The 278,493-nt window shown below is 39.7% G+C and overlaps 22 protein-coding genes and 1 long non-coding RNA gene across 62 annotated transcripts; 6 read left to right on the plus strand and 17 right to left on the minus strand.

Annotated features, from left to right (window-relative positions):
- Nucleotides 1-1,467: 1,467 nt before the first annotated feature.
- On the minus strand, nt 1,468-3,323 carry snx10b (sorting nexin 10b). Of its 3 annotated transcripts, none has more exons than XM_004077833.4 (6): nt 3,193-3,321; nt 2,820-2,906; nt 2,637-2,737; nt 2,464-2,565; nt 2,084-2,293; nt 1,468-1,958 (listed from the first exon to the last, which is right to left on the minus strand). In XM_004077833.4, the coding sequence occupies exons 1-6, from the start codon at nt 3,223-3,225 to the stop codon at nt 1,829-1,831; spliced, it is 663 nt and encodes a 220-aa protein (XP_004077881.1). In that variant the 5' UTR covers nt 3,226-3,321; the 3' UTR covers nt 1,468-1,828. The 3 variants fall into 3 exon arrangements, with proteins under 3 accessions (XP_004077881.1, XP_078788925.1, XP_020565787.1); XM_078932799.1 differs by having other exon boundaries at nt 2,820-2,944; nt 3,193-3,275; XM_020710128.2 differs by lacking the exon at nt 2,464-2,565 and having other exon boundaries at nt 3,193-3,323.
- Nucleotides 3,324-3,491: 168 nt separating this feature from the next.
- Nucleotides 3,492-10,390, minus strand: cbx3b (chromobox homolog 3b). Its single transcript, XM_023964275.2, has 5 exons — nt 10,178-10,390; nt 9,731-9,874; nt 9,492-9,651; nt 5,236-5,393; nt 3,492-4,463 (listed from the first exon to the last, which is right to left on the minus strand). The coding sequence occupies exons 2-5, from the start codon at nt 9,871-9,873 to the stop codon at nt 4,343-4,345; spliced, it is 582 nt and encodes a 193-aa protein (XP_023820043.1). The 5' UTR covers nt 9,874; nt 10,178-10,390; the 3' UTR covers nt 3,492-4,342.
- Nucleotides 10,391-22,036: 11,646 nt separating this feature from the next.
- pde11al (phosphodiesterase 11a, like) lies at nt 22,037-34,142 on the minus strand. The gene is made up of 20 exons (XM_020710130.3): nt 33,177-34,142; nt 32,580-32,738; nt 31,599-31,688; nt 31,267-31,407; nt 31,089-31,153; nt 30,776-30,896; nt 30,561-30,636; nt 30,424-30,491; nt 30,248-30,340; nt 29,580-29,630; nt 29,293-29,439; nt 29,104-29,211; nt 28,545-28,654; nt 28,379-28,469; nt 25,708-25,808; nt 25,456-25,533; nt 25,302-25,365; nt 24,365-24,439; nt 23,437-23,520; nt 22,037-23,334 (listed from the first exon to the last, which is right to left on the minus strand). The coding sequence occupies exons 1-20, from the start codon at nt 33,951-33,953 to the stop codon at nt 23,008-23,010; spliced, it is 2,826 nt and encodes a 941-aa protein (XP_020565789.1). The 5' UTR covers nt 33,954-34,142; the 3' UTR covers nt 22,037-23,007.
- Nucleotides 34,143-35,127: 985 nt separating this feature from the next.
- Nucleotides 35,128-39,938, plus strand: spmip4 (sperm microtubule inner protein 4). Of its 2 annotated transcripts, XM_078932800.1 has the most exons (9): nt 35,128-35,229; nt 37,069-37,112; nt 37,189-37,260; nt 37,349-37,378; nt 37,483-37,673; nt 38,148-38,227; nt 38,315-38,483; nt 38,595-38,683; nt 38,777-39,938. In XM_078932800.1, the coding sequence occupies exons 3-9, from the start codon at nt 37,193-37,195 to the stop codon at nt 39,527-39,529; spliced, it is 1,380 nt and encodes a 459-aa protein (XP_078788926.1). In that variant the 5' UTR covers nt 35,128-35,229; nt 37,069-37,112; nt 37,189-37,192; the 3' UTR covers nt 39,530-39,938. The 2 variants fall into 2 exon arrangements, with proteins under 2 accessions (XP_078788926.1, XP_023820306.1); XM_023964538.2 differs by lacking the exon at nt 35,128-35,229 and having other exon boundaries at nt 36,973-37,112.
- Nucleotides 39,939-41,711: 1,773 nt separating this feature from the next.
- Nucleotides 41,712-70,226, plus strand: osbpl3b (oxysterol binding protein-like 3b). 3 transcript variants are annotated; one of them, XM_011485174.3, is made up of 24 exons: nt 41,721-41,854; nt 42,122-42,172; nt 51,640-51,806; nt 55,542-55,658; nt 56,261-56,314; nt 56,561-56,674; nt 56,878-57,039; nt 57,185-57,308; nt 58,811-58,914; nt 59,083-59,175; nt 59,251-59,410; nt 61,520-61,650; nt 62,201-62,302; nt 63,254-63,385; nt 63,659-63,752; nt 63,822-64,063; nt 65,507-65,644; nt 65,779-65,842; nt 65,916-65,994; nt 66,321-66,465; nt 67,309-67,453; nt 67,531-67,657; nt 68,428-68,550; nt 69,399-70,226. In XM_011485174.3, the coding sequence occupies exons 3-24, from the start codon at nt 51,711-51,713 to the stop codon at nt 69,493-69,495; spliced, it is 2,643 nt and encodes an 880-aa protein (XP_011483476.1). In that variant the 5' UTR covers nt 41,721-41,854; nt 42,122-42,172; nt 51,640-51,710; the 3' UTR covers nt 69,496-70,226. The 3 variants fall into 3 exon arrangements, with proteins under 3 accessions (XP_078788927.1, XP_011483476.1, XP_078788928.1); XM_078932801.1 differs by lacking the exon at nt 42,122-42,172 and having other exon boundaries at nt 41,712-41,854; XM_078932802.1 differs by lacking the exon at nt 42,122-42,172 and having other exon boundaries at nt 41,739-41,854; nt 55,547-55,658.
- A 2,057-nt stretch (nt 70,227-72,283) lies between these two features.
- Nucleotides 72,284-76,828, plus strand: gsdmeb (gasdermin Eb). Of its 2 annotated transcripts, none has more exons than XM_004078087.5 (10): nt 72,284-72,438; nt 73,621-73,828; nt 73,920-74,115; nt 74,365-74,539; nt 74,728-74,848; nt 74,962-75,042; nt 75,426-75,553; nt 75,629-75,788; nt 75,872-75,945; nt 76,030-76,828. In XM_004078087.5, exons 1-10 carry the CDS (start codon nt 72,310-72,312, stop codon nt 76,255-76,257), a joined length of 1,500 nt encoding a protein of 499 aa, XP_004078135.2. In that variant the 5' UTR covers nt 72,284-72,309; the 3' UTR covers nt 76,258-76,828. The 2 variants fall into 2 exon arrangements, with proteins under 2 accessions (XP_004078135.2, XP_020565794.1); XM_020710135.3 differs by having other exon boundaries at nt 72,354-72,461.
- pals2a (protein associated with LIN7 2, MAGUK p55 family member a) lies at nt 76,741-85,920 on the minus strand. Of its 6 annotated transcripts, none has more exons than XM_020710132.3 (14): nt 85,675-85,919; nt 84,471-84,544; nt 83,956-84,072; nt 83,643-83,761; nt 82,995-83,147; nt 82,588-82,737; nt 82,170-82,397; nt 79,329-79,460; nt 79,153-79,255; nt 78,994-79,065; nt 78,739-78,900; nt 78,471-78,673; nt 78,272-78,400; nt 76,741-77,684 (listed from the first exon to the last, which is right to left on the minus strand). In XM_020710132.3, exons 3-14 carry the CDS (start codon nt 83,984-83,986, stop codon nt 77,508-77,510), a joined length of 1,659 nt encoding a protein of 552 aa, XP_020565791.1. In that variant the 5' UTR covers nt 83,987-84,072; nt 84,471-84,544; nt 85,675-85,919; the 3' UTR covers nt 76,741-77,507. The 6 variants fall into 6 exon arrangements, with proteins under 6 accessions (XP_020565791.1, XP_020565792.1, XP_011483478.1 ...); XM_020710133.3 differs by having other exon boundaries at nt 85,671-85,811; XM_011485176.4 differs by lacking the exon at nt 83,956-84,072 and having other exon boundaries at nt 85,675-85,920.
- A 2,263-nt stretch (nt 85,921-88,183) lies between these two features.
- On the minus strand, nt 88,184-89,693 carry LOC101160582 (peptide YY-like). Its single transcript, XM_020710138.3, has 4 exons — nt 89,591-89,693; nt 89,261-89,443; nt 89,082-89,171; nt 88,184-88,311 (listed from the first exon to the last, which is right to left on the minus strand). Exons 2-4 carry the CDS (start codon nt 89,422-89,424, stop codon nt 88,287-88,289), a joined length of 279 nt encoding a protein of 92 aa, XP_020565797.1. The 5' UTR covers nt 89,425-89,443; nt 89,591-89,693; the 3' UTR covers nt 88,184-88,286.
- Nucleotides 89,694-94,562: 4,869 nt separating this feature from the next.
- On the minus strand, nt 94,563-98,956 carry malsu1 (mitochondrial assembly of ribosomal large subunit 1). Its single transcript, XM_020710137.2, has 4 exons — nt 98,489-98,956; nt 95,009-95,184; nt 94,842-94,923; nt 94,563-94,744 (listed from the first exon to the last, which is right to left on the minus strand). The coding sequence occupies exons 1-4, from the start codon at nt 98,949-98,951 to the stop codon at nt 94,590-94,592; spliced, it is 876 nt and encodes a 291-aa protein (XP_020565796.2). The 5' UTR covers nt 98,952-98,956; the 3' UTR covers nt 94,563-94,589.
- Nucleotides 98,957-99,090: 134 nt separating this feature from the next.
- Nucleotides 99,091-103,189, minus strand: smpd5 (sphingomyelin phosphodiesterase 5). The gene is made up of 8 exons (XM_020710136.3): nt 102,899-103,189; nt 100,718-101,852; nt 100,411-100,486; nt 100,168-100,308; nt 99,976-100,065; nt 99,822-99,885; nt 99,589-99,748; nt 99,091-99,505 (listed from the first exon to the last, which is right to left on the minus strand). Exons 2-8 carry the CDS (start codon nt 101,804-101,806, stop codon nt 99,398-99,400), a joined length of 1,728 nt encoding a protein of 575 aa, XP_020565795.1. The 5' UTR covers nt 101,807-101,852; nt 102,899-103,189; the 3' UTR covers nt 99,091-99,397.
- Nucleotides 103,190-103,938: 749 nt separating this feature from the next.
- LOC110016650 (speriolin-like protein) lies at nt 103,939-105,847 on the minus strand. Its single transcript, XM_020710139.3, has 4 exons — nt 105,624-105,847; nt 104,694-104,900; nt 104,485-104,609; nt 103,939-104,337 (listed from the first exon to the last, which is right to left on the minus strand). The coding sequence occupies exons 1-4, from the start codon at nt 105,778-105,780 to the stop codon at nt 104,014-104,016; spliced, it is 813 nt and encodes a 270-aa protein (XP_020565798.1). The 5' UTR covers nt 105,781-105,847; the 3' UTR covers nt 103,939-104,013.
- A 21-nt stretch (nt 105,848-105,868) lies between these two features.
- grinab (glutamate receptor, ionotropic, N-methyl D-aspartate-associated protein 1b (glutamate binding)) lies at nt 105,869-110,376 on the minus strand. The gene is made up of 7 exons (XM_004077840.5): nt 110,131-110,376; nt 108,402-108,692; nt 108,218-108,321; nt 107,642-107,842; nt 107,348-107,476; nt 107,119-107,262; nt 105,869-106,785 (listed from the first exon to the last, which is right to left on the minus strand). The coding sequence occupies exons 2-7, from the start codon at nt 108,688-108,690 to the stop codon at nt 106,633-106,635; spliced, it is 1,020 nt and encodes a 339-aa protein (XP_004077888.3). The 5' UTR covers nt 108,691-108,692; nt 110,131-110,376; the 3' UTR covers nt 105,869-106,632.
- A 5,670-nt stretch (nt 110,377-116,046) lies between these two features.
- rbm24b (RNA binding motif protein 24b) lies at nt 116,047-121,114 on the minus strand. Of its 3 annotated transcripts, XR_013648161.1 has the most exons (6): nt 120,897-121,074; nt 120,592-120,799; nt 120,217-120,340; nt 120,053-120,107; nt 119,664-119,787; nt 116,047-117,506 (listed from the first exon to the last, which is right to left on the minus strand). XR_013648161.1 is itself a non-coding variant. In XM_023964240.2 (5 exons), the coding sequence occupies exons 2-5, from the start codon at nt 120,760-120,762 to the stop codon at nt 117,143-117,145; spliced, it is 714 nt and encodes a 237-aa protein (XP_023820008.1). In that variant the 5' UTR covers nt 120,763-120,799; nt 120,897-121,114; the 3' UTR covers nt 116,047-117,142. The 3 variants fall into 3 exon arrangements, 2 of the variants coding, with proteins under 2 accessions (XP_023820008.1, XP_023820009.1); XM_023964240.2 differs by lacking the exon at nt 119,664-119,787 and having other exon boundaries at nt 120,897-121,114; XM_023964241.2 differs by lacking the exons at nt 119,664-119,787; nt 120,897-121,074 and having other exon boundaries at nt 120,592-120,890.
- Nucleotides 121,115-123,124: 2,010 nt separating this feature from the next.
- kif13a (kinesin family member 13A) lies at nt 123,125-160,189 on the minus strand. 15 transcript variants are annotated; one of them, XM_078932804.1, is made up of 40 exons: nt 159,732-160,189; nt 159,452-159,545; nt 147,687-147,699; nt 145,971-146,031; nt 145,277-145,369; nt 143,808-143,988; nt 142,130-142,217; nt 141,464-141,598; nt 141,267-141,379; nt 141,064-141,175; nt 140,762-140,974; nt 140,582-140,692; nt 140,368-140,502; nt 139,313-139,443; nt 139,011-139,097; nt 138,758-138,933; nt 138,443-138,668; nt 138,129-138,291; nt 137,862-138,005; nt 137,642-137,791; nt 135,436-135,600; nt 135,178-135,351; nt 134,944-135,095; nt 134,743-134,875; nt 134,511-134,657; nt 134,233-134,265; nt 132,968-133,067; nt 132,763-132,889; nt 132,636-132,691; nt 132,437-132,561; nt 129,862-130,038; nt 129,662-129,754; nt 129,429-129,581; nt 128,818-128,886; nt 128,669-128,719; nt 128,340-128,427; nt 128,111-128,262; nt 126,951-127,094; nt 124,681-125,791; nt 123,125-124,490 (listed from the first exon to the last, which is right to left on the minus strand). In XM_078932804.1, exons 1-40 carry the CDS (start codon nt 159,784-159,786, stop codon nt 124,357-124,359), a joined length of 5,865 nt encoding a protein of 1,954 aa, XP_078788930.1. In that variant the 5' UTR covers nt 159,787-160,189; the 3' UTR covers nt 123,125-124,356. The 15 variants fall into 15 exon arrangements, with proteins under 15 accessions (XP_078788930.1, XP_011483486.1, XP_020565802.1 ...); XM_011485184.4 differs by having other exon boundaries at nt 124,681-125,794; XM_020710143.3 differs by having other exon boundaries at nt 124,681-125,794; nt 126,951-127,091; nt 128,809-128,886.
- On the plus strand, nt 132,764-133,387 carry LOC110016651 (uncharacterized). The gene is made up of 3 exons (XR_002291966.2): nt 132,764-132,902; nt 133,005-133,095; nt 133,257-133,387. It is a non-coding gene; the product is annotated as an uncharacterized LOC110016651 (long non-coding RNA).
- A 1,661-nt stretch (nt 160,190-161,850) lies between the features above and the next one.
- Nucleotides 161,851-163,215, minus strand: LOC101161331 (E3 ubiquitin-protein ligase NHLRC1). Its single transcript, XM_004078090.5, has one exon. It carries the CDS (start codon nt 163,076-163,078, stop codon nt 161,870-161,872), a length of 1,209 nt encoding a protein of 402 aa, XP_004078138.1. The 5' UTR covers nt 163,079-163,215; the 3' UTR covers nt 161,851-161,869.
- Nucleotides 163,216-163,757: 542 nt separating this feature from the next.
- On the minus strand, nt 163,758-171,935 carry ptdss1a (phosphatidylserine synthase 1a). The gene is made up of 13 exons (XM_023964655.2): nt 171,499-171,935; nt 170,957-171,048; nt 170,422-170,466; nt 170,207-170,331; nt 169,959-170,117; nt 169,706-169,857; nt 169,232-169,373; nt 167,859-167,971; nt 167,690-167,755; nt 167,496-167,595; nt 167,240-167,308; nt 165,237-165,303; nt 163,758-165,169 (listed from the first exon to the last, which is right to left on the minus strand). The coding sequence occupies exons 1-13, from the start codon at nt 171,678-171,680 to the stop codon at nt 165,075-165,077; spliced, it is 1,407 nt and encodes a 468-aa protein (XP_023820423.1). The 5' UTR covers nt 171,681-171,935; the 3' UTR covers nt 163,758-165,074.
- A 1,765-nt stretch (nt 171,936-173,700) lies between these two features.
- Nucleotides 173,701-179,884, minus strand: LOC144984449 (uncharacterized). The gene is made up of 7 exons (XM_078932812.1): nt 179,734-179,884; nt 174,817-174,982; nt 174,597-174,689; nt 174,455-174,511; nt 174,196-174,288; nt 174,003-174,125; nt 173,701-173,923 (listed from the first exon to the last, which is right to left on the minus strand). The coding sequence occupies exons 1-7, from the start codon at nt 179,736-179,738 to the stop codon at nt 173,894-173,896; spliced, it is 567 nt and encodes a 188-aa protein (XP_078788938.1). The 5' UTR covers nt 179,739-179,884; the 3' UTR covers nt 173,701-173,893.
- A 576-nt stretch (nt 179,885-180,460) lies between these two features.
- On the plus strand, nt 180,461-186,463 carry LOC144984450 (uncharacterized). The gene is made up of 6 exons (XM_078932815.1): nt 180,461-180,575; nt 180,807-181,008; nt 183,504-183,623; nt 183,709-183,765; nt 183,896-184,003; nt 185,500-186,463. The coding sequence occupies exons 2-6, from the start codon at nt 180,835-180,837 to the stop codon at nt 185,596-185,598; spliced, it is 558 nt and encodes a 185-aa protein (XP_078788941.1). The 5' UTR covers nt 180,461-180,575; nt 180,807-180,834; the 3' UTR covers nt 185,599-186,463.
- Nucleotides 186,214-218,826, minus strand: plekhg4b (pleckstrin homology domain containing, family G (with RhoGef domain) member 4B). Of its 7 annotated transcripts, none has more exons than XR_013648163.1 (24): nt 208,121-208,561; nt 204,727-204,924; nt 202,193-203,426; nt 198,896-199,087; nt 198,683-198,806; nt 198,304-198,397; nt 197,765-197,851; nt 196,760-196,876; nt 196,413-196,511; nt 196,060-196,202; nt 195,845-195,983; nt 195,651-195,773; nt 195,403-195,567; nt 193,704-194,578; nt 193,377-193,626; nt 192,902-192,991; nt 192,563-192,787; nt 192,200-192,370; nt 191,919-192,096; nt 189,825-189,936; nt 189,415-189,696; nt 188,883-189,112; nt 187,958-188,019; nt 186,214-186,508 (listed from the first exon to the last, which is right to left on the minus strand). XR_013648163.1 is itself a non-coding variant. In XM_011485190.4 (24 exons), exons 3-23 carry the CDS (start codon nt 203,208-203,210, stop codon nt 187,975-187,977), a joined length of 4,764 nt encoding a protein of 1,587 aa, XP_011483492.1. In that variant the 5' UTR covers nt 203,211-203,426; nt 204,727-204,924; nt 218,461-218,826; the 3' UTR covers nt 186,214-186,508; nt 187,958-187,974. The 7 variants fall into 7 exon arrangements, 5 of the variants coding, with proteins under 5 accessions (XP_011483492.1, XP_078788939.1, XP_011483490.1 ...); XM_011485190.4 differs by lacking the exon at nt 208,121-208,561 and adding an exon at nt 218,461-218,826 and having other exon boundaries at nt 189,820-189,936; XM_078932813.1 differs by lacking the exon at nt 208,121-208,561 and adding an exon at nt 213,357-213,517 and having other exon boundaries at nt 189,820-189,936.
- A 2,528-nt stretch (nt 218,827-221,354) lies between these two features.
- On the minus strand, nt 221,355-248,919 carry nkd2b (NKD inhibitor of WNT signaling pathway 2b). Of its 2 annotated transcripts, none has more exons than XM_011485194.3 (10): nt 248,611-248,919; nt 248,489-248,515; nt 248,278-248,369; nt 227,858-227,918; nt 227,469-227,596; nt 226,523-226,618; nt 226,220-226,361; nt 224,059-224,116; nt 222,859-222,983; nt 221,355-222,671 (listed from the first exon to the last, which is right to left on the minus strand). In XM_011485194.3, exons 1-10 carry the CDS (start codon nt 248,633-248,635, stop codon nt 222,046-222,048), a joined length of 1,380 nt encoding a protein of 459 aa, XP_011483496.1. In that variant the 5' UTR covers nt 248,636-248,919; the 3' UTR covers nt 221,355-222,045. The 2 variants fall into 2 exon arrangements, with proteins under 2 accessions (XP_011483496.1, XP_011483495.1); XM_011485193.3 differs by having other exon boundaries at nt 222,859-222,986.
- A 3,514-nt stretch (nt 248,920-252,433) lies between these two features.
- trip13 (thyroid hormone receptor interactor 13) lies at nt 252,434-257,278 on the minus strand. The gene is made up of 14 exons (XM_004077843.5): nt 257,139-257,278; nt 256,821-256,907; nt 256,086-256,245; nt 255,881-256,004; nt 255,176-255,231; nt 254,987-255,077; nt 254,829-254,901; nt 254,681-254,744; nt 254,516-254,602; nt 254,281-254,387; nt 253,994-254,147; nt 253,387-253,499; nt 253,240-253,309; nt 252,434-253,172 (listed from the first exon to the last, which is right to left on the minus strand). The coding sequence occupies exons 2-14, from the start codon at nt 256,889-256,891 to the stop codon at nt 253,077-253,079; spliced, it is 1,266 nt and encodes a 421-aa protein (XP_004077891.1). The 5' UTR covers nt 256,892-256,907; nt 257,139-257,278; the 3' UTR covers nt 252,434-253,076.
- brd9 (bromodomain containing 9) lies at nt 257,242-262,939 on the plus strand. 6 transcript variants are annotated; one of them, XM_078932817.1, is made up of 17 exons: nt 257,242-257,416; nt 258,575-258,795; nt 258,875-259,000; nt 259,100-259,229; nt 259,402-259,459; nt 259,953-260,097; nt 260,210-260,320; nt 260,494-260,678; nt 260,831-260,963; nt 261,056-261,131; nt 261,264-261,359; nt 261,454-261,586; nt 261,687-261,798; nt 261,894-261,950; nt 262,078-262,183; nt 262,391-262,561; nt 262,679-262,939. In XM_078932817.1, exons 1-17 carry the CDS (start codon nt 257,368-257,370, stop codon nt 262,777-262,779), a joined length of 2,010 nt encoding a protein of 669 aa, XP_078788943.1. In that variant the 5' UTR covers nt 257,242-257,367; the 3' UTR covers nt 262,780-262,939. The 6 variants fall into 6 exon arrangements, with proteins under 6 accessions (XP_078788943.1, XP_078788946.1, XP_078788944.1 ...); XM_078932820.1 differs by having other exon boundaries at nt 260,536-260,678; XM_078932818.1 differs by having other exon boundaries at nt 257,243-257,413.
- Nucleotides 262,940-278,493: the final 15,554 nt, after the last annotated feature.

A 278,493-nucleotide genomic window follows, 5' to 3' on the forward strand; every position in this document is an offset into this window, starting at 1 on the left:
CTATTAAACCAGGTTTACAGATTAAAGAAGTTTTTCAAGGAACTGATTAAAACATTAAAGGTCTAAACGCTTTCATTCAATCAAAAGAAAAACTTACACAAATTTCTTGGGAAACTCTTCAACACTCCCCTTACTAATCCTTAAATCATTTCCAGCTGTAGTCTTTCTGTTTTTTTTTAATATGGTAATCCTTAGTTAGTAAAAGCGTCCTGGTGATTAGTGGTGGACATGGTGTCAGTGATTGTTGTGGTTTTTCTGTGAAGAGGCCATAATTGTGTCTCTGTGTGTGTATTTGCTGCATCATGAACAGTAAAAAAAAAAAAAAAAGGAAGTATAGCATTGTTCTTTTTGGTGATCACTACAGTTCTGTTACATTTACAAGAATAAACTGGAAAAAAAATCCCTTCTGAGTTGCAGTGGCCACCTATATGAATCCCGTGTACCAAACTTTTAATCAATGCCTGATGTTCCGTGAAAAGGGACTCTGATCGTTGCTGAAATGTTCCATCGAAGCACATAGCTGATGAGTCAGAATGACTTGCATGACAGCCTTTATGGAAAGTGGAACCAAGTGTCAGCAAAAAAAAAAGCCCCAGTTTAGATAAGCCTTGGACTGTAAAAAACTGTAGATTTAAAGGCACTTACTGAAAATTTTCCCTCAAAATGATGAAAATAATTATTTAATTTTCTGTAAAAACAAATTGATCTAAACACCTGAAAGATAAGCCTGCATGAGCGAGATTTTTTAACTAAGAAGATATAACTCATCTTTTATGTGCATAGACTTTTAGAGCTGTATTGAATGTTTTCTGAATAAAATGTGCCGCAGACGGCATAGCATCATTGCAGGCGTTGGGGAAAGCATTACAAGGGGGTGACATAAACATGGTCAGGCTATCATTTGCATATGTAAATGAACATGTACACCCACACATTTCAGGAAATATGGGCCACCTCCACTTTAGGTTTGCAGGCTTTCTACTTCCCAGCTGCTCCCCCTCAGATCTGATGCAGCATCACACCTCTGCTCAGTGTAACATAAATCCTTTGTCTTCTCCTGTCCTGAATTTCTAATGAGCCTCTCAGCTGCTGCAGAGAGAAAAGGCGAATCTAATTAGCTGTGCAGATGTGTTAGCCTTCCCTCATTCTGTTTAGTGGTTATTAATTTTGTGCGAACACTGAGGTGGCATTTATATCGCCTTCAAATAGAGAAAATACTGGAAGGAACAACTGTAAGCGAGGGAGATGGATGAAAAGGAGAGTTTGTCAGCACTGATGGCAGATTGGGGAGTAATGGAGCTGGTCTGTCAGACAGAAGCGAGTCCGTTGGGAATCTACAGGATCTTAGCACCCACACACCTGAAAGGGTGGGAGGGCTAAAGAGATCCTATTGTGCGTCTAAGCACTGCAGCAGATGACTGACCTGCACTTTATTTAGAAGAAGAACAACAAAAAAAGGATCATTCATCGCTTGAGATCTTATATTTGTATTTAGAAGTATCACAACATGAACAGAAACGTTTCAATATTTCTTTAAGGTTTTTGGTAATGAAGAAATTACAGAGAGGTGGAGTTTCAGAAAGGGCATGTTTGTGTGAAATTGTGGCAATACTGCCACCTTCAGGCAAATATATCCAGACAAACCGTCTGCACAGCAGTCACACAAACATTTAAATTATACCACATCCTGAATTTACAAGTAATCACAATTTAAGCCAAAAAATGTAGAATAGCTGTTTTTAAAACACAAACCCAGAAACTGGACAGAATAAAAAGTGGAAAGGCTCCTCTTGCATTTAAGTAGTTTCATGAAAACAACAACACTTTTTTAAAGGTAAGCATCGGAGTGCCTTGTCCTTGTCCTATAGCTGGAGTCCAGGAGATCAAGTGAACCCGTGCTTCTTACTTTGTTTACTGCCAGATCCCTTATCTTTTCCTCTGAATCTCTGCTCTCTGAGCTGAAAGAAAACAGTTTGTACAAAAAAAGATTGAATATTTGAACACGAAACTCTTTTGTCAATAAAAAAAAATGTTGTCACCAAAAAAGAAAATCCCTTTATACTTAAAATCCCAGCTTTCTTACCTATCTGAGTCTGACTCACAGGACCTGCTGATCTCTTTGGGCAGGTCGTCTTCTGAGTGGAATCTCCTCAGGCCACTGCGCTGGACGGCCTGTGCCACAGAGAAGTTGGTCCTTCCTGCTGCACAGGCTTCTATCATGGACACGCTGAGGTCTGACTGCAGGAAAAGGTGCAGGCAGCTGTCAGACAGCAGCAGGCGGCTCTGAAGGACCCTGAGGAATAAGAGACAAAAATGGGTCTCAGTTGGCACAAAATGGAAGCAGAAATAGTACCGTACTTGTGGAATGTGGAACATCCAAATCCTTGTACATAGATAGTAGTTGGGTTGTTGTGTGGTACTTTAAAGTTAAGAAATGCATTGATCTGTGAGCTTTTTTCTTACTGTTCCAAAAACGTTTGGAGTCCTTTCATTCGCTCAGTGATCTGCTGGGCGCTATTTAGACTGAAAAAAGGATTTTTGGGAGGTAGCTCTGGTAACTTGACCCTTAAAGGGGGGGAAAAAGGTTTTAATAAAGGTTTAAGGTTATCACACAAAGTTACGGTTAAGGTACTTACATCAGGAGAGCATTTTCCTGAAGTTTTTGTCTCAGCCACACAAACTCACTGTACCTCCTTCTCACTCTTGAGGTTTTCTTGGTGAGGAACACACTGTCAGTCTAAAATACAGAAGTTAACTCACACATGACGGAAAAAAATCAGAGATGTTGATACAATCTGTCACTCTCTCGGCATACTTACATGTAAACAAATTTCATAGTCTATGTAGGCATGCCAGAAATCATTCTTTTGTATCCGCGGGTCTCGCACCCAGACACTGATGGCCTGCTGCATGGAGAAGGCAGGAACACACAAAACTGAAAGAACTGGTTTGGTAGAAAGGGGAAGGATTTTATTTGTCAGGAGAGGAACTGTGACGGAACAAAAAGGGATGGGAAAATCCACCAGAATAGCTGTTATTACTCAAGTCCCAAATTTTCCTGCATGTGCCACCTCCTAAAGAATTGTCTGAAGGACACAAGCAAAACACCAAACCCCACCAAAAAAAAAATCTGTATTAAAAACATTCAGATCAATCCAGTTTTATTTACATAACACAGTTGTCTTGACATACCTGATTCACAGTGCTGCCAGATCCTCTTCTCATAATCCACAACTTTTACAGACTGTATGTCAAACAAATGCTGCACTCAGCACTGTGCAAACGCCTTTTCAATATCACATTTACTAACTGGGGACAAAGGTTTCAAAATAAAGTCACAAGACTGCGACAAGGTTCCTCCCTCACAGCTATCCAAATAACCTAGAAAACATGTAGTGCATACATTTTAAAATAAATCCACATCTTTTTTAAGTTTTACTGTTTTTTGTGTGATCAAAATAAAAATAATAAAAAAAAAGACAGGAAAAAAATAGTCACAAAAGGTTTCCTTTATTCAGACTTCACAGAGCCATGGTCAACAATAACAGTAGTTCAGTTGCAGGTGTGTTCAAGGTTTAAGGTTGGTGGGAAATGTCAACGTCAGGACAGTGTCATCAGGATGAAAGCATCAAGTAAGTGGAGCTGCATAAATACAGTTTGAGTTCATTCCCTGTAGTCTCAGAGCTAAAGTGCTAAAAGAAAAGATTCAGTTTTAAAGCATTTAAATCTAAACATGTCTTTAAAAGTGAAAATAAATTTGACTTCCTTCTGGGCTAACACCCACAATTCTGAATCATGTTTTTGATCCAATTTTGTTTTTTAATACAAGAAAAAATAAACATGTTGTAGTTTGCTGGTGAAAATTATGTAACGTTTCTCCTGGGTCATCTTTTCACAAACGCTGCACCACCAACAATCTAAAATCTAAATAAAAACCTCACCGATAACAGGTACAGACTGGAAAGGGCTCACAACACAACTAGGACAGTAGAGCAGCCCTCTCACATACAGGTTTTCTTTCTAAGATAGGTAAAAATTACAACATTGTCAAAACAAAAACACATCCACAGTGATCAAGTCTGCTACATAACATACAGGGAAAGCTGCGACAGGTTAGTTTGCCTTCGGATGTGAAGCTCTGCACCTAAGTTAGCTCCAGTCTCCGTCAACGTCCTCAAAGGCAACATCACCAGGATGAAGGCGCTTCGCGTCCCTTCCTGTGGACAATCTCACAACCGCCACAGTCTGAAAGGATGAGAATTGACGCCTCTGATGCTCGGCGAGCAGAGGACACTTGATGGAGGCGGAATTGGGCTTTGGGGATCTGCTCTCCTCCGTGCTTTCACTGCTCCTCGTCTCCACAGTGCCACGTCAGCTTCTGCTCGTAGAAGTCGATGACAACCTGGGGACATCTGGTGCTGGCCTCACGGGCCGGCAGCAGGGCAACATCCTCTGAGTTCTTCCTGTGAGGAGAAATCCCAGCAGAAGACCAAGAAATTAAACAGAGTGCTGAAATAACTATTTTAAAAAAACGTAACTTCAGTTACACAAATTTGTCAATATTCTGTCATAAAGACTAGATCAATAGATCTATCAATTATACGAATGATTAGAACTTACTAGGTGGTTTAGTCTCATAATAAAAATTATTTTTCCTTTTCTTGTTTAAATTACAGTCTAGTTCTTCAACAGCTTTTAATAGTATGGTTTCACACAGTGAAACTCTGAATGCACACATGCTGAAGGTTATCCTGTCTTAAAGTCCAAATATACTTTGCATTACTATAAATAAACACTGTGTCTAAAAGGAGCTCTGGGAATCAGTCATTGTGACATTCTTTACTTTAAAAAGAACATAAAAACAAAGATATTTTTTCTAAAAACTCAAAAAAAAAAGTATTTTGGAAAAGTACAGCAGATAAATCAACTTTCTTTTAACAACATGAAGTCTGGTTCTGGACCATCAGGGGGCCAAAAATGTCCTCCATTTTTATTAAAAACCACTTTGCTGAAAGTCAAAATGATCTTTTTCAAAGTTTAGATAGACCAAACCCACAATTTCCCAGTCTTTATCTGAAATACAGAACATCATTTTTTAAAGAAATGAGAAAAAGAAAGAAAGTGCAGTTCTCTGCAGTGTCTGAAAGCAAAACTGCAGATGTTTGTGACACTGAGACCACAAACATTTAGCTGTGGTATTTTGTGGGCAGCAGTAAGAGGAAGCAGAGCAGTTACCATTTGACTAGAAACATGAGCTCCCCCTTTCTGTCTGTGGAGCCGATGATGCATTCGGGCTCGAGGTAATTGCTGAGGTCGGTGGGAGCGTCTGACTGTTCATCATCTGACTGCAGGACATAGCCGTCACCATGAGAGGCTGAAGCGAGCTCACTGAACTGGAGTAAGAAAAAAAAAGAAAACATTGTTTTAGTTGACTGTGCTTAAACAGTAAACACTAATTTCACTTTAGGAGCATCACAAAACCAACCAAATACACAACATCTGTACTACCAAGTCAAATGATCGAAGCTCTTAACCTTTCTTCAACAGAACCTACCATGCATAAAAACAAATTAAAGCGTTTTATGCAATTACAGTCAGGTTTTTGTGTCCGTATTCATTGTGTGTGGGGTCATGGGGTGTATGTGTGTGTGTGTGTTGGGGGGGGAGTTTAATTCGGTTTGCTGCCTTCATTTTTTATTTTATTTATTTCTGGCTGCTCGTGGCACGAAAAGCACTTTTTTTTAATAAATAAAGTTTGATTTGATGTAGAAACTGAATACACAATAATTATTTAATCAACAAACAGAAAAAAGAATCAAAATAGAACAAAAACTGAACCGCTGTGATGCACTTGGCTGTTTTTACATTATAGTAAAATAAACCCACAGGGGTGCCCAAAACCAGGGGCCTGTTGCACAAAAGTAGAATTAAGACATCCGGGATAAATGACTGAGCTGAGCTCAATGAATCCAAAACATGTGCGTCCAGGCTTAATTGGTTGCACAAAGACCAAGCCAGGATGAGCAGACACGGATTCATCAAGCCAGGTGTAACCAATCCTGGATAGGTGCGCGCTCACGGCTCACTCAAACAGACCCCGCCACAGATCACAGATAAACTGATTTACCATGGCAACTAGAGCCGTGTACTTTTCCCTGCCGGAAGCACAAATCCTCATGGAGGCATACGAGGAGGTTAAAGATATAATTAAGAAGCAGTGATGAAAGTCAGGCAAGGAAAAAATCCCTGAACTTTTCTTTGAGCGATATGGCGGGCACAGAGCGAAATTTTGGAAAAATACGTGGTCTTAGATGCATTCTGGCAGCTAGTTATTCACTTCTTTATCAAGAAACTAAGACTAATTGGAGCATCATGATTTGTCATTCAAACCCCTAGTTTGACTCTCCATTAAGGACTTGCTGGTCCTAAAAAAGAATTTGGAAAATTGCTCAAAGTAACACAATCCTACAATCTACGCTTTTCCTTAAAGCTGCAAAACATACAATTGCTAAAATATAGTAACATCAAAGCCCCAAATGGCAAAAAGAACACCAGTAACTATGATATTCTATGAAAATACCTCAGTTATTTATACATTATTTCTGCTTTAGAAATGACTGATGTACAACATCCACTTGCACTGTTTTCTCAAACTATAATTACATCAAAATATGGGATCTGCTTTAAACTATAATTCTATAACATAATACATCAATTCTTTAACACCAATACTAAGTAATCTGGGAAATATCAAAACAAACATACAAACTAAACTAAACATTGTAAACATTATTTTTTAAGGGAGTGCGGGTCCAAACCATCAAATACTTATAATTAATGTTAACTATACTGAACTAAATCATGGTAATTAGGAAATACAAATAAATTAGATAGAGAAATGTATTCAAAATAAAAACTGAAACTCAAAACTAAAATTGAAATTATTTCAAAATGTGGTTTTGAGATTATTTTACACAAAAAAGTATTTGACCTACACTACCTTAAAATCTTTTTTTTTTTTCCAGCCAAGACCACTTCAATTTGTTTTTTATCGTCTTCTCACAACTGAGGTCGTGACCACGCTCAATAATGACGATGCCTGCCATTATTTTAACACAAATTTGATCGCAAACTCTTCAGATGTGTTTGTGAAAGTTTAGCGTGGGTCCGCCAGTTTTGGTCTCTAGGGAAGCAAGTCACGCTGACCACGTGGTGCAGACAGAGCCAATCAGACCCGTCGACGCATCCGAAAGCAACTAAAACGTCCCGTCATTGGTCAATTAGGCCGGGAAGACGAGAAATGGCCACGACCATAGAGGAAGCGATCTGCGGAGAAATATAGAAAATAAAGCTAAAATTAGCTGATTTCAGACCATTTTCTAATCCGGAAAGCGATTTGTCCGTAGAGATCAGGTCTTTATTTCCCGGAAAGTACGTTCGGTTTGCTCAAAAACCCGGATTTCCGGGAATTCCCGGAAGACTTTCATCACTGAAGAAGAAAGGCAACACCGCCACAGTGATAAAGCACACTCAAAAAGAATTTGAATTAAATTTCCAGCCAATTAAGTTTACGAAAATGTAACTTGTCATTTCAACCAGAAAATTTTATGTTTGTAAATCTTAAGTGAATGAATCATGTCGATCGTACATAAAAATAATCCATTTAAAAGTTACTAATTTCAATCATGTTGATCCAATATGATACCGTTAAATTGGATACATTAGTTATCGCAAAGAATTGTGGGATTCCATTTTCTTTGTCTATCTGGGCAGATTGGGGTCTAAGTGTGAGTTTTTGTCCATGGGATTTATTGTCTAGCTGTTTTACTCTGTTTTAACTAGTGATTTAAACTGTTATGGTTATTTTTTTTCTGCACCATGAGTTAGAGTGTGGGAGAGGATGATGACCAAACCCCTTGTGCGGTAAACTGTTCATGTAACTTAAAACAGAATTTGCATTATTTGAACTCCTGTCCTGTGATGTGGGACATTACTGTGTATTTCATGTCTTTGATGTGAAAATTAAAAGACCCATTGGAAAACATTATCAATGTCAGATGTATAAATAACATTAAAGCAAAAAATTAAGTTATATCATCATAAATTGTGTTAGGAAGTCATACAAATTTAATTTGAATACATTTAATTTAATGAGGTGTGACCAATTGAAGTGATTCAATTTAGTTGGATCAACTTTTATCTTTTTAGAGTGAGCAACAATATTAATTTAAAGTTGGGTCCAACTGCAGTATTTAGATTGAATCAACTTAAATTTATTAGTTTGAACCTAAGTACATTGAGTAGGACCAATATGATTCATTTTTGTTCAAGTAACCCTGTCTAATCATGTGGAAATCCTTTCCATAATTTTCTTATGTTCATTCAAAGTGAACCTGTTTTGAGTGTAGTTTACCTGCTTTAATTTGTCCTTATTCAATAAAGGAACATAATGTTACACATTGTGTTTTAAATGGAATGTGTTTTATTCTATATGACAGAGTACTAGGGCCCCACTAAGGAAAAAAGGATAAAGTCATAAATTTATGAGGCTGGTTCTTTCTGCAGAAAAGCAACATATTCTTTTTACAGTTTTGATAGTGATGAAAATGTGATACTTCATATTCTGGCACATCAGCATGTCTTCGTTTATGAAACCATACTGAGGTACAATTTCACGAAATGCCCCACATCTGTCATTTTAACAACTGTCCTCCTTTAAAACAACTGGTTACAATATTGTGACTTGTCTTTTTTTCCCTTTGTGGCCCTAATATTCTATTATTTTACATATAGCCTTATAGTCTATGGGAAACTGTAAATTATCTAATGATAGCAACATCATCTAAAACTCATTATTTATCCAAAATGATTGAAATTAATGATCACAAACGTTTAAATAATGACAGCGGGTCTAGTTATATGTGATAACAATGTATAGTGAGCAATGAAATAACTATTGGTTTCCATTTGTGGCGACTGCTGACTGACATTAGGGATGAGATTAAATAGATCCTGGAATTTAGCCTGGTCTGGAGCAGGCTAGCTCCACAGAATAAATCTCCATGGTAATTTATACCATAACATATCCTCCTGCCCCCTATCCAGCTTTAGTGCAACCGGATTGGGGATCAATTGAGCCAGGATCACCAAGATATCCTGGCTTAATCCCTTATCCTACTTTTGTGCAACAGGCCCCAGGCCTTGTGGGCCGGTGTCCTACATGTTTTCTAACCAACCTGCCATTAAAGCTCCTAATTGGCTAAACACACCTGATCCAGGTAATCACCAGCCTATAAGGCAGGATTTCTGGAAAACTAGCAGGAGGCCGGCCCTCCAGGCCTGGAAATGGGCACCCATGAAGGTAGATTCCATTAACAACAAATTATTTATATTATGGAATTCGTCCTGGTGTGGTATCAAGTGGTACACTTATGCATTATTTTAAACTTAAAAGCCTAAGCCATTCCACCAGCACATTTGTCTCCACTCACAATCTCCGTCTCCTGCTCGGTCATTTCTTCTTTAGGAACCAGCGTCTGTTCACTCTGCTCCTCTTCGTTCTCCTCTGGGAAAGCCGGAGCGTTCCTCAGGAACTCCTCGATGAGTTCAGGACAGTCCAGGTTGTCTTCAGGCTCCCACGTGTTTTCAGCACTGTGATCACATAAAAAAAAAAAACATTAGGCCACATTAAAGTTGCGGGACTATTGGGATTGGGAAAGATCTCACTCACTCGGTGAAACCCTTCCACTTCAGGAAGTACTCTACTCTCCCGTTAAAGACTCTACGGCGGATTATCTTCTCAACCACGAACTCTTGAACAACTGCGGTAGTCTCCTCCGTCTTCCTCTGTTTGGCCGTCTGCTTCTTTCTCATTCTATCGATATACAATATGTTTTTTTTAAGAATAAAGAAAAATATGACCGGTATCGAGAGAAAGTTAACTTTTCTGGGATCCCTTTGGGACCTAAAGACACAGACAGGCTTTCATTCGGCAGCTCTGTTTGTCCTCGTGCTCCAACTACTGTCTCATTCAAAACAGCTTTGATTTGGTTCAGCTCGGGAATATAACATGTACATATATGTGTTAAGTTTAGAAGGTACAATGAAGGACTCCAGTAACTAAGCTGAAAACACGAAGCGAAGAAGAACACGACAATTTTGAGCAATGTGAACGTACGCTGTCGGTGTTGACTAAATGTCGGCGGCAGTCTGTCGCGAGGCGGCTCTGCGTTGGTCCGCAGACTACACGCACACAGCGCCGACGACGCTGCTTGGTGCGCAAATGTGCCGCTCGGCGTGTTTAAATGAGCAAAACAACTTTTCATGAATGACTTCAAAACAAAGATGGCCGTTTGGTGCTCGGAGGAAGTGGTTGCCAAGGGAAAAGGTCACGACAGAAAAACCGGGAGGAGAAATGGGGGACGACAACTCAAGCGACCAATCAGAGAGAAGCACGCGCGGTCCTGACCAATTACGGAGGTCCGGGGATGCACAACTAACCCGCCCCACTTTACATGTATTTACATTACTTATTATTTATTTAAAAATCAAGAGAGAAGTCTCTCTTTTCTAAACAGAAAATTAAAAAAAGTGTTAAATTATTATCCTATAAGTTTTGTTATTTGAAGTCTCTTAGTCATTATTCATGTTAGGGGAAATTGGGATATCCCTAAGGATTTGTTGTTTTTTATATGACAGCATTGACATAAAAACTAATAAACGTTAATATAGTCTGTTATAATAATACTATTCTAAAATAAATTAACTGAAGTGCTGTTAATAAGTCACACGACTTGGCTGTGTGGATTGTCAATCCCATTTTTACTTTTGAAAAAGTGGGAACACAAAAAGCAAAATTTGGTCAGTGTAGGGCAGGCCATGCTATAAAAATATATAGAGATTTTACTTTGGGGGGAGGGGGTACAGATAAAAAAGCAGAAACCCAAGACCTGTGGTTAAAAAAATAACTAAACAAAAAAATCCTAATAAATGCAAATATAATACAGTGTTTGGTCTATGGCATGTCACAGCAGACTTATTTCAGTTATTAAAAATCAAATTGATTAATTTAACATAAAGTAATGAAGTGAGTGACCTGAAGGAAAAGAAAACATATTTGTCTTTCATTTTAATGCTAAAATGCATTATAATACAATATTTGATTAATAACATTTTATGTGGTTGGTCTGTTATACACACATTACTATACATGTAATTAGCAAATAATAATACATTAACAAACACTACTTTGTTAGAGCAAAAAGTAATATCCTATCTGTTTTAGCACTGCGTTGTGTTAATTTGTTATCCTTCCTGTAGCCACTCAGGGCATCACTGTCAAGATCACAGCATAAAAAGCATTTTTGTGGTTTGGCAGTTTGATTAAGACATAAAGTATTCTCAAAGCATCTGACGGGTAAAACAGCCGCCATTTGACAGAATCATCACTTGGGGGCGCTGTCTACTCAGACCAAAAAGGCCAATACTGCTGCTGCTGCTCCTCCAACACATGAGAGTTTATGCTGGATAGCTTCCAGCAAAAGGCAGTAAAACAAAAGCTTTTACCATGAAGTAGACTTGCACAAAACTGGCTCTGATGCACAAATGATAATGTTTTCCCTTGAAGGCTGAGTACTTGTGCAACGGCTAAACCTGCAGAGGAGCAAAACAGGGCCTTCATCCTTCAGTTTGTCAAAAAAAAAAAAAAAATCACCAATAGCAATGATGATGATCAATGTCTCTGAGGGAAGTAGGTTCTATGTATTTTGCAAATCAAATCCATATAAAATTAAATTTGTGCTTGGAATCTTTCCCATTGACTTTTATATTTGTATCATTGGACACATTTGAAGCTGCTTCTTCTGTTTTCTGGCCTTTAATCTGTAGTTTCTCTCACCAAAGTTAACTTTTAGTGAACAATATTTGCTGCTCCTTAAAAAAAGACCTAATGAACGTGAACTTCATTCATGTGTATAAACATATTTGTTTTTTAATGATGCTGTTGTTGTTAAACAGTTTAATATAAGTTGTTACTTGCTAACATAATTCTTCTTTGGACATTCTACTTTCTGAATTCTTTACAATTCTTGGTCCCCGTGTGTATTTTTGGGGGGGGTTGTATGCTTGTGACCTGTCCCAAAAACCTTTTTGCCCCTCCCTCTGAACGGCTTTATATTATCAGTTGCCATAGTAACCAAACAGTAATCATTGGGTAGTTAAGTATATTTTAGAAATTCCGGTATTCAGTGTTGGAAAAAGCCTGAGTAAATGAAAAATTGCTATTAGCTTATGTTGCTAAAATTTTCCAACAGGTCAGACAGCGGAGGTCAAATTCACGTGTCACCTTGATTGACAGGTGAGTGACATCAGGAACAAACAACTCCCATCCCTTAAGGGTTTGGTGCAGCATCAAACAGGAGAAAGACTGCCTTTGAATTTCACAGGCTACACATTCATCTTTCACCTTGTGTTTTTCTTCCAACCTGTCTGTTCCTCTTACTTTGTTTTATTTCAAGGGAGCTTTGTTGAGCTGATGTGAGTTAAAGGGTGACTAAGCATGTAGACTATGAAAAAGAATGATCAATGGCTGTAAACATTTCCATGGAAACACATTGAGAACTTGAAGAAATGAATAGAAAAATACAGTATATCACGTTGTCAAAAGAAACTTTGGTAAAAAAAAACACAGATCTTTTTAGATTATCTTAAAGTTGAAAAGTTCACTGATTCCTGTTTGTTTCACAAGAAAATAACCTTAAATTTCTCATCATGTGATTCTGTTTGGATTTGTTTCAATGACATTCATCCCTTTTGCCGTCAGTCCTTTGCACTGTCTCGAGTTTTGTAGTTCAATTGTCCATCAGGGAACTTGGACCTTCCTTTCCAGGCAAATAAAATATCTGATTTAAATAAGAATTGAAAAGTTTTATAAATCCAACATATTTGGACTTCGAATGTAAAACTAAAAAACTAAAACAAAGGCCAGATTGCCACGAGTGCAGCTGAGCCTGATCTGATTCCTGGGTGGTAGATCTATCAGTAGACATTTCCCCTCTCATTTCTATTATGCAGCTGTTGAGTGTCTGTTTTCATCAAGAGCTGCCACACTAACCCAGGAATTCAGGTTGTTGACCTTTAACTCCATCTAGGCTTTAAAGCTGTTTTTTTTAACTTATGGTTCCTCCATCCCCTTTCTGTCAGGAGAAAAGTTGACTGTCTCTAATCAGGCTTCACTGATCTTGATGCAAATGAAGTCCATGTATATTATTTGCTCTTTGGGTTCTGCATGATTCATGGATTCCTGAAAAATGCTGACCTGTCAACTATGTGCCGATTACACAGGATATTTCAGTGGCTGATGGAATTTGTTTCAACTCAATTTTTGCTGAAGAAGGTTTTAGAAAGATAGAAGAAAATGTAAAAATGTTTGTCAGAAATAAAAGTTTTTTCTTTTTTTCTTTTTACTTTAGTTGTGAGCAAACAAAATAAAATAGAGATGAGGACATAGATGTTTAGTGGAGGTATTCACACTGACTTCTTCGCAGCTGTCACAGCCTGTTTTCTGAGATCAGTTGACAAGTTTTCGCTTTTGTTACTTTTAAACAAAAGCTATAAAGGTTACATAACCTGCTGAATAGAGAAAAAAGGCTTAAATCTATAGGGTAATCTCATTGAAAGTGCATGTTGTGTCAGTTTTGTCCACATGGCAGATTTTTTTGCTGAAGCTCTCACCAGTCGGGAAGTCAAGCAGGGAGCAGAGGACAGCTTGGATTTTCTGCCCTGCTCTCACATGGGGCTTGTTAGGGCCAAACATCAGGGCTCCAGCTTTTATCCACAGAGCTGACAGCAAAAAAACAAAAGTTGCCTCATTTCAAGATGTTGAGAGCGTGCAGTGATTGAGTGGTATGGCGTCAATGTGAGCTTCTCAGTTTCGCCTATATCTTTAGGGCTGGGTTTAGTCACTGAATGTAATGTAAAAAGTAAATATTCATGCAAACAGGATATTCAAATTTTCCAAAATAAACTTCGTCGATCAAACTTAAAGAAAAGTTAAAAGCCTTTCTGGAATAAACTAGCTTTCTCTACTCACCTCTACCTAAATAGGAATCTAACTCTGACACAAGTCTGCCAGGAAAAGTAATTGATGCTCCCTTGAATGACAAATGTAAGGATCACAATAACCCAGCAGAGCCATGTTTCCAAGAGACCTCAACCATAAAGGCAGAGGCTGCACCAGAGTTTTTTACCCGCACATCTCACCTTGACCTGCAGAAATGAGCAAATCCCCACAGAAAATAGAAACATTTTTTGCAAGTTCAGGCTAAATATAAATTCTTGGAGTCTAAATATTACATCTTCGACAAAGGCAATACGAGAAAAGTCAAACACTTAAGTTTCTGAATAGAAAATATTTGACTATGCTAAACATAAAATCTCTTTCTAGTTAGAACAACTTTGCTATAGCAACTTTGCAATTAAAATATTAATTTTGTCTGGGTAGCTGAGGTGAAAGGCTACCACGCAGGAATCCAGGGTTCGATTCCCGGAGGGGAATGAACAATGGTACTGGGCACAATTCCCATATTAATGGCGAGCAATTAACATCACCCAGTGAGGGTCCTTGGGCAAGACTCTTAACGCTGCTGCCTCCGGAGCGCGGTTCGGCTGCAGCTCACCGCTCCCCCAGGGGATGGGTCGAATGCTTTTTGTTTTCATGTCTTAGTTTGAATAATGAATAGTCTTTTTAATAGATAGAAATGAAATAGACAGATTTTGATTTTTTAAAAAAAGAAAGCTTTAAGTTAGTATCCCATCTGAGACAAATGGAAATGACGCCATGATGGTAAACTAGTAAAACTGACAAAATAATTTTCTCAGGCCATCAGGTCCGTCAAATTTTAGCTCAGGATAGATTTCATTGACTCAAGCAGAAGATGAAGGTAAAATAAATACAGTTAACACTTCTTGTTTTTTAAAGTCTGTAAATCTGACAACTCATTTTTCTGCAGTCCTAAACTTCACCACTTGGTGTCGCTGTCTTCATATCAGATTCCTCCATCCATGGTAACGGCCGCAGAGAAAAAAAAACCGGGCCATTCAATTAGGGGTAGCCTACGTTTCACGTCAAGCAAAAGCTCAAAATATCAATATTATTTATTTATTCAAATACAACAACTAAATGTTTTTATAGTATACACATTTAATGTGCTAAATTAATTAATTGGCAAGCTTAAGCTCAAACAAATTTTAAAAATGTTTTAATGATTGAGAACAATTTCTCAGTTACAACGATGACCTGAGTTTGTTGGTGTTGTAGAAAATGGCGGTGATGAGAACCCTTCCAGTCGACAAATCAACAGGATCACACGGAAAGAGCATTGAAGCAACATCAAGCAAGTTCGTCACCATCCCAAAGCTCTTAGATCAAAGATTTTTATATTCTTTTTGGCAAATTCAAGACTGTGGATTTTTATCACCTTTGCATCACATTTTTAAATTAATGCAACGCAGTCTGAAATGCAGTGTTGGATCTAACTGAGAGCATGAGACACAAATCTTTAAACCTTTTTAATTAGTTTAGTTTGACGTGTAACTCAAGTTCCCCAACCGGGACTTCCACTTACTTTGTCCAGTTGCTGAGAGCTCTGGCCTCTGTTTTCTGCCTAAAAGACAATGATAACTTAAAAATAAGTTAATACCCCTGGTTAATCATTGTTTGTACTATTCAGACTCAGAAAAAATGACACAAAAACTAGTTACAAAGGTTCTCATGTAGTTACACACTTGCTTTATCCACAAAAAAGTTTTTTTATATTCAATGTGTTTCAATATTAGCACTTCTCTGGCGCTTGCTCAGCATTGACAAATTCTTTGTGGGTGTGTGATTTTATAATCAAGTTCTATATTGATCCCGTGTTTTAGATAAAAGCCTACGTCTACAAATATAGTTGATCATAAAAGTGTGAAAAAATAAAGTTGTTTAAAAATGTGAAGGATTCAGCTTCTACTGATCATTTGTAACATTGATTTACTATTGCACTCTTCCACCTCATCTTGAAGCTGTTTTGCATCTGCTTGAAGAGAAGCTAGAAGCTGACTGGCAGAGGTCCGGCTCAGGCGGAGTTTTGGACTCAATGGAAGGGAGCTAGTTTTGATCCTGAGTGAAGCAGCCGTCCATCCATCACCCCATCAGAGCTGACAGCCATTCAGCAAAACCGGTGAAACTCCTGCCAACAATCAAAGGGCCTTTCACTGACAGAATGCAGCTCTGGTCTGTCACTAGAGAAGGGCGTTCCCATGTGTCAGCAGGACAGGTTGCCACCTCCGACTTTTTCTTCTTTTGGCTTTCACTTTGTATTTGATCAAATTCACATGACTGAGGAAGACCACGTGATTTAGCTTTCCTTGCATTCAATATATTTTACTTGAAAGTAGCTTAATAAATAGGTTTATTTGAAATAAATTCAGGCTTGATTTACATAATCAATGGAGCTTCTGTTTTAGTAAACTGTAGCAATGCAGTGTTGGAAACATTGAGATACTTTGGAATTTTTAAACAACATTTCTGCCCCATCTATCAGCATTCAGGAGAGCCAAACAAATAAAAAGTACATGCTCTGAAAATAATTCAATAAAATTAAAGTGTTACTTGAGTCAGTTTTTAATCATATAGTTGATCGAATTTCCTCGGTGTCTAAAATCACTATTTTCATCCTGCTCAGCTTCTTTCTGTTGCTTTTTTTAGAAAAATTGGATGACTTGACAGGAAAAAATTCTAATAAATACTTTCAATCTGGACAAATTCTCAGTAAACAATTTAGTGAAGGAGTCTATAAAAAATGTAATTTAATTGTCTATTTTCATGAAGAAGCTTGTAAAGTTAGAAAGATATGAAACAGATAAATCAGCAGTTTGTTGCTGACAAAATGTCTCCCTGATTGACAGAATAGTGTTTTTTTGTGCTTACATAGAAATGAATTTGATTGTGTTTTTCATTGCACATTTAATGCATGATTTACAAATATGTATCAGAATTATAAATAACTATGTAAAAAAAAACAAATTGTACCCATAAATAAAATAGTCAAGAAATATTAAAAAAAATTATGTCAAGTTTTGTTTATAGATTTGAATGGAATAACCAGAAAATAGCTTGTTGTGTTTGTCTATTTTTTTTCTTTGCAAATTCACACACCCTCCTGCAAATTGTGATCAATAAATAAACTCACACACATTTTTTCTCTTCACTTCCAGCACGTTCTGGTCCGGCTGAATCTTTTAACAACTTGTAATACACAGAACAGCTATTGAGATGCCTGCATGAATCAATTATTCATTTCAGTTTCATAGCACTGAGGATGCTTTGATTGTGAACGGCAAAGAAAGACGCCTGTGTGCTTCATGGCAAGCAGAACGAGTGGACATGTATCCACTGAATCTGTAACTGCTTTGAAATAAAATACTTTCTTTTTTGGACTCGATCCAAAACTGCCTCTCAAAAGGAAATATCTGACTTTTTTTTGTCCGCAATGTAGTTCTATTTTGAGCTGGGTAGTTGAGAGCAGACAACAAAATATATTTTAAAAAATTTGGATCGCAGTATGTTTCTTTTTCTTTTTTTCTTTTTTAACAACAGCCTTTAGTCAAGAGCTGCTCAGTGAATATTTGGCTGGTTTGAAAGTTAAACACCAAAGTTCATCTTGATGGCTCATCTCAACAGTCAGCCATTTGCATCTGTTCAAAATCAGAGCACAAAAAAAAAATCCTCAAAGGCTTCAAGGTGGCCATGACTGCTCTTCACATGTCCACAGTAAAACATGCGGAAAAAATCTGTCTCTCATTTTTAGTACATTTTCTGCTAAATCTTGGCTCCACCTGTGACCCTGTGATGGTTGATTCCCCCATCACTGAAGCTATGATTAAAACCCTCTGCTGCTCTGGTTTCTTTGTACGACTTCCATGCTTTAATCTCCTAAAGTATGCGCAGTAGTCCAAAGAACAGACATTTTGATCCACAGTGAACACTCGTCTGGCCAATCTTCAGCTCATCAGGCCACATTGAAGGGATAAAGTCTGCAATACTCAATGACAGTTGGTCAGAACACGATCAAAGGCAGACAGTGCTCATAATTTTCAAAAGCTTGACGCCAGGATTTTGTATTTTATTACTGACCAAAAGCACAAAATGTTACAGTACATGAAGGGTTTCAGCGTGGAGTTATAGGCCACTGAATACATCAATCTTTGAACTTTAAAGATTCAGAGAGACTGTGGAAACTCAAAAAAATGAAGAAAAAACATTTGCAGATTTTTTCAGCTTCATGCTTGATTTAAATTATTTTTCAAAGCCCACATGTTGTGACAAAAGATCATAAATGACAGCAAAAATAAGCTATTGAAATAAAACCAGATGGCTTAATATTTGAAAGTAAATCAATATTTTTGCATTGGGCAATAATATATCTGATAGAAGAGACTTTTCATGCCTGTAAAATCACTTGTTATGATATGAGAAAAAAACCAAAATGCTGTAAAAAATGAAAAAAAGGAAACAGAAAGGTGTTTGTGCAAAATGTTCTGTTGGCCTCTTTCAAACTTTACTAAAGTGTCCCTGAATGCATCATTGTTGGAGCTGTCAGGCTTTTATGTTAGTGTAATTGGTTTTAAAGCTCAGAATAGCGCTCCCGTGGTGCATTATGAAAAATAAACCTTTCAAGACACGAACAAAGCTGTTTGTTGAACATTAGCATCCTGACTGATTAGGGCATAAATATTTATAGTGAATGGAACGATATTACAATCGCAGAACAATCTCGTTTCTAAAAATGGAAGCAGGACATTTCATCCACAGTCACAAAGGGGCAGCAAAGAGCAATCTCATTACGGTAAATGTGTTTACCCGTTCTGCTTTTAAACTTTTCCTAGTATGTCATTCTGAGAGGTCATTACAGGTTGTTTCCATTTTCAGCCTGAGAAAAAATACTAATATCTGGGTTGTTGAATATTAGGAAACATCTCTTCAGATTGCTTTATCACACATTCTCTGCAGGTTTTATGAGGGTACACATAAAGTACAGTATGTAAAAAGGAACAGGAATGAAAGGTACTGGGGTTTTTTTTGTATGGAGGAAGATTTTTTTTTTTTAAACTAGGAAAAACAACAGAGAAGGGGTAAAGAGAAGGCGAGAGAGAGATCAAAGACTGCAGCAGAGCCAGGCCCCATTTCAGAAATAAAGTTGGAAGGCTCTCCCTCCTCTCTCCATCCGGTTCTCCCCCTGATCATCGACCCAGAGGAGAATATACTCAGTCCGTGTTGAATTATAGATTAAGGCCCGGTTCTGACTATGGCTTGGCAGCAGAGTGTGCATCAAGCTGTTCTGAGTTTCTCACATTTCTGCTGCTACTATTGCCTCACCTCGTTGCCTTGTTAAAATCAACATCAAACGCTCTCCACAGATGAATAAAAGGTTATAAAAGAGACTGCATGAATATGTAAAGAATCTCCCATGAATATGTTCTCTGTCAGACAGGATCTGTGTAACGCTGCTTCACAAGGGGTTAACCTGCAGCTCAACTTGACAGGTTTAAACATGAAAATTCAAAGGTGTCTACAAATAGCAACTGAGTGTTTTCAACAATAAAAATGTAATTGTGACATGGAGTATTAACTTTAATAACAATGCAAGTAATCAATTCAGAGAGATGTAAATTAAACAAAGCAATCTAAATAAGTAACAAATTTAAATATGGATGTATTTTTATATCAGGTACTTTTACTTAATAATTGAAAATGCCTTTTTTTAACAGAAAAAAAAACTTGTTTTTAAGAAGTGGAATTTATCAGGATGGTTTACCACCAGCCAAACCAAGTAATTTCAGAAACTGGGCCAAACACACCTCATAGCTGATGGAAAACCCTGGGCAAGGCCATTCAAAGGTTGAAGGTTCAGCAGCAATTTGTTCAGCAAAACAGCAGGAATACTATTTTAGATCAAATCTAAACTAATTGAGGTTTTTGTTGTGACACTTTTATTGGATTTAAAAGAAACTGATTTACTGGTGCAATCGACCATCCAGGAGTTACCTGGTAAAATGGCCTGGTTCTAGTTTAGTTTTCAATTCACACATAGATCAAGCAGCTGCTCTCCGGGTTTCACATATTCATGAGGTAATAAGGTTTAAATGTGAGCATTCAAAGACATTTCCATTGCATGTCAATCTGGTCCTGTAACCAAAATAATACATGTCAAGTTTTCAGTCTGTGTTCCTTTTTTTTAAATTCCAAATTGTTATAAGAAGCAAATTTAAAAATATTAAACATATTTTAAAACATATATCTGTTATTTCAAAAACCTCTAGTCTCCATAGAGAATCAAATATATATACATTCTGATTCGTGAAAAACATTTTAAAGGCTTGAGTTTCAAGTCTTTTTCACATTTTTTTCACACCCATCCTTAGTTATTTTGGCTAGTCACTATTTGCAGAATGCAGGAAAGCACATAGTTGTGAGTTGTAGCATGAGCATGAACAAAAGGCAGAGATGTGGTAGTAATTTCTGCATGAACCAAAACATTTAAGCTCTCCTTTTCCCATCAAAGCACTAAAGACTCTGTTCAATTAAGCACAGTGAACTTAGCCCACTTAGTAATAAAAATGCAAAGAATAAAAACTAGCAACGTAACAAAATTTACATCTACTTTAAAAAATACATCTAGAAATAATGCTGGATAATAGAACAAACAATAAAGGTACAAGTTAACACATTAATACGAGAACATTTCTTGCTTTCTACAGAAATAACTTCCATCATAAATAAATAAAAATGAAAATAAAATGCCAGGAAGTGAAGTGGAAATAAACTTTCTCCCCTCCCCATCCTTGGAGTTTGTTATTTACTGTAATATCTAATTATTATTGGTATGATTATTAGTTAAAGGATGACTTTTGCACTATTTAAAAACAGGCCAAATTTTTTTAAATCCGGCACCTAGTGGCTACCAAAAATTCAGAGGTCATTTTGTGCTCTTTTTATGTTTATTATCACATTATGCTTTAACATTGGGTTTAATTTTTGTGATAGTTATATGTGACCAATAACAGATGCTGTGTCAGTTGATGTCCCTCCCTCTTTTAGATCCATGGTGTTGTTGTGCATGGTCTAAATTGGTGGTTAAATGTTTTACAGCTATCACAAAATCACACTCACAAAAATGTGAATTTGAAAGTTAAGTCGCTGCATTTTACAGATTAGAAACTCACGCAAGTATTTACATTGATCCCACTGTAAGGATGTTTCCGATACAACTATTTCCAAGGGGGGGAGCGTACCAACCATTTTGGATGGTAAATCTTCTAAGAAATATCCTCATAGGAATGCTTCTTGGGCATTTTGAGCTTTGAATCAAACTCTTATCCCAACAACCAGAGAGAATTTTACTCACTGAATGCTGGAAAAAACCAAGCCCTGCTATGAACAGCTATACTGCCCCTTTACCCTTATTGGCTAATTCCAGTCTAGGTGTGACATCAGTGGTTCTACAATCTCCCGGGTCTGACTCTATCGATCAGATCTGGGGGGTTCTGTGGTAGTGTACTCCATGAACTTGGGTGGTGGGTTGTCGGCACTGTTTGTCTTGTCATCTTGTTTTTAAATTTTATTGTATTTTATGCACAGCACTTTGAGTGACATATGTTGTTGTAAAAGTGCTATATAAATAAAGGTTGATTTGATTTACAAATCTTCCAATGAACACAGGAAAAATCACAATTTCAACCTGTAACCCAAATAACCGGTTGAAAAAAAAGATGCAACGTTCTTCTAAAAATAAAGGGTGAATTGTTTTTTTTTTTACAATAAACCCTAAATTTCATGTTAAATACCATTCTGGCAAGAATTTAACTGACAAATATGACAAAAGGTCTCCTGTAAGGCACACAGTCTGGTCTCTTTTAGAAGTCCACTAGATGGGGAACGTCTTAACATTTAAGAATCTTAACATTACCTTTTTCATACAAAAAATCACAAAACTGGTAGAGGCAGTTTCCTAGGTTTATGGAAAATAATGAATTTGTAGTCCTGCTAAAGTCTCTCAATGAAAACATTCATTCTGACTGTCTGGACAACATTTCAATAACAAATTCAAACACAAAAACAATCAAATAAGCATTCCTGTTGCTGCATGCAAATCAAATCTCCTAGGGCACTTAAAGGCATCAAGGTCGCTAGAGTCAACAACAATCTTCAACAATCGACATGCAGTTCCAACACAGCCAGCGTGCAACAACAGACATGGAAACCTATACAACATCTGCGTACAACAAAGAACAGCCTATGAAGACACAGTCATATTACTAGCTTATACACTGTGGCTTAAACGGCTGTGTGCACTTCAAAGACATACTGAGCGACAAAATAAATTCCTTTTCTCCTTTCAGGAGTTGCCTAGCAATAACCTCAGCAGATGTATGTGGGACATTGGCAAAAGAGCATCTGAGACTGAAGTGAACACTACAGGCACGCTAGCTTCAAAAGTTTGGGTAAAATGGCTTTTACAAAATCTATTAAATATTACACTGTATTTTTAAATACTTTTTTCTGCAAAACTGACTTAGGTACATCACTGATAATAAGGCAAATTGTACATGCATTACAAAGAACCAATTACGCAACAGTAAATCATCAAAACCTGGGGGGGCATGCAGCTTAAATAAATCTGAGAACACAGATTACCTGTTACATTCAAGAACCCAATCTACATTCATTGAGGCAGCTGATGAGATGTCACAGTGAGTCTTTTGTGCTTTGCAAAGGCATTCCAATGGACAAACTAGACTAACACCCGTCTCTCTTTGGTTTGAACAGTTTTTTATGTCAAGGATGAATCGTTTTTTGGTTATATTCAAACAGAGACACCGCACCTCAAAAATAGACGAGTGGAAAAATACCTTCAGAAGCAGTAAGCTCAGCAGATGAAGCCAAGCTTCATATTTCATGTAAAGAATGATTTACTTTTTTCCTTGTGATGCTTTGCTGCGAACTACTTTATCATCAGATGACTCTTTGTTTGCTCTGCACCCTCGATCATCAGTGCAGTCAAACTTTGAACCCATTATGTTGTTTTTCACCGGCCTATCTTTTTCTGGGCGCTCCAGACTTTCACTGGTCTTAGCATCATCACTGGGCTCAGTATTCTGGCCTGGTTCGGGAAACAGACTGGACACTGAGGCTCTGTGGGTCCGCTCACGGGACAAACAGAGTTCCTGCCACTTCTCTCGGTTTGCCTCTATCCCATCCAACATTGGCTGTAGCTTCCTGTTGAGCTTTAGCAGTGCCTGGGGGAACCACATGAGAGTACAGACTGATTCCGCATTCCCAAAGGATGCTTTTTTAATCATGCTATTTTCTGAAATTTGTTATGATCATGAGGTATCTACCTGGTAAAGGGGTTTACAGATCCCATCAATCCATTCCAGCTGTAAGGCAGGCAGTTCATCCTTGCGATTACGGTCAAAGATGGCCTAGAGAAAAAAAAATCTTCAGTCATTCAATCCATCTGATGTACATAGCACACATGATAGAACAATTTAATACTGACTATGTTCAAGTTACTTATATAATTCCGTTTTAATTAAAAAAATGTCAAAACCTTACTTTAAGGACCTCTCTGATCGTCTTTTGGTCTCTTGTAAAAGTGTTCCCAGTGTTTTTTTTAATATGATTATGCTGTTTTTAGCCAAAATCAAAACACCTGTGTCGTTTACTAAGACAGAGTTTCTGCAGAGCGGCCGTAGCTCATGTAGAACAACCCCCCCCCCCCCTCCCCGTTACAGAGAGCTCTCTGTTTGCATGCTTTTCTGCTAACTTGCAGCCTTTGACACCCCCAACCCGGTGCAACAAAAACGGCGAGCAATAGTGGTGCTATCCAGCAGTACAGTTTTGAATCGGACAAGAAAAACCAAGACGTCCATGAATTTAGTTGTCTACAAGCCCGCGCATTGTGAAGACGCAGAGGAGGGAGCTTGTGGCCAGCTGAGCGTATTTTCTGTCACAAATACAATCTTTTTGAAACTGGTGGTTTTTCTGCGCCTGCATTTACACCAATTTGAATAAAAAAATATTCTGAAATGCAACTTTAAGCTTAATTTTCTTAATACATGACTTCCATCATGAGAAAAATTGCCATAAGAACATGTTAAAAACACAATTCTTATCTGAGTGGGTTTTTAAATGAAACCCTATGTGTACAATAGTAATCCAAACAAGAAATCTCAACAACCAAAAAGTGGTTTAGGATCATATATTTTGTCCAGGAACACCTTTAGATTAAAATATTCCAGAAAAAATGTGACGCGTTTTACTTACTGCTGGTGTTAATTTAAGCTCAGACCTCTCTCTGTCTCCTTGCTCAAAGAATTCACTTGTCACCAGCTCTGCAACCTGGGCACATCACATCCATGGAAAAAAAATGAACTTTTTAAAGTAAAAACCAGCAACCATGTTGCTCAAAGGGCTTTTCTAAATTTGGTCACTTTGTGTCGAATTTTTGTTTTTAGAACAGCAAGATATATAATCAGAAAGTGCTAAAAGAAAGAGGGGACACAAGATAAAATGACATTTCAATAAAAGAAAACTGAGAATCTTTACAGATAAACTTTTGTCCATTTTTTATGCCACAACACAATTCTCCGTGCAGCACAGACAGGGTTCATTTTTTTATGTTTGTACTGTTCCTTTTCTTCTGATTTGTAAAATGTTTACACCATTCCAACTAGTGTTTTCGTCTTTCTTGTGTGGTGGTGGTGGTGTTTTGTCAGTGTTAACAAGGCAGCACAAAGTGGGGCAGTAAGCTTCTTTAAGCTTTGCAAATAAATCCAACACGTCTCTGACTAAGAATAAGTAGATTGGAAAACTAAGTGGATTAGAAAACTAGCTGGGATTTACACAGTGACTTCCCAAACAACTGCCTTAATTGAGGTTTATTTAGAAAGCTTCAGGGGGATTACATCCTGAGCTTGCATAGGGGGACTTTAAAGCATTAATTAAGAAAAGCTTTTTTTCCTAAATTGGCTCCAAAGGTTTGGTTAAACTTCCTCTAATTAGCAGCTGTAATGTTTCAAAGAAACCACAAGTGTGTTTTTGCTGCTTAATTACATTTTTATCAGATGTTTGAATTAACATATTTTCATTCCTTTATCGCAAAATGACACTTTCCTAAATAAAACATTATGTTTCATGTGACCATTTACAGAAACGTGTGCAGATCTCGGCAGGTAGAAATCTTAGTGAGGATGACTCAAACCTGTTTGGAAATCTTCCAAGGTCGAGTGACAGCACCCAGATCACACGCTGTCATCAGCATGGACCTGTTGATGACAATGGAGCCTTTTTCTGTTCCTGTTGTGCATTTTAGAGTTAAACGGATTTTTATCTAGTTTTAGAACAAATGTAGAAACCTGAGTGCTTCTCTGTGTCCTTCATCTGTCCAACTGAATTCTCCAGACAAGACATACTCAAAGAACTTGGCCCGGCGCCTTTCAGTTCAAATAAAAAGTTTAAAAAGCACAAGATGGCACATAATACATTTTAATTATTTATATAGAGATTTGAATATTTAATTTTGATTTCTGATACATTTTCAGGTTTGTCTAAATATCTGTATAAGATTAAACACTTAACAAGTCATTAATTTCCAAAAGTCCACTTACTCAAAGTGCAAAGTGAGGTCAGTGGAGAGAATGGCCTGCTTCAATAGTTGCATCATGTTGCTGTACTCCTTCGAGCTGAGGTTTGCAAAGATGTTGTGACCCTGCATGCGAAAACACAATTAATTATAAACAGCAAAAGTTCGTACACAAAGGAAGGCATCGACATGAAAGGCAACCTCTTAAAAAACCTGGCTTGTGTAAAGACGTCGCACTCTGTAAGATGAAGCTCCCATTGGTCATTTTCTGCATCTTCCATTAGTGGAAATCAATACACAAACAAAATCCATGATCAAACTGACCCACACTATAGAGACAATACACCTCCTCCCAGTGAAACCAACACTAACTGCTTTTACAGCAGTTTTTGCAAACTGCTGTCCCACTTATGAAAATGCACTACAGCAGATCTATGCTACTCCAGTCTTAATTCCACCCTAGAAATATTTTATAAGTTCAATCATGCAAGAGCAGATTTTTTCCTTTGCGCGGTCAGTTTTCCCATTTTTCAGTTAATTTGTTTTTAATGCTTATTTAGACAGCTTAAAAGTGCAATTATGCGTCCAAACTGTCCAGCAGAGGGAGTCCCAGTGATCCTATATTAAAATGTATTTTAGTATAAAAAAGCTGCAGATTTTCACAATGCAATGTTAATGCAGGCAAACCATAGACTCAGAAAACCTTGAGCCAAATCTTATGCCTCAAGAAATGCTTCTTTACTTCTCAGTTAAAAAAGAGCACTCTCCAATAGATCGTGTTCCAAATCTTACCATTCTCAGTTTACAAGTGCTTCCTTAAGAACACTCATGAGATATAACAATGTAATAAATACAATAATGAATACAATACAATACAATAATGAATGTATTTAAAAATTAAAATAAACTCAAGATGGTCTGAACTGATTGGTAATAGGAGACAAATTCATTTATGTAGATAGCAGCAACTATAAAGTTGGTTAATTACAGTTCACTCATAACTTGGAGTTGGACTATAAAAATGAGATGATGGTGGGTGGAGCCCTTAAGCTTATCCATGAAAGAAAATCAAACAGTCAAATGTGTCTGAAATAAGATAAGGATGATATAAAAAAACAGATGTAAATGATACTATTTTTGAAGAGATTTTAAATCTCACTGTGACTAAAGACATGTTTTGTGTTTCTTTTGTTTAAATTTTTGCATATCAGAAACCAAGTTTGGGACTAGTTCACAATTTGTTCAGAAGTTGAATAAAACATCTCAATTAGCAAGAAAAAATCTGGTTTCGCATATGTATTCACATGAGTGATTTGCTAAATATAATTTATAGGTTTTATGATTGGTTATACGGTAATTTTGAAACCTGACGTCTGGGTCAAAGTTGGAACTTGAAGTTCACAGTATATCATTCTAGAGTTACATTTTGACTTCAAGCCTTATTGTATAAGAGAAAAATTATTATAGATGAATTTAACAAAAGAATTCTCTGTAATTTTTGAGGAGATCAGAAACCTAGTAACACATTTCATTCTTCCAGTTCTGTGCTGGCTAGAAGGGATTGAAACCTAAAATTACAAAATAAAAGTCATAAACTTTCCTCACTTTCACCTTCATCTTAAAGGAACAAAATGAAAAATTGGATATAAGTGTTTTAGTCCTGCATTCGTAACCCTTGTACTATCCTAGGCACTTTAACATTGGGACTTGGGTCATCTAGACCCACTAGACAGTGCTCTGAACCTTTTTTCTTCAATGATTTGTGATCTTCACTGGTGTCCATGGATTACATGAAATCTTTCCACCTTTATCCACCTTTGTCATGGTAGGGAGAACACGTCAATGTAAGGGTGGGGTCATCTAAAATAGCACAAGGGTTAAAACGCATTTGTTTTTTGTTTTTTTGCAGGAGAGATCAGTTTAGAATGAACTTTCTTTAATAAAGAAAAGCTGTTTACGTTCACACATCTTCCCATCCATTCCCCAGAGTTTCCCAGTATACCACATATTAACCACTGATTATCTCCACTGGAACCATTAACCCTAGGGCTATCTTAGATGACCCCACCCTTAAATTGACGTGTTCTCCCTACTATGACAAAGGTGGATAAAGGGAAAGAGGATTTCATGTTGTCCATGGACACCAGTGAGGTTCACAAATCATATAAGAAAAAAGGTTCAGCGCACTGTCTAGTGGGTCTAGATGACCCAAGTCCCAATGTTAAAGTGCCTAGGATAGCATAAGGGTTAAGATCGGGAGCTTAGAACTCAAAGGTCACCACAGAGAGAGTGGAGCAAATACTCTGGACGTCTATCTCACTTAAGTTTAACCCAAAAGTTTCAGAATCCATCTAGAGGTTTGGCCCAGTATTTGCCCACGTTGCTTCTGCTTGTCTTGATCAAATATGTGTTTAATTGGCTTTTGGCTTTTTAGATAAATGCTCATATGTTTTCATGCCTTCCTAAAGATATATATATAATGTTCTTGAGTTCTTTAATTTAAATTTGAGTTCTTTAATTGAGTTCTGTCTTTTTCTGTGATGATTTAGCAACAACAATTCACAGTCAAACATAGCAAAATGAATGTTGACAAACCACTGAAAACTTAGTCTTTGACATTATATTTGTCTTTTTATTTTTTTTGTTTTTAGTGCTTAAAGTCAGACAAAAGGGAATATTAATAGTTTTAGTCTGACCTCACTCTGCAAAATCATGACAGCGTGGTTGAAGTGATGATGCTCCAGGGTGGCTGAGGTCCCATAGAGCAGAGCGAGCGCAGAGCCAGTCCTGCAGACATAACACAGCAGTGAGTGGTACTGGCACAAGGGCGGTGTTGTTCCTACTGAAGTCCCTGAGATTTACTTGGCTTGAAACGCATTGTTGGTGCCTCGGTGGTCCAAGTCATGGCACAAACAGCCCACCATCAGAGCCAGGATCTCTGTGTCTGCAAGAACATCCTGGAAGTTGGGTGTCTGCAGAAATGAAAGACAAATGTCATTCTGTGCTGTGCTGTTTTTCTTTAATCAACATTGTTGTCTACTGGTATGGCATGGCAACGCTGAATGTTGTGCTTTTTTGTTTTTCATTTTTTAGAGCAATGTTCAATTGGCTGCAACAGACTGACAACCTGTTCAGGGTCTATCCTGCCTTCAGCCAACAGGTGCTGGGTTGGCTCCAGCAGCCCCATAAACCCGAAAGGGATTTAGCAGGTAGTAAAAATGGATGGATGAATGGATGGAAATCCAAATAAAAAGTAACGTTTTAGTCAGTTTAACTATCTAACTTCCTCTTTTGGGGTTCCCTCACGTCTATGTACCTTTTAGAGCGTTTGCATAGCATCCCTTAATGATTTTTTTGTTACCACTCCGACCTTAACCTTAAACTAAACAAATAAATATGACGTTTACTGTCTTAAGCTTACCTTTATCATGGTGAACATGCACTGCGACACATTGAAAGCATGTCTCCAGTTATGATAGGCAACAGTTCGATAGTTCTTCCTCACAGTCAGAAGCCAGCGACATAAAACCTACAAGCAAATGGTTAGATGACAAACTCATAACTTTGCTTTACCCACAAGGCAAATGCAGTACCAGCTCCAGATGCTCACCTCATAGTCAATTTTAAACTTCTGCACAACTCCCAGGTCCTGAAACATTCGGAGAGATGCAGTGATCATGGCATCATTGTCCAAGGAGAAGTCATTGAAATGAAACTCATCAATGCCCAGCTCGTTGCTCAGGGGGATCTTAGCAGCCTTGAGGGAAGAAGACCAAGCTGTCAATGAGCCAGTGCCACAGAGGGGTGGTGTACACAGCACACATGCTTTCCCAATTCATTTTTTTCATTAACGTTTTATTCCAGCTGATCTCTGTGGCTTCAGGCTGTGTGGTTTACCTTGAGTCGGTCAACTTCTACTTTGGAGCAGGTAGCATGGTAAGACAGCATCTGAAAAACCACAAGCCACACAGAACTGTGAAACTTCTGAGATACTGAGACCAAGATCTTGTCAAACTAAACAAAATCAAAGTTTCTCAGTGTTTGTTTTTTTTGTTTTTTTGTTTTTTTTGCTCATTTTGCCCCTTTAACACCCAAAGTTAATTTTTGCCTCACTATCTCATTCCAAGGGATAATGATTTTTGTGTGTGTGTGTGTTTTAAATGACATCTTATTTAAAAATAGCACAGCCGATGATGGGAGTATTGCTTTGATGGGAGCTGATCACACTAGAACATCCATTTATCATGAATTATTGAAATATTGAAATATTTATTGTAGAGAAGCAGAACTATGTTTTCTGAGGATAATGTGACTGCACACGTTAGGTAGCAGGTACTCGAACACAATGCAGCCGGAGACATTGTGGGGGGAAATTCTTTTGGGATTAGCATTAATTAGTCACACCAAACTCTGCACTTATGCATATTTTAAGATGATATGTACAAGTCTATCAGAAAACAGTTTTTCACAGTCCAATACAAATATGTGATCAATGTCAACGTTGTTTTTTATATGTAAAAAGCTTGGACATAAGGAAACAAAAATTATACCAAAAAAATGCTTACATCCAGAGCAACTGACTGTTTGGCCCAGGTCTTCTTCACCTGGTTGTACATCATTGTATTGTTGATGCCAAGTCCACAAAATATCACAAATGCCTGTGCATAGAAGACAAGAGATTTTTTTTCTCTCTAATGATTTAAAAAGGTTTGGGAGTCAGGCTGTAATGGTACCAGCTGACCTCAAATAGCCTCTGATCTGCATCATTAAATGTCTTCCTGTCCAACCGATTCAGAATTTGTGCAACTCCTGAAAGAAACAATATTTCAATTGAATATAAAAACGTACCTTTTTGTTCAGTGTTTTTAATTAACGTACCAATTATCTGATGAGTTCGATTCCAAATAGGGACACATAAGACAGATCTGATGTGAAACCCCGAAGCTTGATCTGCCTGTAAACATAAAGGTTGATTTTATATGGATTGTTTGGGCAAAATGTGTAATTGCAAAGACCTAAAATTCAGAACTTGTTGACTTGGGAGAAAAGATGAATGAATCTGCTAAAGATCTGGCAAACAAAAATGTCCACACCTCAGCATCAAAGCGTGGGTCCTGACAGACATCGCTAATGTTAACTGGCAGTCCAGTGGAGGCCACCAGCTCAGCAATGCTGTTATTGATTAGCCAGTCCGAGCAGGACAACTTTTCCATGCTGATTTAGGCAACAGACACAATAGAGACAAGTCAGCCAACGCTACAGGAATTAATTGGTAAGTTGCTTTATTTAGAGTGTAACTAGTTTTGTTGTGAAGGAATTTATCACTGAGTTTTAGTGTTACCCTCTTTATTTCTTTGTTTTATTTTAGTGTGATGATTGCATAGAAACCTTAAAAGTCTCTTCTACCTGATATCCCGGTCTATGTTGCACAAGGGAGACATGAGCTCAAACGTCTTAGAGAATTTCACAACCTGTGACATGATCACAAAAATATGAATAAACAACTCGTTTGATTGGGTGGCTTTCATTAAACACAACTGAGGATGAAAATGTGAAAAAAGAACTATTGAAAAAAAGATCTCACCGGTGAATCGATGTCCTCCAGGAGAAGTACAGAGCAGCGCTCACACTGCAGAAGTGTCAGCGCTCTCTGCATGATCTTCCTGACAATCTTCTCCAAGTCGGTCTGCTCTTCAAACAAGTCATTCACCACCTCTAACAAAGACTGTAGCAAAAGCAAAAATTGTTGTTATCAGCTGTGCTTATGATCCCCTCATTATTATATATATTGGATAGTGTCATTCAGATTCTTTTGGTGTGTTAGATATTGTTGCTGTCTGTGTATGCAGTCTTTTAGAATTTATAAACCTGCTTGTCGAACAGTAGACATTATTTTTAAATTACACAAGTTCTTACCCTACTTCTCTCATACTCTTTGCGAGACTCTGAAAACAACTTGGCATTGGAAATCGATATTCCACAGAATGGTAGATACATCTGCAGCACCTGAGCACAAGGCAAAAGAAAAAAAAACGTTTTGCTATAAAACTGTGTAATAACTGTTTAAAAGAACAAAAGGTCCAAAATTGTTTCATGATTATGGGAAAGCAAAAATGGAACCTCCACCAGATCATTCTTCTTTCCAAAGAATTAATATGGAGAAAAAGTCTTAGTCGGACATCAAAGTCCCTGAAATATCTGGAAAAGCGTTTCTTTTTCTTATTTTTTATGTATTTCTTGCTCAAATCCAATTTGTATTTAATTTACTTTAGCATTAATTAGCATTCATTTTTTGCTTCTGTGTCTTTGAAGTTCTAAAAGAAATACATTCTGTAAATCACAAGAAACGTGATTGCTTAACATCGAAAGAGAGCAGTTTCACAAAGAAATAATTTTCTCTAATTTTGTTCTGCCACCTTGTGGATAAACATTTACTAACATAGCTGAACTAAAAATATTTGTGAACACAACATTTTTTTTCAATGGCTTTTCCCCCTTTTTAATTAAAAAAACATGAACATGCAAATGAACATATATCTTTTGCTTTACTTTATTTTGCATGCATACGGTCTAACATTTTGTTATTAATTAACTGGGAGAAGTCCACTGCATTTATATGGAGCCACAGAATTAATGTGTGCACTTTGTGTAAAACATATTTTATGGAAGAGGATCAGGAAACCAATATTGATCTCTATTTTTATCTATTTTTGAGGCAAGAATTTAAAGATTTTAGCTGACTAACTCAGGTTCTGTGTGATTTCAGATAGTGCACACAATGCAATCCAATTTCAACCTCTTTCAAAAAGCCCTTTATGGTACACACCTGACTATAATGACACAAAATAGCTCAATTTTGCGGTTGTGGCTATATGGTTCAGTGCCAGAGCCTTGTACCTTCTCATCGTCTTCATTGAAAGGGATTCCCATGGGGTTTTTGTTGATTGCTTGAACAACGCCAATGACTTCTCCATCGCTGTTGCAGATGGCCATGCAGAGGATGGTCTGAGTCTTGTAGCCAGTTAACTTGTCAATCTCATCACTGAAACGGTGGTCCTGAAAACAAACAGACACTTGTTAGATGTTAATGTATTGCCACATATTGCAGATGGGGCATCATCATTTAGATTGTGAGCACCTTTTCATGGGTAGTTGTGCAAAAAACAGTTTTTATTATAGAAAAGAAAGCATGATGGGTTGCTTCTTGCTGGCCTATTTCTATTGGCCTTCTGAAATATGTTGCCTAAGTCAGCCCACTTGCCCAGGGCCAGGAGATAATGATGTTGTGCCCAGAGACACTTATGGGAAAGTCATTAATTTCCCCTAAAACTGAGTTTTTCCATTTGACCGAAGGATTCTGTTCTAAAGGGTCAAATAGAGTTTTGCGCCAAAGGAATAACAGCTTTCTTTTTTTCTTCTTCCTTTTTCCAAAACGCAAACATCTGCGCAGCAGCTTTTTGTTTGATCACCCAAACTAAAAAAAACACGTTTTACCTCATATGCATTAGAGATGTTTACAGTCTCTCCATGCTCTGCTACATATCCAATGATGCCTTTCCCCCACGGCACTTGCACTTCATTAGAGTCAACAGTGCTGGATGATGGTCTTACTGTAGTGCCGGAGTGCACATCAAAGAATTTGGACACTAAGGTCCTCTTGTGAGCGGGTCCCTCAACGAGGAAAAGCGAGCACCTGTCAGCATCCACTAGGATGCACACGTTAATCAGGATTTTATAACTCAGGTTGGTCAGGTCCAGTTCGTTTGATATATCTTTTACCAACTCCAAGAAAAACTCCCTTTCGTTGGTTTCTTTCAGTCTGTATTTGTAGTCAATAGCGCTGGAGGCGTACTGAGGCACGTTGACCCTTGATTCCAGCAGTGCGCTCAAGATGTGCGCGGTGGTTGGAGGCAGGGAGCTGGCTTTACGCAGGAGCGCGCGGCGCCTCATGCTCGACTGGGACTCGTGTTCGCTCAGGCTCACGTGCTCGTCGTATGTGCGGTGCGCAGTGGTGGCTTTGGAGCGCGCAAAGTTCCGTCGCAGCTCCATGTGGGAAGATCTGCGCCGGAGTCCGTCGGTGTTGTTGGTGGGCCAAAGTGGGTCTAGAGCGGCGCCTCTCTTCTCCTCCGCCGTGGACACTTTGGACGGTTGGTGATCCTTCAACCACCTGCTCACCTGATCGCATTTCGCTCTTCGCACCAGGTATTCCTCAAACAGATCCGGATGGCAGTCCAAGAATGCCTCCACATCCGAGAAATCAAACGCTGTCATGGTGATATCTTCAAAACACGAGTTACTGGAGGACAGAGTGATGAGCCTATGTTCTCACAGGGCAGAAGACAAGTCCCTATAGCACTCTTCCATTTTATCCATCTCTTCGATCAAATACTGGAAAGAAAATCTTAGTGGAACTCAACTGAGATGAGCATGTGCAAGACGTGGATTTCTGTGGAACACTATGCAGAAGTGTGGAAAAATGCGGCGCTTTTATATTCATCCTGGAAACTGAAAAAAAAAACACGGTCTCTCTCTCTTATACACGCGCGCGCGCACGCACACATACACACTAAAGTACAGGGCAGGTCTTTATTGCCTTTCTTTTCAATGGAAAAATGTTGTTGATGTTTCATTAAGCCTAAGCCCCACTTCTAAATCCGGCAGATAAATAAAATTTCACCTGCAGAAACACATTGAATAAAAAACTAAACAAAATGCTATAGACACACATACTGATGGTTCTCTGCTGCTTTATGAAAAGCTCTGAATAACTCAAGGGCGCTTGCCTCCCTGCAAGCAGAATGTGACTGAACAGACAAAGAAGCAACATCAAAACACTAAAAGGGAAAGTTTTCACCAAAATGTATCAGGAGAAAAAAAAATTCTTCGAGGAATGTGATTTACCTCAACATGTTACCCAAAAAAATAGATTTTTTGAAGAACATGTGTGCCCTTGGAGTGACACGTGCAGACAGTTTTCATGCCAGCACACAACAGTGTAGCTTCTCTTAGAAATTTGCGTGGGTTTTTTTGTGTAAATCATTCAATTAATTAATTATTCTCAAAAGCCTTGAGCCAAGAGTGAGTTCACAGATTTGGCTTTCGTTCTTTCACTCTCAGCACGTGAAAAAAAACAGTTAGATGTCTTCATAAAGGCTTTCAAGATGCTTGTTGCCCACCAGAGTAGTTGGATCACCCAACTGGGTCGTGCTGGCAGGTTATTCCCTGACCAACAACAACAGGAAAACAAAAGAAAGACATTTTGTGTTATTTTTTAAATGCACATATTTAAAAAACGTACTTTTAGATGCCTTTGAGCTTTTAACCATCTGCTTTTTAGTGAGGATGTGTGTGTTAAACTCCGAAGTTTCTTAGAGCTCCCAGGCCCGATATGTTCATCTACAAAGTTGCACACGGCAAACTGAAGGGTTGCATTTTTTTTCTCTCACAGAGAAGCATGAATCACATTTCAGGAGATAACTGGAGCTTGATGGAACACTCAGCAAGCACAGACAGTTGAATCCCCGCTGATGTGTGAAATGCTGTGGAGGTAAATCATCTGCATCTGTGCTGAAACTGATTATAAGGGATATTGCTACGGGCTGCAGCACATTTGTAATGCAGCAGCAGAAAAGTAATCCATTCAGCTGCGTCCCTGATGGGGCCGAGCAGTGTAATTGGTTACTGGACTTAGCTTAGGCCACTTGATAGAACTTCGCTGTTTTTGCTGATACTTCGGACAAAGCCTCTTGAGGATCCCAATTAAAAAGCCGAATACAAAATATGGGTCTTGTGGGTTAGCAAACACAGCGAGCTTTGCTGCTTGGAAACCAGTCTGTGTCATGTTGAGGGGGAATAGTTTGCATTCATTATATGTGCTGGTGTGGTCCTTTCATTTTTAAAGATTTAAAGGAGCACATCAGGTTTGTTTATCTGTTTCAAATTCTCCAAATTATATCAACCTACCTGTTTCATTGCTGCTAAAGCTTTCTGAGCCTCTAAAGAACTCCTAAATCCCTTTGTGATGCCTGATTTGAGCTGTCAAGGGTTTTAATGTCAACCCAGCCCCACAAATAAAATGTGTTTTCCCAAAACAGATAGGATATATCTGTATTTTTACTGGAAAATACAACAATTAGCTTTGATAGAATTAATGTCAAAGTATAAATTTGGTGATGTTGTTTGTGAAATGTTTTCACGGATCTGTAATGTTGCCAGATTTTGATTCAATTTGCTGCTGGGTGCAAGGATTTGCTTAAATCAGTTTTTATTTTTATTATTTTGTATTTCTTGTACTTATCTTAGATTGTTTGGTTAGTAAACTAAGCAAGTTTAGATTTTTTTCTTTGATAACCTCATCTCAGAAATTCTTTCAGGACCAATAAAATAAATACAATTCTAAATCAAAAGTCATGTTATTTAAATATAAAATACCATAGATTAATCTGACACAGTTTTTTTAATGTTTCAAATTTATTTTATATCTCCACTTCCACAAATCAAATGACAGATGAGAAGAAAAAAGTTGTGAGAATGGCAGCACCATGGACAGCTCCTATCTGTGAAAGCATCTACTAAACAGGAGAAGAAGATGTTCCACAAAATGAGCACAAGCTTTGCTCCTTATTACGATGACAGGATGATTGTTGGAGAGAGAGAAAAAAGTTATTCCTTTGACTTTTATACTCAAACAAAGTTTTCAGCATCTATGGGCACACAGCCAGTGACTCTGTAATATATTGCTTGGAAGTAGGGACAATGAAATAGGACTCCTGTAGCCAAGTACCAGCCACACACAGCTTGTATCTAGTGTCAGTGTGTGCTGGTCAGAGCAAGCTAGATTGTCATTTCACTTCATGGTTGGTTGAATGACTGCAATAAGCTGCGAACGTGTTATATCATCAGATCCACATATGATGACAGGATGAGGCAGTCCGGAGCAGTGATTACAAAATCTAATGTAGTAGAAAAAACCTTATACGCTCATGCAGATTAAAATGAAAATGCTTACACTTGGTGGGATCCTCCTTTAGTGAACGATGAGTAAGGAGTCTGTTTCCTCCTTTCAAAGATACAAAAGCATTCTGCTGACACGGTGTGCTGCAGGTGGGATAGGGTGTCAGGCACACGATCCGGTTACTTGTCTTAACAAGGCCATTTCAGTTGTTCCTTCTATGTAAGTCTCAAACTGCTCAGAGATGAGGAAGTCCTCATCAGGCAAAAACAGCCTCAAATTCAACAATCAGAGCTTCTGAAACAGGACAGCAAAAGAGAACAATTCAGATTTTTTTCTTTCATTAGAGTTTTTCTTTCATATTTTGTATACTTTGTGTTTTTAAGCACTCTATGACTCATGTGACTTGTTCTGCTTTTGTTTGTCTACGTGGAGCTGACAACCTCCCAACCTGGATTTTCAGCTCATTCTTGCTTGGAGTAAGGAGTTCCCACTCATTATCACATAAATAAAAAGGTAAAGAAGTAGAATTATGTTCTTGTTTTACCTTTACAGCCAAATGGACCACCAACAACATCACGACTGGCCCAGCAGAAAAAAAAGCACTGATCGCCTCAATGACCAACTGTAGGTTCATTTATTTTGTTTCTGTTAAAATTCTCAAAATGTTATTGGGTGAAAACAAACTAATTACTTCTTTTTTTTTTTTTACAAGCATACCAAAACCGACTGAAGTCAATGTAGCGTGAGTTTATTTGTTGTAAATATGTAAACATAAACTGTGCTCTGCTCTTGTGCTTTTCTGTTTTTGTTCTGTATAAATTTATACCCACTGACTGCTTTTTTCAGAGATAAAATGAGGAGATCTGTCACTCTAAAGGAGCACCCCTATTCATCGCACATGTCTCGGTTTGCCGTCTTTCCATCTTTCCTTTCCTCTGAGGACCCAGATTCACGGTTTAGATCAACTTCTCAAGCCATTCTTGATTCCTGTGTCCCAAACAGAGTTGAGAATGTGATTCTGCTCAGCAAGACTAAAGGTAAGACAGTTAAAGAAATGAGGATATGGTTTTTGTGGGTCAAAAGATGTGTGTGTGTTTTTCTTTAGATAATTTACACACTCTTCTTAATTTTTTGGAAAATTTTAATCTGTGTCCCCCCTTTTTGTTAATATCGGGTCTTATTTTTGCTTTTTTATATGTGTGGATTGTATTTTCCTTGTCATGCTTTTGTCATTTTTAAGAGTCAATGTGTAGTTTTACAATTCTGGAACAGCTTCTTTCACTTTTGAGTTTACTCTGGATGTCTTTGTTGAGATGTAGTCTTTTTTAGGGGTTCTTTTAGTTCAGACTGAAGCAGGTGTCACAGTTGTTACACATTTGATGTGTCTTTAGCAGAATTTCAGACATATTTGTCTCATTTTGTTTTTGTCTTACATTTTTCGTGGATACATTTTGTAGGTGGTTAAGGATATCAACTGGTGTTTTCACACAATACACTATTCATGCTTTCAGGTAATCCCTACAGACACGAGATCATGGAAGCACCAGTAAAGACCAAAAAGTTGTCGAAAAGAGAAAATGACTCATTGGATGTAAGTAAGCAATGACCAAAAAGGCATAAAACCTTCTTAAGGTCAAGAGAAATTAAACATAAATTTTGGTTTATAATGCTCCTCCAGTATACAAAACTCAAAAAAGGGGAAAGTCAAGTTTTCTTCTCCAGTTCCACAAAGCCAGTCTTCCCCAGCCCTAAACAGCATGACTGGTATTTGTCAAAGACTACAAAGAACATGCTTCAAAGCTTGCAGAACAAACTTTGGTGCACATCCTATCAAGTGGACTATACAGGTAAAGGAAACAGAAAAAAAAAAAACATGAACTCTAACTAATCATATCTTACATTTTTATTTTTAAAAATAATTTTCTGCTAATTTCTTTATTTTAATTATTTTATTTTAGGTAAACTGCCAGCAAATCATGGGAAACTGGTACATTTCAATGAAAATACAAGCAACATCAATGGAATCAATCCATTCTCTACTTCATTGGTAAGTGTTTTTTTTTAGTTACAACAGGAAAGAGCAAGAAGTAAAAGAAAAATAATTATTTCCTCATAATAATTTTTCATTTAAATGTTCCAGGTAAAAAGCTCATTTCCCATGTCTCCTCCCTCAAACGCAAAACCAAGGAACATCTCGAACATCAGTCCCACCAAATCTGGACCGAGAGACATTTCTCCAACTCCAAATCAAAACACCAGTGTAATGAGCCAGCATGGCTCACAAGAGATCACATCTATCCATGATGATGTGCCATTTCCAAACCAAATAGGTCACAGACAAGTACAGCGCAGAACTTGCTGCACAGAGGAACAGCACTCTGAGCTTTTCCCGGAGATCCCACACAAACACCGAGCTCAGAACAAAAGCCCTGCCCATGAGGGCAGGCATAAAGAAGACCGGTTTGATGAAAATCTCATACAAGAATCCAAGTCACAGAGAAGCCAAGAGGGTCATGCTGCTCAGAGCACAGACGCAGAGTGGTGCTGTCAGCCAGTTTCATCCAAAAACAGAAGCTCTCATGTTGACTTTTTATCTGGATGGTCTTCAGAGGAGGAGATGACTGAGCGCAGAGAACTGCGACACAGTGTTTCCAGTCCATGCAGCTTTCCTTCTGTCCTGCAAAGAACTGGCTCAGGGAATAAACCCAGGCCTTTGGCCGGCGCTAGTTCAACTGTGAGCCTTCTGGAGCTTCAGAATTCATTCAGCAAGTCTGAAGCGCATCGAAATTTCAACAGCTCTGTCACTCGTACTGTCATGAACCTCAGAGACAATGTGACCAGTGGAAAGAAACACAACTTCTATGGGATCAACTGTAATTTAATACATGGATAATACTCTAAGTCAGGATTTTCATTTTTTCTCTAATGTTCTGAAGCTGATCGGAGATGTCATTGTGTTTGCATCCCTCTGTGTTGACTGCTGTCACAGCTACTGCTGGACTGAAATCCAGGTAGTAGAAGCGCTAAGGTTTGAAATATCTGGAGCAGGTTTTTTGCAAGAAACTTGTTCTTAACGCTGTCTTTCAACAAAAGTAGCTTCTTGGTGACCTTCATCAAGATGGCTCGGTTTGGCTGGACATTCATTCTCTGCTTTTGAAAGATGTGAAAAGCTGTACTTTCTTTCAATACCAGAACTTTACCTCAAAATAATGCTGTCTGACAAATGCAAGGACAAGAGTCTGAACCTCATTTCTTGTTTTCTATGACCAAATAAAGATACAGATGTCTGGACATCCCAAAAAGTCAAACTTAATATATGCCACAAATACAAATAACTGGATTTATAGACTCAGTCAAATATCAATGCCCTAAGTTTCTATATCTAAGTGTGCTCATTAAGGCCTGTAGAGGCTGTTCTGCAGCTTTTTTTACTTTACAATGCAGTGTTTTGTTTGTCTGTAAAAAGTAAATGAATTACTTTAAAAATAAATAAATTAAAACACCTCCAAGACTGCACCAAAATGGGTTTAAATCTTATATAAAGTATCTGCAAACATAAATATAAAACCTCTTAAGGCCTGATGACCTGACATATTTTCATCTCTAAAATCCTATTTTTTGGGTTTGTAAACATCTAAACTTAGACAGAAAACTTAGGTGGATGCCCAGTTTCTTTTATAGCTTTTACATTTTGAAGTTTTTATTTGAATGATTGAACAGAGTATAACATGGCACATTGTGTTTCATTGGTGCACCAGGTTTTAAAGCCTTTTGAAGGATATAAAAAGATCACTAATTAACTGTGTATGTATCAGCAAAGAACCAAAGAGAACCTCTCTTCTCGCATCTGTAAGAACAAGAAAGAAGCGGCCTACAATGCTTCCAGACATTTCAGTACACAAACATAAGACACACATAAGAATACTTGTCGGATTTGTAATAGTGTGCAATTCATTTTGATCAAAGCGATAGATTTACTGGGGAATAAAAACCTGCTTTTTTTTTGTTACTAAATGGTACAGAGTGTTCCTCAGAGGATTGCTTTCACTGCCTGTTTTTTGGAATCCAAACCTTTGTTTTACACGTAACCTTCTAGCTTTCAGTTATGGGGGGGGGGGGGGGGGGGGGGGGGGGATATGTTATTTTTTGGTTATTGCTGTTTGGATGAAAAGCTTCACCTGTTCCAAATTCCAGACTCTAAATCCTTCACCGGCAAGTAAAGAATTAAAGAAAAGAATACTGTATTTCTTTTAGAAAAAAAAGTAGTTTTGGTCATGTTTTTATTTAATTGCAAAAAAAAACAACACATTATGAATCTCAAGCCATTTTTAAGCAGTTTTTTTACATTTTATTTTGCTTCTCTACAAGAGACCTAATCTATGCAAACTATTAATCTACACATATGATTGCATTATTTTTAAATAAAACCCCACACATCAGTTTTGTTTTAGCCTTGTGATTTCCACTTAACCCGTGTGCTATCCTAGGCACTTTAACATTGGGAGTTGGGTCATCTAGACCCACTAGACAGTGCACTGAACCTTTTTTCTTCAATGATTTGTGATCTTCACTGGTTTCCATGGATTACATGAAATCTTTCCACCTTTATCCACCTTTGTCATGGTAGGGTGAACACATCAGTGTAAGGGTGGGGTCATAGGTTGGCACAAGGGTTAAACTTCACTAATTTTTCTGGCCCCAGCTGGAAACAGAGAGTAAACACATTATCCAGCAGGTGGCAGTATAGTGTCACATTCTGTAATTTATGAGGCTGACTTCTTTTTGGTTCGAGTTAACCTATTTAATATACACTGCAGCCCTCCGTCTATTTCTTTAAAAATATAAAAATCACGGTTATCAGTTTTATAATCATGTCACTTTTAAATAATAGGCGCCATTGCATTTATTTAATTCAATGTTAGATTTAAAACGAATACATATTCCTGTTTTGTTGTGCTTTTCCGTCAGTGTTTTACCTGGTTGCGTAAGTCCCGCCTCTTTTAGCAAAACCAAATAGAAAGCTGCATTCTGATTGGACACGCCTTTGAATCGGTCACGTGGTGCCCCCTCCCCTATCAGCCGCATAGAAGAATTGATGCTGCATACATCTGCGTGTCACGCGCAAGAAAGGACCTGTTTCTGTTTATCACTTTCACTTAGGCATTTCATTTTTAGCAGACAAATCATCATCCGGCTACTCTGAGATTCGTAACTTAAGGTAAGTTGTTAGCTTTACTCTGATAAAAGTACGTTTTTAATCAATTGGGAAACTTATTCTGCTGTTTTTATTTGTCTAGTTTGCACTTCAAAGTAAAAGCAGGAAAATATTTAGGTCTTACATTACATCTTTTAAAATTGAACAAATTAAAAGTAGAGTAAGTTTAGTTCTTTCTTATTCTTAGCTCTTTTACATTTACAAATACAAACACAACACCAAACTAGATCATTTTGGTCTCCATAGTAACTTTACTTTTCCTCCAAACAGATGAAGCCAGAGACTGGATAGACCAGTTTTTCTATCTTAACTGGGTTTACAGTAAGTGTGATGCCTTCTCTGGTTTTTGGGCTAAAACTCAGTGAAGATCTTGTTTGGCTCCCTCAGAGCAGATGTACACGAGTGGGAACGTGAATCCAGATTTTATCAGCATCTGAATTCAGTCTCTGAATGCAGAAACAGGGTTATGGTTTTTAATATCAATATCACTTTAATAGAGTATTTTATTTGACATTAGAAAACCTGGAGATCTCTTGTAGCTTGTGGGTATGTGTCAACGGTACAGCAGAAGCAGCTTGTGTTTGTTCAAACATGTTGGACGTTCATTTCATGTTTCTAAGAATTTCCATGAAGTGATGTCTAAGGAGGGTGGAGTGCATGCTTAGATTGGTATGCAAGCAATGAAAAAGACTGAATTATATCAACCAATGCATGTCCTTAAAGTTGGATTTGTCAAACACAGAAGTAGGAGTGTTGTGTGTTGAACACTTGTGCTTGAAGTTGTGAGATTGAGTTGAGCTCACAGCTGCTTTCTCTGGTGGATTATTTGCCACCCTGGAGGTTTCTCTGTTCCCATTTCAGGTGTGTCCCCATCGAGCACAGAGGGACTGAATCTGTAGAATGTAGCAGCAGCAGGACAGGAAAAAACACTTTTTGGTGGGTGCATTTGTGAAAACATCAATGCAATGGATTGCATGACCTGCGCTGTTGGTGTTGACATGCCCTGCCTGGAATCTATTGGGAGTTCACAACAATTTTGGAGCCATCTCAAAAATTGCAGGGACAGCATCTGCAGCTTTTTGTTATAAAACACATCTGCTGTGTATGGCATTGATCCTGTAATATCACATTTCAGATTATTGCTTAGTCTATTCAGCGCAATGATATCTCAAACTCAATGATCTGCATGCATCTCTAAATACAGATGAGATAGAAGATGACATAGTCAATGATCTCTGATACTCTTCATACAGTTTACACTTAAAAGTACATAAAAACACTTGTTGTGGCATGTTTGATCTTCATCTGATCAGAAAGAGCTTATATGAAGAAGAGAGACTATTTAAAGATCATTTTTGCAAGTCACGTCAAACGCCTGGAAAAGCCTTTGGAGTAACATCTAAACTGTGATTACATTTAATTAATAAGATCAACACCACCTGCTTTGTCTCTAATTGTTGTCTAGATTGATGGAAGTGGGAAATTTAAAAGGCATCCTGCTGTCTCCGTCTGCTTCCACCAGGCGTCACAGACACTGATTTCATAACTCTCACTGATTGCCAGATATTTTCATGAAATTTTAACAAGGGTGGGGTTGGCACAATTTGCCTTAAAGAAATGGGAGGAGGAAGCATAATGTAATGTTTTTCCATAACTCTTCTTGCAGTCATTTGCTCAATATGTTGACGAGAATTTTTAAAAATTCTTCCTACACATTAATATCAATAATTTATTATTATAAATATGATTAATTATTCTATACAAGTTTTTGCTTATTGCCTTTATCTTTTCATCTTCTACTTGCTTACTGTTCGTTTTTTTATTTGTTATGCTAATAAAATACTTTTTTTTTCTTTTTATAAGCATTGTTTTTATCAGGCATTAACTAAAATGGTAAGAAATGTAAAATAAGTGATTGATAAATGCTATTTTATTTAAAGAAAACATGTCATTTACAGCACTCACACACAAAAAATAAAATGATAAAACCACTAAATAAATAAATAAATAAAGATGGCTTATTTGCTTCCATCTCTCACACAGTTTTCAAAGAGATTCATGGAATGGATGTACTTTTCCTGTTAGAAGTCAAAAACAAAACTTTGGTGTGGAAAGCCATAATTATCCTAAAGTTTTCTACAGAATTTTTTGTTTTCATTTTGTTTGTTTTTTTGTTTGCTTGGCCCTGGTACAGTAAAAGCATGCCTGTGCAGTGCAGTCATTCTTTTCAAGGGTACTGCTGTTCTTCCTAGTATCATGTTGCTTCAGACATTGAGATATTCTTGCTTGAAAACAACACATGTAAAACATATGGACATGTCTGTGACTATATGTCTGGACTTGTGCGTGTTGTATCAAATTTTAAAAATACAGTTATTTTCATTGTCTTACTTCTAATTACCAGTAATAGGAGATTATAATATGAAAAACATGTCAGAAAAATTCAAGTCATGGTGGTTCATTGCATAAACATAAATAAATCTTCAACAGGTAATGGCTGAGCAGATGCTACTTACACAGCAGCATCTGAACTGTGACAAAGAAGTGAACTAATTAATGCTTCTTTTCTGTTCTTGATTACTGAAAACCTTTCTAGAAGACAGCTGCTTCACAATCTGCTAATCACATTAATAAACAAAACACTGTTCACCTCAAATGTCCACAGACCAGTGGAATATGTTCAGGAAGCTTCTTCAGCTCCCCTGCAACAAGGACAGAAGGTCATTCCTGCACACTGCAGTTGGTTTATGTAATAACAGGCTGTGTCCTTCAAAAGAGAATGCACCATATTTTACTTTGAGGCTTCTAATCAAACTCAGACATCACATCGAGACATTTTTTTATTCTCAAATTTTTCTGTGCCCACAAGGCAAGATGATTAAAAAACACAGTGTCATTCAGCCGTGGTGTTGATTTCTAACCAATCAATTAATGTTAGTGTACTAACAGAGTAAATGGAGGACTTTCTGCACATCAGCATGTTGGCGTTGTCACAGTACACTTTCACTGCTATACTCTGACAGATTTCACTATTTGTAACTGTTGCATAAAAAATAAGGGAATGCTGAAGCATTCAAAGCCATATTTTTGCCTTTTAGTTTGATTCCCATGCCGTTTTTAGATTACCACATATCATTTAGCTAAAGCAGATAGCTAACCATATGGTGAGTATTTGATTTGAGGATTAAGCCGTTTAGTTACTCTTAAGCATATTAGATCACAGTTCAAAACTGGGGCAAAAGAGGTCCTAGCAAATAATTACAAATTCATTTGATAAGCTGTATGGGTGGGACAGGATCACATGGAAAAATCCATAGAAAACACGTGATCATAACACGTCAGAGATTCAATTTCATTTTGTTTTCATTTCTGCTCCTCCATACAAGAGCAGGAAACACTTCATCAATTAAATCTAAATGTAAATCTCCTAAAATGTGCTCTTTCCTGTCAGAAATTTCATCTTTTCTGCCCAACAATGAAAGGAGATGGAAGAGCATCTAAATATATCAGCAAGTACACAGAAATGGCTTGCAGCGTTGCTGATGTGCTTTTTGTTTTTTTAGGAATTTTATTTTTCTACTAGTGGCCAATTTTTTCGCCCCCATGTGTTTCCACAAGAGACTACAGAGAACCTTTGCCCTTTTTAAAGAAAAATCATATTTTGAAGACTGTTGTTGAATACTGTCAGAGCTCAGTGTTAACCATTACAGTCTTTAATGAGCAACAGTTGCATTGTCAGGCTGCTGGACATGACAACGACACACTTTGAAGAGCAGTTGTCCTTTTTTTTCCTCTTTGCTCCTCTGCGTCCTAATGAGCTGCTGTTGAGTTATGAACTGTCAGGCTCCCCCACAAAGTGTGTGTAATAAAGGAAAGGACCTCTGCTACACTCAGAGCTGACAGCACATAGAGACCGAGGGATGGGGGGCGGGGGTAGTCGCAGGGTGTGTGGTGTAGCATGTTGAGGAAGTGGTTTTTCTACAGGATGCAGTGTGGTGTGAGAACCTGTGATAAAACACCTCTCTGTTTTCCTGACGGCTTCAGTACATTAATTAAAAAAATGCTGCTTTGTCGTAATGAAACCAAAACAAACCATCTGCGTTTCATCCACACAAACTAACCTCTTCAACCTTTTCTCTTTGCTGCGACCGGTAGGAAGTGTTTTGAAATTAAAGCTGTAGAAAACGGCAGATTAGAAAAGTGCCTGGGATAGCTGTCCTCACTGAGAGCTCAGCTCCATGAGCCTGTTCTTTTGGAGAAGGTTCCCTTCCAGCAATGGCATGCTTCATGAAGCCTCAAGCAGATCTGAAGTGGACAATACCATCTGTGCAGCTGGTGTGACACATGCTCTTTTCAGAAGGGACTATGGTGTGGAAAACATACTCTTAATTTGGTTAGTAGAAGGTATGACTGAAAATGTCTTTACTCTGTGTTTTTACATGTACCTATGGCATTTCTCTCATGATGGAGGACTTATATAAAGTTGCAAGATGAGGTTGAATGTCAAACTGGTTACATGTTCTTTTTTTGGGGGGCCAAAACCAAAAACCCAATAAAAAAAATGAAAAGTGAGAAAAAAGGTAACTAGAAAATAAGAAATTTTCAAGATATGATCTTATACATGAGTCCTCAAGATCTACCACCCTGCTTATTACAAAGCCAGCCATGCCCTACTTTTCTGCATCAGCTAATTCTAGGTTCTGATTGATTGACACTTGATCCAGGAAGAAGGGCAGAGATAGCTGGAAAGCAAACGTGGTGTTGGATAGATTGGTTGGATCGTCCTGATGAAGTTTAAAGGTTAACAGAACCCAGTGGTGCCTGTGGCGGAGCAACCTTTCTGGGTAACGTGTGATTAGAAATGGATGATCTGTCAGAAAATAGCTGCTGGATCTGACTGTTAGGGTGATTAGCTGTGTGCCATGAGTAGAAGTCATTTGTTTGTAACCTGTAGGCACATTGTTCTACAGTACAAAGACCTGAGTGGGGCTTAGAGCAATATTTGACTTCTGGGGTGATATTCAATCAACATTGACTCTCTTCCATTAAGGTAACTGTGTTACATTAGATTAGTCAACAAAACAGGGGAAATGTATTTTCCAAGTGCAAAATGTAAATGCTATGCTTACTTATTTACGTTATCCTTTTTGGGGAACAATAAAGTTGGCTATTTCTAAATTGAACTGAAGGGTTTTGTGTTTAGTTTCACTGAATGATTTAAATTTATGAACATTAATACATTTTAAATTTTATGAAAATCAACATACAGTAAAGGCAAACTTTTATTTTTATTTTTTATCCTGCAACTTTTTTCTTTTCATGGGTTCTGGGAAACAAAACACCAATCTCCACCCAACTTTCCCGAATTACTGTCATGCAGCAGCAGCAGCTAATAGTCGCTGAAGTACTGTAATTTTTGCAAGTTATGACTATTTCTGAAGAAAGCTGCACTGTGGGGGTTCAACTGGGAGAGGTTTTTTTTTTCTTTTTTCTGGTGAGTCACATCCTAATGATGCCTGAAAGCTCGCTATGACTGTGAGCTTCTGTAGCAAAACGGGAGAATCCCAGAAACACAAGCTGAAGATAAGATTTAAAAGAGGCTTTCAGCTTCTTTTCAATTTAGTTAACATAGTTTAAATGCACATTAAATCATCTGGTTTCAGCTCAGCTCAAAAGTTGTTCAAAGACTGGCAATACAGCATTACATACAGTATTACATACAGCAGCACAATGTCTGTTAAACACACATTTGTTTTTTTACAAAGCTGCTCACCTTTGAGCAAAAATGCTCAAGGATGCAACTTGAGAAACTGAAATTACTTTAACAATTTCAGAGTACTTCAAGAGAATGTTAGAAAAATAAGACTAAAAAAAATCTCTTACTTGTGTCCGATGTTTGCTTAAATCCCTCAACACAAACCAGTTGTTGTTGGTAATTACCAGAGGAAAATAAGACTTTCATTTTCATGCCTGACAAAATGTGTGCACTGGATAAATTGGATTAGTACATCCTGTGACATTTTGTCTTTGTTCCATGAATATGAAGGATCCTATTGAAAGCACATTCAGGCTTTTAAAACTTTTTTTGAAAACATTTTATGGCTTCTATGATATGATAACAATATGAAAATCCAACACAAGTAACTAACACATTTAGGAAAATGAAAAAATACACAAATTGAAAGCTAGCTGCCTCTGATAAATGAAATAAAAAAAGAAAGAGCTAGCATTTTATTTTTATCCTCTCTTGTGAGCATAGAATACGTCAGTTTAGTTGTTAAACGAGGTATTTAACGAATCAAATGAATCAATTTATGCATTTGACCAATCGGATGGACCCCTTGATGTTGTTGACCAATCAGTCGGAACCCTTTTATGTTATATGCTCGCCTCCAATGTAGACTAGTTTCATTTGAAGTAAAATTTAAGGTATGTTGAATCTTATTTAAATTAAACTGCAGTGAAATGGAAATTATTTTTTGGTTATTTTGCCATTTGTTCATATATCGCAAGTTACATCGTTATCGCAATGTTGATCGCTAATATCCCGAGTTTTTTGTCATATCGTGCAGCCCTAACTTCAGGCTACTTATCCGCTGTGACCTTTGATTCAATCCTTAGAGTTTAAACAAAACAAACCAGATGTTGGTGTGAAATTATTACATTGTCGTCCCACCATCAAACTGAGTTCAAGTAACGATCCAAATCTGACAGTAACTTCAAATGAAACCAAGGAAACAGAGCTAAAACATGGCGGGTCAGGGTGAGGGTGTGAAAAAACTAGTATGGCGAGTAAAGCAGGACGATTGTTTTCTCTGCAGTACCTCTGGGTTTTGATGGCAAATTATGTTAGAAATTTGTTAGAAGTGCTTTCAAGATGGTTTTGGCTTCTCTGTATTTGTCGGCCTGAATCCTCCAGATAACTGAGGTAATAATGCAAATGTTGGCAGCCTAGCAGTCATTTATCAGCCCTTTTCCAAAGAGTGTACCTGTCTTCTGCTATAAGTTGGATGATGGAGCAGCCTGGGTACCAGCAAAGCCTCTAAGGTTGTGGAGATGCTGCTTGAAAACTGTATCGGTTTTTAATAGAAGCCATCCAAATCACTTAGTGGAGAGCAAGTCCATCAAAAAACTTATGTGCAACCTCAACAAATTTTGTTTTCAATGAAGTGATTCAAAAATAGGGCTGCACAGCGAGAAAGCCCCGGTTCAAATCCCAGCTAGGACCTTTCTGTGTGGGGTTTGCATGTTCTCCCTGTGCATACGTGGGTTTTCTCCAGGCATTCCAGCTTCCTCCCACAGTCCAAAAACATGCTTTATAGGTTGACTGGTTACTCTAAATTGTTTATTGAAAACCAAATAATTTTAGGCATACAAACTTGGAACACTTGCTCACTATCAGAGCACTGTGGTGTTAGACTTTCACTCTAAAAACAACTTTTGACATGATTCTTTCTGAAAAATGAGGTATGCCTCTTAAAAAAAACAAGTATGCACACTTGAAAGAAAAGCTGAGTAACAAATTGAAAGCAGTTTTGTACAAACGGGTTTCTTTAGACATAAAAGACTTCATGAAATAGGTTCTACTGTAAAGCATGTTGCATGACTGGATTTGCATGGGCAGAAAGACATTCTTTGAAACCAACAAAGTCAGTTCCTCAACTCTAAGAGGAAGACTTTAAATGCAAATGAGGCGGCAAGATTTATATTTATGAAGCATCATTTTTGAGGCTAAGTCTCCTAATTGCTTTCTGTGCACCAAGGCAATAGACCGAACTCCCACTGTCAACAAAGGAGAAAGTTTCTTGCAGATAGACTTCTTTCTCTAGCAATGTGGCTTTTGTTCTCTGCAGACGCAGCCTACACTTACAAGGAGGAGAGAGAAGGGATTGCCTTAAGCCTGCAATTCAAGACCGAACCAAACGAAATGAGAGATCCTTTAAAGCATGTTGTACAACCAGATCTATCAACAAAAAAAACAACTTTCTAAATGATTTTGTCTAGTCACTAACCTGTTCGACTGGAAACAAAAAAACATTAGCAAAGTTATTTATTAGTTTGGAAGCCACACACTGGATTTGGAGAGCTCATTAGCATCGTGAAAACTTTTGAGTCCTTTGAAACTATGATCTTACCAACTTTACGTCAACAAAGTGCTTTATGAAGTTGGTAAAACTGCTGCTGTGAGTCTAAATATATATTTTTTCCTATTGTAGCAGTACAGAAACCTTTAGAAAAGTAAACACAACATGCTTGAAGATAGAAATAGTAATTTGGCGGTGTGGATTACGGGACATGTACGAATGCATGGTTTTTCAAGTTGGGTTTATTGAAATGATGGGAACTAGTCCAATTTAAAACAGCACTCATTATGTTTAAAGCCAGAAATAGCTTACTTCCAGTAAATATACAACAAATATTCAAGGAATCCAAGCTGAACTTCAAAAAGCAGTGCATTCGTACTACTACTACGGTACTTAATTCAACAGTATTGATATTGGGAAGATGGTGAGGGTACCACTGAAAGATTAGCCTCTCATGTACTCATGTATTCTCTTTTATCTTACATTTTTTTATTAAAAACAAAAATACATTCACTCACAGGAAATTGATCAAAAACATGAGATTGTCTATGAAAATAAATTAGATGAGTATCGACAAAGTGAGCAAATCCTCAGTTAGGCCGAACTAAAAACCAGTCTTACAGCTGAGTTACAGCATAAACACTTGCATACCATGATAAAAAAGCCCCAAAAATCTGCTTAGTTTGATTTAACATTCCTAAACTGTAGTAATGTTTTTACACTCTCTGGTAAGAAAAAAGTGTAATCTTTATTTTCTTGAATTTGTTATATCTTGCTCAATTCTTTACTATGCTGCATACAGTGTATTTTTAATAGATCAAATGATTGTTTTGAATATTAGGCATTAAAAATACATATAAATGTTTGCATTTTACACTGACTTTATCACTTTCATTAGTAATATCTGCTGTCTATAAAAATTTTGTTGACTTAATTATCATCATCATCATTCATTTATTCATTTTCTTAACCGCTTTTCCCTCCTGGGGTCACGGGGCTGCTGGAGCCTATCCCGGCCACTTGTGGGCGAGGGCAGGGGACACCCTGGACAGGTTGCCAGTCTATTGCAGGGTAGAATGTCTGCAAACACACACCCATTCACACCTAGGGACAATTTAGTTTTTTGTTTTTGGACAGTGGGAAGAAGCCAGATACCCCGGAGAGAACCCACGCATGCACGGGGAGAACATGCAAACTCCACACAGAAAGGCCCCCCGTTGATGTAGTTTTTCACATCCCCCAGCTGGGACTTGAACCGGAGGCCTTCTTGCTGTGAGGCAAGAGCGCTAACCACTACGCGACCGTGCAGCCGACTTAATAATCACTTCTTAAAATTTTACCACTGTATATTTAAAAAAGTACAAGTATTAACCCTTAAAGATTATATAAAGTCTCTCTGTCTATGCTGCTGTTTGACTGCATCTCAGGCAGTTGTTTAGATTTATAAAACTCCTAAATGTGGACAATCCCTCTTATTAACGGCTAAGTTATGACTTATTTAAATATTTGGTCTGTGTAGTTTGTCATCCAGTCCTGTCTGTCAATTTGCCGTCAAACGATGAGAGCACAGCTTATTTTCTGCTACACGAGTGCAGAAAAACAAATCATTCTAAATAACTTAATGTATTTTTCAGTAAGCACTAAAAGGCTTTTAGAGGACTTGCCAATTCAAAGCGTCTTTCCTGCCATCCTCTCTCTCTTCAGCCTTTCCTTTTGGAGTGGAGAAATGTGCCTGGTTCTGCAGCTCTAGTCCCATCTGGCCTGTTCACACCAAGATGAACCCAGAGGACAGCAGCACGGCCTTACCACAGAAGATTTCCTCCATGTCATCCAGCAACAGCAGCTCCTCCTCTAAGCATGACAGCAGACAGGTAGCTCTCAGAATATTTTCTTGGATTTAGGACAAGAAGATTTCACTTTTTATTTTCAAACTACGACACTGTTCTCGCAATCAGAATCAACCAGCCACAGCCATATATAACTTTAAACTGGTTTAAGCAACCATTTTCTCAAACATTTATACTTGTGTAAACCAACCTTTCTTAGTTTGCTGGCTTGTTTCCTCTGAGCATTTTTCTACTTACTAGTCTAGAGATACTTGGCTTTTATTGTGTTAGGGTTTGCTTTTCCTTTTGGATATTAAAGAGTTTACAATGACTGAAACATCTCACGCTCATACTCTTTCTTTAATCATTAAAAAAAGCAGAAATCTGATGGCTGAAATAAAGTTCTTCCTCCAACACCTTAAGCAAAACAATTCTCCACTGTAAGCGGGATACCAGAATATGATGTCAAACTGTTGTGTTTAAGTATTGGACAAGAGCTAATGTAACTGAGCAATCAGTCCACTGTTATGAGAGCCAAGCTCAGAGCAGAGTTGGGAAGGACTTCTCTTGTTCAAAATCCTTCTTAAATTTGTATGGACAGCCTTGTACTGTACTTCATGTGAATGTTCATCTATCATCTGGTTCGCATCTGGAGCTCAGCTATGTGGTTACTAAATGCATTTTTCAAAACTTGCAGAGGAATCCCAGAGATTTCTTTGCTGAGGTGCTCATAACTATTTTAGGGAGACATATGTTGTATTTGTACTTCCTATGCTCTTCTATCTTATTGTCAAATCTTTTTTTATTTATTTTTTTGTGGTTTCCATTTCTTTGGATTTTTTTTTCCTGTCTAGATTTTCTACATTCTAAAGTCTCTTGCAGCATGGTTGCTTTGCCACACTCCATCTTCATCACCATGGTTACTTCTAAATGCAGCTCCAGCAAAGTAATCATTCCTGGTTAATATAAAAAATGACTCACTCTCAGTGCACTGGCGCAGAATAGAAACCTTTGGTTTACACGCTAGAATATAAGGATGATATGTTTAATTGCCATCATGCCAAATCTATTGGCAGGAGCAGCTGCACTACTGCTTCCATTCTCTGTTTAAAGTAATGACGTGGGGGGTTTTTCAAGGAAAAAAATCTACTGGTTTTTATTTTTATGTTAAGCTACTATTACTTTGTACATGTTTAAAACCTGTTTGTCAAAATAGTAACAAAATTAACCTAAAGGCACTCTAAAGATGGCAATTCTTTTAAAAACACTAAATTCTGAAGCATTTAGCTGTTGACTGACTTTCTTCACACACACAGGGATCAACGTGTCTTGATACAAAGCAGCATTGTGTTGTTTCCAGGTGTATCCCTGTACTGCTATTTTGAAGGCACATGTAGTGGCTTTTTACAAATTGATTCAGTAAAATCAAATATGTCTTAATTTAGAAAATTTGCCACTGATTCAACTAGTCTTATAATAGACATTTCTTCATTTCTTGTGTGTTTTTTAGGAACCAAAAAACCGTTCAGTTATTTTTTATTTTAAGAATCCATAGTAATCCAAAGTTATCTTGACGTAAATTCTTCCTTTGTTCAATTTAATTCACTAGTTAAATGCAATCTGTTTTTCTTACCCAAACAAAAATGGTTTTGAAAGAAACGTTTATTAAAAATAACAACCATTCAGCTTTTAAAAGTAATACTTGTGAAGAATAAATATTTTCTTATATATTTAAAAGAAAGAAAATGTATTGAACCCTAAAATTCTGAGATCTGCAGTTTAGGTATAAGACAAAATAAGGTAGTGTCTACTGGGCTTTGAAAGGAGAAAGTACATTTGCTGTAATCAAAAGCAAAAAAAAAATCTTTTAATATTTCATTTGGTAAATGCCAGACTTAAATTACTGAGCCTCCTCATTTTAAGGATAACATTTATCCCCCTGAGCCAATGATTTTGACAAGAGGCATCATTCAGCAGGAGGTCCAGAGCTTTATGTAGACATTTGTTCTCATTTCCAACAATCTTTTGGCAACATTTCCCTGCTTCCGCTCAAAAACCCATCTTGATCTTGTCCTGATCGTTTTTAATAAGAACTCACAACTTTGTGCCAGAAGAGAAAGCCATGAGGAGCACTGGAATTAACAGAATCAACCGTAAGCCTTGTCCTTGTCTTTTCCACATCCTGCTTTTTTTAGATGACCTTAACTGTGCGGAACGTTGGAGTTAGTTGCTGTTAAACATGCTGAGACAACAAACTGTGAAGCACCTTAAAGCTCTGCCAGACCCAAAGTCTTTCAGGACAGGTGGATGCAAACTAGAGAGGACATTTGAGATTAAGCACTGCGGTATCACTGTGATTTGTTTACATAAACAGGATCCTATTTGACGGATTGATTACAAAGAATCAAGAGATTATTGTGCTGTAAAATAGAGATTAGTTTCTTTGAGCTGATTTATGAAGTTTAAGTGGAAAATGAAAAACATTTACCACCAAATGTGTTCACATCAAGTGTTTGCAGAGCTTTCCTGGAAATCTCCCCACTGCACAACAAACACCTTAGCTCCTGATGAAAACTCATAATCTTTATAAATCCTTTGAAAGATTTGCACCAGATATTCTTAATCCCATTTTCAAAATAATAGTTGACTCTGTAAAGCAGACTATGAGGTGAATGTGTAAATCCCTGAACTCGCTGCAGTTAAAACCCTCTAATCACTTAGCTTCCCTTTGACCAAAACCTTTAGCAGAGATGAACTTGTTTACTCAAACCTAAATTATTTATTACTCCAGGTCAGTATTTACTGGGAACTTGGTTTATTCCGCACTTTAGTCCATAGGGCTGTATGTATTATGTATGTTTACTGCATGAGTGTTTTAGGTATTTTTTGTGCCTTTAGTCTTTTCCCTTTTTAAAATGCCTCTTTTGTGGAAGTTAAATAGAAAAAATGTCCTTCTCAAAACAAGCGAAAAAATATGGAATAGAAGATATTTTTCTCTTGTTAAAAGTAAGTGAATAAATCTGCTTATGGAACTAGTAGAATTTTTCCTGGTAAAATTTCTTAAACTTGGTTGTGATATCCTATCCTTTTAAATTAAAATTAAGTATTGAAAATAGTGACAAAAGCACTAATATTTAGGCATTTTGCTATAGAATTGAAAAATAAGTGTTTTGGGTCAAGAAAAGCTATAGATCTTTAAAGTAGGTATTTTTATGCACTTTTGCCCCAAATATATTCTATTTTAGGAGCCATAATGGTCTACATATTTTCTAGATCATAATCTTAAAGATGAAAGATACGCATTTAGGATGAATTTCTCTTAAAAATGGTTTATATGTTTACTTTTGACTTTCAGCACTGCTGTTGTTAATGCATTTTTACTGTCATCGCCAAAAAAAAGCTTCCACTTTCCTTAAATCAAGCAAGTCTGTTTTTTAAAAAAGACAACCCACCATTCACAAATTTAAGTTTTAATAAAATGGTTTCGTTACAGATATCGCTCACAATAGAATATTTTTAAGATCAAATGACTCAACAAGACACAAAAAATCTATTGTCTTAAAACAAGTAACAGTAACATCTCACTGAAAAGTTACTAGTAAGTATTGTTTTGTCTTAAAATAGATGTTATAAAATGTTTAAACTAGAATCTAAACAATAATACTTGGTGAGATTTGGTGTTTTTGCAATGGTTTTGATTTTGATGAAATCACTGAACTGTTCTCACTCTGCTGTTAATGAGTGTTTATCTGAGGGCTCATAAATCTGACGTATCTGCAGGACAGCTGGGAAATGGTGGAGGGCCTGAGTGGAATCTTAAGCAACGCCATGGAGCCCCAGAAACAAGAAGGCTACATGCTGAAGAAGAGAAAGTGGCCTATGAAAGGCTGGCACAAGGTATAATAAATTGCTTCTTTTAGACGTCATAACAATTTTTTTTATTAACCTATGACAGCCTCAATTCACCTCAACACTTTTCAGCTTCTGTTTATAAACCTGCTGACATGAAGCGTTTGGGTAATTGAATAATGAGCGGGTGATTTTTGCTGCACAGGAGTCACACGTGACCCTGTGTCAGTGCCTGTTTCCAGATGCTCTGAAAGCTTTCCTGGGATGATAATGCTGAGGCTTCTAGGTGTTCCACTCAGATGCATTAGCTGATGGCGTCTTTGTTACTGGAGCTGTACGAATTTAGTATTGACTTCTAGTCAGAGGTGTCTGCTTTCAACTGCCTGATTCTCTGCATGTACACTAAGAGCCTCAAGAATTACATTTAGAAATGTAGCAGAGGGAGAGTATTACATCAGAGTAAAAGTTAAACTAATAAATGCAAAGAAGATGAGAGTCTGGGAAGACAAACCTCTATTTAGCTTGATAGTTAATTACATAAACTATCAAGATGTTGCCATGTGAGGATCACAGGCTCAACATACGTCAGGCTGGTTGTCAGGATTATGGCACGTTTTTAATTTACTCGCCGTCTTTCTCCCTCTTCACAGAGATACTTCTTCCTTGACAAGGGTACCCTCAAGTATGGCAAAAGCAGATCTGATGTGAGTACAAAAAACACCAAAGCTTTATAATCATCTTCCAAATACTGATGAAAGTGATTGTCTATAAAAGTCTTAATTTCCTTCATTATTGAGAAGCTAATATTTGCTTTGCTTCTGTCGTGTAGAAGGTCACATTGCCCTGGTCAACTCGACCCATAACAGGATTGTTCTCTCGTGTTTAAATTTTGGAGAATTTGTACTATGTTGAGTTGATTTACCTTTGCAAGATTGTGTGATGCGCTGCAGATCGAGAAAGGAAAGCTGCACGGTTGTATCGACGTTGGATTCTCTGTCATGGCCATCAAGAAGAAAGCCAAGTGTATTGATCTGGACGCCGAGGAAAACATCTATCATCTGAAGGTAAACCGCACAGCCAACCAATCAACGGCATTCCCACAAGCTCAGAGGAAGTGAAAAATTAAAAAGAGTGATCGTTACGTTTTTTTTTTCATCTGACCAAAAGACATACGACAATTTAATGTGGGACATGCTGTTCAGACGTCCTATGGGTTGTTCTTGTTTATCCCACCTCCCCCTTCTAACATGTGGGATCTTCTCTAAAGGTTAAAACCGAGGAGATGTTTGATGAGTGGGTCTCCAATCTGCGTCACCATCGCCTTTATCGGCAAAATGTTTCCACGATTCCTAACGAGAAGTCCTTCTGCTTCCCGCACTACCCCTCCCCTAACTCCCCCACTTTGGCTGATGCTGCTTTAATCAGAAGGGTACGCTCGACCTCAATCACACACAGTGATGCAAAATAAAAGAAATCAATTCTGTGTTCTGCTATGTATTAATCCCTTGATGAGAATGTTTGCAAAGAAAACGAATTGTTGTGGGATTTACCTTTGAGAGTGTTTGCTTCTGCAGCGCATGTCAGTACGAAGGCAGTCCACAGTGCATCCTGCAGGAGCCTTCCCTCTGGGCTCCAACAGCCAGGCCAAAGTCGTCGCCTGGCTCCAGTCCTCTGAGGAAATGGACAAATGTTCCAAAGGTGAGACAGGAATATCCTCAAGTCTGTTTTAACCATTGACTGTATAAGAGAAGAAAAAAAAGAGAATTTTACTGAGTGACCCCTCCCCCTTGCATTTCAAAGTACTCACTGGTCCCAAAAAGCCAAAATCCCACAGACTTCTATTGAGAAAGAAATAGCCTTTCATGATATTTTTGCTGTAGGGCAAGTAATTTCAATTATAAACTGACCAATCAGATGCCTCAGTAAAAGGTCTTGTATAGAACGTTCAAAGTGTTTGATTGACAGAAAAAGTTTTGGAAAGGTATTATAGATAAAAAGTATATTTTCGTTGCACTGCATCACTAAAGAATGATGAATTATTCAATTTTTATTGCATAAAAGGAAAACAATAAATATAGCACTATCCTGATGGTGAATTTGGCCGTGTTTGTAATGGATCAGGAGAGTTTTTTTGAACAGACAAGCTATGCAAATTTATCTGCACCTCTGTTCAGCTGTCCCCCCACACACACACACATTCAACAAAATGTTTCTGTTTTTGAAGCTTGCTGTGTAAAAAATTGTTTGATTTGCTGCGTCAGACACATTCTGGCAGACAGATACTGGCATGAGCATTAGAATCCACTTGTATACAAGTTAAAAGCAGAAAGGTCTGGCTTTGGTTTATCAAAGGCTAATAAACAAACACATTTTGCACAAACAAACACGCATCTAATAAATAAAAAAACAATGTATAAGCTTAAAGTAGTAGAAAGGATTGATGCTGTAACCTCACAATCAATTAACATGAAATATAAAAGAGTATTGATACCGGGAAGTGTCTTTGTGAGCTTGTGCATGGTGGTTTTCCATGCTAGAATGCATGACTTTGCAGCTGAGTCGTGAAAAAGCAGGTAAATGTTGTCTGCCCAACTAGAAATCCAAATAATAATAAGTGGAACAATAAGAAATATACCAGATTATGTGAGTTAGCAAGGATGATGGTCTCTCAACATTTATTACCAAGCTTAATAATGAACTTAAAAATGTCAAAGAACAATATATGAACATAGATTTTTCCCTCTAGCACAGCAGCTATGAAACAATATGCAAAAAAACATTTTGGAGAAAATGGTAAAAAGCCTATTTACACTGGCCTTGTCCTTATGAAGGTTTGTCTCTAAACTCGCTGATAAAACTTACTTTTATTTGACTATAAATGTCAACTTCTAGTACTCACAATGTCCAAGTGCTACAACAACTCTTCAACGGTCCTTCCTCCTCTGTACTCAGTAAATAAACATGAACAGACACCCGTCCATAACTTCAGACCTTTTAGCAGAACTAATTTGAGTTTAAAAGATTCAGTTTAACTAAAGCCAGCATAAGCCTGGTGTTTGGTTCACTCAGGGACATACTGATACCACCAGTGTGCACTCTTTGCTACCTGTGCAGAGAAAGCTTGTTAAATCTGTCTTTAATGGCCAAACTTGTTGAAGTTTTTATGTTTTCCGAGGGCTAAGAATTCCTCTGCCCTACAGACCTATCAGTGTGTGAGTCCTACCTGCTGGAGCTGAACCACATGCTTAAGAACATGGAAGTCCTTCACCGCACATACTCTGCTCCATCGATCCAGGCACTACAGGTCAGCAATGTTTCATTTGATTTTTGCATTTCTCAGAATTCTGTCCATAAAAGGTTTTTGTAATTTATTTTATTCCTTTATCCACTAAGTGATATGAAACCAACAGAACTTTGTGATTTACAGCAGTTACCTCTCTGTTCTGACCATCTGGATCTTTGTGTTTAAAAGAACTCCACATTTAACAGCCCCAAGAAAGAAAAGAGGCTTCAGAGAAAATGGCGCGCTAAAACCTACAGTAAAGATGTCAAAACAACATTGCAGGTGGAGAACGTGGCAATGCAACATGATCCCACTTATTCCTTAGTGCCATGACTTTCAGCTTTGATCTCATTGCAGGTACCTGGGAACATTTCTTCTGGCTCCACCCGTCTCCACGCCTCTAACCCCAACCTGTCCACAGCTGCACTCCTCAATGGAAAAGCTGACCCAGAACCCCTAGATTCTCCCTTTGATGTTGCAAAGCTGCAGGAAGACTTTTACAGCGTTGCTGCCAACTGTGAGTGAAAATTGTTGCCATAAATACTACTTGGTTGAACAACTTTAAAAGGAATGTCCAAGACTTTCAATTAATGCAATCTTTGGCTTTCTGCTGTCAAAGGTACTGGAGCTGAAACTACTTCCAACACCTGTGTCAAATCTCTTTTACATGTGTTCCCCTCTTTTACTTTGTGAAAGCTGCACAGTTTCTTGTGTTTATTTTTAGCTTATCTCAACAAAGAAGGTCGTTTTTTTTAAGTCTTCCTTGTGAGCTTTTAAGAGAAAGGCTTTGTGTGAAGCATCAAGGAGATTATTAGAATATAGACTCTGCGTCAGTGTCGCTTTGAAACCTTCAGTTCATTGGACACATTGCGAGAGACCGGCGGACGACCCAAATTCCTGTAGATCTACAGTTTTTTTTAGCTCAAAAGAAAAACATTGAGTCTGCCTGATTACTGTTTTTTTTTTTTGTTGTTGTTTCTAAGAAATGATCTTTACTTATTAAAATGCCCTGGAAGTACGCAAATGTCTCCCTTGAATTCTCGCAAGCGGTCTGGTCCCTTTTCTTCTTTACTATTTCCTTTTGCAGAATAAAGGACTAAAATATCCTTTCTGAAAATAGATATATGAATCAATTACCCCAATTCTTTGCTGTCTCAACGCTAAAAGCATGAAGATGATCGATTTGTGGTTTACGATAACCATCAAAGAAGCATAGATTGCCTTCATGCTACAAATGTATGTTTTTTTTAACCCACCAGTATTTGGCAGCTGTTATATTTTAATTGTTAAAATGCATTAATGCTACTTTAGAATGTAGATTTTGTTGTTTTTTATTTATTTGTAGCCCAGAAGTTTATATGCTTTGCATGATGCAGCTGTTGGTGCACTTTTCTGAGTCCATCTTGGAACATTTGTAGTTTTTGTAGTCTAGTAAAGCTGGGCCAAAGTCTTCTTTTTTTTTTTTCCTTTTAAACGTCTTGTTCCTTCTTCTTTGACCTTCAACGTTTGCCAATAGGGACACGGAAAATCTAAATAGGAAAAGGACATATGAGGGACTTTTTTAGGAAGATTTTAGGTGTGCTATAGTTTGATTAACACTTTTTGACAAAGAAGTTAAAGTAAAAGTCTAATTTGAGTTGACCCGTGACCCCGGTCCAAATAAGCTAGAACAGATGGAGAGATAGATAGTTCAAGTTTTAGGAAAAAAAGTGATAATTTACAAAAAATTATTACAATTTTATGTTTATAAATAAATAATCTCAAACAGGTTGTTTAAATTTTGACTAACGTATAACGGTTAAAATATCCTAGTAAATTGATTGACATACAACACACTTTACTGTAGTCGATTATTTTAATTGGGCGGTTATGATGAAGAGTGTGGTGGAAATGTAAAATAACTAGTTAAAGGGCCAATACCATGCTAATCTTAAGCATTTTTTTAGTAAACAATATTCATGTATATGATAAAATTGGCACACAAAAGAACATTTTTTTTTATGAGAGATGAGTTATTTTCACAGCCCTTTTTCCTACCCGGAAGTAGGCACCTCTGAGACACCGGCTTTCACTCCTTGTGGGTGCCGCCCATTTCATGACATCAACCTAGAGCCGGCCTGTCCGTGTCTCTGCGTCTCGCCCACAAAATTAAACAACATCCAAACTTTTGTGAAGATGGATGTGCACATTGTGCATATATAAAAGGAAAGAGTTTTTGCCAAACACCGTTAGCTCCACAAAGAAAGTGGGTGTGTGTGTTAGCCTGGGGGTGGTGCTGGCAGCGCAGACTCTTCCTGGAAGGGGCTGTCCTCACCGGTCTACTTCATCTCGTGAGAATCCGCTCGTTTTTGTGGATTGGGGGGGGGGCTGGTGCTCAGACTGCAGATTTTTAGAGGAATACCCAAAAAAGCGTGAACGGATCAAATACCGCTTTGGGGCTTCTTTTCGTGAAGAATGAGCATTATAATGCACTTAAAAACTAAAAAATTGATTTTGGATGGTATAGGCCTTGAAATAAAAAATGTACTCAGTGCATTTTGACACTTGTTTGTGTGTTTCATTGCTCTAAAATGAAATCAAACTGGTTTGCGAACATTGTTTTTCTCTTGTTCTTTTGTTGCTTCAGTCCACGCCTCCATGAAGTCCATAATGAGTTCACTAACATCTGAAAGGGAGAGACTAAGACAATGTCTGGATCATGAAACGTTTCTTCCCACCTCGCCTCAAGTTGTCAATTTGAAGAACACGCTCGCTGCGGTATGTGAAGGAACACGAAAAGGGCAAAGCTTTCAGTCAGCAGGAACAGGTTAGGTACTCCACCTTCTCTTCAGCCATGCTCTCAGATGCCATGTCCTCCCACAGCTCTTGTCAGGCGTAACCCACTGATGAGACATTTAGAAGGATCACACGCTCATTGTTTGATGACTGCCTACCTGAATCAGCAGCCGTGTGTCCAATGGTTGCTTCCTCCTACAGAAAGGCTTTTTCTGTTTTCTGTCTCTGCTGACACACATTCATCGTCATGTCAGCTCGGAAATGTGTTGGCGTTGAAAGCAGACGTTCTTTTTGACATAAAAGTAAATTCTCCTGCATTGGGAAGTTAGTGTCCTGTATGCCAAAACACATATTTCTCTTTCAAAAACACGTTTGGCTTTTCCACATAGTTTGTCTGTTTTTAGTCAACCTCACACTGAAATGATGATGTTTTGGTTCTAAGAGTAATCCACTACTACAGCTCTGGTAATTGAATACATTTTTGGTGGGGTTTGTATTATAAGTAATGTCCATGTTGGTTATTTTCTTTTAGGCTTTAGCCCAGAACTCAGAGCTGAGAGAGCGACTGAGCAAGATTCACTCCGAGTCCCACATCGTAGAGCCCACACAAAAAAATCTGTCTGCCCCTGTGCAGGTGGGTGCAGGAAGTTGGCGTCAAGATGATGCTTACTATCTGTCATCATTTTCTTTCCACACCATCAGAACTTACCACGGAATGACTGAGCCAAATATTATTGCCCCCATACTCCACATTTATGAATGTGCCACATAATCTTTTCCCTAAATGACCCTCCTCCTTTTTTGATCAGATTAGCTGTCAGGGTTTGGTAAAACAATTCACTCATTTGAAGATTTGTTAAACATTGTACAAAATTGGTGCACTTCCTGGAAAGGTGGACTGACTCATTAGACTCAACTGGAGAGTCACTGTACCTGCGGCTCCAAACTGAGCTGCCTATGTGAAACAAAGCAGGAACATGCTTTTTTTAAATAAAGCTGAGCTATTCAGGATAATTAGAAAAAAATGTAGTTAGATAGAAACTGAAATACTTATTTAATGCAATTGGAATATGACAAGCTTTATTTGGATTAATATACCGTAACAACAACAACAGCAGCATGAATCTCTTTTGCGCTATTTGCATTAATCATGTAAACTGACCATTCAGCATTTAGGGAAAGAGATCTGCAGCGTGACTTTAAACTGAAGCTTTAAAAAAAGGAACTAATATAGGTTCAAACAAGAGGGGGAAAATATTATAAGGAAAATAATTAACAGTATATAATACAATAAATAACCAACTAACTATATAAATCCTGATTAGCATGAAATGTATAGTAAAGTAATACATTCCAATATAATATCTAGTAACTGTTTTATTAGAAAACCAAGAATATAACATTAAGAAAGTTTTTACAAATAATGTTAACATAAAGAAATGAGTACATTTGTTTGGGATGGCAGAAGTGTAATAATGAAAAGAAGGACAATGAATGAAAGTGTGACTGTCAATCCCTCAGTGTGTGGAGCTAAGGTGTTGCCCTTTCCTTCTTCTCATTTGGTCTTTGTTTCTGTCACACACAGGACTGCATGGATAACTCCCATACCCTTGTCCATCAAGCATCCAATGAGAGCCGAGCCTCAGTTGCAGACTCGATTTCAGAATTCTTCGATGCGCAGGAGGTCCTGCTATCTGCCAGTTCCTCAGAAAACGAGGTAACGTCTGTGATCTGACATTTTATTCAAAATCTTCTTACAGGTGGACATTTTTTTAACCAAAAAAAAAAACAATATGTCACACCAAATGACAGCTGGACAAGAATTGCTTTAATCTAAAAATACAGAAAGCCACGAGCTTTCAGATCCAACTTTTTCAATTTATGACATGCTTTTCTTTCCCAACAGAAAGTTGAAAGTACAGCTTATTCAGAGGATATAAAAATAAATCTACTCCCGACTATGTGAAAGCTCATTTTTTTTCTGTTTCAGATATCAGAGGATGACTCATACATTAGTGATATTAGCGACACCATTTCTGTGGATAACTTAAGTAATGATTTGGAAACTGATAGATCAAACTCAGGTAAGCTGAAGAATTTTTATTAGTCAAACATGTTACTTCTGTTTCCTTTAACGGTTTGTCTTCTGCCAGGTTCAGGGGATGGGATGGTCGTTTGTCGGCGCAGATCCTGTTTACCTGCATTCACGCCAAATGGCGGCTCCATCAGCATGTGGAACATCCTGAGGAACAACATAGGCAAAGATCTATCCAAGGTGGCCATGCCAGTGGCTCTGAACGAGCCGCTGAACATGCTGCAGAGACTCTGTGAGGAGCTGGAGTACAGCGAGCTCTTAGATAGGGCTGCCAACACACACGACCCCTATGAACGCATGGTGAGATACTACATTACCTTGCACATCCTAATCACTCTTTGTGCCAAACATCACTGAGATCCAGCTCTAAAACTATATCAGCTATGATATATTTTTGCTCATGGTTGCAGAGTTTAGCAGTATATGTCCTCAAAGTTCCACTACCTTCTTCCAAAGTTCTAGCATGATGCGTTGTTAAATAAATATGAATATTTAGTCTTTTTTTATTTACTTCACAACTTCCCCACAATTAAGAGACGCTGACAGAATAGTTTCTTGTCTCATAAGAAAGTACAAAACCCAACTTCTAGGACTTTGTATCAAAATAACAGAAAGAAGAAAGAAATAATCCAGTTTAAGAACACTACAGTATGTAAAACCCAAATGCAATACGTTTTATGAAACCATAAAAAAAGGGAGCCACAACAACAGAAATTTAATAACAAACATTATTTTTAAGGCACCCACAAACGTCCTTTTTTATGCAGTTAATGATAGAAATAATTTTAATTTCTTGGATGTACAGAATGCATAACATTCTGTTTTTTTTTTCCTTTTTATCTGCCAAAAAAGATTATTTAAACAGCAACTCATGGGAACAGCTTGTACAGATCAGTGAAAGTTTTTTTTTAGCATAAAAACAAGGAACAATGGGCGGAAAAAAAGACTTCAGCTCTGCAAACATTCTAAAAAAATGTCAAAAGTATGTTTAAGTTTTTAAATTATTCTTCAAAAGAACCAGTGTACAAGCCCCCTGAAGTATTTAGTAATTTCTACTCTAGTCTAGCTATTTTTACAGAGCTACCACCTAAAAAGCAGACGAGAACTTTAAGAACTACAACGAGAATGGTCATGTGTTAAATAAATGAACAGTTGCTGTTTTCCCTTTAACTCTCTAACAGTCTGAGGACACGACTACAGTTTGTGCAGCACATCCTACTTATGCTGCTTTCTGCCTATTTCCAAGGTTAATCTTTTTTTTTAATAACTAATTTTAACACTATAACCCTGCCCTAAATTCACTCTCCCTTATGTGACATCAGTACAGCCATAACCCCTTTATGTAACAAATGTTACTGAGTGCTGGATGATTAGAAAATGTGGCAACAATCACCTGAATCTGCAAGGAGAAGGTTGTGTCACATCCCGCTGCAAAGGAAAAGATAATTGATGTGTGAGTACTGTGTTTAAAACAAAAGGTTGTGTGTGGGACGAGAAAATGACCTCAAAGACATTCTATGTAGTGAGTCAATAAAAAGCATTAAAAAGATTAAAAACAACAATGTTCACAAACTTTGATTTGAAACTGTTTGTGAGCTTTAATTAAAAGTTAAAGCAAAAACAGACGACTGCCTTTGAAACAAAGAGTATTCAGTCAGAGCAAAGAAGGTGATTGGGATTATTTATGAACCAATAATCTGAGGCAAATAAAAAAAGACAGATGAAACTGTTCTCTTTTGGTAGATGTTCATAGCTACGTTTGTGGTGTCAGGCTACGCATCCAGCTACTACAGAACTGGAGGAAAACCTTTCAACCCTGTTCTGGGAGAGACGTTTGAATGTAACCGGCCCGACAAAGGCTTTCGATTTGTTGCAGAGCAGGTATACACCATTTTTTTTCACATTTTTTTAGAGGGTGTCCAACTTGACTCATAATAACGGACTAAATTGTGCTCAAAAATAATAGACAACACAATAGTATTTCAAGATGTGTAAGACTTTTTTTCAAATTGCAGGTCAGCCATCATCCTCCTATCTCAGCCTGCCATGCTGAGTCCAAAAACTTTGTTTTCTGGCAAGGTACTTGGATGTTCATACATTTATTGATAAGATATTGTTGCTGTTGTTTACATTTGGACATCTACTTTTGTAGATGTGAGATGTAAGAACAAATTCTGGGGAAAGTCACTAGAGATCGTTCCTGTGGGCACCACTCATGTAACTCTGCCGGGGTGAGTATATTCAGCTTAGTTTGGCGTCCTTGTGCAGACTGTGCAGCATGTCTGACCCAGAACTTTTCCAACAAGCAGCTGTCCCATTTCCACCTGGAGCGGGAACAGCTGCAGAGCTTCTATTTTGTATCCTGTGTTTTCTATATTACAGACTGTTTTGTTTCCAGCTAAAAAAAAAGTGCTGAGTTTTAAATTTAAGAATATTGTTGTATTTTTGTATAATCTCAATACACAAGCAGTATAATTAATATTTACACACAGCTAAATCTGTTTAACTGCAGCAGTTAAGAACTGATAAATATAAGTTTTGGTTCTGTTTCTGTCAGATTTGGTGACCATTATGAGTGGAACAAGGTGACCTCCTGCATCCACAACATCCTGAGCGGGCAGCGCCGCATAGAGCACTATGGGGAAATATCCATCAAGAACACTAACAGTGACATTTGCCAGTGCAAAATCACTTTTATCAAGGTGAAGCCCAAAAAAGAAAGGAAATAAATGTGATCTTTCCTCATTCTAATACCTCATTAATAATGGATTAGATTTTATCTGCGGTTTTCCAGACGCTCAAAGCGCTTACAATGTGTCCATTATTCATTCACTCCTCATTTATACTTGGTGATGGTAAGACACTGATGAAGCCACAGCTGCCCTGGGGCAGACTGACAGAGGCGTGGCTGCCAATTCGCAACCACGGCCCCTCTGACCATCACCGGGACATTTAAATGCATTCACACACCAGTGGAGCCACACTCGAGCCAGAAGGCAGTGAAGTGTCTTGCCCAAGGAGACAATGACAGTTGACCTGGGGGGAGCGGGGATCGAACCACTGACCCTTTGATCATCAAGCTTTTATCAGCTAGTTTCCTGGTACTTCATAAACATGTTTTTCTCTGTTTAAGTTTCTGTAATGTAAACCCCAAAGGGAAATATATATTTTTTCATGATAAATCCTGTTTCTCCTTCATTCTCCAGCACACCAGCTTCACAGATGAAGATTTTCACCTTCATACTAGCAAGCATCTCTGCATGTTTTTCATTTTAATGTATGGACACTGCTGGGAGGAAGAGTTTAATTGCTTTTGAGAGTACTTCTAAAAATGTATCTCCCAAAGCTTTGCTGGTTAGCAAGTCAAGACATGCCAGGCCTAATTATGCACCATCATCTCTCATGGCTCGTGCCGGCTCCTAAGAGCATGATCCAGAGCAGAAACTGTTTGTGCAACAGCAGCATCTGCTGACGGGAAGATGCCATTGTCGTCATTCCTGATCGTCAGTGATAGACTCTAGTTTTTATCTGTTATTATTCAACAGACGAGTTATTGGAGTTCACGTGTAAACGAAGTGGAGGGCACCATCACAGATAACAAAGGAAAAGTCATCCACCGAATCTTTGGAAAGTGGCATGAAGCGGTCTTCTGTGGAGACCCGCCATCAGCTAAATGCATCTGGAGAGCAAGTACTTAACCTTTATTTCTTCTACCATGCATGTTCAATTAGTTGGGTCTGATGCACTTGATGTTGTTTCTCTCACAGATGCAATGCCAGTCAACCATGAACAATATTATGGTTTCACAAAGTTTGCAATTGAGCTGAATGAGTTGGACCCATCCCTGACACCGCTGCTACCACCTACAGATACCCGACGGCGAGTGGACCAAAGGTAAGAAGTCTATTAAATCCTCTCACTTTTTGTTTATGCACGTAAAAAGTTTTCATTGTAAGTTTTTTCTGGCGAAAAAAATATATAATAATGTGCAAAGTACATGTACTACGATAAAAATGTCGGATTAAGCTGAGAAACACATTTTTGAAGTTGTCATTGTGCTCCAGGCAATAAATAAAACCATTCGCTTTAAAGTAGAACAGAAATAGTTCTCTTTTAAAAAGAAAATAGAAATGGTTCAGACACTTTCCATTTCACAAAGCTATTTTCAGCTCACCTTTGAAAGGTTTACACATCTTCAAAGTTAGCACTTCTGCCCCGAGGCAGAACAAAGAGAAAAGTGAGACTCTAGACTTTTTCATCTGCCGTTTCTTATCCTCAGTTTGTTGGTTTTGCCAACAATCAGTGGGAGCACTGCAAAAACTAAATCTTAGGAAAGTATAATCTTTTTAAGAAAAATTTTCTTATTTTCTGTCTTGCAAGAAAAATAATCTTTTCTCAATTGCAAAATAATTTTAGTTTAAGAAAACGTGTCTAAGTGACTAGAATTGTTTTCTTAAAATACGAACTCTTAATAAGAACATTTTTCAAACCCCATTGGCAGATTTTTTAATTTAATTTTATTTATTTTTTTGCTATTTAAAGACGTACAGTATTTTGTAATTTTAAGAATTTTTGACTTACTTCTAGGGGTCTGTTTTTGTAGTGAATCTGACGACTGAACATAAATGTTTAACGCTTTTATGATGAATATGTCTTGTTGGCAGATTGCTTGAGGAGGGGAATTTGGAGGCTGCAGAGGAACAGAAGCAGAGGATTGAACAGCTGCAGAGAGACAGACGGAAAGTCCTGGAGGACAACAAGGAAGTGCACCAGCCGAAATTCTTCAGGTACTCTACATACACATTTCACTTTGGGGGTTTATTGATTTAAAAGTAAAGTGCACTTAGTCTTAATGACCAATCACACAATTATATAAATTCCGCAAACCTATTTTATTTTCACACTTTTTAGGGCAGCACAATTTGAACTCACAAAAAAGGTTTTTGTTGGTGGTATAAAGGGTTAAGATGAACAAATACTGTTACCATCGGTAGACATCGAGCAAGCAAAAATGGGCTCCATAAATAGAAGATAGCTTTAACTTTTCAATTTTTAAAGTAGGACAACCTTTGAGAGGAATGAGCTTTAAGACAACGTTGCATCTGATAGGCTTTATGATAAAACAGGCTTTTTGATGATTAAATAAAAGTAAGATGGGAAGTTACAGGCAGTCAAACAAATTATTATTTATAATCCAACAGTTTGATGGCAATTTTACATAAAAATTATTTGTATGAGTGATCCAGCTCATAAAGAGGAAATAAACTTAAGATCTATCTCCAAATTAGTTCAAGTGGTTGCAAACCTTTCAATTTCTTTTTGCAGTCGAGATTTTAATGCCTGACATTTATATATTTGGTCTGTTAGTAAAAGATGGAGTCGGAATAAGCAAAAAGGAAACTCGTAAGTTTACTTTAGAATTTCTTTTAGTTAGAAACAAGGATCCTCTTCTATTTAAAGCCAAAACTCACAACTTTATCCTAAAATATTTGACAATTTGTTTTTAATTGTACCTTTTTCAAAACACATTTGATATAATAAATGATTACAAATTTACAGGGATCTTTGTTACAGTAAAAAACAAATTGCACAGTTTTGCTGTCTGATTATTCTTTTTTATTGCTTTTCCCCACAGTAAGTCGAAGGATGACACATGGGTGAGCAACTACACATACTGGGAGCTGAGAGAGGACCCTGGATTTGTCCACATAGACTTTCCGACACTGTGGTGACCCCTGAGCTGCAGATAACACAACTCCAACCTCCTATGATCCAGGCTGATTTTGATGCTGTCCATAACCCTGTCAGCAGCAGTCAACACTCAGTTTCTGCATTACACTCCATCAAAGTAATTGCCTTAAGAGATGTTCTGCGCTGAGTACACATCTATTCAAGAGCATTTGTTCGGATTCTCCTCTGTTTTTGAAAGATTTGCCCTTTCTTCCACATTTACGCTGTTTTGAGAACTGGTTGAATGATAAAACAATTTCATAGTGAATCCACACTAGTTTGAAATGTACGGAACAACTCTTCACTTCAGCTGTTGTCTGTTCTTGAACATTTTCTACCTCTGAGACAAATTGGCCTCGTTCTGTTACTTAATAAGTGTAATCATACAATATTTATTCCGCATCGCCTGATGCCTTACTACTTTTAAGGACGTTATTTTATTTATTTTGTTGCACTGCATTAAAGTCTGTGTTTTGTGAGGATGGGCAGAAACTGTTTAAAAACTCTGTACTATGTGCTGAGCTTATTCTTTCTTTTCCCAGTGGAGTTTTACTGCTATTTTGTTTGAACTGGGTGAATGGTGGTACAAATATATAAGCAGAAGTAGCAAATACTAATTATAGAGAAACAAGCATACCCTTTATTTGCGCCCCCAAGGGCACAATAGGCTCTGGAACTGTCCAAAAATATGCTCCAAGAGATCAAATAAAAAAAACTGGCTTTGTTTCACTTTTTCGGTTGTCTGTCATATTTATCTGGGAATTTTATTTCTGTTTAATGGTAATCTATTTCTGACTAATTCTGTTATAAATATATTTATATACAACTCACAACAAAAGTTGTATTTTTTTGTTGTTCTTTTAAGTTTCAGTTGATTTGACCAGCAACTGAATTTAGTCTCATTCAGATCAAATATTCACAGATATTTATCAGATAGTTATCTGAGATTGCAATATTTGGTGAAGACTTTGTGTTATTGCTTCCTGGTTATCCAAGATCAGAGCCCAGAAAAGTCAGTGCTAGCGCTATATGGGTAGTAAATATAGAGATCTCTCCTTGCCATTATTTTAACATAAATGTAAAAAAAAAGTACAGACAGTGTATCACTTACTTTATATTTTAGATGGTACAATTGTTTAAGTGTACTCTGTTAATTGTGTTATTACCTGTTGGCTTATGAGACCTGGACTGCACAACTGACCTCTAGAGCTAAATTTTTTTTGTTTTTTTTTTACAAGTTGACAAGACATATCATGCACTGATTTGGGTTTATAGATGGTTTTTTCAAAGATATTTGGTTACAAATAAAACTGTTAATGTAACACTTTTTAAAAAATCTACATGTGTCTACAAAACAAATATGACGACATGATGTCTTGAGGAAATCAAGGAAATAATCAAAGCTTGTTTTATATTTCCATATTTTTCTTGACTTACTTCGTTTTTGTTTTTTTTTGGAATTTGAGGTTAAAACCTTTAGACCTTTAGTGAAGGCGTTGTTGTCTTTATAAAGTGTCTGACACAAACACAGACCAAAATATCACAGACTTAGCTTGCATTTAAAAATCTTTCTGTACTTTGTCTTTAAAAGCCTATTTAACGACTGTTGTATGTTAATCAAGTTTTATTCAAAACGTTTGAGTGAATAGTCTATAATATGCATGGAAAATGAGGGGTTGAAAAGTAGTGCTTTTGGATATATGGATATTTTTTAAATCAATACTTCAGATTGAAAACCTTTATTGGAAGTGAAATACTTTTAGTTTTACTATAAAGTAAAAAAAAATAATCCCACTTTGTTCCACTTGGTGGCAATATTTAATAAATAAAACTGAACAACCAAAATAAATGATAAAAACCAAGGTCCTCATCACATAATATCTGTTTTGGACAAGTCTGTTTGACAAGAATCTAAATTCTGTCTTGGTCTGTTAAAAGAAGACACTTGATTTTGAAATATATGTTTTGCTTTAGGGCCTTAATTTGTTTTTGAGCTCACTTTAACAAGCAATTGTGATGCTTAATATTTTTCTAATTATTTATGAGGAGTTTCAGCTCAACTTTAGGGCGTAAAAGTACAAAAAACTCACAGATTACCGTAATATTATTGATGAGGTTCTTGTTTGCTTGAAGAAGGTCCCAAGTTCAAATTCAATAGATTTATGCAAAAATGACCAATTTGAAACAAAGAATTGACTTAAAATTCTTAGACGGAATAAAAAATAATCTGTTTTAAACAGTTTTTTTCCTCAATTACTGGACCGTACTTATGTATTGTTTTATTTTTTAAACTATTAAGTTATTTATCATTCCAATTTTTTTTTTTTACTTTAACCCATTTATTTTTTCTGCAAATAAAACAGGCATAAAATTGACTTTTATGTGCTTGTTTGAAATTCAAAAGTTTTTTTTGTAAAACAAAGTTGTATACAAAGAAAACGTGACAGGTAGACCAAAAACAATTTAAAAAGGAAATTATTGGAAAAGGGTTTTGAAAACCCAGTATTTGATAGATTAGATCGATTGTTTTTAAATAATAAATTTGAACGACTAACAAAATCTCTGTAGCCCTTGTGCTATCCTAGGCACTTTACCATTGGGAGTTGGGTCATCTAGACCCACTAGACAGTGCACTGAACCTTTTTTCTTCAATGATTTGTGATCTTCACTCGTGTCCATGGATTACATGAAATCTTTCCACCTTTATCCACCTTTGTCATGGTAGGAAGAACACGTCAATGTAAGGGTGGGGTCAGCTAAGATAGCACAAGGGTTTAAAGATTATTTTTTTGGTTTTGTTGTTTTGTATCTGAAAGATGTGTAAGGGGCGGGGCGTCCGTGACGCCGCCTCCTGTATGCAGAACACTCAAGGCGGAAGTGTCATTAGCGCAAAATCAAAACACGAACGACACGGGCCCTTTGTGCGCGAGGAACGTCGGTTGGAGGTAAAACTCAAATAAAAAATGCGGTAACACACTTTTTTCTTTTTTTTAGTTGGTGTCCTCATGTTTTAATACTTTATAATATCAAACCCGGTGTTTTGTTTAAAACTATTTAGCTTTAAAGTGAGGAGAGCTCATTTTAAAGTCCTTGTGTTTGTTGAATAACGGAAGTAGCGAAAGTTGTTAGCTAGTTTTACTACTGCAGTCAAATAGTAGCGCCTGGGAGTTCAAGACATTCAAAAGGACAATTTTTAAAAGTGCAACTCGTGGAATTCAATTAGAGCCAAAGTTATTGCAAACTGTAAAAACAATAGAAGGTTTTATGTGACTTTATTATGCTTAAGGGAAAAGAATTACTGTATAAATTTTGTCATTTTACTCCTTTTTAACATCAAAAAGTTGACTATGAACATTAATTTCTCCAAATATGTAAAGTACATTTTGCTGGATTTAATACTGTGAACAGTCAATTTTATTGTGATCATCCATGAAAAAAAGGTTTAATGTTAACTTATTTTATGGGAGAAATATATAGTCAAAAAAGAGTAAAGTTACAGTAATTCTGCTCTCGTCATTACAGAGCAACAAGGACTGGATTCTGTTTTTCTAAACTAAACCTAAAGGTTCATCAGGAGTTATTTTGTCCGCTTATGCGAGTAGTTTTATTTTTTTAGGATCTGAGCAGCAAAACATCTTCTAAATGACTGTTTAAAGTCCAGCTGTCCTAAAGAACAGAGAGATAACGTCAACCTGCAGAACAGCTGGTCTGGAAGACGATTTTAGATTTTAATGCAACCTACGAATTTGCTGGCTGTCATTCCATTTACCATATATATCACTTTAAACACCAGTGAGCAGAAATGTTTCTTGTTTGGGAGAATTTCATGATAAAATTATGATCAAGAACAGTTGATTATCTCTACAACTGTAAAATTAAACTTTCTAGTTTTTTTTAATGTCTTCCAGGTCTTATTATTCAACATCAGTGAGCAAAAAGTTGAATAACATTCATAAAGCATTATTGTTTTCGAGCGTTCACCTACTGACATTAGCGTATAGTTTATTTCAAATGAGCATCAAAGGTTTCACCATACGGACTGACAACAGGTTTGACCTGTTTGCCTGACAAAATACAGTTTAGTGTGTTTTACAAAATACATTTGTTCTGTTTCCTCCTTCCCTTAGAAAATGTTTGCCCTAGCGACCAAAAACTTTGTGGATGAAGTGGATAAAAAGGGTTTGTTAATCCCAGTTTCCAGTCGGAATGACGACATTCACCTCCTGACCGTGGTGGTGAAGCACAACCGATTCTGGTTCTGGAAGAAGCCCAATTACGTTCCAACTGATTTTACACTCAACGATGTGCTGACAGGAGACAATCCAATAAAAGCAGGTGTGCAGTGATGGCTTTTGCCATGATTTTACTTCATTAACTTTTGATCAATCAAAAAATAAAAACAATGCAAACATTTCCTGGATTGCAGAAGTGACGGAGACAGACTTCCTCAACTACAGCGGAACATTTTCTGACTTGACTCAAGCATCCGTCAATGCCGAGTTGAGTAATGCCGGGGGCCGCAGTGTCACAGGAAAAGGATCCTCCACACTGAAGTCCAGCTTTGGGGATTTGAAGAAAGAGGAGGTGGAGTTACAGAAACTGCTGCATGACTTAAAAGACAGGTTAGTTTTTACTGTCGGGATTCCAAATACAGTGGAGATGAGATCTCCAAACAGCAGACGTGATCTTTGTCCAACCATAAAGCTTCAGACAGAGCTGGAGCATCAATTGAATACTAACTCCACAAGCAAATAAACATGTTGGATTAGTTTGTTTTGCATTGTTGTTTTGAATCAATAATGACTATAATAAAAAATCCAGTTATTATTCTGTAAAAAATGTTGTTGTTTTTTTGTCATTCACTGGCATAGGGCTCTGGATATGTCACATGTTCTGATCCGTCAGACCATGAAGAAGCACAAAACGGTTCTTGGGATTGTGAAGGAGCGCATTCTGACCACTACGTTGAGCTCAGTGGTAGAAGAGGAGGAGCGGAGCGGACAGTGTGCAGGGAGCCTGAGCTTCTTTGGCTCCCTGAGCAAGAAGGTGTGAGACCCTGACTGACAAATGGCTCAAATCACTAACATGTTTAATTTAAACTCAACAATTTTCTGTTTTTGTAAGAAGAAAATTACAATCAAATAAAAAAAAAATGTAGATTTTTAGATGTTTCAGATTAGATTTTTGTGGAAACTGCTTTTTTTTCTTCACGATGGCTGTCACCATTTTCCCAGGTTTCACTAAAGGACAATACCAACTTGACCAAAGACAGTAATGTCACCATTGAAATTCCCATCTCCACCACATTAGCTTACGGCGTGTCAGAGCTAGTGATCCACCAGGACGGGCGTTTTGGTGAGTGGTTTTTCCTCATCTACATTTTTAAGCTTCATTGAGTATATGATATTCGTATGTCGGAACGTGTCTTGAGATTTTTGAGTCCAAATGAAAACGTGTGCGTTTTGCAGATCTGTGTGTAACGTCTGACACAGATGGAGGATATGAAACGGACTCTGTAGTTGGCTCAGAATCATTGGACCTCCAGAAAGGTGAGGAACTGGGTTCTCAGACTCCGTTACTCTTTTGGGACAAACAGGTAATGGACTAAAAACAAACACTTTTATTTATATAACTTCCCAAAGAGCCACTGAAGAGGGATTTTAGTTGTATCTGTGACTTGAACTTGACCTACCTTAGATGGTGCATGTTTAGGTAGAAACCATAAAACCCACACAGCCGCTTCCTGTTCATTTCTGCTTTTTTATCAGTGAAGCCTTGTTTAGTTTAACACTGAACCTCAGGAGGCAGTTTTTTGTTGAAAATGCACGAGAGAGTCTTGATTAAACAAAGCAGGTCACATTCATGCATCAGTTTGGATATTCGTTCCAGAGAAATTGCATTTAAAGTCCATGTTGCATCTGTTAAACGTCAGAGCTGGACTCCCTGGAGGATCATTTCCACCTGCTGACAGCTCTCCCTGCCTCCAGGAAGTCATTCCTGCTCCAGGAAATCTCAGAGCTCATGCAGAGCCCGTTAGCCATCAGCACACTTCAAAATGCGGTAAGAGGGAAAAACAGAAATGTAAACTACTATAGAAAGATGTTGGCCTGTAAACGTGCCAGTTATGTGCGCCAGCTGGATCAAATGCATGTGGATCAGAAGCCGGACCTGAGCGAATCCGGACTGGCGGAGTCTCATCAAAAGAACATCAAAGCGGTCCTCGACCTGCTGGGGAAATGTGATGAAGCAGTCTCTGTCCTCTCAGCCTTCCATCTCATCACCAGCGCTTTGGAGGGTGAGAAATGTTCTGCAGCTTGTTTGTTTTTTTAGGTCTGGAGGGTAAACATGTGAAGATCTTTATCTCTGTCTGCTTCTCAGAGATGCCCAGTGATTGTCTCACCATTTTAAGAACATCCATCAACCTAAAAGTGCTGCAAACCTTGGAATTACTGGTCAGTGATGACTGTTTGTCCTAAAATAAATACGACATAATCAATCTATAATAATCTTATTACACTTTCATTCATGTGCTGCAGGTGCAGTGTGTGTCAGGAAGCAGGAAAAAGCCCCTGAGCAGTTTGGAGCTGGAGGCAAACATCTATAAAGAGACCAAACATCTGTTTGAGTCCATGAATGTGTCCCTGACTAATAAGGATGATGTGTTGTGCACTAAAGTGACGCCTCATTCAGGAAACCTGCCCCTGATCCTTTGCATCAGCATCAGAGGTCTCGCCTCATTGGACACTGAAGCAAAGTCAAACTGAGGGTCAAAACCTTCAACATATATTTTAGACCAATAACTGGTGCTTATCCATGAATATCTTCTGCTGTACAATTGATTTGACATTTTGTGAACTTTTAAATATTTAATGGAATATTTCACACAAATCCCAAAATGAAAAGGATCTGATAAATATTTCTCCAGTACTAATGAAAACTTGAATAATTGTACTTTAATTTTTTTAAATTAAGAAAAAAGCTTTAATAGATTCACATGATTTTATCTTTTTACTGTAAATTTTACTTTCAATTTGATATCTTTTTGTAAAAAAAAATTTGTAATTTTTAGGAATTCTGTGCCAAAAATCTGTTTCCGTTCCATATAAACATTTAACTTCTTGTGACTATTCGCTGACATTTGTTGTTACGGACATGTTTTTTCCCAGTGATACTAAAGAGTACTTTGTTAACCAAGACTTGTATTGTTTTTATTCTGTTTTAGAATTTAAAGAAAAAAAGCATCATCGTTAGAAAACAAGTTTTTTTTTATTTGACATTTGAAAATACTTTCCTATTTGAAACACTGTAAAATAAATGTGGATTTTTTAATTTAAACAGTTGGGTTTTTGTAACGTCACATCAAAAGGGATGGCTCACAGAGATGCAGTACCCTGTTCAAGAATCCTTGAAAAATAAGTGTTTGTGCACAAAAACACCAGATGTTGCCAGTCCAACACTTCCATCCAACAACACCAGCACGGTTAAAAGGTTTGAGGGGAAAAAAGAGACTAACTTGGTAAACATGATAATATTGCTTTTCTTCTTCTGAGTGCAACACTAGACAGTGACAGGCCAAGTGTCTTATTCACTGACACTGAGTGGAAGAACAAGAATAAAAGGTCCAAAGTTCTGTTTTGTAATGACACGACGAGATGAAGCGATGTAAACTGTTAACACTGAGGTATTATTCACTTTAGAAACCTAGCCCTCACTTTACAGAATAAATACATTTCTCACAAAGATGTAAAAAGAGTGAATTGGCAAAACCCTTTAGATTGTTATCAAAACAACTTAACACACAGGTCAGTGTTTCTTTAATCCCTTTGGAAAGCAAATATTAAAAAAGAAAACTGCCAATAAATAAGTACACTTCATGTGTGTCCAAAGTTGCATAGTGTGCTAGAGATACATCTGGCAATTTAGATTAAGGTGACTGATGCAAATGTTTGTGACGGCCGATCGGTCAGGCAGCTCAACCGCGTCTTCTTTCCCAGAGGGGGGCGGGGTCGGAGCATCAATAAACCCAGCTGACCGGAACCCACTGAGGTTCGATGAACAGTCGCTCGGCTGCATCCAGCAGCTGCTCAAAGGCCTTGTCCAGGTTGTCGTTGACGATGGTCAGGTCGAAGTAGTGGCTGTACGCGCGGCGGATCCTGGCACTTTCATCCACGGTCTTTTTTAAATCGTTCTCCTGTTGGAGAAGCAACACAACTTCAAAGTCTCACTCTAATCATCTTTTGATCTTTTCTATTAGTGTTTTCAAGGGGTCTTTCAATTATATTGGGCGGCTTTACCCAAAAATCAAGAGTTGTTTTCCAGGACATAGTTTCTGCAGAGCAGCAGTGGTGATTAGAAATTCAGCTGAGTTGAAGTGGAGCTCTCCATTTGCGCAGTCTCCTGCTAGCTTATCCCTCACACCCCAAATCTAACATTACATAACATAAAAGGCGAGCAATGTTTAAGCAGACGACTCAGACGAGGTAAACGTGGATCTACCGGTAGTCTTAAGTGGATCCGTCAGAATGGAGCAGAGCAGGAAGCAGTGTATTTTTAAGTACAATCTTTTTCCAACTTCCTTAATTTTTCTGCTCCTGATTCACAATGATTTGAATAAAGAAATACTCAGAAATGCAATCTGAAGCTTCATTTTCTTTATATATGTCCTCCATCATGAGAAAAACGCCACATGTTAAAAACACCATGTTCATTAGAGTGATTCTTTAAGAGAAACAACAACAGACTCATTGTCACTATTGGTAAGCATTTGAATTGTGTTACCGTGAGGAGTTTGGTTGTAAGGCCGGCATTGACGACCGCTGTGTGCATGTCTCGTAGCGTGTCCAGTTCAGGAGCGGCAATGAACACCACGAAGGGCACAAACTCAGCCGTCTTCAACACTTTCAGGGCCTGGACGGAAAACCGTGTCACCAGCAGAGCTTTGAGAACAGCAAGTCTTCACACGGCATCTTGGACTGACCTGAGGGTTCACATCCAGGATGCAGGTACGCCCTGCAGCCACCACCTCGTGGATGGAGTCTATTTTTGTACCGTAGAGGTTGCCATCGTACTCGCCGTGCTCCAGGTACCGGCTCTCTTTGATGTCTTTCTCCATCTCTTCGCGCGTCACAAAACAGTAGTTCTGCCCGTCTTTCTCCTCTTCTCTGGGACGCCGTGATGTAACTGGAAGAAAACAGAAATCAGACACCCAAAGCAGACGACTCTCTCTGTGTCCTTCCCACACTTACATGGCACAGTGGTTCCGTATCTCAGAGGGTTCATCACGATAAGTCTGTTCTTCAAGCTCCGTCTACCAACTCCCTGGGCGCCAATCAGAACCAGCGTTTTTCTCTGGAAAGGGGGCATCTTGGCTACTTCCTCATAGATCTGCAGCTCATAACGATCAAACTCTGCTCAAGGCAATGCAAAATCAGAATGAGAATTGCACCTGAGGAACACCAAGAAATACTTGCTGTAACATATGTCGGAATACTAGTACGAACCTGCATTCCTAGAAGTGATGTACATCATTTTTTTCTTCTTTTTCTTGGAAGTTAGGCTCCCACAGAGCATCCCTGACATGGAAAACAAATGCAGAGGCAAAATAAATGACAACTCAAACACACCAAAATGGACAGCACCACAACAAAACAGGGGCTGACCTGTGCCTTTGGTGTCCCAGTCTCTTCTCACAAAAGCTTTCCTCTTCTCCTCCAGAAACTGACTAGGTATGAGGCCAGACGCTCCTCCAACAACTTTACATGCCTTTCAGGGAATTAGATGAATTAGGAAATCCATACCCAACACCTGAATTGTAGTACCATTTTATTTTACTCACCTGCCACCAGTTGGGGTCCTCCTTGTTGACCACATGAAGAATTTCTCCTTTAGAAAAGGGAAGGCCCGCCTCTTTGCAGGGAATTAGGTTGTCCGTGGCTGGATTATAGTTGAAGAAAGGCTTCAGAAAAACCTGCAATGTAGGAATTAAACAGTTAGGAGCCAAGTAAGCTGCACACAAGAAAGCAGAGTAAACAAATGATCTAAAAAAAAACTACCAAAAAGCCTTCTACTACACATGTAAATATGATCTCGAAGAAATACTGCAAAAACAAAGGCTGTAGGAGATATTTCAAACAAGTTCAAAACTAATATATTTTCTGAGGAAGAAAATTGTAAAAGATGTTTCAAAGATGGATGACCAATTCTATTTCATTAATAAAGTCGAAGCACATTTTTTCCATCAGCACTGGAGTGGAGGGAGCATTAATAAATCATTGCGCTCCTACAGAGAGCGTTTACTACACAGGACGTAACCGGCTGTGAGTCATCTCGCCCACCACACAGATCTGGTGTCAAAGCCTGCCATTGTGCCAAGCAAGCGCAAACGTGTAATGCAATATTAAAGTCCTACAGGCGACCATGCACCAAACATGACATCTGCTTTAAAGAAAACAATAAAGACGGCAGCAGAGTCAGTGATCGGGGAGCTCAGTGACATGAGTAAAACTGTCAGGATTTCCAACTTAACACAATTCTGTTATTGTCTTTTTTTTTATTCTCATCCTAAACCACATTGTGTTGGGTTAAGAAAATCTATTTTCACATTAATAATCCAAACACAGGTGGAATGTTCCATAGTAAATTTTATTTAAGATATTACAAATATTTATATAAAATAAGAGAAATAGCTTTAATGGCTTTGATGAATTAAAATAGCAAATTAAACCCTAGTTTTCAAAAAGAAGATTCAATGTTCCATTGCTTTTAATGCATTGTATTGCATGTTTTTTTCTACCATTGTATTGTGTTCTGTATTGTGTTTTACATCCTGATTCGTCGTAGACTATTGCCAATCACTTTCCTCCGTGCAGTGTCTCCTGTACAACAGATCATTTGTTATATTCTATAATACTGATTTGATTTTTCTGTAAACTTTGTAAGTTAAAGGACCCACTCCGATGAAAGTTGTGTTTTTTTGTGTATATAACATATTCTTCTGGCATTTTCTCATGATGGACATTAAAGAGGGAAATTAAACTTAACATGGAATGTCTGAGTATTTTTTTATTCAAATCATTGTGAATCAGGAGCAGACGAAAAAAATGCAGTTTGAAAAACAGCGTATTTGTGGCATAGAAATTACGCAAGGCGGGCCACAAGATCCGTGCTCTGCTCAATTCTGATGCTTCACTTGTAGACGACCAGATCAGATAATGTCTTTGTTTTCATCTGAGTTGGTTTCTGGCTCAAAACTGTACGGCTGGATAGCTTCGATTTGCTTGCCATTTTTTTTGCCCCACTAATGTTAGGTTGGGGGTGTGAGGAGCTGTAAGCTTTCGGGATTGAGTAAACAAAGGGATCATGGGAAATGAGGGTAGGCTTACTCCACGCCAACAGTCTAAGCCACAACTCAGAGGTGAATTTCTAACGAACTACTGCCGCTCTGCCAAAACCATGTCCTAGAAAACAACAAAAGTTTTTTTTGTGTGGCTAAAATCAGCACAACCATAATTAAAAGACCACTGGGAACGATTTTAAAATAGATCAAATGATGATCAGAGAGGGACTTTAAACAAGAGAGAAATGTGTATAAAGTGTGTAGTGAGGAGTTTTACAGCCTAAAAACATATATAATAAATGTTAAAGTTGACTACTTTGCAGATTTGATCTATATTTTAGAAAGTAATTTCCACAATAAATGAGGGATAACTGTATTAGGAAGAAAATGCTCCATTTAGAAATAAATTAACATTTTTGCTCAAGTCTCTTTTATTCATTCATTCATTTTCTGTACCGTTTTTCCCTTTCAGGGTCACAGGGTTGCCGGAGCCTATCCCGGCCACTTGTGGGCGAAGGCAAGGGATACCCTGAACAGGTCGCCAGTCTGTCGCAGGGTAGAATGTCCACAAACACACATCCATTCACTCTCACAGTCATACCTATGGTTAATTTAGAGTTGCCAATCAACCTATGAAGCATGTTTTTGGATGGTGGGAGGAAGCCGGAGACCCCGGAGAGAACCCACGCATGCACGGGGAGAACATGCAAACTCCACACAGAAAGGTCCCCCGTTGATGTAGTTTTTCATGTCCCCCAGCCGGGACTTGAACCAGGGGCCTTCTTGCTGTGAGGCAAGAGCGCTAACCACTGCACCACCGTGCAGCCGTTTCTTTTATTCTTTTGTTAATTTTAAAGGTTGTTTAGTTTATGTTTAAACATGAACAAAAATGCTGGTTTGAAACTTTGAGAGATAAGAAAATCCTAATGGCTCACCACACCTAGACAGCAAAAAACAGACAATAAAGGCATGCAAAAGTAGGATCCAGATTAGGATTCAGTGCCACTCAGCACAGAGGTTAAAGTGTGACATAATTCCCACAGTCCACTCCGGTGTCAGCTTCAGGCATGGCTGTTACAGTACGGACAGCAGAGAGAACGCTAAAGTGAACAAAGTGCTGTATGTCCTAGTTAGCGTGTGAAGTGTTATTAATAGATCCTCGTGGATTCAGTTTTCGAAAGCCTGGCGTCCTGTCAGTAGCCGGGGTCAGGCGGCTCTCGCCCAATCCACAACAGATTCACAACGAATTAGGTTGGATTAAAGGAAATCCCAATGAACTCGCAACCTTGATTCACATCAAAATGATTAATTTTGTGGGAAGAAAATCCAGCCTTTCCTCACCTGCGGTGGTGCTGGCGTGTCTTTGTAGCTGGGCTGGACTTTCAGTGTGATGCTCCCGCTGCAGTCTCTCAGGAGCTTCTGGAGTTCCTGAGGATCGCTTCCAACCTCTCGACCGTTGAGCTCGCAGATGACGTCCCCCGTATGCAGCATTCCCTGCCTGTCGATCGAGCTGCCATGCATGATTCGTGCAACAACCAACTCTCCTCGCACGACGCGGAACGTGACCCCCTGGAGGAGTAGCAGTCAGTCAGCGACCCACGTCCTCAGTTCATAAATATCAGTGAGGGGATATCTAGTGTTGGGCTTCTCAGAAGGAACCTGCATTTGTTCAATGGTTGTTTGAAAACCAAGTCCCTGCTTGGTGAATAAACCTGACAGAATAAAGAATTTTAAAGGTTTTCTCTGCTGCTGAACTTACCAGCGGTTCCCCCGCTTTCTTCTGGATGCCGATGACTCTGACAGCGTCTGCTGGCATGAAAGAACTGGGCAACAGGCAGTTGCTGTTAGCTGAGACATGTGGCGTTTCGTAGCACTTCGCAGCCACTTTGTCATGAGCTTCCATCAAAGACTAAGACAAAAGAGAGAACCAAAACACAGAAAGTCTTTAAATGTGAAAACAGCCGTGTTTCTATTCTTCTGATCACATAACTAAAGTCATTTAGTAATTCTTTTCTTTTAAGCTGAGTAGTCAATATAAGTTGAAACATGCTAAAAAGAACCAACATAGCCAGCTATCAAACAGAAAAAAAATAACTTCATGTTGATGAAGAGCACAGAAAAGCCACCTCCAACCACATAACTGAACGGTCTAAGGGGGCATCATACCTTAAAATGAGGCTCCTGAAGGATTCTGGCGAGCTCGGCAGCAGCAATGTCTTTTTCTGGCATGTTCCCGATGGAGTCCAGAATCTCTGAGACCAGCTGAACATTATCGTCACCCACGGCTTGTAACTTGACTTCCTCAAGACGCTCGTGAGCCTAAAGCCAAACACCAAAACAGGGCTGGACGTATGAGTGCAAGCATGACCAAGAACCAGTTGGGAGATTTCAAAAGAAAAAGCAAAAAAACAATCCAAGAAAAATATTAGACACGTAAAAAAAATATTTTAGTGAATCTTTGCATTCAACTTGTTTTTTGGAACAAAAGACATACATCTACCCAACAAAATGCTGAATTTCCAGATGTTGTTGACATGTGAGAACATATCTAGACATCATACCTCTATTGTACATGTCTGACATGTGAGAAAACGCCATCTGGCACGTCACGGGAAACCTTAGCATTTTATAATGATTGCTACTACACCTGTAAACTGCCTGCTTCTCTACCTGGCTGGCTTAAACTGTAGAAGCGCATGTTGTACAACAGAGCTAAAGTGGTCCCATGTGGAGCCAGAAAGCTAGTTAAGGAGATTACAGTTCTAAAAGCACTTCAAGAATCCACAGAAGTGGCGTCCTCAGTGTGCGGTGTACCTTCGCCAGGGACGTGACGATGGGGCTCTCCATGACGCCTCTGAGGAAGATCAGGTCAATGTCTTTGGCTTCTGTGCCTGATGGCAGCTCTTTCAGGTTGTCCAGTACCTGCTGCATAGCTGAAGGACAAAAACATTTTTGACAAACCCTCAGCTCATAAAAACCTGTTACTGCAGAAAACTACAGAGTAGATAAAAAGCATAGAGTTGCAGGAAGGATCCATTAGTGCGCTGTAAGTCAAATTTAGCGCGGAACAATGTTACTGCTTCTGCATCAAAGAGGGCCTGTCATAGCGCTGCTGCTGAGGGCTTACCTGAGCCAGACTTTGCATTGGCCACCGTCATGTTTGACTATCCCTCGGCTCAGGATGGGGAAACTTTATAAACAGGGTCAAAAGCCAACCACCGGCCACTTATAGAACCCAGAGAAACTGGAGAACCGGAGAATGGATAAGTGAATAGAGCGTGTGATCTTCACACATAGCATGGTGTGAACCAGCTTTTCTAAGTATTTTTATTTGATAAATAAAGGGGGAAAAAATGGCACAGAACATGTTTTTTTATGCATAGACACAGAAATGGCGTAAATAACGAGCCATGAGTCCTGTTCTTTGGGGTAAAGGTTTGACAATTTCTGTGCAAACATGTTCTGTTTACAATCAAAAACAGCTCCACTAGAGCTGGAAGAAGTTCACTAAAGCATCATCACCTAAAGTAAGGCACTACACCATCTGAACATCTTGAAGAAAATACTGTGTAATTTCCATTAAAAGGTAAAGATTGGGAGGTTCGGAACAAATTAAGCCAAAGGTAAACATTAAAAACTCACCAGAAAACAGTTTAAATCCTCACAGCAGCATGTCAGCACTAAGTTTGTTTTTTTATAGAAAACAATCATCGGTCCTAAACAGACAAGGGGAGGGGAGAAAAAAATGTGATAAAAAAACTAACTCAATTTAAGCTAGTAGAGAAAATACATTATTAATGTTAAATTCACTGACTTCTAAATGAATTATTAGTACAATAAAAATAAAGAGAATGAACACCATTTTAACCTATAGAAGTAGTGTTCATTCCACAACAACATCATAATCATAAATAAAAGACCACTGGGAACACTTTTAAAATAGATAAAAAGCTGATTAGAACTTTAAAAAAAATCAATGTGTCGGTCCAGAGTTCAGCAAATTTTACAAAAATATATTTTTTATTTTTAAAAAAAGCAAATATTTTTTAATAAACGCGATGGCATACTTGAATAGTGAAGTGCCATGGAAGACAATTTAATTGAAGAACTGAGAATCTTGAATGTGCAAAACATTTATCACAAAAATCTTTTAAAAATGCAATCAGTTTTCGAAATAGCTCAGAAAAAACAACTACTAGTAGTGCCAACTTTCAGAAACCAAAAAGTGTGCTGACATTTACTGACACACCCTGTTTTAAGTTTTAACTGGGGTTATTCCCACGACGTGTCCTAACAGAGACGTAAACACCAACTTCAAAAAGGCAGGTGAAGTCCTGACAGTATAACGAGCTGTGATTTGAGACTGGCATGAGATCATGCACGTGTACATCTGTGAATGCCGCTACTAAGCGCCAATAACTGCCTTAAACGTACATTTTATGATCTATATAAAACGTACGATAAGCAATTAGAGTCACGTTCATTCAAACTGTGTAGTGTCATGTTTTATTTAACATTTTTACTGCATATTTTTCGGCTCGTACTAGCTTACGGACGATGTACGTAGCGATGCTAATTGGTAGCAACTAATCGCCAGTGCTACAAATAACTTTAATTCTTACAATTATACTAGTTTTATTGTTGTTATTCAAGAAAGGTTGATATATCGAACACGATATCTTTGACAGCTGCTTTATCTGCATTGCAGCGGCTTCCAGAGTGAGTCAAAGTTAGCTAACTATTGAGGGGGAAGCTAGCTAGTTATGTAGCTACCATGCTGCTGTGGGGTTCGTGAAAGCACTGCTACTTTTTAAACGCAAAACAAAAAAATGTGTATTTTACCTACTGTTTGTATGCAGCGTCCATTTATTTCGTCATGGTTCCGGTTTGTAAAAGCTCCACAATCACTGATGTTTAGTGTGTGGTTAGTAAAAGCCCTCTAGCGTGCTGCCGTTCCCTCGTCTCTGTCTGTGCTCCCCGTCCAGACCAGTCAGTCAGCAGCAGGACTGGTGTCATCCAGTACCCGCCGGTGTTCCGACTGTCGTACCGTCAACCTCTTCACACGACGTCTGAGGCTGATTTACCAGCACCAAATATAACATAAAATAATAGAAATAAATACATAAAATAATTTTTAAAAAATGGTTTTCTGTTTGCCCACAACTCAATTCTGGCTGGTAATTGTTTAAACTACAGAGTAAAATAAAATAAAGTGAAATGGAATTAAATGAAATAAAATTAGAATAAAAAAATAAAAATTGTAAAACTTTAATAATATAATTAACAAATATAGTTGTTTACAGAAATTGTTTTCAAAATGAAAGAATCCCAGAATTGCAGTGGATTAATTTTGTTTACACACATAAATCAACCTTTAAATTTGATGTTTTTTATTATTAGATGTATTAATGCATACGTTTAGTATTTAATACATATTAAATATTATTATAGTATTTTTAGAGTGATGTACGTTTACATTTTACTTTACTTTAGTGAAACTGGAATGGAGCAGCATTTCTATATGAAGATAAAACCATACTTGATGTGCATTTTGCATTGCAAATATTGGTTAACAGGGCTGCATCTTCTTTCTCTTTCGGCTTTTCCCATCAGGGGTCGCCACAGCGAATCATCCTTTTCCACCTCACTCTATCATGAACATCTTTTACCCTAACGTTAGCCAACTTCATGTCCTCTGTTAAGACATCCATATATCTCCTCTTTGGCCGTCCTCTTGCCCTCCGGCCAGGCAGCTCCATCTCCAACATCCTTCTACCAATATATCCACTATCCCTCCTCTGAACATGTCCAAACCATCTCAGTCTGGCTTCTCTGACTTTGTCACTAACACAGGCAACATGAGCCGTCCCTCTGATGTACTCGTTCCTTATCCTGTCTAACCTGGTCACTCCTAAGGAGAACCTCAACATCTTCATCTCCGCTACCTCCATCTCAGCCTCTTGTCTCTGTCTCACTGCTACCGTCTCTAACCCATAGAGCAGAGCTGGTCTCACCACTGTCTTGTACACCTTTCCTTTGAGTCTTGGTGACACTCTTCTGTCACACAACACTCCTGACACTTTCCTCCACCCGCTCCAACCTGCCTGCACTCGCCTCTTCACCTCTTTTCCACACTTAACAGGGCTGCATGATATATGGAAATCTCGCAATTTGCGATATTAGTGATCAATATTGCGATGACGATATAACTTGAGATACATGAACAAATAGCAAAATAACCAAAAACACCATTTCCATTTTTTGCAACAGTTTAATTGAAATAAGAGTCAATATAACTTACACTTCAAATGAGCACCTGACATTAAAGGGCTCCATCCGATTGGTCAGTGATGATGTAAAGAAGTCCATCTGATTAAAAATATTAAAATTAAAAATTAAAAATATCTGGATTTATTTGTTAAACACTTCAAGCTTCCATAAGATTGTCTTAGCACATTTAAGGCTACCATTTATCACAATTCTCGCCGACTTTTGCGATATGTAGTCCACAGCTTGTTTGATAACGATAAATTTGCGATTTATTGTGCAGGCCTGTTTAACCCTCTTGCTATCTCAGAAGACCCCACCCTTACATTGATGTGTTCTCCCTACCATGACAAAAGTGGATAAAGGTGTAAATATTTCATGTAATCCATGGACACCAGTGAGGTTCACAAATCATTGAAGAAAAAAGGTTCAGAGCACTGTCTAGTGGGTCTAGATGACCCAACTCCCAATGTTAAAGTGCCTAGGATAGCACAAGGGTTACACACTGCTGCAATTGTAATGCAAAACTATAATTAAATTTCAACCCACTAACTACTGGTTATTATTGAGAAGCAGCAGTGCATTTGAGTACAAAAGGGGTCACATAAGTTGTTGTAGATGAGTTCAGGTCACTTGATAGGATTAATGTGTTAATCTGATTTCTGTCAGCCAGCAACAGGAACTCTCTAAAATCAGTTTAACGTGTGGAGCAGTTATGAAGCACACAGCTGTTTTTTATTTTATTTATTTTTTTACATTTTCTTTAGAATAAATGCAAGAAAGATCCTAACAAAAAGCTAAGATATGGTTCATTAGTGTGTTGGGATGATGTCCACCAGTAGAGGGAACTGTTGAGTCATTTTCTTGTACTCAGAATGGCTTGAAGCTCTTTAATGCTACTTAAAGTAAGTTTTTCAGAGCAGAAAAATATTTCTACATCGGAATTTTATGCCTCGTGGTAACAGTTATTAATTTATTTCCAATTGGTATTTAACAAAGAGCTACAATGAGCAAGAAGTTTTATACAGATCAACACAATGTGAACTACAGTGTGTGACAAATTGCAAAGAAGTGACAGCACATGCAGGTAGTGTTCTTAATCCAGTCTTTATTCCATGCAAATACAGGGTAATGTAAAATCACTGGCAGACATGAGAGCAGTTTTCAAAACAGCCCAATGGCACAGCTCCATCACCACACAGGCAGACCCTCATACCTGGGTAGATAAATTAAATGCAATAAAAAGAAAGAAAGTCCAATCGTTTCAGTACTTTATCAAAAAACTAATTTTTACAGTTTAAAACTCTTCATAAGTTTATAATGCGTGCGTAACAAAATGTATTACACCACACTTGTGCAAATTTTTTCATTAGGGGTGTAATGAACATGCTACTCAATTCAAATCAACTTGACTGATGAATCTGTTTTTATTCCTGCGATACAATTAACCTATACCATTATAAAATCGATTCAAAATTAAATAGATTGATTGTATTGATTTTGGAAAACACCATTTGGATTGAGGCACAGTAGGATTGCCTTTCTACAACATTTTTTGACCAGGTACCATCACACCGGACAACACACATGTGATGGCAGCAAAAACGGATCAGTCCATCATTCCAGTCCAATGTGTGGAAACACTTTGAATTTAGCAAAGACATGTGACCATACAGTGTGATACAATGTTCTAATAGTGTTCCGTCTGGATTATTTTGATGTGGAAAAACAACAGTGGACTGAACCTCATGAAACTAAAATGTGAATGGATTTGCCATTAATTCTTGTTTACTTGTTTGTTCACAAATGTTATTTATACTTGATTATCTTGAAGAAACACAAGGAATCTGGAAAACTTTATCTGCACTGTTAAGTACATAGATATTTATCTCTAAATCATACAGGTTGGATTTGTTACACCCCCACTTGTGTTTGTCCACTCATAAAGTAACTGCAAAGTCTGCTGCCTCAAATGAAAGAAATTACCTGATATAGTTGGAGCCCGGGACGCTCTCGGTGCTTTCCCTCACTAATAAATCTGAAAACACAGTGTCTGGGTTGTCTCTCTTTCCATACCTGTGCAGAAATGCCAACACATCATTCCCCTTTTTTTTCAAATCATTATTTACACCACATTTCATAGTCCTATGAAGTCAAAGACCAACCTTTGTCTTGTAATGAGATTGATATAGTGTCGCAGTGCAGAATAATATTTGGCAAGCTCCTCAGGTGGCGCTCCTTCCCGGGGACCAGGAGGCTTGGCTGGATATGCGTTTGTGCCGGAGAAAAAACAGAGGAGCAGGCAGAGAGCCAGAAAGTTTGGAGACATCCCAGCGATGGACAGTTTCCTGGATCAAAGAGAAATCAAGTAAAAAAAAAGGAATGCAGTAAAGTTATTAGGCAATAGATGTAAAGCAAAGATCAGACTGTTTATGATCTTGGACTGTAGCAGATCTACTAAGTCAACAAATTAACTCAAACGAGGAATTCCTTACTTTTAAAAATCCTGCAGAAGTGGGTTTTCTCACTGATCAAGGCTCGTCTGTCAGATTCCCAACCCTGGCCATCTTTATATAGAGTGTCCTGAGTGTGGATGGGAGTGGGGGGGGGGGGGGGCCTCTTGTCTTTAAAGCTACTTCTGAGAAATATCTGCTGCCTCCTTCATTAAACATGTAATGGCTTAGCAGGGATGCAAATAAAGACGTAAAGTTACATTGACAAAAGCGTCATGCTGTTTTACTTGTAGTGTTTATTTAAAATAAATGTAATTGTAATTTTGTAATTTTTCATTATTACATGCTTTCAAAATACTGGATTTCTGCATTTAATTTTAGTTTTGTAAAGTAAAGTGTATACATACCTACAAATAAAAATTCATTGTTTTATTTATTTATTGTTTTGAGTCTGTTGTTCATTCAGATATTTAAATTGCTAATTTTGAATATATGCAAACTAAAAAAAGATAGACATTTAAGCAGAATCTAAGATCTTCATTGAAATGAAATTGCTCATCACACCCTGCATGACAAACTCTAATGAAGCTTCTGAAGTGAGACTCCAAACGGCAACATGTTGAGCCGAAAAAGTTCATTCACCCCGTGTTTCAGCTGATGATGATACAGCCGGGAGAGCACTGCAGAGCGGATCCAAGGAAGCAAGCCTAATAATTGAAAATAAAAGGCCCTATCATTATCCCTTGGAATATAAAAATCTTAAAATGAAATATGACATTTTTAGTGTTTTTTAAGTCTAAACTGTTTTGTGTCTACAGGAACACACAACGTGTAAAATGTAGACACCTGTAACAGATGTGCAGTTGTTTTAAGTCCGAAAATTGGTCCCGCTAAAGAGAAAAGGTCCAAATTATACCAAATGACACATGAAGGGGCGCTGATCCCAAAAACCCTCAATTTCAGCTGATAGATGGCAAAAAAAAAAAAAAAAAAACAGTTTTAGCTCCTAAATGCTAAAACAACTTTAATGGCAACTATTTTCTTTGAAGAGGACTCGGCAGAGATTTGACAGCAGATTGGGGCTGTTGTTTCCTATGACAGTGGTTTGAGTGGTCCTGTGCAGCTTCTGCAGGGAGGCAGGTGAGGTCAAAACCTTTCTAACTTCACAAAATTTTAAACAACATGTACAAGTGGCTGCCCTCATCTGCAGTTTTTACAGTTTCTGAAAAAGCAAAATTATATTTTACAGTCACTATTTTGATGGTGAGTAAAAGGATTTTAACATCCTTTTTAAGATTTAGCAGATCAAAATGATAAACTATCATAATCTGACCGTACAGTATTGCACACCAATAACAGTGAGGGTTGTTAAAATAGAATAAAAGAATATGAACATTTTAATAAGCATTCAAGGTTGGCTTTTTGTACTTCTAATGTAAATACTACAATATGTTATTTTTTTACAAATATGATTTTTTTGCCAGACTTTTAAATGTTTTTGTCCCCGCATGAAAAAACCCCCACTTAATTAACCACTTGTGTCATTTAAACCTTCGAATTTTAAGTGCATAAATGAAGATAAGGTGGACAAAGCACAATGTCCAAAAGTAAGTTCAATAAAGTGGACGGGCTCCAGTAAAACTTCTAGCAAACACAATAATCTGCAGAAAACCAGAGACCGTGACCACCTCCAGCCCACCTGAATGACTGAAGCTGATGCTATATTTAAATGAAACAATCTGATCTGAAATCATTTTATGAGTACATCCTGTAAAACTACAAAGCACAGAGGGTGGCTGAGCGTTTCTCACAAACCTTTTTGGTTACGTTATAATTAAATAACCTAATCAAATAAAATCATGAATGTGAAATATGTGAAATATGTAAAGTTCACACACACAAGTGGAAAAAAATGCATGAATAAAAATTAAACATAACAACAGTTCTGTAAATAGGCAGATTAAGGTAACATGGTTTAGTAAGGTTTAAATAAACTTTTTAGGGCCTTTTAACTTTAACCCTAAAACACTTTCACTATAAAAACGTATACCATCAATTTTGCCGGGTCATTTTTACCTGAGATAATATACCCAACAAAAGGTATTTGTCATGAAAAATAGATCAAAACATGATAAACTTCAGTTGGTTTTATTTTATTTCAAAATGTAGTATGTTTAACAAAATCAAAAAGAAAAACATAGGAAGTTCCTCAAAACGTGCTTAAAAATGACTGAAAAATTAGGAATGTGAGAAGAAATAAAAAATAAAAAATAAAAGAATGATACTAGAAACTTGGTCTTTGGTCCACCCATTCCTGGGACACATGAGACTTCCCTGGTGAAAGCACAGACTCCATGACCCCCGACATTTTGAAATTCATGTAAATAGTTTTGCTCGGGTGAAACTCACCCGGCGATAGTGCTCTGGGGGGGATGATAAAAAAATAATTTAGCTTTTATAGTCTTGAGCAGAATATATTTTTTCCAGCGTGTTGGTCTGTCTGGTGGGTTGAGATGTGGGCTTCTCTGTTGTCTCATGGACTTTTTATTTTTATTGTTTATTTTATCCACCAAAGAAAAGAAAAACAAGAGAGAACAACTGTAAATGATCTAACGCCTTGGCTGCTAATTACACTCCAACACCACAACAATTATCCAAACATCCTTCTGGAATTTAGAACATTTTAGCAATAAGCAATTCACAAAACAAACCTGGACAAAGTTGCAGTTGCCCCCAAACAGCTCATAAAAACAGAAATTAAGAACATATCGCTGCGGAAAACTCACAAAATTAAAAAAGTTAAAAAAGAACATCAGTGGATGAACAAAAAGGTAAGCATCATCCATGAAGGCATATGTGAAAAACAAGTGATAAGAAAAAAATCAACAAAAAAAAAAGATCCAGACTAACCACTAAGTATCAAAACCATTATTTTTTTTAATTTATCATCAAACCTTTGCCTAATGGTTTACAAACCCTCTGAATTTTCCACTTTTAGGGGAACTGAATCTGGGATCTGGACCCCGTCTCTTTGATCTGTCAGTTGTGAAGAATATCCTGACTATTGTTGTAAATATTGGGCTAAAAATTGAATTAACACGCTCTGAAGACGGAAGTCCTCCTGACGCTCATGAAAACGACCATCACCTCGTGTGAATGGATTACCATTCCTCTTCATTAAGGAGCACAGGACTCCTAATGGCCACACAGCAGTGTTTGAAATGGTCGAGCAGATAAAACATTAGCCGGAGCACCAACATTTGTGACATTTGGTTCTCATTTTCTTTTAAATAACTCACAATAAAATATAACAGATAAATATTATCTTTTAAACGTGTAAAAAAAAAACTAAATGGTTTTGTTTATTTCCATCTTTTATTCCTTTTATTTAGTTTTGCCAAAAAACCTCATTAATTAGGGTTTTATTTGTTCTTTTTTTTTCTTTTTCTTTTCTCACTGTAGATGATGGACGTCCAACTTTTAGAAAATTGCTTCATAACCTTCATCGGTCAGAGCTTTTCTGCTGTCACTGCTCGTGCTCTTCCTTTTGAAATTGTTAACACACCTGATTGTTGGAGACCAGCAAGATGACAAAATTTGACCATTACAAAAGTAGTGCACTGACCTCAATCACTTCATCGTGAACTTTTGCTCAATGTTTTAATAAAGTCGCAACACAAATGTACCATGTTGTTGTGTTAAAGTACATTTTAAATGTACAAAACTAAGAACTGAAACTTTTTCTTTCATGTGTTTCGTTTTCAATCAAAACTTACGTCAATGACTTCTCTTTTTCTTTTTGAGTTTGTCGATTAGTGAGTAATATTTTGACGCAGAAAGCCCACTCAAACACCAGGTCACTGCACTGGCTCTTTCTTCTTCATTGCATCTTCACATTTAGCTAATGTTCCGACAAAACAAGTCCATGAACGGTAATGGTCACTTGCCAAGAGCATACGCGGGTATTGTTTGCATGAGTTTGCATGCTGTCATTGTGATGATTCTTTGAGCTTATTTTGGTTCCATGCGAACGGATCATCCACTGAAAAACAAAAATTAGCTGCAAGAGTCTCTCATACTTCAGATTTATCACTTATGTGAGAAAATGTCTACTTTCAGTTGTTTTAAGGATCACCAATAATTTTCGTATAAATATAAATCCTGTTTAAATCTGATAAATGCATCAACTAAAATGGTTTTCTTTTTTAATAACGAACATCCTTTGCTCTTTAACCACTCGAACCACCATGCCCAGTTGTAACATTAACACGGCACTTAACAATGCATTCTTTTATAAAATAATGCACAAGTGAAGAGTTTTTCTTCAGTTTTTTTAAGCTGGTTCATGAGCAAGGCACTTCTTTTTTTGCACAGCTGCCTGCGTGACAACATTTTTGTCTTGTAAATCCAAATAAAAAGCTCCCAAAAAATATCCCCTGATGCAATTTTTGGTTCCATCCAACTCTGAACACTACTGTATTGCATTTTCAGTGAGTTTGGCTACTGTGGTAGAGGGTTGTGGCATGGATGCAAGAGAAGGGTTAAACCTTATCGTCTAACCTCAATCTGATTCAAATAAACTGCAGTTGTCACTGTCGGCCATTTACTTAACACAGATCACCTGCAACACAGGGACCAGGACTTGACAGTTTTGGACCATTGTTGATGTTCCTGCTCTAGTTAAAATGGTTTTATTAGTGGTGAGTCAGTAATATTTTGTGCATCAAAAACCTTCAAAAGGGCACTTTTTTCCTTCTTTTTTATTATTTTAAATAGAACTTCACTCCAGCTTTCCACAAAACTAGCCATTATTTAAATATCCACATGCTGTTGTTACTCATTTATCTTCAAAATGCAGTCCCACATGTCATTACTTTAACCAATACTCTTCTGTCATTAACTCTGGCTCCACAATCCAACACACAGAAAGAAAATCTTCCCACCCAGTTGATGAATAAAACAGACTTTGGAGTTGCATCCATATTATTAGTAAAATATTCAAAGTTCCATAGACTTGTTTTCTTGGGAGAGCGTTTATTTGTTACTTTGTGATTTCCATATCATACATAAAGTCTTCTGGTAGAACTTCTGGAGGGATGCGCATCAGCTGCTCATCGTAGGCACGGAGAATCCAGAGTTTTTCCAGCTCGTATACTTCTCTGGTCTCAGGCAACATGAAGTGGACCACAATTTTACCTTAAAAAGGGAGACAGAAAGTGATTCCATGGATTTTAATGACATTCTGATCCACACAGTACAAAGTGTGCTGATGGGGTTTTGAAGATGTCCATACCAAAGTCGATACACATCCAATCCTCTGCATCTTTTCCTTCAATCTTGACATTTGGATCTCCATCTTTTCTCAAAAACTTGTACTGCAGCAAAAACAAAGCACAGGCTTTAAAAAACAAGCACAGAGAGAATAAAACATGGCGTAAAGGTGAAATAAAAGTGAATTACCACTTTGATTGCATACAGCGCCATTGCACGCAGGTGTCTTGGAGAAATGCCACTAACAACAATGAAATACTCTGCATATTTGATGTTCTCGGGGACTTTGATCACACAGAGATCCACAGCGTTTTCCTGACGCAGAAGTGACACCAGAACATCCAGGTTAAAGGTTTCAGAGTCTCCTAGGTAAAAAGAAAAAATATGCTTTCAGTTAAAATTCACAAGATACTTGGTGCATCCATGCAGGATTAGGACTTTTCTTTGATAAACATACTTCACTGTGTTTTTATGGAAAATGAATAATGACTTTTCTGATTTTTTTTTTCTACTATTTATAATCCTCCAAACGTTTTGGTCTGTAATCTGAGGGTCCGCAGCCACATGTAGCTACTTTATTCCTCCATTGAGGCTCTTTGGCTTCAAAGAAAAATACTAAAAAAAATTGGGGGGAAATATTAACAAACTAAGTTTGTAGTTGTGTTTGAATTTTATGTTTTCTTTTTTTTTTTACATGTCAGATAACTGAGTTAAATGATGGTAACAGGTTAGATCTACAGTCAGAGTGGTTTATCATTAGAATAATCTTAAAGAAAATATTCTGATTTTCTGCTCCACAACAGTGTCTAGTTGCTTTGCAGAAGCAAAGTTCTCTTTTACATGAATAGAATTAAAAAAGAAATTAGATTCTACCCCAGGGTTAACATTGTTATACTCAATAGTAAAAGGTGAAAAAAGGATGACAGTGTATCAAAGTCATAATGATAGAAAATGCTGCATTTAATCTGGCTGTTTTGCAGTGTTAATGCTAGTAAATCTGCTTCAGCAGGAGAATATTATTGGACACAGGGCATATTTTATTTTGACAGGAAGGTGTATGTGCTACTGTCAATAGTAAAAGGAGTTAAAGTTGTTATATAGAAAAAAAATTACACAGTTATAATTAAATAAATGTAAACACTGGAAAAATAAATGGCTCAATGGCCACAAAAACATCCATGAGGTGTATTTTTAGAAACAGTTAAGTGGAACTTTGCAGCTCTGGTTGGGTTTTGGTCAGAAAAGAAACTAGATCAAATTGCTTTTTTATTGTTAAAGTTTAAAAGACAGGTGAGCTTTGAATTTTAGCCCTAAATTATTGGAATAGATATGAACATAATATATACATTTGATAACAAGTTATTTGAGAATTCTTAGGGGTAATAATTGATAATAAACTAAGTTGGAAGCTGCCCATCAGACACATACAAACTAAAGTATCAAAAAGTATTTCAATCATAAATAAATCTAAACAAAACGGTAGATTGTATTTATAGTATTGCTCCTTAATATTCCCATATTTCCCCAACTGTATAGAAATTTGGCGGAATAATTATAAGTTCACTACATCTTCTCTTTCTACTTCAAAAACGAGCCGTCAGAATTGGCTATCTTGATCATACAAACAATTTCTTTGATCAATCTAGACTTTTAAAACGGTATGACATTGTTGATTTTTACACCGCATAACTGCTAGACAGAGCCAAGAGGAAATCATTACCATTAAAAATCCAAAAACAGTTCTTAGAAAACGAAGGAGGCTACAAAATGAAGTGATGTAGGAACTTCAAGATCAAACTGATAAGAACCACAAAGATAAGTTTCTGTATGTCGGTGTGTGGCACTAAACTTTGGAACGGGTTAAGCAGTGAACTCAAACAATGTTCAAATATCCAAATATTCAAGAAAAGGTATAAATATAAATAACCTAATTCACTAAATGAGGACAAGCGGAGTTAAAGGTGAACAGGTGTATGAATAAATTCAGATACGTAGATGTGTGAACTTGAATGTTGAATGTGAAACAATGAATGCCCTTAATTACAACCACACATTGTGTAATGTGCAATTATGATTACTGAAATATTTTATTTACAATCAGTAAGCTATTGGTTTTCTCTACTTGATATGCAATGTGTAGCAACGATCACTGGGTTAATGTCATGATGTGTTCAAATAATAATCAATGATTATTACATATCGGTTACTTAAAGTGTGAATCATTTATGTTTACTTAACCCTTGTACTATCCTAGGCACTTTAACATTGGGAATTGGGTCATCTAGACCAGTGGTCCCCAACCCCCGGGCCGCGGACCGATATCGGTATTGCATTACTTCCGTTTTATTTATTTCGGAACCTGAAAGATGTTTTATTTTGAAAAATTGCCCGATTCTCTGGTACATCAGTCTATGTCATTTCTGACGCATTCCAAGTTGCTCTTCTCAGTCAAATGATAAGTTACTGTTAAAATAAAACCCAGGAGCTAGTAAAATGAGTAAAAAACAAACGTCTTTGGAAAGTTTCTTTGCCAAGGGGAAAAGGCCCAGCAAGGAGACAGAATCGGAGCCTTCAACTTCTAAAAGAAGAAAGCTACATTTAATAGACAGTACTTTTTGCACCATGAGAGTGTGGGAAAGGGAGAGGATGATGAGACCTGTGCAATGTCAACTGTTAAGCGTGTCAAAATAAAAGCACAGGGTTCGTCTCGTCACGTATTTGATCCTCCATCATCCTAGTATTGCTACAATAATCATTCGCCTATATTTTAAATACCAGTCCGTGAAAGTTTGTGTGACGTCATACCGGTCTGTGGCATGAAAAAGGTTGGGGACCACTGATCTAGACTCACTAGACAGTGCGCTAAACCCTTTTTATTCAATGATTTGTGATCTTCACTGGTGTCCATGGATTACATGAAATCCTCTACACCTTTATCCACCTTTGTCCTGGTAGGGAGAACACAATGTAAGGATCGGGTCATCCAGACCCCTTAGGATAGCACAAGGGTTAAAAGATGTAAGAATTCTTTCTGAGGCTAATCAATAACTTGATCTGCAATGTGTAAGGGTGATTTCTATTTCTTTCTTTGGTAATAAGCATTACATATCTGTTACATGATGTGTGATTTACGTTTTTGTTTACTGAAATCATGACTAAATCTGAGGATAATCAACAATCAACGAGGACTTGATTTTGTTACTTGACAAAAAATCTGCACTTGATCTGATCAGAACCAGATTATGAAAAATATGCAAAACTATAAAATATAACTCAATATAGGTGGAATAATAGTAGTTTGCTTCTTCTTGACCTTACTTAATAATATCTTTTTTTAATTGATCAAAACTGACTATTCAAATAAACACGCTAACAGGTAGGAGTTTATGAAAAACAAATGAGGATCCAAACCTGGAAAGAAACACCGAGTGTCCTCATTTTTTTAATTTGAGTATGCATCAATAAAAGCAGTAAGTGTATTTCAAATTAATTGTATGTAATTTCGATTTCATTTTTAGAGAAATATTCAAAAGTATTTAGTTTCTGACAGCGATTTCTTACATTTCTTTAAAAAGTTTCCGATAAGCAAGAGAACACACATTCTTCTCGAGGTGCTCGGTTCTTCTTCGTAAACAACTGTGAAACTGTAGTAATTCTTTAGTAATTTACCGTGACCTGACGAGATGGTTTGGCTGTTTTTATGGTCCGTTTCAAGCGACAGCTCCTGAGAAGATGTGCTCCCCAACAGTCTGCTGTCAGTGTCACCGCTGCACCATCTTTGTGTGTCAAATCGACTCCTAAGAGGCGTTGCGTGGTGGCATTGTTGGTTTAGACCGGACGAACGTGCGGCTCTAAACACACACTTTTGTTCCAATAAACCACAACTTCTGCACAACAACGATACAACCTTTCTGGAGCGACCAACAACATTCATAATTCCAACTCGTTCAGCTCCAGTAAAAATACCAGACACTAAACAGGAAGTAGGGTTACTGTCCTTGCTTTCTGATTGGTTGCTAAAACTTACTCTCTGGTTTATTGTTTTGGCGTCGTTAAAACACGACTGCCCCCCTTCGACAAAAGTTAGTATTGACCTTCTAAATGGAAACCTGGACACGAGTGGAGCTGTCATTCAATTTCACGAGGCAGAATTGTGAACACACGATTATTCTATTATTTTATTGATTATTCTACAATTTCTTTGGCATTTTATTTTGTATTTTCCTCCTGCTGTATTCAAGGACAACTCAACACTTAGTGGAAGATTAAAATAGTTTTTGTTTTTAAATTTTATTTCCATAGGAAAAATTGCAGGTGTGCAAAATCCTAAAAATATATAAAATATAGTAAACCATCAACATTATTTTTGAAAATATGTTAAACACATGTCCTTTTTTTGTTTAGATATCTATATGTCTAGATATACATGTTTTGTACAATTTTTTCTTAGCTAGGGTTAAAGGAACTTTAAATCATCCATAAAAAGGTTCGATCACCAAACATACAAAATTTAAGCATGCAAAACATTTCACACCTGAGAACATTTTAGAATTTGTTGTAAACATTGCTTGATTGTCATCATTCTTCTACACAGTCAGAGTCCATAATAATATTCAGTCTCAAGCCCACAGGAATATGGTCCGTAAGTCCAGCCAGATGTGTTATAAAAGTTACCTCTTCAATTTCCTGGAAAGAAGAAAACAAGAGTTTTATGGGGAAAAAAAGAAATGATCAGAGTATTCATCAAGGAGAAGAAAAAGGACACATACTGTTCTGCAGTGCTTTGAGATGGAGCGTTCACGGTAAAGAATGTAGTCCAGCCTTCGGCCGATCCATGGTTGACCGGTCTCTGGATAAACCAGTGGAGAACCAGCAGCCGGAACAGGAGGAGAAATGTACTGTTTCCTCTGCTCATCTATTTCCAGCGTTCTGCAAAATGTCACTGTGAGTTTTTGCCACAATATTGCTTGAAATCCCGCAAGAGACCCAAAACTATAGCTACCTTTGTAGATTTTCCGGGGTGTTCACATCCTCATCATACAAAGTGGGCTGCCCCAGAAGAGTACCTTCAACACCAAACCAGTTATACACTGGTCAACATAGTATGCAACTCAAATCTTAACTTTAGTTATTTACTCGTCATTTTTGCTACCCACCAATAACCCAGGGCTTCTCCTTTCCAGGTCCTGCTCTGCATGGGTCTCTGTACTCCTCAAACAGATGGTGATTCTGTTCCAGATGATCGTCTAGTTTAATCAAAACCCATTTATGTGGACAAACAGATAAGAAGGAAAAAGCTTGTTCAACATCCTCTGAGAATAAAATAAACTGTAAAAACCTGTTCTCACCAGGCGAACAGTTGTCGAAATTGAAATCCCCGCATAGAACATCAAAAACAACCTCTTCATCTGGCTGTTTGTTTTCTTCCCGAAAGTCTCCAATCCACTTGGTGACCATGTCCAACTGCAGGCAGCGAATCTCCCCCTCACCTAGTTTAAGACAGTAGATAACAAAAGCAGGTTAGTGTTTCACACAAAGACACAAATTGTTAAATTCACTTGAGGACGACCAAAAATAAAACTGTGACTTGCCTTCTGGAGCATGAAGATGCGTGCAGTTAAAGTAACCGACCACCTTATTCTGCTTTTGGTTCTTCCCAATTAGTACCTGAGAGAATCAGAAAGCAAGCATCACATGATGGGTTCTCTGCATTTGACGCATTTGAACCTATTTTATCATATTTCCGTAGCAAAAGACAACAGCTCCCAATGCACAATATAGAAATGAATTTCCAGAAATGCTTATTTTTTATCTTTAATACGAATAAAATACAAAAACTAAAATAAAGTACAGTTAATGCTCAAGCATTAACTAAAAGTAAAAAAAAAGAAAAAAAACCTTAGTAGAGAGGAGGCCTTTGGCAGCCAGAGCATCTTCTCCTCTGCTGTTGGGGAACCAATGATACTGGGCCTTAAGTATCGGGAACCTGCTTGCAAGGAACAGGCCACTGTTGAAGAACTTAAAAGAAGTGCACCTACATGGGGGTTGGCAGGCATACACACCAATGTCATACAGTATGTGTCCAAAAACAGGTTTCAGGATATTGGTGAGCTTCTGGGCCGCCCTCTTATCAAACACTTCCTCCAAGCACAAAATATCGATATTCGGCGGAAACAACGACGAGACCTCCCACGGGACGTCGTCTTTCTGATGCAGACCCTGGGAGAGGAAGGCGCGGGGGGCACTCCTGCAGCGTGTCTTATCCTGCTGGTTCGAGTTCTGATTGGAATTGGGCGTTTCACTCAGCAGAACTTCTGTTTCATCGCAGGCTTCAGGAACCACACGGACCGGTCTTTCTGTTGAGTCGCCGTGGCGACTGGCCGGTGGCTGTGACTGCCTACCTGCAGAAGCCTCTCTTTTGGAGTTGGGTGCAGGGAGGGTGCTGTTTGAGGGGCTGAGCGTACCACAGCTACTGGGCGAGTCCACGTAGATCTTGATATGGGGCCGACACACGCCCTGTACAATGCGCTGACCGATGGCAGAAGCTCTTCGATGAGTGTTTCCCAGGTTGTTGAAACGAGCCAGACCTTCTGGCAGAAGACACAAATTTGCTGTGGCAAAACCGAACGAAGCCCTGCCCTCTAGCTCAAAGCCTTTATGCGACTCCCTCTCTGGTGAAGACGGGGCCTCTCTGTGGTAGTAAAACGGCCGTCGGCAGCCCTGAAGAGGCGCCCAGAGCAAGAAGCCCAGAAAGGCCAAAGGGACCGTGATGACAAAAAGAATCAGGAAGAAAATGAAGCCAAAAAAGACTTTGAGAGGGTGAAGGTAGCACTCCTGCTCCGCCCTTTGAGCTTGCTCCTGGGTAGTGGATTTGCACACAGCAATGATGTGGCTAAGGCTCCAGAAACAAGGCAGGACTAACGCCCACCCGACTGCATGGAAGCCTGCGACAAGCCTGTTAGGAAAGGGGGACGCCTGCAAGGCCATTCCTCGTCACCGTCTTTAAACAGCAGCAGGACCAATCTGGACATTCCTGACAGCAGAACAACGAAAGGGAGTCAAACTCTAAACAAGCAATTCAAACAAATGGAAAAATAATGTCTTTCAAAGATGAAAACAGTCTCCTGTCATTATTGCACAGTTTCCAGCCGAGTTACCTTTCTGCTCGTTGCGCTAACATGTTTGGACTTCATGTCAGAACATGCAGCATAAAGCACAAAGCAACAAACATGACTAATATGCTAGGGGAGGAGGTTAGAAACACCCTTATCTTTACTTTTTAGATTTAAAATGGTCTAAAATGGGATGAAAGTTAACTGTCAGTTCACGTTCCTACGTTGTTCACCTTTGGGCATATTCTTTCACGCGTCGCCACAGCAAATCAGATTTAACTGATTCACACAGGTGGTTTGGCAGAGTTTTCCGGATGCCCTTCCTGACACAACCCTGTCTCTTTTCTGGGCTGGGGACCGGCACAGGGAACTGAAGTTGAACTTTTTTGTCTGTGTTGTTCACATTTATATAGGCAGTTTTCCACTCCAACTGGTGAATTACACCACTCGCCTCTGTATTACACAATTACTAACCGTTATCAGTAGATAAACTGACGTATACAGTTTTGTTTTGCAAATGTGATATTTTTATTGCAGACCCGGTCTTGAACACTACAGTGGTGAGTTCAAGGTTCTGCTCGACCTGCAAAAACCAGTTTAGAAATCTCCGAGCAGCTTTCTGCTCACAAACACTGACAGTTTTGAAGAAAACAAGCACTTGTGTGGGGCTACACATTTTGAATTTCGTGTATCGTGGTGGACTGTGGCAGAGTTTCTGTCCTGAAAAAGGGCTCACAGGTGGATGAAGGCAATTGGTGAATTCAGGAACGCTCTCTTATTCATTGACTCACAACCACAAAACGGTTCAAAACCTGGCTGAAAGGGTGTAACGTTAGCTCCCTGAGCTATTACATAAAGTATTTATAAATTCCAATCACTACAACTTGAAAGAATCCACCTGCCTCACCGCGCAGCTAGCTAAAACAGACTTACTAGCCGACGTGGATCTGAGAAGCAGGTCTCTTACCTCAGCACGAATGGTGGAGCCTTCTTTCTATTGTCAATCTGTTAATGCACTTTTTTATTTCCTAGATTACATTTAATTTCTGGAATGTAACGCAATCAGTCCAAATCAGTTCGCTTTAGGCTGAAAACCACATTAACTAATGTAGACGTAAGGAAGATCAACCCTTCTCGCTGGGCTGCTAGAGGCATTATTAAGCCACGCCCCTACGTGCCGTTGCTATGGTGCCAGACTTGTCTGATATCTCATTGAAGGAGAATCTAGCAGCAACTGTCTTAGTTTTTACCTAACTGTAGTCTACTTAGTTTTGTTATAATTTTAGGTGGGATCAAGAATCTAGCACAGAGGAAAAACAGATACTAGGAAGTGTAACTGAAACCACCCAGTCTGCTCCACCCTTCAAAACAAATACTGAGCTGATAGAACAGTTAAAACTGTGAAAAACAATCTAATTTACTGCAGGAATGTCATGAGAAGGCAAAATATATTTGAAAACACTAATGAATATTTACTTTTACCACACTGTCAGCAGAGGGGGGTAATAACGATTACATACTATGTTACATCAACCTATAAATTACTTTTGATTAGAAAAGATGTATCCCTCATAGTATTGATTCTGTACAATACTTTTTACTTTTACTCATACTTGTACTTTTTAACTTTTTCGCTAAAAACAACAAAAGAACCAATTGTTACTTAGTACTTAAGTATGTTTTTCTCACACTCAATTAACCTAAAATAATTTTTTTAAAGTACCTCTTATAATGTTTTTTCTGCACAATACTTTTAACTGTTACTCATATATTACTTGTACCTTTTCCTTTTTCACTTAAAACCACATAAGTTCCACTATAACTTAGTACTTAAGTATTTTTTTACTCTTACTCAAGTAATTTTTTGAATGAATACTTTTTACTTTTAAAAAGTTTTTTTTTTAAACAATACTTCTTGCTTAAGCACAATTTTTATTCTACTTGCCTTTGATGTTGTTGGGTTTGTCAGAGTTAGTAAATACATGTATAAAAATGGAAGGGAAAGACTTTCTTCATCTTTTCAGATTACTTCACTTTCTTTATTGTGACTCTTTTAGTTCACTGCCCTGAAAACAGTGGTGGTTAGCAGAAGAATAGAGGCTTTCTGTCCTCCTCTGCCATGTAACACAGGCAGCTGAGCAGAAGCAGCAGGTCCTTCTGGAGCTTCTTTGGTGCAGCAGTGAGTATCACCTTCTTCAGGGCGTAAGGACTGATCAAATGGAGACTGTTTTCATTCGGTCTCTCTTTCAGGTTACCGTAGGTGTTGACGACAAATTCAGAGAAAAGTGGATGAAGAGCTGATTTGTACCCAAGTTGGTTCAGTCTGTTCATGAGGGTATTGTACCTCTGTGTGAGGTACAGCTGATAGCCTTTATCCACATTTCCTGTCACAGGGTGTGTGCTAACCTGACAAAAGAGTTTAGAAGAGATGTTAAAAGAGAAGGAATCAAAATTAAAATTAAAAGTGATTATAATTTACAGTAGTTTGTTATGCACTGTCAATTATCCACAAATGTGCTAAAGTTTTATGATCATCTCTGTCTTTGACTTTACCTCTGTGATCTTTTCCCTAATATTGAGGAGTGTGAAACCGTAGAGCCTTTTTTGTGCCTGGAAGATATGCATCAAAATCCTCTTGTCCAGCTGAAAGGCAATCTCTCCAAGAAGCCTTGATGGACCTGTGGCCCAATAACCAGAATGAATGACAAGACAGAAACAGATACAGTGCTTTTGCTGCTCTTCACTTGTTCTGACTGCGATACCTGATGGATCTAAGGAAGTATTCAGGAAGTCTGGAACGACCTCCGACCCATCTGTGTCTCTAAATGCAGAGGTTTGGAGGAAAGACCGGAAGTTGGTGGGAGAAGATGTCCGTTGCTCTTGTCTGGATGTGGACTGTCCCAAGTCTCTCCTGAATTGTCCTTCATCTAATTGGCTATGCAAGTGACATTTTGGTTTTGCTCCTTGAGCTGAAGAAAGAAAATAAGCTATAATCAGCTATCATTATCAAGGTTTGCTTTTAAAAAAAAACAGTGACTGTTCTGTCCACATCTAAGCTTTAACCAAGGAAACAAAGCCTCCTAATTTGATTAGTCCATTTTCTAGATATATGTGATGATATCAGTTTGATTGATTCAAGTTTAAGAACTCCACCTTAAGATGATGACAATGGCCTGAATCCTACTCTCTTTATTCTTCCTTAATAATCTGTACACCAGGGCAAAAAAGTATTTGGTGTTAGTGGCTGACTAAATACTTTTTTCCCCACTCTATGTGTGTATGAATGTATGTCCTCAAAAGATTCAACCCCTAAGACCTGAAAGTTAGTAAGTCATTAAGTGTTAGTGGATTTTCCTCTTGAAATTTCTATAAGCTTGATTTCATCTGAGATTAAATAAACTGTTTTTATGCACACAGTACGCAGGGGATTTAAAAAATAATCTCTTTTGAATTACTCAACTATCAAGCTGTGCCAAACTGTTGGCCACAATGTTGATTTAGAACTGTGTTGCTAGGAAACAGCTCGAGGCTTGTATACAGACATTAAAGTTACATGATCCCATAAAATTAAAATTGAATCACGTTACTGGTTTTTTTTTTTAATAAACAAGTGCTGAGATTCTTCTATCACAGACTTTGAAGGTTTTTATCAAACTGAAGCTGCCACCCAGTGGTTAGGAGAGAAACAGTACCTGTGCTTTGATCCACGCTGCCACTGTTGCAGGCCTGCGTCCTGCTGGCTCCCAGCTCTGTGTTTTCCTTCAGCAGGCTGAACACGGATTTCAGATGATCAACTTCCTCTGTGAGCCGTTCATTTTTGGCTTGCAAATCTCTAACGGTTTGGTCCATTTTGGACAGCACACCACAAACACAACCTTCCAGACACTAATGATCGAGAACTGGAGATTGAATCAAAACAAAATGAACTTCTCTAAAGTGTTTGTATTTGTTTTTTTAATTACATACAAAGAACAGAAAGTTATAAAAAGACAAAAAGAATCATTTTCAAGGATTTTTTTACAGCAGATTTAGTCTAAGAAAACGGGTATAAAACTTCATAAATTTCATATAACCTCATTTATGAATGATTTAGTTGCCTTGAAGACTAAGATGTGATTTAAGATCATAGTGATATTTTGAGCCCTTCATATTATTCCCTTTTCTTGTAACCAAAGTTTCTCACTGACCCTTCATACTGGGATTTTACAGGACAACACCAACAATCATTTCTAAGCTTTTTTTTTTTACAAAATTCAGCCATAAATACAATTTAAAGTAAAATTATACAGGTCAGACCTGATAATACATTTCTGTTTTTTAAATAATCTTTTAATGTTTTGGGCAATGAAACCTGTGAACCAGAACAAACCTGGGAAAAATCTGGCAGCATGAATTTAAGAGTTTGTCAGATTTTAACACTTTAATTAATTCTGAGTAGCATAGAATACACACTTAATACCCACTGCAGGTTATATTTATATAGATTTCAGAGACACAACCAAACAATAATCAAAGTACATGTTTAGAGCACACCCTGAAGAGGATTTCTGGAAAAAGTACTTCAGATGGGGTTACATAAAAGTTATCTGTAACTATGTAATCATAACATGTAGAACAAAAGCAGAAAAGGTTGTTAGCATGACAACAGCATCTGTGAACCAAGGATTTCTGTTTCAATATATTTCGGTTCCTGCTTTCTGCTCAGCTGTTGCTTGCTCTTCCAACGATGGCCAGAATGTAGAGGAAGATGTTGATGATGTCTAGGTAAAGGTTCAGAGCGGCAAAGACATATTCCTCTGGGCTCAGGGACAGCTCCTTGTTGCCAAGCAGCAGCTGAGTGTCCACAGCCAGGAACTGCAATACACATGCAAGAAAAAACATGGTCTATGAATCTTGCTGAGTACCAGGGTTCATATCTATAAACTTAATTTAAATGTACATGCTATATAACTCTGCTTTACACAACATTTAAAAATGTATTTCTGGAGACACAATTTTAAAGATTCAGACCTGGTGCAAAAAAATTGACGAGACTTTAACCTTAGAAAATGAAAAATAAACTTTTAAAATCTATTTGGAGCTGTTTTACCTCCAAGACTGTTTTAAATTGTTTAGTGAAAGCTAATTAATCATACCACAATACCAAATAATATATGAAATCCAAAGTAGGAAGGTGCAAAAGCTTACGCAGGTGAAGAGTAATGCTCCGAGTCCCGCATACACGATTTCCAAGATTTTGTTTTGGATGAAGATGCAGAGGAAGCCAAAGATGATCAGAACAATCAGGCAGACAAAAAGCACTCCGTAGCAGGAAGTGAAGTCGTATTTGGTCTGTGGGAATACATACACCGTTGGTTTTCATGTCACATTTCATGCCAGACTGTAATCTAGAAGCAAAGAAGTCACAGATACAAACCTGCAGGGAGAAGATGACCACTGTGAAGCACACAACTGCTGTGATGCCAACTGCCATGATCACCGAATCAGTGTCATGGAAACTTGCTATCATTCCCACCATGTAGGACATGCTTAGTGTCAGGATGGACTGAAATAATCATTTAAAAAAAAGATGCATTCAGGTGAGCTGCACTAAATCTCAAATGTATTTTTGAGTTTTAGCACAAAAGAGCAATTACAACAGAGGATATGGTCTCTTAGCTTCCCTCAGATGTGCAATAAACACATCCTGTTTAGTAAGAAGCTGTATTACCAAAGCGACCAAGTTCCAAGGGTGTTTCCGGCGAAGATTCCCACAGCAGCTGATGGCTAAAAGCGCGACGATGAAGATGACGTACGACACGATGTAAGTCCAAATGTTCACCTTGACAAATGCCTTGACTTCTTTCACAAAAGTGAAAATAGCCACAAAAGCAAATGTCACCATCAGCTGCGCCGTTAACACCAGGAACACCTGAAATAAAGGCATCAGACGCAGAGGTTTGAGCTTTTTTGTAACAGTTAAAGCTGTGTAAAAACTAGGTTATCTGCATTAACTGTATTTAAAAATAGTTGACCAATGGGCTGGTAAAGTTCAGGAGAATTTGAGAAGCAAAATGAATGCAGTTAATAGAAAATAACATTAGAACAAAACAAAGAAAAATTCCAACATGTTGGATGAAAAAAGCTTTATGAAATCCTGATAAAAACAAACACTACTTTAAAATTCAAATATACCTTATGACCAAAAGAGGATATTGAGAATAGTTATTGCTATTTGAAAGTGGCTCTTTTTTATATTAGACCAACTCTTCAGGTAGAATAAAGCGGAAGTCTAATTGCATTTTACCTTTCTAACGAAAGCCCTTCTGATGCTCTTGTTGTCTAATCCGATCATAAAGTCTTGATTGTCATGGAAAGGCGGTGGGGCTTCCTCGCCATGGTAGGCATCACCTGAGGGGATCATATTAAACAGATGTATTGACATTGGAAATATAAATTAGTCCTTAGCTGAACATACTTGAAGCACTAACCTCCGTAAGTATTGGAAAAGACTGGGTCAGGTGAGGAATATGGTTCAGAACACGGGTTGTCATATCCTCTGGATATCATTCCATAGGATGGTGGAGGGAAGGTTGCATCAGGTGTGCTGGACATCATTCCATAGGGTGGTGGAGGGAAGGCAGCACCAGGTGCGGCGGGTCCTCTGGGCATTTGTTGGACAGGCGCGCTCATGTCATTCGGTATTGGAAACGTTAGATAGGCGGTAGAAGCATGTGGTCCCGTCTGCGAGGGGGTGTACAGGGTCTTCTCAGTGCTCATGTCTGGTTTAGATGGAGAGATTCAGGAAATGAGAGAGAGAGAGAGAGAGAGAGAGAGAGAGAGAGAGAGAGAGAGAGAGAGAGAGAGAGAGAGAGAGAGAGAGAGAGAGAGAGAGAGAGAGAGAGAGAGAGAGAGAGAGAGAGAGAGAGAGAGAGAGAGAGAGAGAGAGAGAGAGAGAGAGAGAATATATATTCACATATATACATATACATATATACATATACATATATATATATACACACACACACTCTCTCTCCATCTTTATCTCTCTCTCAATCTTCATCTTCCTTCAGTGTAAGAAGGAGCGCTACCGCAGGTCATTCCTCCCCACAGCCATCAGACTGTACAACACCGTGTCAAAGTGACACTCCACGGTCCCAGGGGTGTTTTTCTGTTTAGTCATTGATTCATTTACTTTTTTTGTAGTTGTTGTTTTTCAATTTTAAATTGTTTTTTTGTTCCTGAACAGTTGTTTGTTTTTGGTATGAACTTCATTAGTTTTTTCGGTATTTTGAAAAAATTTGTAATGTTTTTTTACAGTTTACATGTTTTGCTGACCGCATGTTTTTTACACTTTTGCAGCTGTATTTATTTAATATTTATTTCTTTATTTAATAAGAATCTCATTTTTGATAATAATTTTTCATAATAATTTTAGTAATATTTTTAATTATCTAATATAAATGTAATTTGTGATGTCTTTTATTGATGTTATATTATATAGATTATTTCTGAATGTGGTGTTGCTGCCACAGAAATGAAATTTCCCCATTGTGGGATTAATAAAGTCATCTCTTTCTCTCTCTCTCTCTCTCTCTCTCTCTCTCTCTCTCTCTCTCTCTCTCTCTCTCTCTCTCTCTCTCTCTCTCTCTCTCTCTCTCTCTCTCTCTCTCTCTCTCTCTCTCTCTCTCTCTCTCTCTCTCTCTCTCTCTCTCTCTCTCTATGTTTTTTTTAAAACACAGAACAGACAGTGGAAGTAAAATCTGCTAACTGGAGGGTGGGTTGATCACGTGACTTTGCTAACTTCCGGTTTGCATCAAACCATAATAAAACCTATGCAGATAACAACAGAAAAATTGTAATTTTCGCGATGGAAGGAGAGATTAACGTCAGATAACCTTATATGTACACTTTTAGCCAATACTGTTAAAATACCAACGAGTAGCATTTATATTACCACGAATCTGACAAAAACTCGCGAGATTACGAAATGTAGGCCACATATTTCTTACTTTCACTCCCAAAATGAAATCTCAAGAAACGACATTCAATCCTGCATAATTATTATTAATAAATATTTGAATTAAATAGTTTATTATCTACACTTAGCAACTTAGTTCAGTTAACCATAAGTTAAGGTGGCGTATAACGCTCACAGGCTCCATGATGATGATCATCTGATCAACCATGTTAGAATTGTTGGAAAAAGGAAACACATACCTGAAGTAAGCTTGTAACTCCAAGTTGGCTTTTTCACAGTGTGTGTGTGTCGCTCCTTCTCCGTTGTTGAAAGAAATGAAGCTGCCCAAAAGTACACATCCACCGTGAGAACGAAACTATCGTCTCTATGTATCACGGAAGTGGTTGCGTTCACGAGGACAAGGACTGTGTGGAAATTTTGGACATCGACAACTTATGTATGAGACAAAGTTCCTCTTCCTACAGACGTTAGATTTGTTCAAGAGTGTTAATCAATATTCCTTGTTGATACAGTATTTAGAAATATACAAATGTCAACACAACAGCAGTTCAGTATATTTTTTAACCAAAACAACGTTCTTCCTTGCAGTGCGATGTGCTGTTGGCTTATACTTTTTTTGACCGAAAAGAAATCTGCTTACATTTGTGGTCGTACTTGTTGGCGTTTTTAATTAAAGAATTCCTTTTAAAACGACATTAAATTGTCACGGTAGGATAAATTCCGGGAGACTTGAAGGCATCCCTAAACACCTATTGTTTGTGAAATAAATGAGTTTGTACCATGATGAGCTTCTGCTTGAAATCGAAAGAAATGTGTTGCCTCGAAAGAACCTTAGTCTTGTAAAATTCAAGGCGATCAACTATATTTTGCTCATAGAAAACAGGATTATTGTTTCTCCCAAATACGGGTAGTAACCTTAGTTCTCCTGTGGCATACGGAATTTATTTATGCATGCCATGAGTAACTGAGTTCTAGTTAAAAACCATCACTACTGTATTTTATTGCAACACAAAAAATTTGTAAACGAAAAAAATAATTTGTACAGGTTCCAGTTAACTTTCAAGAGCTGCAAATACACATGCCAAATAGTCAAACAATTTGACTATTGATTTTAAATTGTCCCTTAGGTGTGAATTTTGTGGCTGTCCAACAGTTATGGTAATGGATAAGCTAAACACATGTGGGAATTATAATTAAAAGTATATTAATGTTTTATATGTGAGTCAAGCAAACATGAGACATTTGTATGATAACTTGTGACTTCAAGTGAAGGGTGACAAAGGTTAGAAAGTGAACCTGGAGGCTGTGCAGGATGTGGTTAAGAGAGCTTTAGACAAATATCAAAACAGGAAATAAAGGGCAACAAAGGTCAAAAGAGAAAGGTGAGTTAACCTGGAGGCTTTGTGAAAAAATAACAATACATTATGTGTGGATCAATAAAAAGAGCCGTTCGACAAGGGGCAGGCAGAGTTTTAGCACAGTCTGTGTGAGGAGCAGATTCTCCCTTTGCAAAGGCGAACCAAAGTTTCAGGGTTTGAAGTCTTATTATTATAACCTTCAACTATGGGATCCTTCTGACTCAGAATCAGAACCCAAGGAAGTCATTTGGACTTCAACACAGACTAAACTAAACTGGGTATCCCTGCCCTTAGACCCTCCTTCTTGCATGAACCGCACGCTTTGTATCCTCCTGGGTCACCATTTTGTAAGACAGTGGCAGGAGAGAGTCAGCATCAGGCGCGGTGGGTCCTCTGGACCTTTCTTGGTCAGGCGCGTTCATGTCATACGGTAAAGGAAACGTTGGATACTCTGAGGGTGGAGGAGTAAGGGGTTCCATCTGCTCTAGGGTGCATCTGGTCCTATTGGTGCCCATCTTTGATTTAAAAGGTGATATTAAAAATAAATGTTAAACACCATAATTACTCCTAAAAGAATCATCTAAAAAAATCACAAAAGGATAAAACGTATTGTGACCATGATAACTCAAGTTTGCTGGAGTTTGTACAATCCCATTCTCAACCAACAAATCATAAAGCATGATATTCCAGCTTCTCACAGATTGTTTAAGTCCAAAAACCTTTTTCTCTTCCTTTCGGCTTTTCCCTTTGCAGCGAATCAGCTTTCTCCATCTAATCCTGTCTTCTGCATCCTCTACTCTAACACCAGCTACCTTCATGTCTTTATTCACTGCATCCATAAACCTCTTTGGTCTTCCTCTAGATCTCTTGTCTGGCAGCTCAAGACTCAGCATCCTTATACCAATATATTCACTGTCTCTCCTCTGTACATGTCTGAACCATCTCAGTCTGGCCTCTCTGACTTTACCTCCAAAACCCTTCAACATGCGCTGTCCCTCTGATGCATTCGTGCCTAATCCTATCCATCCTGGTCACTCCCAAACAGAACAAATACATTGTGCCTGAATTGTCTTTTTACCACGTTCTACTACATTCATAGAGATTGCAACTCAGCAATCATGGACATTGCAAATATTCATACTCAAAGTATCGGTAGCAGGTCATGTTCTGATAGTCCTAAAACCCCTAGCATTCAGAGCCAAACGTTCTCATTTTGGACAGATGTGGTCTTTTACTGGTGTAGGAGCCATATTGAATCTTAACATAGTGACCTGTTGGTGTTGCTATTTTGTATGGAAAGAAGTTGATGAGCTGACCACAGACAAGTGTGCTTCAAGTGCATGAGGCCAGCAGTTGTGGTAAGAAGTGGACTCAGAGACCATGCTGTAAAAAAAACCCATCATACTTGACACGTATTGCAAAGACTTTCATTTATTCTCATCAAACTGTAAAGAAAAACAGTTTCGACCATGTAGTGTGCCAGTTAGGACACTCTGGGGTTACTACAGCTCCAGTAACTGGTAGAAAGAAAATATGGAGTCTTCCATGTTCTTTTACGATAACATGTGTTTCTTCTCACTTCAGCCATCCTGTCTTCATAGGACCACAACCTTTTAGGCAGGCCTTTTTTAATCAACATGCAGCTGAGCATTTCAAACAGCATACACTAATCCCTCCCCACTGTACCATTTGGATGGGGAGTGGGGGGGGGGTCCTCTCATGCCTGATTACAATATCTCTGAGAAGTGACTAGTTCTCCTCAGAAATACATTCTGTTCCATTGTTTGATGTGAGACATTTCACTCAGCCATAGGGCACTGTGTCTGCAAGAAATTGTTTGAACTGCTTCGATTTTGCTTTTCAGAAAGTACACATAAATGGTGCCTGAAAGGTCATGCGTGAAAATGATGGCACATTTGTACTCTTCAAAGAACTCTGGGGACATAGAACCTCCCATGTAGGTGTCTGCACCAGTTCTAAGAGAGCATTGGCTCCTACATCTACTTCCCTGATTTATGTTTATGCCATTTTGCTTTGCACAGATACCACACAGACCTTGTCTCTAATTTTCCTACCATTTACTTAAGTTTGAGTACATTACCATACTTACAGTGCCCCTTTATTTCATACCTGCTTTTTAGATCAAAACATGCATCACAGGCAGCATTACAAGTTTCCGTTTGTTTAGTTGCAGAGTCCAGATAAATGAGTCTACCTTCATGTAGCTCGTTATACCATCAGGAAGAATCATCATGTTGTTTTTAAGATGAATTTTTGCCCCAAAAGCTCTGTGGATATTCTGGGACCCTCAAGGCACTAGAAAATGCAAGGGTGCCACATTATCTTTGCTGTTTATCAGCTTGATTAGGGCGTCACCATTCCTCAGCATGCTACTTGTTTTTCTAAATCCATGATTGGTTCCAAGGATGGAAGTTCTAATCATATGCTAAAAAAGCACTGTCATCAGTCACAATGTCAGCTGAAGGATCACTGTAGACAAGAAGACCCTTGTTGTGGAAACCGGGGCCGGTATTCATTCACCTTTAGAATGAAGGTGTCTCTTGTATCAGTTGTTCTTGTTTGGTTTTCACCCTCGTACAGATGTGTTGTATCTCTAAGCCAGATGTGTTGTATCTCTAAGCCGAACCCCACCTTGGTTCCGCCATGCCACATGGGTTTTCTTTGTAAAGTCCTGCTGTGTCTTCTCCTGGTTTCTAAAGTTTTGTGCTCTCTCTGGCCCTCCTTTCTACAAAGCATTATCCAATGGAGTTTTTTCTTTTTTAGTTACATACACATCTGGGTGGAATGCTTTATTGTGTTTCGCCGTTAACCACACATATACAGTTTTATATACGAGTAGCACATGCATTCCCTCAAGTCTTACAAAGACTCAAAGGACTTTTGAAATCTTGCCGGAGCTATATACATATCTGAGCATCCCTCCCTCAGTTTTCCACAATGGTATGATCCAATATCCTCACAATCTGATTGGCCACGATGCCATTGCTGACCAATCAAAACAAAGTTCTGTCTCGACCAAAAACTCTATAGGAAACCACGGACATGCCATAGTCAACATGGAACAGGTTAATTGTCCCACCCAATCAGTTATATCGCTAGAGGAGACACAAAAATATATGCAATAAAATAAAGATGGACTTTCTCATAAAAAAAATTTATTGTAGCATTAATATGCTGACAGGACTTCATTACCAGTTCATATAAATGTAGACTTGTATTCGCTTTTAAAAAGATTATTGATTTTTATAGAAAGTGTTTCACAGAGGTTGCACTTTGTTGACGGTCCATTGGCAGCTGGCTCGCTGCATTTACACCTTGAAGAGAACAATTCTTATCAAAAGGCAAAAAAAGAAAACGATCTTTTTTCTTTTGAAATGCATTTTTTGTTCACTCTGTCTTCATACAAAATGATCGAGATACTTGCTGACACATTTGGACGTTTATCGGAAGAGTTATTGAGGCCGGAAGTCCGAATCTGTGAATATCTTTTTAATTTTACCGAACTGTTCAATCCTACGTAATTGTTTTATTGATAACTTTTCATAATCGAACGATGTTACATAGTTAACTATAGGTCAAATGGTTTATTTAAGGCTTACAGAACTTTAACCCATTTCTTATAATGTTAGAAATATTTAAAAAAATAATCATAATAAATACCTGCAAAAGCGTGTAGCTCCTGTTTGACCTTCCTGAAGTAGGCGATGGATGTGCTTCTTCCTTGTTTTCATATTTTAAAATTGATTTTAAAGAAAAAAGAATGGCAAAACTGCGCAAAATTCAGTTAGGAATTATCCCGTGTTTCTGCGTTTTACGCTCTGGAAACAGTTGCGTTCAGGCAAAACAAAGGCTAATAGGGTTAATAGAAACATTGGCATTGATGACAGCAGTATGAGACGAAGACCCTCCCTCTACATGACTGGGATTTGTTCATTGTTTTTTATTTTAAAAAGAATAGTTAAATATACAGTAATTAGCTAAATCCAAAGGCCAAAATAGTAGCAGTGTTGGGGTATATGATCTTTTCAACAAAACAAAGAAAGTTCTTCTTTGCAGTACGGGCCTTTTCCTTTTTTAAATACTTATTTTTGTTTGAAAAACAAATCAAATTTCAACTTCATTACCATGTCAAACCTTTCGACGTTTTCTCAAAAATAATAATAAAAAAAAACGAAAACAAAAATAAACAAATAATTAGGACGGGTCAATTCCAGGAGACTTGAACGTATCACAAAAAATTAACAGGTTGACTCAAAACAACCTTAGTCTTCTTAGTTACAAAGCAATCAACTATGTTTTAGTAATAGAGAACAGGATGAATCATTTTCCCCACACATATTAAAGCAGAAAGTAACCTTTGAACTCTTGTGCCTGACAAGAACATATTGAGTAGATGTTAGAGACCCCCGTCCCCCCATTTTAAATGTAAATGTAAAACCACCAGTGCCACATTATTACGGCACAAATAAATGTCTTCTTCCACTTTCGGCTTCTCCCATCAGGGGTCGCCACAGCGAACGAGTCGCATGGTAAATTTGGCAATGTTTTACGCCGGATGCCCTTCCTGACGCAACCTTCTCAAACCGGGCTTGGAACCGGCAGAGGTAGAGAAGGGAACAGGGAGCAGCCCGGAGTCGAACCCGGGTTTCACGGACGGAAGGCGCCGCAAACCAGCACGAGCTAAACTGGCTCCTACGGCACAAATAAATGTGTATAATTTATTTTGACCAATCAAGCCATGACCAACACAGGCTTCAGAAATACTGCCAACCAAAGTTAAATATTCATTTCAATTTATTTCCCAAATCACATTATTTGGAATCATGCATAACAAGGCAAAACAGGTGGTGCCTTTGCATTAGAAAACATGAATGTCAAAAGACGTGGAACATGAGAAATTCTAAAAGTTAGCAGCTCACATTAGCCCTGTCTTTTAACAAACTGGTCAAGTATAAAATAAAAAAAAACTACATTTAAGCTACATTTAAGAGTTCTGAATCTTAGATACGACAACAAAACTACAAAATTATTTTGCTACTTGTCTACTTTTTTGTTCTCTATAAAGACGGCAACGCTCTGTGAAACTATTAACACTCGAGAGAAATCCAGCAGCACATGTGGTGCAACAGGTTCCATACTTACATGTGAAAACAAACGTGTTCATTGCTGTGATGTTCCAGAATAAATATATAAATAGCATCATTTAAAAAGGCACACTGTGAAAAGTTTTACCAAGACGAGAGGTTCACATTCAGCAGCAGTTCTTCTCTTTTGTTCAGTTTTCTTGGAGGAAAAAAAAGGAATACTATTACCAACTTTAGCTACATGACTAAAACATGTTTTGATGTGTGATATTCCTCATGTAACTAAATACCCTATCAAATAGGCCAAACATAAAAACACTCCAAATGTTTGAATACTGAATCTGGAAGGTAACAGTAGCCATTTTTCTCAACCACAAGTAGTGCTGGTTTTAGGATGTAACGGAAGAACGCCAATCGTGGGACACCAACGAACTTGAGATTTTCCAAATTCCACTCAGCTGTGTATGTAAAATCCTGCAGTTGTTCATGTGACATCCACTTCAGTGAGCATGACATGTTTAATATTGAATAAATATTAAATATTCTATCCATTACTGATCTCGCTTGAATAAAATATACAGGAAAAAAAATTCTCCAAATCTCCACATTTTTTCTTCAGCCTCTTTGGTGGAAGTTCTGTGGAAATAAAAACTTTGAGGTGAAAAATTTTCTGTCTCTCCCTGCTAGCTTCCTTTTCCTCCCCCCTCTTCAATTGAAGGGGGGGGGGGGGGGGGGGGGATTGACCCTCTTTGTTTTCCTGCATTAAAGGGAGTCTCCTTCTTTTTCATTTACTGCATGCGATCTGTTTGGAGTTGCTGGGGCTGGTACTGGCTGAATGCCGCTGCCGCTGCAGCAGCTCCTGGGGTGGCAGCGGTCGCAAGCGGCTGCTGGACAGTGTATCCATACCCTGCTGTTGTCATGTAGCTGGTCGGCGCTGGTGAGGCTGCGTAAGGATACTGCTCATAAGCGGCGGCAGCGGCGGCAGCAGTGGCAGCGGCTGAATACTGCGCATAAGCCGCTCCGGTATAATCAAGGTATGGAGAGGTTGCAGCAGCAGCGGCAGCTGTTGCAGTAGCAGCAGAAGGCTGCACATGAGGGATCACCACACTGGGTTGGACAAAAGCTTGAGGGTAGACATAGTGAGCAGGGATCCTGCAGGACACAAAGACACACAAGTTCAGAGAAGAGCCACAAAAATGGACCATCTTACCAAAAACGGAAACACCGTGGAAAAACTGGAAGAAAAAAAAAGCAGGTGCCAAGTATGTCAATCTAGTCCTCAGAGCACAGCAAATCCATTCATTACCAACTTAAAGCCCTACCTAGAAATAAAACCGTTAAAAAAGCAGCAAAACCCACAAAAGAAACACAAGTGCAGCTTTTAATTGGAAGAAACAAAGTGCCTCAATCTGAAACACAATGAGGAGCAATCCAAGGAAGACATAGCCAAGCTCTGCACCACCGTGAATGACTGAAAAGTCCAGGTTTGGCACAATGCGAGCTTATCACAAAAACACCACAACATATCAATCAAAGTGGGCATTTCTCTGTCCACAACAGCACACATACACGCATGCTCACACATGTTAATGGGTCTTTGAAAACAAACAAAAAAAAGGCCAAAACCGTAGGCTATCTGCATCTTCAGAGAAATGACAACGCTTTCAAAATCCTGTCACAGCGTTGGAAAGTAAGGCGATAGATTTTTTTTGAGTTGTGAAGAGTGTACATTTATCTTAGGAAGGGGATCAATTTGATAAATGAAAAAGGTTTTATTTATCGTTCGAGGAGCAATAACAGAAGCACATGAGGGAGTAAACGGACACATTTAAACCTGTGTATCTGGGTAAACGTATCAAATTCAAACTGGTGCTGAAGTCACCCTCAGTAAAAATACTTCAGAGCAGGTGTGAAATATATCTGACAAGCCCCCCCCCCTTATAGACATACACCCCCCACACAAAAACACACACTCTGGTTTGACTGACAAGAGAGGCTGGAAGAGGGCTATTTTTGCTCCCCTTGTCATCTCCAAAGGACAAGTTGATCTCGTTGGGCAGCAACACACGGTCTGGTGCTCCTCGGCTGCCTTCACTGCATTACGGTTTCACTGACTTTCCTGAATTTTTAATCATCCCATCCCGGTTGGAACAAGCTGGACGGAGTCAGCCACACGTGGGCTCCAAAAGAACTTCCAGCGCTTGTTTCCCCCCCTCCAATCATCTACAGGATGCATGTCAAGCAGGAAATCGACAACTCATGAGAGGACAAGGCCTCAAAAAAGTCCAAAAAGTGGAATCTATATTAGAAAAGTGAATCAAAAGCAAGTAGTGGCTATTTTTTTGTCTTGCAGCTTGTGGTCTAAATAAAGGCGCTTTGTAAATCACCGGGACACATGGGTAATCCACCCCCTCCAAAGAACATAACTGAGAGGCTTCGCGGGCGCCTGTCCTGGCCCACCTGTTGTCCGAAGCTGAGCAGGCCTGTGTGGTGCCATACATTATTAACGGCGTGGCTGAGCGACTCCTATTTTCCATCTGAAACTGAGAGGCTGGCTGGATAACTGTATCCAGCAGCTGCTCAGGTCTACGGCTGAAGTTAGAGTCTTAAAAAACATAAAGAAATTGAGGGTTGGCAATCATTTAAAACTAGACGTGAAGGTTTGGTCCTATTTAACTGTAATTTGACATCGTTTTTGCAAATCTTGTGAAAGTTTGAGTCTTTTGCTGTTGATATTTGGAGAGAGAAAAAATGTTCGAGTGACAAAAAAATGAACAAAGCATCAAATAAACGTGGTTTAGCAGAAAGAAAAAGGTACTCTGTGCTTGTATATTAAGGCTGCAAATGAAAAAGCATTAAGAAAATAATGTCATGAGTAGGGAAACTGAAAAAAATAACTCTGCATGCAAGCCAATGTTTATTTTTTGTTTTGTTGCAGGGGATTGGGATTTAAATGAACGCACTTAAGAGCGATTGCCCCCCCCCCCATTTGACAACAAAACCCTGATGGTTAACTAGAAACTGGAAAAACAAAAAGTGAACCACAGACTGAAGCAGAATCATTAAAGGGGAAAAGAGTCAACACTCCATTGCAGAGTTATACATCTTTATGTATCAAAACTCATAACGTTCTGTACAATCAAATGAAAAAAAGCCCCTCCTGCACGCCCCATGTCCCCCACTGCAAATAGAAATAGGCACACAGTTAAGCTGAACACCACATCAATACCGAAAACAAGGCAAACACACCAATCTATGAACTAAAGAAAACTGAAAACAACAACAAAAGACTTCCATGCATCTAATCACCATTTCGGCCCGTTTGTGTATGTCAGTGAATACAGGTAACACTTTAGTGCTCTGCCCAATGCAGACTCAGCTATTCCTCAAACCATCATGTCCCCCTCATCTGCTATTTTAACCGTTACCGACCCTGTCAGATCAGAGAGAGACAGACAGCGTGAGGTCAACTCCTGTGTGAGCCGGGGGACAAACACGCACTTCCTTCACAGGCAGCCCCCCCCACTCCCCCAGAGAGGAGCACACACGTACACTCACATGTCCTCATTCAGGAGGAGAGGGCTGAGGCCACAATAAATGAAAACATTTACAATGTGAACACAAAAATGACAGTTTTGAAAATTATTTTACACACATTTTTTTAATAAGAGATGAGGATGTTATATTAGTTTACATACCCATAAGGCCTTTGGATGAATGCAGGATGGATTTGAGGTACGCCAAAGGCAAACCCTAGAATTGAGAGCAACAAACATTACAAAGAAGCCCAAACATGACACCTCTTTGTGGTCATAATCCCAATCTTTTAATTCCAGCGTGTTTGCCTAAATTACTTCTTTACCTGGCTGAATGACCCTGGGTTTGGCCCCAAGATAGGCCAGGTTTACGTTGGCTTTCCTTCCATCTATTATGGGGTTGGGGTCCTTACAGGCTCTGTCTGCTGAGGCCCGGTCTGCCATGGTCACCTACACAAACATCCAAATCACCATATTATGTCACCAAATGTCACTAAAACTGAGATAAATTCATATCGCATCTAAATCCATTTTCACAGATTAAATTATATATAGATAAACTTCACAGAATATCAGCATTAGAGTAAAAAATGGGGTAATCTAGCAGGTTAGAGGAGGGCAGAAGTTCCCTGTGGTTTGAAGTGGCACTCTAGTGCGCATGTGCAAACTTTCCAAATCCACTTTTGCAGGCTGATACTCACGAATCCATAACCTCTGGATTTGCCGGTCTGCCGGTCAGTGATCACCACAGCCTCCTCGATGTCGCCGAACACCTCGAAGTACTTCCTCAGACTGGAGTCCGTCGTGTGATAAGGAAGGCCTCCCACGAAGATCTTGGTGAAGGTGGTGTCTTTCTGCGCCGAGTGCATCATGCGTGGAAATGTACTTCGTCGGGAGCTTTTAAGGTCACTTTCACGCGAAGAAGAAGAGAAGTTTCAGGAAGTTTTTCTTTGTGTGCTTCTGTATGTGTGCGAAATCGCAGCCCCCCACGAGCGGCGTGACTTACTGTGGGTCTGACGGAGGAGGAGGAAGAGGAGTACACCTGTTAGTTTGTTGTGAAGGTTTGCCAGTTGTCAGCGCGTGTGACACAGAAACTTAACTCCACCCAGATCAGGACCTCCTCGTGCAGCAGGCGCTCCGACTGTCGCACAGCTGCTCCGACCGAGCACCACGTGCTCCTCCATGTTTGGTGTCGTAAAAAAGTATTAACAAATAATAAAAGTGCAAAGATTCTCTGAGAAGCGAATCTTTGAATGTTTTAACGTAAAGGCCATTGGACTGGAATTAAATATCCATAAAAGAACCAAGGGTCCCACACAAATTAAATTTAAATATATATAAATATTAGTGTTCCAACTTTAATTGGCTACTTCAATTAAATTAAAATAAAAAAGGAAAGAAGCGCATTTTATTTTATAGTAGCAATGCTTCTTAGATTTTAAAGTCCCACTCTGAGCACCTTTGGAACTATTTTCAAAGTGTTCCCAGTGGTGTTTTGATTATGATCATGCACATTTTTGGCCAAAAAACAAACAAACAAACAAAACCTGCATTGTCTTCTGGAAGAAAGTTTCTGCAAAGCAGCTGTATTTCATTTGAAAATTGCCTCTTAACTGTTGGAGGGACGGTGTGGAGTAAGCCTTCCCTCACTTCCCATCATCCTTTTATTTACACTCTCTCCCCTAGCTTACAGCCCCTCACACATCCAACCTAACATTACAAAAATGGTACAACAAAAATGGCGAGAAAATGTTTGAGCTATCCAGCCATACAGTTTTACACCAGATGCCAGCTCAGACGAGGAGAACGAAGACGTCCACGGATCTAATCCTCTGCAAGTGGCTGCATCAGAATGGAGCTGAGCAGGGAGCTTGTGGCCCACCGACTGTAGCACCTACATCACTGCTGCAGGCTTGTACCCAACTGCATTGTTTTGTCTTTTCCCAATTCACAATTTGAATACAAAAATACTCAGAAATGCTGTTTTAAGCTTAAATTTCTTTATATATGTCCTCCATCATGAGAAAAATGTCACATTAACATGTTAAAAACACAATTTTTATTGGAGTTGGTCTTTATGATGGCCCCTCCACAAAAGCATGCTCCTTAAATGTGATTCCATTTCAAAGACTTTCTTTGGCTGCCAAGCACAGCTGTTTTAGTATTCATTGCTTTTCGTTTGAAATAACCTGCTTAAACTCTGTTTATAGCATTTTTTTACTGTCACAAAGTAGAAGTTTTGTAAAAATGAAAAATCCATCACTTTGTTAGATGCTGTATAATTTTAATTCGAATAAACATTTAGGCAGAAAACCTGTTCCCAAGGGTCAAAAAACTATCTGAAAGAGAAGAAAACTAACAAAGAATTTGCTGACACCAGTGTAACAGAAAAAAAAAAAACATTAGAGAAGTGTCCTTTGGTCCACTTGGTCTGTGGTATATCCCACATAATTATGGTCTGGGTTCTGAAAGGTTAAAAATCCCCAAAAAGGTAATTGGGGGGGGGGACATTACAAAATGATAGAAATTTAACAAATGTTTCTGGTTGATTCTAAAGCGGTCAACCTCTGATCGGAAAATCCCAGATGCTGTTCCCACCTTACCCATCCATGTGTCAAAATATCCTTGGTACCAGTGTTCGGCTGCGGAGCCGCCATCAGTGTGTGTGAGAATGGGCGAATGGGACTGTGACTATGAAACACTTTGGTCCTTCCAGTAAAGGGCTATATCAGTATACACCATTTACCAATCGTCATATTCTAGTTTCCTGCCAATATCAGAAGGTTGTCATCTTACAGAAAAAAAAATGTTTACTTCAAATAATTAAGAATCCATCTGAAATAATAATATTGATTTTAGGAGTTAAACATTTTATTGTTTTGTGACAGTTATGTTTAATTTTTACATTTTATTATAGCCATTGGGGTGTAAGCATAAAGCTTGTTTGACTGACTCCAAGTCAGATATGAATATTACTTTTCCAGGATGCTTTAAATGTAGGTGATATCTTACCAGGGGATTCAAATATTTAGATATTCCAGTTTAGGAAACCTTTTTTTGGGATGTAAAATAGTATTTCTCTATTTTTTTTATGTAAAAATCCTATTTTATAATGTATCATTTTTTTTCTTGTCAGGTAAAAATTCTCATAGATAAATCAAAGTTATCACATTTTAAATCTAAAGAAACTAACTAAAAAGCACAAGTTGAGTTGAATGAAGGCTCAGCACACACTTTGATTGTAAATGTTCTATTCTAGAACATTTAATACCCATTAAAACAGGTAGATCATAAATACAATACTGTACATAAAAAGTGTAAATACTATGTTCAAATACATTTCTATTTACAGCTCCTTGTGAGGAGAGCAGCTTAGTTTTCTTCTATAAAGTAAGGTCTCAGGGTTTCTTTCTTTTTACTTGAGATTTTAGCTCAAATATTTAACTATGTCTAGTCAGCTCCACAGTTCATCACTTCCATAAAAAGAAAGCTCATAGGACAAATCGTTCTCTCATTACAAGTAGTTTGCAGCAACATTCTGATACTATTAGATGTTTTTTCAGTCCTGCAGCTGAAAATAACCTACAACCTTTTTAACACTCAGTTAAAAAAAGGGATTCAGTTCTTCAGTCAACAACGCAGAAGGATTCTGAACACAGGTCCAAACAGTTTGTGACTCAGTGGCGTCGTCACCGAGCGGTCTGGGTTTTATGTGCCTTGATGAGCAAACCTGACGTTAAGGCATCCATTTCTCCAACGCTTTGCCTTTCTATACTTGATTGGAGAGGCCACACACAAGTCTTCATTTACTCGTTTTTTTCACCCGTCCGAGAGACGGTCTGAACGCTCCAGGAGTCCCTTCCAGTGCAAGCTTCCCAACAGTCTGCTGCTCGACGGGGATCACTACAGTACGGATCATTGGAAGCTGCTTTCGCAGATTCCATGTCACCATAGCGGCGCAAATCCTAGAAATATGGCACTAAGCTTCATCATGAATGCATGTTATAAAAAAAAAAATAGCACATCACATGTAACAGCAGATATGGAACCGTAGTTCTTTGGTTAGCCCTGACATATATTGATGTAAATATCAATGTATAATAACAGTAGTACATTCCTGATCTTTAAATCCCACATTGCTTCGTTAGAAGAATATAAAATATATAAATATGTTTGCTGCTTAAAGAAATGCAGGTGGATGATAGAGTTCAAACCTGTGTCGTTTATAAAAATATGACCACATATGAAACTCAGATCTGTGCATAGTGATTTCTTTAGTGAACTACAAAACCCCCTGGTTAAATGCACAGCTACGATATGATCCTCGTTAAATGCACAGCTACGATATGATCCAGCAAAGCCTCCAGGCCAGCAGAACATGTCAGCTCTTTAATGAGTTGGGGTCAGAGCAGAGATCTGGGTAACATTTTGGGGAGCCCTGCTGCTCCGCAGTCCTTCTTTGGGTCCTATCTGATCAGAGTCTGGGTGTCCGTCTCCATTGAGGGCGGCCCTTTGGTGAGTCGAGATGGTTTCACAAACACACCGTGACCCGCAGGGCAGCGGAAGTACACTCTCCCCTGCACAGTGCCGTTGTGTTTACCTAAAAGAGGGTCAGAAAGGTTCAACGTTTAGCCAGTTTCAGACACAAAAGGCTGGACTGTATTATTTTATCAGTGTTGACTGAGTGGTTTCTTGGGAAAAAATATGCCTGATAACATTTTGAACAAATAAAAATGCGAGTTTTAGCTGGAATCACTGCTGCACTAACAGGGTGACTGAAGCAGCCTTACCTACTGCCAGGTCCAGCTTTACGCCGATCCAAATTCCCTTCGCGAACTCCACCCCTCCAACATAGTGGACTGTTCCCCTCCTCTTCCCCACCCAAACCTGTTCCCCTGGTGCCATCCAGTCAGGAAGCTGGGCTACAGGGGTGCCCTCCTCGCCGCTGGAGTCCCCAGAAGGTTCAGCACTGCTGGGGTTTGGGCTGGGGCAGGGACTCCCGTGGGGTAGGTCTCCTTGGGCTGGCTCTTGGATGGGAGGTTCTCCGCCTGCTCTTGGAGCTCTGGCAGAGGATGGTGCTGATGCTGAAAGTGCTGATGAAGCAGGACCTAAAAGCGGGGCGCTTGGGCTGGGGGCTTTGACTGAGGAGTCTGGGCTGAGCACAGACACACTTGCATTGTCCTCAGGGGAGGAACGTTTGCACATTACTTTATCCTTAACAGAAGTCTCATTAGCGACGTCAGAGCAGGGCTGAATGTCAGTGTGACATAATTCCATGTCAGTTCTTTCCTGGTGTTTTTCAGAAAACTGAGATCCCTTTTTTTGCCATTCTTGAGTGAAATGTGATAATTCCCCCTCCCCGAAACCATCATCAGCTCCTTTAAAGTCAGTGAACTCCTGGCTGGTGCTGAGGACACAGTTCTGAGGCAGTGGATCTGTGCAGTTAGGAATATTCACTGGTTCAGAGGGAGACGGCCCGAGCTGGGGAGCTGAGGGGGGCAGCTGTTGGGCTTCACTGCCTCCTGAAAGACTTCTGGCTTGGAGGTAGCTTCTGCCTGGCGGGCAGCTGGGAGGGTCGTGGGACTCTCTGGAGGTGCAGCTTAGGCGGTCAGAGCTCTCACTGGCACTGAAAGGCACATCCGACAGAGTAGCATTGGAGGCACTGTGTGAGAAGTAGCCACTGGTGCAGCTGCTGGTTGTGGGGCTTCGGGATACTTCTCCACCTCCGCATTGGCTACCCTTCGGGTCAGAGCCAGCACTTTCCTGGTTGTCCAGGGTGGCATTGTAGTTTTCAAAATTTGCAAATTCCTCTGGGATGTAAGGCTGGAAGTTGCTTCGGTCCTGCGAGCCTGGATTTAGATTCCGAGTCACCTCCATGTTGGGTTCTTCCTCATCGGAGTCCTGCTGATCCAAACAGGAGCGGTGAGAAAAGCAACTCCAAAGATGACATTTTAACAAAAGAGTTAAAAAAAATGTTTTTGAGAACTTTAAATACAAGATAAAATGATGAAAATGGTAAAAAAAAAAAGTGATAATGACAAATGAACAAATGGATGAGCTGGACTGTGCAAGTGTGTTTTTGTTGCTTTAAAACTTCATTTGAACCTTCCAATTCTAATTTATGAAGATTACATCCCAGATAGGATGTTACATAAACACCATCCAATCCAAATAAAATCACATTTAACGGGAGATTCTGAAGACAGATTTTCAGATATTTCACCATGTAAATATCTTATTTGGAACTTGTTTGGGGGAGAAAAAACCCCTGGAGGACACAGTACTACTAACATAGTTGTATAATTCTCGTCAGCCGACAGTTTTATAAATAAAAGACTTTTATTTTTTCTGGAGTCCACATTCGTTACAGGGATTTAACCCTTCAACACCGAAGGTGTCACCGGCAACATCTACATTACACATGGTCTTGGACGTACCATAACTCTTCTTCAACCAACGCATTAACAAAATTAAAGTAACTCTAAAACATTCTGAAACTGACAAAAGCAGCTTTGAGCAATTAACATTTTACGCTAGTAAAGTGTTGCATATCAGCCCAAAGCTGCTTTTCTCCGTTGGAATTATGTTAATTGTGTAAATGGTTCAGGGTTTACAGTAATTCATAGAACTTGGCGCTGCAACTCCGGTGTTTAAGGGGTTAACTGAAATTCCCAATTTTCTTCCAAACGTTGCTGCCTAGATTTGGCACAATGGAGAAAAAAAGCTGTATTAGAGGCTGTGAGTTCATGCAAGCTCTGCAGAGAAGGTTGAGAAGAAAGCATTTGTCTGCATAGTTTTCTGATTTGCATTCCATTTGTTAAAGACAAAAGTTACTTTTATTATTCTGGCTAAATTCTTCCAAACATGCTTCTTAATTACGTTTGGAAGGGCTTATTTACTCACTTTAATGTTTTTTTTTGTACTTACTCAAGTCCGGAGATCAAAACTGTATTCAAATTGTTAGAATGTTTCACTTTTGATCGGGAAGCCTTGATTTTTTTGTTTTTTCTCCATGCTGAGTACTAGCCAACCAGTGTTTGCGTGCATGTGTAGCACTTACTGCAGTGTGTGGCAGTGTGAGGCTGAGCTGCCTGCTGGTGGGGGTGGAAGGCTTGCAGTGGCCCTCGCTGCCTGCCCTGGGTCGATGCCAGGGGCAGGGAGAGGGGAGCAGTGCAGGGCTGTCCACACATGAGCGCATGCTCTGCTGACGGGTCAGAACAACACACACTTCACAGTCACACACAACATGCATGGAGCTCAGTTCCACAGTTAGTGACATGCAGCTGGATGCATCACAAGGCACCAGGGCCTGAGGAGTCCTAAACGTTAAGAACTTTTTATCTCGTGGGAGTGCCTTAAAGACTGCAGTTAAACTCTCGTCTGATCTCTTAACATTTTATAGCTCTGCAAATTTGGCCCAAACGAGCAACAACAAATGAATGTTTATTGAAGAAAAATGCAGAGCGTCAACCATAGCCACTTCTAGAAAAGTAAAGGTTTTTGTTCTGTGAGTGAGAGCTGGAACACAGCTCATGTGCAACAGGATACACGGTGGTGAGATGATGACAATCTGTAAACCATAAGAAAGCGTTTTAGAGAAATGTGTAGTCCTGTCTGATAACTGAAGTTTATCTCACCACCTAAAAATGAGAACAATACAATCATCAAAGGTTAACCCAGTTCCTGCCAAACTTAAACTGCCAGGTAGTCTTTTACAGACTGTTTCTGCAATCTGCTTTAGCTTCTATCCAGTAAATAAGAGTGAATGTAATGGGTCAACTATTGCTCTGCATTTGTGGGATTTGAGATTTTGACAGGATTTTACCTCATAAGCGAAAGCTGGCACACCTTTTTTTATTTTTCCATGGCTTTGATGGCTATGTCTGAACAGTTTTTTCTTTGCTGTCACTTTAAGTCCTTGCACCACCTTCTATTAGCAAAACAGTTAATAAAAAAAATGGACAGAGCCACAATCTATCTGGAAAATATCTGTTATCGCACAAAATAAAGCTTCAGTGTTAACTTCTGACAAGTTCTGTGATGCAAAGGTCATTTGAGGTTTGAAATGGAGGATGTAATGAGTTCGTTAAAGTCAATAAAGTTTGGATGTTAAAAAAAAGTGCTTTAAAGCAAAAGCAAAAATAAACTTGGATTGACGCTGAATAGACAAAAAACTGTTGAGATGTGTTTGAAAGAAAAAAAAAAGTGATCCCTCTTTACCTCTTGTCCCAGCAGCGGCCGGACCTCCTGCGCCTTCTTTGTCTTGTTCTCCTCTTTGACAGGAAGTAAAGACTTGAGGAATTTCGGCGGCTGGGGCGAAAGGACTTTGAAGGGGCTCACACTGAAAATAGTAGGACTTTCTGGAGGCACGCCTGCACGGATAGCTTGGTAAGTTTTCCTGCATGGAGGCCCAGCATTTCATAGGGCTGCTACAAAGTGTCTGCTTTACCTCCATTCTCCTTGTTTTTGACAGGTGTGGTGCAAAGGGCGCCCTCCTGAGGGTGACAGCAGGTGTTGTCCACATGCTCGTAGTGATTCTGTAGAAAAACATGCAGATTTAATCAAGAATATAATTTGCCAAATGATCCAAAGCCGGGTAAAAAAAAATCAAGAACAGATTTCTTTTCATTTAAGAGTAGATGTACTGACATGACTTTCAGTGTGTACATAATGAAAACACACACAATAAAGTGTTTTCTAAACCCAAGTTTAAATGAAAGAGAAAGAAATCTGTGCAAAAAATGAGTCTAAAATTGTGCCAAAGGATGTTTAACGTGCCTTGCAGTCTTCATCCTCACAGCCAGTCAGGTCGGTTTTGCTACACGATGCCTAAAAAGAGCAACAAGAGGTCATCTGTTTCATAAGGTCAAACGCTTGTTGTCCACATGGATACAGCGCAGTAAGGGTTGTGCTTTTACATGCTGTACATTTGGGGTGCTGATGCTTCTTCTCAAATGTCTCCCTCTAGCAGCGAGGGCTTCCTTCACCGTCACGGCCTGCGAACAACACATTTTTGTCGGTTTCTGCAGTTTGTTGATTATTTTTAAACGTAAAGCATGAGGGCTGAAAGAAAAAAACATCTATTTTTATACATACAGAGTCTTGTACTTTTTCTTTTTCCAGAGTTGGAACTGGAAAAAGAAAAAGTACAAGCAAAGAGATTTTGGCAGTGGTCTGAGATTGCACTTCCTTGCGATAAACATAGTAATGTGGTTTTGGGAAAACACTGTCAAAGACACAGGGGCTTACCAACTTAGAACGAGAAAACCTGACATTTAGGAGTTAATCTGGGCTTCTTATATTGCAGAAAAAGTGAAGACCCTAAGGTCACCCCATCCTTAATTTTTACTGAAGTGGTGAAATGTATGAAGTATCAGAATATGCAATCCTATCATTTGCTGGGAAATTTACTCCCCCTTTTCTTAATTAAGCCTAAAGCAGCTTCAGGAGCACATCTGAGGCCATCAGTTTGTTTGACTCATCAGGTTCTGACTTTCTGACTGTCTGACCTACATTTAGCCAAACCATCATCTTCTACCTGTCTTAGCCTCTCCAGACTCAGGATGTTCTCCACCTCCAGAACCCCCCGGGTGTACTTTTCAATGTAGGTTTCTCCATCCTGAGTTTCTTCACTGTCTGCACGTGCAGCCATGAGAGCCAAGGTTTCCCTCTCCTCTGGCTCCTCGGAGGCCTTTTGGATGAAACAGAGCCAGGGGATGAGGAACAGCATGCTACACATTTAGATAAAGTCCAGTTTGAGAAGAGTTGTACCTTTGGTATATTGGAAACGATTTCATAAGTCACCCCGCAGGAGTACAGCATGTTCCTCAGGGCCATTCTTCTCTTGAGGCTCTGAGTAAAACTCTACATGAAAGGGAATCACAACCACGTTGATCAATGAAGAACATCCCATCAGCCGCTGATGCCTCCTCTACTGAAGGAAGACTGTCTTCAACCCTTCCAGTATGAACCTGCTTGTTGTAGATGTTCACTGCAATCCTCTTGCGAAGCACCAGCTCCATGGAGGCGGGGTGGCTGAGCTGCACCGTGGCTTTAATGATCAGGTAGATGCGCTCATTTGGTGAGGTGACCCGGTTCAGGTGAACAGAATCATGGATGGAGGAATCCCAGGAGCAAACCGCCAGCACCTGGTGGATGAGACAAGTATTGTCATTAAGACTTTCTTTTTCAATGCTTCATTTTACTATTACAATAACCAAAAAATGTTAGTTTTCTCTAAACCACTAAGAAGATAAACATGAAAGTTCTTAGAGGATAGTTTTGACTGGGAAGATTTTATTTCTTCATTAAAAGTGACAAAAATGTTCACCTAAACCATAAAAGTAAAATTAAAACATAATCTATTTATATTTTTTACCAAAATAATACATTTGAATGCTAACTCCCAAAATGTCTAAATACTTTTAATATCATAATGCTCCCTCCACCATGTTTCACAGAGGCGATAGTACAGAGCTTTATGTTGTGGTGTCTTAAAGGTGCTGCAGCAGCCTTAAACTTAAACCTTTTGAGGACTGAAGAACACATCAGTATTTTAAATTTAGTTTGCAGCATTGTTCAGCTTTTACTGATCAAAAAGACTGTTATGTGGCAACAAAAGAACATTTTTAATAGAAAGTTAAGACTGAAGATACCTTAATCATATGCACAGGTATCATTCACAACTGTGTTTTTTGGGAGACTGGATGGAAAAATTGGCTAAACTTTTAAATTATCTATTTCCATCCATCCATTTTCTAAACCCGTTTTGTCCCCTTTCAGTTTCACATCCATACACATTTGCCGACAATTTAGAGTAACCAATTAACCTATGGAGCATGTTTTTGGATGGTGGGAGGAAGCCGGAGTCTCTGGAGAGAACCCACGCATGCACAGGGAGAACATGCAAACTCCACACAGAAAGGTCCCTCATTGATGTTCTGGTTCAGGTCCCCTGCTGTGAGGCAAGAGCGCTAACCACTGCTCCACCGCGCAGCCCCAAATAATTCTGATGATAAACTTAAAATTTGAAGCAAAACTAAAAAGCTAAAATGTGGCTTCACTAAATCCCCCCCTTCCTGAAGAGGTGACGTGGTAGCACCTGTCCACAAACTTGCACACACCAAAACAAAAAAAGATTTATAGTAATCAAAATGTGGTATGACTGTAATTTGTAGGAGGAAAATAATTCAAGTGTCTGACAAAAAATGGAAAAAGAAAAGAAAAAACGGACATTTACTGTTGAGAAAAACATGACGTGAGCTTTTCCTGGATGGTACGACAGGTAATAAAGCCACTATAAAAATAAAATACGTTTATGAGCATAAAAGTCGTAAAATGAGGAAAAAAATACTCGTAATCTTACAAGGAAATAGCCATGCTGGTTATGTAAGCCTCCATCCACTTTACTAAATCCATCAATGCACCCATTTCTGGTGCTGCCATAAGGCTTTAGTTTATCATAGGAATCCATGTGTCATCATGTGTCTGGAACTGTACTGCAGACGTAAACGGTGCACCTGCTGGAAATCCACTTCTTGTGGCTAAAGAATCTTCTTCTGAAAATGCTCCTTGCCTGAACATTCTTTTGAATGTCCTATACTTGTGATAAGTCAATGTTGACTCACAAAAAGACTTTGTGCAGCCACCGCTGAAGGAACCGCTTACAATGTGCTCTATGTCCTTCATACTGAAGCTCAAGATTGGTTCTTTTTTTGTTTTTTATATTTCTCTTTGTAAACAGACTTTTGCCTCATAAATGTATGACTGCAATCTAGTAAATTCTCAATTCATAAATTTAAAATAATAAAACTTTGTTATCACAGAATATTGACCCTAATTTTTTTATGCGAGATTACGACTATTTTCGTAAATTTTTTAACCTTTTTTTCCACAATATAACAACTTTATTCTCGTAAAATTATTACTTTTTTCTCATAATTTGACGACTTTACTCTCATAAATGGATTTTTCTGGTAGTCGTAATACTCTGTCGTAGGACGATGGTATGCGTTGTTGGTTCTTCGTTTCTTCCTTCACTGGTGTCTGTCACATTTATTTACAATAAACCTTTTTCACTGGGCAGATTTGTGACGGACCTGTCTAGATTTGTGAAAGTGAGAGAATTGTGACACGAGAGCAGGGCTCAAAAACCCAGATTTCTAGGCAGAATTTTTCAAGTCATTTGCAACTTGAGAGACATAAGAAATAGTTTAAGAGCAATAAAGTTTAACTTTTGGTTGAAGATGTTAACCTGTAAAGGATGGAGAGGTAGTACCATTCTGCACAACAATACAGTGTCCTACATTTAGGTAATTCTTTATTTTCTCTTCTTATTTCCAAACTGCCTCGTGCGGTTTCTGTGCTTTTTTGTGGCTCAATAATTTACTGAAAATTGAACCTTCCAGAGGAAATTATCCTAAAGGCTCAACCAACTGAATTCTTAATTTCAACCTTCAACTTCAAACAGCATTTTTGGTGCATTTTTTTTTTTTTTAAACAATGTTCTCTTTTTGGCCACATAAGGGCAGTAAAGTTCTGGCTCACCTCCTCGTCACTGTGCCTGATGATGGGCAGATAGAAGAACTGACTGCCGTGCTCTTTGGGCAGGATGGAGTTAACGCCGGCGGCGTGTGGCCCGGTCAGCTGCTCGTTCACGGTCAGATTATCCGCTGGGGGCACAAAGGTGTTTTTTTTAAGTGCTTGCATAGCAGAACCCTCGAATGAAAGCATCCATGTAACTCACCATTTAAATCCAGGAAGAGGACGGGAATGTGGGCTTCCATCCCTGCAGCCGGGTTCCTTTATGCAGATGAAGAAAGTTAGATTGGAGCAAACAAAGGACTATGAAAAAAGTATTTTTTTTTCCTTACCAGTCTGCAGGAGCTCCAGGGATGCCACTTCCAGGTGTGGGTACCAGCACTGCATTCCTCTCCTCAGTCAGCCCAACCCACTGCTCCACCAGCCGAGCTTCCCGCTCCATGTCCTCCTCAGACTTTTCTGGGTGCGAGCGGTGAGGGAACGGAACGTTTTGATCTCAAACGCTGATCATGTTCTTTCAACTGTCAACACACTTACCATGTTTGTTAATGATTTTCTTGATTTGCTCATCAAGATACTCGCGGCGTTTGATAAGGGCGTCTGACCAGCGCTCTCTAATGCAGTTGAGATCCTCCTCCTGGAAGCAGACAGACGCTGGAATCAAGGTCAGCCGGATGAGTGAGAAAGATGGTGGTGCAGAGAAGTGCTCGCAGGGAGGTTTGAGTGTTTATGAAGCTCAATATCCTAACTAAATCCCACTCTTTTGGTGTATTGTTTATTGTATCTCTCTTTCTATCGCTTATCTGTTTATGTGGTCTCCCGCTAGCTTACAGCCCCTCACACCCCCAACCTAACATCACCGGAAGCAACAAAAATGGCGAGCAATGTTTGAGCTATCCAGCCATACAGTTTTAAGCCAGATGCCAGCTCAGACGAGGAAAACAAAGGCGTACGTGGATTTAGTCGTCTTCGAGTGGCTGCATCAGAACAGAGCGGAGCAGGGAGCTTTTGGCCCGCCAATTGTAGCTTCTATGTAATGACTATAAGCTTTTTTCAACGCCATTGTTTTCGTCTGCTCCTGATTCACAACAACTCAAATAAAAAATGTTCACAAATGCAGTTTTGAGCTTAATTTTCGTAGATATATCCATCATCAGAGAAAAACACAAAAATCACTTTTTAATCGAAGTGAGTCTTTAATAACATAGAGCAGGTTATCTTCTCCACAACCAAACTTGGTAAAAAAGGATAATAATCAAAGCTTCAACTGACCGGGCAGTAAAGTGACCAATCCTGGAAACATACAAGAGCAAAAAGTCTCAACCCTTAATAACACACACTCACACAGTCACACACTCAGATACAACTGTAGCTTCCCAAGTTCTTACCTGAGAGAACCACAGACAGCAGATACCCCCCCCACACACACACACACACCCCACTGCACTCAACAGGCCCTAAATCCAACCGCACAATGCTTTTGAAAGCTGCAAAGGGTTCACCATGCAGAGTGCTGGGAAATCATGCAGCCATGCAGTGGCGTTGAAATGATGTCAGCTGTGATGAGCAAACGGCAGCATGAATAAGAAAGCCGGGCAGACGTGCTGCGCCGACTGGGGGGGACTGCCACAGCAGGGCTGGGGTGGTTGAGAACTACAAGTGTGCATCGGTTTCAATAAAAACACTTTCTTTAGTCAGCAGACTTTTTGCCACGAATACAAGGTGTTGTGAAAAAACACAGTCAGTGGGTTTCCTTCATGCTGCAAGGGGGGGGGGGCAACAGCAGGAGACTTAGAGGGTACCTGATAACTATCCATATCGTCTTCCACCTCTCTCTGGTAGGAGAGAAGACACTTGGTCAAATGTGAAGAAACCAGTTCAAAAGAGGCAAGACCCTTCGACTGATCCAAAGAAATCTTTAATGTATTTTAGTTCAGAAAAGTCACCTAAGATGAAACCCAAGAGCTGCTAAACATTAGTTGGCTGAAACAACTTAGTGCTGCGAAAAATAAATATTGCTCATCTCATTGAAATGTCTTTGGGTAATGTGTAAAGGCTGCACAGGGTGCATGTTACAGACCTGGTAGCTGTCGAGGGGCCTCTGTAGTTTGGTGCAGCGAGCAGAAACACAGCCAATAGAAACAGACAGCACAGCCTCCACCAGCAGAGGCAGAGTGCCCGAGTTCTGGACTGGCTTCACACACACCTGTAGCCTCCTGGAGTGACCCTGCTCTCAAAAACAGCATTTCATTGCCAGCGGTTAGTGTAGGCTGGCAGGTTTGAGCAGAACAGTGTCTGGGTTTTTCTCTGACCTGTCGGAGCTGAAACACTCCTCCCGTGCTGATGTCTTTAGCAGGTTGCAGCTCCACAGAGGTGTATTCGCCCTGCTCATTCAGCTCCTGAATGGAGGCCCACAGTTCGATTCTGCGGGACACTTCACTCCACCTTAAACATGAAAACACTCGGGTTAATGAAGTCACAGAGCAAGTACAGAGGTGTGAACAAATGCAGACCTGTCTCTGAGGGTCCGGGTTTTAGCCTCCAGTGCATCCAGCTCCCACAGTGGGCGTCCTTTCCCCGCACAGCGGTGGCCCCACACCTCTATAGCCAGCGCTCCATCTGATATAAACTCTAAGAACTCATCTGTTACGGGCACTACGTAATCCTGGATTAAAAGTCGATAAAAAGACGAAATGGGTTTGAAGGAAGGAGTTCAAGTCAAGCGAATACCGCCTCCCGTTTGTTACCTTGCAGTGATCAAACTGGACCGTGAACTGAGCATCCGGACTAAGAGGGGAGGGTCTGTCAGGGCTAACCATGGGAGGAACCACAATGGGCTCGCCATAATCCCAGAAAGTGTACTGACAGAAGACAAAATTGGAAAGGTTGAGCGGCAGCCCTGTGGCCTCCCTGATCCGCACCTACAGCAGCGACACAAGCACAGACGGGTTAAGGTTTCATCTCTTTCTGAAGTTTTTGACGCCAGGAGAAGAAGAAGTTCTCACCCTGCAGGTGAGCCTCTTGGCCATGACCACGATCTCTCCATTGGTGTCCATAACCTCATAGCAGCTGCTCTCACTGGAGTTCTCAGATGAGTCATCTCCTCCAGAGAGGCGCTCAGGGACGGCTCCACTAACTCGCATCAGCTCAGCGTGCAACCTGCCAGCTACCTGTTCACACAGCAGTCAAACACAGCCAGAATTTATTTACTTTATCAATTTGTGTAGAAGTTGGATATCTTCATAAACACCAAGGGTTTGATTAACCCTCCTGTTATGTTCTAGGTCAAATTGACCCATTTTGAAATTTAAAAATAAAACAAAAAATACTTCAAGCTATATTTCCACTTAGAAATTCCTCCTGCTTGGCTTATTTAGTATAATCAACATATTAAAATAAAAATACTTTAGCGACTTTATTTGTATTTCAAATCGAAACAAACATCAATTCTGGAGGGTTATGGTGAGGCGATACAGATAAAACATAAATGTCATATGCAATATATGCAACAATAAATGCAGCATTGATTTCTCTAAATGTATTGTCTATATTTAGCAATTCTTGAATTGAGGAAGTTTGAAAAAATAACTTTTGTATACTGTTATAATTAATTATAATACTTGTGTAGTTTTCCAGGCCAATTTTCTGTTAACTATTCAAAGTTTCTGTCCAGTCTCCAGTTTCTTGCATTTCTTTCTCCACAACTTCAAACTTTAGGGACTTTAGATTATAGGAACAAAATTTGAGTTGGTAAATAACCTCCTAACAGCCAGTGAATCATTAAGCTTTGAAAATATATTTGAAGAATTTCCACATCTATGGCTACGTTAACACTGCAGGGCTTAATGCTCAATTCCGATTTTTTGAAAGAATCCCATTTTTTTTCAAGGCCGTTTACAGTTCCAATTAAATGCGAACTTTTGTGATCTCCTGTGTGACCGTGAAATGACCCAGAAGTGACCCACATGCGCAGAAGAGTACTCAACGGTGAACGACGTCACTCGTTTGCGGAAGTAGCTAACATTAACAATGGATATCAACAACAGTGTTGTCAACAGCAGAGCTCTTTTTGCATTATTAAATTTATTTTTACAAAGGAGCAGCACAGTAACAATTTTCTCATTTTAAGAAGGGATTGGAGCCAGGATCGTCTGTACCCACTGTTGTGGAATGGGGATGTGTATGTGCTGGGGGCTGCGTTCGTGTGTGTGTGTGTGTAAGAGAGAGGAGAGAGCGCATGCAGCGCAGAGCAGGGAATGAGCTGGGCAGTGGGGGCACGCATTTATGTTCTGTGTTTAAGAGGTAGGAGAACAATAATAAAAAAAGGCTTCCCCCAGAATAAATGATATTGACTCTTGATTAACCTGCTCTGGAGAATCTGAGGGTCCGAACAGGGAAGAGAACCCAGGAGGAAAATCCGCCCTGGGTCCCCCGCGCTTCTGACCACTATTGGAAAGGGGGAAAAGTCTTTGCGGGAAAGGTTCAACACCACGCTCGGACATTCTTTTAAAAATCGCCCCGTTGCGATAAGAGCCCTGGAGTTTGGCCTGAATAGAGCTGTCACCCCAAATATTAATCAAATCGGGGACCTTGCTTCCCTTCCACTGACTGGTCTCTCAGCAGCATTGTCCACCATGATTGATGTTTATTTTCTCGTTCCCGCCTACTTCAACGCAGAATGATGACTTTTGTAGCATATCGATGACGTACAGGTCGGATTCATGTGGCCTGGCCGTTCAGACGGAGGTCGCATTTCAAAAGATCTGATACGCATCGGATTCAGGACCACATACCCAAGTGGCCTGGGTCGCATTTGAAAAGATCGGATCTGTGTCGTTCAGACTGTCATGAAAAGATCTGATACAGGTCGCATAGGGGCAAAAAAACAAACAAACATCGGAATTGGGTCGTTTCAGCCTGCAGTGTGAACATAACATAGTTTCCACATGAGTTTTACAGGGTAATAACTTCTACTTTTAAGGTAATTCTCTTTTTTGTTGATGTTCATTCATTCAGAAAGAACCGATAAGCAGCAGCTGGAATCTAATAATGTACTTCCCTGTGTAAAAAAGAAAAGTGGGATTTTTTTTTTTTTTGTGTACAATTTTTTACAACTTCTCGCTTGACGCAGACTCGTAAAAAATTATTTGATTTTGGAAACGAACATGAGAGCTGAGAACACCAGGTTGTGACAGAGTGGTGAGCCCTCACCTCTCCCTGTTGGCTGATGATGGGGACAGCATACTGAAGCTTCACATCATGGAAAAGGCACTCGAGAAAAATGTTGGCCACTCCGATCAGGTTGTGGTTCTCGTGCGCCTCATAGAACGGATCCGGCTGTTTACCATTTCCTTTGTAATGCTGGAGAAAAAAATTGGTAATTTTTATTTGGTGTTCCTTTATTTTCTTTCAAAGGTCTTCAGTGTCTAACCCTTTCTTCTGTGCCTTCTTTCCAGTCTCTGTAGTGGTCTCTCATGTCTATCAGCTTGTTCTCTAGTTTCTCAATGGTCCAGACCTGGGTCCCCTTCCCTTTCCTCCGCACCTGAATGGCTGGCTCGCTCACCATAGCTCCACGCTGAAAAGAAATCAAGTTTTTAAATATTTTTATTTGTAGTTCAGTGGCTTCCGCATTTAAAAAAAAAAAGAAAAAGAAAGGTTTAGATTTTATTTGTCATTTAATAAATGTGAGCAAGCCTACCTTGCGGTTGGCACTGAGGTTGGCAGCAGGAATCTGAAGAGTGACCTGATAGTCTGTGAGTTTGTTCATCTCCTCAGCCAAAAAGTTGGCTTCTCGCACCAAAGTGTTGGCTTTGACGACCTGCTCTCTGAGCCGAGACAGACTCTGACGAAAAAGCTCATCCCTGGTTCCCACACATGCAGGCAAACGGACACAGTCATGCATTACAAGGCAGGCATTCACTGAGGAGGATGAATACCTCTTTCATTGAATGTACATTCAATGAGGACTTGAAGATAGACTCATGGCGTGCATTAATAGTGTTTTCCTCTGACCTCTCCTCGGTCCACACCGGCATCTTGCCATGCGGTGTGTGTGTTGGGAAGGTCAGTCGCTCACTGCTGCTGCGATGATGCTGATGCTGCGGCATCTTTTCAGGAGAGAGCTGTTGCCGTAGCGACTCCAGCTCTCGCTCATACATGAGTCTTTGCTCCTCTAAAGCCATCCTCTTCTCCTCCAGGTACTGCTTCTCCAACACTTGGGCCACATTCTGCATGGGGTCTGCATAGGAGGGCACAGAGACATCTGCTATATTATATTACCAAGCGAACAAAAACGTGGCAACCCCCTGTCTGCTCACCACCACGTACCATTGTGTCCAAGAGTCTTCATCATGACCTCCATCTGGGCAAACTCGTAGCTGTAGTCTTGCTCAGAGGAGGCCTCGCTGGCTGTCTCCACATCTGCCTCAACAAAGCTCTCCCTGGGAGATGCTCTCTCCAACTCCTTCAAACGGTCCCGCCGCTTTCGTCTGGGCAGATTTATCCTACAGATCAGAGCGATATCTAGTCAGCACTTTCATGAAGTTTCAGCGACTGGCAGCAAAAATAAGAGGAGTTGTACCTGAAAAAGTGATTGTTTCCCCACAAAATACGGTCTCCGTGCCACAGGTGCACCGAGGAATCAATTATGGCACCATTCACACAAGTCCTGTGGAAAATACAGACAGATCTAATCTAATCTTCAGCTTTAAAAGAGGAAAACCGTCTGACTGAACATGAATTCTATTTTGGCAGACGGAAATAAACATAGTTTTGACATAGAAATCTATGAACCTAGATCAAAAGATTCCTCAGGAATGAGCTCATGGTGAGCTTTCAGAAGAAGTCGTCCATTGAGGACAGGCAGAAGAACAGACACCTCACCTGGCATTCCCAATGGATGTGAGAGTGACATCACCATCTGGGCAGAGATCCAGGATGCAATGCTCCGGCTGAATCCCGATCCCAAAGAGCTGGATGTCCTGAGACGTGTCTGCACCCACACGCGTGTGCTCCTGCAGAACAGCATGATAAAACATTTCAGACACATAAACATTTAAGCCTTTTCAGTCAGAAAATGTGGCACAAAACAGCCATCAACCTGTGAATATAACTATTCCCCATCTACAGGTGAGCCGAATCAAATGTAAAACTGAGCCACCGTGGACTGCTGAAAGTGCAGAGGAGGATTTTCTACCTTCAAGAGAATGTCCAGACTTTCATATTAGCACTCACTCCTCACGGTCCCTACAGAGCCCAGAGATTAGGCCTGTTGTTCTGCAGGATGCGTGGACTACTTCCTCACATGCCTCTGCTCTCACAGCACCTCCAAGGAGCTGTTCCAGGTGTGCACCCTCTGCTCTCCCACCACCATCTGAGTCACTGCAGCATGTGCTCACGTGCTGCAGGGCCTCAGTCAACGGTCAACACCGGTCATGAAAAGAAATATACTCCAGCAGAAAAAAAACGAATGGAGCAACTGGCAACCTTCCGTAAAGTTTGTGAGGAATGCACCAACCGGAGGAAACTAAGAAGTGTTCTAGATTCATCATCATCGGGGGTGAACATTTTCTCCCTATTTGTCCACTTCTTGTCTTTGTCCAAATAGAAATTTTAAAGAAAAAGTGTCATAAGACGTGTTGGAAAAATACATTTTCAAAATGTCAAATAACGAAGTTAGATTGCTTAATATACATAAACATTATGAGACAAATAAGGAGGTCACCACATTAACTTTCATAGTTGCTCCAAATATATAGAAATCAAAGTTAATTTATATTTTACATCCAGATAAATAAATAAAAATTATAAATAAACAAAAGGAAAAACCTTTAAAAATAAAATAAACTACATGAATAACCAAACTGTGTAACATGCTTTCCTGAACTGGAAAAACAAGCAGAGTAGAAACACTAGTTTAAAAACTTTAACGGTGTTACCTTCAGGTAGTAAACCAGTAGCTCATTCAGGGCAGGATCAGCATTCAGATTCACAAGGAAACACTTGTCTTCCCCCACTTTAATTCCAGAGGTTTCCAAGGAGATGCCCATGCTCTCCAGCTGCTTCTGCCGCTCCTGTTAAAGCAGGTTGTGACAGTAACTGCAAATAAAAGCCGCTCGGTAAGACTACAGCTTGTATGGGTCGTGCACGTACGGTGGCAATCTCCTCTGTTTTCCTCAGCTTCTCCTCCCATGTCACCGTCATCTCCTGAATGAGTTTCTCAGACTCTTCTAGTCTGTCCTTCAGCTCTGGAGCCTTCATAGACTGAGGGAGAAAATCGGTGTGAGAACTTGGGAGCTTTGTCAATCTGCGATGGTCCATCTGTCGTCTCACCTCGGCCTGGGAGAGCTGGACTCTGAGTTTCTCCACCTCCTCCCTGAGCTCTCTGATGATCCGAGCGTTGGGATCTTCATTCACAACTGCATGGTTGACAATTCTCTTGGCTCTGTCGGCGTAACGCAGCGTCGATAGCGTCTCCTCATAGTTATCAGCAGCTGGACTCACTGTGGCTATCATTGCTGTCTTACTGTTTCCTCCAAGGTTGTCCTATAAACACAAATAAAAAACATTAGCTAGTAACAACTATTATGATAACAAAAAGACAAATTTTAAAAATGTGGAATTTGAGGACAAACCTTCAAAAGCCACGTGAGAACTGAGTCTCTGTAAGGAACAAACTTGGGCTTCCCCTTTCCTGAAGACTGGTCAGCCAGAGCGGAGATCACACAGCCTAATGTGGTGAGAGACCTGGATCCATACAGAAGCCCCCCAAGGTGACCCAAAACACGTCACACGGTCAGGCTTCACCAGCAAACTTGACAACAAATCCAACACTTACTTGTTTATATTGCTGCCTTCTTTGAGCCGCTCTCCAGCAGCTCCCGTTTTGGAAACGCGTTCGCTTCCTGCCAGGTCAACCAAACTCATCTTACTCACTTTCTCCCCTGAATTCTGATCATCACAGACACAAGCAATTAATTACAGAAAAAGTGAAAATATCTTTCAAGAGAAAAAAAGAAACAAAAAAAGACTAACTCCAGACTGTAGATCAAAGAGCGTTTGTGTGACGATGATGCTGAAGACGGCGTGCGATCGGCTGCTTTCCTCGTTCATGTTGGTGGCTGCGACTGTGCGAGATTTGTTCCCCTCGGACATTAGCACCTCGATGTCCTGAAAGAATAAAGCAAAGCATAAAGAAAGAGGCCTTATGTTATTACGCGCTCTTACTTTTTAGGTTTTTATTAGCCTGAAACCACATAAATATAATCTGCTTAGTGTGTAGTTTTCTGAATACTGCACATGTGGGAGGTATCCACATGTGGCTGTGATTCATTTCATTTAAATAGGTCTCAGCAGGTTGTGGGAAATCCACTGGACTAAAATCAAGCGGAGCAGAGGAACAGGGTGGAGATGTTTTGCTTCAGCGAGGAAGGATCTGCCAAGGGTTGGTACATAAACTCCATGCAGCTCCATGACTGCAGCCGAACCGGGGAGGGGTCATGAAAGCTGTTGCACGAGGAACAACTTAACCTAAATATTCACTGTGACTTAAATCTGAGGGTTGACAGGGAGAGAAGCTGCTGTGTAAAGGGCCCTAACGGCTGTATGTTTTTAATTATTCCTGTGAGACACTTCAGTGTGAGGGAAAAGTGAGGCCGGCGTCATCCTTCCAGCTTAATGACAGACGAGTGACGGACACACCTCAAAGTTAGTCACAGCTAGCTGGGACAGACCATCCACATACGGACCCAGGACTTTGTGCTCACGGACTTTCAAAGACTGGCGGCTCCTTAAAACACAAAAGAAGGTGAAAGAAAGTTTTACAGTTTCTAACAAAATAACATATAATGTCTGACGTAATTACTAGCATGCAAGTATAGTGTGCTAACAATAGAGTTTGTCTTTTTTAAACTACTGCTACTCTCAAAAATTGTATTTTTAAAGAACAATACATGTTTTTTTCCCTTTTGAATACGAAAATATACATCAAAAGTCAAGAAAAAAACTTTAAGATTTGACATCATTGTTTTACACCACGATGCTAAAAACTTTTAAGGTCATTTGAAACCTGTATTTGCAAGAAAAGAACCACATTTCTGTATTCATATTAATCATTTTCTGTACTTTCTTTTTCATTTATGAGAAGAAAACAAAAGTGTCAAAAAATGTAATGTCAATGTGAACATGTTACTAAAGTGGCAATGCAGAGACTCCTTCAGGTTTATAAAAACTATGAGATAAATTACTATTTAATAGTCGTTGCACAAATTATTTTTTGTGCATTTCACTAAAAAGATTCCCAAAATGAATTAGGTGTTAGATAGACTATTCAGTTTAAGAATTCCAATAATGGAGTCATGATTCACTGAATCATTTTCCCAAAGGTTTCCAATCACTTTAGTACAAATAAATTGTTGTTTATATATTTCTGTTGTCTCATTATTTCTTTTATTTCAACAACGTTCCCTAAAAACCCTTTATTTAATAACATCCCAAGAAAATGTTTTTTTCTTTTTCTAAAAATATCTAGGACTTTTATTTTGGATTGTATTCTTTTTTTCTTTGTTGGTTACATTCTATCTCAAAAGGTTTCTCTGACGCTTTGTCTCTCCATAAATGTTATCAGTATAAAACGTGCTGTATAAATAAAGATGCTTTAAACTGGTTGAAAACCTCAACTGACAGGAACTTGATGAAAAAGAAATGAAGACCTGCAGAGCAGCTTAAACCACAGTTCTTTGCTGCTGACAGCTGAAACACCAATAAATCAGTTGATCTCTAGATGATGTAAAGAAGTTCACTTCAGACAGGAAGATTGTTCAGAGGAGAGAAGGTTTGCTGTGTCTGCAGCCACGGCAGAACTTCAGTCATACTAAGAACCCACCAAATTCAAAGCATTGCTGATGCTTAGTAACCCAGGCAGGAACACAAGAGCAAGAATCTCTCAGGGAAGAAAGAGTGGTTGTTCTCCAAAGTGAAGGTAGCGGCATCTGCAGCACACAGAGGCCTGCAGTGTATCCTCTCTCTTGGACCGTGCTTGCAGGCGGCCGCGACTGCTCTCCTGCTCCCAGCCTCACTAGCAGATGTCCCTGAAACATGCCCATACCCACTCTGTCCGCCAAACCCACATCAGACCACAGAGGCGAAGAATGCAACAGTGTCGGAGGATGATGCTGGCTGCCGCCGCTGCTGCAGGAAATGACTGGGTAGCGCTTCCTACTCAGACTATTCAAGCTACTACACCCAATCCTGACTGCAGTGAAGCACAAAGAGCCGACAGGTCACCGATTCTGTTCAACTGAGTGACTGAATGATCCTGAATGTGTCAGAGAATCCTACCAGCATGTCAAGAGCACCAAACCGCCCGCACACGACTCACCCTTTGGGATCCAGCAGGTCCCGGACTTTTTCATTGTAGATCTCCATGTAGGACACCTCTACCTTGAAAGTGTGGGACTCGTTTGCCTCTTTGTGGACCCTCTCAAACAAACAGCAGCACAGTCGGGGGATCAAACCTGGATGCTCTCCATTACCCATCATGGAAAAGGACTTGCCTGAACCTGGACGCAAAAACAGAGTTGACATGAGCAGAACTACTCTAACAAAATACTCAGGACCGCCTCAACTCAGACTAAACCTAGTCCTCTAATTAGATTAATAATGTATTCCCAACCCCATGGATCTTCTTGCATCAAGATGTCTGCAGGATGGAGAAGTTACAGACCTGCCAGTAGGTTTCTGGAAAACAAGCACTTGTCTGCTAGTTTCTAAGTACGATCAGAATAGATGATTACTTTTATTTACAGTTTATAGTTACAAGTTAGAAATCAAAATAAGTCTATTAATTCATAATAAATCGATCTTGACTTAGAAAATCAATATAGAATTCTATAAATTAATTGATTTAAAATGTGAGAATTCATCATGTCATTAATGAAAGTATCCACCTTTCTTTTGGCTTATATCTATAGACATGATCAAGTGTTTTTAAATAACTAAAAAACATACATTTTAAGAGTGGTTTGAGCATAAATCAACATATAATCCAATAGAATCAGAAACTGAATTAAACCATGGACTTCAAATCCGGTTTGGCAGAGAAAGCCAGCTCTAAAAACAAGACTAATGAACTCACATGTACCGTAGCTTGAAAGTGTTAGAGTTATGGCTTTTTGGTTTATTTGTGCTGATAGAAAGAACAAAATGATGGAAACAACTTTCAGGTCTGAAACTAAATCCAAAGCCTGAATTCTGAGCCCTAAACTTAGATTTTTTTTCTTGCGCAGCTTGCAGCAAAGGGGGTTGAACAGTTTTTATGTTAAACATTGAAGGAGATAAAACTGGGGCTATGTATAAGAACCAAACTACTTCTCTGTAAAATAATAAATGCTAACATTAAAAACTCAAATCAAAGCAGTTCTTTGCCAGACAAAACAGAAATTTGCCTTAAAAATTCAGTTCATAAATTCAATGAATCGATGTTTCATTTCTGTTCATTTTGATTTATTGATTAAAAACAAAAAAATCTTCCATCTAAATAAATAGATGGAAAAAATAGAACTGAATGTTCTACTTTGTCATTTATCTGGTCACATTTAGCATAAATTCATAGGAAGGAGATACACACCCTTTATTACACGTTGTTATGTGTGTGTTCGGCATGTAAAGAATATTTGCAAATTCAAGGTCTCTACGGTCAGCATGAAGATTTCATGTGAGAAAGTTTTCTTTTTTCCAAACGAGTAATCCACCAATGCTGTGAAACATTATACTGTAAAAGCTGAGTAATAGCTGTGTTGTTGTTTTTTTACAATATTATATTATTTTTTTGTTTATGTCATTGATTACCTGTCTGTCCATAGGCAAAAATGCAGGCATTATATCCCTGGAATGCATTTTCAAGTATTCCCTCTCCAAGGCACTTGTACACCACCTCTTGACCTGTCAGAGGAGGAGTTTGTCAAGAGGAGATGGAGGTAAACAGAGGAACAGCTGAGAGGAGTATCTGCTGTGGTTTGATGTCTCTGGTGCAGAGTCGGTGCATTGAAAGGCTTCAGAAAGAAGGTGTGTGATTCACAAAAAGTGTCGGATTCCTGTGTGCTCATGTGGAAACTGTAATGCTGCGCAGAGAAATGTCTTGTGTGAATGGGACAGCTGTTAAATGGGCTAAATAAAGCCCTGGCTCAAAGGCTGGAGGCGGCCTGCCACTAAACAGGCTCATCAATTCAGTACATTGCAGATATTAGCAAAATCCAGGACTGACATTATAGTTGCTCTGCAAAGGATGATTACAAAGTGTATCTTCTCCACAACACAGTAAGTAAACTCGATATAGTCAATGAGATGAATGAAGAAAACGTTTTTAATTTCATTTTGTAGTTAGAGCTCATACTGAGCATGTCCAGAACACACTGTGCTGTGCTGCCAAAAAAAAGCTTCCAGTATGCCCCTTCGGTGGTAATACAAATCTCCCCGTGCCTCTCTGTGCATATGATCGCACATCTGACATGGTGAGGGGTACGCTTCCTCCTTAACCACTCACCGGCATATTTGGGAATGTTGGATTCATCCATGGACCAGAAGCAGTGATCAAAAGCAAACACCTGCAATCAGACAGCATAAAGTGTGTGAGCACGCATCCTCACATTTGTCCGTGCCCGTAACCTGGGCTTTTTTTAGTAGCAGTTGTAATCTGAAGAACACACAGGACAACGGTGCTGTACAGTAAACTTGGCTGAACTTGTCTGAGCATGAGCCTTTTGCGAACCATTGTCCCGCACTTAGCCCATTTCATAAATCTGGGCTCTCCAGAAGAAAAATTCCAGCACCTGTTGGTCCTCATCTCCAAGGAAACTGTAGCTGCTCCCCTTTGTGGACTCCATGGTGTGTCTCATCACACAAAGTGTAACAGCAGAACTCCTTCACAAGCAGGTTAAGCAGCATCTTTGAATGTATTCTTTCAGCAAACGTTCATCTTAAACAGCAAAACTTTATTATATGCACAGCATTCTGTTAAAAACCAGAAAATAATTTTTAAAAAACTGGTTTCTGACAAAAAATTAAGGTTTATTTTATTCTGTTTCTCTCTTCTTTTTTTTTTCTTTAACAGTTTTCCACTTATTTTCATCAATTTGAGGAGACAACTTAGGACTGTTAGGAATGGCCAAATGAAAAGCAAATGCATTTATTTCCAAGGTTTGTCTTACACCTAGAGTATTGAATCTTGACAAGAAGACAGAAAAAACGGTTTTAAAGTGTTCATTTTTTCTGTTTATAGACTGCATAGGAGTTGCACCCTCACCCTCATGCTGTAGAACATGCTGCTGCAGCTGTACTGAAGCATTTCCCTGACACGAATACCAGAACTCCCTTTAAATCAGAACAGATCCAACAGGCCATTGGGCCAGAGGCTGCACCATCAGCATGAGAAGAGCCGCCATCGGGGAGCGCTATGAAAGCAAGACCTCTTGTGACTTCAGACCAGTGAGTGGGTGCTATTCAAAGAAACAAAAGTGCCATCATTCTCAATTAGGAGCAGCTTGGTAACTGGGGCTTCACTGTCCTTTGACCTGTCTTGGTCCAGCCAGGGGGTGTGACAGCACAATGCAGTGCAGCTGATTGGACAAATATTACAAACCAGCAATCAAAATAACAAGCTATATATATATATATATATATATATATATATATATATATATGCCTGACCGCAGACAAAAGTTGCAGACAGCAACGTGTTCGTCTGGCTGGAGGGCTGGAATGGGGCCGCTCAGGTTCACATGCCCCAGAGACCGTGTCCAGCCCAGACGGGAGCGCCCCAGGTCCAGTCAGGAGGCCACACAAAGCCCGTCCCCAGTGTGTGAAGCATCTCCGAGCTAGTCACCAGAGTGTTGTCAAGGGGGGGGGGTGCACTCCAACAATGCAGCTTTGAATGAGCGCACACACACAGCCCTAATGTCCACGCTCATCCCTCTCTCTTTGTAGAGCCTTTGTGAGAGTTCAGGGGATCTGAGATGGCTGACACATTCACACGGACATCCATCCGGCTCCTGCTGACCAACCAAACCACCAAAACGCTCTCAATCATGTCCCTGGAGACAACGTCACAAATGTGAGACAGTGGATCTGTGCAGACGCCTCAGCCACAAGACATACAGGGACATCTATCAAGAGTTTATCATCCGAGACCTTTCAAACGTCATGATGATGAGCAGTGGTTCCTGTAAAAATGAAAAAAATTAAATAGATATGAAATACGCACCTTAGACTGTTTCCTGATGAAGCCGAGTGTACATCCCCAGCAGAAAAACCCGCAGATCCACCGGAAACAGGAAACAACACAATTAGCATCAACTGACACTTAGAGGAACTTCTTCCCACAACAAAAATATCGTTTAATCCCGTAAACCGTTAAGATTCTTCATCACTCCTGCATTTATTCATCCCACAACCCATGGCAGGTCCTGGTGGTAGCTGCTGCTGTGATTGGGTTCATAATTGGTCCAGTGGAGCGTGAGGAAGAGGAAGAGATTTAAGATTCAATGTCCCACTGACTCTGTTGAACAAATAGCTCTTATTCCTGTGGACTTAACACAGAGGCCAGTTTGGGGAGGTTTCACTCGCCGTTGCTGGCTGCCGGAAATAAGAACAAAAGGGCTGTACATGAGCCGGAGTTATGCAAAGATGTTCTCCCAAATGACAATGGTCTTTAAACTATGCTGCTCCTTAACAAAACACAAAGTTTATTCTGCATGCGGCCAAAAACAGAAGAAAAAATAAAAAAAGAGTCCAACAGATCCATGACCAGCATGGTCCCTGAATATCTGCATGATTCATTGAACTGTCAGCAGATTCCTGCTGTAGACGCCTGCTGGCACTGAGACAGAGGAGGGCATCACCTTCATGAGGCATCTAATATTGTGCCGACTTCTTCAGAACAAATGAAACCCTGCACCAGAGTCTTTACGCAAATCTGACCCCAGTCCCCACACAGCTGCCGGGTTAATTACTCCTTCCAGATTCATTGTCTTCATGCAAAACACTCTCAAAATAAGGGAGTCCTCTCAGTTGCTTTTATTTAGGCCATTAGCTGTTGAAAATTCACTATAAAGAAAAGATGGGAATAAAGTAAGTAGGTAGACGAGGGTTGTGTGATTTCAGTCTCTATGAATGTGAATATATGACAGTGGCAGCATGGTGGCAGAGTGCTAAGACTGCTGCAGAGACGTCCTCTGGTTTGTCCTTCCATGACACGAGACATCCAGGAAATATTATACACAGATGAGAAAGCAGAGCTTCGTAGTGGTGATGTTTAGGCAGTTTTCCTTTATAAGACTTCATGGAGCACAAAGGACAGGAAGTAGCAGAAGTTGTCCTTCCAACAGAAAGCAGTCAGTCAGCTGCTGGTGTCACCTAGTGTTTCTGTCTTATTGTTAATCTTATTGTATGTTCAGTTAATACGGCCCATTTAGCGATGCAAAGAATGCTGGAAATGACAATGGGAGGAACTGTTAGCAACTTGCTATATTTAGGATGAATATGCAATAACTTCTTGATGCACTAAGGGTGGGAACCACAGGATAAGTCACGGTAGAAACTCAAATGTGCTAAATTTCCAATGAGATAACGATAGAAAAAAATCTGCATTAATTAATAGATCAATGGTTTAGAGGAAAACATGAATTTAAGCTGTTGGTACATATCCTAATTTGATCATTTGAGAACACTTCCTTAAAACCCATTTCACACTGCTCTGCATCAGATTTCATCATCTCAGATAGTCCACTTCGTTTGAAGGCTCAATGAAATATTTCATCATATGTGAAAGTGTCCCCACTTTTCACAAACTTCTGTCATTACACGTTCAGAACTTTCCTAATTTTACTGGTTTTACAAAAAAGAGGGGTGTACTTCAATGCTTTTCCAAGACTTTTTTCACAAGATTTTTGGGGGATTCTGTTTTTAAACCTGTGTCTTTATAACACAACATGTCTGGCCACACAGATTTGGATGTAATCTCTCTAATCACTTTAACAATGTGTGTCACTCCTAGCTTTTAGGTGTTCAGATTGAGAAAAACATGCTTAATCATGTCAGTATATTTGACTATTTTAACAAAGATCAACACACCAAGCATAGCACCTAGCTAAAAAATAAACTCCTAACTCATAATTTTTGTGTTTATTTATTGCAAAACAGTAAACTAAACAAGTACAGTAAAAATGCAAACTTTTTAGAGAACATAAGGAAAAAACGGAGCACATTTTCATTTGTTTTGTTCTATTCAAGAAATCCTTCCAGCAGCGGTGTAGATGAAAGAATGAAGCCCACAGGCGACTATCAGCATGCATGTCTAATCACATTCTGACCACTTATTAAAAGGCGCAGCCGCTGCACGGCCCAAAAACGGGACCCACATGTGTGACACCCAAGTGCCAGACCGCATCATGTTCTGACTTTCTGGCTGCAGCAGATGCACTCGGCTGCTGCAGCCTCAGTGTAGCAGGACTATGAATCATGAAACTCCTTTTGGGGCCTGGCTTTGGAGCATCAAAGCTCAGGCTAAACTGATGCCGTAGCAAACCAGACGTGTCCGCTACTTATCAGAGGAATCCCGTGAGTGTGGATGGAGAACACAAACATGACATCTTTTGCCGTTTTCCATAGGATTTGTCCTTACTTGGAAAAAATAAAAAGAAATAGAAGCTGGAATAGCCCTAGTGGAATCCCCCCTGCTGTCATGGAGCTGGATTAAGGCCACTGTGTTATTATGCCACCAAAAGACTCTCCAGATTAATCTTTTGTGTTTTCCAACATTAAAAGCATTTTTCTACTCTTACAAATGACAATGCATTTAGTCAAACTCAAGCAGATTAGACTGGCTCCGCAAAATATTTTCTTTTTCAGCCTTAAAATAGAAGTTTGAAGCTAATATAGCCTTCAATAAAACAAGAATAAACAAATGTCATAGCCACACGCTTGGCAGGAATCAATATTTCCATAACTTTGATGGCATGTTCTTTTCTAAAATAGAAGCTCATGTGGAAACTGTTCTAGATGTCACAACACAGCTCTGTGCGCACTCATAAACATTGCAGAAATTCTATTAGCACTTTCAAAGATACCTCTTGATCTATTGCAGAGGCCACGCCTCCTCCAACCCTTTAGCCTCCTTGACCTACATCTTCCTGACTTCCTCATGTTAAGCTGCCAACATACTGGAAAGTCCCACTCCAATCATGTTTTTGACTGTTAAAGTATTCCTAGTGTTCTTTTTATTGGGATTTTAGCTAAATAAAAATTAAAAAACGATCATTTTCTAGGACAGTTTCTGCAGAGCGGCAGTAGTTCATTAGTAATTTGCAGCTGAGTTGTAGGCATAGAGCAACCCCGCCCCCTTTCCCCTCCCCGCTGCTGAGAGCTCTGAGCGGGGAGATTGTGGCTTGCCCAGTGTATTTTCTCTCACAAATAAGTTTTTTTTCTGCTCCTGATTTACAGTGATTTGAATAAAGAAATACTCAGAAGTGCATTTCACACTTAATTTTCTTTATTCAAGTCCACCATTGTCACAAAAATGCCGCAATAACATTTTAAAAAGACCAAAAACATATTTTTCATGAGAGTGGGTCTTTAAGAAAATGACAATCTATTATACTAACCTGCTAAACACCATACTGAAGAGTCTGTGTGTGTTTAAGTGTTGGGTGCCAGAGCATTCTGCTCTCACAGGCTGCTCACTTCAAAAAGCCTACCGGTATGTTTAGCACAGAATCCTACAGTCCCCACCCACTGGAAGCAGAGGTCATCCTGCTGCACAAACATCTCCTGCGTTCCTACAACTGACTGAAGTTAGGACGATTCCAAGAAAGTATAGGGCCTGATGCAAAACTGACCTGCCCGACATCTATAAAGAATGACAAGTCCACAAGGAAAGAAAAAAAAACATGTTGGAGGTGTATATGGAGGACATCTGAAGGAATTTCTGACTTGAAACTGAAGGAAGTCAGCTGCCTGATGACAAAAACAGACTGATCCAAGTTACTGAGACCGCTAACTCCAGCCGCACAAACAATGTCTGGAACTTCTTACACGATTCTCACATGGGAAGCCACTCCTGCTTCAAGGCGCCTTTAGCTTCATTACATAATCAACATTATGGTCCTATTTTTGCCGACACCACAAAAAAAAAAAAGTTACAAGTAAAAACCTCACGTTTAAATCCTTAATAAAAACATCTTGTTTTCAGCTTATTCACCAAATATTTACAAGGTATTTAAATCTGTAGCAAATGAGGCTGAACTTCATTTGTCCTTTTGCAGTTTGCACATTTAGTGCCGTTGTTCCCACACTCCTTAAATGAGGATAAATCCTTGGGGATCACAAAGAAAATAGAGAGATTAGGTTTACTTGATGACAAACTATGCATACCCCTATGAAAGTGCATTAACATTTGAAAAGGGAAGCATTTCATCCATTTTTTTTTGCTACTCTAAGACTTTATTCTTGCCAAAGCAGCTTCTTCTGACAGTGTTTCAATGTGAAATCCAAATTCCAAAAAACAGCCTCAATCCAACAGCCTCGCCACCGGCAAGACACATGATGCTCATGCCGCCTTCAGCATGGGGCCTCCGCGTTTCCATAACAAACATTAGCAACATGGCATATGATGCAGGAAGGGTCTAATTTAATCCTCTCTGGCATTTCTAACGACACAATGAGAAGTCGTTTCAGCAGGCTGTGGAGAAGGGAGCTCAACCCAAAACATTGGGTAAACCCTGAGCACATGTGTCTGCATAGTGTTGCTGCGAGTGAGCGTGCTCAGGAAGTTCAAAACATTTTAGCAGAAAGAAGGAGAGGTAAATGTTCAGTTCTGTGTCTAAATGAGCAGAATATTCTACACAGGCTCAGGAAGGGGATTTGTCAACTTCCACCACATGAGAAACAAAACTAAAAACAAAACCCATGTGACAGTAATTTAGTAAAAATAAATACATAAAACAAAAGGGAAACTCTAAAGAAAGCTGTAACAGAAGTAAGAAAGTGCATGTAGATGTGTTGCCCCCCCAGTATGAAAGCCACATCTGAGATTAATAAGGCACAGGCTTGACAAAGGAGGAGGGCGCCGTTTCATTTTTCTTTTCAGTTCCGGATCAAGACGTAAACAATGTCCCACCCTCTAAACAAATACAGTGAACGGTCCCCAAGGGACGCCAATTGTTTCTGTGATCGCGGTCCTATAGCACTTTCTCAAACTAGCATGAAAACAACTTAACCGAGAAAATGTGGGCTAACGTGGGGAATAATGGCCCAGCTGACTGAGAACAAGATGACACTGACTGGAAAGGTTGATTATTGGCACATAACGCAAAACGGGAAGACAAAGAGAACATTCCAGAGGGCAGCCACCGCACAAGGCAGCATTGTCATTTGGGGTTGTTATGGAAAGGCCGATTACATTCAGCAACCTCAGACAAAAAATAATAATAATGATTCCGACTTCAAAAACCTTAAAACACTACCAGTTGTATTTAACGCAAATGTCTGAGCTGCATTATAGCCACAGATAATAACAATAAAAGGCAGGGCAGAGAAATGCAGAGTTCATGGGAATTTTCCATCACAAAAACTCAGCCTGAAAAATCTGTAGAGGAGAAATGGTTTGTTAGTGTGTCGCCCCATACTGCCACAGGTGGATGACAGATGGTGTGAGGCACGGTGGCTCATATATGTAGCTTCATGTCTATAGCAATGCATTGACTGGTTCAAATCATGCGCACTGCCTGGTTGAAAGTTGTACTCTTTCAGTCGTGTGTATTGCTTATAGGAGGGTGAAAACCAACTGCGCCAATAAAACCAAGACCTCGAGGTCAACAGTCAAATCATCACAACTAATTGATAGGTAAATGGTAAAATGGCGTATACTTATATAGCGCCTTTCTTCCTACAAGGACAAAGCGCTTTACAGTCACAGACCCATTCACCCAGTCACACACACATTCACACACACAGTCACACACTGATGGTCGCTCCGCTGCCAAACACAGGTGCCCGCCTACCACCAGAGGCAAGGTGGGGTTCAGTGTCTTGCCCAAGGACACTTCGACTCATGGGCGTGCAAGGCGGGAATTGAACCTGCAACCTTACGATCATGGGATGACCGCCCTACCGCTGCACCACGGCCGCCCCTAGATAGGCCAGTTAACTGCCACATTATATGTCCCTGTACATGCATAACTTGCAACAGCTTGGAGAAACTGAATAAATAACTGTGATATTTTTTAAAAACCAGTTATTTTTTGCTGCATTCAATGGAAGTATAGACTTCTTGTTTTTATCATCTTAAAAATATTGCAAAGCTGAGTTCAATTGTGTCGCGTTCTGAGTTGGAGATGCTCATCCATGCTTTTATATCATCTCGCCTTGATTACTGCAACTCCATCTTCACATGTTTACCGGTAAGCAAAAAATCTTTAGAACGGCTCCAGGTTGTCCAGAACGCTGCTGCAAGGCTTTTTACTACATCATTTAAGTTTTCCCCACGTCACCCCGTCGTTTATCCAGCTGCACTGGCTCCCCATCCGCTACCGAATGCATTTTAAAATCCTGGTTTTAACATACACAGCTCTTAATACCCAAGCGCCAGTCTACATAAAAGACCTTTTGCAGCCGTACACTCCCAGCAGATCCCTGAGATCTTGTGACCAGGGTCTGCTGGTTGTTAAAAGAACATGTTTAAAGACTAGAGGTGACAGAGCCTTTACAGCAGTGGCTCCATCCCTCTGGAACTCCCTTCCTCTCAGCCTCAGATCTGCAGACTCAGTGTTTTCTTTTAAAAAAACAGCTAAAAACCTATCTTTTTAAAATAGCATTTTCTTAATAATTTATTATTTTCTGTGTTTTACTATGTTTTATTGTGTTTTATCGTGTTTTATTGTGAAGCATTTTGTGATTTTTATCTTGATAGGTGCTATACAAATAAAGTTTATTATTATTATTTATTGTGACTCATTGTGTCAATGCATCTTGAACAGATGTGATAGATGGTAAAACGAAGCCTCCAGAGTTAGTGTTTGAAACATGAGTAACTATTAACTTTTTAACATCGCAGATGTTGCCGGCAACACCTAAATAACACGCTCTTTGACATACTGTAACTTTTTAACCGCGTATGCAGGAAAACTTCTAATTCTTGGAGGGGAACTGTCAGAAGTAGCTGGTTTACGTTGGTTGCATAAGCAGTTCACTACACAGTGTTGCAAATCAGCGCAATGCTACTTCAAAATCCACTGGAATTACATAAATGGTTGAGTTACAGTTGTCAAAAGAGCATCAATACTGGAGCTAAAGCTTCAGCGTTTAAGAGTGGAAACAATGGAGTCTAAGTGTTGGAATGAATTAGCTGAATTCTGACAGAAAAACAAGAACAGACATTTTCCTGGAGTTTATAACTCAGCTATCCAAAGAGGTTCAAGATCATCAAAAGATAAAGAAGGAGGAGCATCCTGACACTCAAAGTCCTAATTAGGGTTTTTTTCTCCGCATCAACCACACCATGATGTCTAAGCAAGATAACAGCAGCTGGTGCAGATAACCTCAAATGAGCTCTTGTAACCATCAGAGATATGAACAGATTAGAGGGGAAATTACAAGCTTGGGTAGAGACATTATCAGATAAAGACACGTTTTCACTGGTCCTCCTGAAAATCCAGAACTGCAGTGCGACAGAAAAAAACAGGATGTACGATGAAATTAACGTGAATTTGTGACTCAAATGTGGTCGCTTTTAGCCTCTTGCTACAGCTCTTTGTCTCCTGACATAAATACACAGAGAGGAGATTTACATGCATAAAGAAGAGCCTTCTACACTTAATGGCCCCGTATTAAGTTGTTTCCCATCCACAGGCATGCTGGGGCTTGACAGAAGATATGGCCCCGTCGTGTGAGTCTTTGACTCCTTTCTTTTAGTGGAGCTTCAGGCCTCTCCAGTTCAGATAGCAGCCTCAGGTATTTCCAAGCCTTTTCACCTCCCACCTCGACTGAACGCCTACGAGGAGCAGTCTGGAGGATGAAAGTAAAAACGGCCTTTCCCAGACTCCTGTTTCAAATATGCCATTCGTCATAAGATACAGATGAAAGGTGAAGCTTTGGAAATGCTACAGCTCGGTCGCAATCTAAGTTTCATTTGCCCTTGGGTGTTCGTGTCTGAGGCAAAGCAGGGGAGGGTGTGGGTCGTGAGTGTAGCCATAATACCACAAAGAACTAGGCTCAATCATCAAAGGTAATCCCTCATAACTTTGCAACAATCCTTACGCGACTCCAATTTTTGAAGTTTCTATGAAGACGGATCCACTCGGTTGAACACATTCTGTCACAAAAATATTTGATCAACAAACCAACCCTCACCCAAGACGTCTTCTTGGAATTCTACCATTATTAATTGGAAATCCTGAAAACAACACAGCAGCCCCTCTGAGTTTGTAAACTACAGTTTAATCATGAGTTTTAAGAAAAGCAAGCAACTGTAGCATCATAATAAATGTTTTATAAAAAGTCTCTCATCAGAGCATCCCCTTGAGACGCACAGTGTTCCCATGGTCTCGGCCCTGCAATCATTTTTGGCGTGCAAATACCGGATAAATCCAACACATCTCCAAAGCCCATGAACAGGTGCCTTCAAGACATGGCAAAGTCTCAGCAATCAGGGTTGAGGCTCCCATGAGCAGCAAAGAGAAAAATTATATGGTTTGAGAAAGCCAAGGTAGTCTAAACACACTGACCCAAAACACACACACTGAAATGCTAACAAAAAATTATATGCCCAGACTTCACCGTGGCCTAGATATGAAGAAGCTGTAGAAAACTGCACCGCTCCTACTTATAAAAGTGGTAAAAATCAAAACAATATTGAATTATGATAAAATCTAAGCAGTAACTGTTGGGATGTGAAACTAAGACATAGATGTTTCCATTTAAGGTGACGGGAAATGTTCATTTCCCCTTCTTCAACAGGTAAGAATCATTGACTGTACACGAGAACTCGACCGAGTGAGTGAGACGTCACACATAGAAAATTACTTGCTTCCGGTTCAATCAAAGTGAATTCAATTCAGTCGCCATTTTTTTGCATTGTGGCCATGTTGGAACCAGAGATCCACAGTAAGCAGTGATTGGTCAGAGTCATTCTGAGTCTACATTTCTATGGCAACCACTCTCTTCAATCAATAATAAGCAAGTAAGAAGACCACACCCCTTCCACTGAAAGCAGACTCAATCAGTCAAATGTTTTGAACGCTCAACATGAGACCACATACTTTTATTGAGGCATCTGATTAGCCAATTTATAACTTGAACAACCTGCACAACAACAAAAATATGAAGAAAAAAATTAGATAAACGAGAACGTGTTAAAAAGAAGGTAGCAGAGCAAAAATGGTTATTCTGACAAATTTAATGACTGACTAATTGCTGTTTATTTATCAATGGTTTTTTGGGACCGACTGGTACTTCCTATTTGGAAACGCCAGCGGGGAGGGGATACTCAGTCTAGTTGTCTTATACAGTCAATGGTAAGAACAGAGAGACGTGGTGTCAAGATTCAAACTGTAGTTACAGAATGAGCAGCGCTTATGCAGACACTGGAGCTCAAGAGTTGCATTCACACCTCCAAAGTCTCATGCCGGGCAACTTTTTGTTCCGCCTGGTTCCACATATGCAAGTGTTGAATGCGATTTGTTTAATTGCTGGGAGCGCAGCCACCTCGTGGCAATTACTGCTCTGATAATTGCCTTAAATGCAGGTTGGTGTGAGGAGATCCTGGCAGAGCAAGCTCATTTCCATCAGTCGTATTTGCATAGGGAAGCAGGAAAAAAGGTGTTACAGTTTAACACGGTGACTCATGAGAAAACCTTGACTGTGTATTTGCCTCTCATGACCTCACTGCTAGTAACCATGAGGGGAATTTATTTTTCTACAGCCCAAGGATCTGTTTGCTCATTTAAAACTTAAAAACCAAAAGGACTTTTGCTTTCCTATAATGACCATTCTCTTAGATTGTCTGCGTGCCTGTGGATATCAGGTCAGGTGTGCAATCATGTGTAAAAATAACAAAAAGGGGGCTAAATTACATTGCAGCTTTTGGCGGCAAAAAAAACCCCATCTCTGACTGATGCTAACAGGCAGAACATTTACAAGCATTCAGTCGTCACTAAAATACATGCTGTGCAATCACCCCATTACAATAGGAAAGAATGTTTGCAGAAAAAGACGTCCAGTGAGCTCCAGTGTGGTATTTGTTTCAGTAAAGATTTTCCCATCACTGTCAGCAATGTCGGCTGTAAAGAAAACAAATTGATCGCTTGATGGTACATAGAATGTAACACTACTATAATATGATATAATATTGTAAACACAGGACATTTACACAATTACAGAAAGGATGGAGATGAAGCAGAAAGCAGAAAAGATGTCCACATTGGCAGTGACTGTCAATTATGTGTCGGGTTTAAGGACCCGTTTCTAATTTGATTCAAAAACAAAACATTGTATTTGTAATACAGTGGTCCATAGCTGTATCGTTGTTCACCCTATGCGGTCTTGCTGATTTATTTTCAATACAATTTTGCATGCTTTTATTTTTGAACAGCACACTTTGTTCTGCGTCCTGATTGGTTGTAGACCTTATCAACTAACCTCCTCCATGCCATGTGTCAAGACTATTAAGTTTATATATACAGTCAATGCCAAAGTTTAGTTTCCCAAATCTATAAATCTTCAATCGCGAGCAGATCTTTTTTTTCATTATATAACAGCATATTGGACTTATTTTTCTAAAAACGTTTAAATCTTCTATAAAATCTTCATGTCTGTCTGAGAAAAGAGAGTAGTTAACGTTTTTTACAGCAACAAAACATTTGCAATTCTATTTCATCCATTCACCTATCGCAGATTATTTTTAGAACATAAACGCTTCAATAAACGAGGGACCCCTGTATTGACTTAAAGTGCCTCCAGACTAAATCAGTATTAACCTACAACATTCATTAGGCATTTAAACACTGCCTATGAGGGCAAACCATCAAACAATGTTTAATTCAAACCTTGTACCAATCTACAGACTTCCTATTTGTATTAAATAGAGAACTTCCAATAAAAAAAGCTTTATTTCATAATAATGAGCTCTGTCATTCTGACTCCATTAACTTGGAAGGCTACGTTCAGCAGATGTGACAATGCAATCGCCATATCAGCAGTGATGGCACTGCTTTTGTCTAAAAAAAAAAAAAAAGCTTCTTCATCGATCTTCTTTGTTCTCTGTTCTTAAATTTCTTGTTTCCAACCATATCTACCGGAGAGAAAAGCTGCTTTCCCTTTTAAACTTCTGCTAAAAAGTTCATATCTGTTCATCTACACACCAACCCCTTCCAGTAGATCTATGGAAAGATCTCTCCACTTCATAGTTTGGATTTCACTCTGACATTTCGAGACCTTTGGCAGACAGGTATGTGCTTTTCCTATATAGGACAAAAGTCATGAGTGGGGTCAGTGGTGGGTTTGTGGAGACTCCTAAAAAAAATATTGATCTGAAAAGGAACCAGAGCCCTGCACAGACACACTCAAAGGTAGAGCACACATAGCAGAGAAGTTATGGCTCATTATCATTACAGCAATTGGTATTGGAAAATTTGTATAAATTATAGCTTGGTGCCATGTGCAAAATGCAGTGCAATAGAATATTCCTGCTGGACCATATTCTGTGACTGTCAAGAAGGAGACGTCCACCCTCCAGAGAAAACCACCTACAGACAATTGAGTTTGATTGGTGGTGATTTGCTCATCTGGAGTGCTACAGTTGCTGTACGACAGATTACCTTTCATTAGAGAACTAACCCTGTGTTTTTCCTGCCCTTCCACTGACATTTATACCCAAGTGTCAAGATGAACTCGCGCTGACTCAACATTTCTCGCCTCACGTGTGTGACTGTGAGCCTAACTGGATTTGACGAATACAGTGGAGTCGGCCTCGGTTACCTGCTGTTCTCTCCTTTCGCGTTGGAGGGTGGAGGGTGCAGGACGGTTTGGTTGTCCTCCATATCCACGACACATTTAGTGTTCAATTCAATCTCTGCAGAGATAAGATTATTATTATTATTATTATTATTTATTAAGGGGGGAGGGGTGTTTGAGGGATTATTTTGTGAAAACCGCGCACGAGCGACACTTCCATCGTTTCAAAACTCAAAGCAACAATGACGAAGAAAGGGGAAAAAAGTTGAAGTGTAAATGTGAGCGCGCGAGGAGATATACTTACCCCTGCGGTTCATGGGCCGAACTCTCACCGCAACTTTTACCTTTGTATCCGACATTTTCGTCCACTTTTTTTTTTTTTACTCCCACCCGTCTGTCTGAGAGCTCAGAGTGCAGTCTGTGAATCCCCGACAAGAAGAACAAGCCCGGGCTTCTGCCGGCGAAAGGGGCAGCAGACGCGAGTCAAAAATGTCCCGAAATGCTCCAGACTTCTTCGAGGCGAAGACATGGAAATAAGTTCCGTTCCCCGCTCTCCTCTAAATCCATCCGAGTTGGCCTCTTGTGCCTCTGAAGCCCTCCGCTCCAGCGCCAGACAGCATCTCCACCGCCATCTTCCGCTGGGAGCAACGACTGCTCTCCTCTGGCACACGGGGGAGGCTGCGGCTCTCAGGGGGGAGAGAGGGTGGACGGGCCGCGCCGCTCATCAGGAGGAAAACATCAACGAGCGTTAATGTTGGTCTGTGACAGACTGCTCCACATCCAGCAGCAATGAATGTGGCGGACGAATCCAATGCTGAGGCGAACTTCAGTGACTGAGTCAAGAAGCTTTCTGGTGCTAAAACTTTTTTAGGGTTTCATCACGAGATCCACAGTGGAGAGTGACTAAACTAAACACCCTCTGGAAATTTTTTGGACATGGCACCTTTAAGCCTGGAAACGTAAAAAAAAAAAGACTAAAATTTGAATTTAACTCTTTACTTTCTTATGGAAATCTGCATGATCCAGTCGTTTGTTCTCCAATAAGCAATCTCATAAATCCATATAAACACAGTATTTGTTTTTTTTAACTTAATATCAAAAATAATAAGACAAAATTTACAATACTACATTTTTTTCCAAGCTGCAAGTTTTCAACAATTATTATACTTTTTTTTTTTTTTTTTTAGAAATAAAGTTATTTAACCACTTTTTTCTACATTTTAAAGACCAACACCAATAACAATTATGTTTATGGTGTTTTTAACATGTTCTCTTGTGGCATTTTTTTCATGATGCCGGACATACATAGACATATTTAAAGAAAATTAGGCTTTTCTTAGTATTTCTTTAATCAAATCATTGAAGCTGGATGGTTCAGTTGTAGGACTGGTGCATGGGAAATCATTGTGTAGCCACAGGAGCAGTCCCCAACCCAGATGAAATACAGTCAGGAAGGGCTTCCGGCATTAAAAATCTCTGCCAAACCACTTGTGGGAATTAGTGAAAGCTGATTTACTGTGGCAACCTCTGAAAGGATTTGCCTAAGGGTGAACAACAACAACTTTATTCAAATTGTTGTGAATCAGAAGCAGACAAAAAAATGCAGTTGGAAAACGGCATGTTGTCATGATGTAGGTGCTACAAATGGTAGGTCACAAGCCCCATTCTCCGCACCATTGGGATGTATCCACTTGCAGACAAATAGATCTATGACTATCTTCCTTTTCCTTCATGGCATCTGGCTCAAAACGGTTTGGCTGGATAGCTGCAAAATTGCTCACCATTTTTGCAGCACCAGTAATGTTAGATTGGGGGATGTTGCTGGGATGTAAGCTAACATGAGAAAGTGTAAACAGAAGGATGTCTGTTTAATTAGAGGCAAATTCTAAGGATCTACCATCGCTCTATGTCCTAGAAAATGACCGTTTTTTTTTTTTCATTTTGCCTAAAAACTCAATAATTGTAAATAAAAGACTACTTGGAAAGCTTTTACAATAGATCTAAAGAGGATTGGAGTGGGAATAATTTTTATTTCTGCATACATTTTATAACGGTTTAGAATTCAAAAAACTGCATACATTCCTAGCTAACTACATCCACACACCCAACACTGTCATGTTTGGCATATAATACTGATGACTCCCTTTAATGCCTTACAAATATTACTTATTTCCCAGTGGTGGAGGTCTTTTTAAGCTTAAAGTTATAACAAATGCACGAACTACAAAGATACTGGACAAATCTCATCCGGGAAAAATCTATCCAAATTTTGACAAATCATCAATTTAACTAATAAGAACCAATGGCGACATGTGTAAGAGAAAGACATCAGAAATGTGTTCTGAGATCCACTTGGTCAGTGGTACAGTAGATCCCGCATAGTATTGCTCTAATGAAAAATGGGTCTGGGTTCAGATCTAACATGTTTTGTAAGCATATGCTTTATTCAGGTTTATTAGAGAAAATCTTGACTGTGTGGTCACCACCATCCAGAGTGATGAGCATGTCATTTAGTAACACCAAACTAACAGGTCTGATAAGATGATTACCAACAATAGGAGTTAGAACTGGGCCATTTTCAAGCTTCCCTAAACTCCAAATAAACCCCTGATAAGGATCTGTCACTATTACAGCTCCATCTCTATCAAAGCTCAAAGCTGACATGTTCAGCTGTACTGTTGACTGCAGAGTCAGGCTGAAACTGTCCGTCTGGTAAATGAGGTGGAAGTCTTTTGTAAATACTCTCAGCCGTCTGTATGGGCGTCCCTCTGCGGGATGTGGGACGTCAGTTGGGTGCTCCATCACCGCCGTGTTTCCAGTCAGCCGACAACATGCCACCGCTCTGGGACACTGAAGATCTGAGATGGCTTTATGACACTCTACAATGACACGTTGACTGTAGTCCACTTTCATCCTGGTCAGTACTCCAGCCTGAGCGTCTGAGACTAGGAGGTGCCCAGAGATGTGTATGTCTACACCCCAGGGCAACTGGAAGGAGTCCTTGATTGTTATTAAATGATCCCCCCTGGAGGTGAAAACCTTGACAGCTCTGTCTCCTGGATCTGTCACTACAACGCAGCCAGCAGGAGTCACCGCCACATCCATTGGGAAACAGATTTCTCCCACGGCTTTTCCTCTTTTCCCAAAACTGTGCAGTTTCCTTCCCAGTGTGCTGAAAACCACCACCCTTTTCTCTCCATCGTGGACAATAACTAATGTCCCAGAAGACCCCAAAGCAGCAATTCCAGTGGGGTTGATCAGAGTCCCCCATCCCCCAAAAGAAGTTTGCAGCTGCAGAGCTGCGCGAGTCAGACTAGAGGTTCTGTGAGGACGATCGGGGGAAGAAGGCCTCCATGGCAATACAAGCTCTTGCAAGTCATTAAGAGCCTGGCATGGAGATGTGCTGTCAACACTGCACAGCTGTCGACAGAATGGGCACTCCAGCTTCCCTAGAAGAGGGTGGGACAAAGCCGTGATGCATTCCAGGCAGAGAACATGGCCACAGCAAAGGTTTTGCGGTCTTCTTCCTCTCTGCTCAGAATTAAATGGCTCAAAGCAGACTTTGCACTCCAGCAAGTTGATCCGGATCTCTCCGAGCGTCCTCTCTGGATTCAGGTAGCTACATCCTGGGAGACCAGGACTCTTGTCCATGGTGAATGATACGCTCCTATGGATTCTTTAATTATTTAGTTAGCTCACACAGACTGACAACCAAAAGCTCAGTGAGATGCATGGTGAGAGCACAGGGCCTCCATGGTACTGTGTAAACACGTGCCTCCTGCTTTGAGGCCTACTTGGTCACGTGGTATCTTAAATTCAACAAAGGTTCTCTGCTGCCCTCCACTGGAAATCAGTTTGCACATTTTAAAGTCATTTTGTGACCAATGTTCCTTCAAATCTTGAGGAAAATATTTAAAAAAATCAAAAGCACAGTGGAAAACAGCAAAACTGATTCACTTAATATCATAATTTACATAATAATCATGCTCAACTCCAGTTCCTCTCAGATACTACTTTTTTTGTTGCACAATAAAATGCTTTACTGGAGCTGAATTCAAAACAAGAAAATCTAACCATCCTGTGTAGGTCAACTTGAAACAGCTATTTCAGTCTGAGCTTCACAGTGTGCAGACTGAGGGAAATCTGAGCCCGGTTGGACAGTGCTCCAGTCAGCCAATCCAGAAGTTCTTTGCAGCACAATGCCCTTCTGGATTCCAGGAAGAACATTTCAAAGTTACTCTTGGTAAAAAAAAATAAAAGAATAGAGACTAAAGTCAAATAACATATGGTTTCAATCTAATTCCTGAGCCAGAAATTATACACAATTCACTTGAGGAAATGTAAAACTTTTTAATGGGCTGCCATAATTCACAGTTCACAACAGCGATAATCTTTTTCTGAATTTTTTTTTTTTTGGCTCCACAAACAATCCAACTCCACAAACAGTGTACCCTTTCCAATGCCTGCAGTCAAACACGAGCCCGGTTCTTCAGTCACTGACTGGATTGTCAAGAATCGTGAGGGCCGTGTCAGTTCAGAGATGATACTGATCGTTTTAAAGACCATCGACTTTCAACAAAGCACACACAAATGATAACACACACACACACACAAACAAATTTCTACGCAATAACAGGCACAAGGGGTGAAATAAAATAAAAAAACATGACGACAAAAGGCAAGCGATGTGCGGCTCTAGAACAAGTTTGGACCAAACCGTTTGATTGGAAGCAGTCGTGCAGTTGTATATTAAAAATGCCATTAACACACCAACAGGAAAAAAGTCGACGACACATGCAATAATGAGAATAATTGCCCTCTTTTGTCACTCCAGTAAAATGTACAAATAAAAATGATAGCAGCCACAAAAGGGAGGGGGGGGGCACGGGGAAGTCACTCAAAATCACAATGACCCACAAAAATACTGAACCATTACAAATCAATACAGTCTTACCGGAAACATTCTGCAAAGTGCTTCAACTGTGCTTTGCATCATTACATCATGTCTTAAAAAAAAAAAAAAAAAAAAACCTCCGCTGATGATCCTGACAGCTAGGCCTTGAATTGAAAACCTTCCCATATTTCAGTTAAAAACAGGAACAACTGTTATATAGATAATCAGAGACAAATGTTTGTAAATAAAATGCAAAAGGACTTCTGTCTTATAAACATAATGGTTCTAACTCAAAGTGAATAATTCACAATCATGGCTTTTTAACAGTGAAATGTGCTGAACCGTAGCTAAAGCTGGTGTCAACCAGTCCGATGTACAGTTTTTATTTTTTAACAATTACTATATTGAAAGTGTAATACCAGCCACAAAGAGCATGCAGTCACATCTAGAATAGGCAGTTTTTATTCCTTTACTCCTACACGGTTGCTGTCAATCAAAGAAACCTGGGATTAGCCGTTAGAGGACCTTGTTGGCGTTGGGGCAAACACCAGTACGCATCTGCATTAACCTAAGCCTCTATGCAGTCCTGATAACACTACATGGATCAGCTCATTCACTTGTTCTCTGCTGGTGCCACTCTTCTCTGGCGTGGGGTCGTTTTTTTGGGATTCCTGTTCCACCTATGTAATCTTTACCCCCCCTTTCCAAAGCTTGGCTCTCCAGTCAATTGACAGTTGTCTTTGTCCTCAATCACTATTGGCTGTCAAAGCCATTGATGGATTTGGACTTCTCCGAGCCTGTTCCTCTTCTTCTCAGTGCAGGACTGTCACCATCCACATCTACTTTGCCTGAAAAATGGATATGAAAGAAATCAATTCTATTACACAGTACTGACCAAAAGTGATGTATGTGTACCTTTAAATTCTTCTGACACGTGCTCAGGAGACTCTGTGTAATTACTGTCCTCACATTCAGAGTAGCTCTGTGAGGGGACAAGAGTTAACGGTCAAACAACAGGCAGAGAGTTCATGTAACAGTTAGCTGTTCTTGTTTACTGATGGATCTGAGAAAAACTCGGTGACTTTTTCATGGCTTGACTAACTTTATTTTTCAAAGTCCTAGATGTTCAACCTAACTTTTGATCAATGTGGCAAATCAATGTATTAGCTAGGCTATGTTTATGTAGGGAGAAAATAAGAAATGTTCAAGTCAAACTGCTTTAAACTTGTTCTGCCACAATATTTCAACTAAATGTAACAGGAGAGGTTTAGATCTTATTTATTATATAAAGTCAGAAGACAATATTTATTGAAATAAACAAACAGTCATTCTTTCAGCAAAAACTTTAAAAACTGTAGTGGAACTAAATAAAGATCAAACTGAAAACCTTTCAAACAATTATTCAAGCAAGCTAATATCTATACATGCAATCAAGCACAAAAAAAAATAGTTGAATGTAATTATTAACTTACATTTGTTAAAAATGTAAAGATTAGGAGAAAATACATTTAGTTTTAAAACATAGCAGTATATCCACACAAAAAAATCCAATTAAGAATCACAATAGGGAAAGAAAAGGCAAAATATTTTCATGGCTATAGAGAGTCTATTTTAGCTGGAGTTGGACCGCATCTTTTGAGGCTCCTGTCATCTTCATCCATAGAAAACCTAAATGAGCTTTTTGTGGGTTTGCAGCTGACTGTTAACCCTTTAACAGCTGAGCTTTGGCTCCAGTATTTTTTCCACTTTGTTACTCTTTAGCTGTTTACACATTTAACGTAATTTCAGCGGATTCTGAAGCGGAGAAAGCAGCCTCGCGCTGATATGCAACACTTTACAGTGAAGTTCTGTAAAGAATGGATGTAAATTAGGTGATTCTGTATCGGAGGAAAGCGGCAACACTGTAAGTTTGTAATGTGTTGCATATCGCTGCAAGGCTGATATGAAAAGCTTCTTTTCTCCACATCAGGAATGATAGAGATATCACGGTATGTCAAAGAGTGTGTTATTTGAATGTAGCTGGTGACATCTCTGATAATAAAGTCCCACTCTAACTATACTTGAATCTTTTGTAAAATTGTTCCACGTGTTTTTTTAAAATAATGATTATGCCTTTTTTAGCCAAAATAAAAATAAAACTGTCCTTTTTTAAGTTCAACAGAAGTTTGCCTCTGACTTGTGAGCGGGATCCTCTGCTGATATCCCATCATCCCTTTGTTTACACTCTCTCCTGCTAGCTTACAACCCCAACTTAACCTTACCAGTGCAACAAAATTGGCGAAGCAACATTGGAGCTGTCCAGCCGTACAGTTCTGAGCCATATGCCAAATCAGACGAAAAAAATGAAGACGTACATGGATCTATTTGTCCGCAACTGGATGCATCAGAATGGAACGGAGCAGGGAGAAATTGGCCGCCACAACTGGGAGCTTTTTCACACGGCGAGTTTTTACCTGCGCCTGATCCATTGCAATTTGAATAAAGCAACTCAGAAATGCAGTTTTAATCTTCAAGTCTCTTACATAAGTCCTCCATCATGAGGAAAATGCTTAAGAACATGTTAACCAGAAAAAACAAGATTTTCATTGGAGCAGGTCTCTAAAGAGTAAAGCAGTGCACCTCTACCTTTACAGCCACAACACTGAAAACTGGTTTGACCTGACCTGTTTAGGGATAAATCTTGCCTCATGTAAGGAAGTTTTAAATATGTTGGGGTTTTTTTTAGTTACAAGTTTGAAACAAAGGACTCAGAGCTTCTTCAAACCATTCAATAAACCCATTCGGTAAAAATGACTAAAGTGTAAAATCACAAAATCCTTTAATAAAACGTTGTATTTCTCAATAAGTTCAAATTTCTGACTCTTATTAAATGACCTAGATTGCATAAGATGCATGAAAATAAATGTTATGAAACGTACCTTTTCTCTCGGGCCATATGTCTCCGCGTACCACACCATTCCATACAGACACAGGAATGTGATGAAGGCCTGAAAAAAGATCAGGAATATCAAAGCCAAATCAACCGCTGAGAATCAGGAACTTAAACCAGAATTGGGATGTTGAAAAAGAAAAAGAAAGATGGATGTGAAGCAAGGACCCTCATTGATGGTTTAAGAATAAAAAATCTCATATTTTGAACAAACATTCCTGACTATGACACTGAATGAGGCTTACCAAACACAACAGCCAAAGGACCACATACAGGATCTGGGTTTTGGAGAACAAGTCCTGTCCAAACTTGATGCATGCCAACGCCTCCAGAAAAGCTATGGCCCTGTGCAGTGCAGTAGGAGGGAAAAACAAAAACAACAAACATTAGGACTCCAATAAGAGATGAAACAAGCATAAACTACCACACCATCACTTACCCAAAGACCCAGCATTGTGTCCCAACCCTCTTACACTGTGTGTCTGTGAGGTATGCATAATACTGCCTGAAAGAAAAAACACACAAGCTTTCAAAAAGTTCACTTGCTTTGTTTTTTTCGGTGAAAAAGTAAATACATTAGTCAAATAAAGAATAAAGCATGAGTGTACCTCACTGTTGGAGCTGTGATGATGCCAACGAAAAGGATTCGACACCAGCTAAGAGCGTGACTTGCAGGAAAAACGAAGATGTGTTTGAGGAAAAACGTGTTCAGCTCCGTTAGCTGACGGGAGACAAATCAGTAGAGAATAAGGTTCATCACACAGAGTAGAGTACTAATGTATAAATGCAGATATAAAAGTTAAACAAATAAGCTTTTAGAGTTAATGGTAGCAGGGAATAGTAGTTGTATCTAAAAAAAGAGAAGAGGTCTGACTAAGTCCATGAATGTTTGATGGCAGATGACAAGACGCTTCAAGAAAACAATATGTCCAATGTCTTAACTTCAAAACAATGTTGGAATTTATTACTTATGGAAGTAATACATTCATAAAAAATAAGAATTCTACACTATTTGGGCATTGAGGTAATATTGGATTGTGGAGTGGAGATGAACAAGACTGCATAATATAATCAGTGGTTTTAAAGATATCTTTTGAGGTTTTCAGTAACAATCAATGAAAGAATGCATGCTCACACAAATTTATTTTGCACCTTGGATACTTTAAATCCTTTTTCTTTTAACTGCAATGTTAATAAATAAATAAAATCTGTGAAGCTGCGATTACATGCTGTCTCATAACCAAAGCTATTCTGTCAATGTTATCATATGGTCTCCTTTCGGATATAATGGGATTATCTTTCAAAGGAAACTGTTTTAAAAAATGCTTTTTGTACAGTTTATTTTTGGATATCAGCAATTTACTGATTGCTGAAAAAGACAAAAAACATTATTTTTTTACACGTTTGTTAACAGAAACATTTTAAAACAACTTAGAAATTAATTTAGTTTTTGAATTGAACCGAGTCTACAAATAAACGGGAAAACGCTTTTATTAAGTTGGAAAAGGGCTTTCTACTGCTGCTGAGCTCCATTTCAAAAGAGTCTGCCTGTTGGGCTGAGGGACAGGTTTTGTGATACCTTCCTGTTGTCTTATGGGTTCCATTTATATATAAAATGTATTTATGACATCACTATAACAACATGATCTGGCTTTTTGTTTATATTGGAACCCTCCTGATATACCCGACAACAGATATTTGACTTGGAGGAAATGAATGAAGTTTGGCATCTATAGGTCTCTTAGTACAGGAAGTGGCTCTGAGGTAATCTACCTAGTCTAACTATAAGGGATGATTTGCTAATACGGCAGCAGCAGGACACTCTTGAATTACAGGGATCAATACGGCTTTACTTCTTAGCAAGAGAAGATCCGATTAGATTAATTGAGTCTTGAGAAACAAAACACAGCAGATCATCCTTAGACAGCAACACTCTCTGTCTCTATTAGGGAAAGGGAGACGAGGCCTCAATCAGACTCACCTGCCAGATGATCATGAATAAATAGACGCCCATCACTCGCTGCAGGGAAGACTTTGGATCAAGCCAGCGTACGTAGGTCCAGCTTGCAGGCGTAAACTGCAGCACTGCACGCTTGATTTTCCCTGTGGTGGTGTGGATGTCTCTGGGTGGACAGCAGAGCAGAATGATAAAATTCTTGCTAATGGATTTAAAAAAAAAATAGCCTAAACAGTAAACAAATACAAATTAAATCAACACCACAGATGACTATTTATTGAATACATAGGGTTATGTATCATTATATACATAAGGTAAACGTATCTATGAAAAACCCTTCAAAATAAAGGATTAGTATTACATTTGAAAATAATCACCACCAAGCTATTTTTTATAAATATGTAAAAGGGAAGATAAGGTGAATAACCACAAACAGAAATAAAAAAAACAGGCTACTTTTGTGTTAGTCCTCCTAATTTCCAAAACATAAATTCATACTTGATACTGCCCCAGTGGTACGTCCTCATCTCCAAAAAGCGGCACACTGTCATACCAAGCCAGATCCCCCCTCCATTACACAGCAGGATATCCAAAATGACTTGGTCCCACCAGCATTCAGCAAAGTTTGGCAGAAGGTGCATGAAGAACAGCTTTTAAGACAGACAAACACAAGAGGATTGCCATTTAAACCAAAGCTACAAACACTCATATTTCAGAGTCTATGTCTAACTAAATTGGAAGGGTTATATACCTCTGTGAGCTCCCAGGTAATACTGATGGTCCAGCACAGGCCGTAGCTACGAATAAGAAGGGCTTTCATACCCCAGCCCCAAAAATGACTGAATGCAAAAATGTCAAAATGGCTGAGGATTCTCTCCCAGGTGATGACATGACAGTTCACTGCATATTCCTGCAGGTGGTAGGACACAAAAAAAGCTTTAAAAGGATGAAGTAAATCAATGGGAAAGTCCATTTTAACAGAGAACGTTCATCACCCACCATGATATCTGCTTCTCTCTTGGCATATCGCAGGTTTGGATCTAACCAGTACATGAGCTGTTTCACTTGCTGCCAATTGAGGAAGATGATGAAAACCAAGAACAGGAAGTACAACACACTCAGACCTTGGACGCAAAAGAAAAGAGGCATTAAGAAGGGAAAAGGTCAACAACTCAAATCCGTTTTGCTCCTGGATCCCTTTAGCAAATGCTCACCAAACACAATCCTCCAAATCGCTGGATGAGGTCGAGTAAATGGACCTACGCACGAATTAAGACAACATATTAAAATATTAAACATAGAGGGCAGAGATAATGCCTCTGAATATCTAATCTTTTATTTGTATTGCTTTGGTTTTGAGGGTCATGACATCAAAAAGTTATCAGTGGTTACAATAGATTCCAAAAAAAAATCTAATGACAATGCACTTTTCTAAATCAGCAATATAATTTAAAATCTGTATTGTTGAACTTTAACTTCTGGAAATTTTCAACCTAAATTCTTCCAGATGAGGTTTCTTTATCCAGTCTGAAGGAAAATTTGTTTTTGTTTTTAAATCAGCTGTAGCTATGTTGTTTTGCTGTGTGAATGTCATATATTTAGCCATTTATTTCCCCCAAAATTATTTGAGATAGAAAATACCATTATTGTTTTTCCAAACTCTGTGTTGTCACACTACTTTAAGTTTCTATTTTATTTTTCCATGTGATGTTGCAGTCATGTCATGCAGCTGCTGTGTGGTCAGCTCACCATTAGGAAATGCCAAAACACTGATGACAAGAAAGAACGAGATGACCAGAATCAGCCCCACCCAGACATTACTGTCAGCATTTCCATCGTCTCTGCAGACAGAATGAAGAAGAAAAAAGAAAAAGGATGAACCAGTTTACGACACTAAACTGCGTTTTACGGCTCAGACCAATAAATACATATAATACTACACATTCTTATAACATATTTGAAGAGATGCCAATGCACCTCAAAGACTTTTAATATATGTCATAAATGGGTTGATGAGTTATCAGATAAATACCTCAACTAACTGGTTTAGCTAATGTCAACATAAATAGGGCTGGATTAAACGTATTAAAACGAGCTGTACTGCTGCAAACCTAAGTTAAGCCTTTAATGGCAATAAGGATTAAGGAATGTTATCCGTGTAAAAGCCAAAGCAAAGCTAATAAATCGCTTTAAAGCGTACTGGCTAACCTTCCTGTGTACCTGCCACAGCATCACCGCTCCCGTTAGCCTAGCTAAGCTAACCTAGCTAACATTAGCACGAAGAGACTCACCTTGTAAACGCGAAGTACATCAAACTGACCACCGTGCATGTTAGCAGCGTTATCGTGTGCGGTTTGTAGAAAAACTCTATCGTGATGTCTTCGACCTGCTGTTCGTTTATCATTCGGAAATGCATTCGATAGTTCACATCATCCTTGCTCAAGGTGTGGGATCCGCTATACACGGACGCCATAGTCGCCGGGCGGGACGCAGAGACGCCGCTCCTCAAAGAAGCGCGCGGCGGTCCATCAGCGACAAGCAGACGTGAAACAGCAAGAATTGATTTTTAAAGTTACATAACTGACTACCCGAGTACCCAGCGAGAAGATGAGAGTTAAAAGAGAGGAAGACTCTCCGTTTGATTTTGATTGGTTTCCTCACTGGGAGTGTCACAAAGCGGAAGAGTTTAAACATCATCATCATGTGCGGATTGTTCCACTCACAATGCAGGCGATTGTGTTGGATTGTGAAGGACCTCAGTGGACGCTCATCACGACAATCCGTGTTTATTATTATGGAGGGATCTCATATACAGTCAATGATCCAGACACTTTATAATGGGGCAGGTTGGGATGGTTTATCCCTTTGGGCACTTCTTAGGTCTACAGAAATTTCATTTGGTTTTGTTATACATTAATATTCATCATAGAATATAATTTCAATAGTATCTTTATTTTTAGTTGTGTCTTTTTTTTAAAATGTAATTTATACCAAGGCTTTGAGTTTTTTTACTTGCTTTTAATTAAAAACATTAACATCAACATTTTGTAAATTTGGCATAGACAGAGTTTTATCTTTCCTAAATAAAAGGAATAAAAAATGTTTTTCGCTGCCAATGTAAGTTTATGTTGTGTTACTGTACTTTAAAACTTGTGGATTTGCACTGTGAATGAAATGTACCTTACAATTTGGATTTGATTAACCACATGTTGATATGCTGCATTATGCTCCTTATGTAATAATTATACACAAGTTACACGTTTTTAATGTCTGCCAAAAATTACTAGGCTTTTTTTACGATTTTTAACTGTTAAAAAAGGCTAGCTTGATGCCGATTTGGAGGCTTCTGGGTAACAAGATTCTCAATGTCATGTGACACTTTGAAAACGAATTTGTCGCCCTCTTGTGGCCATTTGTTGTTTTAGAAGTGAACCCAAATGAGTTAACGTAAGCAAAGGCAAGTAAAAACACTTAAGTCAGAAAATATTATTTTGTAATTTTATTTTTGTTTTAAACTTTTTTGAAATAACATTGTAGCTTATGAAAAAATCTTTCAAAAACCTATTGTATTCCAAGATAATATCAGGTGTTTGCTTTAAAAAAAGCTGGCTTAGGTCTAATTAGGGCATGCATATTACATATTATTCATTCATCCATTCATCTTCTTCCATTTTGTCCCTGTCGGGGTCACAGGGCCTATCCCAGCCACTTGTGGGCAGAGGCAGGGGACACACTGGACAGGTCGCCAGTCTGTTGCAGGGATACAATCACACACCTATTCACACAATTTAGAGTAACCAACTAACCAATGAAGCATGTTTTTGGACAGCAGGAGGAAGCCGGAGTCCCCGGAGAAAACCTACGCATGCACGGGGAGAACATGCAAACTCCAGAGAGAAAGGTCCCCAATTTATGTTCTGTTTCAGGCCCCCCTTGAACCAGGGGCCTTCTTGCTGCAAGAGCGCTAACCACTGCGCCACCGTGCAACCCTATTGCATCTCTATTGCAACAAAATATTTTAAATAAATATTACATCACTATTTAAAATATTAAATACCATTTGAATAAAATCACATTTGTTGCCTTTATTGTTTTTAACATTTAGATATTAAAAATAAGAATTAAATGTTATAACTTGCAAACATTTTACAAACGCTGATGATGAGTGCCAAGTAAATATTTAATGAATTTGCAACAAATTCCACGTAAAAAAAAATCTATACATTTTCTGTTATGCTGAGAATCAATTCAAAGTTTTGTAGAGACATTTTTTTTGAGAAAACAAGCACATTTTTACACTTAGGCATTTGAGAAGCTTACATCATGTTTACAAAAATCACCTTAATGCCTTAATATGTCAAAATCTTTCAAAAGATTAGGTCCAGAGTTTTTTTAGAACTTAATTGTACATCTTGTTCCAATCATGACATGATTCTGCACATGCTTAAAACAGGGAGGATCAAAATGAAGTGGAAAAAAATGCTGTTTTAAACCAATTAAGTAAAAGTTTTGCAGTGAGGTAAAAACAACATTCTACTCATATGTAAAAAAGTGTGCTTTAAAAAACACATTTTACCTCTGTGGGCATTTTACAATTTTATCTGAAATGAAAACGATTGGCGATTTTTACAAGCTAAGTACAACATGCATGTTGGCTGATTCTTGATTCTCTCCAGTCTTCAAATGTCAGTTTCCTCGTTTCAGAATGATTGTCGGCTGCAGAGTAAAGAACGAGAATCAAAACTACTATTGTTCTTTGCATGAGTGACACTAAAGCATAGAAAGAATGACCTACCAGTGTATTAAAGTGTTGTCTGCAAATGACTTTACTCAACCAGTAGATCAGGTAAAGGCAGATGAAAAATTCGATAACCAGCAGACTCGTTATCAGTGATGTGATCCCTTTCTCTTCCTCTCTCTGTGAGATAGAATAAAGTTACATCCAAACCCAGAGAAATGTTCATGGTGTGAACTGTTTTGTGACATACCAGCATGGGTGAGTGGAGCAGCAGGAGATTGACAATAAAAGCTGAAAGTGACCAAAACAAACTTATGATGTTCAGGGAAAATGACACCTTTGCCTGAGAAAAGAAAATATAGGAAAAAAAGGTTTAGTAAAAGTCTAACAAAAACAGAAATATAAGTGCTTCTTTTGGGATCATCTTGTACTCAAATATTAACAATTTTTCATGCACTTTCTGAAAAAAATGTTTAAAAAAATGATTTCCAATAAACAAGACCACTCACCACAGACATGTTTGGACACTTCCCGGCAGCAAAGGACAGCACACCACAGATCACATACTAACAAGGAGAAAGCATTTATTTTAGTTTACAAACACAAATAATCAGATTTTTACAAATTTCTACATTCTGTGAAATAACTCACCATAATGCATGGTATTGTAAATATCCTGACCAACGGCTCATGGACAACCGGTGTGAGAGCACAAAGAAGCAAACCAAAGATAGCTTGGGCTGCCTAATTTTAATTTAACAAATAAAAAATAAAATGCAAGTATTGGTTAAATGTTTCCATATTAAGACAGAAAAAAACCTCATTTGTGAGTCTTTGGTACAATTTCCTCTATCGATACAGTTGAACTTACCCCGAGAGGTTGAGCTTTCCCTTTGAGGACAAGGACCTTGAAGTGATCTTTAAACACGCAGTAAAAGTGTTCTGGCATCAGCTGACCGTCCTGAAGATCCTGGATGCTCCCAATAGGAATGGTGATGATCATTGATTCATCGCAGACAAAGGTGTTCTTCATCGTCCTGTGAACCAGACCAATCGCATTAAAGCAGCCTGTGTCTCTTGTTGTCAAGCTTCACTGCAACACCATTGACTCTTAAAACATGTGCAACACCAGTAATTTTTGTGTGTCTGCTTGATTCAGAGCTGAGAAACAACACTTTTTCAGAGAAACTCATGAAGGAAATGACTTAACATGCAAGTGTGTAGTCTGTCTGTGACTCTCCCTCACACCTCCACCCTGCCCACCCTCACAAAACCATTCACATATAAAAAAAATTTTTTTCAACCAAATGACCTTTAGGTAATCTTTTAAAATGATCAGTTCTCTCATACAAATGGGGTATAATGCAAGCTAAAACAAAGTTGCTGCAGGAGAAAAAGACACTTAGAACGGGTCCCATAAAATTTAGCAGTGTGTTTTAGGATGAGGAAGTTGACATTTGTGAAGTCACATTAAGAGGAAGTGGCAACACTATCTTAAAGAACAGGAGTTCTACAACAGGAGATCTACAACATTTTTCAAGCATCTTTAATAATGCATGCACATTTTTAAGAAAGTCTGTTGAAATGCTAGAAATTTTTAATCATCAAGTACAATCTCTCTTTTTTTTTTGCACTTCACTGGAAGTCACAGTGAAGTGAGCCAAGTCAGTGTCAGAAGTGAAAAGTTTTAGGTGTCAAAAGTGAAGTTTCTTGTTTTATCAAACAAAATAAAAAAAAGAGAGAAAACAAACAAGGCTTCCTCCGGCCAATGTAGCTGATCGATCTTTAGGAACCACACTCTCTGGTTGTTTGAGCAGAACTGGTCCTCTTTGGCACTTTAAGCTAAAGTATATTCTGCTACGAAGAAAATTCTGGCACACCACAGGGCTCTGTGCTTGATCCACTTTTATACACATGTATATACTGTACATGTTGTTCTTTTGCTCACTTGTAAACTGTAACGCTGCATTGTAGAAATGATGAGTAATGAAGAATTACATTTTTTTCCACACAAATTGAGTTTTTAGAACTACCTTCTTTTATGCCTGCAGTTTTTTAAAATGTTTTTTAATTTAAAAAGCATCCTCCCACAAAGCGATGCAAGTAAACAAGTTCAAATATTTGTTACTAATTAAGTCGCCTAAATCAAGACAGGAACTTTAACTGGCCAAACACAAAAAAGTGGTGCTTCCTAAATTCAATGGCTTTAATAGTTTTGTTGAGTGGCATACACAAAGCTGATTCTATTATAATTAATTCTGCACTCAGTATTTTGGGGGGATAAACAAGTTCATTTGTTTGAATTCGAATCTTACAAAGCAGTTTGTTTTTTTCAGTCAACTTTTTTTTTAAAACGTAGCTTGTAAATCCAAAAATTCCTTCTTAAATCAGTCTGATATATTTAATCCTACATGGATGATTATGAAGGGATTTACAAAAAATAAATTTGTATTTTATTAAAAACCTTTGGATAATTTTTTATATTATTTACATATAAGATTGTAAATTTACAAACTCCACATGATTTCAGAAACGCTGTAGTTCAATAAGCAAAACACCCTATTTCATGTCTGCAGGACTGATCGTTGTTAACCCCCCCCATCTAGATAATTATAATTAATAACTTTATTAATTTACAAGTTCATAACTCAGATTAAATCCACGTTTAATGCAGACATAAGCAGCATAGCAAGACCGACTTCTGCACATAGGTTCCTGTTTTTTGTCATTTTTTGTAATTGACATGAAAAGTCTTGCAATGTTGTTGGCAAAAAGAGGGCAAATTAGCACATTTAGTTTAAATATTTTATATGTTATAATAACATTTCGTTAGGGGAGAAAATAAGGTTTGGCTAAAAAAATGCAGCATCACAGAGATTCATTAAACAAAAACGTAATTTATTTTGCATCAAAATTTTTTTACAGGTATTTTCCTATAAATTAATAATAATAAATGATGATGACTTCATTTAACCCACAATGGGGAAATTCACTTATCTAATGAAGGCGGATCAATACCACAAATACCAGAAAACTTTGAAAGTCATGGGGTTTCGTGGATTGTTGGATCTGTAAATAAATTATTCAAACATTTGCTGACAATATTAGAATAAAGTCTGTGAGCCATTTTGTTCTGCAGCTTTATTAAACAGATGAGATTTACACACAGCTACACACACACAGAGAGAGTAATGCACTTTATTTTTATGTCTCAGACATGCGATTGATTCTTGACTCTCCTCACTCTCCAATGTTCAGTTTCACTGCCTGTTACATTAGTGTGGTTGCTATAGGGTGAAAGAATCAGCCCAGTGTAAATGCATTTTTGTTCATTTGGGAAAATGCAAAGTGTATTGAGTTTTACCCAACCCATTGTGTTAAAACAGTTGTGTGCACTCAACCAGTAGATCGGGAAAGAGGTGACAAAACCTTCAACAAACTCATTATATATGCCATGATTACACCCCTAAACTGTAAAACAGATGAATTCAAGTAAGACGGAAGACTTTTCCCCCCAAAAATTAAAAAGATTATTAGGCAGTAAGTGTGATTGACAAATGCAAAGTTTCAAAAAACAAACGTTTCACTTTTTAATCAATGTTGCCATCTAAAAAACTGACTAGTATAAAAAAAATTCCATCACAATCTTAGCTGGGGATGGTAGTTGGGTATAACACAAAATACACAAATTACAAAATAAATCTAAATAAATGGTAATTAAATTACTGAACTGACTCACTGGCATTATCAACACATGCTTTATTTTAAAATTCAGTATTTAATTTAAGTGGAATTACTTTTATATCAGAATGCCTCTACATTTTTAAGTCTATTTTTGCATGTGTATCTATTGAGTATATAAGATGACCTGTCATAATTCCGTGTAGTAAAACCACAGACTATAGACATGAAACTTGGCATGTCCCTTATTTCACATGCATATGTAATAATTTTTCAAAACTCTATAACAATCTAGTTATAGGTTATTATTTACCACCAATTTACCACGATGAATTCTATTGCAAACACTTTGTTGATTTTCCCATCAAGTCAAATAGCACAAGGCTGTCTAATAATAATGAGGAAAAACAGAATTAGAGAAAACTTGCAGCTTTTGATGACCAATGGATTCATAAAAATTTGCTGAGAGCAAGGCTGCTTGCTAGCTCAACCCAGAGGTACGAAGCTGTTTTGAAAGATGTTGACCAGTTTCTATTGAATTGCAGAGACATCTCCATTGGATCACAAAGCTCACTTTGCCGACATGCAAACCAGAGTGGACTCACTGTGGAATAAAAAGGACTTCTTTTTAGTCATTGGATATAACGGGGTAATATGAAAACCAAAAATGAATAAACATGTTTAAAAAAAAAAGTAACATTTTTTGAACACAATAACAGTGTTAAGGAAATTCTTAAATAATAGTACATTTTTAATCAATTTGGTATGGGAATACACATTGAATCTTCTATTGTCTATCAGCAGCTTTAATTGTCAGAATCAAAAGGGGATTAGAGACAGAGCAATACAGTTTCTATTACGGTCAATGATTCTACACTGTCTTCATCCTGTTTTTACCAGTAAGTGCATTGTATACTCAGAAATTCCTGGCGTAGTATTAAAATGTTGTCTGCACATGGCTTTACTCAACCAGTATATCAGAGGAAGGCTGATGAAACATCCCACGACTCGCAGACTCAATTTAAATACTTTGATTCCACCTATAAACTAAAAATGAAAATAAAATAGGAATATAATACAAACTGTGCTGAGTACGACCCCTGACAGAGAGCACCATAATGCTGTTGTGACAATACATTTCAAGTCCTCTAGTCCCATCTCTTATATAACTTGACATGATAGCTGTACCTCTAAACTAATCAATGCAAGTGACTGAAGGACGCTGATCCTTTTTAAAAAGATTGAGAGGTTCACCCCCCAAAAAAATATAATGCAGAAAATGACAGAAATGAGAATTTTACATAGGTTTGCTTTCTAAATGCAAAGTGGCAATAAATTAATACGTTAGTTTTTAGCAAAAGTGTTCATGCTTTTGCAGAGTGCAGAGAAACCAAACAACAACCTTAAATATAAGATAATATTCAAAATATATGGGAAACAAAAAACAAAACGAACTGACTCCTTACCATGTTCATCAAGACAGCTTTCAATTCAAAAGTTAGTTTGGATTGAAGAATCAGATGAATTAAAGGTTTAAATGGCAGAAATGTCAGACATCAGTTGACCCAGCCCCTGGGGGAACAGTGAGCTGCAGACACAGCCAGACTTGGGAACCATTTGGGGCTTCAGCTCCCAATCCAACCTCTTATTTCTGAGTGTCAAGAAGGGAGGCATTGGGTCCCATGTTTAGAGTCTTTGGTATGATGGATTTGAACTCTGGGTCTTTCCATCTTAGGGCAAACACTCTACCATAAGCCCACTGAGTTTACTACCCTTTGTGTCTTTACAATAGATCAAATGACCTGCTACAGTTATATTTGGATAGCAGGAAAGGGCAGCACAATACATATCACAAACTATTGATATGAAAATAAACCGTGTCACTCATTTTACGTGCTATGTAATCATTTACACACATACACAATATAAAACAACGTTAAGAAAATCAGTTGTGTAAAAAAAACACCATACCACCATTTATTATTTTATGAAGATCTTGATGGACAACAAGACAAAGAGCAAAAAAGAAACAGGTCAACAACAACTTTGGCTGAATGACTCAGGGAAAGAAAGTACTAATTTATATGATTTTTGTAATTAAACATACCCCATGAAGTTCTGTGTTCCCCTTTGATGACAAGAACCTTGAACGGATCATTGAACACGCTGTAGAAGTGTCCTGGCATCAGCTGACATCAGGCATCAGCTCCTAAAGATGCTGGATGCTACCCAGTGGAATGCTGATGATCATAGATTCATCACAGACAAAGGTGTTCTTTATCGTCCTGCGAGTGAGATCAATCACATTCAATTTTTCTGTGGTGGGGGCCCCATGCGTCCAGCTTTACTGCAACAACAGCAATGCTCCTTTTTAGTGTATTTGCGTGATTCAGAGCAAAAAAACCCAACATTTTCAGAGGAACTCATGGAGGAAATGACCTGACATGCAGGTGGTAATCTGTGTGTGGCTCTCCTCCACAACCCCATCCTGCCCCCACCTCGTTCGCACATGAACATATATACCCACAAGCACATTAAAAAAGTGTAAGATAGTAGGGTTTAGTTACATTTTTAAAACTGGATCTGTTGCACAAATGGGGTTATAACTGCTAACCAAAAAAAGTTGTTACAGCAAAAAAAAGAAACTTAGTGAAATGTAGCACACTTACATTTTAACCCAATTTAAAACAACATTACACTTGCTTTGTTCAGAAATATACAACTCATTCACAAAACATGGTAGTAAAGGAGTTAAAAAATGAATTTAAGAAAAAAACGTTAAATTTGAAAGATTGACAGAAAGCTGTACAGACCAATCTCTTCGGGGAGAGGAAGTCAAGGCGTGTGATGGCCTTGGCCTTTAAAGGGAAGTGGAAATCATTGGTAATGAGCAAGAGCCTTGTTTTAGTGTCATGTACTCTGAAAAAGACACAGTTCAAGCGAAGTGTGGTGAGAACATTGATCGAATGTGTTTCCTTTTCTAAAATAATATTTATTTTAATCGTATTTTTATGATGTAAATGTTATTTACTCTTTTTTTTCTGGCTTAACTTAAAAATATTTTTGTTGCTTTGTATTTATGCATGTGTTTTATACAATAGCTCTTTCCTTTTTTACATCAAGGAAACTAAAAAGCCATTTTATTTCAACTTAAATTATATATATATAAATTTCTTTTAGAGTTCTTCCTCTGGATCATAGGAGCACCATGGCTTGTGCTGATGTTGACATGGACATCCAGGCTGACCAGGAGCCTTCAACAGTGGGACGAAGAGATGCTCCTTCTCCCCCCACTTTGACCCAGTATTATCAAGCAACAGCGATGGTTAAAAATGAAGAACGACATAAGAAGGTGATGAAACAACAGCCTGCTGTTTATGGGGTAAGATACTTGAAATAATAAAAAGGAAAGCAGAATTATCAAACTGACTTATTGGATTTTTTCTGAGGAGCTTTGTCCATTTATAACAACAAGAATTGAATTCTTTGCATCAAGGGTAGATTAGAGGTCTTGTTTGATTATCACACGCAAATGTAATGAAAAACTCAACAAAATTCAGAATGTTAACGTTTCATTTCTCTTTTTTGTCTATCACAAAATACTTGATGTCACAGACAGATCAGACGGGGGAGTGCGTTAAAATAACACGTATGCACATGACTGTAAATTTCTCTGCAGTAACAGGAAGGACCTGGGTGGACACCCCCCCCCTCCCCACACACACACACACACACGCACACACACACACACACACACACACCCTGGCAGAAATGTGTGATCCAAAAACCTGCTCTGTTTTTCTAACCTGTATGGTCTTTCATGAAGTTATAACTGTCATCCATAAATTACATTAAAACGTGAATAGAAAAATGAACTTGTGTTTACAGCTGCTGAATATTTGTTGCAGAAAATTCGAAATTAACTAAGTAAAAAATTATTACTTTCTTTATTTTTAAACGGTGATAAGGTCCACTCTGTGAATGGGATGCAATACCATCTTGCATTTTATTTATTATGTATTTGTGAAATTTTCACTTTAAAAACAAACAAACTTGTTGCTAAATTTAAACTCGATTGCCTTTTTCTAATATTCCGCCAGACTACCTGCACCAAACCATGCATTTCATCTTTCCAGCCACAAAAAAAGGCAATACAATTACAAATAGTAATAAAAGTTATACTTTTTTTTGCTTGGGTTTACCTTTTTCCAAATGTGATCAATTTTAGGGTGAATTATGATTGGATAAATCTGACTTGTAAATTACTAAGAACTTTGTACCTTATATGGTAAACCATAATATTCTAATAAACATGTCTCCTAAAATAAAAAGGTGTTGTTACCCAGTTTGAACTTCTGTGCAGCACAGTTTCACCACTTCAATATGATTATTTTTGAAATGTTTATTTTACTCTTAGTGAAAACTAAAATCCCCTTTAAAAAAAAACAGAATGTAGTTATATGTGTGCATATGGGTATCTGAAACAGAATATGTACTTATTAGAGAGAGAATAGGACTATCTCTCTGGCAAATGCGGTAATTTTAAAATGGGTGTAATGTGTTCCCGCTCACTGATCTTCCCCAGGACGAGTGTGGGTAAATTCTGCAATAGCTGAAGGTTTGATATCCTCCTTTTTGGAAGACTAGAGAGCAAGGCACTACAATAATCTAATCTACTGGAAATATAGCATGCATTAGCACCTCTGTGCTTGCAAAAGAGGAAGTATCTTATTTATAATTCACCCTAAAATTCATCAAAGGTGAAAAAAGATGAACAAGGCACTTGAGTTTACATTCAGCAACAAATTAAAAAAAAGTGAAAATTCCACATTGCATTGTTTGGGGCAGACCTCAATTCTCCAAGATGGCATCAGACATACAAAGATTGGAATTGATCAAAGGCTTGTCCCAATCTTCTTAACCATTTGAAAACAGAGAAAGTAATAATTTTTAACTTAGATAATTTAGCATTTTTGCAACAAATGTTCAGCAGATGTACACAAGTGCATTTCTCTTTTCTAGCTGTCATATCTGATATGATTTTACAGTGTGAGCCCTCGCTGACCCTTTGGTTCTCTGATAGAGGCCTCTTAGTTCTTCCTAAAGTTAGAACCAAAACAAATGGTGAGATTCTTTTTTAATGCAAGTATCGTCCTCAGGGGGACGCTCCACACATTGACCAACCTGTCTCATGGAACGGGATCGTTGCAGTGGGATATTCCCGGTCTGGCTGCTTGCCTTGATCGGGCGGTATCACACGGTGACGTCCTCTGTGTTGGTCTCTGGCGTGGACTGTTGCCCGAAATTTCACTTCTTCACATCAGCATCAAGCCAAGTTTCCACTTTGGTTTCTATTTCTATTTACACTTAGAGTTTTATTCACGTGCCATTTTATGCCCCTTTTTGTCAGGCGTCAGGGCGTCCGGAGGGTTGAGTGGATTCTCTGTGTTTTAGAATTTTATTTTAAATTGTTTTAAACCTGTTAAGCACCTTGTGTTGCTGCAGCTTATTAAGTGCTTGATAAATAAAGTTTGAATTTGACTAATGGAAAGTGGGTGCACTGGGTGTAGTAATAAATTAGGTCTAGGGCATGGGGTTTAGAATTTATAAGGTTTTAACTTCTTCTCACTCCCTTTCAGATATTCCTTGTATTTTTTAACCTTGTCTTATTACTATGTTTCCATATAAGATGTATACTATCATCATCATCAATCTGCTTTCTTTTTTTTCATGACATAATAATCTGTTTGCCCGTTTTCAAATAAATGACAAAATAAATTTGCTATGATGTCTAATCATTTTTAAAATGTATAAAGAATACATTATATACCCATTTATGGTACTGATAGTTTGTCTTATTCTTTGTTTCTCTGTCAGTCGATGCAGATGGCGACCGGCCTCTTCAGCATTGGAGTGGGGATTCTTAGTGCACTAACCCAAGAGATAACCTATTCCTATATGACCATGTTTAGACTCTCTCAGTTGACTGGAGTACTGGTAAGTTTCTGCTTGAAAAAAATATAAATCATTAGGCATCAAATGTGAACAGATCATAACCTTTTTTTTATTCTTCTACCTGCAGTTCCTCTTTGTTGGACTTGTTTCCATTTTTTTGTTGAGATATCCAGCATTGACGAGCGTAAGTTTGACTCAGTTGAAGTCAGAATTATAGACAATTTTAATACAATCATAACCGGACGGTTTTATTTATTTATTTTGGGGGGGGGGGGGGGGGGGGGGGGGGGGGTTGGTTATTATCTTTTATACAGATTGTCCACAAGGCAAACTTGGGGAGCATTGCTATAGCTGTCCTTGCAGTTTGCCTGATAAGTGTTGACCTGGCTCACTGGTCTACAGATGGCGATCAGTATATGAAGGTAAGACCTCATTTTGACAGGTATAAACTACTATAAACTACAACTAAATCAGAGTAATGTATAGGTCTAAACTATACAGGAGTAAATATGCAAAAAGAAACTAAATCTAAAAACTTAAATAAAAAGAACAGTAATGAATTTTAGTGTGGAGCACATTCAAAGGTTTACTTTTATGTGCAATAACTGTTTAACCCTAGAACACGTTCGTTAATAAAAGGTGCACCATCCCTTTTCTTTGGGTAATTTTTACTCGATACAATATACCCAACAAAAAATACTTGTCATAAAAAACAGATCAAAACATGACACAACATGATAAATTAGAGTGGTTGTCTTATTTTCAAATGCTGTATGTGTAAAAAAAAGAAAAAGAAAAACATAGGGAGTTCCAAAAAAATAATAAATGATACGGGAAACTTGGTCTTTGGTCCACCCATTCCTGGGACATGTGAGACTTCCCTGGTGAAAGCACAGACTCTTTGACACCCGACATTTTGAAATTCATGTAAATAGTTTTGCTCAGGTGAAAATCACCCGATGATTGATCTAGGATTAACATAAAAATGTTAAAAAGATGCATTTATAGCTTCACTGATGATCAATCCGGCTTTTGACTAAAAACCTGCCAGAATCCATCATTTGAGGTTCAAACAGCTTCTGCATTTTAGCTAGGGGTGTAGAAATCAACTGACTTGATCAATGAATCGATTTAATTTTCTTCAATCCAGTCAGACAGATCTGTTTAAGGCACGTTGTTAATCGGATCGACCTATTCCATTGTACAATTTTTTCCAAATGTAAATAAATTGATAATGGAAAATACCATTTGGATTGACGTACTGCAGGTTTATTTTACTATAACGTAAAAACGACCAAGCGGCGTCACACGGGACAACACACGTGATGACAGCAGAAATCTGATCAGTCCATCATTAAAGTCCAATGTGTGGAAGCACTTTGAATTTAGCAAAGACGTGACCATACAGTGTGGTACACTGTTCTAATAATGTTCCCTTTGGATTATTTGGATGTGGAAAAACAACAGTGGGTTGAACTTTATCAAACTAAAATGTGAATGGATTTGCTTTTAATTTGTGTTTAGTTGTTTGTTTGTACGCATATTGAATTTACACTTGATTATTTTGCATGAAATAAAAGGAATCTGGGAAACTTCACCTGCTCTGTTCAGTCTCCAGATATTTTTCTCTGAGTCACACTGGTTGAATGTTTGGTTAAAGAAGTCTTGGATCAATTTTAGGTCAGTGAGTCGGATCGTTTAAAATCAACTATGAATCATTTCGTCAACCCCGAATAATGATATGAATCAAATTGTTGTTCAATTGAATCATTACACCCATAAAGCTGATTTATTGTAAGGTGTGAAGCAAGTTTTTTTTTTTTAATTTAACACTTTTTAGCTAAACCTGAGTAATGATTTGCAACAGGGTCTGAACCTCTTAAACTAATGTAAATGTACGTGCTGCTGTTTCTTACAGGTGGAGGTGCTAGAACTGCTGGTGTTGTGTTTCGAAGTTTTCCTATCTGCAGCCCTGTGTTTCTACTTCTCTAGACAGAAACGTGCCAAATCCCCATGAAACTGTCAAAAACACCTTCAAAGCATCCTTTAATTCTACTTCACCAAGAAACCTGAAGTAAAGGCGTCTTTTGCAAGAGTTTATGTGTAAATGTGTATGAAAGCTATGCCAAAAGAGAACATGAGCTGTAAAAGAAAATATAAAATGTAAAGTTAACAGGTTAAGCAATGGAAGCGCCTCAAGTTAAGCGTGGCTTTTTGTTTCGTCTGTGCTGCATGCAAATGTTGGCCCTAAAACCCTAGCTGTGCGCCCTGGGCTGTGGTTTGAGGTGCAATGTTCAACTCGGGACTGCAAACACAGGATCTGTGGTCAAGAAATGTCAGCTCCTCTCATGTGAAGGCAAAACCGCGCTGCTTTCTCACATACCTCCAATCGTCTTCATGTAACGGTGATCGTTTTTGTGTGAGCCTGCAGGGCTGCTTTTCTGTTGTGGGGGGTGGGGGAGGGGGGTCCTGTACATGTGGTTGTACTTTCTTCGTTAATCAGTGGAAATATCGCCTCTCATAATCGGCAGAAATCTGACTCGGAGAAAGCTCGTCTAAGCCAGAAGCAAGCTTCTTTGAAGATGCTCAGTAAAGAAATATTGTTTTTTTTGTTTGAAGAATAATTACAATATTGTGTTTAGAAGATTTTATTTACAGATTTGTCAGCACAGACCAAAGACACAAGAAACAACATGGATCTGATTCTTGTTTGGTCAGTTGTATAAAATACATCTACAATATAAACACATAACTATTTTGTTAAAACAAGTTTACAGATTTGCCCGACGTACCGTCACGACAGCATAAAACCACATGTCCGTTTGTTTGAAATGCCATTTGATGGTTGAGGTTCATTAATAAAAATCTTAGTGCTGCAAAAATCGACTCCTCTTGGTTTCCATCTCTTTTTCTTTTAGACTTCACAGCTAGCAAAAACACAGAAAAAAAGATATTAGAAAAAAATGAACACGTTTCAAAACTTGTGCACAAATACAAAACTCACACACAAGTAGACATGCAACTTTATTTTAATGATGCACTTAGAGCAAATGCCATTCCCCAACCATGAAATTGTAGATTTCTTCAAGAATATTTTTTTTACAATGTTATATATTTTTTGTCCTCCTTTAACAGTGATTGTCTCAATATTTTGTTTTTTATTACAAATAGTTTGGCTTCTCATAAGTAGTAGGAGCCAAAAAAAAAGGAAAATAAAAGAATGTCTATACCTAAACTATATAAAATATATGTTCACTTTAAGATTTAAAAAATTTCCATAGCATGTGTCACATTTCTGTGATCAACTATGAATCCCATGAAATGCACTAAAATACCACTAAACGGCTATTTAAGAGGCAGTCATATGAAGTAAAATAACATTTCCCAACAAAACCAAAGCTAAACTTTATATTTAATTCAAAAACTTTTTTTTTACCCCCAAAGCAATATTTGAAGTCGATTCTATTACAAATTTGTATAAAGAATTAATTTTTAACTTTGTTTTAGTAGAATTGAACTCTTAATTCATCCTCTGTGGTATTTTTTCTTCCTGTTTTGGTTATCAGAGGGCAGATCTGCAGTCAACTCACATGAGCATATATCAGTTAAACTGGCAGAAAACTGAAAGGCTGACCCAGAATGGTCATGACGTATTTTTCTTGTTTAAAATTAAAAACAAGAAGAAAATGTGAGCAAAATGCGTTTATTGTAAAGAGCTGACCTCAAAACTAAAAGGACAGAAATAGAAGGGCATACAGAGAAATGTATTTATTGACATGATTTAGGACTAAAACATAATATTTTTATATTAAAGTTAAAGAAAAAAGTATGTATTTTTTATAAATAAAAGTGTTTCTTTTTAAAGTCCTTTACAATTTTGGTTTTTACTCCTAAATTACCATTTCTTTCTAAAATAAGTTATTTGATTTTTTAAAGCATGAAATACCTTATATAGAATGCATACATGGTACTTTAATGGTAAGCAATATTTCATTAATGGCTATTTTTTGTTGTTTGGTATAAGACACCAAAAGCATGAATAGAAATAGTAATTTCATCCTAAAACATGGACCTCAAAAACACTGCAAGTCCCAAAAAACAAAACTGGAACACAGCATGCATGTTTGGTTGCAGGACTGCTTCTGTTTTGCCAAGCGGATGCACAGAGAAAATTCAAATCACAAAAGAACCAAGAAACAATCAAAAGAAAAAAAGATCAGCAGCCACAGCCCCTAAACTACTCAAGACAGATCGCCATGCAGCACAGGGCCCAAAACACATGGACACACAAATGAAGTGTTTCCTCTCACATTTCAACAAAGTTACATTAAAGAACAGCACCAACACCGCTGTTATGACCGTGGTTACTTACTGACCTAAAAACCCATGAGAGTCAGACCACTGTGGAGAGGCCGACTGCTAATTGAGTGCTTGTGCTCTGGCAAAAACAAAACAGCAAAGAGTCGGTGAAAATGTTTGAAGCTGTTTAGTCTGGAATGCGAATTGAACAAACATTTAATCAGAACAAAAAACCTATAATTATTTCATATTGTAATGCAAACTCAGATGTGATTAGCTTATGCTAACATGAGTAGTGTTTAGGTGGGCAGAAAATATCCCTGGATGTTACAGAACAAACTTTTGTAAAATGTTTTAAAAGTAAAAGTATCAGGAAATCTAAAACGTGGCTCCTGTTTTTGCTAGAAATTGACGACTAAAAAACAAAAATGAAATTATACAAATATTTGCTTAAAGAAAAGGAACTTGTGCTCCTTATAGCCTGAATTTATTTCCAGCCATAGGAAAAAAACTATTATTTTTGCCTTCAAGTAGATGCTAAAACAGTCATTTTGGAGTCAAAGTGGTTTGATGCATATGTGCAAAGGTAAGGGTCAACATTGGATCGTTGCACTGAAAAAACTTTCAATATCCTTTGGGATTTAAAAAAATCATTTAAAAAAACTGTTATCCATTTAAAATTACACCAAGGGGTTTATTTCAAGAGAAAATCCAAGTAGAATGAAGAAAATCTTTAATCCTATTTTTTTTTCATACCAGATATTACAATAAAAAAGGATTTCTTTAACAATTTATTCTTCATATCTAACAAAATTAATTAGTCGCACACTTTAAACAAAATGTTGATAAAAATACTAATTGTTGAAGCATCAACCTATAGTAATTACAAATCAATAAAAATAGCATAGTTATTATGAAGGACAATAAATAAAGCAAATAAAGTTGATTCTCCTCTAGCTACAGATCCCCCCCCCCCCCCAAAAAAAAAAAAATAGTACTCACTGCTGTGATGAACTTGGTTCCCTGGGGTTGAAGCTCTTCATCTTTTGGGAATATTGGGGAGGTGGAGATGGAGGAGGATGAAGGTGTGGAGGAGGAGAGGAAAGGGGAGGGCTCGTTGCTATTGAAGGAGTCCATGGCGAGGCTGGGGCTCTCAGGGATGGTGAGGGTGCTCAGTCCCGTCACACTGTCACTGGAGTTGCACTGGGAGGACGTCTCTGAGCTTTCTGTAACTGGAAACCACAACAAGCACACTTTGAAAGTAAAATACTGAAAAACTGAATTGTTCTGTTGATGTGAGAAGAAAAACTGCAGAGGTTTGCATAGAAGTTTCATCATATGTATGATTTTGGTGGCATCTAGTGGTTTCAATCAAAACTGTTTATTTACAAAATGCAATTTTTTGCATTTTGAAATAATTTTTAGGTGATCCAAACAAAAATTAAATGAAAATATATGAATTCTGCATGGACTTTGTATCTTTTGGCACCGGATTCTTGAAGTTTGGGGCCCAAATTTGAAATAGTTCACTCACTCATGGAGGGCTGGCTGCATCCAGAGTCCTGCTCCAGCTCATCTTCCTCTATGCAGTCGTAGGGCCACTGAACAAAGGAAGTCATGCTGCCCATAGGGTACAGGTGCACATGTGGGTGAGAGGGCGAGGAGTACAGATGCAGGTTGAGGGAGCCCAACAGGGATGAAGAGGACTGGCTGCTGGAGGAAGAGGTGCTGCTGTTGGAGATGGTGGAGTGGGGCCGCTTAAATGAGGTGCAGTGTTCAAATGAGGACACGGCGATGGACGCTCTGGATCGTGATTCTGTTCAAAGAGTCAAACACAGGGAGGATTTTTAAGATTAGAATTTTCTGTTTTGCAACTTTCAGTTGAATACATTTAGAGAAACACAAAAAAGGAAAAGTCGGGGAGAAAGAAAAATCTCACCTGACCCCTTCATGATATAATCAATGGCTCTGTCACTAATGGCTGCATCGCTTGGCTTGATGTCCATGAAGGGTTTGCTTCCGATCCCCATGGAGACCATCTCCTGCATGCGCAACTCTGGAAACCAATAAATATAAACCTCAGAAACTTTTATTTACATTTAAAGACCCAATAAAAATTGTGTTTGTAATGTTTTTAACTTATGGCATTTTTCTCATGATGGAGGAATAACAAAAAGAAAATGAATCTTAAAATTTCAATCCTGAATATTTCTTTATTTGAATAATTGTGAATCAGGAGCAGACACACAAATGCAGGGGGAAAAAGCTGGTAAGTGTGACGTAGAAGTTACTACAGCAAGATAGAAGCTCCCTGCGCCGCTCCACTTGTAGACGACTAGATCCGTAGACTAGATTGTTTTCCTCAACCAAGCTGGCGTAATCATAATTAAAAGACCACCGGAAATGCTTTTAAAAAAGATCAAAACGTGATTGGAGTTGGACTTTTCTGAACCATTTCTTTTTTAAATCTATGATCCAACACTTCACTTTCTCACTTCCAGCTAAAGTTTCTGTTGAGTTCTGCTTTCTGCTTTTGTGGTTTCTGCTGAATGCCTTCCTTTGTTTCTTTTTTTAGGTTCAGCTCCTCTTAATATCTACGACTCGTGTTTTTTTGTATTTGGCAGGTTCTTTTCATTGATTATTTTCATGTCCGTACCTGTTCCTTGAGTTGAGTTTTTTGGGATTTCCTGACATGCAGCACATCTTTTCGTTTGTTCTGGCTTTAATGAAACAAAAAACAAAAATATTTTTTTTCTGTCTTTTTGTGGCTGCCTTTTTAAAAAAAACTTTTTTTTCATTTTGGCACACCATATAAAGGTAGAATATTTGGTAAGATTTATGTGCACAAGAGATGTCAGAGCATGCGTGTGCATATTTTCTCGCACTATTGCTAAAAAGGTGAGATAAAGTATGGAATAATTTGTTTATAAAAAACAAATTAATTTACTTTAGAATAATATTTTATTTAAATTAATGTCATCCCTTCATGTGTTTAAATCACTGGTCATGTGAAAAGTATTTTCCTTAACCAAAAAAAAAAAGAATATATGAAAATTTGACAAATAACTCAAAATGTGATCGAATAAAATCATTAACTTGTGAATTTAAATCAATTTTTTTCTGCTTCTGGACTTATTCCCCAGCCCTAGTACCTACATTATACATTGGAGTAAATAAGAAATGACCTATATAACCCTAATGGCTCCAGTAAATGTTGCTTTTAAAGTTTCAATCAGGAAGTCAAATAGTTTCATCCTGCTCGCTTAATTCCTGCTGAGATTTTTTATGCCTGGCTTCCCTGTGTCAACTGCACAACCCCAGCTGAGCTTAACGTGTTGTTTTTAACCTCTGCTTAACCTTCATGTTGTCGTGAGAGGTAGTAAAATATAAAAGAGTTTGGTTAGTGGATTCTGCAATGCTGTGTAAACTCTAAGCATGCACCGGCGCAGCACTTAATGGACCAAACTGGATTTGTGTGGATTCTTTGCCTTTACAGGGATGGTTCAACAGAGTTTACATTTATGGTTGAATGAAATGCATCGCTGAAACATCTGGCGTATCAAATATTTTGCGTCTGTAGTGACACAAAAAGATAAAACCTTCTCAAAACCGGTTAGGGAATTTCTCCAAACATCTCAGTGGAGAAGATATGACAACACTTTATTCTACTCAAGTGAGTAGAATAAACGAAAACAAAGAAAAATCTGAAATTTATGGAAAGAATGTGGAATATTTTGCTATTTTACTTTAATTTGCGAGCCACCAACCATCTACCAGTTGTGTAATCTCTACACACTAAATAAAAAAAAGAAAGGTTCAGAATGAAAATGAGCATGATTATGGAATCAGGTGTGTATTTGGTCGCAATTTTGGTGAGAAAGAGACTTAAAAGTACATAAAGTAGAAAGAAAGATTTTCTATATAAATATGACATAAAAGAAACAAAAACGAGAAATGTGATAGCCGCTCCTCTATTGCATTGTAGATTTGAGTGGAATCTGGTGGGAAATGTTGATACAATTTATCAAAGGAACACACCTCTGTTTCTAAGGGCCTGCCTCCAGAGGATTTTGCCAATAATAGCCGTCCAAACTGCCTTGACCTCTGCAGAGCTGGCTTGCAGTATGAACGTGTCCTGTGACTTCCTCCGGCGGAACCAGATCTCAAAACGCAGGCCGCTGTCACCCACGTTTTCTGTCATGCCTATCTCTGCCGTCTGCACAGACGAAAACATCCCAAAATGTGATTTTTTTTAAAAAAATTTTTTTGCAAGTGAGCAAAAATAAATTTAAAATACAACATAAACAGTGAATTCTTACTTTAAAAGACTGTTTGTAGATGTAAATGTCGTAGCCTCCCTCGATTTTCTTTGTTTTGCTGAAGAGGATGAGGTCTTCAAACAAGAAGACGTGACGCAGGTATTTCCTGCGTCCGCACCATACTATGAACTCATCCTGGCAGCGAAGCTGACCTTGCTCTTTTAGGTTCACCTAAAGAGGAAACATGGCAGTTCACATGCGTCACAGAGAACAATGCAACTCCTGATGGCAGGCTGACCTCACTGTAAACACAAGATGACTTTATTTTCAAAAATAGCTGCAATGACCTCTGTGCTGCCTTTAGTCAGGATCGCCCAACAGCACAGTGGCTTTAAAGCTTTGTTTTCGGGAGTTCCCACTTACATCACAGCCTCGAATGGCATCCATAGCCAGCAGGTCGTTGCCATGCCGCAGCTGGAACTTGACCATCTCCTCTGCTGTGCGGAGGTCACTAAGCTCCTGCTCCTGGGTCTGGCTACATTCTTTGATCAGATCTTTGAGCAAAAGTGCATATTTGCTCATCCTTTGAATGGGTTTCAGCAAATATGAAGCCAAATCCATCTTGTCGCCGAGTTCCAGTTGCTTATTCTGGAGGGGAAAAAAACAAAACAGAAAACTTTTTGTTTTTGTTTTTCCAAAGTATCTCGACCTTGGAGACAGTCATGGTGAGGAATGTAACCAGAGCGGAGTTTCTGGACGCACCTTAAAGAATTCGTTGCCATGGCTGCTGAGCAGGGCATCAGACTGTGGCTTGTTCTTGCTGTACAGGGCATACATTCCAAACTGATCCTCCTGCACACAACAAGTTACAACACTGACGACGAGAAATATGCTGACATTTTGCTTTGATTGCCTCAAAACAAAGATTGATTGAGCTCCTAATAGGCCATGCATACGAACACACAGGTTGAGCTCCACATTGAAGCTGGTAGACGCTTTAAAGGAAATGATAATATGACCTTAGTACAATGACACCTACTCTTGTTTTTATAATCTGGATCCATAGTTTTGGGCAGCCTGACTCTTATGAAACTTTTGAAATCATTGAGCCAATAAACACATAAATGAATGTAACTATGAATGTAAAATAAGCAAGAATTGAAAAGGTAACACATTTATCATGTTTTTTTAAGAAAAAAATGTAAAAAGTCCCCAACAGGTGACGGTCTAGACTCACATGTCTGAGAAAACAGCTGCTGATGGACAGCGGTGAGTGTGCGGATGCCTCTAGCTCCTTTGAGAAGTACTGGCTGTGAAAGTCCCACAGTTTCTCCACGTTCCCAAAAATGATGCTGCGCTTTCCGCGGAGATCCTGTGGCAAGTCAAGGCGCTCCATCTCAGGAAAGTAGTGCTCGATGATGTAGCTAAGAGAGCGGACGTACTCCCTCTCAGTGGAAATCATTTCATCCATGATGTGCTGCACTTTGCTGTTTGAGATAGAGAAGCCGGGGTGTTAGTGCAAAGACGTTTAAGGCTGCGCTTGGGCACTGCTTTGCAGCCTCACCTGCTCTGCTTCTTTCCTTCTCCATCACTGCTGCGCCTGTTATGGCTTCTGCAGGGCGTGGACATGCTGCGGCTGCGTCCCAACACAGGACTCGTCACGTCTGGTCTCTGCAGCTTCTTCTCTGCTGAAACATTATTGGTCACCTCCAAGCCCTTAATGTACACGCCCGTGTATCCGTGAATGTGGCTGACGTCTGAGGGAACATTGTCTCTCTGGGTCAGCTCATAGCTCATGGTCTTCTTCATGATCTTCTTCATGGGATGTTTGCGGAGCCGTGTGACCTTGGAGTTGACAGGCTCAGAGTGGCAGGAGATGGTCGAGTCGATGGTGCAGTCACTGTCCGTGTCATCCATGGTGGACGAGCTCTGCTTCAGTTTGTTTTCACAGTCGGGGGGATAAAGGAAGTGACACGAAGACGACATCAAGCTGGAGGAGCTCTTAGAAAAAGGCCCAGCAGAGTGACACTTGTTCTCCCCAATAGTCCATGATGGGATGGTCCTGGATAAATGCAAGCAGTCTTGAACCTTTTGATGATCTGGCATGAAAAGTTGGCTTTCTGCAGTCTTCAAAGACTCCTCTGTGTCCTCGGTGGTGGAGCTCTGATCTGACTTAACAGCTTGAGCCAAAGTCTCCTCTAGCTGTTGTTTGGTCTTCTGACATCTGTGCCACACGGAGCTCCACAGCTGCAGCTGCTGAGGACTCTCCAGTGAGAGCACCATGGTGTTGAGTGCACTGAAGTTGTCCTCAGAGAACTTAGATGCCTCCTTGCAGTAATCCCGCAAAATCTGCACCACAGATGAGGAAACTCTCCCATCAGAGGTATCCAGACTCAGCTGACGGAAAAAATCCTGGCAGTGATCCATCCATTGGTTCGCCTAAGATGTAAGGGAGTAAGTAAATATTTGTGAATGGAAGAGATTATGTGCATCAAGTTGACATTGAGCCATAATTCCAAGTAACTTGTTTTTAGACATTCAACATATTTTACCAGGTTTGAAGTTGTTTTAACTCATCTTTGCTCTACACCTTTCTAAGCTTAGCACAAATAAAAAAAATGTCTTTGTCCCATTAAGAGCTAAGATCTAAAAAATAAGTAAATTATGATTAAAATGAGTCAAAATCCTTTTGCTTTGTACTCTTGACATAAATAAACTTAATTAGGACTCTAAAAAACGGAAATTTTGGTTAATGTTTGGTTAAATACTATATTAAAGTTCAACATATGTTATGTTAAGTTAGACTTGCTGCATTAATCTTTTTTTGAAAGCAAAAACTAAATGTTCAAAGAACAACTGCTAGATTTAGATTTTACAAGGATTTTTTAAGAGGGGCCATCTTGTACTAAGATGGGATTCTCATTTTCGTCTAAAATGTGCCATTTTCACCTATTACACTAGCTTTTGGACAGTGTAATAAAAATGAACTGCAGTTAGGTACATTATAGCTCAAAAGATACAAAAATTGTGCTTAGAACTAGCAAAATTTTTTATATAACATTAAACTTTAAGTAATTCTGTTTAATAGGTAGCTTTTTTAACTTATTTTTCTCTTTTGAAACCCATCTAATTATCAAATTTCGTGTTAAGTAAAAATGACTAGCTGCATGGACAGATAATATTACTACTTTCTAGTGATTTTCTTACGGTTATGGATCTTTTTTTCCTTTTTTTTAGGCTACCTCTGTTTGCAGCGTGCTTACCGAGTCGTAGAACTCGTACAGGTTTGTTAGGATTTCCAGTATAGCTTTCCGTTGCTCCGCTCTGCTCAATATGGAACCCAGGTGTTGTTTGAAGTTGATCAGAACCGAGTCTGGAAGGGATTCCGGTGAATTCTTCACCAACTGCAAGCCATGCCTCTGCTGATGCTGTCCAAAAAACAAGACACTTTTGTTTTAAGGCCTGGCTCCTTCAACCTAAATAATAAATGTGTGCAGCAACTCATTTTTACCACGGACTCCTCCAGAAAGTGGTCCAGCTTCTCCCTCATCTCTTTAATTTTGCTCAAAGAAATATTTGTCCACTCCAGAGGACTAAGCAGCTTCTCTCCTGCTAAACTAAACCAGTGTTTAATCTGCAAACAGATGTTGGTTTTCTGAGTAAATTATTTGTTCAGAAGAGTTAAATCAGTACATTTAAGCTCACCTGCTGTGTTTGCTCCTCAAAGTTGCGCACCTCCAGCAGGCTCCCCAACTCTTTCTGCGACTTGTTGGACAGAATCACAAGCTTGTGAACTTCCTCATCCACTTGGTTATAGAGTGCGTTCAACACGTCGACAGTGTCCCTGAAAAACAGAAGACACTGCTTTAATTAAGGAAGCAAGCGGTGACGTTTTAATCCTCACAGTCTCCATCCTGTACCTGTAGCACTCATTCTCACAGGCCTCTTCCTTCCTGATGCGGGCAAGCACGGTTCCTCCTTCCAGGCGCAGCCTGTTCAGACGAGTGTCGTCCAGCACACAGTTCATGAGCTGCCTCTGCTGCTCCAACACCTCTGACACGTCCTGGCAAGATACAAATTGTGCCAAAATGAATTTAAAAAAAAAAACAACAAACAAGGCTGCAGATCCTTCTGGTTCCCCAAGTGGAATTGTTTCGAACTTTTTTGTCCACACTTTCCCTCCAATTTCAATCAAAATGCCCCAATCTGTTGTGACTATTCACAAGCCAAGATGAGACAACTGCACGTGGAGACAAAACTCTTCAGCTCTAACCTTCGAGGTCTTGAGGCTGCTCGTGGCATGCAGCAGGCTAATGGACTCCTGTAGGGAGGAGATGGCTGCACAGCAGCTGCTGGCAAACCGTTCAATTTTCTGCAATAAAAGAGAAAAGGGGAGGAAAGAGATGTGTGAGGGTTATCAGCACAGACCTCGTCAAAACAAAACCGTTGCCATATGAGATAATGAACATGTTTCAACTGGCTGAGAGACTCCTTGTCCTTCAACTCTGCACCACTTTGGCCAAACTGCAGTTTCACGAAAATTCCCTTTTTGTGTTCAACAAAACAACATTTAGGCTGATCTTTTTTTTCTTTTTCTAAAGATATTGATGATGTTACCACCTGTCTGAAGTTGATCCAGTGGTGGTGCTCGTAGTGGAAAGTGCCCTCCAGGTCTCGGGTGAGCTGGGTCGGGTCGATGTGCTTGTGCAGGGCCTTCAGCGAGGAAACTGTCTCAGTCTGGGCCGAGGGGAAAAAAATAATTTTTGTCACTACCAGACTAAGTATTAACTGTTGTTGTTCATCAAAGCAGCAGCAACTCAAAGTCCCACTCTGATCATCTTTTGATCTAATTTCAAAGCGTTCCCAGTGGTCTTTTAATTAAGATAATGCCATTTTTAGCCAAAATCGAAAATGTAATTTTGTAGAACATCCTGCAGAGCGGCAGGAGTTAGAAATTTGCCTCTGAGTTGGAACTTTTGTTGCAAAATCAACCCCATTTCCCATCATCCATCTGGTTACCCACTCTCCTGCCGCTTACAACCCAAACCTAATATTACCAGTGTAACAAAAAATGGCGTGGAATATTGGAGCAATCTAGCCGTTTGGTTTAGAGCCAGATACCAGGTCGGATGAAGAAAACAAAGATGTACATGGATTTCTTTGTTTGCAAGTGGATGCATCAGAATTGAGCTGAGCAAGGGGCTTGTGGCCCGCCGATTGTGGCTTTTATGTTACACCTACAAACATAAAAGCTTTTTCCAATGACTTTTTTTATCTGTTCCTGATTCACATCGATTTGAGTAAAGAAATACTCCGAAATGTAAACCTAATTTTCTTTGTATATGTCCTCAATCATGAACAAATGCTGGAACAAGTTAAAAACACCAGAAACACGAGTGGGTCTATAAACCACCTTCACACCAATCCCAGCTAGTCTAAAAGATCTGACAGCAAGGAGTTAGGAGATTATAAAATGCATAACGAAACTTGAATCCATTTACAATTATATTTACATTTATTTTTGTGTAAATACACAATCCAAATTCTTTAGAGCTCACACCTGTTTGGATATCTCACACCAATAAGTTTCAGAACATGCCATCTTTTTCACGTTCATGTGTTTACCTGTACACCGATGTCTCGATCAAGTTTGATTGATGCCTCCTTGTCCACCAGGAACACAACAGAATAAAGTGCATTTGGTACTAAAACCTGAGAAAAAAGCACAATTTAAAAAAACAGGCCTAAATTACTGACTGTCACACAAGAACATATTCAAGACATTTGCAAACCTCATGTCCTTACAGTACTTAGAGGCTTATATCTTGCGAGTTGGCTGAAGCAAACTAATTCCCAGCAAGAGGTCAAAAACAGACAAGTAAGGACAGGTTCTCCACAAAAGCCCCGAGGACAAGCTTTTTCAAAAAAATGCTCTCAAAGAGCAGCTGGTAAAATTTTCAGGTGTGACTTTTTAGGAGGAAAGGCAGCTCCGTATCACAGAGCAAAAAGCAGAGTAATAGAAAAGATTAAAAAAATGAATACAAAGAATCATCTGATAAGGAGAAGAGGCATTTCAGTCAAGAAAACAGCAGGATTTTCTGTGGGGATTAAAAAGGCTTAGGGTGTGTTAGAGGGTAATTACATATTTTCCACTGTGGGCTTACCTGAAATTCAGACAGGGATGACAACAGAGTGGGAACAGGCTGCTGCCGTCTGCTGTCTATTACAGCAGTTAGACCTTTATCACGCTTCTCTTTCCTGAAACCAGAGTCTCATAGTTAGTTCACTATCTTGCGGTAATCGGCTTATCTCACTTTTGAATCTGCAAATATAGAAACAGCCGATTTTTCTCAATAACACTAAAATAATATGAACATTTTACACAACTTTTTTTGTTAATGCAGATAATCTAAAGATGCAGCAAAACTCTAAAAGTGCTAAAAATGTCAATAGTTAAGTTGACTTCAGCAGTAAATTAACACATGCCATTTATTTGACTATTTTGACAAACTGTGATAAAGCTGAGGATGTTGGGAGACTCACTGCAGAGTTGAGTGGTAGTATCCTATTAAACAGGTTAGTTCCTTGACTGTGCACGCCTCTCCTGTCCAGACCTGAGACCTTGTGCACACCTGCAGCACAGCTCTGCCGCTGCGATCCCTGTTTCCTGGATGAGAGAAGGCAGGTGATCTTAAAGATACACTCAGGCTCAGCAAAACACGTAACTAAATATAAAAGCTTTATAAATAGAAGTACCAGGCAGGGTCACAGCTCCAGATGTAAGCAGCTCTTGGTTGATCTCTGACACCAGTTTGGGAAAAGCTGAGTTATAGTCACAGGAAGAGCTCTGCTCAGTGTTTAACCCATTGGCAGCTTTGGGATCGTCCAATTCCTCCATTGTGGTTTTGCTCTGGTTGTGTTCACTGGTGTCATCCCGCTGTCCTGCAGCTATAAATATAATCAGTCAGTTTGCCTTGAACGGTCAGTTATTGTTCTAACAAAACAATCAATTACAATCATTTTAATTTCAGCAGGCAGTCCTTTCTTACTTAATAAAGTTCAGCATAACAAACCGTTATTAGTGGTTAGACAGATTCTTCATTAGTGAGTTCACCCTGTTTCATCATGGAGCTCAGGTGTTTAGTCAGCCTGACTCACAGGTAACTCCAGTAATTAAGACTTTCTTATCCTCATCTCCTCCCATTCCTCCCACCATACCCGGAGGCTCCGTTTACAGGAACGATGCACCTCGCATTCCTAAGTGTTTCCACAGTTTACAGCCACAATGCCTTTTAGCAAGACGGCAAAAGAATGCATCGTCTTCACAGCCTGCTGGATGATTTATTGCAGCCAAGAAAGACCCCAACAGCAGGTGAAATGGACAACCCCTGTATGCCCTCAGAGCTCATCTGCATCTTTTTTGTAGTAAACTTAAATAGCCCTTTAACACATCATGTTTTTTTATTTACTAAAAACACAAATGATAAAGCCATTATTGTGACAGCTGCTATTCACAAATGCAGTATGAGACACAGCAAAAAGCCATACCAGAAAGGCATTGCAAACCAAAATTACTTTTTTTTTAAGATTCTCTAAGATTTTTTGTAGTTTTTATAGTCCTCTTTAGATTGTACTCTGTTTGTGATTAATAGAATTTTTACTATGCAAAAAAAAGCTGTAAATTTAACGATTAAGAGTAACTCAGATAACTCTGAAATGAGTACTATTAAATAAATACCAACATTCATAAAAACATGTGATCTTGTCAGCGATTAAAAGAAAAAAAAGTAGCCTCTGTAATCACCGTTATAACTCAAATTAGGTTACACTTGTACTCCTAATATCTCTCTATATAGATATATCTCTTAAATTATAATGAACTTTAGTAGATGGTAAAAAACACAGGTATTTATATTTAGGGAAATGTTATTTTATGTCTGTAAAAAAAATTTCTTCTTACTATTGATAAATACAATTTAAAATAAATGAAAAAAATGCAACTTTACACAGTCTAGTTCATGTAAAAATCTAAGAGATAATTGCCATTTCTCCATTAGCACTTTTATAAGTTAATAGAAACAATTTTAAGCAATAAGTTAAGAACAAATTCACCCTAATTTTACCCTTAAACCCCTAGCCGGCCTGCACCTTTGTTGTGTCTGTTGTGTGTTGTCTTTTTATCAGTCCGAGGCCTCTATAGTGTTGCTTTGTGACAGTAAGCCCCCCCCCCAAGCACACCCTCTATTGTCTTCAAACAGTTAATGCGTTTCCTGTGCGACTATGACCAGGCCGCTGTTTGCTGCATATTTCCTAAAATGCTTTGTTTGGGAGGAAGTGGCAAAGTATTGTCCGGTGTGGCATTTCTGACCCATCAAAGAGGACAAATCTGCACACTTTGCTGTAGATTTAACACATCCAACCACATCTGCCACACAGTTCGGATACTGCACATTGTTGCTGGCAGAAGTTGATTTATTCCATTTTTTAATTGACTAGGATTAACTAGTGCAGGTAGGGTTTTATGTTTCTGGACTTTCCACAGACAGCAACTCAGCTTGAACATTTTTCTTTTCCCTGTGGATCCGCAGTGGTTGATTGGCTCACAAAGTAAACTTTTGTGGGGATCTGTGCATCCCCCAGCCCAATCACAGAGTCAGCCTAATCACTGCAGGGCCACTTCATTGTGAGACGCTGGGGTCCCTGTGGCTGGTTTACACGACCCTTTGTGTTCTTTGAATCAGTTGTGGGAAACCTACTCTGTAGACGCTGAAATACGATCCTCTGTTAGGTAATCTCACCCATGTACCAGTGATGTGGTTTAACTATAGTATTTATACTACCACTACTTGGTCTTTGGTCTGAATTCAAAGGCCAAACTCACTCCTCGCCTCACATCTCAAGTCGCAGATGCGGCAGAGGGGTTTAAAAGCAGACAGAATTCCTGGCTGGCACTCAGCAATTGCTGCTTTGCTGAGCTACCCCGCAGAAACCGAAACGGAACAAAACCCAGCTGGCAGACAGACAGCAGAAAAGAAAACAGTTGTGGTTCATGCGCCGTTTCCATGGGCAGGGCCGTACCTGTGCGCCGAACGTGCCAAGTAACACAAACCGTTGGTTTCAAAAGGCAAACTGTCACTAATAGAAGCACGAATGCTTTAAAGACATCAATCTGAGTTCGTTTGAGGATGAACTGTCATAACCATTGCTGCTCCAGGGCATTTCTGCACAACCACGCCGGGAACAACCAACTACATTTCACTGTTAGGGCAATTGCACAACCTAAGGTTAAATTCTTTTGGCCTGATATGTGATGGGTCATGGTCTGTCACCACGACTGAATTTCAGTGGAAGAGATCACAAGCTAAAAAGCAAGCTTCAATTGCATACTTTCATTTTTGAAAGAGTAAGTAATGATTTTTAAGATAAAATCTAATCTAATAATTTTTACTTTAGTTCTATTAAAGTAAATTGTTTAATCTGATTATTGTTGTGGACAACTACAAGTATTTAGGACAGATGCTTTTAACTTCATTATCCTGACATTTTTGACATTTGAAAAACACTTTTGTCAGAATTACACTTTTATGACTCAATCATGTATTTTTTTTAGTGCAGCTTTATGGGAGTATTTTTTAAATTAATTACATCTTTATTACCATTTGCTAACACTGTGCCAATTTTTTTATCAATATGTTACATTTAGATGTCATTTTATCCTTTTTGCAAACATTTTAGATCAGTATCTCTCATATTCACTGTCTTATTCTCATGAATTGATTTTGTTTTGTCTGTGGCTCAAAGAGAAACAGAATGTCAGCATTTATCTTAGCACCTGCTGAAGTGTCCTAGGGGCAAAACATTAAAGCTTTGTTTAAACCATGATTCTACGGTGTGTCAAAATAAAATAAATTTTGCAGAGAAATACAGGTAAAACAGTTGAAACATGTCGCATCAGAGCACATATCTATTTTTAACTTAAACAGTTTTAATCAGTAACGTCTCCATCAAGATTATTACCATGGCTCATTGACAGGATAGTTATCATAGAAATACCTGAGTATTCTTTGCTGCTTCTCCTGTCGTTTCCTGGAAACACGGCTTCCACATCCAGCTTGCCGAATCGAAGGGCGTAGCCATTCATCAGCTTTTTGGGGGAGATGCTGGTTGAGCCTCCGGAGGAGGATCGTTCTCTATGACCTTTGCTCTGGCCCGCTTTGTTAGTCCTCTCCAGCGACTTGGAGCGCCTCTCCGCCCGCCTCTCAGCACTCCTCAGGCCCCTCTGCAGGTAAAAGAGAGGTGTGCTTGGCCTGGAATCATCTCCGCCGAGCCAGCTCCGGCTGCCAAACTTCCTGGAAAGGTGTTCTCTGGGAGAAGTGCGGGTGTCAGGGCTGCTTCCTAGTGTAACTGTTCTCTCTCTTAGGCCTGTGTTGGGCTCTGAACTTTCTTCCAGGATGGACTCAGAGCTGGAACCAAGGGTCATGGGGTTTTGCAAAGCTTCCATGTAGGATTTCCTGAAAAGTCGCCTGCTCTCGAAGGTCACAGAGTCCCTCGGCATGCGGCGTCGAGGGCCTGGGTTACTAAGGTCTGTGCTGAAAGAATGCATCTTGGATCCTTGCTCTTTTTCCTTGTCATCCTCATCCCCCAGTCCTTCAGCACAATCCTCAACAGAACTTGCGATTTTGTTAATGGTTGTGGCAGGATCATCTCTGCTGACGTCCTGGATCTCAGCGCTGGAGTCCTTGTGGTCTCTGTTTGGTGAACTGGGTTCAGAGAAGATGGAGTCAGCTCCCTGAGAGATCAGGGACTCTCTGGAGCTGCGATGGCTGTCCAGAGTCCCAGTGGATCCGCTGGTGCTGCAGGTGCTGAGATGGCCATGAAAGCCGTCTCTGCTGCAGCGGGCTTGCATGATGGCGTCTGCCGTGCTGCTGACAAACAGCGGATTCACCACGTTTGTCCAAGCTGTCCTGTACACAGCCGTACCAGTAGTGAGCAGACAGTTCTGTAGTGGGTGCAGGTTGCGGTCGCGTGTTACATTCTGCAGAAACTCAGCCGTGAAAACACTTCCGTACATGCCCTCCAAAATGGGGATCTCTGCAACGGCCTGCCCACTGGCCGACAGACATTTTATCACAAGCTTTGCAGCCTTGCGGCCTAGAGGAACTATCTGCAAATAGAAATCTCCTTGCTTTAGTCGGACTTTGTGCAGAGGGGCGAGCTGCAGGATGACTTTCTCGTGAAGGCAGAGTGGCCACCCCTCATCATAGAGCAGCAGGCCTCTGAACTTCAGCTGGGGAGGAAGAGAGAAGTCAGTCATTATCACCTCTCGGGAAATATGCATCATCTCATCATCAGCTTACCAAACACATCTGAGCCTGAACACTCAAAAAGGAGGGACTAATGTTCCTGTACAACACAAACTAGATTCGTCAATCAGGAGAGACTTTAAAAGAAAACTGTCAGTTCAGGCACAACACAAATCTTTGCCGTGACAGCAGAGAAAAAAAACAGAAGAAGAAAAAGAAAACAAGTGCAAAGAGACAGCGCTTAAGGGTTAGCTTTTTTTTCATCTCTTATGAAAACCAAGGCAAAGACAGAGGATGTAAGCTCTCTCAGAAGCCTCTCATATTGCCTGCAATACAAAGACTCTCATGCACAGCGAGCCATTCTCAGGGGCTAGGCTTAGATGAAGCTGTTGCTCTATGGCTGTCGTCAAAGCAGACATGAATACAGCGGAATAAAGTTTCACTGATTCCCTGTTCAACCCAAAAGCAATCAGAGCTGCTGAGAGGCGATATTGACTTTCACAATTTCACATCCAAAGAAAGATATGGTTCCAGTAAAAAAAAAAAAATGAATGGTACCTTTTAGGGCTGCAGGATATGAGGAAAAAGGTGCAAAACTAGCCATCAATATTGTGATGCTAATATGACTTGCGCCACATGAACAAACAGCAAATAAATGGGAAATGGCGTATACCTATATTGTGCTTTTCTACCTTCCTTGAAGGCCCAAAGCGCGTAGCAGTCACAGTCCCATTCACCCATGCACACACACATTCGCCGAACACTGGCGCCAACCTGTAACCACTCGGAGCAATGCGGGGTTCAGTGTTCTCCCCAAGGACACGTTGATATATGGGGGGGAGGGCAGGAACCAAACCTCTGCACCACAGCCACCCAACAAAAACAATTAATATACCATTTACATTTCACTGCAACAGTTTTGTCCACTTAAACTTAACTCCAAATGACCCACGCCTACAAGGGAGGCGGGCATTTAACATAAAAGAGCTCGATTCGATTGGTCAAAATTGTGAAAAGCTCCATCTGATTGGTCAAATGCTTTAAGGGCTCTATTTGATTTGTTAAAAACGTTTAGCTTCCATGAGATTGTTTTAAGCATGGGTTAAACATCTAAGGTAACATTTATAAGTTTACATTGTCTTTTCCAATGGGGGTATCGCACAGACTGATCCTGTGATGTAAATAAATTTGTGATTTATGGTGTAGGCCTAGAAAATTTGTACCAAATAAGAAGAAACTGCAGGGGTCCTCTTATTTTCCCATTTTTCAGTGACCAAGACTCACACAGGTCTCTCTGTGGATGATCTGCAAGATCCTCTTAGCAGGGAGCAAGAAGTCGATGAAGCAGCGGAGGCCGTCCCCACGGTACTGCCTCTCCACCACGCTGAAGAGCTGCCAGAGGACGGTGGACGCAGTGACACTGAAGGGGCGGTAAAGGGAGGACAAGGTGCCCTGGATACACTTGTCCAACGTCTCAGCGTCCTTTAAAAAACAAGAGGAAAGTGAATTTTGTGTGTGATGGCTGATAAAAACACAAAATACATCCCAAAGAAATCTGGACTCTTGGCACTCAGATCTTAAATATAAGCACAAGTAAAACCACAGAATAATAATAATGATTAAAAAATACTTACCGGTGCCGGTAAGTATTTTTTATTGATGTTTTTTGGGTACTACAGGAAAAGCACACAGCGTGTGGAAAGAAATAGTTTTGAGGGGTGCTAATGTTTTTGTTAGGATCACATTTAAGCTCCATTTAAAGACTATAGTATAATTATAAATGGATCAACCGCTGCTCGTGGGCAGCAAATAATCCCATTAAGCTGAGAAGTCAGGAAGTTTGACTATCCCAATGACGGGAAACACCTGGTCGTAGCAACGTCACAGTCCGAACAAAAACAACCAAAATGGAAAGTCCAGGCTGGGCTCAAGCTGTGACCTGGAGGGTGGAAAAATTAGCATCAACCATGTCATCTGTCCCATACGTGACCTGGAACACGGTCAACCCTCCCCGGCAGAGCAGATGACATTTCCAACACTGATACTGGATAGGCGAACAGCACCTTTGGGATCACCACAGTCATGGATGAGGTTGACCTGCTGAGGTGGTTGTGTTAGTGGTTCCGGCTACAACCTTCCTGTGATTAGTCAGAGCCGAGCCCAAACATCTCTCCATTATCTGTCCTTCCTGAGTGGAACACACAACCGTGGAGTAGAACCCATCTGCCTCACATGATAAGCCAACAAAAACGGCAAAGCTACGGCAACCACACAAGCTCGCACTAAAACTCTATGAAACTGTGATTTTGTCTAAAAAGTCTACTTAGAATTTACATGACAACAGTAGTCCATCAAGAGGTGTCCTGTTGAGTTTTGTTCATGCCAAAGTCCATATTTCATCCTTTGTGGGTTCTGTCCTGCTCATCCGAGCAGCTCAGCACCATCAATTAGAGGAGAGTGAGTACAGTTCAGCTCATTCGCACACATGCCACGACTCTACTACAAGGCCTTCATTGTGCACTCCGCCTCTCTAAGTGGCATGTGCTGTACAGTGCTGGTGCCCGGGAACAAAACACCCACTTCCATTAGCAGTCAGCTTTCTTTTTACTGAGACATACAGTTTTCTCTGGACATTAGTCACTATTGCGCCCAACAGGAGAGGAGTGACATGGTGTTTTATCAGAGGAGAGCTAACAATAGGAGGAAAGCACTTACTAGGAACGGTTTGTTTTCGGGTTTCCAAGGCAGAGGTGAGGCTTTGAAGAACAATTAGTTGACACAGCAGAGGTTTGAGCTCAACTACAACTTAAAATCCAGGACAAATTTTTGTTTGTCTGCAACAAAATAGCTGGAAAGTGCTCTGTTTACATCAAAGATGCTGAAAAACAGCATGCCTACAAACATCTCATATGAGGTGAAACATCTCCTTTATTGTCATGAAGCTTTACAGATTTTCCACCAAGTGTCACCTGCACGCTCCAAAACATATCTGCAAATCCCAGCAGAATGGCTGAAGCACCAAAGCTGAGCTTCCCATCCGCTTTGAGCCACAGAGGAATGTAGTGTGTATAGTTCTGTATGTCTAGGTTCAGAGCTTTTAGCCAGAATGAGAGCAGAGAGGGAAGTCCAACCCCTTTTTCTTTTTTAGATGCCAGGTCTTTGTGAGTTTGGTTGCTTTACGGAGGGCCGGAGTGGTAATTATTGGTTTTACACTCCAGGTGGAACATTTTTGTCTGCGCTGTTGGTAAAACCAGCTGTTCAACAGTTAAACAGAGAGAAAAGAAAGCTGAATATGTGAAGCTGTTGAGATGAACTTTGAAGTTCAAAAAACCCAAATAAAACATAAATTGGTGAATTACTTTGTTCTAAAAAAAAGCATCACTCTTGGACCTTGGTGTCAAAGATGGAGCAGAAAAATATAATTTTTTAAAAGATTAGAAGAACAAAAAAGGTGCATCAAAAAGACAGAAAAATACCCACAGACACGGGGAGTCATACAGAGTGGACGGAGAGTGGTCACTGACACATTTAGTGGGTCAGGGACACAAAAGACACTGCCTGCCAGGCCTCCAGTGGAGCATGAAGCCACCAAGGGAGTGTAACAGGAGAGCCCCGGCGCCCCCATATAGGCCGCTGGCTAACCAACCTGCAAGTGGCTGCAGAGGCAGGAGGACAAAGCCTCGTGGTTGCTCAGACCTGCCCTGCTGCCAGGTGCCAGGATGCCAACAAAGAAGGCTGATGAGGGACCCCCCACCCCCACCCACCCAACCAACCACCACCTTATCTTAGTCATTCTGCACTAGTGAATAGTTTGATTCAGCTTTTGATCTGCACCCACAATAATCCAACTTCATAGGGGGGCAGAGAAGATCTAACTGAGAAGGAATCTGCCTTCTTAGTATCCTCGACTGTGACATCTTTCACTTTTGATGTAGTTTTAAGAGCATCTTTAAGAAAACTTTCCTGCCTGATTAGAAGAGAAGCTTTTCACAAAAAGTGGCCAACCACTGACTTTTCCGAACAGGATGTGAACCACTAAACTGACAGGATATTGTCTTTTAACAGCATTGGGTCTTTTTTTCCACAAATGAATGCTTTAATGCCTGAACCACTGAAATTTACATTATTGATCAAGCCTGTGCATAAAGGACAGGCTAACAAAGGAGACAAAAAGTGAATGAAGGTCCTTCAGCCAATGAGAGCTTTGAAGAGGGCTGACAACGGAGACAAAAGAAACCAACAAAGACTGCTGATACCTAAGCAGGGTAAATATGGAATGAGGGCATTCCAAAACAAGAAGGAGACTGATAGCAACAGGATGCAACTCTGTGTCTAAACAAAAAGTAAATACAAGACATGGAGTACACAGTCTATTTTGTGTTTAGAGACAAACACTGGATGAAAATGAAGTAGAAAGTGTCTCAGTGTACTTTTATGTTGTAAAACCTTGTCCAGATTGTATGAAAATGTAATGGCTGGGAATGTTTTGGCTGTAGACCAAGCAGTCATAATATTAGTTAGGAGTCAGGAGTGTTGTTCTTTTAAAAACACCCATGTCTGGAACATGTGCATTAAGACACAACACCAACTTTGGAGATAAACCTTTTCAAAGTTTAAGCACATATCCAGTCAGAGATAAAGTAAAGAAGGAAGTCATAAAGAAACTTCAATTTCCTACCTTGATACTCAGGTAGTTGTCAAAACTGCGAGACTTTGCCCTGGGGTGCATTTTGACCCGTGACAGAGGAAATCCAAAGCTTCAACAAATAATGAGTCATCCACTCTATTGAAGATCTGACAATCCGTATTTTGAGAGATGCGAGTCATCGCTGTGACAACAGGTCCAGCACCATGTCTCACCCCTGGTGAACCCCTCTGGGTGCTGTAGTGTCGGCAGCTGGGGCAGACTAAACTCCAGAGCGTGAGAGAGGCAGAGCGCTGGATTCCCCGGCTCTCGCCCTCCCTTCTTCCTGCATAACTTCCCCCGCCCTGCTGCTGCTGCTCCCGCTGCTCTGGATAAATGCACGCTGCTGCAACTCCGGGCTGTCACAAAACACAGTCACTGCTAAACCTGCACCCCCACCCATGCAGTGCTGCTCTGAGCCCCAAAAACCTGCAAACTCTGACCAGATCCTCTCTGAAACCCCCTCCTGACCCTTACAACCCCTACCTCCACCGGCAGCTCTCCTCTGCCCCTCCTGCCACAATGGTCCCCTTTTGTCCCTGTAGTACAAATGGACTAGGGTTTCAGCTTATTCTGCTGCTTTGCAGGGAAAAAAAGAAAGGAAGACATCAGCACTGGACTGGAGGCTCAGGTCACAATGATATTCCCCTGAAAGGCTTCCCAACTCTTTGAACAAGAACACATGCAGAGTGACCTCCTAGTACAGAAGATCTGATTGAGTTAAAACCATCACTTATGACAGGATTCAGCATTTCTTTCTCAACACAAGAAGCCCTTGTTTGTGAGAGGGGAAAAAAAAGCTCACAGTGTGTGTGAAAATCAAGATTTGTGTTTAACTCGCTGGTTTCACAGAGACAGTAGTGAGGAAAGGTAATTAGGTTGTTTTTTTTTTTTTTAGAGATGTCATTAGAACCAGACATCAAAATGACCCAAGCGAGACAAGAGGTTCCACTGTCACTTCCCTGCAGTCACACTGGACTCACGGGCTCATCCAAACACACCAATTACTCCCATGCTAACAATCCTGTTAACTTATGACCTAGTAACAGAAGGAAAAGGTACAAATAAAAACATTAGATACAAACTTTTTATTGGCAGATGGTGTCTGATACTGGATTTACATTACATCTACTTTAGTCTTTGCTTTAGTTCTACTCTATAATCTGCTATATAAACACGAGTACACATACCACACATATAGACCATTCAAGTACACCCTTGTCTCTACAACTCGTGTACTGTTTAGGCCACAGTTGAACCTATAATTTGGACTGCCTCAGACTTTTGGGAGAGCAGCTTTACCTCTGTCTCTGACTTTTCATGTCTATCTTTTTTGAATCTCACTGTTCAAGTCTTGTAACAGCGTAAAAATGTAAGGTTTGCGTTTATGCTTTTGATATCAAGTCGAAAGTTAGTTAAACCTTTCATCTTGAGCTATGGTGGGCAAGGTTAATTTGGTAAAATGTAAAAAAAACCCATTTTTTTCTCAACCTAATTAAAATTAATTTACAATACAAGCAGTTTTAATCCAGTATTCCAAAAATGTTTAAGTTACTACTTAAAATTGAACCCTGATTAATTTAACATTTTTAGACGTAATTAGATTTGTCCTAAAGTATTTAAATCATATTATTCAGGGAGGAAAATTATTCACAAGTCAAAAACATTCAAGGCAGCGAACTTTCTTCCCAGGATCAGACATCCCAGTAGTTTCACCCCAAGGTCAAACGGTCCCTCCTCTACGGGCCTCAACTGGCATGTTAGATGTCAAAGTTCATGGGAGTGCAACTAGGTAGAGACTGCACAAGCATGGCTTGTTTGGAAGGGTTAAAAAAGTAGAATGTTTCTTCTTTTTTAAAAAGAACAAAGTAGAAATGTAACACCCAAATTTAAGAAGAATGTAGAAGAATGTCATTTAGACAGCTAACATCAGAGTAGAGATGCAGGAGATTTTCTCAAACACCCTATTGACTGTAAGGCACACAGATGGAGGGATAATGATAGTGGTCAACACTTAAGCCACAAGATCTGTAGCTTTTTATCTTTTTTCTCATTCAAAACCCTTTTTTTAAACATGTCTAACAGCAAGAGCTTTCGAAAATTTGGTGAAGCAGCAGAAAACTTAGGAAAGACCAGAATAAATCAGCGAAAATAAAAAAATTAAGAAGGGAGATTCAGCATGTCTCAGCTTTAAAGTAGAAGCTATGTTTATTTTTTCGGTCAAAGAAATATGATCAATTGACAGGGTGAGTTTGAGAATCTAAAACTAAAATCCATCTACATCCATCCGTCCTGCTGTATCAACAGATTTTCTCTGAACGTCTGCTCTGCCGTCAGAGCATGAGAGCACGGCATTTGACCCCCGTGTTCCAAACAAAGAAGGAGGAGATGGCAATCACACCTGCTGTCTGTGATAGGTGGCAGGTCACGCTGCAGAGCTACAACATCCCCGAACAACAAAAAATATTATAAAATATCTGAAGACAGAAAACCAGCTTTACTTTTTTCTGCCAATCAAATCTCTTTACAAGAAATAATATACATATTCGGTTGGCTGAAATATTTAAAGAGCAGTTTTGGCTTTGTCCAAAAACCTGATCATGGTGTCTTTACACTTCTAGTGACTTGTTAATGTGAACAGCAAACTGTTTTTAGAGGCAAGGCTTCAGATCTGTTCCACAGCGGTGATGTTCCTGAATGCAGGACAAACATAAAAAACACTGCACGGGTTCATACTATAACAGAATGTTATGATTTCAGTCTAGATGTCAGCGAGGAGTTCTTGACAGCACAACGTAATTTACGCCACTATGCTCACAGGAGTCAAACTTTTTCCTGTTGTTTTTCCACGGGCCATCATACGCTTCAAAATAGACTCATTTACGCAAGCTTCTGGTAAACAATATTTATGCGATCTGAGAGAGCAGATAGTGAAACCTCAGGGGCGGCACATGATCAGATAGAGGCATCATGGGGATGAGGGGGTCAGATGACGAGAGCAGCAGTCTCGTCATTTTTGCTGTTGTTTTAATAATAAAATCTCTCTGAAGCACGTTTTGATAAAGGTTTACATTTTTTAAATTACTTTTGTGTGATCTTTTTATTTATTTTAATTAGTACTAGTAATCATGATAAAAAAGTCACGCAAGAAGGCCCTGATTTGAATCCTGGCTGGGATGGAGTTTGCATGTTCTCTCCGTGTATGTGTGTGTTTTCTGCTGGCACTCCAGTTTCCTCCCACAGTCCAAAAACATGCATCATAGGTTAACTGGTTACGCTGAGCAAAAAACACCAAACCAAGATTATTATATTTGGTATTATCCAGGTCACTCCAAATCATTCCTATAAAGTCAGATTTATATAGAATATGTTTGAAAGGTGTAATCCCTAAACTGAAGGAGGGAAAGGCGACAATAGACAGCTTTATGTCAATTAATTATATTATTATTATAACTATTTTGGCAGCAATTTATGAATAAAGGATTAGTTTGTACTTCGTAATTTACTCTAGGAAACTATTAGTCCTTTTTGTAACAAGAAAGCTGGTGCAAAAACTCTGCATGTACAAGGAGAAATTTGTTTATTCAGACTTTAGTCTACTGAGAAATTGTAAAAGACACAATTGTGTAGGAGAGAAAAAACAACTCTGCTGTAGATAGTTGGGTGGTCACTTACGCAAATACACACCTCACCGTGGAATGTGACACCTTCATCCTACCTCACTTCATACCAACATCACACTTTATCACATAGGGAGACCAATTTTGCCTGTTACTCTCCTAAACGTGACAAACCATCTTAAGAATAAGGGTTCAAACTTTATATGTTTTGCCTCAAAGTACAATTTCTTAAAAAGCAACTTTAACCTGAAAATAAACCGCACCTTTTATCACTTTTATTCAAAACTTTTCAAATCCTCTATCAAAAGAAAAGTTGAGTCATAATCTCCCATGAGGAAACTGATTCTTTCATAATTCTAGTTTTAATCTCAGAGAATTGATCTCTTGTTGGCCAATTCTTTAGATCTCACAACTGGAATATCAAGTTAACAAAGCCATGTTTCAGACTTACGGCTGGAGTTCGGACAGTGCAGTTCAGAAGTTTGGCAAACACAGATGGTCAAGTGAAAGAGGCATCCCTCTCCCTTCATCCGTCTCACATAGCCTTGAGAACTCACATCACATCAACATCCAGACTCACACAGCCTGCCCCCCACCCACCCCTGACCCTTCCCGACCTGTCCCGCTTGACCGCCTCAAACAGTCACTGGGAACCCTGAAATAAAGTGTTCCTCTCAGCTGGGGCTGCTGTTTCTTTCAGATTGATTGCTTCAGCACACAGCTCACAGCTACTTAAACAGAGGGACCCTCGCTGAACCCCAACCTACGGCTTCCCACAACCGAGCCAAGCTCGCGCCCGAATCTGTTCTGCCCAAAAACAAAAGCAATTTTCAAACCTTCTCTGCTTCTTCTGAAGTCTGTGCCAGGAATAGTACCCTCCAGCTTTTACCTTTTACCCTCAGCCATGTGGTACAGCTGCTCCACTAACAGCTCAATCCTCATCCCGCTTTTTTTCTGCAGGGGAAACATGGGCAGAGTGTGCCACCTGTCACACTCGCCCCTCATTCTGCCCCTCATATACTTCAGCCCCCTGATGTGTGGATGTCTCACTCTGACACAAAGGCTGTCAGTGTTTTCTCAGAGTGCGCAAGCACAGGTGGCTTCGGGAGGCGAGGTCGAGTTACAGTAACGGCGGCCCATGCAGTCGAAAAATTCATAAACGGCACTAAAAAAAATCCTCCTCATGATGGAGTCATACAGATAATAAATGAGAAAAGAAATCTTTCATTTTGTTCCTGTTTGAATTGGATTTTAGGCAAAAAAGCATAAAGTTTGTTCTTTCCTTAATGAATGGAACAATGAAACATTATAATTTTATGGTCTGTTTGGGTTTGAAATGCTTCTAAATGTGTTTATACATAAAATAAATAAGTAACTTTATATGTGATAAAACTTTAAAATTACACCGTATTTTTTGCAAAGCCAAGTCAAATATATGCTTTCCTGTCAGAGTAACTCAATTTAACCATCACATTCCTTTATTTCTGAAGCTAAACTAAAGAAATCTTACACCAGGAAATAACTATCTCAAGTAAACTTAAGTGAACAACCAAAAACTGACTTCTGATCCCGCAGATATGTCTTCTGTTGTGATATAAGTCGGCACTCACCTCAATTTCTTTTCTTGCTTTGAAGTCTGCAGCATCACATGGAGGACTTTGGGGCTCTCTGAGCACCGAGGGGCTGACAGCTGTCTAAGCAGACCACAGGTCCGGCCCACAAGTCCTGAAGCAACCTGACATGTTCCATCAAACACGTCGTGTTGTTGACTGAGAAGAATCACAAAATTAAGGCTACCCAGACAGAAAGCGTTCCAGCCGCCCCAAGGCATCCCAATTCCTCAGCGGGGCGTAACCTTACCGTTTTATCTGCGCCCATCTCCGTCCTCTGTGTACTTTGTGAGGGGAGACCGCGAGCAGAACGACTCAACTGGCCAGCCATGTCAACAAAAGAGCCTAGACTATTGCACTTTACCTGAGCTCTTTGGATTGTTCAAAGGCAAACATTTGGGGGATTGTTATCTGCGAATCAGTGACAGGCTTTTTTTTTTTACTGTTTTCTGCTAAAATAATTCAGCCGACATGTCATTCCTCTGATGTGCAGCATTAAAATTAAAAGATCAACAGGCTTGATGATCCAAAGAAACCAAGTCGTACAAAGCAAACAGCCTTGAGGACTTTTGATGGCACCACATATCAGCACATATTGTTATATGGATTACTTCAGCAATTCAGCAAATACCTCCAGGTGTGCATTCCACACCAGGAAGAGGAAAGGTGGGAGCAGCTCCTCTGGATCAATACAAGACTCTGTATACTCTGGCATAAAAAAAAGGCATGTTCAGAGGTATTCTGACGTTTGCAGCTGAACGTTAGACTGATGGGTGGCTAGTCTTTAGTTTGAGCTGTACACCTGGTCTCTGCTGAGTCTTTAATCTTTGGAGGAAGAAGCTGAAATTATAGACCAGTACATCTCTCACACTGGACTAAACTACCAAGGCGCATAAACACTACTGAAAATGAATTGCAGAACTCAAGGGCTAAAGAGGCACAGCTCCTTGTAACTCATCAAGTAGTTAAACATCTGAAACACATCATGGTTAGTCAGTTAAAACACCTACAAAGCTCTGTATGCTGTTTTTCTAAAGCGATCGATTGATATGTTTTTACTGTCAATCGATCACTGATGCATCCACTGCAAGCAATTATTGAAGTTTATGCGTCGACCGAGACTTTTTTTCCCCAAAGATCAACACTCAGTTGGCAGCGTCTGAACCACTTACAGACAGAAGCAAAAAATAAACAGCAATATCAGCATCTTCTTCCAGTAAACCAAAGGATGTAGGACACATAGATAACCATCAGCAGGCTCATTATTGCTGTACTCAACATCATGCACCTGATAATGAGTAAATGCACATCTAAGGGAAAGGGGGGGTACGGGGCAGACAGAGGGAGGAGAAAACGATAGACAGGGTGAGGTGTTTCCTGTTTCCATAGCTCTAATTATATCTATCTCTGGAGAGTGGGAATTATCAGGGAGAAGAATTTTGCCATTGGGGAACCCCTCAATAACAAAGGTTTTAGCTCAAGTTAAAGACAGAAAGAGTTTGAGACACAAGGACATTTCATCCATGCAATTATATGTTCATTTAATGGATTTTTCAAAACGTATTTTTTTTGGTCATTTTTGTGTTTAATACATAGCAGTATACATTTTCAAGCAAACAAATAAAAATCTTTAAAACCACTGGTGTTTTTTCCTTGTTGTTCCAAATGAGTTTTACATTTTAAATAAACTAAAGGCTCGCTCCATCCATTTGTTGGATCTGGTCAGAGTAATGATTGCTTCCTGTTTAGAGATGCAGAGGTGATAGGGCTCTTGAAATGTGGTGGCTTTGGGGATAAACAGCATGTTGTTCCGTGGAGACGTTTTCACAGCCACAACCTCGTGGACTTAAGAAAATAGACAAGTGGCAAAAGCTACAAGTCCTTAACTGATCACTTAGGGGGAAATCTGAAATTAGTTGGGGTTAAAAAAAAAAGCAGATGCCTTCAGCTTTACAATATAAAAACTATTTTGTTTACTATTAGCCTTCTGTATTTTTTCTTCTCATGATAGAAGAACAGTCTCCGTGTATCCAACAGTTAAAAACTTCTGTTAAAAACTTTCCACTTTTACAACTAACACATAAAAACTACATTTTACATTGGTCCTCTGCTCTCCTCTAGTGGACAATCCAGATTCTAAACACACACCAATACCAAGCTGGTAAACTGCTGAGACTCTTGTTCAAAACACAAAACAAAGTTTCTACAAACCTCCTCAAACATGCAATACTGATAATCAGCTTTCCAATCCAGTCCGTGATGAGCCACTTTTAATCTATTAACATGTAAATGGAGTCATAAGCTAGCAGCAAAAAGAGAAAATGGGGCTACCGGAATGAAACAAAAAGAAGAGAAAAGCCCGCAGGAGGGAAGAAACCATTGCCCTTGCAGCTCCTATTGCCAGGCAACCTCACAACCAGATAGAGAATGTGTACAGTGGCCTGCAGGCTGCCTCTGCTTAGCCTTACCAAGAGCTGTGATTGCTTGCAAGAAAAAAGAATGAAGGATTTTTTGAGAAATGTATGTAAATAAAGCAATGCTCAATTTGTGATAGACCTATGCAGACTTTTTCAGACACATAAACAACTCTCATTACTCAAAACTAGTGTTCACCTTTTTTAAAATAGCTGTAAAACTACTTGATAAAGATTTGCATTGATTTATACTCTCATGTTTTTTTCCCCTTCATGTTTCAAAAAACAACTGTTGTACTAGTAATCGGGTAATTCTTGGGTTTTGCATAATTTAAATATATCTGGTAAACAACTATCTTTCTGAAGAAGAAGGGGATTCAAAGCGGGTTAAAACTTTACCAACATATCCAGCCTGACCCCCCAAAAATGAGCACGAAAGGTAGTTTTTCCCCTTTTTTTCTATGCTGAGCTTTTGAGTCATGACTAGCAAACCCTTTTCCCTCCAGATTCAACTCTGCTCAGCTTAAAGCTTAATCAAGTGGAAATGTGGAATAGGGGTTGGTGGGGGTGGTCGGTGTTGGGGTGCAGGATAGAATGAAGCAATTGTTCGGATCAAGGCCTCATGTTGGGTCAGCTTTGATGTGTCTCTGGGGGATGTGCTAGAACTTTACAGTAGCATTTCATTCCACTGCTTTCTGCTTTCCACCAGTGGGGAAAAAAATAAGACGTAAAAGTTTCTTTGACTCAAGGGCTTTGACTCTAAAGTGCCAATGGAAAACACAGCCAGAAGAGATGAATTACGTATCAATTGTTCAGTCAAATGCTGTCTAATTCACAGTTATAAAAAGCAACAGCTTTAAAAGTTAATATTTGTTTAATATGTAAAATTATATTAAATGAAAAAGTTTTAACTAAATAAAAATGCAACATTAAAAAGACAATGAATACTGAAATATCAACACATTTCATGAAAGAGAGACAGCTTTAAGTTTATCCAAGCTTTTACAGGATTTTTTATTTATTTGAGAGGTTAGTCCAGTGGTGAAATGAGGGGGGGGGGGGGGGTCCATATATGAGGAGATGGCAACGGGACATGCCAAAGTAATTACAGACTCCAGATCATCTCGGTCTTTACCTTGAGAAGCCAATTTCATGCTTGTTTGTCGCCTTGGAAAATGGTATTCAGGTCACACGTTTGGCTCGGTCTGCCTCCAACTCCTCTCATTAATAACACAAACAACAGAGCTTTTTCAGACATCTTTGTTCTGAACGCTTTTCATCTTTTCAAAATCTTTACACACTAAATTACATGAATAAAACCCGACAGTTTGAGGGCAGAAATATGCTGAAACTTTTAGCATATGTTCAATTCTTATGTTGTTAAGATAAAGTAGCAAAGAAATTTAAAAAAGATAAATAATCTTCTTTTGATTGTTTTATCTGGCAAAAGTAATATTAATACTTGTTGAAACCATAAATACTATAACCATAGGAAAATTGTTTAGAAAAGTAAATACTTTTGTGATTTTTATCAATGTAAAGCACTTCAATTAATGTTTTATCTGATAAAAATCCAAAAGAGAATGTTTTGGCTGTAAATATAGAAAATTGTCCTAGTTAAATGTATTAATTCAGGTGAACTTCTTGTATTTTAATTTCTACGGTTTTCCAACACAACTCAATAATTCATATTTTTATAAAGCTGTGAAAAAATTCTAAAAGTATGAAAAATATATATATAAGAATTTCCAGGATTGATCGCAGCTGAAGGTTCCTGACTAGGACAGTTACTATGGGTCAAATTCCAACAGTGATGTCACTCATGTGCCTAAAAATACAGATTTATAGTTTGTCTGTAAACTGTAGACTGTCAAAATCCCCACAATTGCTTACAAGGCTGATCATACAGACACCCTTAGCAAAAAGTAGTCTACTTAAGTGTAGTACAATCATACTTAGTCTATACTAAAAGTGAGGCAGTATACTGGTACTTGAAATGTACTTAAATATACCATCTATTTAGTGTAAACTTACAATGTTCCAATTTAGTATGAAGATGTATTCAGTTAGTATACATTCTACACTACATGTATAGTTAACTTGCTATACTTATACTTGATGAAATAAACTTCAAGTGTGGTATTTCTTGCTCAGGGCAGGGATCACTTCTAGTCAATTTTGCTAAATCCACATATTATTATTATTATTATATATTGCCTTTTTTTCTACTGGAAAATGACATGGAAGTAAATGCTTAAGTGTGTGTGTACATGTGTGTATTGGACCCCTGGGTGCTGACAGGACCCCTCCCCATGTCTAAACAAGCAAACAGGCTCCCACTGATCTTTTATGCTCCACAGTTTTTCTCATGCATGTCTTCAATAAAAGCAGAGTCTGAGGACCATCATCTGACCCAAAGCTTCCTTTGCACAGAAAAGATGCTCCAAAAAACGAAATTAATGTCAAATAACGTAAAATAAAAGTTAAAGAAAATGCACCCACTTAACACAGATCATAAGTATGTAAAACTGCTGAAATGTGGAGGTCAAACCATTAGGAGGACACCCAAGTCAAGATGAATGCTCTTCAGTGGAAAACAATTTGTTATTTGAACAAACAAAAAATGGCATGTTTGGGACTCCATGCTTTCAAGCTCAGTCCCAGTTTAGAGGCTCCAAATCATAACTTACCTCGTGTTTTTAGTTTGTTTTAACTTTGAAAGTTGTCCTTCAGCAGGTGCATTTGGCCCTCTTCACAGGCGTCTCGGGTGGGTTGTCTCCACACAAAGCCTTCCCTCCGTCAGTTGAGGAGCAATCTCAAGTTTCTCACTCGTTGCTGACTCGACGGAGCCTCCGCGCAGGCCAGGGGCTGTGCGTAAAACAACTCCCAAAAATGCGTCGAAACTCTCACATTTGGATGGAAATCTCTTGTCAAAGCAGGTTCTTGGAGGGGCACGGTGGATATTTGCATTAGAGCGACCCACCCCTCCCCTTTCACAGTTGCTTTTGTTTGTCTCTGTCGGTGCTCGGATTCAGTCCTTCACTAAACCCCCGATGAAGGCTGCAGCAGAGCTTTTCCTCAACCAAGCAGTTACCAAGCGTCACAAAGAAGGCATCACAGGCTTCCAGATGTTGTTTCTCTACTCTTTCAAAACTTATTATGAATAAAAAGTGCAATTAATTACACTTACAGAGATGAATACTAATACAAAGTAATATTAGGAACTTCTTTAAAAAAAAGGTTATTCTTGAAAGCATTTGGTTAATTGAAAAAGGCTAAATGGATAATAAATAAGAGGGCTGAAGATTTGTGTTCATCGTCAGCTGATGTCTGCAATGGTTTAGTATTTCATTTGAAAATACCATTTCCAGTTTTCAAGACAACAAACTTTATTAATCCCAGGAGAAAAAGGAAGTTGTCCTCTCTAAGATTCTTCTGAGAGTACGTGTGAGCAGGAGGGACCCCTTCCATAGGGATCTGGAGACACTGATTGTTGATTTTTTTGTGTTATAAGGTGAATCTTAATGTTTTCCAAAAAAGGGTTTTTACCTTACAAAACATCCATCAGCTTGCTCGACCTCTTCTAAGTCACCCGCTCTGACACACATGGAAGAAATGGAGTATCTTAATGCAAACTTGAAGGACTTAAGCTTCCTCAAGACGTGCTTTGTCCCTTCTTGAAAACAACATCAGGAAAATTCACTGTCAGATTGTTGGAAGAGAAGCAGGGAGGGTTCGACATTCATATTTGTACTTTTATGGTTTAAAATAAACATATTCAATTATCTTTAATTTAGAGTGTTTGTTGTTTAGTTTACACTGAGATATTTTGTTTAAACCCCAGCTGTTTTTTTTCTGTGCAGTTGCACATTTTCCTGCATGTGTGAATGGTCACTTCCGCATCCTCCTACAGCCAAAAAATATCTGTCATTGCTTTTTTGATAATTACATTGCAACTTAAAAAGTGAGTCTCTGTCAGTGTTCAGCACTTTGCCTTTGTGATAACTAGAGATGGTTCTAGTTGACTCCATTACATATTTTAGGATGATGCCAATAAAGCTAATGCGTGTAAAGATTTTCTTTTAACATTTTAACACAACAAAACCAAGAAGAAGTTGGACACCTGTTACATTTGGTTCTTCACAAGTGCTGCAAAAGAGACTCCTAATAATACAGAGATACCTATAGGTCACTGTATTGAATATTGTTGCCAGATAAATTTCAATCCAAATTCAAATCTTTTCAAGCCATTCTGGTCAAGTTCATTAGTGTCCAAACAAGGATTTATTTTCTTAAGCATGCTTATCTCTTTTTAACATGTCAAGAATATCTTTCTGTAAAAGAAATAGGGGGTACTGTTCTTCAAGTCTTGTCAGTCTGATGCAATAAGACTGCAGAAGCTTTCTTTTCCCCTCAACACATTATACTGTACTGAAGCATAGTATACACAGGTATGAGTATTTATTGTTATGACTTTGTTTTAAACATTTCAGTAAAGTAGGCTAAAGGTCATGGAATATGAGTCAAGCACCGGTCAGTCCATCTTATAAAAATGGCGTGCTCCTGTGTTTTTGCTGGAGGAAAGTGTTTACATGCAGTTCCAACACTGTGTCCTTGTTTATTCACAAGACAGAGATGTTCTTTTTGAATGTAAATTGTCATTATCCTGTTTATACTCATTTTATTATTTCCTCTGACTTTATCATGAGAAACATTACAAGCCAGAAAATGACAAACAGCAAACACATAATTTGACAAAGAAGCTCAATTCAAGCTACCGTCATTTTTAAACATCCTCCAAGACCACCAGCGATGCAAATTTGTCCTCTATTGAAGACATTTCTAAACCTGAATATCTCCCAACCACCGCATGAACTGAATTAACTCCTTTTTGGCATCTATAATACTTTTCGATAATACCAAATGTGAAGGTATGGGGCTCTGTGAGTTGTAGTTTTTGACTAGACAAAACATTTTTTCTCTGCTAGTCATAAGGATATGTAGTTTTTTTTGTTTGTGTTGCCTAAGCAAGACCATTGACAGTTTGAAGTTGTCTTTATAGGTTACAATCTACTGCCACCTAGTGGAGGAAGTTAGATTAATCTAAGGGCAGCTTCTTGTCTTCATGTTTCTTAAGAAAAGGTATGTTTGTGGGCAACTTTACTTTTTTACTTTGGGAAAACTCCCAGATGGAAGTCACTAAAAAGCCATTTGAAGCTTTATTTTAAATATTCCTGGAGCCATTAAATTCCTAGACATTTTTCTAGATGGGTTACACCTAAGAATGTGAATGTCTTTATCTGATAAACTGAGCCACTCGGATAATTTACTTAGTCAGCTGTGTAGGATGAAGTCTAACCATTGTTTGAAGGACTTCATGTGTGTGCAAGTAATTGCCTGGATTAGGCTTGACATATAACAAGTCATCACTTTTCTAGCAAACCTTTTATTTGTGTTCTACTTTAATTTGTTCTTTATTCCAATCACTTATTTGTTGCAAATATGGTGCTCACATTCAAACCATCAAGCTTTATTTAAAACTAATTTACAAAGGGAGAAAAAAAAGGACATCTCTGCAACAATATTAATGAATTTCATAATGTTTATTAAAATATATAAAAGACACAATACAGATATGCATAATTATGTTTATGATGACATACGCACATAAAGTGGAGTTACACAGTAAAATGTGTTTTCATATATAGATTTTTTATAATACATATAGCAGGATATTTTTGCATTAAAAACTGGCAGTGGTGATTTCAAAACCCCCCATCCCACCCCAACCTCACCCCCCATCTGTGAAGAATGCCCCTCAGTTAACAGCAGGCGTCCATGTGAGAGGGGCCTCTGTCAAAAGCTTAGGAGAAGCAGCAACTTTACACCTGAGATCTGTTTTATTCTTTTGGAGAGGTTTCACAAAACGTCACTACTACTCTGATATATATTCTAGTCAGAGTTTCATCAACGGCTTCCGAAGAGAAAGAGCAATATATCCAAAGTAATCTTTCCTGCAAGGAATCTAAAAACACTGATACATTGCTCCACCTTGCTTTCCTTACAACAAAACATCTTTTTGGCCACTTTCCTCTTCCGTCATGGTCCACATTTCCTCTGTACACCCAGCACGTAGAAGTATAGCTTGAAGGAGGAGGTTACAACGACGTGGGCGGAGCTTAGCACATCCCCACGGGAGGATTTGAGTCCGTCACACTGGTGTGGCTTGCTGTGGTTGGTCCTGTACAGTTCCAGTCGCTGCACACAGAGGGCTGTCATGTCTGGTGGTAGTGGTGGTAGTGGTGGTGATGGTGGTGCTCGTGGTGGTGGTGATGCTCGTGACGCTGCACAACGGGAACCACAAAGCCTGGACTCCCCGGTGGACCGGACGCCTGCTCCCTCTCCAGACTTGGCAGTACAGAGGGCAGCGGAGGCTGTTGCTGCTGGGGGTGGGACTGTAGAGACAAAGGGGTTTTGGTTGGGGACAAGGCCTCTCGGGTTTTGGCCCTCAAGCGTTTACTGTGGCTGTATTGCAGAGGATGCTGGTGGTGGCTGGAGGATTGAGAATGGTGCGGCATGTGGTACACATCCTGACCTCCGTGGCCTGAAACATTGCCGCCATGTGACACGGTTTGCAGTGCCGGATGATAGCCGTGGCATTTGGTGGACTTTCCACCCCCACTGCCCCCATTATTTCCTCCGCCACCTTTGTAGGTTCCTTTAGGAGACTTGAGAAACTGAGTACTTTTTCCTCGAGCTTCTGCAGGATTGTAGCTGTCACTGATGACCTGTGAGCGGCGCTGATGGACAACCTGGGCTTCAGGCTCCTGAGAGCGTGAGCGGCTCTGGTTTTGTGAACTTCGGCCATGAGCTTCTGGAGGTGGAAAGACTGGAGTTGTTCCTGAGGGAGTGGAGAAAGTCGTTTTTAAATGACAGATTATTGTCTTGAGCTTAAATGGACTGGGTTCTACATGATGGAAATAAAAAGAATAAAAATACATTTAAAAATTGGCTTTTTATGTTGAGAAATAACCATTTTGCAAAGTGAGAACTTTAAATAAGATCCCAAAACAATAAGAAACACTCACCTTCAAATCTGGAGGTGTAGTTCTCGATGCCTGCCAAGTCCAGGTAGTGATTCCTCCTCTCTGTGTTCTCATCCACACAGTAATGCTGACCCTCAGTGGCTGGTGCTTCACTGGCCTGTGTTTTGCTGCTATAGACGAGTAATGAAACATTGAGAATACAATGCATTTGCTTCCTTTTACTGTCCATATAGAAAAAGTGGATCTAAAGCCCCTGTTATACTGTACATCACTGCATAACCAAAGGAGTGCATCCATCTGTTAAAACACTTTAACACATTTTTGCTCAATTGATAGAACTTGATAACCAGGTTGTCAGTGTGCTTACATGTGCCGGACTTCTCTGTTTCTCAGTGCAGACACACAAATCCTATATTAGATAAGGATATTTTTTTTGGTGATAAATGAAAACCTTAAATAGCTGAGTTGGCAGTACCTGTAAGGTGAGTGTAGAAAGTATTATTACATTTATTTTTATTATTTAAAATGTTATCTAAGATATTTAAAATGTAAATGAGTCACAAGATCTGAATACACGCTAAATAAATAATTTCAGTAATTTCTTCTGTAAAAAGCTCCTCTGCAGAAATTTAAACATCAAATCCAAAACAAAAAATTTAATTAGAATTTGGTCAATAACTGTAAAATAAAAAAAATAAAAACAGTTGAGCTCCCTAGCAGCATCCTCTTTAAATGGAGCAGTATTCGCTTTAACCTTCCCTGGTTCATTTGTTCTGCCTCAAGAGGGAGGGAGGGAATAAAATAACCGTGGACTGTTTTCCCAGCAGGCATCCCAAGATGTTTCCCAGCATGCACTGTAGAACCATCAGGTTCTTTGACAGCTTTCTCACACAGGCCTCTTAAGGGTCATTTTAGCTCCAAACTGACACACAAACTGACACAATCAGCACCGTCACAACCAAACCTGATGTCTGAATTGTTAGGCTGCAACTGCAGCATATTTACCTAGCTTATTACAATATACCCACTTTTCACTCTTTGCTTGACTTTTCTGTTTTTATGGAATATTTTTTATATATTATATGTGTATATATATTATAATAAATATTTTTTTGCATTATTGGCAATAACCTGTTGAAACTGCCAGGAACAATTCCTTGAAAAGTCGTTCTGGTGACACCTGCTGTAAAATTGAGATCAGGTTTCTGACAAGGACATAGCAAATAGAGAAATAAAACTGACCTGATGTGTGCAGACAGGCGCCTGTCAGATGAACGACCTTCTTCCTGGTGGCAACGCTCTGCAGAAAGAAAAGACCAACAATCTCAGTCTTTATCTGTGTTCACATGATCAATAAATGAGTTTTAAAGCTGCTTTAAGTCTGCACAACACTGGCACAGCTGGAACATTGCCCTTCAGATGGCATCTAACATTAAAACACACAGCTTTTTAAGCCTATTCCCATGTAGAAAATCAAATTGTCCCTTTAGAACTGTATTTAAAAAACTTCTACCCTGTCATGAAAAACCCACAGTCCTGACTGCAGTAGAGTGCACTCATAGCAGTTTTGTGATGAGTGTGAATGACTAAATATTACAGTAATGTTAAAAAAAGCATCCTCCACGACTAGACCCTTATCGTCAGTGTAAAGATGTCATCTGACATCACATATGTCTGCAAAATGATCAAACGTCCCAGTTTAGATTTGATTTATTCTCATGAACAAAAGATGGCATTCATGTATTTGGTTATTCATGTTTATTTACAAATGTTGTATGTTAATGAATCAATTATTTCTGAGAAGCTTTTTTCACATTTCCCAATTTTTCTTTCTGTAGTAATTCATAAACACAAAATGGACTTACTCTATGTTAATAGAGATATTTTTAAACATTTTAAAACAGCTCAGGTGTTCCCTAAATCATTACATGATATGTTAACAATTCCTTTGCTCACATAAATAAGATACAAACAATTTCTGTCACATTCTAGTATTAAGAAGAAATGATAACAAAAAACTAGTGATTTAAAAAAAAAGTTCAGTCTAAAAACTGTATTCTTTATAAAGGTTCTCTGCTTGCACACTAGGGACTGATTAAGGACATGTTTGTGCAAAAGTTTAACATCTTTCAACTTCAGAATAAAATGAGGACATAAATGATGCTATTTTTTGTTTACATCATGTTTTGTTGGAATTGCAAAACCTATTTTCAAATGTGGACATCATATCATGTAATCATGTAATAAAATGGTTATAGTATAACGGGGTGGGATTATATAAGTTCGCTTCCTTCCACTCCCTTTCAAGCAATATTTATTAATATGCCTAATTATCCTAAGTTTGATTAGTTACTGTATGAATGTATAACTGATGACTGTATTGCTTTGTATTTCTATTTCTATTTGATTGCTTTAAATAAACCATATCAAATCAAATCAAATCAAATATCACAATTTCAAAATACTTATGAGAAGGGAATCTTACTCCATACTATCAGTATAACACCATAAGAAAGAAGGTTAAATGCTTAGTCTGTTCGCCTGTTTGAGTCAAGGGGGTAGTCTATCCTTAAATTCCCACTCCCATCATCTTCTGATCTATTTTTAAAGCATTCCCAGCGGTTTTTCAATCATGATATTGCGATTTTTAGGCTAAATTTAAGACACCGCTGTTTTCTTGGACATAGTTTCTGCAGAGCGGCGGTAGTTCATCAGAAATTCACTGTTGGCGGGGAGTAAGCCTGCACTCATTTCCCACCATTCCTTTGTTTACACAATCTCCCACAAGCTTACAGCCCCTCACAACCCCAACCTAACACTGGCAGGCCAACAAAAATAGTGGGCAATATTGGAGCTATCCAGACAGTTTAGATCCAGATTCCAGCTCAGACGAGGAAAACTAAGATGTACGTGGATCTGTTTGTCTGCAAGTGGATGCATCAGAATAGAGCGGAGCACGGAGCTTGTGGCCCGCCGACTGGAGTTTGTGCGTAACAGCTACAAGCTTTTCCAACGGCATTTTTTCATCTGCTCCTGATTCACCATGATTTGAAAAAGAAATATTCAGACATCCATTGTTAATCTTAATTTTCTTTTTATATGTCCTCTATCATGAGAAAAATGCTACAAGACCATGTTAAAAACACCCAAAACACCTTTTTTTTATTGGAGTGGGTCTTTTACTGGGTTTAAACAAAAACAAGTGAAAGTCAATGCAAAACAGAGAGTGATTTCATCAGAAATGTTTTTTAACAACCTTTTAAAGAAGGGTTTGTAGCTCTTTAAGGTCGTAAATCCACTCTCAGCAAAGACAGAAATATTAATGTGGTTAAAAAAACATGGAAAACATGCATACTGTTTTAACGCTCAAAGGGATGTCAGAGAAAACTTCTATATATCTTACCTGTTCCTGCTTCTCTTCTGTGGCATCTGGGTTCAGGAGTGACGGTCAGTTTGACGCGCAGAGTCTTGCTTTTGTTATGGCAGGAGTGATTCACTGAGGCATCCACCACATCGTAAATCGTATGCATCAAACTCGACATGTCCTGTGTGGCAAGAAATGAAAATGTCACTGTCCCACATTTAGCATATGGAAAAAGAAAAAGAAAAAAGAAAAAATATTGAAATCTATTGGTAATATGAAGACAAATGTTAATTTGGCCAAAAGCATAGACAGCCGAAGACAAATGAGAAAACAGATGCTCACCTCCTTTGTAACTTTCCCACTGTTGTCAAAATCATAAAGCGTGAAGATCCACTCCTGACGGTTTCCGTCCTCTACAGAAACATCACACTCCAGGTCCTAAAAAGTAAATGGATTCTTTGAAACAAATGCTGTCAACTTTTAAATCTTTTGCTTAGCAAAGCAGCCAATCACCAGCAGGGGGCAGCAGAGGAGCATTACCTTTTCCTAAAAGTTCAATTTCTGCAGGATATATTAAAAAAGTGAACCATTAGGTAGATTTTTACACTAGCCAGTAACCATTAACTCCATTGTGAAAACCCCTAACTTTAAACAGAAACAAGTATTTATATAGTTCAGTTCCACTTCTATTGCTCTGTGGTTAAATTTAATATCTTAAGCAACTATAGTTGGGGTCTTTTATGCTACACATGACTGTTTCAAACAAAGATGTGTTTTTTTAGATTGACAGGTGTCAATCAAATCCTAAACTCTTCAAGGGTCTCACTGGCTGCCTTCCAACAATTTTTCTGTCCTGTTGTCATGTTTCAGAAAAACTCTCTTTGGAAAAAGATGTTCCTAACAAAAACAGTTCCTTAAATAAGCTAAATAAAACTCCACATGTCCTGTCGAGTTTTATATTTATTTTATTACAATGAACTGAAATCTGAAATTCTGGGTATTTTCTTTTTGCATTTGTTCTCAGCTGAAAAAAATTTCTTTTCTTATTCTATTGCATTTAGAACACTTTGTTAAAAGTCAGTCTTTGAGAAATGTATATATACCTTTTAAAATGTTAATTATTAAAGTGCTTGAAACTGGAATGGGGCCTCTTGCCCCCGAAACAGTCACTTTCACCACTTCTTTCTGGCTTTTGAATTGTGACCCTAATGCGATTACAGGACTATCTCTTAGCCATTTGCTGCAAAAGAAACATCAAAAGACTTTGCTTATGCAAGACTATATTCACATTGAGGCTAATGCGCTTCTTCCCGGGCGTTTTGGCAGACTCTCTGAGCGGCTCCTTCTCTCCGTCCTCTGCGTTGAGGTACTGCAGGTAACTCTCACAGCCCTCAGCCTTCTCTGGTGGGAGAACCACTGATGAAACAAAAAATTCACACTCCAGGTTAGACAGAACTTCCAAGAGGAAACTTTCATCCCAACGGATTTTTCTACTTTGAAAAATATGTTTATGAAAAAGACATTAATAGATTAGCAGTGTCTAAACCACAGAAGACACTTCACATTGAATGAGGTTTAACTTAAGTTGCCGGGCAACAATGTTTTACAGCATCACTCTACCCAGAAATGTTTCAAAACTACATTTTCAAAAAAAAAAAGAAGAAACTGTACACTTACCCTCTAGAGGACAATGTTGATCGGTTAAATGGCTCTCCTTCAGCTCCCTGTTTGGAAACTCCTGGGATAAGGAAAGAAAAAGGAAGGGAAGAAACACATTGGAGGGAAGGAAGGGGGAGAAGGAAGAGAGGGTCAGAGATGTAAGTGAATCTACAGTTCAGACCACAGACGCAGAGAAAACAAACAGCTTCAGCTGAAGCATTTCCCACTCAGATGAGCGGGAGAAGGCTCGAGGCTCCAGAAAAGCCAAACACTTTGAACATCTGCACGCTTATTGTGTTTCGGTGTCTGGAACACAGCGAGCGGGGGCCACCGCCAAGCTCTCAGATTCTTCTGAGCCCTTCGCACAGATCCCTCGCATCCGTCAGAAGGCACTTCAACGTTCGAGCAGCTCCCTCTCAGGCGACCTGTTTGTTCTCATCTCGCCTGGCATGAGAGATCCTCAGATAAGTGTCAGGGTGGGGGGTGGGGGTCCTGTTGTATTTCTTGCTCATGACTCGAATTTGACAAGTTTAGTTTATGCAGAATAAACTCCATAATGAGCAGCTTTTGTAGCCAACGGATCAATGCTCGATGGAAATTTTCCACACAGAAAAGATGGATCTGATTACACAATTTCCAGAGCTGCAAAATAATAGAACGAAGGGATGAAAAGAGTGGAAAAAAAGGGCCCTGCTGTCATTTTGGAATTAGCTATATCCTGCATGAGACAGAGCAGCAAAACAAAACATTCCATATATGTGCTAATGAAGAGGCACACAGAGGGAAGGGCAGTGTGGCCCCCATGCGCACACACACACACGCACACACACACAAACAGACACACACCAGCATGTTTTAATTAGAATTAGATTGTGGAAACAATGAAAATTAAGTGCAGCACAGGCCCCCAAAACCACAAGTATTTAAACAACAAATGATTCATCTTATTTACGTCATTCTCAGCCCTCTAAGCTCTTCAGCGCTCTTTGAAACCAAGCCTTAACAGACTGACTGGAGGAGGCCCACTCCAATGAAACAAATACAAAACAGATAGATGCTAGAACACAACAGAACTCTGTGTACCTTTGACGGAGCCCGGGCTCAAGCCGGATTTGGAACATCTGCATGCGTTTAGGTGAAGGAGCCCCCACCTCCCTCGCAGCGCCAGAGCCAGCGGTTCAATATAACAATCTCATAGACCGCGATTATTCTTCACTTCAGAGGATGATACCTCCGGCCTGTAATCTGGTCCTGACCTTCAGTCAAGAAAAGGAGGGGGAGCTCATTAAATTTCAGGGTCAAAAAAAAAGAAACAGACTATTAGAGGCATTTGGAAGGAGACAAACGAGGAGGAAGAGAAGAGATAGGGAAAAGATAAGAGAGGAAGATCTCTGTTGCCCTTTTCTGTCAGCCGGGAGATTGAAAGGAGGTTAGCGGCCCTGAAGGGCCCGTCGGTTTTGTTTTCCGGGGCCCCAAACAAGAAGCTGCCTCTAATCATTGTCGAAATGAGCATGAGGACGGGCATTTACACACAAATCCACTTACAGAATCCATCTTCTGTGGTTTCTGTAGCCAACTTGTTTTGCACTGGAAGCTTTTACCCCCCCCCCCCCCCCCCCCCCCCTCTTTGTACTGCAGTCTCTTAATGAAGGGCAGTATATAAGGGAAGGGGGAGTTCACAAAGACTTCTGCTGCTCAGAGGAACATCAAAGACATCCACTGATTCCTCCCATCTGCGTTCCCATGAGAGCTCAGAGGAAGGTGTCCATGAAAGACAACACTACAAATAATGAAATGAATCAATCAAACAGCCGCCAAAAAAACGGGGATCGTCTTTCTTATTAAACCACAGGTTTCAGGAGACATCTAGCTGAGGGCTGGTGCAGAACACATGCCACAGCCGACCCCCTCCCCATCCCACCGGCACCACCTCCGAGCTCATTACGCCCAACGGGGGATCTAATGAGAGAGCAGGCCTGGTCTGACCACAGTCTGCAGCTTCACATCCAAACATATGGCATCTGCGTTGCCCACAGTGTCGGGCTCAAATCTGCCCACCACATGTGCAATTAACTCCTTTCTCATTCTCTCACTATCAAAACTCCCCAAACTGCTCTACAGGCCACACATTTTTCTGAAAAAACTTTTTTTTTTTTTTTTATTAAACCACAGGGTTGACCTGAAACCGGTTATATATGCGTTTTGTGTGAAGAAGACATGAGGGGAGCAAAACAACAAGAAGATTGACAGGGAAATGATAAGGTATTAGATCTGCCTTGTCTTTAGAAAAAAAAATGCAATGGAAATATGCGCTGACAGCGTTCCGTGTAAACAGACCCTGTCTCTGTGACACCTCAACATAAGAAACAGAAAAGAAGAGTGTATGATGTTTGCTCCTGTTTAATGCAGGAGTTCTGCCAAGCTTCCCTAAAGCCTCGGCCTACTGTCAGGCTTTTATGTGGGGTAGAGTAACCAGGGGAAGCTTTCATAGCTCCCTACCAGGTGACATCAGACATCCCCTAGCAGTCTGTTTCTCCCTCTGCCTTCCCCCCATCCTCCCTCTGGAAAACACTGCACATCTTTGTTCTCTCATCTCCCCCCTCCAGCTCACACCCTAAAAATAAGAGTGCACACGTTTTCTTAAAAATCTAACTGATTTTAAAAGTCAGATTAAAAACAAAACCTGCAAAGTTAACATATTATTTACAGTTTCCTAAGACTTGGAGAATCATATATGACAAAACATAAGCAAAAATAAACTATTCGAAAACTGTAGGCTATCGAATTCTTTTTGTCTTATTTAGCTTCTTTCCATACATTTTTTGGCATAAATTCCAGTCTGAAAGGACTTTTACAAAGCGAGGCATCTCTGCTTTTAGCAGATCCATATCCAGACTTGGTCTACCATCCAAGTAATTTTGTTTTGCAAGTCATGAAACGGGAGATGAATACTGACTGGCTATTAGTGGGAGTTCTTGACACTTAAAAGGGCGCCACAGGAAAGGCTTCATAACCACCAGTCCGCCATCCAGCATTCCTGCTGTAACCCAACGTTAATTGGAGACGAGTGTGTGGTTCCTCAGTAATGAAAATGAGGATGGGATATTATTGATATATTAAAAAAAAAAAAGAAGCAATAATAGCTTGCGAGCAAAATGCAATTTTTGTAGGCATTCCTGAGAGTGAAACTGGAGAGGCCATGGGGCCATTGAGAAATGAAATCTCCCCATTCCAGAAAAAAAAGCCCAACCTGGCTTTGGCTCGAAACCAGATGTGAGTGGTTATCCTGAAGAGAGGCGCAGCAAATGGGACGGGACGGAGGGTGGAGAAAGCTGGGAGGGGGCTGAGGCTGAACTAGGTTACACAACATCCATTTTCATTGACTTCTGTCAGCTTCTGTCTTTTCTAGTAGAAGACAGTAACAGAACAATACCCCCCCCCCCATGCCAATGCCTTTAGCTTTTTAGCCTTATGTTAGCTCCTCTGAATCAGTAATTTATGCAGAGCATGGATAATGGAACAATATTGTCAGTATAGATAGCTTTTGCTGTATAAATGCCGTTTATCCTGATATTTTTCCCTTATTAATTAAAAAGTGGCAAGAAGTTTCCTAATCTGGTTTCCTTTGTCTACAAATATTTGTGGACCAGTGTGCCCTAACATGCTTGCCTATGAATGGAAGTCAGATCAGTGCAGAATGCCATCCTGTCATCTGGACCAACCCAATGCAGCTGGGATGGCTGTGAAGTGTTTAGGGTTGCAGGGCTCTTTCCGAGGGTCAAACAGGAGGCAAAACCTCTCCCTTGGCAGGACATGAATCAATGGGGCGAAGCCCGGGTCCTTGTTCAACAACAGCTGTGGTGAGAGATGAGCATGCCTTCCTGTCTATGTCAGAGCGGCATGCAGAAACCACAGAGTCATTCAAGTCGCTTCAATCAGAGGAAAATATGGCCCTTCTCACCTTATTGCTGATCTCTCTTTTACTTTGATTACAACCTGATGTAACCTGTAAACAAATAGTAGCATCACAGGTAGACCAACCAGTGCTGTCATCAGCTCGCCTTGAAGCAGGCTTTGAAAGGACTCTGATGTAATTGAGAGCCATTCCCACAGCTGTCTAGTGGGGAGCTTCTACAGTGACCAGGTAATGAGGCCCCACAATTTTCATTTAATTGGATCAAATTTAGATTTGTTATCTGCCTGAGTGTGTGATCAGTTTCATCAAAGATTAATAAAAGTCTTTCAAGGCTGAAAGAAATCTGGTTTAAAAGGCAAAGTTACTGAGAAGTGCAGTTCACTCTTTTACCACTAGAGTCTTTACACAAGCAAGTTTGTCCACATTCTTGCCTATGCTAAATGGCGCAACTTTATAACTAAAATAAACACCCTTTCAGTAAAGCTTCAAGAGATGTGACTAATTTAGCTTCATGAAACATAGGAAAAATCAAGTTCAGAAGTGCAACATCTAAACAGTTATTCAGATAATCATGAAGAACATGCTAACTAGTCAGCTAAACTCTTTAAATCACTTCAACGCAATAAATCTGTCGAGTTCTCCATCCTCTGTCTCGCTTTGAAACAATTTCACCAAACCCAGCGTAAGACTGAGTGTTGGTTTTTCTTCTGCAGTGCTGTGAACAGCAAATACTGATATTGTTGCTAGTTTGTTTTTTTTAACGATTCCACATAAGTTTCACCTGAGCATAAGTCACACCTGCAGCCAAACTATGCAAAAAGAACACACAAAAAACTGCTACTTACAGCAACTCCCAAAAAAATACATTTATATTGTCATTTTATTTTACCCAAAGTGGACACAAAAAAATGGAGGTAAAACAACTGTCTTGCCTATTTGTCATTTCCTGGATATTTTCGTGATGTCATATCCTGCCAAAATGACTACAACCATGCAACTCAAAAACAGATTTTAAATGGTTTAAGTCAAAACTTTGACATCTTTTTTTTAAGCCATGGTAAGTTTTTACTTGATGAGAAACAAAACAAACAAACAAAAAAAAGAGTATAAACTATAGAAATAAAATGTAGTGCCACTGACACCAATGATGAACCCAAAAAAAAAAAAAACTCATCTTCCTTTTATCCAACAGCCAATGCTGCTTTAAAAAACAAAAAAACATCACAGAAACTTTTATATGAACGCTTTCTTGTCAAACATTTATCCGTTCCATAATAGACCCATTCTGAGAAATAAAAAGTATCTTTAATTATGTTTTGGGATCTTTATAATTAGGGGCTGAAATTCTTTGCTTCAAATGAAGAGGGAGAAGCTCTGCAGTGGACGAGTCTGGGACTCAAGTCAGAGCTGTTTGCCAATTAAAAGAGTTCCTTTCTTAAGCTGGAAAGAACGCAAGCACACCTCATTTTCCAGAAACCCGCGGTAATAAAAATAAACAGATTTCCTAAATATTGAGCCTTGCTAGGGACCAAAAGAGTAAATATGAACATTGTGATCCGATACTGCACACCGCATCAACAGTCCTCGTGGGAAAAGAACTTCAATTTGGTGATTACTGAGCGTCAGTGATGAACTGCTTGAAACTTTTGAAAGGTAATGATGGACAGATATCTTACTTCTTTGTGTTTCCATTTTTAATATTGAGTATTTTAACTTCAGTTTATGTCAGTTTAATTTGTTTAATCTCAGATTTATCTCAGCTGGGATAATCATTTTAAACATAGCTACTTGACATTTAAGGAGGCAGAAAATACTCATTAGAACACACTCGATAAAGGGAAATCCATATCAAAACCAGTGGCCAACTCGGACAGGATATTGCTGTGTTTCAGGCCTACATGTGAAATTCTGTAAGCTCCCACACTGACTCCTGGCTCTTAAGCCCAGCCAAAGGGGAGTGAGTCCAGGCTGATAAAGCTGAGGGGATTTGTTCCACATTCCTCAAGCCCCTTAAACAACCACAGGATCTCCGCTCCCCAGGTTGTGGGTGAAGCTGCTTGGACTCCGACCTCTGGTGATCTAAAGGTAGCCGTGTATGCGTCTGAAACTGACCGACTCCGTTGATCCTATGTAGGCAGGCCCTCAGTAATCAACTCCTCAAGCTGCTTATCTGTCAGTTACGCTCTTTGTAAAAAAACAAACAAAAAAAAAACACTACTACGTGTCTCTGCCAGGTAAAACCCGTTTCAGCACAATTGCCCTCATCTGCACAAGTTCTGTCATTGGTGTCAGCTTTCCAGCTGTCTGTCTAGCTTTACCCTGTCATTAATAATTGTTCTCACCTGCGAGATAACCACCAACACCACTGTTTTCACTGCTCATTTTGCTTACCTGAAAGAGACTTTAGTCGGAGCTTTGAAGATCAGGTCTGACTGATCATAGGGGTTAGGCTCTGTGGTTGCAGGCTGCTGAAACATCAGGCGTTACAATGCTCCTGCGGGTGACTGAGAAATGTCAACAAACCGAGCTTGGGGAGGGACAGCTGCACATCAGTGTGGAAGAGCTGCGACATTATCCGAGCTCTGCAGACAGCGTGGTACTCAGTCTACAGTACATATGTATCTGCTACTTTGATGTTCCCATAGATCTGGACTTTTTAGATAGTAAAAGCCCAAAAAATTCAAAAGGTTTTCCTTTTTCTTAAAAAAAACAAACCCTCATTCATTTATCAATTTTTACAGTAACTCGATCTTTTTTTAATCCATAAGTACTAGTAGTTGTGTATTAGAGGAAACATCAACGTGTGGCTGTGAAGTTGCAGAGCAACCATTAAATGACTTAATCCGCCTTTACTTTATGTGGGAGATAACAAACAGTCTAAAGACGCAGAACAAACGAAACTATTTTTGAAGATTTAAAAGATTCTTTTTCAAAAGCAACAATTGTTAATCTAAGATCAAATCCTAACAAAAGACTCCTGGGAAACAAACGTTTAGATGCTCACTTCAGACCAATTAACTCTAATTTTATAACAGTTTTTAGAAAAAGTTCATGTTCCAAGATTTAAAGAATATAAATGGTAAAGGTAAAGGTATTAATGAAACGTTCATGTTGGTTAAAAAAAAACAAAATGGTCTTTTTGATAGATTTTCTACTTGCAAAAATTAAATAGGTGAACTTTCATAACTTTTGTGAAGTCACTGGTGAATTCCATCCACAGCTCTAGTATCCCCTTCCTGGGTGTGGAGATAGGCCTAGTTTCCCCTTTTTTTTCCATTTAAACAAACCAAACATTTTCTTCCAAACCTTTTACTGCATTGCTTATATGTCACCTCCATTTTTTAACAACCTTCAGTGCTCATTATAAGAATCAAGTGCAATACTTCATTGTTTTAATGTACTTCTTTTAACTCTAAAATAGATACTCTGTCTCAGGCGTCGACTCAAATAGGTAGTAAATATATAATATGCAAATGACGTTTGATATGTCATTTGGGTTCATGGTCCTTCCATAACTTTATTACTCCTACATTATGCTGCTTTTCCCCCCCCCAAATAAGGTTAAAAAAAAGTCCTGCTTGACAGGTGACATCTTTGTCTTTCTACTAATAGATATTGTCTTACAACCCAACTGGCTTGGGCTCCATATTCTCTCCACTGTGAACAGGACCGCAAGAGGCTTCTTTACATACTTTTGTGCAAAATTAACACTAAAATATGGGGGGAGGGAGTAGGATAAGGTTGAAAATAGTTGGGGGAAAATGTGGTCCTTTAGATTTCTATTTTGTAAATTTAAGTCTGTGAATAAGCATGCGATGCGTAAAAAAGATGGATCAGTAAATACAAGGATAAAAAGATAGAAAATTCCTAAGGTTGCAAAGAAGTTAAAAGTAGATTATTAAGCCAGTATAAATAAAGGATTTGAAACATGCTACCAATTGGCCGTGACACTTTATTGACAGTTGGTTGGGTATATAGGGTTTTTTTGGCAGCTCACTCGAACCTGTGGTACCCCTGTTGTTAAAAGACTTTTGTGTCAAGTTTCACGCCGGTACCCTTGACTTGTTTTCCAGCGGCGGAAGAACACGTTCAAGGTCAAAACCACAGCTCTGCAGCCCGTTAGTTACAGCTCCCAGTGGGTAACTAACAGAAAAGAACGCATCCACACAGGCAACCACAAAAAAAAAAGGAGTTTATGCAGCCGTGGCCAATCAGTAATGTAGCATGAAGCCCCAACACTGTAAGGAAATCTGGAAGGGATACTGACCCAACAGAGGCAAATAGCTGTTATAATTTAGTATCAATGAACTGAACCCTTGAAGGAACTCAGGCTTGATGGACCAAAAGATGCCAAAATACACAAATCAGGGCAGTACGATGCAACAAATAATGCAAGCAGGCAGGGACAGCCTGAAATAACTCTTTTGTTAAAGTCTGACTGTGTTCTATAAAATCTGCCGAACATCTGATTCCTTGACCATGTCCTTTTAAATCATTTCTATTGTTTTTACTGTGAAGAACGTGAATCTTGAATCCTCTTGTCTTGGGTAAACAGTTCTAATTCTAAACCTTTTTGGTACAGTTCTTGCACTAAATATCTAGAATCTGACATTGTTTTAGAAAATGCATTCTGCCATTTTTAAGGGATTTCTACCCCCTCCCTCCCTGCTGCAGCAGTTCTTTAACATTCCTGGACTGTGTGGTACCGCTGTCTGCTCCAGCCTGCACTGACTGCCAGTCCCAGAGACCACGAGAATTCTTGACACTACAAGAACAAGCTTTAGTCCAAGCTGTGAAGTTCCTCAGAAGGCCTGGAACTGGACATGGGGTCATCGCAAGGTCAACACCAAGTGTTTTCCTAAGGATTCCTAAAAATACACTCCTACTGCACGCAGGAAGCAAAGGAGACTCCACAGTCTTCAGATGACATGAAAGAAGCCTGGATGTGTGAAATGGGCTGTAGCCAGAAGGCCACTGACTGTAGTTTTGGCTATTGAGTCGCAAGTTCCCATGAAGAAAAGATGAAAACAGACGATGATCAGACAATGTGTGGTGGAAAAAAAATAAAAATAAAAAAAGTTACCTGAATGAAAGATTATGACATGGTTAATCGTTTCTGATGTCAGACTAGCACTAAAGCTCATTTTCTTTGGAAACAACAACAAAAAAGAGATTTTCCCATATGTTCTTTTTTGGATTTGGGTTCACATGCGAGTACTTCACTGACCTGACATACTAGCTGTTTGTTTGAAACACTGTTCCCCAGTGTGAAATTCTTAAACGTAATTCAACCATGGCCCGAGCGGAGATCAAAAGGCTGGCCATGGTGCGGAGGGCAGCTCAGCCCTGCACAGCCCTACTCCACCTCCGTATCGGTTCCTGCAACACACGCCTGGTGCTTTTGCGGAAAACCGCGTCCTAGAAGCTGCCAAAACGACTGCATATAAACCCAGAGCGCATTAGCGCTGCATTAACCTCCATCTACAACCTTATCATATCTCCAGCACAAAGCAACCAGCCTAGCTGGAGTGTTTTTCCTCTCCATCCTACAAGAGGAAGTCCACTTGAGCGCAGTGTGTGCCACTTGATGTCTGATAATAGTCTGCGCTTCAAAAAGCAAAGGGTGCTGATGTGCACGACACCTTAGAAGCTGGGAGATAATCAGGCACTACTAACAGAGAGCAGAGCATGTGACGGTCAGGGGGAAAAGTTCAATTATTATGATACACTGGCATTTCTAAAGTGATAGGATCTGTGAAGCCCCCATCAACACAATGAAGTAGGTGCCGGTTAGAAAACATATACTCTAGTAAAGATGGGAGTTTTGCAATAGGTTTATAAGGAAGTCTCCTGCCTGTCTAAAAGGTTTTTTTGCTACCTTCTATATGTGGGTTATTTATGTTTTGGGCTTTTTTAAAACACTGCAACAAAAGTCTAAGCTAAGACTTAAGTGAGAGCGTTTTCCTCACAGGAGGATCTCCTCCCAGCAGATGGTGTCTCCAAAAGGCTCAGTGAGGGGGAAGGAATCTCAAGCAGAACTGCTGTTTATTTGAAATGAGCCTTTAGGTAAACATGTTACATGGGCCAGGTCAGCTTTTGAAGTGGACGGGCGCAGGAAAGAAATGGGTGGGGGGCAGAGAGAGGGGGGAATAAAAGGGCTGCCTTTAGAGGAAATGAGAACAGAGGCCTCTTTCAACACAGTTTCATCCTTTCCCTCCCTTTCTGTCGCTTATAGAAAGAACACAAAAGGTGTCTAACCGCTGCAGATGGTGAGAACCACTTAGCTGTTATTTCCTCGAAGCACACAAAAGTAAATTCACCCCACGGTCATTTGTGTACCTGAAAGAAAAAAAACAAAAAAACATCCCACCTGTGTTAAATGTAACCACCTCTGGGTGTTTGATGACATTTACAGGTTTGTCTGACAACAGTTTCCACTTTTCCCCAAAGGAGGTTTTGTGCAGACAATCGGCCAAGTCTATGGCGTCTGCTGAACTCCAGTCCGGGCTTTGAAGCTGCTGGTGTGTTTCAAAAGCTAACCACTTTCAGATGGGACCGAGGCTTTTTATGAGCTGAGTAACAGCGATACCTACACATCTGCAGGACTGGGGTCCCGGATTGGGGAAAGCTGTGCTCGGAGTGGAGAGAAAAGCTCCTCAGGGGTCTGAGCTGGGCTGCGTTTGATATACAGTATCTCATGAAACGGCACTCTGCGTGTGAAAATGGAGAAGAATAACACGGATCTTGTGGAAAATGTGTTGACCTGCAATAGCAGTTCTGCAAGAAAGCCCACTTTTTTGGGTGGGGGTATGTTGAAAAGGAAATAATGAAAATTCTTTATAAACGACCATAAAGGGAAATCTAAACAGTTCAAAAATACATTAAAAAATATTGATGTGAGCAAATGACAAATAAATCTTAATCAACAAAATCTCAGGATCATATAGCAATGGTTTTTCTGAAATACGACTAGATTTTGTTGATCAAGATTCAGTTCTTGTTTGCTCACATATATACTTTTTAATGTATCGATGTATGATGGGGTTGCTGGAGCCAATCCTAGCCACTGTTGGGCAAAGGTGGGGTACACCCTGGGTAGTTTGCCATGTTTAACAAAAAATCATTTTAACAATTCAACGGGTTGGTTATTTTCCGTGTAAAACATAATTTTGGTAAAATTTTCATCAACAAATTTAAAGTGGTTTAGGAACATTGTCAAAAGGAAGACCCGCTGGTTCCAAGAAGCTGAAATCCCATCAATCTCTATTGAGAACTAAAGAGTTATTACTCAGTCATTATTTTTAAGATAAAATAAGATGAGACTATGTATCCCACAATGGGGAAATTATTTTTTCTTTATTCTTTCATTTGTCAGAATAACCATTCTTGCTCTGCTACCTTTTTTAATATTTTTTTGATCATCCTCATTTTTTTTCATGTTATTCCTTATGGCAAATTATTTAAGTTATAAACTGGTCAATCAGATGCCTAAATAAAAGGATGAGGTCTCACGTTTACGCGTTTGATTCTCCCAAGCCCGCTTTCCAGTAGTAGGGGTGTGGACTTCCAACAAGCTCACAACTGATTGACGAGAGTGGTTGCCATAGAAACACTGACTCAGACTGACTTGGCCCAACCACTGGACGATTTCTAGTTCCAACATAGCAACATCTGTATCGTAAAGCATTGGCGACTGAATTAACTTGATTTCACTGGAGCCAGAAGCAAGTCATTTTCTATGAGGGGTGTCACACTCATTCAGTCCAGTTCCCATATACAGTCAATGGTTTGGAATGGGAACATGAAAAAAATGAATCAGCATTGAATCAAAATTGTATTTAATCTCAATGATTTTTTTCTAATTAATTAAAAAAAAATCAATACAGGCGAGTGGCAGGAAAACCCCAAACAAAACATTTCATATTTGGAGATTTTGCTGACTACATACAGATGGTCCTGCCATTGTCTGGAAATTTGTAAAATACCATGTAGAATGGTAGCTTCATTCACAAGACTGAGAAACTACCTGTGCCCTCCTTGTAGCCTATCTTAGGCACATTTTTGCAACAATACTGTCATTGGGACTTTTTTTTAATACCAGAACACAATCACTGAATGAACTAGCATAACTGAAAATATGATCTCTTCTCCTGTCTGCGCTGAGGCCTGTGAGATGAAGTCCACTTGGAAAAAGAACTGGGGGGTTTATGTGGAAACATACCTTACACACTAAAATGTAATAACCTTTGAGTCTCCTGATATTTTCCTTGGCTGCGAGAGCAGGAGATCAAACGCAGACTTGAAGCCAGAAGCCTTTGCCAAAAATGTCAGCGCTAAGCGCTGGACTCCAGCTTCAGGTATTTTCTTTCCCCTGACAGAGTGAGAGTAAAGACACGGTCCAGTGTTAAACCTCCACGGGGCTGCTCTGAGCCGGCAGGACAAGGTGAGGTCCACCTGCTCTCATCGCTGACCACAAGCGTGTACCAGGTCACACCACGTGGTACCAGAACATGGACATTAAATCTAATCTGGAAGATGAGATATTCCCACAAGAGCTTCAAGAGTCGCTGTCATCTGTTCCTATAAAGCTACACTGGTCTCTGTGATGTGTGCAAACAGATATCTCATAAATATCATGAAAGAAGCGACAAGTTGGTGACTTTAAAGCTGTGAATATGGGCTTAGATGTCTCAAAAGCCAACGAAGCTTCATTTTATGGGCAAAGATATATGTTCCAGTGATGAAGGCAGGGGAGTGACTGTCATTTATCTCGTCTAATTACATTCTAGCCTCCTCTGAGCTGCCGGTGCTATTTGAGGAAATGTTTATACCATCAAATAAAAGTAGAGATATGGATAAACATTACTTAAATGTATATTAATAGTCAAATAAAAAGAAATTGGGGAAAACTGCTTTTATTCAGAAAGTCTTACATAAATTTGTAGAGCCGTTATTAAATGTTTCCATACCTCTAAATCTATTACGTTTGAGTGCATATACCTGTTTGAATAGCAGGAAGTGGAACTGGATGTAGTGTGGAGAATGAGAGGTTTTGAAGAACTACCGGTAAATTTGGATGTTTACACAGCAGGTGTCAACTGACGTTTGGGATTAACGTGTTTTTCATTCGATTCTCCGGCACCCGCCTTGCAACTTCTTCACTTTTTAGCTTGCAACTGCGAGCAACATGGCGTGAACACGCCCACATCTCAAAATGGGACCCCTGTTCCAAACGCACCAATAGGACTTAATGCATTGCAGCGTATCTTGCTTCTGCAGTGGTGCTTCAGTGACGTTCAAGATAAACTAGATTAGAGTGTTATAGTTGTTTAGCAATGTTGGCAGTTGAAGAAAAGCGATCTTAAAGCACCGCAGTCAGGCCGCGGCGGTGTGGGTGTGTTGCTTCAGGTATTGGCAAGAGATCAAGTTAAGTTAAGGAAGCATCAGTTTCGAGAAACTCAGATGAATATGAACAGATGAACATGCATCTGAAATTCCAGCTCCTCAACTTACTGTCTGTGTATTAAAAATGATGGGATAAAGCCTGAGGAGCTCCCAGGTACAATTCTAGAGTCTTGCATGACTCGCTGTACCTGGAGATTCCAGATACTCTTCATTCAGCCATTGCTTCACAGTTCTGATAATGCTCTCCTCAGGCATTTAAAAAAAACAACATGATTTTAAATCTATTCCTACAAACTTCTGGTATTGTGTACACCTGTGTTAACTCTATGCAACAACTGCTATTGTGTGACGGTGCTTGGGGCCACCGAAGACTAGAAGACTTCGGAAACGTGTGTTCAAGCCACGACTTCCTATGAAAAGTCTACATTAACACGTATAAGCACATTTCAGGCTACCGCGTTCAAAAGTCTTGCGGTTATGCATCGCAAAATGTGCATCAAGAGTTAAACCAGTTGAACTTTGACCAATCATGGATTTGGAAGCGACGTATTGGTAGCATCCTGTACAAAACACCAAAGTGCCAACCGTTTAAAAAAATTATCATGAAGTAGAAATTATAATTGTGGTTTGTGCCCAGCTGGAACTACATGACACCAAGTCATTCATATATCGGAATAGAGCTGTGAAAAACAGCCTGGAGCAGGATTCACAAGATTTCAACTGATTTGATATTTCGCACCAAGCCTCTTCCAATTGTGAGTACATGGGCTAGTATTGAATAGCAACAGTCCACTGGGAACATCATATGCTAAAAGTGCGTTCAAGAGTGCCCATTTAGTGTGTTCTTAAGCGTGCATCACATACTTGGTTTGTCTGTAGCATTACAAGGAACTTTAGCAAATCTGGCGAAATATGTCCTTACCGCCATACAACTCCAAAGATAGAAGACTATTAAGATAATCCCTAAAACCAGAACGAATGAGGAGATGTGTGAAGAATTTGTTTAGTCCAAGAAAGTTACAGAAAGTATAGGTACCTCTAGGCCCTGTTATAACTCCAACCAAATGGGTGAAAAGTTTGTCAAAGAAAAGCTTGTTTTTGCCTTGTTGGAAACAATGATACGCCTCTTTACCTAAACAAACTCCTTTTCTAAATGTTAGTTCTCTGAAATAGTATCTACGTCCGGACATCACACGTGGCTAGTTCATCTCCAACTTTTTAAAACAAACCCTACAGGTTGTTAGTGATTGACGGGCTTCAGTTTTCCTTTCAGTCACAGTTTGACTTGAAGACATCATGAGAAGCAGATGGCAGCAGTTCTGCTTTTTTGTATTTGGCCCTTAACCAACCATTTATTTGCATAACCACATTTTGCTTCATCATCAAATGTTGGGTGTTTGTTTTAAACTGAAGTTAAAACATGTCCGCTGAAGTGGTTAATTATGTGAGTTATGTACTATATCTGTATATATATAAAACTAACCTGGTTAAAGCCTCACCATCAAAACACAGGAGTGTTTAATAAAATGTGTAAAACGAAGGCTAAGTCGTTCCTATTACTGTTATTAAAGCCAGCTTTCAGAAAATCTACCAATTCGACTCTTAAAGACAGATGAAAATTACATTTTGTGATATATATGTTCTTGTGGTATTTTTCTGATGATGGAGGAAATATTCGATAAAAAGAGAATTAAGCTCAACATTTTATTAAGTATTTCTTTATTCAAACGGTTGTAAATCAAGAGCAGACAGAAAAACGCACACCTGGATAGCCCCAATATTGCGCATTGGGGAAGGGGGCGGGCTTATCTAATGAATCTAATGAACTGCTGCCGCTCTGCCGAAACCATCCCTGGATCCGAATTTCCGCTCTAACTACTATATAGTGCACACTATATAGGGTTTTAGTAGTTAGGGATTAGGGTGGGAATTCGAACACAGCCTGAGTCCTAAAAAATGACACAGGTTTCTTGATTTCGGCTAAAAGACCACTGGGAACACTTTTACAATAGATCAAAAGATGACTAGAGTGGGACACGAAGACTTTTGAGAATGAAGTAGGTTTTTATGGACAATAATGGAAGAATGAACCTGGTTTAGATTACAACAGTGCGCGTTTTTTTCTCCAGAATTATTCTATTTTGCTGCTTTTTCTATCAATTAAGAGCGCCTGCATGCTACATTTAACCAATAACTCTAGTTCTGGTTATGTACCTGCAAAAACTAATCAACTCAGACACCAAGATCGTCTCCGCCCTGTTATTTTCTTTCAAAAGCCGCGGTGAGACTTTTTTTCCCCATCAGCACGACTCACTGGGGAATCAGGGTGAAAGAGGCCAAACTGCTTCAAAGTACTTGAGACAGCATAAATATACTCAGAAAAATAAACATTTAATCTGGAAGGAGTGCTCTAATGTTTTTCTCCGTTAGGCGAAAGGCCACACAAAGCTCGCTCATTCAGGACGCCTCGACCTCTGACTCACAGGTGACACACGCTTCAACATTCCAGCATGAAAGGCCGGCTACAGCTAGCATCTCTGTGGTGGAGTGTCGACGACGGCAACCAGGTGATGGTGTTTACGCCCAATGGTGAAGGCGGGGGAAATATCTATGTAACAGGACAGAGAAGGGGAGGTGACTGGTCAGCTGTTGTCCTGGCTCCAAAGCAAAGGATGCCCTACCCCCTCTACCTTTAAAACCCTTAAATATCTCCTTTAAAAAAAAACACACACACACACACCCTAACCCTTACTCCTCCTCCTCCTCCTTTTCCTCTTCCACACCACAGCCCCTCACCCTGCACCAGGATTTGCTGTACAAACCAGGAACAGATGTCTGCTGGAGCTGTGCTGAAAGACCCCGCTGTTCTGGATGCCAGCCACATGCTTTTCATTCAGAGATGAAGGCTCACAGCTCGCCTTCTTGTGAAGCCAATTTCAGGAAGAAAAAAAAAGGAATGGAAAAAAAAACACTCTCCAAATGCCTTTAAGTCTCTTCAAAAGCAGAACATATAGGAGCGCACCTTTTTGTCTCTGTGTATTGTTCTCTGGCAATGCCTCAGTTACTTGTTTTTATTAGTCCCCCCCCCCCCTTTTTTATCATGGTTTCCGATGATGTGAAGCAAAAAAAAAAAGTCACAAGATGCTGCTGACAAAAATATTTCTTGACAGAAGTCTTGCAGTGCTTGAAGGCAGCATCCAGGGAAAAGGCATCTTAAAAGAAAAGTTTTTTAAAACTCAAAGCGGAGGGCTAAAAAACTCAAACAGAACTGTCGGTCCAAGTGGGAGTCTCTGGATTATACAGCCATCCCGGCCTCTGATCCAATTCAAATACCGCTAACTCAAAATTAACGTGATATACTCAAAGGCAGCGGCGAAGCTGTCCAAACAAAACATCAACTTTGAGCAGGATCCCTGAATGGGGATTGTATCAGGAGGAAAGTCTTATTCATAAATTCCAAACGAATGGTAATAATACATATAAATATACTGGAGTGCAATTAGTTTGGAAACATGCTTTTAAAGCCGATTTCTTATTGAGTAGTAGGTGCCATGTAAGTCGAAAATGAATTTGCATCTTAAGGCCTTTTGGCGCTTTAACAGAATTGAATCACATCTTCTGTTGAGCACTTCTCCAATGCAGCTCTTATTGATCACATTTAAAGTGTTGACACTCTTCAAGGACCAAGTTTGGAGACACAAGGTGGAGATGAAAGGCTGAGCTGGAACTTTACTGTGATGCTGCAAGGCTCTGGACTGCTCTTACCGCACTGTGTGTTCCATCACTAACAAGTACGGGTTAAGAGTAATTTCATATGTTCAAGAACTGCAGAGGAGAGTCATTATGTGTAGCGGAAGGGGTGCTTTTTTTTAACCTCTACATTATAGCAGGTGACTGAACTTTTCCCTTAAAGTCCCACCCCAATCATATTTTGATCTATCATAAAATCATTCCCAATGGTCTTTTAATTATGAATGTGCCTATTTTAGCCAAAATCTAAATTCTTGTGTGGTTTTGTAGGACATAGTTTCTACACAGCAGCAGAAGTTCACTAGAAATTTGCATTTGAGTTATGTGCGGGACCATTGACTGAGAGTAAGCCCACCCCCACTTCCCATTGTTTATGTTTACGCGCTCTCCCGCTGGCTTACAGCCGCTCACAACCCCAACATTAACACTACCAGAGGAACTAAAATGACGACCAATATTGGAGCTATTTGAGCCAGATGCCAGCTAAGAGGAGGAAAACAAAGACATACATGGATCTAGTCGTCTAAAAGTGGATGCATCAGAACGGAGTGGAGCAGGAAGCTTGTTTCCTGCCAGATGTAGCTCCTACGTCACAACTACAAGCTTTTACAAACTGCGTGTTTATATCTGCTACTGATTCCAAACAATCTGAACAAAAAGATATCCAGAAACGCGTATATATCACATATATGTCATCCATCATCAGAAAAATGTCATGAACATTTTTAAAAAACACCAAAAACACATCTGAAGGGACATGGCAACAATCCCGGCCCAGCAGAAACATTTTTTTAATAATCACTCATTTGACTGATTAAAAAGCGTAATTTTTTTGTGGTGCTGATGAAAGCTTTTCTATTTTTTTTTAAGTAATCTGCATGTCTGACCTCTCAGCCCATCCCCCAGGACAGGATGGAAAAGTGAGGAGTGAGGGGTCTGGAGCCTCCACTGTTATCAGAGTCCTTTTATAACTCGCAGTTTTGCGCTTTGAAGTCGCAGCCAGACGACTCAGGAATCCTACTCCCCTGCTATAGGAAGGGGTTGGGGGTGGTCAGCGCTAAACCTCGGCTTGGGCTGATCTCCCCAATTATAAAACCATTAGTAACTTCAACTGCCTCTGCAGCTCGAGAAGCACGTGCTGAAACTCCGATATAAAAACACTGATGAACTGAAATCGTGGCTGTTGAATATCACACACTTTCATATTAATAAAAGCTACTGCAGTCTGTTTCTATGAAATCCAATAATTCAACCACTACTTATGGGAAAATACTAATCCCAGTCAACATCGGATAAGAAAATGTCGCAGTGTTGAGCTCTAATTTGCGCTTTAGATGTGATGCTTAGACAGGAAGGATATGCCTTTATATTTGTGCAGTCCTATTCAAAACAGAATGGTCTGCCCAAGTGTAGGCAGGATTTTGCATGTTGTCTTTACAGCTAAAGATAAAAATAGGTGAAGTGAAAATTAATATTTGTTTTTTTTTTAAAGTCGCCAATGCTTTTATTGTTGATTAGCCTAAAAAGGATTTACATATTAGTCCTAGCACAAGCTAAAATACACTTTTTTTGTCTAAATTAAAGTGCAAAAAAGTTATAAAATAGTTTACTTTTGTGTTTACCTTCTGGGCTCAATTTCAAAATTGAATAATGATTTATTTTTTGCCTTTGTCAACGTAGCCATCCAAGTTGAATATTGATTTGGGTAAAAGGTAACAAACTCTGTCATGATGTGGGCTCCTGTTTCCCAGTGTAGGATAGTTTTAACATCTTATTGTGAATTTCGGTTTCAGACCATTTTAGTGTCATTCTCCTCAAAGAAAACTGCAAAATATTAAATTCAAGAGAAACTTGGTCAATCAAAACAACAGAAAAGCTGCCATGCTTTTACAATAGTCCCACAGACCAAGTAGAGCTGCAGCTATTAAGCAACAGGTTTTCTGGATCAATGAATCTTCATCTTTTGAATGACAGATTATAAACATAAAAAAAAAACACAACCAAACCATTCCCACAGCACACCCCACTCAAGACTAATGAGCAAACATCTTTGATGTGTAATTAAACCTTCAGCTAGAAGATGATTTCCACTTAACTGGAGCTAAGTGTTCCAGACAAACTATGAGATTTATTCTATTTTGATTCACAAGTTTACTTTTCAACACATTTGGATTAAAACCTGATTTAGTAGTCACTTTTTACCCCTAAAATCCATTTTTTGTTTGGTTGTAAAATAAAGAGTTTTGCCCAACTTTTGATTTAAACTAATCAAACGTGGCACTTTTGTTTACAGACTCATTATTTTATTATTTTAACTAAAAAAACTAAAAGAAGAGCTGTTTGAGGAAAATTTGGATTGATATAAACTGCAGAGGAAATTGATTTGGGGATTACCATAAATTGAGGGTTCAGAGGAAACCAGTTCATGACACTAAATCCATTTGGAGGCAGGACTTTTGATGGAAGCCAGGGTGGGATCCGCTGCCTAATAGGTGCCAGCCTTAACGTCTGTGGTGGTTTTCCTGCAGGGAGTAGAGACTCGAGCTCTTCTGAAGCAGAGAACAGTCTCTTTTAATTTGTCATGAGTGGGCGTTTTACAGCCCTGATATAATCCATAACTCTTCCACTATTAAAAACCACCCACCTTACAGACTGTTTTCTGTGAACTTCCAGTAGATTTCTGTCTGGTCTCCAAAATTCTTCAGAAACGACATGCTAAGTGAAATGATGTAATGTTATGCTGACTAGAATAGGAGGCATTGAGGGGGAAAAAAAGACACAGCTCTAAGTCACATTTGCCAGCAGCCACAGGAGTAAACTTTATACACCCAAGCCTCCGAAAAATGACTACCTTTCCATTCAGCCTGAGCGTCTGCTCTTGTTGCCAAGCTGCTTCACACACACAGACACACATGCACACACGCAGTTGTCATAATCCTTCCAAAGGGCTTTGGCTGGGGAATTGCCACTGAAATGTGCCAAAGACAGACATGACAGTAAGAACAAGGAGCCAGAACTTGACAAAGTCATCAGGTACCCTCATGGCATGCATGCCTGAGAACATCCGGATTCCACTTCCACTTGGGCCAGGAGAGTTTGAAAGAAAAAAAGAAGGGGGAACAACTAACTTCCAAACCATTTCACATCATCAGCAAATTCAGACACACCTCAATGGCACACCTTCATTCCAAAATAAACACGCAAAAATGTGATCGTGCAAAATACACACATGCATCACAATAGTGAAACTGGAGCAAAAAAGAAAAAACAAAGAGCCGCAGTTTCACAAATTGGTACAAAACAATGGAAAAAGATTGTCTTTAGATGATTTTGTGACACCTTTATAATGTGGCAGACGCGTGCGTACCTGCATGCTCTTCAGCTTGTGGTCCGCTGCGCCGTAGCGCTCACATTCCTCCATCCCTCTGCGCAGGAAGGCGTTCACGACAAAACTGTCTCCTGAGACACCAAGAAAACGAACCGATCACCACAAGAAATACCCAGCACGACCTGCGGTTCACTCCATTATCCTCATTTATTAGCCTTCATCACACTAAACGCACTGCAAGTTTCCTCACCTTCAGGGTTTTCTCTGCGCTTGCACGCTTTGGAGCATAAGGGATGAAAACACAGCGGTTAGTTTTCAGGGTTCTTTTTGATTCATCTTTATGTTTATAATCTAATTATGGATATTTCTTACCGTGTTTGGACTGGAGTTTGCCCATTGTTGCGCTCCTCTTTTTCAGGATTAAAGGTACTCCGATCCGAAATCCAGAACGGAGAGAACAGTTACTCTACATAGTCACGTTAGGTTTGTTTAGAGACAACAAAAGTCCAAGTTCCTCCGAGCGCGAGATGCTAAGCTGTGCGTTCATTAAAGAATCGGTTACAAGCTGATGACAAATCCGGGAGAACAATCAAACAGAAAGACGGGACGCGTTCCCGGTCTGCCTGTACGGTTAACTTCAGCTCTACTGCAGCGAAGCTGCTTTACAGAAAGAGACTGAGGAACGGGGGTCAAGCGGAAAATAACAAAGACACTTCCGCTTTGATATTATTTCAAAATAAAAAACATCCTTGTTGGTACATATGAGCAGTTAGTACCACTTATTCTACTAGCACACCCTAAATACCTAAAATCTATATAATATATATAATAATATATAAAATATATATATATATATATATATATATATATATATATATATATATATATATATATATATATATATATATATATATATATATATATATATATATATATATATATATATATATATATAAATTTTACCTTGTTGGAGATCTTTAATAATAATAATAATAGTAATAATAATACAGGTCCCTTGCAGAAAACTCTTTTTTCTTTTTTTTAACTTCCACATTTATCAATAAACTTAAACTCGAATGATTGAAAATATTCATAACCCTTTAAATGTATCCAACAGCTAACTTAAACATCGAACACAGCTTTTTTTGTTTCATAAAGTTAAATAGCTAGAGGTTAAAACATCTTTTAACTTTAGCATTTTATGTGTCTAGAATCATCTTTTTATATAAAAAATAAATCAATATGATAAATGCAAATTTTCTTAATATTAGTATGTTTGTTTTTGGTGGTAGTAAAGAACTAAAATAATAGTAGGTCTTTGTATCACTCTAAATCAGAACCAAATGACATTTATTTTGAAGTAATACAGTTTGTGTTCTGGTAGATGTTATTTTTAACTTAACTGTCTGTTTCCAGGTTTGGCGGCTCTATAAAGCTGATAACAGGAACGTTTCTTGTGATCAAGTAATTGTTTTTAAAAATCAATATTGATGTTTGCAGTGAATTTATTGCATTTCATAGTTGCAAAGTTGCATAGAAGCAACCCTCTGTTTTGATTAAGATTTCAATCAGACCAAATTATGGAGCCTCTATCCACTCAGTTCATCTTCATAAGAGACTTTATGCCCATCCCTGTCCTTATGACAGGACAACATGGGAGGCGTACTCCCTGCTGAGGGCAAAGTTGAACCTCCAGTCAACTTATCATCCAGTCAACTTATCATGCAGCTCAAGCAGTAAACTAAACCTGTAAGACAAAATCTTTCTCCAAACAATGCTTTCATCTGATATGCCAGAATCAGCAAGGACCATCAACAGTTGGGTGCTTCAGCAGCAGTAAAGATCCAGCAAAGGAATGATAGCACAGTTGCATAAATACTTCAATGACGCCACTTGTTTCATGGAGAGCCATCTCAAACACAATATATATGTAGAGATTCTTTTATCTTTGTCTATGCACAACAAATGCCAAAGATAATTATTTGTTTATTGAGGAAAACCAGGAAGAACAAGTTATTTAATCTACCAAACATCAAATGCTTCTGGTTGTTTTACTGTTTGTTTTCTTTGGTGAGGTGTTCAGACAGGGCTCAATGAAAGGAATGAACGGGAGTTCATCATGCCAGCCTTCTTACACAATAAAATTACTTTTAGGAGTGATGAAAAATAATTTCTTTCAACTGAAATGCTGAAGAGATGTTTTGATCTCTACATGTGGACATAAACTGTTTCAGGCACTTCATGTTCCATTGTTAAATAAAAAAAATCTAATTTTTGCTTAAATATAGGGGGTGTGCATGGAAAGATAGCTAAAAAAACAATATCTTTGCATTTAGTGCACTGATGCAGCACTACAATACCTTAATAAATGAGAAGTGCTACTTTTCAGCTCCCTCCGTCAATTTGTCTGCTGTATGACTCCCAACAAGTCTCCGTCTAAGTCTCTTAGATCACTGGCTGTGGCTGACAGGATGAGCAGGCATTTGCATAGCTCTTTCATGGCAGTCTTCTTTGATCCTGCTCGCAGTTCCTAATTATCACCGTTTCCTTATGCAGAGAGAATCCCAGGATTCTGCCTATTTTTTTTTTTACTTACAAGCTACCTTATCCTTTTCTTCTTTCTCCTACACCTTGCAACACTCTGCTTTAATGGCTAACAAATGTATGGGGCAGAGAAATGTCAATAGACCTTAGAAACAATAGCTTCAGATGGTTTGATTGGAGCTGGAAACAGACACAAAGCTGTGGTTGTCTTTTTCAGGGAAATTGTTCGTTTGGATACAAGTATGGGTTTATGATCAAAGGCTGTTATGAAGATGAAGAGCTGGAAAAACCCAGACAGTTTAAATTTTATGGAGTTTCATTATGTGTGTTTTTTGCCAGGCACAGGGATTATTATAGCCGTAAAATTTGAGAGAATTTTATAAATGTAATCAACACAGTCTCAAACTTTGAACTCAATGTTAATCATCATCTCAGACAATGATATGTTGCTTTTCTCCAAGCACACCTTTCTAAATAAATCTTTCTTTTGAATTTGATTCTGGGGCATTTGAGGTATTTTTTTTGGTTGCTTTGAACGACTGGACAAAAGTTGAAAGAACAAACTTTTATTTTTTTTTCACTTTTTGAACAGCTTGAAACTGTAATTAAATCCTGTAACAATGAGGCTTTTCACTTTTAATCTTTTAGTAGCTTGATTGGCTTTTAACAGCTGCCTGTTTGGATAGCCTTCTGTCAAAAAGAAGAAAAAAAACATGCCTCCAGAAAGAACAATTATGGTTTTATTTACCATCCCTTCAGCTCTCCTTTTGCCCACTTTTCATTCACGTGACTGCTGATCAGAAAAAAGTTAACTTTTCTCACAAAAATTCAATAAATTTAAAAACGGGTCAAACATTGTGTCTAAAAAGAAGCACTGTGTCTGTAAAGGGATAATTAGCCCAAATGGCAATTATACGCCCCGACTCAAACATTTCCGATAAGTGGAAATCCTATTCTGAGATGGCTTTGAATAGTTTATAACGTTCCTTTTATCTCCATGACAGACTTGTTTAAAAGTTAAATCCAAGCCATCAATCCTTTTTCAAATTAGCCAAGAGAAGTCATTGAAAAAGTGACAGTGATATGTCAGACGATGCCTAGAGCGTGTTCATAATGATGAATTCATTTGTTTGCTTTCTTTTACATTCAGGAACAGCCCACAGGACCAACCTTTTGAAGTGGAATGAAAAAAAAAGCATTGCCAACAACAAAACAAAGGGCGCATTGTTTCAGCAGCGAAGCTGACATGCAAAGCAGCGGTGCGTTCACAGAATGCAAAACATGTTCATAGGAGCTTTGGGGGTCACTGATCTATTAATGTAAACTTTGACATTTTCTTTGAATAGAAGTTTCTTTCTTCAAGTTTACCATTTATCACTAGAATCATGAAGCAGGGGCCTGAAACATTAAATAAAGTTAAAAGGAGTTGGATGTCTAAAAGTACCAACAATTTCCATTAAATCAAAAAACTTTTTTAGAAATAATACATTTGTTTGTCATTACTATTTGGAATTGTTGCCTTTACTGTGATCAACACTGAACTATTACTAACAGACTGCAATAAAAACCGTGCTACTGATGTGTAGAAGTACAACAGCTACTGTGCGCCACCAAGTGGTGCCATATCACAGCACCATTAGAGACACAAGGATTAAGACATTTTTTTATTACAATGTTATATATAATATACAGTGAACATTTGAACCCATACAGTAAAATAATGTTTTTCTATTATAAAGGCAGAAATTATAAACAAAACAAACATTTTAGCCACCATTTCAACAATGCATGCTTGGGGTATGTTCTTAACATGAAGAGATATTATGCAGACATTTATGACAATTGAAATGAAAAGCATGCCAAAAATGAATCAGGTCAAATGCCAAAAAGAAGACTTAAAGACTTAAAATGTCAAAAAGCTCAACGCTTTTTAGAGATTTTTTGTGCATTTTAAAGGAGTAAGAAGAAGCCACTTAAATCCCTTGAGGCTCACAACTACCCACAATGATAGTGGAAAACAACTGGCATTAACTAGTGCAACGTTGCTTTACCATTAAACAAAACCCAACTGTCAGAAAATAAAGTTACAGTCATCTTAGTCCATGTTTGTGCAAACACAAACAACATTTTGGCCTTTTAGGGCCAACATCAACAGAACTTGACCAAATCCTTTGTTATGGGCAACAAAAATGCAAAACAAGGTTTAGTTCATGTCTGTCAAAAGAACAGAATAAACCGAAGAAACGACAGCTGTAAGGCGGACGCCTCACAAGCCTTTGGGGTGCGTTAGAAGTTCAGACACCGTTGATCAGATCAGCCTTTTCCTCTCTCTGTTTGTCCACTGCATGACTCATGGCATCCAGAAACTGATCAAGAGTTACAGCTGGTGTCTGTAAAATAACAAAAGAACATTCAAAAATGATAAATGCCCATGAAACCTAAAAAGCAAATGCTTACCTTGACAAAGAGTGCATGGGCTAGAAAAGGTAATTTCCTCAGTGCTCTTCCACTCAAGCCTTTACTTTTTCTAAAAAATAGAAAGGAAACGGCATCAGAGGGTGTTGAGCTTGTGACTTGAGCCATCTACACCATTGGACACCTTACTTTGCAATGTCCATTAGCCGCAGGCTGTGTTCAGACACCTCACTGTTAGCGAAACACATAGTCTCCAGCTCATACATGGTAAACAGCGGCTGCCGGGGGCAGATGATCTGGCACTACAGACGGAGAAAGAAATCAAATATTAAAATGCAGCAAAAATAGTTTTTGCAGATCCTTCATTTCTGTTTACAAGTTGGATTTTGGTAGATATTTATTATATATTTATTGAAATGTATTTGCCTTTAAACAGCTCTTCATAGTAATGATGGTTCATGTAAAAATATTTTACATTTTAATCTCAGTGGTGGGCGACAATTTTTAAAATGTCGCCGTTTTCTTTTGATTTGCAACCTAAGAAAAATTGATGGAGAATTTAAAATGAATTCAACCACAAACCAGTTTAAGAAATGTACTCCCATTACAGCTTAAATAACTTTACTATAAACTGTTTAACGATTCTAATTCTGCAGCTCTTTGTCAGAGCCATCAGCAATGCAAAAACCAAGGTGACCTTAAACTAAAAGACATTAAAGTTACTTTGTTTTTATTTCTATTTATAAAAAAAAAAATCTTAATGTTTCCAAGTAAGCCTCAAAATCAGATATTTTGCCTTCATTAGCTCCTCGAGGCAAGAGAGGAAGATGTTGTAGATGCCTTTCTCAGACGGAGGTCCGATGTACTGCTTGATGTCAGCTCTGTCTACAAACGCCAGGTCAATTTTTTCTGTCACGTTGGATGTTGTGAGGATCACCACGTTCGAATGTCTATAAAAAAAATGAGGAACAATAAAAAGGAATGCATTTCCAGGTAGTTTTCTGAAACACAAGAGTGAATCCAAATGACTCGAGTTTCACACGATTTGAGAAAAGACATGAAAGTGGCGCTCTGATTTCTGACCGCTTGATTTGGTCGAGCTGAGTTAGAACAGAGTTGACCACTCGAATGGCGTCAGATGGCTCCGTTCCTGCCTGGCTGGCATTCCTGGCAGCAGTCAGACTCTCCACCTACTCACAACACATCAGGCCATTAAAAGCAGTGGTGTTTGTTAACAGTGGACACCTACACAAGTAAACAGAAAGCCAGTCCACCTATTGTTGATGCTGACAGTTCCTTAACGTCAGTCAGATCTTACCTCGTCTATTAGAACAAACACAAGAGCTTCTTTGTCGTCAATCAGTTCTTGAATCTTTTGAAACATCTTTGTGACCAACTTTCCACTCTGTAACAAAGAAGTGACGATTAGCAGAAAAAGGGTTTACATGATACACACACACACACAAAAAAAAGCCAGGTGTACCTCTGAGAACCATTTTGAGAACAAGCTGTGACTGTTGATTTCAATGAACTGGCCATAGGAATACCTGCAAGGGCATGAGGTTTAGTGAATGAAATAAGCAGGGCTTGTGAAAGCGGAAGCCATATCAGTGAAACAGCAACAGTCTTACCGATCGGACAGCCGGATCGACAGTTTCTGGGCGAGAGCTTTACACAGTGATGTTTTTCCAGTGCCTGGGGGTCCTGAAGACGCACACGAGCACCATCATTTCACAAACACACACATCTGTTTGCTGTAATTACAAAAACATTTGAATAATGAACTTACCATGAAGCAGCACAACGCGATTCCATGAAATTAAGTTGCTGTCAACATTTTTGTCAGAGAAGTAAATTGTTGTAGTGACATAGTCCAGAAGCTGGAAGATTACAACTTTAATATTCAGTAAAACAGTCATGAGAGGAAAAACAACCAGTTGGTACTTTAATGTTGGTAAACTACTGCTCAAATATTTACCTTTGATTTGATTCCAGTCTCATAAACAAGACTTTCCCAGATTCCATGAAATTCAGCTGTTAGAAAAAATGAAAATTTACTAAAATGCAGACAAGATCCGAACATTTTGCTAGTAGAAGATGGAGGGATAGCCCTTTTGCCTATTATTAGACAAAAGAAACTACAGTATACAGTTTTTCTCTTTATAAAAAGGTATAAATGAGGTTAACAGGTTAACACTACCTATTACAGCAATGGCTCAATCTACAACTGTGCAAAACCTGTTTGCAATCTTGATGGTTGATATTAAATCACAGGATTTAGCTGCACAACAGGTTTTGATCTTTTTTTAAAGCTGAATATTTGAATCCAAACTGACCAACATCTCATTTAGTAAACATTCACTATATGAGATAAAGGAATAGTTCTTATAAAATCTTTAAAGGAGTACTTCAGTTTTATTCATTTTTTTAATTAAAGTGGTGATGTTTTTTTTTTAAACAGCTTGTCAAGACGGTGAAAAACCACAGTAAATAAAGAAAGAAATGTATGTATGTTTCCCCTTTAGGTGTTTGACACACACTGTTAAAAGAAAATTATAAACAGATAAGCAGCTGTAATAGTTTGGTCAGTTACAAAAGCAGGTCTCCAATGTGTGCATAGCAGTTCATGCAAGGAAAAGTAAACAGGGACTGTAAAATGAGTATAACAAATATATTTAGTTACCTGCTGGCAGCAACCAATGATTTGCAGCAGAAAGCTCTTCCTCCTCTAAACTGAGCATGCTCGGTCCATCTTCATTCAGTGTAAAAATGTAAATAGAGACAGCGCAGCTCTTTAAATCAAGGGGCTGCGACGGGAAAAGAAAATTAGGCAAAAATAAGCAGCTGCCTACAAACAAAGCAGTCAAAATCACAACAGAATTCCCAACCTGTGCCATCATCTCCTCAAGGTCAAGTATAGACACAGATTCCACATGTCTGGAGAGGAACTCATCATCAAATTCTGTCCATCTGTAGTTTCCGAACACCGTCCTGTGGCGATTCAGCAGTGTTTGCACACGCGTCTTCACCTCAGACATTTTGGCAGTGCTGGAATACAAACAAACAAACAAACGATCAGACAATGCATAACGACACACCATCAATGCACACTGACAACGTGATTATCAAAAAATGTTTTTGTTTACATCAAGACAAGAGACAAATGCAGAGATTTTGTTAGTGACAGCGTTAGCATACTATTTTTTTTAAATTCTTTATTAACAAATATTGGACATACAAAATACCAAAGCTTTAGCATACTATTTAGCTGCTTCACAAATGTTACTCCAATGGAAAAAAACACACCAGAGAGCAAGATGAAACGGTTTAAAGCTGCATAAATTTAAATAAAATATATAAGGAAATACATTTCAGTCTATTGGTAGTTGTATTGCACTTCCTTAAATGCTTGAACCTTCTGAGCTGATTGTATATTTGTAATAAAATGTGGTTTTCATGGTGTTAAAACAAGCAAGGTTTTTACCACGAACTACTATGAATTTACTTGTCAACCTTAATATCATATTAGCCAGTGCCTCTGACACCCATCTAACTGTAGTTTCGCAAGATTATAGGGGGAAATTATATGGATTTAATTTAATGTTTATTGTGGCAGAACTCACCTTAGAGACTTCACGTGCACTTCTACGTTTATTTTTTGTTTGACTGCCACGTCCATTTCATCCCCGTCCATTCTTGGAATGCTTAATCTAACAAAAGAACAAAAGTTAGACATCTGAGACACATCTGACAGACAGGCGAAAACGTATTTCATACAGTTACTCCTTCCTTCACTAACTAAGTCAGCTAGCGTGCTGTTCTGCGTTGCTAATATTGTCATCAGCTATGCTTTATTTAGCTAATCATTGATACAATACTGTCACACTAACAACAAAAGTAAGATTAACTAAGATATTTATTTTATCAAAGAAAGTAATTACATCAGTCGACGTTAGAAATCTTTAAACAACCGCGGGCCTCAGAAAACCGGTTAAATCTTGCGCGCTTGTCTGTTGAACCGGATGTACTTCAGCGAGGTTGGAATGTACTTCCGCTTTCTTCTTGTTGATGCTAAAAATTGAATGATGCTAACGTTGTTGTCTTGAAACGATTTGTTAGCCATCAGCGGAGGGTTAATCGAAGTAAAACAGGAACTTCTAAGACGTAACCATGGGAAAGAAACACAAGAAACACAAACCGGAATGGATAACAGTTGGTGGTACCTGCTTATACAATTTACTTTTAGCTTTAGGCGGATTTTTTCTTGTTGCAGCTAGTTACGTTATGTAGCCTTCTTAGCTGACGGACTTCTGGAACCAATGAGAGATCTAATTATTAGCATTAACTGTCCTAATAATTAGCTCATTTTACACTTTGATCATATTTACTGAGGCATCTATGCATCTTGATGACATGTTTTGGAAAAAATGCAAACGAATAAATAAATAAAAAGAAAAGAATCATAAATAACCATTTGCTTTGCAGTTCTCTTCAAACCAACATAAGTCAGGACTAAACTATTACTATAACCCCACTTAAACGGCAAAGAATAACATTTTTGAACAACGTTTTATTAAATTTACTAAATTGCTTTCTCTCATTCTTGTAGATTATGTTCATTTTTCAATTTAAACTCCTCAGCAATAATAGCAACTTTCTTTCTCTTTCGGCTTTTCCCATCAGGGGTCGCCACAGCGAATCATCCTTTTCCACCTCACTCTATCATGGACATCTTCTACCCTAACAATAATAGCAACAAGTACCCTAAATTGTTATAACAAAGCAATGTATCACGTTATTAACATTATAATTATTTATACCCGAGATGCATTTTTAACTCACTAAACCTGATTTTAAAAAAAACAAACATTTTTGTTGAGTTCTTTTTAATCGTAATATTGTCAATGATGTATTAAAACCTTCTACTCTAGAAATGTCTCATACATCATACATTTCATGCATTATATGTCGTGTTATAATTCCTTTTGGTCAGAATTAATCCAACATGTATATATTATTACATTCATTCATATTTTTCCTATACATCAAAATAGTATTTCAACTAAGTAGGTAAGGTATTTCAATGAAATATTACATTATGACTATTGACTAACTTGTGCAAAATTAACACCTGCAACCAAATCCAGTTTGGAAAATATTATTTGAAATGTTACTTTCATTTACAGAAAAGGGGTTTGAATAGGTCAACAAAATAAAAAGCCAAACCTGTTACACTTATCTTAAAGAGGATTTATGTAGGAAAGCTGCAATAATTAAATACCTCTAGAGATTGGCACTCTACTTTTTTGTGGTTTGTGTTTGTACTACGGGCCTTCCCTATCCAATTCTATTGTAACTTTCTTTGCCTTTGTTGTAGATTTTGAGGACAAAACCCTTGAAAAGCCCCTGAAGATCAAACTCAAAGTTGGTGGAAGTGAGGTGACAGAGCTTTCTGGTTCCGGCCACGATTCCAGTTACTATGATGACAGATCAGACCATGAGCGAGAGCGCCACAAAGAAAAGAAGAAAAAGAAGAAGAAAAAGTCTGAGAAAGACAAAGACAAATATGTGGATGATGAAGAAAGAAGGCGAAGGAAGGTCGGTACAAAGAGGAACTGTGGTTTCTGTTACTTAAACTGCTTGGTAGTTAAAATTGAATATAATTTTAACCTTGCAGGAGGAAAAGAGGAAGAAAAGAGAAAGAGAGCAGAGTGAACTGGAGGCAGCAGCTATGGCTGATGCAAGCGTTGGTGTACCTGTTGAACCATTCACACTGCCCAAAAGTTTAAGTATTGGAATAGAGGTAAACAAAAAAAAAAAATCTAATTTCTGAGGTTATATCTTTATCTACATCTTTAAAAAAGGATTTACGGAGTGACAAACATTCTCTATGACTCCTTAGCCAGATGAGAAGAAGAGGAAGAAAGAGAGGTGTGAGGTGGAGGATGAGGTGGAGGATTTTCACCCCACCGTGAAAGTAGAAATCGAACAGCAAGCAGATCGGCCAGTCAGAGCCTGTCGCACTCAACAAGGTGAGTGTCCAGGATTCCTTATCAGTACATGAAATACCCATTTAAATATTCAACATATGCATAAACATCAGTAAGTGGCTGTAAGTTTTGGTTTTTAAGTCTTGTTTAAGTCCTTTTTTGGTTTGATGTGTTTATTCACTCACTCATTCACACTTTCTTTTATCCAATGCAGAGAATGAGTCTACCCCTCGTCAACAACTGCTGGAGCACTTTCTGAGACAGTTGCAAAGGTAAGGAATGAAGAGTCACGTAGTTTCAACAAATTCTTTAAAACTATACTCAGATGTTGAAATCTTCAGAAATAAACATTTTAAAATGATGGTAGGAACTTATGTGGGATGGACTGTTTATGTAGGTTTTGCATTTCATATATAGTTGTCGCAAAACGCTCATATCAATTAGATTTTCACTTTGTGAACTCGATGACGTCATATTCGGCGTTTAAAAAAATAAAGAAAGTAGTGAACATGGTCTCTGAATTGCTTTTAAAATCCAGGGCACTAGATAGTCCCACACTATATAGTTTTTCAGTAGTTAGGGGATGGGGTAGGGATTTGGACACAGCCTTTGTTTTTGTTTTTCTGGTCAGTCTCAACAGGAGAGAATTACCATAGGTATCTTATTTTGATGGTTTCAAACTGGAAGATGCACTAATGCAAGCTTGAAAAAGATTAAACCTTTGAAAAATTCCAAAATATGTCATGGCATGTCATTCTTTTCCAGGAAGGATCCCCATGGATTCTTTGCATTTCCTGTAACTGATGCAATTGCTCCTGGTTACTCAATGATCATCAAGCATCCCATGGACTTCAGCACCATGAAGGACAAAATACGAAATAATGAATATAACACGGTGACAGAATTCAAGGTAGGAGAATCCCATTTTCAAAACCAAGGTTGGAATGTGGAATATTTGTTTTGACAAGGTTAAGCTCCAAAGAGAAAATATGAGAGAAAATATGTTTTCCACGTCTCTTCAGGCGGATTTTAAACTGATGTGTGACAACGCCATGGTATACAACAGACCAGAAACCGTCTACTACAAGGCGGCTAAGAAGCTGCTGCATACAGGATTCAAGATGATGAGCAAGGTATGATGTCAGAGAAGTTTTCAATTGCGTCCTAAACTTATAAACAATATTTAGTTACATGCCTTCATACGTTATCGAGATGTATAAAATAATTGATCTATATAGAGTTAAAGAGGTTGTTCTAATCCTTTATGTTTTTGTTTTTAAATTTTTGGTTATTACCTTGCGCTTAGGATCGGCTCTTGGCTCTGAAGCGCAGCATGTCTTTTCTGCAGGACATGGATTTCACTCAGCAAGCAGCCATATTAGGAGATGAAGACCTGACAGCTGATCTCCCCCCTCCAGAAATGATCCCCATCCCTGCAGAATTAACAAAGAGGTCGAGGAAACAACCAGTCAAAGACAAGGAAGCCATCAGGTGTTTCCTTTTAGTTACAGTAATGATACCGATGTTGTTTTTATTTTTTAAGTTCAAGTTTATGATCAAATGGAGAAAAAATGTTTTGAGAACTCATTGCTTCTGTTAAACACTTGCAGTGACATTGTTATTCTATCATTTTTCTTGTGAAGTTACATGTTTGAACCAGAGGGAAGTGCTTGCAGCTTCACTGACAGCACAGCAGAGGAGCACGTTGTGGCTCTGGTTGAACATTCAGCCGATGAAGCGCGGGACCGCATCAACAGATACATGCCGAACTCCAAGGTGTCCCATCACTCTCATTGTCATATGTGGGAAATAAATGCTAAGTTTATGAAACCCAGAAAAAAAAACCAAATCCTTTTATTTTTTTCCAGATGGGTTTTCTGCGTAAAGAGCCTGACACTTCTATTTTATATACTGTTGTAAATCAGCTGGATCCTGATGCAGAAGGTTGGTGATTTTTTATATATATATTTATATTTTTAATGTATTCCAAACTCTTTTTTTTTTTACCAATGTATAATTTACTCCATTTGTGTCACATAATAATTATGTGTGTTTTCTTTTCTTTTTTTTTTTCAGAAGAGGAAACCCATAAAGTGGATTTGAGTTCTCTGTCAAATAAGCTTCTGCCTGGATTAACAACACTGGGTTTCAAAGATGACCGCAGACATAAAGGTTGGTCTTTGTGGACTTGTACTGTTTTTGAGCTTTTACAAACACTGTTCTAAACAGATTCTTTCTGCTTTTTTGCTTTTCTTGGTTGGTGCAGTGACTTTTCTTAGCAGTGCCTACAACACACAAAGCCTTCAGAAGAACTCCGTCTTCCCAGACCTGCAGTCGGACGAGACAGATATGCTATACTCAGCTTACGGAGATGACACTGGGGTACAGTGTGCTTTGAGGTACCATAGTGATTATTCTAAAAAAAAAAAGTAAATATAAATATTGTTAAAATGAAATCTAAACTTGATTTTCTTTTTTTTACATTTTTTCTTTGTAAAGCATACAGGACTTTGTCAGAAACTGTGGAAGTGCTACCAAGCTCTGGGTTGATGGACTTCTGGACAAGATGACAGCAGGCGATCACTCAAAAGCTGTAAATCAAATTCGACAGGTACAGGAGGTGGTTTAAGTTCAGGTTTTGTGTTAACAACCTTCTACTCTATTTCCCTTCTCATGTAATTTATGAGGCCTTGTTTTATCACGCAGAAGAGAAACATGATGGTGAAACCGGATGAAAGCAAAGCCAACATGTGTGACATGCAGGTGATCTGCATTTACAAAAAAGATTAATTGAAATTTATGTATACATACCAATTCAGATAAAGCATATTTTTGTTTTTTCTCGCTGCTTTCTTTGTGTGTTTTCTGCTGGTTGGGTGTTTCTGTTTAGATGTCCGATGCTTCTGGCCTGGGGGAGAGCAGCGCAGGGCTGGACTTCATGTCAATGAAGGGCTACCCTGACATGTCTCTAGATATTTCCATGCTCAACCCATTAGGTGATTTTACTCTTTCATCACACTTCAAGAAAACAAGACGGGAAAAATTTGACCATACATTAGCATTAATGCAAGTAATGAGAATGCACAACAGTAAACTAGCAGCTTCCCAGAATTTTAATTTCTAAAACATTTTAACGTCATTTCTGCAATAAATCTTCTTGCAGAAAATCCATGTTTTTTTATGTTTTTATGTCTTTTATCAAGGAAAAATAGTCAAGAAGGAGCCAGGAAATGAGGAGAGCCACCATAATTTTGATGATGCTGACAAACTCCTGCAGGAGTTTCAGGAAGCCCAGGTCGACAGAGTTTGCTCCAGACCCTCATCCAATTTGTCCTCCCTCTCTAACGCATCAGAAAGCAACCAGCATCACTTAGGTGTGTGCTGCAGGATGAGTTTGATTTTTTTTAACATCTATATTGTAGAATGTAATATTCTTTGCTTGCACAAACAACAGCCCTACGATGTAATATGTTTTCTTGTATTATTCTTAGGAAGCCCATCACATCTGGGTGTTGGAGATCAGTCTGAGATGGTGCATGACCCCTATGAATTCCTGCAGTCTCCAGAGCCTGAGGGAACGTCCAACAGCTGACCACATTCAAAGCTTTTCTGTTGTTCTGATGCTAAAGGACAGCAGGATCCTTTGTTCCACATTAAAGACTGAAAATAAGTGTACAGACTGTATTTTAATTGTTTTGTATTAGTGCAACAAGTGACTAATAAAAATAGGAATTAATGTATTATGATATAAATGTGTATTAGACTGCTCTCTACGGGAAATCGTGTTCATCATAAGGGATTTTTTTGAGGCTGGCTTCTGCAGAGCTGATCTGCTGCTCTTAAAGTTTCTACTTTTTATGTTTTTCACTGTCTGCTATTGTTCTGTCTCCAGGTGTTTAAACAAAGTGACAGATAAGAAACATTGAACTTTTGCATAAATCTATTTAAAGTGAACTTGGGGAAAGCTGCCTTCACGTTCCAGTAAATCAAGGACTTGTTTTTCTTGCGAAAGCAGAAGTCACGTGTGCTTAGAGGACCAGCAGGTTCCCTTTTGCTCACAGGAAAAACCGCAGATTTTCCCCTGCGAGAACTTTTCTTCTATGGGATTAAACTATTTTTTTTTTTTAAGTACTGATTGAAATTTAATTCTATTAGGGCTTGTTTGAAAAAAAAAAGAAAAGGAAAAAAAAACCGCGGTGGCCATCTATCTATTCCACACACCTATTACTGGTATCTGAAGAGGACCCGTAATGCGCACGCGCGTTGGAGCAGTTACCATAGCGTCGGTTGAAGCTGCTGCTCCTTCACTTAACCCTTCCGCTCCCTTAGGTTGGCATGTGCTTTGGGGTCTGCATGACCCCCCTCCAAAAAAATATAACTCCCTCCGCTGTTTTACAGGGCATAAGTGACCCCACGAGGCATTTCTCGGTGGCCAGCACGAAACCCATTCCCTCCGCTGTTTTACAGGGCATAAGTGACCCCACGAGACAATACTTTATTTTTTTTTTCTCTCCATCCTCTCCGCTGTTTTACAGGGCATAAGTGACCCCACGAGGCATTTCTCGGTGGCCAGCACGAAACCCATTCCCTCCGCTGTTTTACAGGGCAGAAGTGACCCCACGAGACAATACTTTATTTTTAATTTTTTCTCTCCATCCTCTCTTCATTTTCCTTACACCCCAAGACCACCAGAAGGTGGAGAGGGAAGGAGGGGGGTAATCAATTTTTTTTAAAATTTATTTTCATACCCCTCGCGCTGTGCTTTCGCTTGCATTCGACCCCGTATTATTAAAAAAAACATTCACTCCGCTGTTTTACGGAGCTCAAATGACCCCAAGAGACAATACTTTTTTTTCTCCAAAAAAAGCGTTCACTCCGCTGTTTTACGGAGTGCAAATGACCCCACGAGACAATGCTTTTTTTTTTCACCCACTATTCATTTCCTTACAGCGCACGACCACCAGGGGGAGGGGAAGGGGGGGCATCAATTCATTTATTTATTTACATACCCCTCGCGCTGTGCTTTCGCGTGCATTCGACCCCTGTATTATTTAAAAAAAAAGCGTTCACTCCGCTGTTTTATGGAGCTCAAATGACCCCAAGAGACAATACTTTATTTTTTTTTCTCCAAACAAAAGCGTTCACTCCGCTGTTTTACGGGGCTAAAATGACCCCAAGAGACAATACTTTATTTTTATTTTCCTCCAAAAACAAAAGCGTTCACTCCGCTGTTTTACGGAGCTAAAATGACCCCAAGAGACAATACTTTATTTTTTTTTTCTCCAAAAACAAAAGCGTTCACTCCGCTGTTTTACGGAGCTCAAATGACCCCAAGAGACAATACTTTATTATTTTTTTCTCCAAAAACAAAAGCGTTCACTCCGCTGTTTTACAGAGTGCAAATGACCCCACGAGACTATGCTTTTTTTTTCCTATCTTCATTTTCCTTACACCGCACGACCACCAGGGGGAAGGGGGGGGGGTATAATTTTTTTTTTTTGTTTATGGCATTTGGCAATTCCCTCGCGCTGTAGTTTGGGGTGCATTTGACCCCCGTATTTTTTTTCAAAAAAAAATAAAAATTCCAACCGCTGTTTATCGGAGCACGTGTGACCCCACGAGGCGTTTTTTTTTTTTTTTTTGGTGGATGGCATTTGGCAATTCCCTCGCGCTGTAGTTTGGGGTGCATTTGACCTCCGTATTTATATAACCCTCCCACTCGCTCAGGTGGGCATGTGCTTTGGGGTCTGCATGACCCCCCAAAAAATCCGCTGTTTTACGCAGCTCGTGTGACCCCACGAGAAATTTCTCAGTGGCCGGCATAAAAAACATTCAGTCCGCTGTTTTACTGATCGTAAACGACCCCACGAGAAATTTCTCTGTGGCCGGCATAAAAAACATTCAGTCCGCTGTTTTACGGATCGTAAACGACCCCACGAGACAATACTTTTTTTATCATCCTCTCTTCATTGTCCTTACACCCCACGACCACCAGGGGGTGGAGGGGGAGGAGGGGGGCATCAATTTATTTATTTATTTTCATACCTCTCGCGCTGTGCTTTGGCGTGCATTTGACCCCATATTTTTTATCATCCTCTCTTCATTGTCCTTACACCCCACGACCACCAGGGGGTGGAGGGGGAGGAGGCGATGAGGGGGGGCATCAAACTATTTATTTATTTTCATACCCCTCGCGCTGTCTTTTGGGTGCATTTGACCCCGTATTTTTAAAAAAAAAACATTCACTCCGCTGGTTTACGGAACGTAAAGGACCCCATCCTCTCTTCATTGTACTTACACCCCACGACCACCAGGGGGTGGAGGGGATGAGGGGGGGCATCAATCTATTTATTTATTTTCATACCCCTCGCGCTGTCTTTTGGGTGCATTTGACCCCGTATTTTTTTTTCTTCATTGTCCTTACACCCCACGACCACCAGGGGGTGGAGGGGGGGAGAAGGGGGGCATCAATTTATTTATTTATTTTCATACCTCTCGCGCTGTGCTTTGGCGTGCATTTGACCCCATATTTTTTTCATCTCTTCATTGTCCTTACACCCCACGACCACCAGGGGGTGGAGGGAGAGGAGGGGATGAGGGGGGGCATCAATCTATTTATTTATTTTTATACCCCTCGCGCTGTCTTTTGGTTGCATTTGACCCCATATTTTTTAAAAAAAAAAAAAACATTCACTCCGCTGTTTTACGGAACGTAAAGGACCCCATCCTCTCTTCATTGTACTTACACCCCACGACCACCAGGGGGTGGAGGGGATGAGGGGGGGCATCAATCTATTTATTTATTTTCATACCCCTCGCGCTGTCTTTTGGGTGCATTTGACCCCGTATTTGTTTTCTTCATTGTCCTTACACCCCACGACCACCAGGGGGTGGAGGGGGGGAGAAGGGGGGCATCAATTTATTTATTTATTTTCATACCTCTCGCGCTGTGCTTTGGCGTGCATTTGACCCCATATTTTTTTCATTTCTTCATTGTCCTTACACCCCACGACCACCAGGGGGTGGAGGGAGAGGAGGGGATGAGGGGGGGCATCAATCTATTTATTTATTTTTATACCCCTCGCGCTGTCTTTTGGTTGCATTTGACCCCATATTTTTTAAAAAAAAAAAAAAAACATTCACTCCGCTGTTTTACGGAACGTAAAGGACCCCATCCTCTCTTCATTGTACTTACACCCCACGACCACCAGGGGGTGGAGGGGATGAGGGGGGGCATCAATCTATTTATTTATTTTCATACCCCTCGCGCTGTCTTTTGGGTGCATTTGACCCCGTATTTGTTTTCTTCATTGTCCTTACACCCCACGACCACCAGGGGGTGGAGGGGGGGAGAAGGGGGGCATCAATTTATTTATTTATTTTCATACCTCTCGCGCTGTACTTTAGGGTGCATTTGACCCCGTACTTTTTAAAAAAAAAAACTTTCACTTTCACAAACTTTCATTTACACAGAGTATAAATGACCCCACGAGACATTACTTGGTGGCCTGCATTTGGCAATTCCCTCGCGCTGTACTTTAGGGTGCATTTGACCCCTGTGTTTTTTTTTTTTTTTATCCATCCACTGTTTTACTGTGAGTGACCAACCAGACATTCTTTTTTTTTTCTCTCTCTTCATTTCCTTACCCCTCGCACTTGCTTAGGTTGGCGTGTGCTTTAGAAAAATCCCCTCCCCAGACACAGGGACACAGACACAGAAAGCTGTAGAACGAGCTCAGAGAACACGCGCGAGAGAGATAGAGGGGGGAGGGAGGCATGCGGAGACCTCCGCTCTGTGAGGCCGACCGAGGCACGTTAGAGAAATCCCCTCCGCTGTCAAGCCAAGAGAACAGCCAGAGAAACAGCAGGCCAGACGCAGAGGAGGGACCGTGCTGCCTGCAGCTGCGAGGAAAGACCAGAGTTTTTTTTTTTTTTGAGGAAGCAAGGGAACTCGGCCGATCAGCAGCTTTCTTCTGTGTTTCAAAGCAGGGAGGTTCTCAGCTCAGGGAGCGGGCAGGGCCCTGCAAGAAAAGCAGCGTCTCGCAGCTATGCCGAGCAGGATTTTCAATGTCACTAATCACAAAGAGAAAATAAAAAGGATGCTCGTTGGAGCATTGCTGGTTTTACACGCCTGAGTGTCTGCAAGTCACGTCCAAAGCCGCTTGGCTTCGGCTCATTCGCAGAGCTCCCTCCCTGAAGACGACGTGTTTGCATTTTTACACACACCAAATACGTGTCCACAGCTCAGCTTTTTGTGGGCCAGATCAGAGATGAGGGCAGTGGGCAGACACAGAAAGCTTTCCGAAGGGGCTCAGAGAACGCTCGCGACAGAGAAACAGAGAGAAAGGGAAGAAGGAGGAGGTGGAGGAGGAGGAGGAGGAGAGAAGGAATGTGAGGCAGAGACTGGGGAGAGGGGGTTGGAGACAGAGATGATTTGGCCTCGGCTCTTGGAGAATGACTGACTCGGACCGCCCAGTGGAGCCTCACTCACGAGCGGGCGGGAGAAACAGCAAGGCAGACCCAGAGGAGGAACTGTGGTGCCTGCAGCTGCGAGCAGGGAGTTTTGAGGAAGGAGGGGGCAGGGAACTCGGCCGATCAGCAGTTTTCTTCTGTGTTTTCAAAGCCGCACAGCCTCTGAGCTCTGCGAAGACAGGGGCCACGGCTCAGGGGGGAAGAATGCAGCCTTACTCTCAGACGAGTCACACAGCCTCTGAGCTCTGCGAAGACAGGGGTCAGCCCAGGGGCAGGCCGCAGCCTTTCTTGGTGGGGGAAGAAAGCAGCCTGTCGAAGCAGAGCCAGCCGCACAGCCTCTGAGCTCTGCGAAGACAGGGGCCACGGCTCAGGGGGGAAGAATGCAGCCTTACTCTCTGACGAGTCACACAGCCTCTGAGCTCTGCGAAGACAGGGGTCAGCCCAGGGGCAGGCCGCAGCCTTTCTTGGTGGGGGAAGAATGCAGCCTGTCGAAGCAGAGCCAGCCGCACAGCCTCTGAGCTCTGCGAAGACAGGGGCCACGGCTCAGAGGGGGAAGAATGCAGCCTTACTCTCAGACGAGTCACACAGCCTCTGAGCTCTGCGAAGACAGGAGTCAGCCCAGGGGCAGGCCGCAGCCTTTCTTGGTGGGGGAAGAATGCAGCCTGTCGAAGTTGAGCCAGCCGCACAGCCTCTGAGCTCTGCGAAGACAGGGGCCACGGCTCAGAGGGGGAAGAATGCAGCCTTACTCTCAGACGAGTCACACAGCCTCTGAGCTCTGCGAAGACAGGAGTCAGCCCAGGGGCAGGCCGCAGCCTTTCTTGGTGGGGGAAGAATGCAGCCTGTCGAACCACAGCCGCAAAGCCTCTGAGCTCTGCGAAGACAGGAGTCAGCCCAGGGGCAGGCCGCAGCCTTTCTTGGTGGGGGAAGAAAGCAGCCTGTCGAAGCAGAGCCAGCCGCACAGCCTCTGAGCTCTGCGAAGACAGGGGCCACGGCTCAGGGGGGAAGAATGCAGCCTTACTCTCTGACGAGTCACACAACCTCTGAGCTCTGCGAAGACAGGGGTCAGCCCAGGGGCAGGCCGCAGCCTTTCTTGGTGGGGGAAGAATGCAGCCTGTCGAAGCAGAGCCAGCCGCACAGCCTCTGAGCTCTGCGAAGACAGGGGCCACGGCTCAGAGGGGGAAGAATGCAGCCTTACTCTCAGACGAGTCACACAGCCTCTGAGCTCTGCGAAGACAGGAGTCAGCCCAGGGGCAGGCCGCAGCCTTTCTTGGTGGGGGAAGAATGCAGCCTGTCGAACCAGAGCCAGCCGCACAGCCTCTGAGCTCTGCGAAGACAGGGGCCACGGCTCAGGGGGGAAGAATGCAGCCTTACTCTCAGACGAGTCACACAGCCTCTGAGCTCTGCGAAGACAGGGGTCAGCCCAGGGGCAGGCCGCAGCCTTTCTTGGTGGGGGAAGAATGCAGCCTGTCGAAGCAGAGCCAGCCGCACAGCCTCTGAGCTCTGCGAAGACAGGGGCCACTGCTCAGAGGGGGAAGAATGCAGCCTTACTCTCAGACGAGTCACACAGCCTCTGAGCTCTGCGAAGACAGGAGTCAGCCCAGGGGCAGGCCGCAGCCTTTCTTGGTGGGGGAAGAATGCAGCCTGTCGAAGTTGAGCCAGCCGCACAGCCTCTGAGCTCTGCGAAGACAGGGGCCACGGCTCAGAGGGGGAAGAATGCAGCCTTACTCTCAGACGAGTCACACAGCCTCTGAGCTCTGCGAAGACAGGAGTCAGCCCAGGGGCAGGCCGCAGCCTTTCTTGGTGGGGGAAGAATGCAGCCTGTCGAACCACAGCCGCACAGCCTCTGAGCTCTGCGAAGACAGGAGTCAGCCCAGGGGCAGGCCGCAGCCTTTCTTGGTGGGGGAAGAAAGCAGCCTGTCGAAGCAGAGCCAGCCGCACAGCCTCTGAGCTCTGCGAAGACAGGGGCCACGGCTCAGGGGGTAAGAATGCAGCCTTACTCTCTGACGAGTCACACAGCCTCTGAGCTCTGCGAAGACAGGGGTCAGCCCAGGGGCAGGCCGCAGCCTTTCTTGGTGGGGGAAGAATGCAGCCTGTCGAAGCAGAGCCAGCCGCACAGCCTCTGAGCTCTGCGAAGACAGGGGCCACGGCTCAGAGGGGGAAGAATGCAGCCTTACTCTCAGACGAGTCACACAGCCTCTGAGCTCTGCGAAGACAGGAGTCAGCCCAGGGGCAGGCCGCAGCCTTTCTTGGTGGGGGAAGAATGCAGCCTGTCGAACCACAGCCGCACAGCCTCTGAGCTCTGCGAAGACAGGGGTCAGCCCAGGGGCAGGCCGCAGCCTTTCTTGGTGGGGGAAGAATGCAGCCTGTCGAAGCAGAGCCAGCCGCACAGCCTCTGAGCTCTGCGAAGACAGGGGCCACGGCTCAGAGGGGGAAGAATGCAGCCTTACTCTCAGACGAGTCACACAGCCTCTGAGCTCTGCGAAGACAGGAGTCAGCCCAGGGGCAGGCCGCAGCCTTTCTTGGTGGGGGAAGAATGCAGCCTGTCGAACCACAGCCGCACAGCCTCTGAGCTCTGCGAAGACAGGGGCCACGGCTCAGAGGGGGAAGAATGCAGCCTTACTCTCAGACGAGTCACACAGCCTCTGAGCTCTGCGAAGACAGGAGTCAGCCCAGGGGCAGGCCGCAGCCTTTCTTGGTGGGGGAAGAATGCAGCCTGTCGAACCACAGCCGCACAGCCTCTGAGCTCTGCGAAGACAGGAGTCAGCCCAGGGGCAGGCCGCAGCCTTTCTTGGTGGGGGAAGAAAGCAGCCTGTCGAAGCAGAGCCAGCCGCACAGCCTCTGAGCTCTGCGAAGACAGGGGCCACGGCTCAGGGGGGAAGAATGCAGCCTTACTCTCTGACGAGTCACACAGCCTCTGAGCTCTGCGAAGACAGGGGTCAGCCCAGGGGCAGGCCGCAGCCTTTCTTGGTGGGGGAAGAATGCAGCCTGTCGAAGCAGAGCCAGCCGCACAGCCTCTGAGCTCTGCGAAGACAGGGGCCACGGCTCAGAGGGGGAAGAATGCAGCCTTACTCTCAGACGAGTCACACAGCCTCTGAGCTCTGCGAAGACAGGAGTCAGCCCAGGGGCAGGCCGCAGCCTTTCTTGGTGGGGGAAGAATGCAGCCTGTCGAAGCAGAGCCAGCCGCACAGCCTCTGAGCTCTGCGAAGACAGGGGCCACGGCTCAGAGGGGAAGAATGCAGCCTTACTCTCAGACGAGTCACACAGCCTCTGAGCTCTGCGAAGACAGGGGTCAGCCCAGGGGCAGGCCGCAGCCTTTCTTGGTGGGGGAAGAATGCAGCCTGTCGAACCAGAGCCAGCCGCACAGCCTCTGAGCTCTGCGAAGACAGGGGCCACGGCTCAGGGGGGAAGAATGCAGCCTTACTCTCAGACGAGTCACAGCACGGCTCAGAGGCAGGAGGCAGGCTGGAGGCGGCAGCCTTTCGCCATCAGAGACGCACAGCCTCTGAGCTCTGCGAAGACAGGGGTCAGCCCAGGGGCAGGCCGCAGCCTTTCGAAACCTGAGCCGCACAGCCTCTGAGCTCTGCGAATGAGCCAAAGCCAAGCTCTTCCTCTCAGAAGAGTCACAGAGGCCACAAGACAGAGCCGTGGCCTATGTCTTCGCAGAGCTCCTTGGGAAAGGTTTTTCTCTAGCTGTATAACAGAAATCAAAAATAAAAAAAAGTGACAGAAAATCCAAAGCAGCACAGAAATTTCTTTGGTGCGCGATGACTTTTTATTTATTTTTTTTTCATTACAACCCAGGGATAGCTCAGCGAAATGGAGAAAGAGTTGGAGCAGGATATTCAATGTCACTAATCACAAAGAGAAAATAAAAAGGATGCTCGTTGGAGCATTGCTGGTTTTACACGCCTGAGTGTCTGCAAGTCACGTCCAAAGCCGCTTGGCTTCGGCTCATTCGCAGAGCTCTGAGAGCCTGCCCCCACAGAGGGCCCCTGAGGAAGCAGCGGCAGGCAGGCCAGAGTGGAATTTTCCTCTCTGAAGACGACGTGTTTGCATTTTTACACACACCAAATACGTGTCCACAGCTCAGCTTTTTGTGGGGCCAGATCAGGGATGAGGGCAGCGGGCAGACACAGAAAGCTTTCCGAAGGTTCTCAGAGAACGCGCGCGACAGAGAAACAGAGAGAAAAGGAGAGAGGAGGAGGAGGAGAGAAGGAATGTGTGTGACTGCAAGAGGCACAGACTGGGGAGAGAGGGGGGAGAGAGACAGAGATGATTTTGCCTAGGCTCTTGGAGGCTGACTGACTCGGACCGCCCCAGAGCCACACAGCCTCGTCGCTCTGTTTGCATTTTTACACACACCAAATACGTGTCCACAGCTCAGCTTTTTGTGGGGCCAGATTAGGGATGACGGCAGCGGGCAGACACAGAAAGCTTTCCGAAGGGGCTCAGAGAACGCGCGCGACAGAGAAACAGAGAGAAATGGAAGAAGGAGGAGGAGGAGAGAAGGAATGTGTGTGACTGAAAGAGGCACAGACTGGGGAGAGAGGGGGGAGAGAGACAGAGATGATTTTGCCTAGGCTCTTGGAGGCTGACTGACTCGGACCGCCCCAGAGCCACACAGCCTCGGCGCTCTGTTTGCATTTTTACACACACCAAATACGTGTCCACAGCTCAGCTTTTTGTGGGGCCAGATCAGGGATGAGGGCAGTGGGCAGACACAGAAAGCTTTCCGAAGGGGCTCAGAGAACGCGCGCGACAGAGAAACAGAGAGAAATGGAAGAAGGAGGAGGAGGAGGAGGAGAGAAGGAATGTGTGTGACTGCAAGAGGCAAAGACTGGGGAGAGAGGGGGGGAGAAAGACAGAAATGATTTGGCCTCGGCTCTTGGAGGCTGACTGACTCGGACCGCCCCGTGGAGCCTCACTCACGAGCGGGCGGGAGACACAGCAAGGCAGACGCAGAGGAGGAACCGTGGTGCCTGCAGCTGCGAGCAGGGAGTTTTGAGGAAGGAGGGGCAGGGAACTCTGCCGATCAGCAGTTTTCTTCTGTGTTTCAAAGCAGGGAGTTTCTCAGCTCAGGCAAAGACCAGAGTGTTACTTGTTTGTTTATATCTTTCTTTATTTTCCTTTACATATGTAAAATACATTTAAAAAAAAAATACAGATTGCGAGAGGAGCAGGAGGGATAGACCAGCATTTCAACAGTTTGATTTCTGCCTGAGGCCTCCAGCACAAGCCTTGTCTACAGAATCAATGTCTTTTCTCTTTCTTTTATCGCGAAGCCCTTTTCGCACCTTAAAAGAGTTGTAAAGTGCTATATGTATGAACAAAGTGTCATTCGTTCAGGTTCCCTTCAATGAAATAACAATATTTATTAAAATATAACTGCCTCATCCAGGCCTGTGTTTGTTGAGAGTAATTTCTGTTTCCCTTCATCTGCCGTATGAAAAACAGCGATGCAGGACAGCCTCCGGGCTACATGCTGAATTTGACCAACATGATTCCAGCTGGAGCTCCAGACTCTCCTCCTCCTCCAACATACTCCAGTTAGGTTTTTCTAGTAACCGTAACGGCGATGCTGCTCTTGGTTATTTTCATCCTCACCTTGTACCCCCTTTACGGTCCAAAATGCAACACAGAACCAACGATAATGTAAAGATTTGTCTGAAATGTTCACTGATTTGTGCGTGCGTGTGGAGTGAGGAATTTGGAAAACAAATCTTCAGGCTTTGAAGCGATGGTCAGGGAACCAAGCGTCAGAGCTATTAGGCGTATTTTCTCCCCGGACACGAAACGCTCCCGCTAGACACTGCATCCTACCACCACAGTTCGAGGGGCCAACGCGGAGAACGAGGCAGGCTGAGGCGGGCTGCGGCACGCAGTGCTTAACAGCAGCCGGACTTTCCTGGAGAGTTCTGTTGGTGGAGCATCCCCCTCTGACTTACAGTCATAACGCCCGCTCGCACACACCCAAAAGCGTGCACACCCCCTGCAGCTGGTCACCGATTGGTCACCGATTGACCCTCACCCCTAAAAGCCCAGATATAAAAAACGTCGAGTTGACAGTAGCCTAGTCAAAAAGAAAATAAAACGTCTACTTATTAACGCCGGCAGAGAGCACAGTTCAAGGACACCTTAGAAAAGCTTAGGCGGTGCACTGCGTTCGACCCCCACCAGAGGCCCACCCAGATGGACATCCTCCTCAAGGCCATACGCTACGTGGAGGCGCAGCAGCTGCAGCAGGGGTTCAAGTCCTCTCTGTCATCTCAGCCATCACGCGAGGAAGGAGGGACGCGGGCTCAGACTGCTTTCTTAGACGGTCGTTCTTTTGCTCGGAGCTCTGATGCCAGGGGCTCAGTCGAGATTTTGCCCTCCTCCTCGGCTTTCTCATCCGTCTCGCGTCCGCCCCAGCGGCTGAAAACCGAGGACGACGAGGAGCAAAAGCCCCAAGGTGGAAGACGATGGGCTGAACGTTGTAAGAGAGCACGGTTCAGGGACACCTTAGAAAAGCTGAGGCGGTGCACTGCGTTCGACCCCCCCAAGAAGCCGACCAATATGGACATTCTCCTCAACGCCATAAGCTACGTTGAGGGGCTGGATGCACTGCTCCTACAACAGGGGTACATGTCAGCCTCCGCGCAGCCAGCTATCTCAGACGGTCGGTCTTTCGAGTGGAGCTCTGACGCCGGGGACTCAGCCACGTGGGACAACCTTCGCCCGGAGGCCGTCCAGGACCGGACGTCCGGCCCGGCCTCCGCGCAGCCCGCTTTCTCAGACGGTCGCTCTTACTGCGCCTGACTAAAACTGCAGAGAGACCTTCTCGGTAGTACTAGGACCGTCAGCTCAGAACGATGCCTTGCTTAATTTTTCATTATTTTTTTTTTATTTTATTTTTTAATGAGACCAGGCTGGACTCTTTACAGCCATTCCCCCCATTCGTTCTGACATGCAAGATAAGTGTGTGTGTTGGATTATGTAAAGGAAATTGTTTTAGTATTATCATTGGTTTAAATGTGTATGCTTAAATGTTAACTCAGATTGACCTTTTTACCTTTTTAGAAAGATTTGTGTGTTTGTTCATCTGCTTCTCATCCCAGCACGGCTGAGGGGGTTTGACGACACACTGTCCTTAGCTGATAAGGACTGGTTGAAGTTAGAATGCACCAAATGGGTCATTATACGACACCCACAATGAACTTTTTTCTGTGTTTTGAAATTTTTACCTTCTTCTTGTGTTCTTAATAAAAACAGCACGAGGAGAGACAGAACCTTGGTGTTGCTCCACCAACAGAACTCTCCAGGAAAGTCCGGCTCGCTCCAAAGCCTGAAGATTTGTTTTCCAAATTCCTCACTCCACACGCACGCACAAATCAGTGAACATTTCAGACAAATCTTTACATTATCGTTGGTTCTGTGTTGCATTTTGGACCGTAAAGGGGGTACAAGGTGAGGATGAAAATAACCAAGAGCAGCATCGCCGTTACGGTTACTAGAAAAACCTAACTGGAGTATGTTGGAGGAGGAGGAGAGTCTGGAGCTCCAGCTGGAATCATGTTGGTCAAATTCAGCATGTAGCCCGGAGGCTGTCCTGCATCGCTGTTTTTCATACGGCAGATGAAGGGAAACAGAAATTACTCTCAACAAACACAGGCCTGGATGAGGCAGTTATATTTTAATAAATATTGTTATTTCATTGAAGGGAACCTGAACGAATGACACTTTGTTCATACATATAGCACTTTACAACTCTTTTAAGGTGCGAAAAGGGCTTCGCGATAAAAGAAAGAGAAAAGACATTGATTCTGTAGACAAGGCTTGTGCTGGAGGCCTCAGGCAGAAATCAAACTGTTGAAATGCTGGTCTATCCCTCCTGCTCCTCTCGCAATCTGTATTTTTTTTTTAAATGTATTTTACATATGTAAAGGAAAATAAAGAAAGATATAAACAAACAAGTAACACTCTGGTCTTTGCCTGAGCTGAGAAACTCCCTGCTTTGAAACACAGAAGAAAACTGCTGATCGGCAGAGTTCCCTGCCCCTCCTTCCTCAAAACTCCCTGCTCGCAGCTGCAGGCACCACGGTTCCTCCTCTGCGTCTGCCTTGCTGTGTCTCCCGCCCGCTCGTGAGTGAGGCTCCACGGGGCGGTCCGAGTCAGTCAGCCTCCAAGAGCCGAGGCCAAATCATTTCTGTCTTTCTCCCCCCCTCTCTCCCCAGTCTTTGCCTCTTGCAGTCACACACATTCCTTCTCTCCTCCTCCTCCTCCTCCTTCTTCCATTTCTCTCTGTTTCTCTGTCGCGCGCGTTCTCTGAGCCCCTTCGGAAAGCTTTCTGTGTCTGCCCACTGCCCTCATCCCTGATCTGGCCCCACAAAAAGCTGAGCTGTGGACACGTATTTGGTGTGTGTAAAAATGCAAACAGAGCGCCGAGGCTGTGTGGCTCTGGGGCGGTCCGAGTCAGTCAGCCTCCAAGAGCCTAGGCAAAATCATCTCTGTCTCTCTCCCCCCTCTCTCCCCAGTCTGTGCCTCTTTCAGTCACACACATTCCTTCTCTCCTCCTCCTCCTTCTTCCATTTCTCTCTGTTTCTCTGTCGCGCGCGTTCTCTGAGCCCCTTCGGAAAGCTTTCTGTGTCTGCCCGCTGCCGTCATCCCTAATCTGGCCCCACAAAAAGCTGAGCTGTGGACACGTATTTGGTGTGTGTAAAAATGCAAACAGAGCGACGAGGCTGTGTGGCTCTGGGGCGGTCCGAGTCAGTCAGCCTCCAAGAGCCTAGGCAAAATCATCTCTGTCTCTCTCCCCCCTCTCTCCCCAGTCTGTGCCTCTTGCAGTCACACACATTCCTTCTCTCCTCCTCCTCCTCTCTCCTTTTCTCTCTGTTTCTCTGTCGCGCGCGTTCTCTGAGAACCTTCGGAAAGCTTTCTGTGTCTGCCCGCTGCCCTCATCCCTGATCTGGCCCCACAAAAAGCTGAGCTGTGGACACGTATTTGGTGTGTGTAAAAATGCAAACACGTCGTCTTCAGAGAGGAAAATTCCACTCTGGCCTGCCTGCCGCTGCTTCCTCAGGGGCCCTCTGTGGGGGCAGGCTCTCAGAGCTCTGCGAATGAGCCGAAGCCAAGCGGCTTTGGACGTGACTTGCAGACACTCAGGCGTGTAAAACCAGCAATGCTCCAACGAGCATCCTTTTTATTTTCTCTTTGTGATTAGTGACATTGAATATCCTGCTCCAACTCTTTCTCCATTTCGCTGAGCTATCCCTGGGTTGTAATGAAAAAAAAATAAATAAAAAGTCATCGCGCACCAAAGAAATTTCTGTGCTGCTTTGGATTTTCTGTCACTTTTTTTTATTTTTGATTTCTGTTATACAGCTAGAGAAAAACCTTTCCCAAGGAGCTCTGCGAAGACATAGGCCACGGCTCTGTCTTGTGGCCTCTGTGACTCTTCTGAGAGGAAGAGCTTGGCTTTGGCTCATTCGCAGAGCTCAGAGGCTGTGCGGCTCAGGTTTCGAAAGGCTGCGGCCTGCCCCTGGGCTGACCCCTGTCTTCGCAGAGCTCAGAGGCTGTGCGTCTCTGATGGCGAAAGGCTGCCGCCTCCAGCCTGCCTCCTGCCTCTGAGCCGTGCTGTGACTCGTCTGAGAGTAAGGCTGCATTCTTCCCCCCTGAGCCGTGGCCCCTGTCTTCGCAGAGCTCAGAGGCTGTGCGGCTGGCTCTGGTTCGACAGGCTGCATTCTTCCCCCACCAAGAAAGGCTGCGGCCTGCCCCTGGGCTGACCCCTGTCTTCGCAGAGCTCAGAGGCTGTGTGACTCGTCTGAGAGTAAGGCTGCATTCTTCCCCTCTGAGCCGTGGCCCCTGTCTTCGCAGAGCTCAGAGGCTGTGCGGCTGGCTCTGCTTCGACAGGCTGCATTCTTCCCCCACCAAGAAAGGCTGCGGCCTGCCCCTGGGCTGACTCCTGTCTTCGCAGAGCTCAGAGGCTGTGTGACTCGTCTGAGAGTAAGGCTGCATTCTTCCCCCTCTGAGCCGTGGCCCCTGTCTTCGCAGAGCTCAGAGGCTGTGCGGCTGGCTCTGCTTCGACAGGCTGCATTCTTCCCCCACCAAGAAAGGCTGCGGCCTGCCCCTGGGCTGACCCCTGTCTTCGCAGAGCTCAGAGGCTGTGTGACTCGTCAGAGAGTAAGGCTGCATTCTTCCCCCCTGAGCCGTGGCCCCTGTCTTCGCAGAGCTCAGAGGCTGTGCGGCTGGCTCTGCTTCGACAGGCTGCTTTCTTCCCCCACCAAGAAAGGCTGCGGCCTGCCCCTGGGCTGACTCCTGTCTTCGCAGAGCTCAGAGGCTGTGCGGCTGTGGTTCGACAGGCTGCATTCTTCCCCCACCAAGAAAGGCTGCGGCCTGCCCCTGGGCTGACTCCTGTCTTCGCAGAGCTCAGAGGCTGTGTGACTCGTCTGAGAGTAAGGCTGCATTCTTCCCCCTCTGAGCCGTGGCCCCTGTCTTCGCAGAGCTCAGAGGCTGTGCGGCTGTGGTTCGACAGGCTGCATTCTTCCCCCACCAAGAAAGGCTGCGGCCTGCCCCTGGGCTGACTCCTGTCTTCGCAGAGCTCAGAGGCTGTGTGACTCGTCTGAGAGTAAGGCTGCATTCTTCCCCCTCTGAGCCGTGGCCCCTGTCTTCGCAGAGCTCAGAGGCTGTGCGGCTGGCTCTGCTTCGACAGGCTGCATTCTTCCCCCACCAAGAAAGGCTGCGGCCTGCCCCTGGGCTGACCCCTGTCTTCGCAGAGCTCAGAGGCTGTGCGGCTGTGGTTCGACAGGCTGCATTCTTCCCCCACCAAGAAAGGCTGCGGCCTGCCCCTGGGCTGACT

Source organism: Oryzias latipes, chromosome 16 (genome assembly GCF_053564925.1).
Source record: "Oryzias latipes strain Hd-rR chromosome 16, Olatipes_Hd-rR_3.1".
Taxonomy (NCBI): domain Eukaryota; kingdom Metazoa; phylum Chordata; class Actinopteri; order Beloniformes; family Adrianichthyidae; genus Oryzias; species Oryzias latipes.

What these genes read in the sequence shown, in the direction of transcription:
- trip13 (XM_004077843.5), bottom strand. Translation starts at nt 256,891, where the DNA reads ATGGACGGGGATGAAATGGACGTGGCAGTCAAACAAAAAATAAACGTA. An exon ending in AGACTGGAATCAAATCAAAG is followed by an intron (nt 255,078 to 255,175) that starts GTAAATATTTGA and finishes GTAATCTTCCAG; the next exon opens with CTTCTGGACTATGTCACTAC. An exon ending in CCCATGCACTCTTTGTCAAG is followed by an intron (nt 253,173 to 253,239) that starts GTAAGCATTTGC and finishes GTTATTTTACAG; the next exon opens with ACACCAGCTGTAACTCTTGA.
- LOC144984449 (XM_078932812.1), bottom strand. An exon ending in AGTGTCCAAACATGTCTGTG is followed by an intron (nt 174,289 to 174,454) that starts GTGAGTGGTCTT and finishes TTCTTTTCTCAG; the next exon opens with GCAAAGGTGTCATTTTCCCT. An exon ending in GACAACACTTTAATACACTG is followed by an intron (nt 173,924 to 174,002) that starts GTAGGTCATTCT and finishes TTTACTCTGCAG; the next exon opens with CCGACAATCATTCTGAAACG.
- malsu1 (XM_020710137.2), bottom strand. Translation starts at nt 98,951, where the DNA reads ATGACAGCTCCACTCGTGTCCAGGTTTCCATTTAGAAGGTCAATACTA. An exon ending in AACCATCTCGTCAGGTCACG is followed by an intron (nt 95,185 to 98,488) that starts GTAAATTACTAA and finishes CTTTTTACCTAG; the next exon opens with GAGACTCTGAAACCTTTAAC. An exon ending in TTGGATGTGTATCGACTTTG is followed by an intron (nt 94,745 to 94,841) that starts GTATGGACATCT and finishes TCCCTTTTTAAG; the next exon opens with GTAAAATTGTGGTCCACTTC.
- spmip4 (XM_078932800.1), top strand. Translation starts at nt 37,193, where the DNA reads ATGGACCACCAACAACATCACGACTGGCCCAGCAGAAAAAAAAGCACT. An exon ending in CTATCAAGTGGACTATACAG is followed by an intron (nt 38,484 to 38,594) that starts GTAAAGGAAACA and finishes ATTTTATTTTAG; the next exon opens with GTAAACTGCCAGCAAATCAT. An exon ending in ATCCATTCTCTACTTCATTG is followed by an intron (nt 38,684 to 38,776) that starts GTAAGTGTTTTT and finishes TAAATGTTCCAG; the next exon opens with GTAAAAAGCTCATTTCCCAT.
- LOC101160582 (XM_020710138.3), bottom strand. Translation starts at nt 89,424, where the DNA reads ATGTCTCCAAACTTTCTGGCTCTCTGCCTGCTCCTCTGTTTTTTCTCC. An exon ending in AATCTCATTACAAGACAAAG is followed by an intron (nt 89,172 to 89,260) that starts GTTGGTCTTTGA and finishes ATTTCTGCACAG; the next exon opens with GTATGGAAAGAGAGACAACC. An exon ending in CCGGGCTCCAACTATATCAG is followed by an intron (nt 88,312 to 89,081) that starts GTAATTTCTTTC and finishes TTATCTACCCAG; the next exon opens with GTATGAGGGTCTGCCTGTGT.
- ptdss1a (XM_023964655.2), bottom strand. Translation starts at nt 171,680, where the DNA reads ATGGCGTCCGTGTATAGCGGATCCCACACCTTGAGCAAGGATGATGTG. An exon ending in ACACAATGCTGGGTCTTTGG is followed by an intron (nt 167,596 to 167,689) that starts GTAAGTGATGGT and finishes TGCACTGCACAG; the next exon opens with GGCCATAGCTTTTCTGGAGG. An exon ending in TCCTTTGGCTGTTGTGTTTG is followed by an intron (nt 167,309 to 167,495) that starts GTAAGCCTCATT and finishes ATCTTTTTTCAG; the next exon opens with GCCTTCATCACATTCCTGTG.
- osbpl3b (XM_078932801.1), top strand. Translation starts at nt 51,711, where the DNA reads ATGAACCCAGAGGACAGCAGCACGGCCTTACCACAGAAGATTTCCTCC. An exon ending in AACTGATAGATCAAACTCAG is followed by an intron (nt 63,753 to 63,821) that starts GTAAGCTGAAGA and finishes GTCTTCTGCCAG; the next exon opens with GTTCAGGGGATGGGATGGTC. An exon ending in CACCAGCCGAAATTCTTCAG is followed by an intron (nt 68,551 to 69,398) that starts GTACTCTACATA and finishes TTTTCCCCACAG; the next exon opens with TAAGTCGAAGGATGACACAT.
- LOC101161331 (XM_004078090.5), bottom strand. Translation starts at nt 163,078, where the DNA reads ATGGACAAGAGTCCTGGTCTCCCAGGATGTAGCTACCTGAATCCAGAG.
- smpd5 (XM_020710136.3), bottom strand. Translation starts at nt 101,806, where the DNA reads ATGGCCTTGCAGGCGTCCCCCTTTCCTAACAGGCTTGTCGCAGGCTTC. An exon ending in AAGGCCTCCTCTCTACTAAG is followed by an intron (nt 100,487 to 100,717) that starts GTTTTTTTTCTT and finishes TGATTCTCTCAG; the next exon opens with GTACTAATTGGGAAGAACCA. An exon ending in GGAGAAGCCCTGGGTTATTG is followed by an intron (nt 99,886 to 99,975) that starts GTGGGTAGCAAA and finishes TTGGTGTTGAAG; the next exon opens with GTACTCTTCTGGGGCAGCCC.
- grinab (XM_004077840.5), bottom strand. Translation starts at nt 108,690, where the DNA reads ATGAGCACTGAGAAGACCCTGTACACCCCCTCGCAGACGGGACCACAT. An exon ending in CTTTTCCAATACTTACGGAG is followed by an intron (nt 108,322 to 108,401) that starts GTTAGTGCTTCA and finishes TGATCCCCTCAG; the next exon opens with GTGATGCCTACCATGGCGAG. An exon ending in GAGCATTACTCTTCACCTGC is followed by an intron (nt 106,786 to 107,118) that starts GTAAGCTTTTGC and finishes TGTGTATTGCAG; the next exon opens with TTCCTGGCTGTGGACACTCA.
- pde11al (XM_020710130.3), bottom strand. Translation starts at nt 33,953, where the DNA reads ATGACAGCGTTTGATTTCTCGGATGTGGAGGCATTCTTGGACTGCCAT. An exon ending in ACCCACGCTTTGATGCTGAG is followed by an intron (nt 30,637 to 30,775) that starts GTGTGGACATTT and finishes TTATGTTTACAG; the next exon opens with GCAGATCAAGCTTCGGGGTT. An exon ending in AGTTTAAAATTGACTATGAG is followed by an intron (nt 29,212 to 29,292) that starts GTGAGCATCTGG and finishes ATTTGCTTGTAG; the next exon opens with GTTTTATGTCGCTGGCTTCT.
- LOC110016650 (XM_020710139.3), bottom strand. Translation starts at nt 105,780, where the DNA reads ATGGACCAAACCGTTAGAGATTTGCAAGCCAAAAATGAACGGCTCACA. An exon ending in CAGCGTGGATCAAAGCACAG is followed by an intron (nt 104,901 to 105,623) that starts GTACTGTTTCTC and finishes TTCTTTCTTCAG; the next exon opens with CTCAAGGAGCAAAACCAAAA. An exon ending in TTAGGGAAAAGATCACAGAG is followed by an intron (nt 104,338 to 104,484) that starts GTAAAGTCAAAG and finishes CTCTTTTGTCAG; the next exon opens with GTTAGCACACACCCTGTGAC.
- snx10b (XM_004077833.4), bottom strand. Translation starts at nt 3,225, where the DNA reads ATGAGAAGAGGATCTGGCAGCACTGTGAATCAG. An exon ending in ACTATGAAATTTGTTTACAT is followed by an intron (nt 2,738 to 2,819) that starts GTAAGTATGCCG and finishes TCTGTATTTTAG; the next exon opens with ACTGACAGTGTGTTCCTCAC. An exon ending in CTCCAAACGTTTTTGGAACA is followed by an intron (nt 2,294 to 2,463) that starts GTAAGAAAAAAG and finishes CTTATTCCTCAG; the next exon opens with GGTCCTTCAGAGCCGCCTGC.
- nkd2b (XM_011485193.3), bottom strand. Translation starts at nt 248,635, where the DNA reads ATGGGCAAACTCCAGTCCAAACACG. An exon ending in AGAAGCGCATTAGCCTCAAT is followed by an intron (nt 226,619 to 227,468) that starts GTGAATATAGTC and finishes TTTACTTTTTAG; the next exon opens with GACCTGGAGTGTGATGTTTC. An exon ending in CTACACCTCCAGATTTGAAG is followed by an intron (nt 222,672 to 222,858) that starts GTGAGTGTTTCT and finishes CCACTCCCTCAG; the next exon opens with GAACAACTCCAGTCTTTCCA.
- pals2a (XM_020710132.3), bottom strand. Translation starts at nt 83,986, where the DNA reads ATGACGGTGGCCAATGCAAAGTCTGGCTCAG. An exon ending in CAATGCAAAGTCTGGCTCAG is followed by an intron (nt 83,762 to 83,955) that starts GTAAGCCCTCAG and finishes TTTGTCCTTCAG; the next exon opens with CTATGCAGCAGGTACTGGAC. An exon ending in ATACGGAACCACTGTGCCAT is followed by an intron (nt 78,674 to 78,738) that starts GTAAGTGTGGGA and finishes GTTTTCTTCCAG; the next exon opens with TTACATCACGGCGTCCCAGA.
- brd9 (XM_078932817.1), top strand. Translation starts at nt 257,368, where the DNA reads ATGGGAAAGAAACACAAGAAACACAAACCGGAATGGATAACAGTTGGT. An exon ending in AGCCTGTCGCACTCAACAAG is followed by an intron (nt 259,230 to 259,401) that starts GTGAGTGTCCAG and finishes TATCCAATGCAG; the next exon opens with AGAATGAGTCTACCCCTCGT. An exon ending in AAAGACAAGGAAGCCATCAG is followed by an intron (nt 260,679 to 260,830) that starts GTGTTTCCTTTT and finishes TTTCTTGTGAAG; the next exon opens with TTACATGTTTGAACCAGAGG.
- plekhg4b (XM_011485188.4), bottom strand. Translation starts at nt 208,171, where the DNA reads ATGCACCCCAGGGCAAAGTCTCGCAGTTTTGACAACTACCTGAGTATC. An exon ending in ACTTTCTGGAGGAGTCCGTG is followed by an intron (nt 195,568 to 195,650) that starts GTAAAAATGAGT and finishes TTTTTTGGACAG; the next exon opens with CATCAGCAGAGGCATGGCTT. An exon ending in TTATATCATGAAGGGGTCAG is followed by an intron (nt 189,697 to 189,819) that starts GTGAGATTTTTC and finishes CTCTTTGAACAG; the next exon opens with AATCACGATCCAGAGCGTCC.
- gsdmeb (XM_004078087.5), top strand. Translation starts at nt 72,310, where the DNA reads ATGTGTAAGGGGCGGGGCGTCCGTGACGCCGCCTCCTGTATGCAGAAC. An exon ending in ATCATTGGACCTCCAGAAAG is followed by an intron (nt 75,043 to 75,425) that starts GTGAGGAACTGG and finishes GTTAAACGTCAG; the next exon opens with AGCTGGACTCCCTGGAGGAT. An exon ending in CATCACCAGCGCTTTGGAGG is followed by an intron (nt 75,789 to 75,871) that starts GTGAGAAATGTT and finishes TCTGCTTCTCAG; the next exon opens with AGATGCCCAGTGATTGTCTC.
- rbm24b (XM_023964240.2), bottom strand. Translation starts at nt 120,762, where the DNA reads ATGATGCACTCGGCGCAGAAAGACACCACCTTCACCAAGATCTTCGTG. An exon ending in ACCCAGGGTCATTCAGCCAG is followed by an intron (nt 120,108 to 120,216) that starts GTAAAGAAGTAA and finishes TCTCAATTCTAG; the next exon opens with GGTTTGCCTTTGGCGTACCT. An exon ending in TTCATCCAAAGGCCTTATGG is followed by an intron (nt 117,507 to 120,052) that starts GTATGTAAACTA and finishes TGTGTCCTGCAG; the next exon opens with GATCCCTGCTCACTATGTCT.
- LOC144984450 (XM_078932815.1), top strand. Translation starts at nt 180,835, where the DNA reads ATGGCTTGTGCTGATGTTGACATGGACATCCAGGCTGACCAGGAGCCT. An exon ending in CTCAGTTGACTGGAGTACTG is followed by an intron (nt 183,624 to 183,708) that starts GTAAGTTTCTGC and finishes TTCTACCTGCAG; the next exon opens with TTCCTCTTTGTTGGACTTGT. An exon ending in ATGGCGATCAGTATATGAAG is followed by an intron (nt 184,004 to 185,499) that starts GTAAGACCTCAT and finishes TGTTTCTTACAG; the next exon opens with GTGGAGGTGCTAGAACTGCT.
- kif13a (XM_011485182.4), bottom strand. Translation starts at nt 159,786, where the DNA reads ATGTCGGATACAAAGGTAAAAGTTGCGGTGAGAGTTCGGCCCATGAAC. An exon ending in GGCCCCTCGACAGCTACCAG is followed by an intron (nt 134,266 to 134,510) that starts GTCTGTAACATG and finishes CTCTCCTACCAG; the next exon opens with AGAGAGGTGGAAGACGATAT. An exon ending in GAAAATCATTAACAAACATG is followed by an intron (nt 132,890 to 132,967) that starts GTAAGTGTGTTG and finishes GCTCGCACCCAG; the next exon opens with AAAAGTCTGAGGAGGACATG.
- cbx3b (XM_023964275.2), bottom strand. Translation starts at nt 9,873, where the DNA reads ATGAGAAAGAAGCAGACGGCCAAACAGAGGAAGACGGAGGAGACTACC. An exon ending in AAGTGGAAGGGTTTCACCGA is followed by an intron (nt 9,652 to 9,730) that starts GTGAGTGAGATC and finishes ATGTGATCACAG; the next exon opens with TGCTGAAAACACGTGGGAGC. An exon ending in CCGAGCAGGAGACGGAGATT is followed by an intron (nt 5,394 to 9,491) that starts GTGAGTGGAGAC and finishes TTCTTACTCCAG; the next exon opens with TTCAGTGAGCTCGCTTCAGC.